This window comes from Myxocyprinus asiaticus, chromosome 39 (genome assembly GCF_019703515.2).
Source record: "Myxocyprinus asiaticus isolate MX2 ecotype Aquarium Trade chromosome 39, UBuf_Myxa_2, whole genome shotgun sequence".
NCBI classification, from domain to species: Eukaryota; Metazoa; Chordata; class Actinopteri; order Cypriniformes; family Catostomidae; genus Myxocyprinus; species Myxocyprinus asiaticus.
The window spans coordinates 28,336,291-28,624,648 of NC_059382.1; the positions used below are offsets into that span (position 1 = coordinate 28,336,291).

At 38.7% G+C, this 288,358-nt stretch overlaps 3 protein-coding genes across 3 annotated transcripts; 1 reads left to right on the top strand and 2 right to left on the bottom strand.

Moving 5' to 3' along the window:
- Positions 1-39,980: 39,980 nt before the first annotated feature.
- On the bottom strand, positions 39,981-174,882 carry arhgap35a (Rho GTPase activating protein 35a). The gene is made up of 7 exons (XM_051678648.1): positions 174,316-174,882; positions 91,899-96,001; positions 84,419-84,563; positions 66,036-66,113; positions 55,630-55,761; positions 48,641-48,746; positions 39,981-42,336 (listed from the first exon to the last, which is right to left on the bottom strand). The coding sequence occupies exons 2-7, from the start codon at positions 95,628-95,630 to the stop codon at positions 41,913-41,915; spliced, it is 4,617 nt and encodes a 1,538-aa protein (XP_051534608.1). The 5' UTR covers positions 95,631-96,001; positions 174,316-174,882; the 3' UTR covers positions 39,981-41,912.
- A 3,690-nt stretch (positions 174,883-178,572) lies between these two features.
- On the top strand, positions 178,573-197,782 carry ap2s1 (adaptor related protein complex 2 subunit sigma 1). Its single transcript, XM_051678713.1, has 5 exons — positions 178,573-178,718; positions 179,493-179,642; positions 179,939-180,052; positions 187,077-187,136; positions 190,125-197,782. The coding sequence occupies exons 1-5, from the start codon at positions 178,716-178,718 to the stop codon at positions 190,224-190,226; spliced, it is 429 nt and encodes a 142-aa protein (XP_051534673.1). The 5' UTR covers positions 178,573-178,715; the 3' UTR covers positions 190,227-197,782.
- On the bottom strand, positions 192,210-214,227 carry LOC127429583 (ras-related protein Rab-4B-like). The gene is made up of 8 exons (XM_051678706.1): positions 214,053-214,227; positions 205,498-205,578; positions 205,072-205,186; positions 204,919-204,981; positions 202,508-202,662; positions 200,469-200,564; positions 199,956-200,134; positions 192,210-198,976 (listed from the first exon to the last, which is right to left on the bottom strand). The coding sequence occupies exons 1-7, from the start codon at positions 214,066-214,068 to the stop codon at positions 200,019-200,021; spliced, it is 642 nt and encodes a 213-aa protein (XP_051534666.1). The 5' UTR covers positions 214,069-214,227; the 3' UTR covers positions 192,210-198,976; positions 199,956-200,018.
- Positions 214,228-288,358: the final 74,131 nt, after the last annotated feature.

Genomic DNA, 288,358 nt, shown 5'->3' on the forward strand with positions numbered 1-288,358 from the left:
ATGACATCTTATACACTTTCCACTTCTTGAAATCTCTATGTTAATGAATCACACGATTCACATGTGATTCACACGTGATTCCCTTGTATTTATTTATAGCCTAAACCTGAGTGCAATGTTAAATTCCTGACCTGAAGTGATTTAGCGTCGGAGCTCGTCTTTCCATCTCTTTTAAAGTTGACCACATTTATATCCACATCAGCGATTAAGGTAATTATCTGGTTAAGACTTAATTCCAAAAAAAGTTAAAATGCTCCATAAAGGTTTAAATACTCCATAGAGTATTAATCTATTCAGAATATTCCTTCTTATGTAAAACGAAGAAATAGAAACATGCTCCTTCTTATTTTCTTCTTCTTCTGTGCTAAATTTGAAAATGTTAAGTGTTCTTGAGCTCTGGAAAGGCGCTATTTAAATGCATTATTATTATTATTATATTTTATTTAACAAAATAGTGGTGTCTTGTCATAAAAATTCCTGATAGGCTATATTGATTTTATTTTAATTTCTTTTAATGTTTGAATTTGTATTTGTATTATTGTATCGTGCTTGACATTTCACATTTTGCTTGACACGTCTTGCCTCCAGAATAATGTTGTTAAACATGCACAGACAAATGAAAACTCTGTTTCAGGCAGATATTAATATAAGAAAAACCAGGAGAAACCAAAGTTAACAACATATTCCACAGTTAATGTATCCTACAAATTCAGCTTCATATGGTAAGAAAATAAATTAAAAATAATAAATAATAATAGTATTATTAGGCTATTATTATGAAAAGGCATATACAAGGCATATTTTATTAATAGAAACTATAAATGTAAGAGTGACACTTAAAAATGGGCGTTTAGTTTAGTTTTGACACACTTCTGGTGTAAGCTCCGCCCACACCCGGTTTTATCCAAGACAGATACAGATAATTGGTTTTACAAACCAAGAAAGACAGAAGGAGTGTTTGGGAAACCTGTTTGAAAAATCATTATTTTTGCAATTCTATTTGGTGCCACTAGCTGCACGGAAACTGCACTTTACAACTTTAACACGTTATAAGTTTAAGTATATTTAAAGCATTAGAAATGTCGGTATGCTAACACTTTAGGTTCTATTTGTTAAAATTAGTCATTTCATTAGTTAACATGAACTAACACTTTTTCAGCACTTATTAATCTTGGTAAATGTTTATTTTAACATATACATTATATACAATACATTTTTCAAATTAAATGTTAAATACATTATAGTTACTGCATTATGAACTAACATTAACAATTGTACAGTATCTTTGTAAATAACACTGATAATTATATTCATGATACCTAAAGAATTAATAATGTTAACAAATAGAACCTAATTGTAAAGTGTTACCAAAAGGTCACATTGCTTAATATACTTTCACATTCATATTTGAATGTATGTAAACTACTAATCTATTCAGAAATATGTTTGTTAATGACTTATTAATAAACATTTGTATAGTGTTTTCTCAGTTTCTCCCCTGAATTGACTAAAGAGATCAAGTTACTATACATGAACTCATGTTTCATCTAAAATACTACTCTATCAGAGACATTTTTAAAAAGTTTTACATTTGAATAGCATCAGATGAACAAGCCTTTGAACTGTCAGACTCAAAGCCATGTGTGGTGGGCTGATCAGGCGGATAAGACATCTGGGCATCAGCGTGATAAGGAGTCAGCTTTTATGCCCCCACACTAATAATGTATGTCTGATGCAGTTCAAGATGGGTAACAAACTCACTTTGATCAACATCAAAAATCTAGTAGCACTGGATTCAACAGAACAGAATTGTTAGCAAGTGTTTTAAAGTGACCAAATTATGTAACACTGAATTCCCTTTTGCTAAAAAAAAAAAAACAAAAACAAAAAAAAAACAGCTGTGATCTCAAGTTTAAGACAGGAAAATGATATTTGAATTCTTGGTGCATGAGTTTTAGATTGTACACAGTATACACAGTAATACATATGCAACAAAGCCAAAAATCTATATTTTCTTTTAGATGTTAGACTCTTGGTTCTGGGTTCTTGCAACATGTCATGACATGTGGTTACGAGATACACAAGAACCGATGAGGTTTGATGCTATTGATCATGCTGGATTTAAAGGGATAGTTCACACAAAATGTTTTATTTTAGAGTGAATAGGGACATAAAATACAGACTTTTCATTATACAAATTGACTGTATGCCTTTACGAAGACTTTGTATATGACGCACAAGTCGCATGAACTACTTTATGACACTTTTGAGTACTTTATAAAGCGTTAAGTATGTCTCTATCTGCCATTGTAATGCATTCAGCCATAATGACATTCGTTGAATTATTTCCTTTAGCATTAAACAGAAGAAAGTAAGTTATGTAGGTTTGGAACGACATAAGGATGAGAAAATGATTATAGAATTTTTATATTTTGGGTGAGCTATTCTTTCAACTAGTGTGACTCAGAGCAGCAAAACTCAGACAATTTCTGCTCTAAATTTTTTCAAGTCATTTGAATTCCACTCTTTTCTTTTAGGCTCTACCTGTCTATCTTATCTGTCTGTCTGTATGTCTCTCTGATTCTCTATTCAGCTCTAAGCCATGGCTGTCCTGTATAGCATCTCTCAACCTTTAGCAGCTCTGACAGCACAAAAAGTAATTACCTCTCTAATTTACCTTGTCCACTTACAGAACATGCCAGTGTGTGTGTGTGTGTGTGTGTGTGTGTGTAAATGAGAGGAACTATGTCAGCAAAAATGTCACTGTGTGTGTGTGTGAGAGAGAAAGTGTTGGAGAAACACTCTTTTGTGGGCGGAATATGGGAATGTATTAATGCGTGTTTATATCTGAATTTAAATGTGTGTGCTCATATGGGTCTTAACATATTTGTCTGTTTGTAGCCTCCCTTCGGTCCAATTACTCATTCAACCCCCTTTCACCCCCCTTTCTTACCCTCTAAACCTCTTCAGATTTCACTCATACCCAAATCCTCCTGTCCCTGGTGGGAAGGCCTGCTGTATCTCTCCCTGACCCTCACTTACCTCCCCTTCTCCGAATCCTCGTCCCAGGTGAGCTGACGACATCAGGAGAATTTAATGATACCTGCATATTAATGAGCTGTTTTGAATACTAATAATATGAGCAATTCAATGAGATTATATAAAAAATAAATGTCTGATCTCGCCTAAACATGGGCAGCTTCAGTGTTGTACCTCTATCTGATAGAGCAATTTTTATTTTTCAGCCTTAAAGTGGTCATATCATACATTATATTTACTTTTTTTTTTTTTTTTTTTTTTCAGAAGTCGCTTTATAATGTTAGTAACGTTTTTTCGGCCAAAAAACCCATCATATTTGAGTTTTTCATTACGTTTTTATTATTCTCTCTGTCGTGCTTGCCGTCGTGTCCAATCTAGTTTTTGACTGCCCCATCCTTCAACGACAGCCTCTTTGCAAAATCCATATTACATTATGACTGCGAAATTATTTGCGCAGCAATGTGCCACAAAAACTGTTAAGATTGGACTGAAACGATCAGAGTCCCTGTTAAAAATTAACTTCAACCGCTTGTTTCTAACATTCAGATCATTCAGAAAGAAACGCAGAGCAGCAGGTGCTACACACAGCCAGGAACAGCACAAGGTTTCGCGAACTTTCCCACATATTATCATTAGTTCTTCTGGTGTTTAGGAATAATAGCATCTATCCTGATTTCTATCTCCTTATAACCTCAATGTGAATGAGTGGGTAAAGTTTCTGATCTCATGGAAGTTACGTAACATTTTTGAAAAACCATACTACATGGCTCCTTACACGTATTGCTGCAGTTCTGTGGTGAAATGTCCACTGTGTGGCGCTAAAAGGTTTTATGGTCTCCCAAACAGATGAGGTTTTTAAGGTTAATATAATATATTGAGTTTAAAATCAACAAAACCAACCTCCCTACCCTAAACCTTAAACCTAAACTTAACTGATAGTGTCATAAAAAGCAAATGTGACCTGAAAAACGCAATTGCTAAAGCAACCACGTCATTTTTCGGCTCTCGTGTCGACTCGCGTGCTCTTCAAGACTTGTACCCTGAGCCTTTGCATTGCTAGTGCAGTGCTCTTTCAGTTGAGCTACCACACAATTTACTTTTGCTCAAACAAGCTTGTAAATATAGTTGGATAGGTAATGCAAACAATAAAATGTATTGCCTTACAAAATCATGCACTATAGTAAAAGTGTTTATATAAGGTAACATTGTGTTAGGAAAAGGGTGAAAAGTAGGTGTTTAAATGATAATCTGCTGTTTTACTCGTGATTTGTGTAATAGGGAATAAAAGTCATTAATGTTTTTGCGCCTCTAGTGTTTATTTTACTGCGAAACACCATGATGTGTACAACAAGCAACATAAAAATCACTTTGCAAAAATGAAGGCATAATAACATGAGTCGATGAGACCAGTTGGTTTCAGATCACCCAATAGTGATCTGTTCATCTGTCTGTCATCAGAAAGTCCTTTTTGCTTAATTTCAATAAATGCTTGTTTTAGACTGCGGAGGAAGCTGTGAGTTCCGAAGGTTAAATATGTGAAACAGAATATTCAACGAGAAAAAAATTTAGGTGGGATTTTATGTATTGGGAATTAATTAGTTAAAAAGTGGCCGGTCCATACCAGAATGCCGCCAGACCTGAATACAAGTTTGCTAAAAGAATGCTTAAATATTTGATTGGCTATTAACATTATCTTCCCCACCTGCACAGCCTTGGTGACATCAACAGAAATGGCGTTTCAGAGGCAGATTAAGTTATTTTATTTTGATGAAAGGTTACTATAATAATAATAATATAAAATAAAAAAACGTGCGCTAAAGAATCACACACAATATGACCGGGAATGTGTATCTAAACTTAAATCAATTTGGTCAATTTTGATTTCATGTTGACCATAAAGTTGACCACCTTTTCTGCCTCTGACTCAGCTGGCCTCTCCTGTTGATCTTGTTTTTTTTTTATCTGCTCTGCCTCTCCAACTCCTCAACTACCGCTCCCTTTCCCCAGTCCCTATCTCTCTCTTCCTAGCACTCACTCTCTCTCTCTCTCTCTCTCTCTCTCTCTCTCTCTCTGCTCACCTACTCGATATTCCATCCTTGTTTCCCTGCAGTCTCCTGCACAACTTTCTGACCCACTTCCTATTTCCTTCTTGGCCCTGTGATCAAAGCCTGCTGTACGGCATTGCCTTGGGCAGCGGAGAGTGGGAGAGAGGGATGAGGGGATTCATCAGAAAGGGGTAGAGGAATAGAGGGATAAACGGAATATGGCACATGGGTGAAAATGGAGAGACAACATAGAGAGGGAGTCGGCACGGGTGATCTCTATGTCCAAGGACAAAAAGACCGAAAGATCGAAAGGTAAGGTCATCTACTGTAGTACAGCAACTCCTGGTCATCCAAACATGTCTGAAGGGATTTTCACTGTTGGATTTTTCATTCCCTCAAAGAAGTACACCCCCAGTGCAGGGATTCTGTCAGATACTGGATTTTGAGCATTAAAACTTATTCATGTCCAACCAACATGAAAATACAGGAAATCGGTAGGCGCCACCATGTGTTGAATGTTCATGCCCCACAGACTGATCTTACAGTGAAATCAGAAGCAGTAGGTTGACTTTTCTCTAGCTAAAATCAGTTGGTGCTTACCAAAATTCGAAACACTGGCCCAAGTGGCCAAAGAGGTGACTGTTTTTGGGTGTATGGACACATGGGAGCTCCATTTTCCGGGTGAAATGTCCACAGAGGGGTGCAGAAAGCGAGTTGTTTGAAGCTGTACAGGCTTATACAATGAAGAGGAATGCATATTTATCAAATGAACCCCAAACCTTAACATAACATTTAGTGGATTCAAAATGTAAAGTTAGAGAGGAGAATACATCCTCCAAATTGTGGTCATCACTGATTATGCAAATGCAATTACTTCCTGGTTTCAACACAGAATTCAAACCCAGGTCTCCCACACTGCTGATGCAATGTGCTTCCGGTTGCACCACAAGGGAAGATAACACCCTCGAGCCAATGCAAAAATGCATGATAGGAGAAGTTGCTTGTCTGTGAGTCGGCCTATTGTGTCCGATCCTAGGGTACTGGAACTCTCAGAAACAACATTTTCCTCACTGCGCCTTCGATGTCCCATCCCTTTTGATCGCTGGCTAGTGATGTACTTCATTTGCAAAGTAACTACAACAACCAAACTATTTTGGTCTCCGTACTGTTAGGGTTAAGAGTACAGTAATGTCATTACTACTCAGATGTTTAATTCAGATAATGTTTGAAAATGTTTTGACAAATTTGACCTCCTATCACGATATTCCAATGAAATAAGTCTGGTCCGACCAATCCAATTGTCAGACACAATGTCCAGTAAAAATATTAACACAAAGCCAACCCCGTCTCAGTGATGAAAGCGCTTCGCTGCCACAGAGGTTTAGCTTTCCCAACAGCATTCAAAGTCCAAATCCATGACTCTAGTGATCTGGGCACACAGCTTTGCACAGATGCCCTTTAGAGTAGAAGGTCACCAGGCTCATGCACATCTCAAGATGTAGACAAACACTGGATAGATTTTTACATAATGTTGGCAGCAGAATGCTTATGTTATGTGCCATGAAAAAGCATTGAAAATAATCATAGTAATAAATTAGCTTTTGTGAAAAAGTATATGACATAAGTAACCAGTTGTTGTTATTTTGATAGTTCTTTGTAAATTAAATGATACATGACAAATTGCAGTTTAACTTTTTGGTAGCCGTGTATTTTTTTTGCATTAGACACTAAATCAATAATTTTTTTTTTTTTTTTTTGGGAAAGCAGCTATAATGAATAAGCATTGACTTGATTGTGTGTTTCCCTAATTGTCTAGAGAACAGAATGATTCCTGGACATGTTGACCAGCACCAAACTTTTTTAATGGAAACACCAACACAGTCTCATGAGAACTCGTAATAATTAGTCCGAGATGACAAAATCGTAAAATATTGTATGACTTGACTTGGACGAAAAGGTATGACTTTTATTCCCATAGAGACAAACCAACCAATCAATTTTAAATTATCCTCCTATCCAACACTTTATTTTAAGAAAGGAAATGTCTGTGAACAAATTTGGTTACTCAGTCCATATTTATACAATATTAATGACCGATGCATGTCAATAACCTGTCATGCTTTCCTCGTTTCATTCCAAACACAATGTTTTCTTTCTTCCATGGTACACAAAGTTATTTATTTTTTAAAATCATGGTTAAGTTAAGGTTTGGGAAGAGGTTAAAATTATGAAAAACAAATTGTCATCAAATTGTTGGTTTGTTTGTTATTTTTTTCTATGGGAGTCCTACATTTTTGTACCAGCCAACTTGTACGATTTCTTACATTTTCGCCATCTTTTTCAGTCTATGACTATATTCGGAATTGAACAAAGGCAGGAGAGTTTCTCTTCAAGGCTAATGGATGAAGAGTTTTGGGGAGAACAAAGCTGTGGAGAGAGATAGAGAAAGAGAAAGAGAGAGAGAGAGCAAATGTGTGAGGGTGAAAGACAGTAGCCCATTGGTACCCAGACCAGACCATCTTGTACTTTAACATTCTCCCTGCATTCTGACAAAGAGCACTAATTATAAATAAATTAGGGACATGACACGGTGAGCCACAGAGGGACGGCGAGAGGCGCAAGAGAATGAATGAGAGAGGGAGAGAGATTGAGGGAAAGGGTGGGGGTGAAAGGAAAAAGGCGAAGAAATGAAAACAGATAAGATGAGAGAGGGATGAGCATGGAGACTCGAGGAGAGAGATAGAAAGAGGTAAACAGGACTGGAATGACTAATAAATGGCCTTTGTGAGGATTGTAAAGGAGAATAATTAAAAATATTCTGAATTAGAAATGTTATAGATTTAAAAAGCATGGTGCTAGCATTGCCAAGGTCATGGGTTTGATTCCTAGGGAATGCACGTACTAATAAAATGTTTAGTTGGACTGCACTGTCAGGGGCCATTCACATCGAATGTGTATTTGCGTTTGCTCTGTTTTTCCATATTTTTTGTTTTTTTGGTTTTTGTAAACATGCGGTAGACAGACATCTTTGACAGTTGCCCTAGTCTTGCTGCTTTTTTGACATTTCGGTTTAATCGGGTAGTGGCGTTTTGTCATAATTTTGGAGTATTTGGTGTTTTCCATGCACAGCAGTAAATGGCAGCACTTAATAAATAAGAGTGGGGCAACTGACCGGCCCAATGCTCGACTGAAAATGCTCGGTGCGCCAGATGGCCAGTCCATCACTGTTCTGCACACAAAAATGTAACTTACCTTGCGCCATAGCTCAAAAATCACATCCATTCATAGAATAACGTCAAGATCCAGCTTGGTAAAGCTTGCTCTGAAACGCATAAAAAGGCATACGTGCAATCTGTCCTAAAGATCCCTTAAAAAGACTGTTAAATTGAAGAAACTAAAATCGTATGTATTTATGTAGTATATTTTGTGCTGTCTAGATCTGGTTGCAGCTATTCTTGGCCACGTCTCTCTTGTAATAGAGATTAAAATCTCAATGGGATCAACCTGGTTAAATAAACGGTAAGAAAAAAAAAGATGTGTCATGTCAGGTTTGACATGAATTACATCACATTTCATTGATTCTCATCATTGACAAAAACTAGCGCAACGCAAAAAAAAACGTTTTTGGGTTTGTAACAGCATACGGGTGAGTAAATGATGACACAATTTATATTTTTGGTTGAAATATTCTCAATCTGTATTTGTTGGAGAAGAGAGAAACAGCAGAACAATTACAGTATCTCACATTTCAAAAATCCCAATATCAGAATGATGATTTTTCAAACTTTAACTTAAATGCTTTTCTTGCACGTCTAAGCATTTAATAGCGAGGAGAGTGTTTTTGGCCAAGGCCACTGTTAACATAAAATATTTACTTACTGTCATTCAAGCTTATCAGCCCTGACTGTCAGACGAAGGAAAGAGAGAGAGAGAGAGAGAGAGAGATGGCTTTATCTAAATGGATCACACTTCAACCACTTTGGCCCTGCAGTCATTTCTGTCCATTCAGCATGACCACAGAGACGCCTAACCCGAGAGGGCTAGATCAGTTTATATACACTATAGACTGAAGATAATTCACAATATCTGAGTAATTGCATAGATTTCTTTTATATATGTGGGATATTTTTGCATCTCCAGTGGGAATGAATGGGTTGACGTGTCACATCAGAGGTGAACGCCGGTAACACAGACAGCAAAGGTCATCGAGGTCACCCACGTCTGCCCCCAGCTGACCTTCCCTGGGCAACAAGCCGATCACCATAGCAACTGACTCACAAACACAAGTGATGTCATCTATTATAAGAGGAACACGAAGGGGGATGCTGGGGGGAGGGGGTGGTCACACGCATACACAAACACAAACACATTTGTCGTGCTGTATGTGGCAGTGACCGAGCCGTCAGCGTCGAGTCCAATGATCCCTTCAACTTCCCAGACAGTTATAAAAAAAAGGAAGTGGAATCGAAAGAATTAGCAATTCCGTAACGCAAGGGCTGTCTGTGTGCCCTCTGGCAGTGGTGAGAGGGACTCTCTGTCTTTCTCTCCCACAGCATCCCCTACTCTCTCTTTTCTCTCTGTCTCAGGCTGTGTCTTTCCAGCATAGAGGCTCTGGGCGAATGAGGATGATGGCAGTGAATAGGAAAATTACAAGTGAGCCTAGGTCTGCTGTCAGTCATGGGCCACACAAACACAAACTTGCAGTGGGACTCAAGGGAATGTTAATATGAAAGTAAATACCTGGAAAGACTAGATACAGATAGTATCAGTCATTACAATAACCTAACAGTGTATATACACCCCAAAATGAAAATTCAGTAATCATTTACTCACCCTCATGTTGTTCCAAACCCGTACGACTTTCCTTCATAGAACGCAATGAAGACATGTTTCACAGAATATAATACAGAAAAACATACAGTGACAATGGCTTTAAAGCTCCAAATGTGGAAGTGCAAATGAGATTTGAGAGCTACGACCGAGGGGAAGGTTTTCTACAAAAATAACAACTTTAATTTAGGTGTGTTCCTCACTCAGAGCTAACATACTATATATCTTCAGAAGACTTGGAATATAGTGCACAAGTTGTATGGACTACTTTTTATGGTACTTTTATGGTGCCTTTTGTCTTTTTTGGAGCTTGACAGCAATAGATCCTATTTACTTTCATTGTGTGGAAAAGAGCAGCTTGCACGTTCATTAATACATCTCCTTTTGTGTTCCACAGATCAAAGAAAGTCTTAATTCTTTGGAATTACATCAGGGCGAGTAAATGATAAATGTGACAAAATGAAAAACATTTTTGGTTGAAATATCCCTTGAATGTTCATCTGTATCAGGGGTTTTCAGTTTGTTTGATGCTACGGCCCCCAAAAATGATGATCCCCTTTGGGACCCGTACTAAATGTGATATTATAAAGACATGTTGTGCAAAATTAAATAACTGCCTTTTAAATTTTCATTGGACTAGAGCCGAGAGAAATTATGAAAGTAATATCTACTTTTTGTGAGGTCAGGTTAGATGTATTAACCCAAAGAGAACATTTTCACAATTCAATTCAAATGTATTTGTATAGCACTTTTTACAGTAAATAATGTTCAAAAGCAGCTTTACAGAGAATAGGCAAATTACAACCCTTCTCACATATAGAAAACATTTTCTTTTCATAATATGTGAAATTACTGTATATGCAGATTTGTTTTTATTTCTCACGGTTTATTTCTTATCAACAGAACTATGGCTGTCAAAAAAAATAAAATAATTCTGAATAATCTTTTGATTTTAGAATTAAACGATTATAATAAATAAATAATATAACCATTTTTCAAACTTTTTCACTGAAATTTTATGTAGACACTTTAGCGGCCCGAACCACAGTTTGGAAACCCCTGATCTATTTGGCACAAAATACTTGGACATACAATATTGTATGAGGTGTTTCAAAGGACAGTGTAGACCACTTTAAAGATGTAGTCAAGCAAATGGCTCGAAATATCACTGGAACAGTTACCAACCAATCTCAAAAGGGCCTCAAGGAATATACAGCATACTGAAGCTCTAGACAAGGAACAAGTACTACATAAAAACACATTTACCCAGGGAATGCAAAACACACAAATACATGCATGCATGGTTGCATGTCAACAAACATGCACATGCATCTCTGGTTAGGAGCTCACATGTGTTTCCAAAGTCATCTACAATCAGTGATTTGCTTTGAATTAATGACTCTTGCCTCCATCCTGCACACACCGAAAGGCCCTTTCTAATTGGACATTGATTGTCACGGTCCTCCAATCTCTTTTGAATATCTAGAACATGTTAATTGAAAAATGGGATTAGGTGTATCTTCACACTTAAGGGGAGGAGAGTGACATAGACAAATGAATCTACTCTCATAGACATAATTACAATAGCACACCCAGGAGCAAACTTACAAGCCACAGCATAAACACAAGCTCACGGGGACTTCATCAAGACTTCACACCTCCTTTAAAAAAAAGAAAACCTTGCATAGAAAACACAAGGGAAGAACACACGTTTCATAGAAGTGTCTGCAAAATGCATAGATTTTAATGATTGCCAAGACATTGCTAAGATGCTCTGAGTGCTTTTTAGTGCAAGGGTTGCTATGTTAATTTGGGTGGTTGCTAGGTGGTTACTTACTGGCCCAATGCAAAAGAGCCCAACCCCGTAAGTCTCTATGGTATTCTAGACCCTAGATACTATATATCTTAGGTCCTTCCTTTAAGTCTATGGGATTTTTTTTTTTTTTCACCTGCTTTATCATCCACCAAGAAAAAACATCTGTCTGAACAAGTCTGATTGCTTAGAAAAGATCAGAACACCTCTCCTCAACCGGCTGCATGATTTCAGGTATCATGTCAGTAGCACAAACAGTGCAGGATGCACTACACAGAAGTTAGATACTTAGGGTTACACTGCAAAAAGTAATATTTTTCTTACTGAGTATTTTGTCTTGTTTTCCAATAAAAATATCTAAACATTCTTACACCAGGAAAAAAAAAAAAATACTCAAGAAGCAAAATGCCATTAGATATTTTGTAGTCATGTTTTGAGGATGTTTAGATATTTTACTGGAAAATAAGACAAAAATACTGTGACGAGGAGGGCGTGGCCAGGCCGTGCATCATGCACGGCCAGTGCTGAATCAGCTGATCAGCGGGAGAGTGAGATAAAGGGGAGCCGGAGACACCAATTCAAGAGAGAGACGCACTCGGCCACGTTGCATGTGTTTCTGTGTTTGTTTTATGTTGTTTTAAGGTTGAGTTTTGACATTAAACTTACATTTACTGTTCAGCCGATTCCCGCCTCCTCCTTGCCCGTCCTTATACTGTCACAAATACTTAGTAAGAATATAATTTTTTCAGAAATCCCTAACCCAAAGTATGAGAAATAGTAATAGTGGTAATTGCCTTAGCAAACACCACCAATCAATGCCACAAATACCGGCACATCAGAGAAAACAACTTAACCTGCCAGAAAAGCTGTTAAGCATGCTCAGCTCCTTTTATCTTTATCCCACTCTCTTTCTCTCTCTCTCATCCCCCACATCAATCACAGGGCTCGAGCATCATCAGAAAGAGTACATCTGAAATCATGATGGATGAAATCTTCCTCTAGATTTGCCCTCCTGTGCCAAAGCCACTAAACTAAAGGCATCAGAATGCTCGGCCGGATAAGAATGGCTTTACTCTCATCTGCCCATCCCGCGTGACTGAACCAGAGACGCTTTCGCCGTGTGACTGTGTGTGTGCTCTCCCTGAATCGTAATGACAAAGATCCTAAAGGCACATAAAAATGGCATCAGAGCACAATGGAAACATAGACACATACCAGGGCCATTCAGAACTGAACTGAGAACGTCTTTAAAATTCCAAATGAATTGCTGAATTTGAATTAGAATTGAGGTAGCAAACAGAATGCAGAATTTGAATTTCACACTCTGGTGCATAGCAAGTGGACAGACATTTTAAAAACATTTTAACCCTTAATCATTCAATTTTATGATAATTCTATATGACTGTACTCTTTATATAGTCGTGTTTTGTATTATGACAACATAAATTCAACTTGGCTGACGAAAGTGGTGATGCACCAAGTAAATCTGAAAAATTTACTATTAACTTTTATTGTAAAGAGAGATGTGTAACTCAAAGCACATCATTTTGGACAAAAGACTGGGAATTATTATATTTTTGTTCTTTAAGTAATAAACATTTACCCTTTAAATCCTGAAATATTCAAATATTAAATAAGCTGGTTTTTGAATGTGTAAACAGAATCTAAAAAAGAAATAAAGAAATATGTGGTTTAAATATATATATATATATATATATTTGATACATCAGACTTTAAAGGTCATTATCTTCCTGAGAATTATCAATTAATTTGGTAAAGGATTTGTTATTTAAGTTTCTCTTTGCCCATACATGCCACTGTAGTAAACCTTGGGTTATCCTAAAGGGCAGTGGTGGGCCGTGCATTTAAAGTCTAGGACTTCAGTGTGATTCATGCCATTAAGAAAATACAGTTTCACAATGAATAAGACACCTTATGCCCATCATACATTATATCGCAACTAACTAATAATACCAATTGACATTTTAAAAACACGTCCACGCATGAAAGCCAGAACTTGAAATGACACTAAATGCTCAAGCAAGCCTAATTTTAACTACAGCATGACTGTTTTGTGAAATTAACGTCTCCCGAACAGACATTCAAAATCATAATTTTTCATAAGAATCTACCAAGGAGGTCTATAATTCCTGGAAAAATCTATCTAATAATATCCGGTGAAATCAGAGTTGAGAATTTCTGCACGAGCCTACAAGTTGTAATTCTGACTTCAAGATGCATTCCATTGCACTTTTTCTAGTAGGAAGTTGTAAAATCGGACTTTCCGAGTTGAATGGAACGCAGCACTACTTTTCAAAACTTGATCTGACACTGAATGCTCAAGCAGCCTAATTTACGCTTAGAAAACTCCTGATGTTGCTATAACAATGCAATAAGCACTTACCAATTTACTTGAAGTGAAAATCAGTCCTCCTTTCCTGTTTAATAAATCAAGCAATCACACGGTCATGCAGAACATCTCATGTTTTTAAATCCATAAGGATCTCTTTCTTAGCGGCGATAGCGGCAGTGACAGCCGACTTGTCAGCAAGATCTCGCGCTCTTCGCTTTTAAATTACTGTGGCAGCAGGGGCGTGGTCGAGCGTCCGTCCGGAGAGAGAGAAAGCGGTAAGGGCGCTTGCACCTGAGCTAGATTATGTGTAACACCTGTCTCTAATTCCAGTGATCATGGGGAGAGCGGCATACAAGCGGCCACACCACCAGCAGAGAGAGTGAGAGAGTCTGGCACAAAGAAGGCCACGGTGCTCCTGAAGCTGAAGCTGTTTAACCTGTTATGTTTATGAAGCTGATGTGTTTAAGTGACTACGTGTTTATGAAGCTGATGTGTTAATTGCCTATGTGCCTGTGAAGCTGATGAGTTTGTGAAGTTGTAAAGCACTTAAGTGACCTATTAAAAGTCCTATCTGAGCCAGGAAAAACTTGCTTCCCTGTGTTCTCCTTCACACCGGTTGTGAAGCTGTTCTACATTTATGTACATCACTTAAAGCGTGATTGCATCGCTCAAGGCCAGCTAGAAGGCCTTTACCAGGACATATCCTCAAGATCACACCCACCAAGAACAAATAAATCAATCTGATTGGCTGATGAATCTGACAGTCTGACATTAGATGTGCATTCATTTGCAATGTTGAAGGATTCTGTAGAAATTCTGAAGGCCTGAGGGGGTGGAGCTCAGACTCACGCGCTGCTTCATGCATGCAATTTGTGAAATAGCTGTCACACTTCGTTTGTAAGCATCAAGGAATAAATTCTGACTGTATAAACTTTTCATTTTTCTCTATTTGTTTGTAGATTAATTAAGAGTGGAAAGTGATTAAAAATACATAGGCAAAAAGGTGATTGAGAATGAAAAATATTTATTTATTTGGCATGTTAGGCCAGCAGAGAAGGCTTTGCTGGCCCTGAGAATTCACCACTTTAAAGGGTTAATTCACCCAAAAATATAAATTTAATTAATTTACTCACCCTCATGCCATTCCAGATGTGTATGACTTTCTTCCTTCAGCAGAATATAAATGAAGATTGTTAGAAGAATATCTCAGCTCTGTAGGTCCATTCAATGCAAGTGAATGGGTGCCAACATTTTGAAGCTCCAAAATCCACAAAAGTGCAACATAGAAGTACTCCAGACGACTCTGGTGGTTAAATCCATATCTTCTCAAGCAATATGATAGGTGTGGGTGAGAAACAGATCAATATTTAAGTCCTTTGTCCTTTACTTTCTATTTCTTGTGTTTTTGGTGATTTACATTCTTCTTCCATATCGCCCCCTACTGGGCAGGGAGTAGAATATATGATAAAAATGTATTAAATATTTATCTGTTTCTCACCCACACCTACAGTATCATATCATGTCTGAACACATGGATTAAACCCCAGGATTTCTTGGATTACTTTTATGCTACTTTTATATGGATTTTGGAGCTTCAAACTTTTGGCACCCATCCACTTGCATTATATGGACCTACAGAGCTGAACTATTCTTCTAAACATCTTCATTTATATTCTGCAGAAGACAGAAAGTCATACACATCTGAAATGCCAGGACGGTGAGTAAATCATGAGAGAATTTTCATTTTTGGGTGAACTATCCCTTTAAGAGGACTCCCTGGGTTTTTCAAAGATACTAGATGATTGGGGGTTTGACAATGACAACTTCCTCTGCTTGGTCAATAGAAATGTATGACATTACAATTCAGCACATCATATCAAATATGAATAAAATATTATGTTTTCCAAAAAGCAATTATTATCATATGCTTTTAATGCACCAAACACTATATTGACGTTCAAAAAGCAAAACTGTAAAACCATTTTTGCTGGATCTCAGGAGGTGAATGTAAGGTGACTTAGAGATGTCTCAAAAGCCTGTTGTATCATATTTGATACAAACATTTCAACGTTATTTTTCTATAAAATACTGTTTGACATTTTAACCAAGCACAAATTGCTTCAATTCGGCTTTTACTTTCTCAAAATTAGTGCATCACAATACGAAGGCGGCCATTTTGGAAATTATGTTACAAGGTCTTCTACTTCCAGAAGAGCATGGAAACTTCCACCGGGGGCAGTAGACATCTAGTACATTGCATACAACAGAATTTTCAGCAAAGTATTCATCATGCTGATGATGTAGAGCAGGAGTATTCAATTAAAGTTCCAAGTCCGGTCTCTTAATTATTTTCCCAGCAAAGGTCCGGACAATAGCTTACATAGTGTTAGTAGTCAGTATGGCAATGAAATGACATAAGAAATGCACAAATTTTGGAATAGTTATTATAAATTTCCAGGTTGGCAGCAACAGTTCTTTGCAAAAGAAGAAGAAAAAAATCCTATTTATACTGTATATTTGGACAATTATATGTCTGAATGGACAATTTTTATATTTTCCTTAAAGTGAGAATCTACCAAAACAAGAAAAACAAACAATTTTCATCAGGATAGTGCATCTTAAAATACTGTCTGCTGTAGTTTAGCAGGCCTATAAATGGTCTAACTATCAAATAATGGAAACGTTCTCATGAGAACACCATTATATGCTACTAACTAGTATTTTCTAACTAGTATAGTTTTGGATGAATTTCCTTGCCATCCATGCCAGAGATGATGACATCTTTGATTAATCTTCACAAACTTAAATCTGTTTACTTATTATGAAAGTCTTGAAAGATGCTGATTAATAAAGCAAATTTTAGACGAAAAAAAAACATTACAGTCTATAGGCACTCTGCACAACGTTAAATTGTTCTGTCACAAACCTGGCTTAGCTGAACTTTCAGAGTCTTATCAGACACATGAAGATGAATTTACTTTGCTTTAATCTCATTTCCTGCAGTGTTTTAGCATATAAATTACCAAGAAAATTTAATACACATATGGGGTATAAATTAATTTTATGGACCATGTTGGATGAACACATTATTTGCTAATTATGAATGCGCTAAGAATGTGCTAATTTACTCCAAAGTCATCAAAATGGAGCCAACCAACATGAAGCAGATATACAAGGTGAAAACTTTAAAACAGAACACCTAAGGAAATTTCCTGTTCTTGCCCAGTTTGTTGTTGTTTTGGAAAGTGTTCATTTTTTTTATTTGTAGTTCAGTAAATACCTCTTCATGTCATTCCAATTGAAATTCCAATTATACGTCCTGGGCAGGGTGTGTCCACTTCAATTTAAAGTCCAGTTCATGAAGTGAGAGGGAACCTGTTCTTGTGTAATTTCTGCGGCAATAAACGCCACCAAACAGAATGGCAAAAATAAACATTGTTTTCAAACAGTTTTCCGACTCATATTCTGCCATAAACACACACTAAGCGCACTATCAGTCCAAACGGCAAGGGGCACAAGATGCAGCTCAAGTCATTATTAGCGGTGCCCTCTGTATTGTGTCGGGAATGGAGCTGTGATTGCCAGTTATGTGTAATATGCTGTGAATGTGCATTGACATGGCTGACTGTTCAGCAATATACAAGGCAATTAACTTGATTGCCCTATCTCAGACTAATGCTACTGGCCTACGCGAGAGAATGAAGACCCAAAGAAATGGCATCAGACTGCAGACTTGCATTCTGGTAAAGGATAGATACTCAGCTAAAAACTTTATGCTTTTAAAACATTTTGCAAACGCTACTTCTTCAGTTTTTACTCTCAGAAAAAAAATCAAATTAAATATATTTTAAACTTGTGTGACCCCGCGAACACATAATTACAATTAATTTAAACTGGCTGAACACTGTCAGTAAAGGGTTAAACTTTCAGTCATCATGTGACAAAAAAACATATCACCGAACACAGCAGAGTTTGTCTTTGGGAAGTTAAAAAAACTTCCCAAAAAACATCTTCAACTGATAAAACGCGTCTCGAGACACTTGCATTCTGCTTTCTTCGTTGTGGTGCATTTTGCTTTTTTATTGTGAAAACGCGTCTGTCTGAACAGTCACTGGAAGAAATGCTTTAGCCAATAGTTACTTGAATGCTACTCCTACTCGAGAAAATAAATAAATGCTTATCTCAAAGTCACCAGAATTGAACGCTTTGGTGTTGTTTTTTGCAGCAACAAAAAATCTCACAGTGGAGCATGCCCCCTGCCCCCCCTAGATATAAGGTTTATTAGGCAGATTTAGAGGTCTGCAACTCTACCCGTTTTAAAAACGTTTTAATTATCGAGTTGTTTCTTACATAAACCTATCGATTCGCTTCAGAAGACATTCAATGATCGACTTGAGTCACATGGATTACTTTTATGCTGCTTAAATGTGACTTTTGGACCGTCAAAGTGCTTGCATCTGTTACACTGACAGAGCTCTATATTCTTCTAAAAATCTTCATATGTGTTCTGCTGAAGAAAGACAGTCATACACATCTGGGATGGCATCAGGGTAAGTCAATAATGAGAGAATTTTTATTTGTGGGTGAACCATTCCTATAAGAATTTATAATATATAATTTTATTTTAACATGGTTGGCAGTGATTGGATGATGCTGGCCATTACCTTGAATCAGAATTATTTATGCTAATTTCTGGTTGGTAAAATGCTTCAGCACTGGCTATCACTTGTTTGTTTGACAGTGCAAAGAGAGAACATTAAGATTTTGATGCCAAAGTAAAAAAAGAAAAAAAAAAGAAAAAAAAATTTTTTATACACTTTGTTCTAAAGCAGCTTTACAGAAAATCAGCTGTACTGTGCTATACATGATTTTTATAGCTTGGTATTACTTAAACTTCCACAACTCAGTCCCGCGGTCCACATATGTGGACATACATTTTTAGGAAAGCTATTTGCTGTAGATTTTTATTTTTTTTTCAGGTTTATTAGATACTACTAGTTACAAATCAAAAAGGGAAAAGGAAAATCCACACAGCAGTCATGCTCGGGTCTCAGGAGGATAAAGGACGTGCAAATGTTGCACCAAGAACATTTTCTTCCTAAAATTGTGAAAACTTTTATTTAATTACATCATAAGTATGTTCCATTCATGTTATTTTAACTATGTTTGTTCCTAACGTTTACACAATGTTACCCAAAGTTGTTGGAAGGTTCCCTTTTAGGTCCCCACCCCCCTCTTCCATTGTTCAAAAACTCATGCCATTGGTTGAATCAGAAGCTGATATGTCTGACCGCTCAAAACAACAGAGCAATGATTTGAAAAGAAAGTCAGGAAGGCAGTCTACAATTGCCTTGTCTCTGCGTATTAAACTAGGATATGAGAAAGTATTTTAACATCAGAAAAATTGCACACTTCGCCTTTAAATGACACTGTAGACAGTGTTTAGGTAGATGGCAGAAAAAAAACATGTCTCTGTGGTGGGGCTTTGAGCCCACACTATCATACACCCAGCCAAACAAAATGAGACACAACCCACCGTTGCTTTGTTGCATGAAAAGCTGAGAAAATGAGCTAACAATTACATTCAAAACACATTGCTAGGCAGGGAAGGGGCCGACAAACAAATGGTGAACAAACAGGAGGCGGGAGCGCACAGAATGCATGAAACCTGAGGGATGAAACCGGCCTCCTGCTTTCTGACTCCTTCATGAAACCTGACTGCAGCTAGTTAACATGCCATGACTGAAATCCACACATGAGGTGTAAGAAAATTCATTCAATATCTGTCTGTTCCCACATATATAGCGGAGAGCTGGCAACAAAATAAAAACGTTAAGCTGTTAATAAACAATGCAAATTGAAGGTTTACTTTAAAGACAAAATAAAACAGAATTAAAAGGGATATATGAAGTTTATAAAAGAGCTTATTAATGATCAATAACTCATTTATAAATGCATTAACATATGCCGTTTTAACAGCATGAATAAAAAAGGAAACTTTCATGCATTACTTGCCAGATAGTATGCTATTTTACCTCACATGATATAAATGCTTAATAACACTTATTCAACATTAGTAACCTATGAAAATTTACCTTTAATTTAAAGTGGACACACATGAAGAATTTTTCAAGGAGTTGCCAACATTAGAAACGTATGAACAGAAAGTTCAGTATGGTTTAATGTTCATAAAGTTTTAGTATATGTTTTATAATAATTAGATGTTTATGTTTATTATATGCTATAATTTATATATTATATGTTTTATCATACAGTATATAGATATATATATATATATATATATATACTGTGAATGCGCATAGACCTGAAAAGTGTTTTGCAGAAGACTTTAGGAAACTAGGACAAGAATTTGCTCACCACTCGTAGTAGCACCATTCTTTTGACATCAACGTGAAAAGGAAAAAGACAACACAATTACAGTAATAAATATAAACGCAAAGCAGAATGTAGCTAACAAAATCCATCAATTCAATCTTACTAAAGTAATCTACTCTTGCTGCATTGTGACATAAATGATGATTTAGTGGGCATTTTACGTTTCTGATTTATATAAGCATGAATAAGTGTGTTTATTAAGCATTTATAACATACAAGTTAAAATGCTTACTATTTGGCAAGTATTGCATGAAAGTTGTCCTTTTTATGCATGCTGCTATAACCGTATATCAATGATTTATAATGCATTTGTAAATTAATAATGATTCATTAATAAACCCCTTAATAAAACCCTAACAAAGGGTACATTCATTTAAAGTGTTACCAGATAAGGAGACGTTTAGCAGAATTTTAGGGAACTCAGTCTCTATTCACTTTCATTATATGGAAAAGAGCAGTGTCAACACTCTTCAAAATTTGTCCTCTTGGTTTCATGACATAAAGTAGGCAAATGGTTTTGGAACAGCATGAAGGTGAGTAAATTATAACATAAATGTAAATTTTTTGGGTGAACTAACCATTTAACAATGGATTTAATTTCACTCCAGCCAGGTATCCTAAGTAACCAAACTGGCCCGGATGCTAGGGAGGGTAGAGTCACATGGGGTAACCTCCTCGTGGTCACTATAATGTGTGGTTCTCACTCTTGGTGGGGCACGTGGTGAGTTGTACGTGGATGCCTCAGTTCGGGTGGCGGAGGACGAATCTCAGTTGCCACCTCGTCTGAGACCGTCAATCCGCGCATCTTATCACATGGCTTGTTGAGCACGTTACCACGGAGACGTAGTGCGTGTAGAGGCTTCACGCTATTCTCTGTGGTAACGGGCTCAACCAGCCATGTGATAAGATGCGCGGACTGACAGTTTCAGATGCGGAGGCAACTGAGATTAGTCCTCTGCCACCCGGATTGAGGCGAGTCACTACACCACCACGAGGACTTAGAGCGCTTTGGGAATTGGGCATTCCAAATTGGGGAGAAAAGGGGAGAAAAAACAAAACAAAAAACAATGGATTTAATTTCTATAATGTAACATATTTACAAGTGAAATATCCTGTAATATTCAGTAGGCAAATCATGTAGTGTGGGTTAATCTGGTTAATATAATCTTCCCCTACCAACACAGCTTTGGTTATGTCAACAGAAATGTAAAATTAGCGGAGAAATGCATTGTTATGAAACATTAAAAAATGTATTTATTTCTGATGAAGCATGCAGCAAGGACATTTCATATTAATAAAGTAAATATCATAATTGTTTTGTTTTTAAAAGGGTATTCACACTTGATTACTTCATGCATTTTTACTAGGGCTATCAATAATAATAAAACAAAATATGAATTCATTATATTTAATTAATTACATGATTTGCTGACAGATTAACTGCATTAAATGCAACAAATCCCATATGTCAATATTTACTGAGAAAGGCCCACAAATAAAGATATTTTAATATATACAGTACTTATACAAATTATTATAAATAGCATTATTTAGACAATTCAAATAGGCTATATTACATCATACACATACTGTATGTGGCAGGGTGCAGACAAGTAAAAGCATTTAGACAATGCAAAAAGTGGCTTAAAATACAAAATAACGTTTGTTTTATCTCCATATCATTAAACATAATCCTATTGCTGGCCTAATTCCGCCTGTGCTATTTTATACATCAAGGTAGTACATTCAAGCTTGAAATGCTCCAATGGCAGGAACGTTCCTTATTACGTAATTTACGTACGGGTCGAAGATATGATTAATTGCATTAAAAAAATTGTAACGTAATAATTCAAATAATTAATAATACTAAATTAACACGTTAAATCGACAGCCCTTGTTTTTACTGATCAGATAGCTTTCCAATCATGAATAGATGTGTAAATTCCCTCTAAGACACATTTGAGATGGAAAGCAATCCAGTCACACATTGAACACATGTACACTCACTGAGGATTTTATTAGGAACCCTACACTAATACTGGGTAGGGCCTCCCTTTGCTCTCAAAACAACATCAATTCTTCATGGCATGGATTCCACAAGATGTTGGAAACATTCCTTTGTGATTCTGGTCTATTTCTCAGTCAGCTGCACATTCATGCTGTTAATCTCCCGTTCTACTGCATCCCAAAGGTGTTCTATTGGACTCCGATCCAATGACTGGGAAGGCCACTGAAGAACAGTGAATTCATTGTCATGTTCATAAAACCAGCTTGAGACAACTTTTTCTTTGTGACATGGTGCATTATCATGCTGGAAGTAGCCATTAGAAGATGGGTAAATTGTGGCCACGAATGGATGCACATGATCAGCAACAATACTCAAATAGGCTGTGGCAATTATGCAATGATTGATTAGTATTAACGGGACCAAAGTGTGGCAAGAAAACATTCCCCACGCTCAGTGAGTGTAAACTTTACTCCTCCCAAATGGACCTACGTCAACATACAGAAGTTTGGGAGCAGCACAATCCTAAAATTCCTTTTGTATTGCAATTTTAGCCACCTCTCATTTTGCTAAAATAATTTTACTATTTTAGTAAAAAATACTAAACTCTTTTATCATTGAACAGGTCTCTCACTCTTCATTGTCAATTACGAGTTCATTCTCTTTCACGCTCCCTCTCTCCCATCCTGTGTGTGTATTTGCAGGTCTTTCTTTTTATGTACATATCAGGTTACAATGTCACTGCTCCCTAGTGCCTCTCCTTGGCCACATTGATGGTGTTGGTTGCCCCCAAACTTGCCCTCTCACTGATCAGTCTCTAATCCTCACTGATGGGGGTCTGCCAGGGATTAGGGGGGCACGGGACCATGTCTCTGGGGCAGCTGGTCATCCCCCACAGAGACAGGAAGCTCAGAAATATATGCTGAGATGGGAACTCTGAGGAGTTGACTGATAGGATACCCAGACTTCTACACATATTATTAGTGGTGGTTGCTAGGGCAAGCATCACTGTGATTATTGCTCATACTTTGGGTAGAGGATTTGTTTTGAACTCTTAACCCTAAGTATTAAATAGTGGTGGGTAACTCGTCCTGCGCTGATTGTGCAATGCACATGAATGATATCTCAAATTTTGTGTGGACAGCAGTGTTGGGGAAGCTACTTTAAAACGGTAGGTTTCCAAGCCACAAGCTACTCATAATTTAAAGTAGTTAAAGGAATATTTAGGGTTCAATACAGGTTAAGCTCAATCGACAGCATTTTGTCGCTGTCCAATGAAAACACGTATCTCCACTTTTGGCAATTTTGACAGACATATACGGTTGCCAGATTTCCATCTTCGCAAAACTGCGAGTGAAAGCTTATTCTGACAGTTTATGCATTAGACCTGGAAAATGCATCTTGAAACCGAACTGTCCACTCAACAACCGGACTAGAAACACTGATTTTGATCTAAAAGAGTAAGCGAAAGCTCAAATTATATCCAAAATACATTCTCTAGCAATGGTTAACCTACCAACTAAGTTCTGGCAACAGTTCTGGCAACACCAACCCTAACCTAATAGTTAGCCTTGAGTCTGTAACTGAACATGTGCAGTTGGAACCCATGATAAGAAAACCATGTATGCCCACGTTAGTTAAAAAAAATCCATGTAAGTCCAATTAAAATATTGAACAGTTCACTAACAGATGTGTAATGATAGAATTCTATTTATGGTGCTACAAGTGACTAATTTTGTTATTTTCTAATCATTTTGTAAGACTGTTAATGAATTAAAGAATTTTTCCATGCTCTTGAAAAAATGTTTTGGGAGATACGTGCTTTTCATCAGACAGCGACGATTTGTGGCATAATATATATATATACGTGTGTGTGTGTGTGTGTGTGTGTGTGTGTGTATGTATCCTTAGCTAAATATGTTATGGCTGACATTATGTTTTATATTTTAGCAACTTGCAGCCTCTCAAATTGTATTGTTGACTGTCAAAATGAAAAGAATCCGACAGCACAATTAGACAGAACAACCCAGTGCAGCTCCTAACATACAAAAGAAGGTGGGCAACTGGAGATTTTAACACTCCCCTCTCCTCATACACTTTCATGAATTAAAAGAACAGTCTGGAGGGAGCAGCATAGTTAATTCTGATCAGATCTCTCTCTCCTCTTCCTCTGGGGTCTCTCGCAGCCTGACAGACAAAGATGGGATCTGACAGTAAACAGGCGAGCGGATGCCTTGCGCGTGATTGACATGCCGGCAGGTCGCCGCACGCCCGCCCAGCACCTAATCCTGCCCTGTCAGGTCTAATTGGAGAGGTGGAGCCCTGTGTCACCAGGGCAACTGATTGGCAAGACCCCGGCTTTGCATAGATATGAGCAGCAGATGAGGGGTGCGCTACTACTCTACTGCAAATAGAGATATGGAGGCTGATATTAACATACACAGACACGTACATACAAACACTTGTGCATATTCTACACATAAATCTCATATACTTTTCAAGTACCTTACCTTACAATGAGAATTTTCAAGTATAGCCTCCTCTGAGAAATGACAGGTGAAATCTTAAATGCGCAATGTAATATTTAATGATAATGAGGGTCTCTGATCTGACAAGAGGCCACAGTATGGTGGCCTTTTAGGTACATTAAAGATGAGAGGGTCCACTTAGTTTTCCAATGACTCGTGGAATTTAATTTTTATTATTGCCAATACCAAGGTGATGAGTTAGATTTCCAGGCAACAAACAAACTGATATAATGTATACCTTGAATGCATTCTAAGTAGGGTTGCAAAGGGGCAGAAAAGTTCCGGAAACTTTCCAGAAACTTTCCATGCGAAGTTAAGCTGGGGAATTTTGGAAATATTGGAAAAACTTTGGGCACTTGGCTATATGCTGCTGCATCTTTGTGGCATTCTTAACATAGGTCTTTGCACAGTATTTGCAAATGTACACAGCCTTTCCTTCTACATTGGCTGAGGTGAAATGTATCCACACATCAGATGGTGCCAGTGGCATTGTTCTGTAGAATAAGATTAGAAAAAAGCTTGTAAAAAACACTAATGCAATGCCATGCACAGATATATAAATAGTTAGCTAAACAATTGGAAAATTCTGGAATGGTAAAAATATTTTACAATTGATGCTGGACAAAAGAATAGAAATAGGCTAGATGAATACTCCTCAATCAGCATGCTAAATCAAACTATAACTTACGTTCTTACGAAACCTACGAAAACTGGCTAGCAGAAGGCAGAAGAAACAGCATCACAGTTGAGCTAGCTAGCACCATGATAGCTAACCTCTTAAATTGTCAATGAAATGGTGTTAGCTAGCTTACATTTAACATATCTGATTTACTGGCTAGCTTGCTACTGTATAAACATATTCTGATTTAGTATTTGCTAGTTAAACTTTAATACCATATATCAAATATATTTACCCTAGTAATATCATCAAAACTTACTTGACTGGATGTAGTTCTTGGGCTCAAATGCAGTAGTGTGGCTTCAATAGTCCTGCTGTAGTAAGTAGCCTGCAGTAAGTAGTGTGCTGTGTGCATGTGATTGAGGAATGCGCAGGGTAGAATTTCAACTGAATTTTCATTAAATCTGGTTGTTTTAACCAAGATTATGCTGCAAGATGTTTTTTTTTTTCAACTACATTTAAGTTCCCTATTATAGGCTAACTTGCAATTTTGCAAATTTCCAGTTCATTCCCATTAATTCCCATATATTCCCGTTAATTCCCATGGAAAGTTTCCAACTTTGAAAATTCCTAGAATTTTGCAACCCCAGTTGTAAGTAACTTTGGATAAAAGTGTCTGGTCCATTTTTTTGGTCCGGATCTTTTAAGTTATTCAAAAATACAATAAAAATGCAGTTCACACAAAACAATTATTTGAATACAACTTTTCTATGATTAACATGTTTTCAATTACTGAGTTCAAAATCATAAAAAAAAAAAAAAAAAATTGGTGGGTGTGACGAGGAGGAGGGCATGGGTGAGTTGCCTAATCAGCAGGAGGGAGATAAGGGAAGAGCCAGCGACGCCAGGGAGAGAGAAAGAGACACACACGGCCGCTCTGTGTGTGTTTATGTTGCTGTGTTTTCAGTTTGATGTTCTGTTTGATTAAAGTTTTGTTGTTTGTTACTCCGGTTCCTGCATCTTCCTTTCCCGAACCGTTACACTGGTGCCGAAACCTGGGAAAGAGGAAGGGCATGCTGTCTGGGAGAACTTGCCACTGCCGTCCACCAGGGGATGGAGGTCTTGCTGCCATCCACTGAGAGGTGGAGGAACCGCTGCCATCCGCCAGAGGACAGAGGAGCGGCTGAGGACAGGGTGGGCGGTGTGCCCGCAGGAGCCGAAGGAGAGCGTTTCTTTTCTCTCTCCTCTCTCTCTCTGTCTCTCCCGCTTGCTCTTTCTCTCTCCTCCTCCCTCCCCTCATCTTTCTCAGATTCTCAGGAGGTGGGGAGGACCATCGGGTGACGAAATGGCTGGAAGGGCAGCATCTTCCCTCCAGAGATTGGGGGAGTAAGCCAGTCCAGATGGCACTCTGGCCTGAATCAGGTGTCGGCGGAGTGTGACGAGGAGGAGGGCATGGCCAGGCCGTGAGGATACACACCCAGCGCTGAGTTACCTAAACAGTGGGAGGGAGATGAGGGAAGAGCCGGAGATGCCAGGGAGAGAGAAAGAGACACACACGGCCGCTCTGTGTGTTTATGTTCATGTGTTTTCAGTTTGATGTTCTGTTCGATTAAAGTTTTGTTGTTTGTTACTCCGGTTCTCGCATCCTCCTTTCCTGAACCATTACACTGGTGCCGAAACCCAGGAAAGGAGGAGGGGCACGCTGTCTGGGAGAACTCGCTGCTGTCATCCGCCAGGGGATGGAGGAGTTGCTGACGTCCACCAGGGGACGGAGGAGCGGCTGTTGTCCGCCAGGGGGCAGAGGAGCGGCTGTTGTCCGCCAGGGGGCAGAGGAGCGGCTGAGGACCGGGTGGGGGGTGTGCCCGCAGTAACCGAAGGAGAGCATTTCTTTTCTCTCTCCATGTCTCTCCCGCTTGCTCTTTCTCTCTCCTCCTCCCTCTCCTCATCTCTCTCAGATTCTCAGGAGGCGGGGAGGACCATCGGGTGGTGGAACGGCTGGAAGGGCAGCATCTCCCCTCCAAAGACTGGGGGAGTAAGCCAGTCCGGATGGCGCCCGGCCTGAATCGGGTGGTGGAGGTGGTGACGAGGAGGAGGGCATGGCCAGGCCATGAGGATACACACCTGCGGGAGGGAGATGAGGGAATAGCTGGGGATACCAGGGAGAGAGAAAGAGATTTCATTTATTTACTCACCATCATGCCATTCCAGATGTGTATGACTATCTTTCTACAAATGAAGATATTTAGAAGAATATTTCAGCTCTGTAGGTCCATACAATGCAAGTGAATGGTGGCCAAATATCACATAAAGGCAGCATAAAAGATTCCAGTTGCAATCCAATCAGTTTTGGGTTAGAATAAACCAAAATAGAACTCCTTTATTTTATAAATATTTTTAAAAACAATTGTTTACCAAATCAATACCACATGACATTTTTAAAGTCATAGTAAGTATTTTATTTTTATTTTTTGTAGAAAATGCTATAAATTATTTACAAATATTTATGAAACCAAAGACACAAAGATTACATTTCTATGAACTTGACGTGTGTGTTATAAACTAGATTTTTAAAAGATTTCACATTATCTACTCTGACAACCTTATTTGTCAAAGACCCTTCGCCAATTGCATAAATGTAAATGTTAGGACTAATTGATGAATTATAAAAAATAAATAAAGCTGCAAGCAGCAATACCGGGGTCAAGCCAATTATCGGCAACATGAGCAGTGAAAGAAGCATCGTGACACATTTTAAGTTAGAATTCTGATGAATGCTGTAGGAGTTAAAGATAAAAAAACAAACATCTATGGCCATGTTTCTCAAGATACACTACTGTTCTATTTGCGTGTACTAGTTGCATATTAAAATCTCTATCATCAGCAGAACAAAATTGCTTGCTCTTTTGGCTATTAGTACATTGATAAAGAGCATTTACTCAAAGTTGTGCAGAGGGTGTTAAGTGCAACATTGCACACCATACATTGTTTTGTGTATTCTCAAGCACTTTGTAGGATTTTTTGGAAAAAATTGGAAAAGTAAGTTTTTACATCCATAGAGTTATATGCAATACATTATTATAGTTATAGACATCTATGCAATATTTAGTTTAATCCAATAAAAAAAAAAAAAATAATAATAATAAAAAAAGGTTTTGATTATTTCCATGACACTATCTTTAATTGAAAACAATTTGTCTAATTGATTGAAATATTTCAAGCAAGCACATTTAGCCATTGTTCACTACAGAGCATCCAGAATTCACAATGACCCCCCACGGCACGGTCCTAAAATATTTTCATCTTACTAAGCAAATGCAACAGCCTTAATTCCTCTTTGGTATTTTTTTTTTATAAATTTGGTACTTTCAAATTGGTTTGTGAAACAATTCTAAACAACAAAACCTATTTGTTAATATTTTCAGGCATGGTCTGCAAATAATCAGCAGATTTCAATTTCATGTTGATTGGACAAATGTTATAGGAGTAATAGCAACAACAAAACGTTTACATAAAATCAGATCATGGCCAACCATGGTATCACTGTTCTCTGCATGATCCACACAATCTAACAAGACCAGTCTCGCAAAAATGCAAACATACAGCCTCAAGTCCATTTTTGTGTGCTCAATGTCAAATGTGTTAATGATTGGCCAATGGCTGCCATGTTTCTCAATATATGCAACTGTCCTCATGATTAATGATGGCAACTCCCACAAAGACACTGAATGCAAAGACACTGCATGCAAATTTTGAAATGAATCGGACCAATGTTTGTATATTTAAAGCCACTTTAATATTGTTCCCTGTTATAGCGCCACCAAATGGCCAAATGGCCAAAGTGTGTCAAGTTTGGCGAAAATATCTCATTTCACTTAAGAGTTATATCAATTTACGTAAAAGCAGAGACCACTTTCAATATTCATCATCCTATTTTTGGCATTTACGAGCAAAATTTTGCCATGTTCTCTTATATCTTTTTTTTTAAAATTTATTTAATTTTTCTTATTTGGAATGCCCAATTCCCAATGTGCTTTTAAGTCCTCGTGATCGCGTAGTGATTCGCCTCAGTCCGGGTGGCATCAACCCGGATCGTCAACCCGCGCATCTTATCACGTGGCTTGTTGAGCGCGTTGCCACGGAGACATAGTACGTGTGGAGGCATCACGCCATCCACCGCAGCAACCATGCTCAACTCACCACGTGCCCCACCGAGAACTAACCACATTATAGCGATCACGAGGAGGTTACCCCATGTGACTCTACTCTCCCTAGCAACCACCAATTTGGTTGCTTAGGAGGACCTGGCTGGAGTCACTCAGCACGCATGTTTTCTTATATCTTAAGAAATGTACTAATGACATTTCTTATTTTTGTGGTTTCGTTCCGATTGGACAAACGGCTTTGAAGCAATTCGCTAAAGCAGTTTCGGAACTATTTTCGAAGTGGCAACAGGCCATAAGGCGAACCATAGCAAATATGGTATCGTTGCACTCGGCAAGTCCTCCCGAACTTAACAAGACCAGTCCTGTGAAAATAGACCAATGCCACTAAAAGTTATAAGCTCACAAAGTTAAAAATATATATATTTTCCCACCACTAGGTGGCGCCGGACCCAAACTTCTCAGGCACCTTCAGGGCATGGTCCTGAGGACACATACAAAGTTTCGTACATGATACGCCAATGCGTTCATAAAATACAGCATTTTGCGTCAAAATTAAAAACATGGGACATGGGAAAATTGTGTATCGTTTGACTCGGAATGTTTCACTGAATCTAAAGAGACCAGTTTGAAACGATATGAAACTACACTGGGGTCGACAAATCTTGGAACCTTGGAATGTTTGTCAACCAATCAGAATCAAGAATTCAACAACGCCATGGTATAATTGCGTGTTGTGAGTGAAGCTTGTTCACAGTGGCACACGTATTCACGAGACAACTTTGGTTGTTTTTAGCGCTAAACAAAGCATGTTCTCGCATTAACACGCTAGCTAATTTGAATGAGCTACTGGTACAAATTATGACAGAATTTTCATTTTTGGATGAACTGTTCCTTTAAGTGAGTGGGGTCATTGTATAACTTGATCATCGAGCCTATAAAAATGTTGTCCAGGGCCCAATGAATTCAAGTGATTACCCTGCATATGTCATATAGTTACAGTGTGTTACAGTAACATTTTAAAGTATTTTTGTATTTGCATCCTTTTGAGCAAGCTTTGCGTTTGCATCTGATTTTTGTGTAACTTATTTCAATTAGATTTGTTCTATATATGCATCAAACTATTGTGTCTCTTCTCATCTGCAGGTGTGTGTGTGTGTGTCCTCTCCAGAGTTTAAATCTAAGTGTGTTTGTAGCGTGACCCCGGCATTGCTTGTGTGTCTGCTGAATGGTGATTGACAGCTGCCATTGACCTGTAGCAGTCAGAAAGCCATGGTAGAGGTCATCAGGTCAGACAGAGCAGTGTTGCTCCTGAGACGACCTCAGCCCCTCATCTGCATACAAGCCTTCATTAGCAGCACCACGCAGCCTGCATAACAGCACCATAAATTAATAAGGCAGCTATTGGAGAGTTTGCGGAAGAGACCACATTTAATTAGGCAAGGTACAGTTGCAGTGGCATAAAATAAATATTGTAGACCACTTCTTCTGGGCACACCATCCAAATTAATTGTACAGTAGGTGAACTCACATCTAGAACAAAATGTTCAACAATATTCAAATATGGTACATGCTAACAGCATGAAACAGCATTTATAGCCTATTTTACTTTCAAAATGTGAACAATTATTATATTATTAAATAGTAAATGAGAAAAAATAAAAATAAGACATGACAGGACAGGGTTTAATCCATCTGAAATTGATGTGAATGTGAAAAGTGGTCCCATAGACCTGACCTGAATGCAGAAAGTTAGCAGTCAATTGTAAAGGAATACTCCCCTCCTGAAACAATGCCAGCTCACACTTTTGAGGAGGCTTTTTGACCGAGATGTGGAGGTTGAAGGTCAGGTTCACCCTCGAGAGCATCTCAACGTTTCCCAGTGGATAACGCCTCTTTTTCAAATCTATTGTTATTTGCTATTGTTGCTGTAATCTTCATTAGATTAACATTAACCACCATTAAATTATCAGTGTGAGTACTCTAATAATCTGGTGGCTACAAAGAAATTGAAGACAAACTGCAGTCCTAGTGTTGCTGCAGTGGCATTGGTTGTAACGACGGTGTGGATGTGCTTTTGTCTTGCAGGCAACACGGGTTCGATTCCGCCTTTGTCCAACTTTTTTCCATCCTGTTTCCTGTCTCCACTCTTAAAGGAATATTCTGGGTCCAATACGAGTTAAACTCAATTGACAGCATTTGTGGCAGAATATTGATTACCACAAAAAATTAATTGACAAGCAAAAATCTGGGTTCCAGTGAGGCAATAACAATGGAAGTCAATGGGGGCCAATTTTTGGACATTAAAATACTCACTTTTTTAAAAGTATAGCCACAAGACATGAACAATATGCATGTAAACATTATTTTAGTGCAATAAAATCACTTACTAACCTTTTCTGTGTAAAGTTTAGTAAAAAAAAAACTAAAAAAAAAACTAAAACCCTAAAATGACTGCAAAAATTACAAACAACTTTACAACTCCAATAATACATGAGTTTTAACATAAGATTTAATGTAAGTGCTTTTATGAAATTATAAGCTTCACATTTCTGTGTTTAAACCCTCCAAAAATTGGGCCCCATTCACTTCCATTGTAAGTGCCAAGTGCCATTGTAATTTTTGCTTTTTTTAAAGAAAAGGAGGGATGAGTCGAAATTAGTTTTTGTGGTAATCAACATTATGCCACAAATGCTGTCGACTGAGCTTAACTTGTATTGAACCCAGAATATTCCTTTTATATTCCCTTTAATAGTACTTATAATAATAAATAAAAATGAATATAAAGGTTGATTTCCAGGTCAGGGCATGTTTTCACTCTAGCAATAACCATATAGTAATAACGTTTTTTGGTGGAAGTCAAGGTTTTGATGCAATTAACTATGGTGTTACTACAGTTATTTGGCGTTAATATAGTACCCATGTTTAATTTTGTGGTTACTTTGATTTTACTTCAAAATTGTGAACTATGTTTTCTGTAGTAAAACTATGGTTAATTTTTGTAGGTAAGGTTAGGGTTGGTGTAGGGTGTTGTTGGACTCTAAATAAACAATAAACACGCTGCAGTGATGCACCTTAAAACTGTATACTAATATTTAATTAGTGGTGCATATAGTATCTGCCACTATTTGCACTTAGTGCAAACAGCATCTATCGCATCTACTATAGCATCTGCTGCCTTAAATTATTCCATTAACTATTTGCAAGATTTTTCAAAAGTCTGCATTACCTATAACAATAGCCTAAAAGAACATTTGTTTCACCACCCCAGCCTATAAGAGCTCAGATAAAAAAAAAAGAGGCAGAGCATGTTATCACATTTTGATGAAAGGCTACAAAGACAAATAACATTTATAAGACCAGGAATATGCATTAAGAAACTAAACAGGGTCAATTTTGATTTTATGTTAAAAGAAAACGCTTTGAAAGCAATAGCTCTTAAATCAAGGGCAAAGTCTGCATTTATCGCTTTTCTACATGTCGTTAGGGTCAAGACTGATACTTGAAGTTTCTGCTTAACAGCTGCAAATGCATGATAATAAAATTAAAGAATATTCATAAACTCTCCAAAAAGGTTGCATATTTAGTAGATTGTTTTAATTATACTTATTTTGCTTATACTTATTACTTATTTTACCTATAAAGGGCATTAGGCTGAGATTCCCAACTTACTATCACTAATCACTCAATAACCTTTAATATAGGAATATTCCGGGCTCAATACATGTTAAGCTCAATCGACAGCATTTGTGGCATAATGTTGTTATTTGAGATTATTTTTTACTCGTCCCTCATTTTCTTTAAAAAAGCAAAAATTCAGGTTACACTTACCATGGAAGTGAATGGGGCCAATTTTTAGACGCAGAAATGCAAAGCTTCTAATTTTATAAAATCACTTACATTAACATCTGTTAAAACTTTTAAAAACATTACATTAACATTTGAGCAGTAAAGGTGCTTAAATCATTTTAGGGTTTTACGATTTTCAGCGTTACATCATCATGGCAATGACGTTGTAAATTTGGATTTACACAGAAAAGCTTAGTAAGCGACTTTATCACACTAAAATCATGTTAACATGCATACTGGTTGGCTGGTGTCCACCTACAAGGACTGAAAAGATCTAGGCAATCAGATAGAGGTTTCACCAACTCTAGGAGACTGTGATTCATGGCTACAGTACTGTATGTATGCAATGATCATGGCAAAATCTGTTAATCACGTTTCTCTTTAACCTCTAAAAAAAGAGGAAATCAGCTCAGATGTCACAGGAAGTAAGCTCTGCCAATCAAGACGGACTGAGTGTGAGCTGACTGGGGCGCAGTGGGGCTGGAGCGCTGGGATACCCGCTGAACTCTAGAGGAAATTCTCAGGGCAATCGATGGAAGGGATTAGGGCTGGGTTTTGGGCTCAAAGGCCTGGATCTTGAAGTTATCCTCTAGGGGAACGTTGGGAGTGCAAGTGGAAAGGCGAGGAGCTAACCTGGAACTGTCAAGTGCGCATGAAGAAAGCCAGGCAGGAAGATTCACAGGGACTGCTTCAATGCGTGGAGCCGCTCGCGCGTGCTCACAATGCCATGGCAACCTTATTCAATATTCTATGGAAGATGGAGCTACTCAAACTTAGAACTCTGGAAAAAAAAAAGCAACCTCTGAGAAGACCGGATGTGCTTAACTCACTTCTTGCTACTTGTGATAGAATCATGCCAGGCATCCATATTGATTATGAATGGTCAATGCAATCATCTTCACTCAGCGCTCCCTGGGGTGAAACCGAACTCGACGCTTGAATTCACGACTCATTACAAAATGAGAGCGGAAAAAAAAACACACGCACAGGAGAAGACCATGGGGAAATTACAGGAGAGCTATGGTGAATCTCAGAATTAAACAGCATAATTAATCATAGTGGAGAAAAAAAAGGGGGAGAGAGGAGAAAAAAACAAGCACATTGCTAATAAACTTAATAATAATTGCATTTTTTTCCACATCAGAAAATGCAATCAGTTCAACTATGAACTGACTATCTAATCTGCATCAGCTTTCTGCCTGGCCTGCAGTGCCAAAAACAATTACCTGAAGACATGAGCACTAAACCTGTGCTGGAAAGTTGAAATTGTCCAGCATAGTAAGAAATGTAGTTTAGTTGAATGTGAATATTTATCTCTTATTTCCCAGAAATAGAATTAAAACGACTGACGGATGCAACTAACAGTGGCCCCAAATCATAATTGGTCACTTAAGCCACACTTCATTGTATTAGATTTTAAAATATGAAATACAAAGTATGGAAGTGGAATCAAGAAACAAATGATGCTAGACATTTTCTCAGAACTCCACTTTTATTTATTTTTGTGGCTATTTTTGCAGTTATTTTTAACCGAGGTGCATGAAGTGGATGTTTGAATTCAGTTCCCTCACGTTCACTCAACTGTCCAATCTCATTAACTTTGGATATATTTTTGTAACATTTGACAACCAGATTTTGCCCAAATACTTTTTTAATTAATTTATAACAGTATATCTATTGTTTTATCATTCTAAACCTAATGCAACCTTTTTGTGAAATGTTTTACTTGAAAGGTGTGCTTTTGCTATCTTTTCCGCATTTTTAAAGGGATAATTCACCCAAAAATGAAACGTTTTACTTTGCCTTATGTTACCCTGGCATTAATAATAATAACACAGTCACCTAATATTTACTGTAGTCTCTCTTTCACCGCTGTAGAAGTTTATCCCGCTATATCCACCTTTTTCCTGAAGGCGGAACAGTTCAAAGATTAATAACGGACACATGTTTTCATTTTCCAGTCTCCAGTTTTTTACATGTGTTGGCATATGCTTTTAGTGGATAACAGAGATCACTTCAGGCCACGTGAAGGGCCGTAGCAAGGAATTCTGGGCCCCCTACTGTGTATTGGTCTGGGCCAGTGTTGTCGACTTTTTCTGATGGGAAGTCGGCAAAGGCTCGCTGAAATGTCGCTAAAAGTAGCTAAATCACGTGATGATGTAATTTATTACGTAAGACGTCAAATTTACATATGTAAATGAATTGCCGTAAAAAGCTACGGCAATTCTTTAAAGGTGTAGAACCATTTTTATTTATTTATTTATTTTATTTTTTTACATAGAACTAATGATTTAACAATTAGTATTTAACTACTAATCATTTAGCTATCACTAATTGAACTTGTCAAACATTCTGACAGTGGGGGATTTCTATTTATTTATTTATTTTTATTTATTTAGTTTTGTAATTAAACTTCATTATTGAACAATGACAAAGTCCAAAATGATCCTAGCAATAGCAACCAGGGGTAGGCAGCGGTGTAGTGTTGGGGATGGTTTGTTTTTTATTATTGTCTTATAATGCCTCACGTGGAGCTGTTTTGGAGATATGTAATATATCTTATTTTTTTAACATATATGTATGTTTTCTGATGCTGAACCATAAGTGTGTATTACTTGTGCCAGTATTACTGTGTCCCAATGACTTTTTGACAGTGACACCTCATCTGTTCATATCACTTATCTCTACTCTTAATTATAGACCAGGGGTTCATATCCATTCCATTCTCTCTCTCTTTCGCCCTGCTAGATAATTTCTCAATGCTCTTCTATTGCTGTAGGCTGACTTTTTTTCTTTAAACGGAGAGCATCCACGTGAACTGAGGTTGAGATTGTCGCAACAAATACCAACAACACGTAAGCTCGTCAGTCATTCGATTTATATAACATCTGAATGCACATAAATCCAACTCCTGATGGCATGCAGGTCAGTCATATTACTTGAAACACAGGGGAGCGCTAGAACACTGAGAAAAATTAGACATGATTCTTGATAGAGCTGATGTTTTTTGTGTTGCCAGATGTGGAGAATGTCGCCAAAGCAGACTACAAAAGTTGCTAAAATTGTCACTAGTCGCTAGATAGCAACTTTGTCGCTAGATTTAACGACTTTTTGACCCCCTTAGCGAGTAAAAGTGCCAAGTTGGCAACACTGGTCTGGGCCCCTCTGTATTTAAAAATACAGTTTAAAATTTGCTGTGGGCCCCCTGAACCTGTGGGCGCCTAGAATCGTTACCACCTTTCACCCCATTAGCTACGACCCTATTAGCATATTACATTTGTAAAAAAATTGTCAAAAAAAAAGCATGTGGATCATAGTGACTTTAGAGTCGCAATGACCGTCTGCCTCACGTCAAAGTTTAAAAAGTGGGATGACGCAAAGCTATGAACCGAGGTTAGTTACACTGATATCATTAACTACTTCAAATTGCTATGAAAGCAACAACGGCATATTACATTTTTAATCACTTAAAGGTGCTGTAAGCAAGTGTTTTAATGGAAAAGTATGCATAAAATGTTCCTACTCCCTGAAAGATATTAATGAAATAGGTGTCCTGAGTTATCTCACTGGTCTCTGTGACCAGCAAACAAATATGTGTCTTGATGCTTTCTGCCTGTCAATCATTTTGTGCCTTCTCATAGTGTTGTAGTTGAGGCGGTTAAATGAGGATTAATGCCATTTTCAGATTTATAATATTTGTCAGTTGAGGGTGCTATTGTGCTGCTGTTGTATTTGACAGGCTGCTCGGTTTGATCTCAACCTTATCTTTTGAGGGCGGGGTTTTGTAAAGATGGGGCGTGACTAATTCAACAGCTGTCTCCTGAAAATTCCAGAAGGCTAAAATTGCTTACAGTTCCTTTAAAATGGTTGTTGTCCTTCCTCTGAAACACTCATAGCGTGAAGCATTTACATGTTTCCACTGATCACGGTATACATATTGGGTAGAAGGGGGTTACCTCCTCTCCATCCCCCCTGGAATCTACGCCCCTGCTTGAGACAACTTCTCTGTGTAGTTCCTATATTGTGTGAATGAGGATGGTGCTTACTTTCGGCTGCTGGTGTTTTGGTATTGATAAGAGCTGCTCCACCTGTGGTGGTATAAATAGTCTGGAGTCGGATGCATCTGAATTCAAGACTCGGAAAGACACGGATGAGCAGCGATACGTGCCTCGACTGATCATAAGACGAACCGGACAAGCAGAATTACTTTCAGACTTTGGAAGTTTTCGAGAAAAGTTTAAGGCGTGACTTAAGAGCTAATCCATTAACACACTATTTTATAAAAATCTGCATACAAACATGAATATGAGGTTAATAAGCACACATTTTTGTGAACGTTATAATTAAGCAGTGTTTAAAACTTCAAAATGAGGTTGAACAATGAAAGTGTCTTACGATATTAACTGAACAGCATAGACAGCTGCGAGTTACTCAGAGGTCGGAATGATTCATGTCAAAGGTCCTGATCTGAATGTTCAACAAGGGTGGCACCTAGCGGTCAGTTTGTGTCATTACATTTAATTCTCTTACACGTACACACATATACCTACGAGAAAAATAAATAAATAAATAGCAAACGCATTTCAAGAGTGAATTCTATATGGAAATTAATAAACAAAATAAATAAGGTTAATCTGGAATTCTGATATCTGCATGTAAAGCAGTCAATAAATGACGTGAATAAAATGCTGTGGTGCATTTACTCTATTGCTATAATTTCCAAACATAAACAGTTGTCTTGTTAAATGATTATAAATCCAGTGAGGAAGATCCAATGATCTTAATATTGGCCTGACATGGGAAAAGTCGATAGTAATTTGAACAGACACACCTGGTCTTGAGATATATAAAAATATACTATATACAGTATAAAACTGGAGTATTTATAGTATGACGTGAAAAGAACTTTAGTTATGTATGTGGTGAGCTGTGTACATTGAACTCTGGTACGTGAGCCCATAGATCAGTACAGGATGGGAATCCAGTTTTAGGTGTTTTGTGAAGGTACTTGAAATTATGCACATTATGTAACAGTAAAATAAGGAACAAAACACAGATCTTACAAGATTGATTTATTAACTATAATACAGGTCACATAAGGCCTTAACTGTTTATACACCATTCCCATTTAGACTAATTACCAAACTCTTGGCAAATAATGACAATATATATATATTTTTTTGTAGTTGATGTAACTTCATTTATTTCATTATTTTTTCCATTTAATTTTTTCTTTGTTCCTTTTTTTTTTTTTTTTTTTTTTTTTAATACTGAGTGGTCGACCCCTCTCCCTGACCTGCTCTTGAATCATGCACTAGATCATTGTGGCCTTTACACCATTCACAAAACAAAATTGTTTAAAAAAAAAAAAAAAAAAAAACAAAAACAAAAAAAAAGTTCTCATTTTAGTTATTAAAATAAAACATAAAAAGAAACCCTTTTGCTATCAAAGTGTTCGACCCCCTAACATACAAATAAACAACCATTCGGAATATAATTTTGCTCATTACTCCTTTAACAGATAATCTGTCACCACTGTTGCAAAAAGCAAACAAACTACAAAAAAATAAAAAATAAAGTGATGCAGCCAAATAGGTTTGCTGAACCAATGTCACATTTTTAATACACATTTAGCATTTGTCGCTTTTCATTCTCTTCTTCCACTGCCCTTTTTCGTGTCATTTTTGCAGTCTTTGGATGCAAGGACAGTCAGTTCTGAAAGAATACACTGAAAACACACAGAGAATGCAGCATTCATACAAAGTACCAAGGGTGTATAGGCCACACAGCTCCCGATTTCCCCCCCAAAATACCGTTTTACCTCTCCGAGGTAAAAAAAAGACCAAAAAGACCATGTGAAAGCAAGAATTGAGGTGATTGTGTCAAACTATGAGTTGCAGCTCATTAGAGAGTCAATCAGAACCCAGACTAGATGTTGATGGACAGGTTAAAGGGGATTAGGACAGTTGTGGTTCACTTAATTGTGGCGAATTCAATCAAAACATATTACAGGCAGAGATATGCACAAAATGAAGTGAAATCAGTCAGATTAGCCACTGTGGAATACATTCATTCTTCAGTAACCTCCACAAATATGAATTAATGTTATTGTTCGCAGTAGGAATGTCTGCTCATGGCTCACAACAATCTTTATCTCTGTTCAGACTCAGTTCAAATAAACACTGAAGGTTATTAATGATCTTCTGATGGCAATTGAGCTCTGCTCTTTTTAATCTAATTTTTTGTTACACATTTTAAGTGCATCTAGCATTTTTTATTATTTATTTATTAATGAAAATTTTTATATATATATATATATATATATATATATATATATATATATATATATATATATATATATATATATATAAAATCATGGAAATTGGCCGAATTTCGCCGTGCTATACTTTTTCTCCACCAGGTGGTAGTGTTGCTTTTTTCAGCCACAGACAGGCTAGTTTGGCAGAGCTCTAATCACGCTAACGTCTTTGAAGGTTGCTTTTCAATCTCTGTGTCCAACTTTCCGTCAACTCTATATAAAACGCGTCAGGCCTTTAACAAATAAAACGCAGTGTTTTTTAATTTTTTTTTATCTGGGTTCTCCACACCCTGCTGAAAATACATCACCAGTCTAAGCTGGTGTGCTTGCTTAGCTCGTTTATACAGGTCTAGTTTGTCTCCCAGCTTGCCAAGTCGGTGTTCATCTGATTTAACTGGTCTTACAGGTCTCCCAACCACTGAGCCAGAAACCCCTTTAAAACCAGCAAACCAAATTAGCTTTAGCCGAGTCTGTCAGACCAGCTAAGATCAGAAAACCAGCTTAGGCTGGTATAAGCTGTACTATTTATTCAGCAGGGATGTACAAAAACTTAGTTGACATGGTCTTGTCAAAAAGTGACAATCGGCAGTTTTGTCAAACTTCATAAACTGCATGCTTTCTCTGATAATGACATCTTCTCCACATGCCGCGCTTCTGTTTTAAAACACATCAAAATTACCTCTTTTCCAAATGCCATTATTTTCTACAGCTCCAGCAATGCCATCATCATTTCTCTCGTTTCCTCAAGGCAAACATTTCCATGGCTCACTGATTCAAAGCCATCTGCACAGGAACAGCTTGACAAAAACAGCATCTACTTTAGTACAAATGTCCTTTCCCTTGTGCATACCTCTCCTCATCTTCATCCAAATACATGTGGACCACAGCCCAACCCATCCTAGCAATGCCACTGACTGTTTAGGGTTTTTACTCTAGATGCCATGGGTTCACCCCTCTGTCAATAATCCTTACCTATACAAAAAAGCAGTATGCATACTGTATCTGAACATGAGCTAGAAGAAGGGACTTCCTGTGTTTATGTGTAATAAGACCTCAACAGAGATGGATAATACATCTCCCAAATGAATAGCCAATGAAGGCAGATCCTCATAGAGTAGGAAACACAGGATTGTGTGGTAACAAAGACATTCTGCAATAAAAGAAGCATTAGTCTTTCAGCATATTCTGGAGGCTCATTGAGGACAGAGGTGAGCAGAGACAATGCGGAAAAGACTTCAAATCCCAGGATGCCGTGTAAAAAGCATTCCACGTACATCCTCCCAGCAAAAACAGATCCAGTTTGTCAAGTTCTAGTTGCGTTTTTGTGTCTTGGCATTTTGTCTCTATTGAAATGTTTGTTGCGAGCGAAACTGGATAAATAAGGGGTAGGAATGTGATCAGAAAAAAGCAGACAGATTTTTTTTCTTCTTTTTTTTCTGAGAATAACAGTGGTCAAAAGCTACAACAAAAATCTGGTGAATATATAAGCCACCCTGTTGACACCCTAAACCTTAATCCTAGGAGGTCATGTACATTGGTCACCCATATATGAGGGGGATTCAAGTACACCTCACCCCTTGACGCCATTGGTCACCTCCTTGACCAATCAGCGAAGAAAAATGTGGATCTATGGAACCAAGATTGAGTTTGGGGGTACGATACTTCATGAAGTTGTCTGTGTGTGTGAGAAGCATTGGGGGCGGGGGGGTCAAAGAGCAGAGAAGTGCTGTAATTTTAGAGTAGAATGATCTAGAAAGAGATTGATGAAGTGTGTTTGAAGTGGCTCAGGGAGTCTTGACCTCTCTTTCTGTCTCCTCTACTGCTTTTGCTCGTAATACGTCAGGCACAGCCACGCAATCTCCTCTAAAATCCCTGAAAATCTCTTCCATTCACTTAATCTCTTTCAGTGCTCCCAATGTGTTTCTCCCAACATTTTCCTTCTCGTTGTCAGCAGGTTCACAGCGTGTGTTGTTCCGTATAGGTGTGGTGGGGGGGGTGCAGCGGAGGCAGTAGGCTCTGAATTGGGGATTGTGGGGTAGGGGGTGGACAATGGGAATGGGGCGGAGACTGTTGGGCGGGGCTGAAGGGCGGGGATGGGGCATAACAGGCAGTGTAGGTGGAGCTTGGCATGGAAGATGCAGAAGATAAGGTGGCGGTTGGGGAGGCAGGCTGTCCGGGCAGGCCACTGGGGGTTTCGGCCAAGGGTTGATTGTAGAAGAAGAAAGCACACTGGTGGATGAAGGTCTCGATGATTGTCTGGTAGGTGCGTGTGGCCGTCAAAGCATCCATGGTGGTGAAATCGGGCCGCATTAGTGTCGGCCAGAAACAGATCGACAAATTTTCACTGGTCATCAGGTTCAGGCGGCTGTGTTGACTGACCCTGAGAGAGAGAGAGAGAGAAAAGATGAAGAATAATTTTTTGTCCCCTAGAATAATTATTTTTTTTTTTTTACAAAAACAGTCAGTCAATCTAGTTTTTAGAACAGAAAAAACTGTGTCCTCACAAGAGACAATGTGATGAGATTCCAGTGACTAGCAATTTGTCTGTCAACACTGAATGCAAAACTGCTGCATAATGTGGCACAATCACAGCCAGTCAGAAGAATGTTGATGTTTGATGTACGGTTATGAGGAGTGGGATTTTGGACCATTAGGATTCAAAAATTCGTTCAGATCCATTTAATGGTTCAGTGACCATTTCTGGTGATGCCAGAAGGTGGTGACAAATGAGTGTCTTGTGTGAAAGTAGTTCTGAATCACTGAAGTCACTGAATCAATGATCAAAATAAAATTATAATCCTTTAAAAGTTGTATGTCTACAGACCTACAAAGAGATTTAGTAGAGGTTTTAAGCATTATAAGAATAAAGCAAATCTGTAATTTCCCTACAGTTTGTGAGCTGCTGAGCATGACTTTTATCAAAAGACAACAATAGTCTTATAATAGTTTTTTAATAACGTCCGTACGTTTTCATGTATAAAAAAGCGTGTCTACATACTGTATCTACTCACTTCAGTAAAATCCCTAAGTGTTCTAAGAAGACAGCAGATCTATCTTTTTTCCTACAGTTTGACGACTGCACACCAACACAGAGGTAAAAAAACATGAGCTGATATTAAAAATAGCTTTACATATTTAACACAGATCTAGTAATATGCTTAAAATGGCAAAAACAACTGATCAATCTATTACCTCACAAACATAATGCAAAAAGCATAACTTAATGAAGACTCGTGCACTGATATAAACCACTTACAATGTGTTTAAAAGCAGGATTGTCCTTTATTTTTTTCTGCAGTGCATTTCACATATTGCTGCCAATCAAGAATGATATGCCAATAAATAACTCTCATTTGTTTGTTCCTCATCTCTAGATTATTAATTTAGATCAACATCAATGCCGATAAAAAAACATGGATAAAATAGCATTGTTGAAAGCAACATTGTAGAAATGAATGGAGCCACACTGATTAGACTGTCTGACTGACTGCCTATTACGTAAAGGTTTTTTCAGCTCATGAAACTCACCAGTGATTGGCTGGATGGTCGCTTAATCAGCCCAAAGTAACAAAACGCAAAGAATACTGTACACAAATCCACCATTTGGACTCAGCATGTGTTAAGCTTGGAAAAGTGCGGGGGACAAAAATCACCTTTTTAAAGAGCTGCTATGCCCTTGGCTCCATACTAAAAGAAACCACGTGATCGACAAAATGTCTACAAGGACAAAAAAACTCAGATTAACATGGACGAGACACCTTTTATCGCTTGTCTCTATCGCATCACAATCATTTTTCATAGGACATATATACACTCTCCGACCACTTTATTAGGTATTTATCTGTACGCCTTATTCATGCGATTTTCTAATCAGCCAATCGTGTAGCAGCAGCGCAGTGTATAAAATCATGCAGATATGTGTCTGGAGCTTCAGTTAATGTTCACATCAATCATCAGAATGGGGAAAAAATGTGATCTCAGTGATTTGGACCGTGGCATGATTGTTGGTGCCAGACGGCTGGTTTGAATATTTCTGTAACTGCTGCTCTCCTGGGATTTTCACACACAACAGTCTCTAGAATGTAAAGAGAATGGTGTGAAAAACAAAAAAAACATCCAGCGAGCAGAAGTTCTGTGCGTAAAAATGGCTTGTTGATGAGGGGTCAACGGAGAATGGCCAGACTGGTTTGAGCTGACAGAAAGGCTACGGTAACTGAGATAACCCCTCTGTACAATTGTAGTGAGCAGAATAGCATCCCAGAATGGACAACATGTCGAACCTTGAGGCGAATGGGCTATAACATCAGAACAACACATTGGGTTCCACTTCTGTCAGTCAAGAACAGAAAGCTGAGGCTGCACTGGGCCTACAATCTGCATGTCACAGCAGAAATCTAGATTCGTCAGACCAGGCAAAGTTTTTCAAATCATCTATTGTCCAGTTTTGCTAAGCCTGTGCCCACTGCAGCCTCAGTTCCCTGTTCTAGGCTGACATTAGTGGTACCCGGAGGGGTCTTCTGCAGCTGTAACCCATCCACCTCAATGTTCAACGTGTTGCATTTTCAGAAATGCTTTTCTACATAGCACTGTTGTAACCTGTGGTTATTTGGGTTACTGTCACCTTCCTGTCAGTTTGCACCAGTCTGGCCATTCTCCTCTCACCTCTGTCATTAACAAGCTGTTTTCACCCACAGAACTGCTGCTTGCTGTATTTTGTTTTGTTCTGGATACCATTCTCTAAACACTCTAGAGGCTGTTGTGCGTGAAAATCCCAGGAGATCAGCAGTTACAGAAATACTTGAACCAGCCCGTCTGGCACCAACAATCATGCCACGGACCAAATCACCGAGATCACATTTTTCCCCCATTCTGATGGTTGATGTGAATATTAACTGAAGTTTGTGACCCGTATCTGCTTAATTTTATACATTACACTGCTGCCACATAATTGGCTGATTAGATAATCGCATGAATAAGTAAATGTACAGGTGTACCTAATAAAGTGGTTGGTGAATGTATATAATATTATAATAAGAGCTCAAAAGTTCTCTCTAAAATGGTAAAATGTCTTGACAGTCACGCATCTTTAATAGGGCTGCCCCCTAATAGTCCACCAAATGTTAGTCGATGAGAAGAGTCTTGGTTGACCAAGTTTAGATTAGTCGATTGGTCGCAGAAAAAAAAACTTCACAGGAAACCGACGAACACCAGTATTACCGCTGGTTGGACGCTAGGTGGTACTATGGCGTAATTTTCGTTAAGCAGGGTTAGGGTTAAGCCTACACAATAAAGCAATACACCTTGCTTTCAAACTTTTAACATTATTTTTTATTTATTTTAACTAAAAATTCAAATGAAACTGGAAAAACATTAAGTGCAATTAAAATGTGTGCTGTTCAACTTTTTGAAAGATGGCTTTACAGCAATTGTGAAGGGCAACATCTCTCTGGCAAAGAACCAATTTCATCAGTGCATTCTCTACCAGTCGGGTATTTCGTTGTCTGGGAAAATACATCGTGTGTGAATAAATTCATTTTGTTCCCTCCTTCATGGCTGAGGGATCGGTGAATGTTCTTGCTTTAGTGACTTTCCATTGAAAATTAAATAAAAAAATTTTTTTTTAAATTAAATACATTTCTAAATTCAAATTGCACTCCAAATGAAACAAAAAAGCAATTCAAATACTGAAGTGAGAAAAATAATTATACACACACACACACACACACACACACATACTGTATATATATACACAGTTGTGCTCAAAAGTTTGCATACCCTTGCAGAAATTGTGAAATTTTGGCATTGATTTTGAAAATATGACTGATAATGCAAAAAAAAAAAAAAAGTGTCTTTTATTTAAGGATATGAAGCCATTTATTATCACATAGTTGTTTGGCTCCTTTTTAAATCATAATGATAACAGAAATCACCCAAATGGCCCTGATCAAAAGTTGACATACCTTGAAATGTTTGGCCTTGTTACAGACACACAAGGTGACACACAGGTTTAAATGGCAATTAAAGGTTAATTTCCCACATCTGTGGCTTTTTAAATCGCAATTAGTGTCTGTGTATAAATAGTCAATGAGTTTGTTAGCTCTCACGTGGATGCACTTAGCAGGCTAGATACTGAGCCATGGGGATCAGAAAAGAACTGTCAAAAGACCTGCGTCACAAGGTAATGGAACTTTATAAAGATGGAAAATGATATAAAAAGATATCCAAAGCCTTGAAAATGCCAGTCAGTACTGTTCAATCACTTAAGAATTGGAAAATTCGGGGATCTCTTGATACCAAGCCAAGGTCAGGTAGATCAAGAAAGATTTCAGCCACAACTGCCAGAAGAATTGTTCGGGATAAAAAAAAAATAAAAAAAAAACCCACAGGTAACCTCAGGAGAAAAGACGGTGTGGTTGTTTCAAGGAGCACAATACGACAATACTTGAACAAAAATGAGCTGCATGGTCGAGTTGCCAGAAAGAAGCCTTTACTGCGCCAATGCCACAAAAAAGCCCGGTTACAATATGCCCGACAACACCTTGACAGCTTCTGGCACAATGTAATTTGGAGTGACGAGACCAAAATAGAGCTTTATGGTCACAAACGTAAGCGCTATGTTTGGAGAGGGGTCAACAAGGCCTATAGTGAAAAGAATACCATCCCCACTGTGAAGCATGGTGGTGGCTCACTGAAGTTTTGGGGGTGTGTGAGCTCTAAAGGCATGGGGAATCTTGTGAAAATTGATGGCAAGATGAATGCAGCATGTTATCAGAAAAAACTGGCAGACAATTTGCATTCTTCTGCGTGAAAGCTGCGCATGGGACGCTCTTGGACTTTCCAGCACGACAATGACCCTAAGCACAAGGCCAAGTTGTCCCTCCAGTGGTTACAGCAGAAAAAGGTGAAGGTTCTGGAGTGGCCATCACAGTCTCCTGACCTTAATATCATCGAGCCACTCTGGGGAGATCTCAAACGTGCGGTTCATGCAAGATGACCAAAGACTTTTCATGACCTGGAGGCATTTTGCCAAGACGAATGGGCAGCTATACCACCTGCAAGAATTTGGGGCCTCATAGACAACTATTACAAAAGACTGCACGCTGTCATTGATGCTAAAGGGGGCAATACAAAGTATTAATAACTAAGGGTATGCAGACTTTTGAACAGGGGTCATTTAATTTTTTTCTTTGTTGCCATGTTTTGTTTTATGATTGTGCCATTCTGTTATAACCTACAGTTGAATATGAATCCCATAAGAAATAAAAGAAATGTGTTTTGCCTGCTCACTCATGTTTTCTTTAAAAATGGTACATATATTACCAATTCTCCAAGGGTAGGCAAACTTGAGCACAACTGTATATTATATATATATATATATATATATATATATATATATATATATATATATATATATTAACCACCTTTCCATTTACCGTCAGGCAAGTATCCATCTAAACATACAGGCGGAAAATTACTTACACAAATGAAGACATAAAAACAATTATAAATGTAAAAAAAATAATTATAATGATGATAATAATCACTGAAATATAAATCATGGTTCGAGGTGAATGTGTTTTTGTATTATTTTATGTTTTAATCACAGATGTATAGGCTGAAGATTCGTGGTCACAATGAACTGCTCTGTGGAAATAAAGTGAACTGAACTCAAAGCACCTCCTGAGCTGAGATGTCTGGGTCATTTGCAGCACTCATCGATGATACTGTTCTTGCAAAAATAAATTCAGAAGACAGAAACAAAGAAAGAGTGAGAACCTTTTACATACGTGTGTTCCATGAGACTGCACGCCTCTGTACAAACGGCGCATCAGACATGCGCATAGATGGCTTTTCTGTCATCTGTTCTTAATCACATAATAAAGTGTGTTTCTTCAAACGCGTGTGTGTGTGTCTCTACGGGCAAATTATTTGTAATATTAATTTTATGATAATAATAGCCTAATAATAATAATAATAATAATAATAATTTAATACATTAATGGGAAAACGAGCCAAATATCATCTTGACATCGTCAAAGGCATCAGCTATTGGCGATCACTCTGACCATCGTCGATCCCCGAGATAATCGTCTGTCGTCACAACCCTAATGTGCATTTCTCTCTATAAATTAACAAAATGTTTAGATTGCTGGTTTTTCCGACACATTCAGAATCATTACCCTTTTGCCGGTGTCGCTGCGGTTCGTGCATGTGCTTGTAAAATGTATATTTTAAAGGCTCATTATTATGGTTTAGTATTTCTCTGTAATGTAGAACAGTGTTAGCAATGTTACTTATAACATTCTCATCCCTGGAACTCAAACAATTTACTGATGCCCCCAAAAATATATTTACGTAATTAAGTTAATATCATAAACGTGTGACATCTAGTCGACTAATGGCTTAAACTAACGACTACAAGTCGACTAGGAAAACCTTTGATCTTTGGCAGCCCTAGTCTTTAATAATCCACACCATTAAGCATTATACCAAAATCCACCTGAAGGCTGATCAAAGCCAAGATCATATATTTATTCCAGGACATGTGATGAATGTTTTAACATAGTTTGAAGTAGTTTCATTTTTTAAGATTTCAACAAGTCAAAAGTGACGCTCTTTGAAATATCGTCCTTGTGAGAATGAGTTTGATCGTGTGTTGGCTTAGGGATGGGTACAATTCTCACTTGTTCAGGTGAGTGATGACGTATTTGAAGACATCATAGTTTTCTCGAGGAAACCTGCGAAGCACGTCCTTCATGGTGTGCAGACGCTGCTCTCGATCATTGATCTCTGCAGGGGGCGAGGAGAGAGAACATAAAGTGAGATACAAACATTTATTCTCTTCATGCTTCACTTGTGTTCTCTTGTACCACATCACACAAAATTGTTAAAAAAGGCAGAGAAGACATCCAGGAGTCAGCCTCGACAAAGGCTTCATACTTAACCCTGAACACACACACATTTCACTAACAACAAGAACAGGACAGTGTGTTTCTGTCACGGTACAGCCTAGCACACAGGGACAACATCTCAATTGTCTGTATTTCCACAAACAAGACATGCAGTTAAATTTTCTGAGGTGCATCCACACAAATGTCATGTTCTTCGGTAAGTATGTATAACTGAATGTGTGTGGCTGAATTTATTTTAAATACTGAAAAAAAAAGAAAAAAAAAAACAAACAAACAAAAAAGAAAATTGGCAGTGTCCCACACTTTGCGTGCAACCCTGTTACCATATGATTTTCCCTCTATAAATCAATGTGTATTTGTTCGTGTGTGTGCAGAAACTGAATCACTCCAGTCACTCCATATGAATTCTGTGCGCACGGACTATTTCCTAAACACTATCTACACTTGGCTTAAGGACCCTTAGATTGCTTGCAAGTAATGCTTTAGGAAGTAATTCATGAATAATGTGTTCTAATATGCAAAAAGGAAGCAGCACACTCCACCTAAATCAATAAACAACAGCTCCAGAGAGGAATAAACAGTGAAAGTGTGTGTGTGCATGAACGTTCGTGTTTGTGTATTAGACTTCTATTCAGTCTTTATGGGTGACTGAAGCAGGGTTATTATAGCTTTGAATCTTTTCTTTTTACCCATTTTATTTTCTAATAAATAAAAATGTAATTATTATTTTAATGTTGGACTTTTAATTTTGTTTACTTTTGCTAGTTTTCAGTCTATGATTGTTAGCTTAATTTTTTCAGTGTTTTCTAATTTAAGTTTAGTTTTATTTCGCAGTATATTTAGCTTTTTATCTTAGTTTTAATAATTTAGGGCAGCCAAATGCTTTAGCTGAAATCGTATATTTCTTCACTTGGAGAAATTGCTATTTTCATGGTTAATAAAATTGTTTAAATTGAATAATAAAGTGCGCATCAAAATCGAAAACTAAAATAATATGGACATCTTTATTTTATTTTAGTTTTGGAGTCAAGCAAATGTGTTTTAGTTCAGTTTTTCCCATTTATTTTTATTTCAGTTAATGAATGGGATAATTCACCCAAAAATAAAAATTCTGTCATAATTTACTCACTCTCAAATCATTCCAAACCCGTTTGTTCAAGCTAGAACTTGCGTTGTTTCGTGCTAAAAACAGCACAAGTTCTCACAGGCACTCGCGAGTGTGCAAAAGACGTCTAGATTCTCAATTAAAAATTATTTATTCTGGGTTGTTTCTCATCAAAACTGAACACATGCCTTCAGAAGACTTCACATGGACTACTTTCATAATACTTTTGGTTTTTTAAGCTATAAAATGAGTCACTATCAACTGTTATCAATTGCATTGAGACGACGAACAGAAATATTCATTAAAACATCTCCGTCTGTGCTCTGTGTAAGAAAGTCGTACGGGTTTGGAATGACATGAGGATGAGTAATTTTTAACAGAAGATTCATTTCTGGGTGAAGTATTCCTTATGATAATAACAGGACTGAAAGGTTGTTTAATGAGGCACCGTCACACATACAGATTCATCTACAGAAATAATTGTGTACTGCACACACACTCGCACACGCCCTGGGTGCAGTTAGTTTGATGGTTGCGGTGAGTCAGAACGGCTTACATCAGCCCTTAACGCTTCGAGCCCCATGTCAGAACATGTGACCACTACGGCAGATGTGTTCCTCTCTAGTCACACACACACACACACACTGCTGTCAGCATTCACATACTGACATCAGCATTATGCATTGTGGCCACAGATGCTCACAAGCTCACAGATACAGAATTACTGCAGTAACTACATTTTCACATTTTCAAATGTGAGTGGTGCAGGCACGTGCAAAACTCGCTGCCCAGTGTTCAGGGTGGTTGCTACGCTGTATTGAATATCTAACCAAACTTTGTCGATTTTGAGATCGCTTGCGCACATAACATCTAATCAAACATGATAAACAACCTCTGCCAATCAGAAAACGCATTACACTAAATTGTCCCATTGAGACGTCTGACTGACAGCAGATCAACAGACAAAGCAAAATAATTTTGAGGTGTTAAAGCAGTGCAGGTGCTTTCTGTGTTTTCAGAGATGGAAACAGAACATGCCTGCTGGGCTGTTGCTATGGCATCCAGTGACAGACGGACCAGAGCAAAGTCCCACCCACCACCTGAGGAGAGTGAGACAGTGGTCAGGTGACCTGCTGTCTATTCTCTCTCTCCGCTCCCTCTACATTTTCTCTCCCTTATCTTGCTTTGTCAGTTGGACTTCATTAATGTTCTCACAACAAAGAAAACATTATTTGGTTGAAATGTTCTTGAATTCAGTGCAGTGCGAGTAAAAATCCCATTCATTTTCTCCATAGAGTGGATTTTTAACGACAACTTATAAAGCCTTAGAGATAATTCACCCAAAAATGAGAATTCTCTCATCAACTCACCCTCATGCCATCCCAGGTGTGCATGACTTTCTTCTGTAGAACACAAATTATGATTTTTAGAAGAATATCTCAGCTCTGTAGGTCCATACAATGCAAGTGAATGGGTGCCAAAATTGTGACGCTCCAAAAAGCACATAAACACAGCATAAAAGTAATCCATATGACGCCAGTGTTTTAATCCATATCTTCAGAAGCAATACAACAGATGTGGGTGAGAAACAGAACAATATTTAAGTCCTTTTTCTAAATCTCCACTTTAACCTTCACTTTCAGAAGTGAAAGGCACCAAATGTGACTTTCATATGTAAAAGTGAAAGTGGAGATTTAGAGTAAAAAAAGGACTTAAATTTTGATCTGTTTCTCACCCACACCTATTATGTTACTTCTGAAGACATAGATTTAACCACTGGAGTCTTATGAATCACCTTTATGTGATATATCTGATCACCATTCACTTGCATTGAATGGACCTGCAAAGCTGAGATATTCTTCTAAAAATCTTCATTTGTGTTCAGCAGAAGAAAGTAAGTTATACACATCTGGGATGGCTTGAGGGTGAGTAAATAATGGGGTATTTTTGGGTGAACTATCCCTTTAAGTGCAAAGTCTTGTGCGTTTGTCTTTTTGTCCAATTTGTACATATTTTTCACTTCAAATCAAATGTTGCAATGTTATGATTCACCTCGCTGGTGGTTTGGTTCATTGCTTACAACTCTAATAAAGTACTTTATGAAATCCCTTTGGAAGAAATGAATGTGAAAATACTTCCGGTCCCAAAATGGCTGAAAAAGTGGGCAGGAACTTTTGCACTTTAGTACCTTTGTTCATACTTAGGTTTTGGGATTTTAACAAACTTCTAACGATAAGCATTGCACTTTAGCACGTAAATTGTTCTGCACCATTTGTGCTGCAGAGATAAATGTTCCATGAAACCATGTGGCTTGTTGAGGAGAGGCACATTATTACTGTAATGGCCTGGGTATACGTATTTTTTTGTTCCAGATCGGAGCGCGCACAGTTGACCACGTTACCTTTCAAAATATACTCATTTGACCACAAGCAAATATGAATGCTTTTGAAGCGTGCACATTATGGCTGCTTTGTAATAATCTTTTAGTACAGTAAATGGCAGGCACATTTGGTGACGATGCGCACACATGAAAAATGTCAGTGTGTTGAGAGAATCTGAGCCGCACGTGGACAGTCCACGCAAACTGTGTTGAGGATGAAATTACGTCGTGCACACTGTGCACAGAACAATTACAATTTTGCCCTGGTGAATGATAAATCAGGCAAAAATACATGAATTAAAATAATCATATAGATTTACATTGAAGGAGGGATCAGAGCCACATCTAGACCTAGTTTACACCCGGTATTAAGTTGCGTCTGTGGTGATCCATTCACATTAGTGCTGCAACTAACGATTATATTGATAATCGATTAATCTACCGATTATTCGGCGATTATTGCAACGATTAATCATTACCTCTTACCTGATTATTCAGCTTGTGCCCCAACTTAAAAGGTTGTATTAAATGCGCTTACTAAAGGACAAAATCATCTTTAAAAAATACTTCAATGACATACACTGAATTAAAGGGGGAAAAAATACTTTTAAGTTTAATTCAGTAAAAAATTAATTGCAAAAAATCCTATTGTTATCAAGTGTATTTGTCTTTTTTCCATTTAAAATTGTCTAAAAATTCTTAAAACAAGATACATTTACTTGAGAAGCAACATATATGATATTTAGACTTGCTTTAAGAGAATGTATCTTAAATATAAGTGTATTTTGTATATAAGTGCATTTTTTCACTTGGTTATACTTCTACGAGTGCAGTAAAGACAAAATATACTTATTCAAAATCTATTCTCTAAAAGCAAGTCTAAATATCTTATATGCTGCTTCTCTTGTGAATGCATCTTTTTTTAAAGGATTTTTTAGATATTTTAAAATATTTGTATTTTGTATATTAAAAATGTATAATTCTCAGATAACTATTTTTTCTTCTGCAGTATAGCTGCTAAAGAAAATGTACGTTGTTTTAAAGGAGTTTTAGATATTTACATTGGAAAACAAGCCAAAACAAACAAATCAAAAACGTATTTTGTAGCAGTGTATAATGAGGCGAAGACTACCCTCTCTCACCTTTCTGTTCACTTCAATCCATCTTTAACTCACAAAAAAACAAACTCTCTCTTCTTAATAAAGCAGCGTATTGCCAATTTTCTTCCTGATAAGAAATGCACAGTGACATACTGCATATTATGATTCATAATATATGAATCATATATTATATACATAATATATAATATAATGTGAGCCATCACGTTATAATCTAGCTGCAGAAAGCGCTCGCTGGAGGGATGAGCGTCCCCGCAACAGAGTGTGCATCAGCCAGGTGCAGTTTCAATCTCTCCCCCTTAGATCGGGACATTCGTGCAACTCATTGAAGGGGCACTGACCACACAGATAAATGCCCGTTTCGGAGTTTGAAGTTATTTACATGACCTGCTTCCGTATTATTTGAACTTTATTAATGCTATAGCACATTAAATATAACTGCATTTAAGATGTAATGCCGGGGTGTTTCTTTTAAAGAGCTCCGGCTCCACTTATTCCACAACGAGAGTGCTTCTGGATTTACTTGTATTTTTGCATTATAATTCCCTCATACTTTGCGATCTACATCACCTGAAGCTGTGAAAGTTTAGAGTGCATCTGGACTGTGAGCTGTGTAATTCTTCCTCTCCTCAGTCAGGCACGAACTGCAGTGCTGCTCTCGCACGTCATCATTAGAGTTTAATGTGATCTCATGTTACGCTAAATGAGATCAAAGAACTATTCGACACCGAAAATTGTTGTCGCCAATTGTTTAGGAAACAATTAGGAAAATTTAAACATTCCAGTGAAGACTGAATTTAACAGCTTGAATTGTCCCATCATCTCCAAATAAATATGTTGGTATTTGTTTAATTAAATTTACACTAATTCCAACCAAAAAATATTCAAGTTACTACATAAAGGCTGAACATTTTCTTCGCCCACTCATACAGTACTATTTACACACTAAAAGTTTAGTACTTGCTATTTCAGGAATATGAAATAATGATGAATAATTCGACCAATCAACGTTCTTGCTACACCAAAACGGGTTTGAGTGCTATAGTTTGTTTTGTGCTGAATCAGGCCTGTTGTTTATGAAACTATTTAAAGCATGCTAGTGCTTGACACAGCTTGTTTATCGAAACAATGTGGAGTGCAGGGCTAACACCAATCTTAGGCTTTAGACTCATCACTGTGTATTGCTGTCTTGGAGCGATGCCCAGAGCAGACAATGCTGAACTTCACACAGGGAGAGTGAGTGTGTATTAAAATAGGAGAGAGGAGTCTATAATGCCACAACAGGAAAGTACACTGCAGAAACCTATTCCATTTGTGCCAGCATGTTTCTTCAAGTAGATATTTTTTTTTCTCAGTAGCTCACTCACTTCTCTCCCGCTAACAACGGCTCTCTCTATCCACTGGAGGTGTACCGGAGAGATCTCTGTAGAGCACACCATCCTCTGTGGACTCTGCAGATTTCTGCTTTACCTTTTCTTCACAATTCCCCTCCAACCAACCACACTGCTTTCTGACAGTAAACATCTGCCCATCGAAGAACTTTCTCTGTATCTGTTTTTATTAAGAGAGTTCAGATCGGTCCATGTATCCAGGGTTATTATAGTGCTACATTTTGTATTACTTTATGTTTGTCCATTCAATTAAGTTAAGTTTTCTTTGGTTTTCACTCCATGGTTTTTAGTTTTATTTAGTGTTGTCTAGTTTTTCAAATTTTGCAGTATATTTTAGTTTTCATAATTTTAAGGGCTGCCAAAATTAACATGTTAACTGAGATATTTAGATACATGTTTAATGCTTTTAAATGTACAGTATTTAATGCAATTAACACATTTACCTAATTTGACATTAAAACAGTTTCATTCTGCTCTGTGTGATTTCTAAAGGCTGATTGGAACAAATTCATGTTTAATGAAGGATTGTCTTAAAGGTTTTAAATTTTGTAATATACTGAATATGTTAAAACCTTAAAAAAATATAATGTAAATAACATTTTTATTTTTAGCTTAGTTGTTTTTGGAACCATTACTTTAAAAAAAAAAAAAAAAATTACTTTGAGTTTTCCCAATTATGTTAGTTTATATTTTATTTCAGTTTATGAAAATGTTTACATTTAGTTTTCATTTTATAACACTGCATGTATCTCCTCACTGATACTTACTGAAGGCCTCGACTAGTTCCACCTGCATGCTGTACGGTACCAGAGGATCAGGCAGCTCTGAGAAGAAGCTTTTCATTGCTCCAGCCACTGTGTTCACAGACATGTCCTTCTCAATCAGATCAATGTTATTGTCTGTCATGGAGAGAAAGACTTTGGTTAGACTTTCAAATGGGAAAGTACAGGTATCACAAAATATGCAGTGTTAAAGGGATAGTTTACCCAAAACTTAGTTGACTAAAATGGCATTTAAGTTGACAAAAATACGATTTTAGTTGACAATATTGTGCAAAATAAAACATCAAATTGCGACGGACCAAACTTTAATCAAATATTAAAATAACTGAAAAATGTATAAACTACTTACAATTATTTAAATGTATCAAACACATTAAAGTTTAATATATTTAATTTGTAAGATTAAACACCATGAGAAACCTACTGAAAACTGAGACTACTGAAATAACAGCATATGATGAATATACTGAATAATTAGCTGCTTTTTAGAAGCGACTCTGTTGTGAATTTCTCACATTTTGGACATTTAAGGGTATTGCGTTACATGTAGTGCATTTTTAAGGTAGCGACTTATTCACAACACAAGTTGCAGATTCTGAGTAGTGAGTAACTTAGTTCCAGTTCACCTGTTCATTCGCTTCATTGTCTGTGCAGATGTAAGTTGTAATTAGGGCTTTTGATTTAACACGTTAATTCAGCGTGATTATAAATTAATGCAATTAATCATGTCTCCGGATCATAATAAGAAACATTCCTACCATCGGACCAATTTAAGCTTGAAATACCATCTGTTTTCAGCAGGGGGCAGTTAGCGAAACTCCAGCTGTTTAGGCTGTTGGGCACTTTGTTCAGGAGAGGGTTTGGTTATTATCAAAGATAATTATTAATTACTGAAACAATAGAACATTGATTAGAATCAGTGTTAGCTTTTTAATCCTTTAAATCAACAATCATCAAAGATAACCATCAATTATCAAATTCAATAGATTAACTATTATCGAAGATAATTAATTATTAAAAATCAATAGAACATTGATTAGAATTAACACTAGCTTACTGATCCTTCAAGTCAACAATCAAAGATAATTATCAATTTTCAAAATCAATAGAATATTAATAAGGATTAATATCCCCGGGGCACCACCCTAGAATCAGGGACTAATAACCAGACAGTATAGCAGTCTCACTACAGGATTGTTCTCTTAGGAAAGTCGACGTCCGGAGAACATCGACTTTCAAAAGGAAAACAATGAAGGCTTGAATCTGAGCACTGACATCCCCTGCCAGCCCTTGACACAGGTGCATGCAGAACAATACCAAAACAATTCTCTCTCTCTCTTTTTTTTTCTCCCATTTTCTCCCCAATTTGGAATGCCCAATTCCCAGTGTGCTCTAAGTCCTCGTGGCGGCATAGTGACTCGCCTCAATCTGGGTGACAGAGGATAAATCTCAGTTGCCTCCATGTCTGAGACTGTCAATCCACGCATCTTATCATGTGGCTTGTTGAGCACGTTACCGTGGAGACATAGCGCATGTGGAGGCTTCACGCCATCCACCGCAGCATCCATGCACATCTCGCCACACACCCCACCGAGAGCGAGAACCACATTATGGCGACCACGAGGAGGTTACCCCATGTGTCTCTACCCTCCCTAGCAACCGGGCCAATTTGGTTGCTTAGGAGACCTGGCTGGTGTCACTCAGCACGCCCTGGATTCGAACTTGAGACTCCAGGGGTGGTAGTCAGCATCATTACTCGCTGAGCTACCCAGGCCCCCTCAAAACACTTCTCTTTAAAGTATAACAAAATGTATTGATGCAGTATTATCAATTAATAATCAAGACACAGCACAGAGGTTTTTATACTCTCGATGATGTCATGGTTGAGGGACATTCTGTCGTGCGTTTTATCCAATAGGAGTTGAGAGTTCGATCCTTCAGAATTTCACACATAGGTGAAAAGTGAGCAAGGCTTCATGGGATCTGTAGTCTGTTTTGGACTCCCTTTGTTTGATTTTGGCACGTTGTTATCAGGCTGTATGTAGGCCTCAGTCAGGCTTTATGACTGTATGTAGGCCTGCCTTTGTCTCATATCTGAGTATATGAGGCCCAACAAGGCAACAAGCATCTTTGTCAGCTGTACTGAAAACAAACCACACTCGTCATGACACTAGTGACAGCAGAATATGAGGACGCATCCTTGCGTTCAAACACATCTGGACGGAGCGCAATTCTGAATGCAAGGATCTCGAGAAGTGTTTCACTATGTTTAACTTGAAACAGTGACCTAAAAACGCTGTGTTTATGACACAATGCAGCCAAAGTGAGATGCTCCAAAAGCTTCCGTTTGACGCCTATGTACAAAGCTCTTATTATATCTATTTCGGACCGATTGATGAATTCAATTGCAAAACGGATTACTGTGGACTGTAGGCCAATAATTGCTTATGTTCGATAATAAGAAAAAAATACATTGACTTGCAAAGCTACTTTTTATATTGTCTTATAAATGCTTTACTCATTTGTCACAATAATGTAATGCATTTTAATTATCTGAATTGTTATTTTTATATATACACTATATTACATTTATAATTATTTGAAAATAACTATTTAATCCTATATTGAATTATTGATATTTGAGAGCCTCTCTCAGTAATTATTGATGAATGCAATTAATTGCAATTGATTAAATCTCATGTAATTCTATAAAAAATATTAATCGATTGACAGCCCTAATTGTAATGACATTTATTTTGTGGATATAGCTGATTAATCTCACATATATAACATATGTTTAAGTAAGGTAATAAATCCTTTAGTAAAGTTCATTGCAAAGGTGATCAGCTCACGCAGTTCCAGCCAGGAAACCCCCAAAATACTATGACTGGAATATTTGATTAGATTTCTTATTTTTACTTGATTTTCTAAATTAAATTCTTTCTAGATTTTGCTTTCTTAAAAAATAATAAACAGTTTTAGTGCAATTTTAATATCTTATATTATTATTATTTTTGTCATCAACAGTATGTTTACATATAAAACGTTTGATTATCGTCATGATGCGTCTTTTTCGTCTCGTCTACATTACCATTGCCAAATAAAAAAAAACACCTTCAACAACAAACATTTTTGTCAGTAATATTGTTGATGAGATTAACACTGCATACATGCATACTTTCAGAATCATACATACAGAACAGTGGCCACAAGAAATATTTGGACTCTTAAGCCACAACTGTATTTGCATTACATAAGAAAACACTAAACCAAGTAATACTGATTTTAAATTAGGTCTATAAAAATGTTAAAAGCGCAAATAATCTCACAATGTTTTTTTTTTTTTTTTTAGTTAATGCATAACTATGTGTAATTATTAGGTTCGGCAATATGTGTGGGTGATGATCATAGCATAAAAAAAGGTGCTGTTTCACGTACAAGGCTGTCACTGGTGTGGTACCCTTGGAGAATATATTTGTACCCTTAAGGAGATAAAAAGGTATGTTTTTCCCACCGGAGAACAAAAACATAAATGTACCTTTAAAGGTACACAATAGGTCCTTAGGGTACAATTATGTACCCAAAATTAGCTATACATTTAAACTAGGTGTACAGAAGGTCCTCTTGAAATATCAAACCTGCAATGATTCAATAATAATACAACATTTTCCACACTATATGAATGTAATATTACAAATGGCATACTTATAAACCTAGAAACTGCTTACTTGAATTATCTCTGCATTTATATAATAGGTGGAATAGGAGAAAGTATTGTAACATTGAAACAGCATTTCTTCACTACTTAAACTCAGAGCCAACAAGAAAATATTAGACCATTAGAACATTATTCTTCCAAAACACAGTTAAACCATCCTTCCATCCAAGGGGTCATTCTGAAAGCACCAGCCTGGTCGGTCTACACTTGCTGTCTTGGGTGACTATTTTACCTGCCTGCTGATCAAGTGAAATGTGTATCTACTTAAAAATGGGTGATTAGCATGCTGCCGGTGTACTACACAAAAATGGTGCAAACAAAACAAGCACAGATTAAAGCCATTAAAAATTTCCCTCTCAGGTTCTGCTGATCTGATGGAGAAATGGAGCTAAAGCTATAAAACACTTCCTGTTCATGACTTTGTAATCGTTATTAATACCCATCATTGAACAGAAAAGCATTGCAAGACCTGTTTGTACTCTGAATTTGCAAAACTACATTTTCAAAATCAACTAGTCAACATTGGTCAACTTGGTCTTAAAGAAGCCCTGAATAATTTTATGCATGTTTCAGGTTCATACCCAGATAGGACGCGTTTCTTGGGAAGCCTCTACATGATAGCTGGCCTCACAAATTTACTAGTCGGCTTTTGCTAGATTCCCCGACCATTGTGACTCAACCCTAGTTTGTACTATGCCATTTTATTTTGCAGTCCCAGCGTGTTAAATATAGTTGACCCCAGATCAGTTACGATAGGTGTCCTAATTCGGTTTTGAATATCAATATCAATAATATAGAACCTGATTGTAAATCAGCTGACATTTCGTTGTCTGCTCATGGCGTAGTCAGCGGGATGCTGCTGAGCACATACCTGCACAGTAATTCCCACCGTAATTGTACTGTCACCTGGCCGTGCAGGGTTCTGATCGATCAGACACGAGCTGTCACCTTCTATTAGCTCATGCCGATCCGAACCGGGCCTGACCAGATCAGAAAAGCGTGTGCGCTCGTGGTTCATTACCCAAACCAATCTGCTGGTAATTAACTGACCTTCTCTTCTTGTGCAAACACACACACACACAAACACAGGAAGGACAGTAGAGGCAACCATACACACATGGATACAACACTTTCCTTAAACACATTCTGGGAAAAAGAGCCCAAACAAAAACACGTTCTGCTGCCTCTTTCCAAGTATACACTTGTATATACTTGAGGTGTAATGCGTTTTTTTCACACTCTGTGCTCTTCATATTGACTTTATTAACAGTCTACTGCTTTGTTAAAACCGGAAGCAAAAATCTTGTTTTTTGGTGAATTCGACTCAAATTTGTATATAGTTGTTTGTACTCTGAACACATAAAAACACATGAAATCCGTCTATGGAATGGATTTCATGAAAAACAGATCCATATTTAGTGTAGTTGGAATTCGTCTCTGTCTGGTCAGTCACGTTGTATTTCAATACTTTTTTTATTCACCATTCCAGACACATCACGAATGTAACACTGCAAAATGCACAATATGGTCTGGAGCAATGTCCAAGCACATTAATTTCCTCACTCTTTGCTAACTTAAACTCTGCATATGCAACATTCACTATGCATTAAGTAAAGTTATGATTTGAAAAACAAATCAGATTTATGTACAGTGTAAACAAAACCTACTATGAACCAGCTAGCCAAATGAGCTCATTAAACAAACATAACTGAAGTTTTTGACAATTTCTCAAGTCTGGTAAATCTAGATAAGTTTAAATGTTTTACTTAAATTAATATTTTTTTTAACTGAATTATTTAGATGATATGCTGATTAACTGATCAAATTCATCGCAATTACTCACATCAATATATCACATCATTATTTGCTGAAAAAGGCCACCAGATAAAAATAATTCAGTTTATAATAGTCCAAATTATTTTAAATGTTATATCTCTATTTTTCCTCTTTTGTAAGTCGCTTTGGATAAAAGCGTCTGCCAAATGAATAAATGTAAATGTAAATATACAGAATACTAAAGACATAAGGGACAAAACATGTCTTGCATACATAAGTCATCTTTTTGTAAAAAAATCAAGAAAATTCATACAAATAAAAATACAGGAAAATTTAAATCTAAAGGATTCTTAAAAGGAAATGTGTATACTCAGGGCATTTATTACTTATATTTAAAATATTAAATAATTTCAACAGAATTTTTAAAATGCATGCTCTATACTTGGACACATAACTTAACCTGTCCTCAGCAAAATGTCAAAATGTTAAACTGCCAAACAAAGTGTTTAAAAATGCAACAAATTCATAAATATTAATATCCAATGAAAGGTAGGGATCAGTAAGATATCAAACAATACATAAATGTAAAATGTTAATTATACTTTCCCCCCCCCAAAAAAAAAAAAAAAAAAATCTATAAAAGTTGTGCCTTCACTTTGCGTCAAATTTGTCACATTTTTTTTATAATCCTGAATCCTGCTATGTTCAGCTATAACTCTGAGGACCCTTTTCTCACCTCCTGCTCATGGTGGATGCAACAGTAGGACACGTCATCTGGTAAGTTTTATATTTTAAACAATGTTTGCAGTCACAGCTTCAACACGTCAAATCCGTCATCCCATTATGATAATTTCTGTTAGAATTATGGGACAAATTTTGGCATTTGGGTTTAGGTTATAGGGACAGCTTCAACTGAGGAAAAAAACAAAATGGCTCCAGTGTACAACACATGGTTAAGATGGAAAAATATTCAATTTTGTCAGAATTTTCAGAAAAGTATGAAAACTGAAAAAATGGCTCCTGTACTGAACACCATTATTAGATAATCAGCTATTTAGTGTATCTGACTTTAGTGTATCTGAGTTGACACAAATTACAGTAAGTTATGAAGTAAATACATGTTGTTAGCTGACATGTTTATTCATTTCAAATTAAATTAGTATAAAAAAAATAAATAAAAAAAAATCTTATTTTAAAAATGTTTTGTCCTCATCTCAAGAATCAGTGTCAGATAATTCAAAGACATCAAGTTATTGTGGCAGTTTTATTTCCATATCACCGAACATACAGTTCCCTAAAGTTCAGAGAAATCAATTTTGCAGTTCATTTTGAGCTTGTCCATCTGCCTGAGCTAGGTTTAAAGGCTGTTTTCACACACTTGCATTCCAAGTGCACTACTTTCGTTGGTACACATGGGTCACTTTGGACACTTTGAGCGTTCACTGTGTTCAGGTCACGTTTCACTGGTCTTCAGCATCTCCAGCCATAAATGCCATGTTTTTATAATGCTGTGTCCAGTGTAATGTAGTTTGAAACTTTGAAATACGCATCTCGAGACCCCTGCATTCTGTTGTTCAGCATGCATCATGTCTATGAACAGCTGTTGGTTTGACGCCTGTACAGCTGTGCGATGCCTGTACAGCTAAAGCTGTGCTTGCAGACCCCTGCTGACTTCAGCTCGCAAAAACAAAGATGGTACTTCAAGCTTAAGTTGCTCTTTAAGTCTGAAAATGTATTGTTACATTATTTACGTACAGTCAGGGGGCATGATGGATTGCGCTAATAATTTTTATCACACTGAATTAACGCATGAAATCAACAGCCTTAAAATTATACTTTTTCTGTCAAGCACTTAAAAAAACAAAACAAAAAAAACAATCACCAAGTATTATGCATTCACTGAAGTACTTTGGTTTCATGAATATGGTAATCATTTAGTGCTTTATCAAAGTACCACGGTATTAACATCTGATACCATTACTATTCCATGGTAATGCCACAGTACTTTTTTGTAAGGGTAGTGCTTCTGAAGTGACATAAAATGAAGACAAGTATGCACTGGTATAATGCGCACACATACTATATGCACTTTGATATTAAGCTTTTGTAAAAACCCTCTGTGGGCAAGATCGATAACTATGGATCAGTCCAGGTTAATTGAGCTTATCTGCTCTACAATGTGCTCATTGATGGAAATGTGATCCATGTTTTGAAAAAATGGCAGCCATTTCTTTGAAGGCAGCAAGGTCAGTCCGGTGTACTGTAGCCCCAGTGACTGGCCCACTCAAACTTTCCCCTAAGGCAAATATGAATAACAGAGTTCTGTATGTACTGTGATATCCATGAGCTGTCTTTAGATTATGCTGCTACAACAGTGTGGCAATCTGAGAGCGTGTAAGTTCACGGGGGGCAGACAAGCAAACCGAGAGAGGGAGAGAGAAATATAGAGCGAGTGCGTTGAAGCACAAAGAAAAGCAGACAAATGTAATTGCGGATTAGTTTCGTAATGTCCTTAGCTTCGCTACCATTGTTGGCTATGTTAGAGATGCAGTATTCAAAAATTCTGTCAATAATTCATGCTTTTAAAAAGGTCATGATATCCCTTTTTATTATTTTAGTATGTTCCTTGAGTAATATACAGTTGAAGTCAGAAGTTTACATACACCTTAGCCAAATACATTTAAAATCAGTTTCACAATTCCTGACATTTAATCGTAGAAAACATTCCCTGTCTTAGGTCAGTTAGGATCACAACGTTATTTTAAGAATGTGAAATGTCAGAATAATAGTAGAGAGAACGATTTATTTCAGCTTTTATATCTTTCATCACATTCCCAGTGGGTCAGAAGTTTACATACACTTTGTTAATATTTGGTAGCATTGCCTTTAAATTGTTAAACGTTTTGGGTAGCCTTCCACAAGCTTCCCACAATAAGTTGCTGGAATTTTAGCCCATTCCTCCAGACAGAACAGTCAGGTTTGTAGGCCTCCTTGCTCACACACGCTTTTTCAGTTCTGCCCACAAAAATGAAATTTGAAAGCCCAGATTGAGGTCAGGGTTTTGTGATGGCCACTCCAATACCTTGACTTTGTTGTCCTTAAGCCATTTTGCCACAATTTTGGAGGTATGCTTGGGGTCATTGTCCATTTGGAAGACCCATTTGTGGCCGAGCTTTAATTTCCTGGCTGATGTCTTGAGATGTTGCTTCAATATATCCACATAATTTTCCTTCCTCATGATGCCAAGTATTTTGTGAAGTGCACCAGTCCCTCCTGCAGCAAAGCACCCCCACAACATGATGCTGCCATCTCCATGCTTCATGGCTGGGATGGTGTTCTTCGGCTTGCAAGCCTCACCCTTTTTCCTCCAAACATAACAATGGTCATTATGGCCAAACAGTTCAGTTTTATCAGACCAGAGGACATTTCTCCAAAAAGTAAGATCTTTGTCCCCATGTGCACTTGCAAACTGTAGTCTGGCTTTTTTATGGCGGTATTGGAGTAATGGCTTCTTCCTTCCTGAGCAGCCTTTCAGGTGATGTCGATATTAAACTTGTTTTACTGTGGATATAGATAATTGTCTACCTGTTTCCTCCAGCATCTTCACAAGGTCCTTTGCTGTTGTTCTGGGATTTATTTGCATTTTTCGCACAAACTACGATCATCTCTAGGAGAGAGAATGCGTCTCCTTCCTGAGCAGTATAATGGCTGCGTGGTCCCATGGTGTTTATACTTGTGTACTATCGTTTGCACAGATGAACATGATACCTTCAGGCATTTGGAAATTGCTCCCAAGGATGAACCAGACTTGTGGAGGTCCACAATTTTTATTCTGATATCTTGGCTGATTTCTTTTGATTTTTCCATGATGTCAAGCAAAGAGGCGCTGAGTTTGAAGGTAGGCCTTAAAATACATTCACAGTTACACCTCCAATTGACTCCAATTAGCCTAATTGGCTAATTGCCTAAAGGCGTGACATCATTTTCTGGAATTTTCCAAGCTGCTTATAGGCACAGTTAACTTAGTCTATGTAAACTTCTTAACCACTGGAATTGTGATAGTCAAATAAATTTAAACAATCTGTCTGTTAACAATTGTTGGGAAAATTACTTGTGTCATGCACAAAGTAGATGTCCTAAATGACTTGCCACAACTAGAGTTTGCTAATATTAAAGCTGTGGAGTGGTTAAAAATTAGTTTTAATGACTTCAACCTAAGTGTATGTAAACTTCTGACTTCAACTGTATGTTCACTTACAATATTAGTAAAGTCATATATTTGTAAAACATGACCATTTTTCACCCTCATTCTAACCCGGTTTTGGTTCTAACTCTCCTTTAAGACTTGACAGTAAACACCCACTGTTATGATTGGCTCTCTGCTCTTGACTGACCTGCTCTCTACTTGCCATCTCACTGCTCACCGCTACTGGGCAGGGCTACGGAAGTGATAAGGTACAGTATGTTGTTGTGGAGGTGGTCAGATGCAAATGTCTACCACAGTGTGACATCACAAGGTGGAGGAAGTATAGAACGAGTCATTTTGGCAGCTTGGTTTCAACAAATGTAACCGTCCTTCAAAAGTAACCGTGTATTCTGACAAAATAAAACCAAGCAACTGCATTTGAAATGAATGGGAATATTAGGACATAGCTCTTTCCAGGTATTACAGACATCCTTTGGCAAACCAGCTAGACAAGTGAACAAATTAAACAAAACAGTGCTGCTGTGTCATCATGTCAACATGTTTTGAAGTTTTAGTATTGAATAATACAAATACAAGTGTCCTGTATTAGTCATGCCAATAAAGCACACTAAATTGAAACTGAAATAGTGACAAAAAAGTGAGAGAGAGAAAGAAAAAACTTAAAAGATAGAGAAAGACTGTGTGACTCACCCAGGTCAAACTGTCGCTGCATGCTCTCCATCTCTGCCTTATTTCCACTCACCCTGTAGATCCCTTCTGTGCTCAACCCTGAGAGAGAGATAGAGTTGACCATAATTAATCACTTTTGCACTCTATTCATTCTACACAGTCTTAAGAGATTGATAAGGGCTGACAATGCTGTTATCTTCAGCTCCATATGTACAATGCATTACACATTTTTAATTTATATCTGAGGCTGCTAATTTTATGACCACACTCAAACTGTCAGATCTTTGCAGTCTGACTTATCAGACTATTCATTAAGAATGAATGCTGCCTCTCGCACCCTGTGGTTGCAGACAGAGGCAAGAGGCAGACAACCACTTGGCTTGGCCCCTCTTACCCAAGCACACATAGAACAAGTACATTGATAAAGAGGTAGACAGACAGAGGCAGAGAGACATTCTCGGAAATGAGTCGGTGTGTTGCTGAGGCAGACCACATTGATTGCCTCACCTCTCCTAATCAATTATCCTAAAAGCTTTTCTGTAGAGCTGCAGGATGGAAAAGTGTGTGCGGCGGGGAAGGGTGTGTTTATGGCAGAGTGTATTTTGGTTAAGAAAATGGGGGGAAGGTCAACCAAAAAAAGGGGGAGGAAGAGATTGTAACACTTCCTATGAAACATCTGTTTTACGCAAACATAAAAGTTGCCCAGATTCTCCTCCTTTATGATTTCATAATACAATATAAAAGAAGAATAGCAATTATATTCTAAGATGTGGGTTGTCGCTGTTTTGGCGGCACGAGGGGGACCTACACAATATTAGGCAGGTGGTTTTAATGTTGTGGCTGATCGGTGTGTGTATATATAAACTCAGCAAAAAAAGAAACATCCATTTTTCAGGACACTGTATTTTAAAGAATTTTGTAAAAATCCAAATAACTTTACAGATCTTTATTGTATAGGGTTTAAGCAATGATTTCCATGCTTGTTCAATGAACCATAAACAATTAATGAACATGCACCTGTGGAACGGTCGTTAAGAAACTAACAGCTTACAGACGGTAGGCAATTAAGGTCACAGTTATAAAAATTTAGGACACTAAAGAGACCTTTCTAGTGACTCTGAAAAACACCAAAAGAAAGATGCCCAGGGTCCCTGCTCATCTGCGTGAACATGCCTTAGGCATGCTGCATGGAGACATGAGGACTGCAGATGTGGCCAGACAACGCTACAGGGAGACAGGAAGGACAGCTGATCATCCTTACAGTAGCAGACCACGTGTAACAACACCTGCACAGGATCGGTACATCCGAATATCACACCTGTGGGACAGGTACAGGATGGCAACAACAACTGCCCGAGTTACACCAGGAACGCACAATCCCTCCATCAGTGCTCAGACTGTCCGCAATAGGCTGAGAGAGGCTGGACTGAGGGCTTGTAGGCCTGTTGTAAGGCAGGTCCTTACCAGACATCACCGGAAACAACGTCACCTTTGGGCACAAACCCACCTTCGCTAGACCAGACAGGACTGGCAAAAAGTGCTCTTCAATGACGAGTCGTGGTATTCTCTAACCAGAGGTGATGTTCGGACTCGTGTTTATCGTCAAATGAATGAGCGTTACACCAAGGCCTGTACTCTGGAGTGGGATCGATTTGGATGTGGAGGGTCCATCATGGTCTGGGGCGGTGTGTTACAGCATCATCGGACTGAGCTTTTTGTCATTGCAGGCAAGTTCAACGCTGTGCGTTACAGGGAAGACATCATCCTCCCTCGTGTGGTACCCTTCCTGCAGGCTCATCCTGACATGACCCTCCAGCATGACAATGCCACCAGCCATACTGCTCGTTCTGTGCTTGATTTCCTGCAAGACAGGAATGTCAGTGTTCTGCCATGGCCAACGAAGAGCCCGGATCTCAATCCTATTGAGCACGTATGGGACGTGTTGGATCGGAGGGTGAGGGCTAGGGCATGCAAGTGCCTTGGTGGAAGAGTTGGATAACATCTCACAGCAAGAATTGGCAAATCTGGTGCAGTCCATGAGGAGATGCACTGCAGTACTTAATGCAGCTGGTGGCCACACCAGATACTGACTGTTACTTTTGATTTTGACCCCTCTTTGTTCAGGGACTCGTTATTCCATTTCTGTTAGTCATATATCTGTGAAAATTTGTCTTAGTTGTTGAATCTTTTTGTGTTCATACAAATATTTACACGTTAAATTTGCTGAAAATAAAAGCAGTTGAAAGTGAGAGGACATTTCTTTTTTTGCTGAGTTTATATATATATATATATATATATATATATATATATATATATAAAAACATAAAGGAGATATATGTGCGCTACGACTAATTTGACTGTCGTTTAAACAGAAGTTTTATAACCGACTAGTCGACTAGTCTAAAGAGAAACCAACCTTCAGAAAACAGTAAAAAATATATATATATTTTATGCGACCCATTTAAAATACTTAATCTATTCCAAATCCGATGCTAAATTCCACTGAAATGGGGCATTTATCTGCGAGGTGCTCGCCTTGAATTGATCACTGTTCATTAAATATAGAACATGACATGCATTCACTGAATCAATGTTAGCAAATATTTAACAGACATATTTATTGAAAACAATTGAATGAATAGTGCAGGATCAATGGAACAACCATTAAAAGCCTGTTCTAAACGGAAATGACCAAGTAAAAGTTACTTAACATATTAAAACAGTCAGAACATTGTTGAAAGTAATTAACAGGTAAACCAAATCTATGAGAGAGAAAAAAAATGTGCTGAAAAGTTGCACGTATTTCACGACGTGCAGTCGTGCATTAGCCATTGATCTAATATGACAGCTGTTCGGTAAAGAACGTTAACCAATAACAGTTAAAAAAAAAACTAACTACAGGATAGGAAAAATAGGTGAAAAATAGGCTGTGATGTAGCCTGCAATAAACATATGTATTTTAAACATGACGCGCACACAGAATAAAAGATAGTTTAACACATTAAGCAGTCGGCACCTCGTTGAAAATAGCCTTCTTAATCAGCAGATTAAAAAAAATTGCATACCTAGTCTAAAACGGTTATTTTCTAGGCTACTTACTCAAAAGCATAATTTTTTGATGAGTAAAATTAACATGTCGACATGGTCTGGTGAAAGACGGGACTTGACTCAACTGGGTGCCTGTCCTGCGCTTGAAAAATCCTGCTCAGCGGAAAATGCACAGATGTAAAGAAGACTCAAATGTGAAATCCTTAGGTACTTTCAAAAATTTGGAAAGCTGATTCCCGCACCACTGAAGTGATTTCATGACTACTACGCTGAGTTTGCTTGTCTAGTGAGAGGACATTTACCTGCGTGCGCCGCAAGAGAGGGGGAAGAAGCATGCGCAGCCTGAGGTGAAATTAAACTCTGTATCTGCTCCAGATATCCTCTTTTTTTAAATAATATTTGTATTATTAATTCCATTTAAAATATGTAACATTAATATGACAGTAATTTAAGTGCAGCCTCTGTAAAAATATAAAGCCAAACGTAAATGTGTAAAAATTATTATCAGTTTAATGGGGGGAAATATTAACAGACTAGTAATTCCAGTGTCAACTAGCAGCATCAGAACCGTTTAGTCGACTAGTCGAATAGTCTCGCACATCCCTTATATATATATATATATATTATGTATATGTATATGTGTATATATATGTATATATATGTATATATATATATATATATATATATATATACATACACACATACACACACACAGGCAGCCAAAAGTTTGGAATAATGTACAGATTTTGCTCTTATGGAAAGAAATTGGTACTTTTATTCACCAAAGTGGCATTCAACTGATCACAATGTATAGTCAGGACATTAATAACGTGAAAAATGACTGCAGTCTAGCACCAACAATCATCCATGCGATTATCTAATCAGCCAATCGTGTGGCAGCAGTGCAGTGCATAAAATCACTCGGATACGGGTCAGGAGCTTCAGTTAATGTTCACATCAACCATCAGTATGGGGAAAAAATGTGATCTTAGTGATATGGACCGTGGCATGATTGTTGGTGCCATATGGGCTGGTTTGGGTATTTCTGTAACTGCTGATCTCCTGGGATTTTCACGCACAATAGTCTCTAGAATTTACTGCGAATGGTTCCAAAAACAAAAAACATCCAGTGAGTGGCAGTCATGTGGACGGAAATGCCTTGTTGATGAGAGAGGTCAACAGAGAATAGGCAGACACGTTCGAACTGACAAAGTCCACGGTAACTCCGATAACCCCTCTGCACAACTGTGGTGAGAAGAATAGCAGGTTGGCGCTGTTTTAATGGCACGAGGGGGACTTACACAATATTAGGCATGTGGTTTTAATGTTGTGGCTGATCAGTGTATATAAATACAGTACATACACCACCGGTCAAAAGTTTTGAAACACTTGACTGAAATGTTTCTCATGATCTTAAAAAATCTTTTGATCTGAAGGCGTATGCTTAAATGTTTGAAATTAGTTTTGTAGACAAAAATATAATTGTGCCACCATATTAATTATTTCATTATAAAACTAAAATGTAATTAAAAAAAAAATTTGATTTTTTTTTTTAAATTGATGACTTGGACCAAATAATAAAGAAAAGCAGCCAATAAGTGCCCAACATATAGATGGGAACTCCTTCAATACTGTTTAAAAAGCATCCCAGGGTGATACCTCAAGAAGTTGGTTGAGAAAATGTCAAGAGATGTCTGCAAATTCTAGGCAAAGGTTGATTACTTTGAAGATGCTAAAATATAACACAGTTTTGATTTATTTTGGATTTTGTTTAGTCACAACATAATTCCCATAGTTCCATTTATGTTATTCCATAGTTTTGATGACTTTACTATTATTCTAAAATGTGAAAAAAAAAAAAAAAAAAACGTATAATAAAGAATGAGTAAGTGTTTCAAAACTTTTGACCGGTAGTGTATGTATGTATGTATGTATATATATATATACACATACATACATATATACATATATATATATATATATATATATATATATATATATATACATATAAAACATAAAAACAATAATTTGAGTTCTACTATATCAAAATTATGCATAGATGCAGCACAAATCTATTTGTTAAATTCTTTAATATTAACAGTGTTTTCTGAAGTTATAATATTTCAGTGTATGATTGTGCCTTTAGCGCTATACTGGCACTGTCTCTTTAAGAGAATGACTGCTCCGTGATCAAGTGTTTATGGTTGAAAGAGCGCAGTGCACATTCACAAGAGAGAAGTTGCACGTTGTTTTTCCTTCATCTGTGCAATGAATGATTAGAAATAATGTTTCTTTTTATCTTTTTAGTCATCAACTGAATGTAATAACAAAGGATTTTAAGAGAGACATGAAATGAAAATGGGGTGCCTGGGTCTCGTCTTTGGATACAAAATACATGGAACGAAGCAAAAGGAAACTTTTACTTGTATATTGTGTATGACCTGCTTGAACAAATATTTATTGTACACGTCGTCAAATTCAAATCCACAAGCTCTCGAGTTTTGCAACACTTTTACCTTCTAACAGATGTCCAACAGGCGCGTTACTGGTCGGTAGCCATGCTTTAAAATCGAGAATGTTGTGAAAACAGTCTGGGGAAAAGTTTAGCCAAAGTCAGAGTTGACATTGTTCAATGCAATGTCAATGCCATTTCACGGCTGAACTAATACGATGGTGACAGTGTGATCAAGACAGATCCGGACCCACTGCAGCCAAATAAGGTCACTTTCCTTCAGGGTGTGCACTCACGAGACACAACATGCTGTAAAAGACTACTAGACTGAATCCAGCTTCTTATCACCGACTTCTTATTCAGTAAAAGGATTGAGGCACTCATGTTCTTCTTCGTCACTACACAACTCAAGGTCTGGCGAGTAAAATCTAAATATTTACTCGCCAGTGGCTAATAAAATACATATTTTAGTCGCATAGTGCGAAATTTGGTCGCATATGCAAGTGATTAACTTGCTACGTAGAGGGCTATTTAGTTTTTTCCTACAAGCTGTAATTAATACAAAAACAGTTAACTACACATTTATATTTATATATATGCTTATTCTGTGCAATATCTACTTTTCCGTGTCAACTCATATTCACAATATCCATCAATAGTGCACTGTCAGTTTAATTCTTCTTCGATGCTTCTCTCTCACTGCCACGCTGCTTCTCCTTCCGATGTAAATATACCAATTTGTTTACATGGATGCCGAAAAAAAAATACGCCCTGCTTCTGCCTTGCTTGGACGTGTGGTGTAAAGCAGGCATTACACCTTTCTTTAGCATTGTCCGGTTTCAAATGGATTACCCAAAGATCATACCAAGTGTAATTGGGGCCAAAGAACCTGTATATTCGCAAAATTGGTCTGACTTGGTTCGCAAACCGGTCAAAATTAAAATTAAGCCAGAAAAATACTCTATTTAAGTCTTCTATCTTTACAAGCTTGATTTCATGCATCGTGTTTAAAATGTGTCATCCATGCAATTATGTACTGCATTCTCAGCATTGCTACAAAGGACACCATAGAAAAAATTTGCATAAAGGTAATCTTAAATGCTGAGATTTCTCTTTCAGGTTAACTACTGTCATGGTGGAGCAACAATTTGAAGAGAACCTCACGGAGTAAGAATCAGTTCCTTCGAAACGTCTCAGCACTAGACTAAACTGAATCAGACACTTCAACAGACTGAGAGCTCTGTTATAAAATGAGCTTTCCCTCTCATGAAAATCAAAAAAGAACTCTATCAATTTATTGCTGAGACCAATTCTAATGTGACTAATTTTGAGAGAAAATGAAACCACAGGCATATTTGAGGGAGAAAGAGAGACATCCTGTCAAGGACAGTCAAAGACAATACAAGGAAGTCCTTCCTCCCATCTCAGGCTCTCTTTTCTCATTGTCCATCAGTTCATCATATAATTTCACACATGCCTTTTTGTGTCCATTACTTTCACCCTTCTGGCCATCAAACTTAACGTCCAGTCCATTAGCAACATCAAGACAAGGTCATGATATGCCATTTACAGAAAGAGAAAGCTCTTTGGGCCTCATTAGCATCTCTATAACTGAAGCTCGTCATAATCTTTGCGATTAAAGCCCTTCTAATGCACAGCTACCCCAGCAACATGTCCAAACAAACCCTTGCCGCTTCCTGTGGTCATCTTCAGCATATCCCCCAAGGACAGTTCCAGCTATTTCAGCACTTTTCCTCCCAAATGGAGGGCTCTCATACTCCCTCCTTCCCTGCCTCTCTTACCCAAAACTGACCCATGAGTAGAACTATATTCACCGTACCTTTCTTAATTAAGCAATATCACATAAGCAAGAGCGCTGTTGTGGGCACGAGGGCGTAGGGCTGGCGATAAAGTTATATTGTTATTTATCGAAAAAAATGTGTCTGATATCGATAATAAGCCTGACTCATTTTTTATATTTCGCTTATGCTCTACATCTAGATGTTCGGAACAGGTGTGTGTCAATAATTTAAAAAAAAAAAGATAGGAGTTTGGCAAAGTTATACACACAACAAGCTAAATGAATCACATACATGGAATCAGCCTGCAGTCATGTAAACCAGTAATGAGGCTAGGTAGCCGCTAGCTATACGGCTAAAATGTGTACCGGGCAAGACAGCACAGACAATCCAACACAGCTATCGACTGAACACAACAGCAACTCCGACATCAACACCTTAGCTGTTTATTCATGTTCCATTTAGTTAAACGTTTTTTCATGATCCAAAGCACTGTCAGGACCGCTAACTTGTTGACATAGGCAAGAAAGTATTTCTTGTTCTTCATGCAATGTTTATTGGCAGTTGGAGCATCACAAGAAAGTCTTTCAGGAGTCAAATGTCCATGAAGATGATGAAATTGGCAAAACATTTTCATCAAAAAGAGTTCACACATATTGTGTAGGATTTCTGTTTCTGGACTCGAGACACGATGTTAAAGGAGTACTCGGTCACTTTTTGCTTGTGTCATCTTGGACTCACACCTAGTGGTGTGGCTCAGCTGCGATTTCTCAGAGTAGTCAAGGGAGGCAATGTCTCCTCAAATTCGGTTGAGCAAAATAAATGACATAACTAACGCACATAAAACAGCGACACCCAGTGGATAATTTCGGAGCGCGGCAGCATCTCTTAAGCCTCCCTTCAGCACACTGCGATCTCATTCAGCACTTATAGCATAGGCGGGGGGGTGTAATTCGCTGATTCGTTCAATATGCTGTAAGTCAATCAATGCGATAGTGCCCGCCTCTCATGCTCTTGTCCACGTCTTGTCTCAAAAATAATAGGTGAACAGATGAAATATACATGAAACATGCTAGTTGCTGTATTCAATAAGGTATTGCTTTTGAGGCAATGAAAAATTCATAATTATAAAACACCACATACACTTGATGAGTCTTTGATTTTACTTGATTTAATAAATAGTGTTAATATCAACTTACAAATTTGATGATGATAAACTGATTTAAAAAAATACTGTATATGTTACATATAGAACAACAGCTATTTTTAGTATTTTGTTGTTGTTGCATTTCTAAGCAAAATATGTGACTTTATATTATGCATTTTTATGCAGGCCTACTTTTTTTGTATCAAGTTGTGAAAAATCAGATTTCAGATTTGTATGGGTTTAACCTGAAAGCTATTTAAATGTCAACTGGAACTGAAATAGGAATTTATATTGGACTTGTAAAAAAACAAAACAACAACAAAGTTGAGATGGAACTCTGCCTCCTCATTTCAAAAGTCCACCACATGCCACTGATGTGGATGTAGTATCATTCGAAATCAATAGTTTTCAGTTACAGATGCCATTGTAGAAATTCACTATTTATAGTCAGTCATGATTAATTTAATCCAAAAGTGAAAGTGTCCAAAACAAATGGTTACTGAGATTAAGCAAATAGTATACAGCTGGTCATGTGATTCTAAAATGGCTGCCCCCATGAGGGCACCCCTGCCCCATGTAGAATAAAACAGCTTTTATAAGGTTACTGCTACGACTACAGTCCTCATCTCATATGAGTGGTCATTATTTTATACATATGCTTCAAAATTACAATTCATTTCTTTAGGAGTAAATTATTTTTTTTCTTTTTTTTTTTTTTTTTTAAATGGGGAAAACAATTACAGATTGCACCTTTAAAACTACTGAAACAAGCAATCCAGATGGGGAACAACAGCCAGTTAAGTGTTATTTGGAGTCAAAATTAATTTCAAGGTCAACTTGTGCAGTTGTTGGCGGTCATAACAACTCAAAGTAGTTTATGATATCAATGTAACTATTGCCTCGACCATCGCTTCATGTCATCTACACCCTCAGATGAGGCACTGTCAATAAAAATGGTCATCTCAAATGTGAAGTATCGGCAATAAAGAGCCACATGTTTTTGACAATTTTTACAAATGTAATACATTAAACATCACATTACACGCTAGGAATATACGCCGATGCGAGTGAAAACACTGGAGACTGGAAATTGAAAACAAGCGAATAGTGGAACACTTCCGCGTTCAGAAAGAATTTGGATTAAATATCAGCACTCTTGGAACACAGCTTGTCCAATTGGATCAGGAGGTCTAGGTTTGGCTAGATGGTGTCAGCAGTTTGGTAGATGCTGTATCTACAATATTATTTGGCAATACATTTTTTTTGCAATCAACTTTTAAATCACAACATAATATACATCAATAACAATGTTCATGTGGTGGCAACTGCAGCTATGGCCCTTTAACACCCAACACTCATTTATCATACTGTCCCTTTGCAAAAGGAGAGGGACTGACAGATAAGAAAGGGAGAGATAAAGAGGGAAGAGAAGTTAGATGTTGGGATGCAAATGGAGAATGAACAGGAAGTAAGAGGAACAATAGGGGAACTTAAGTATTTTTGGCACAGAGGGCATAAAGGAAGGTAAGGATATGGATCCCTATATAAGACAGGTTAAACTGTTCTTCTGAGGTTACGCAAATGACGTGTCACAGCCTGTCATTTCATTTCTCCTCTATCAAACCAAAGAAGAAAATGAAGAAAAGGATGTAAGGCCTTTTCTGAGAAAAAAAGAAAGAAAACAAAAGTGACTAATTCATAGAGTGAATTCAACTTTAAATCAAGAGAAACCCATTTTACTTTTGTAATATGTAAAATTTTTGCATATAAAACATTTTTGTCTTCTTTTCCAGTAAAAAAAAAACTAAACTTTTTATGTTCTTATAAAATGACACTAGATATTGTCTTGATTTCAAAGAATAAGAACTATCATAATCTTCACAAAAATGTAGACCAATGGATTATGCATCAAAATGGGAACATTACATTCAGCAGACAATTTGAAGTCTGACAGTTATTGACACACGTTTACATGCACTTAAAAAAAAAAAAAGGTTTATTCCAAGGTTTTTGCAGAAAGCAATGTTGAAGTGTCATGTAAACAAGAATGCTGATTTCCTTACGCCACTAAAGGCATTAAGAGAAAGCAGTAGTTTTCTCTCTAAGAACACGGTTTAATATGGTCATTTAAACATATGAGTGGCATTCTGATGGATGTTTGAAGAATGCACGTGAGTGGAACAGACCAGACAACAAACATCATAGGATGGAGCCCAACATCAAGTCAACACATCGGAAAGATACCTGGGAGTACAGTGGCAAAACCACATACACTATAAACTATACCCATTTATACACAAAATTTTAAATATCGTCTGTCCCTCACGTTCGAGTATATGCGCTCGCACTTTGGGGAAATCCCAAAGTTTTACGTAAGAGGGAAACCCCACTGTTGCATTGCAATTACACTGCAGGTCACAATATAAAGTGAAGGAAACAAACACAGCAACAACTCTGGAATATCTGGAAATAAAGCGAAGTCACGGAGAATCGGAAGCATCGCAGGGAAATTACATTGCTGTGGAGAAAGCTGCTTACTGACCGAGCTGTATGTATACGGGAGTAAAGAGTACGCCGTTTACGCAGTGCATGTACACAGGAACGCTGTGTTCTCAGAATAACATTCTTTCTTGCAATGAGCCGCTTTCTGGTGTCCATGTAAACGTAGTTCTTATTGATGAAGTTGGTGATTGTCTAAAAAACTGCTTTAAAGATTTAAGAAAGATAAATTTATAAAAAATAAATAAATAAATAAAAAACATTAGGCTAAATATAAAACTACAAATTTTATACACTAAGATTGTAAGACAAAATCTAGACAAACTCAACCTCATTAACCAACTCATCGGTGACTAGATGACTAGTTAGCCATCCTCATTTATTTTAGCTTCAAGGTGTTGAGAGTAGGGCTGCAACTAACGATTATTTTGATAATCGATTCATCTAACGATTATTCGACTATTCTGCGATTATTGCAACGATTAATCAATAACTCTTAACCGATTATTCAGCTTGTGCCCCGACTTAAATGGTTGTATTAAATGTGCTTACTAACAATAAAGAGGACAGAATCATCTTTTAAAAATACCTCTAAATGACATTCACTGAATTAAAAGAAAAAATACTTAAGTTTAATTCAGTAAAAAATTCACTGCAAAAAATCCTATTGTTATCAAGTGTTTTTGTCTTGTTTTCCATTTAAAATTTTCTAAAAATCCGTAAAACAAGATACATTTACTTGAGAAGCAACATATAAGATATTTAGACTTGCTTTAAGAGAATGTATCTTAAATATTAGTGTATTTTTTCACTTGGTTACACTTCTGCGTGTGCAGTAAAGACCAAATATACTTATATTCAAGATCTATTCTATAAAAGCAAGTCTAAATATCTTATATGCTGCTTCTAAGGTGAATGCATCATTTTTTTAAAGGATTTTAGATTTTAAAATATTTGTATTTTTTATATTATATTCAACATTCTCAGATAACTATTTTTTCTTCTGCAGTATAGCTGCTAAAGAAAATGTACACTGTTTTAAAGGAGTTTTAGATATTTATATTGGAAAACAAGCAATCTCTTAGTAATAAAGCTGCATATTGCCAATTTTCTTGACGATAAGAAATGCACAGCGACATTTATTATAATTCAACAAGTCGCGAGCCATCGTGTTATAATCTAGCTGCAGCAAGTGCGCACTCGAGGGATGAGTGTCCCTGCGACAGTGTGCGCATTAGCCAGGTGCAGTTTCAATCTCTCCCCCTTAGATCGGGACATTCGTGCAACTCATAGAAGAGGTGCTGTCCACACAGAGAAATGCCAGTTTCAGAGTTTGTAGTATTTACATGACCTGCTTCCATATTATTTGAACTTTATTAAAGCTATAATGCATTAAATATAACTGCATTTAAGATGTAATGCCATGTAACGTCTTTTCCTTTAAAGACGCTCGACACGCAAGTTTGGCTTCAGCGTAGCGGCATCTCCGGCTCCACTTATTCCACAACGAGAGTGCTTCTGAATTTACTTATTTGGTATTTTTGCATTATAATTCCCTCAATCTTTATGATCTACATCACCTGAAGCTGTGAAAGTTTAGAGTGCGTTTGGATTGTGAGCTGTTTTCTTCCTCTCCTCAGTCAGGCACGAACTGCAGTGCTGCTCTCGCGCGTCATATTAGAGTTGAATGTGATCTCGTTATGTTAAATGAGATCAAACAACTATTCGACAACTAAAATGTTTGTCGATGTTTTTTTTATTGTCGACATTGTCGATAACGTCGACTAATCGGTTCAGCCCTAGTTGAGAGATACACAGTATTGCTATGTGTTCACAAGAACGCCATGACCAAGCACATCTTGACTGTTACTACAGGACCTGCTTGACATGTCAAACTGACATTTTTCTACAAAAGCCTTTGTAAAAGCAATTCCGTGTAATTCTGATAAGGCTGTATTGTTTAGAAGGGTAAGGCAGTTTAAGTGTGTGTGTGTGTGTGTGTGTGTGTGTGTTCTCTAGTGCTCATGCTGAGGGTGCTATCAGTGAATCATGCTGTAAGGTATTGTAAAAGCCAGTTCCACCAAGAGATCACAAAAAAAAGAGCTGAGCCCGAGAGATTGTTCACCATTTCTGCTCTCTGATATCGATCTCAATGAGGGAGTTATCAGGCAGAAAATTACCGCAAGGGTAATCCCATAGCTTACACACACACTGAAACATGAAAAGGGCGGGAGAAGGCACAGACATGAAGAATGTAAAGGATATAAAATATAAATGACAAAGATCAGTAACAGAAATAGGAACATTAATAATGACAGGCCATTGCCTCAGCACTGCCTTCGAGTGGTTCACACACACATATTCCAAAGGGTGGGGTCCACGGCAAAAGTATGCTTCAGTTTTCCATTTAAAGATAAAATGCGTGTGACATATATTTCATCTGCAGCAGGGTTCACTGATGTCTTATACATATAAAATCATTGTTTGACAATATTTGGCCTTATATTTGTCACAGCAGTTGCACTTCGGTCATTCAAAACACCAGTTAGCAATGGGAGTTTATGCAATTCTACGCTAATTGCGGCAAATCGGGACTTAGAACAGTGGAAATCATAAAGTCAAACCCTGGGTTTCTCCTGGTCCGAATGGAAATCTACAAAAAACTGGTGTTTCAACCCCACACAGCACATTTAGTCTTTTTTAGTTCAATTTGGATAAAGAACTAAGCAAGGAGAGCCACACATTCCAGTCAATACTTTTACATGCATGGTTATAACAGAGCTACAGCGGGTTATTGAGCAAAACACAGAGGCCAGTTATGGTCTGTTTAACAAGCTGGACAAAGTCTAGCTAAAATCAATTTATGTACAGTAGGACTGTTAGTCCAACTTCTCAAAAATTGGACTCATCACTATGATATGTAGAGTTATAGTAATTAATTTATAATTCATAAGTCATTTGCAGTCAGTAAAGTGGAATTTAATAATTATTAAAGCTCAAGAATGTAATATTAGGCTACTTACAAGCCAAACACAGTCAAATCAAAGGGCACTGGGAAACACGGCATAATATATAAAGTAAGTTATTTATAATTATTTATTTATATTTCATGTGCATATTTTACTATTTACATGTAATCCGAGCAAACTGCTGAACCCAACTCTAAAAGTCTAAAATTTAGTTTTCTTTGCTTATAAAGGAACTGAATCTGTGACTCCCCATTAAATGTTTTAAGCCATAACAGGCCTGTTTATGGGGTAAATCAAGTGTGCAAATGACGAATGTTGAGTTAGATTGATGTAAAAAAAAAAAAAACGTTAATCAGATCGGATTCAAAAATATCAGATTCAATGCGCTTGTGGCTGTTCACACACTGTCATCCAATTAACAGATCTGTGTCACGTGAGTGAAAAAGAACAGATTTGGGCCACATTCAGCTGTGGTGTGAACGTAGCCTTATTGTCTTAGTACAACTAAAATGGAACTTTTAAAGTACATTGTAACAGTATAAAGGATGGGCAAGGAGGAGGCGGGAACCAGACGAAGCATCAAAGTAATATTTTTATGAAAACTTGGACACAAAACACAAACGGCAGCTGCGTGTGGCTCTCTCTCCCCCAAACTGCCGCATCCGGCTCGGCTTTATCCCTCTCCTCGGTTGATCACCTTCCTCCTCGTCGCATACATGTTCACATATGGAGTGATTTTACCATGTGTAAGTTGTGTTCTTAGACAAGACACAAAGCGGATTAAATGGAATAAACAATTCTTCTGCCAAGTAAAATAGTTCATTATCTAGTAGTAGTTTGCATTCATGGCAACTTTCCACATTCACTTAGAATGTGTGGTTTCAACAATTTTGAACTCAGATCATCCAATCAGAATTTAGAGTCAGAACAATCCATTTTATGACTGCTTTTTTTCAGGAAGAACATTGAAGTGTCACTGCTGAGCATCTGTTTGTAAACAGTAATTCAATCTATACTTCAAATACTGCCTTCAAGTCTATCTCGTACTTACAAACGATTTCCTAAATTCCTACGATTTGTCCTTAAGAATTTTCCTCCTATCCTTTTCACATCCTGACAAAGTATGCTTAGCACTATTACAACAAAACGAAGAGCAAAGAATTCACATTAGGTGTGTAATTGATGCTTTATCTGTATTTTATTATTCTTGCGCTGCTACAGACAATAATGGTAAATTTTGTCTCACAAGAGTGTCACCTCATAAGTTGGCTAAATGAGTAGTATTTCCTGGCAAGTTTTATAGTTATTTGTCTTTAACAGTACACAAAATGAATTCAAATTCAACTGCACGGTCAACATTCACAATTAAGTCCATTATGATCAATAACAATTACCTTCCAACATTATTTTGTAATTGACACGCCTCCAACTCGCTGACAGTTATCAAAGTAAGAAAAAGAGTTTCCCAATGGTAATTATGGCATTACAATTGCATTCATGTGCGCTGATCATAAAGATCATATGAAAATACGATCATTCCAACACAACTTACAAAAAAGTACATAAGCTGTTTTCTTGTTGTGTCTGGTTATAATCCAGTAGTGATGATTCCATCAAATTGCTAAAGCGATAAACAAGGAATGCACAAAAATATAAATATACCTTGATGTCACAATCTCAGATATGCTTGCATGAACATGCCGACATTTGGCTAACAACAACTCATTACACAGCAGGTTGCACAGCGTTGACTTTTCTGAACTGCAGATGGACAGATGCATCCCAGAGGGAATGCTGATGTGTTCTTTAACACTCAGCATTACCAAAAAAAAAAAAAAAAAAAAAAAAAAAAAGAAAAAGTCTGAGAGAATGCATTTGCTCTCAGCTGATGAGTGTAATCCCTGGAAGCTAATGGCACTAATGCTAATGACCCAAATCAAATCATGGCAGGAAGCTTGGACAGACATGCTGAACAAGTTCACATACCTGCATGGCATTACCATTCGTTTAAATATTAGAGAAGTGGTTCTAAAAAAAGGATGCCACTTGATTTCCAATGTAAATTCTGAGTACTGGGTACCAGTTGAGAAACATTGGTTTAGAGGATCTTTACACATACTGAGCTTTGAGGGATTATGAAAATGTAACTATTAAATAAGTGAACTATTCCATTTTTTCATCATACCCGGTGGGCATATGATTGCATAGAAAGTCAAAGAAAAGAGATAGAGAGAGAATATAGTTATATTGGTTTATGCCTTTTTATCAAAGTGACAGGAGGCCAGTAATTTTAAAACAGTCTTTTGTGACCATTACTTCTCAGCAGGTAGCATAAAAAACAAATCAAACTGGAAGCCAACCACAATTTGGCTGCACAACATAATTCAACTAAAAGTGGTATGTAAACTCCAAAATGGTAACTGGAATTGGACACAAAGTGACGTTGGTCTTAACTGTGCCTGTTCTACAGTTGTGTCTAAATGTTAAACAATTGCAAGATTTGCATTTGCTGTTACCAAGGTTAGAGGCTAGGGGTACAGTTAGGGTTAGAGGTTGGGTTATGGTTAGCAATTTTGTTTTATTTTTATTATTTTTTGGATTTTCCCCCTTTTTCTCCCAATTTGGAATGCCCAATTCCCAATGTGCTTTTAAGTCCTCATGGTCGCGTAGTGATTCGCCTCAGTCCGGGTGGCGGAGGACGAATCCCAGCTGCCTCCGCGTCTGAGAGTGTCAGCCCACGCATCTTATCACGTGGCTTGTTGAGCGCGTTATCACAGAGACATAGCGCGTGAGTAGGCTTCACGCCACCCACCGCGGCAACCACGCTCAACTCACCACGCGCCCCACCGAGAACGAACCACATTATTGCGACCACGAGGAGTTTACCCCATGAAACTCTACCCTCCCTAGCAACCGGTCCAATTTGGTTGCTTAGAAGACCTGGCTGGAGTCACTCAGCACGCCCTGGGATTCAAACTAGCAAGATAGCGAACTCCAGGGGTGGTAGTCAGTGTCTTTTACCACTGAGCTACCCAGGCCCCCCCATGGTTAGCATTAACATCTAGCTAAATGTATTAGTCATTATTACTTCTAAATTCATACATTTAATCTTCCAACCTGGTCTCATATTGAAAATGTGTCTCTACTGTATATACATTTTTGCAAAACTCATAATACGTGTTTCCAGGTACAATTACCTGCAGTTTCCACGTGAAATGAACACTAGAGGCACTACAACAACTGTGTGTTTTATTCACTTTCACACAAATCATGACTTTAATGGCTGATAATTACTTTATAAATACTTATTTTTCTCTCTATTACTCAGACACTGCTATTTTATGATATCCACGCAAGGTAGCTCACCTGATAGGGTGTTGGACTTAAGAGTCGCAGGACCACGGTTCAAGTCCAGCTATGAACTCAAGCTGACACGTGACACAAAGGAGTCGAAGAAGCTGCACAAAATGAGGTGGTTGCTTCTGAAAATTTGCTTTTTCACTTCGCTTCTGCATTTTAAAACACTATTGGTTATGTTGATTTGGTAAGGATGTCTTTTTAACGTCTCATTTATATTTTAAAATACTATTGGTTAGGTTCAGGCAAAAGTTTTAAGTTCGGGAGGTATGTTTTAAAAACATCCATCTAAAATTCTTCTTAAAACTTTGTCTGAATACGACACCATTTTACTCTCTTTTGGCACCCAAGCTGGACATTTCACTGGAAACCTGCAGCCAAACGTGATACAGCACGTACATTTGAATTGCAAAAATGTTGTCATGTTCATGCAAATTTCATGAGATAAGCTGTAATCTTCTGTACATCGGTACACCCACCGCCCAAATTAACTGCCCAAATAAAAATGTATTGGAATAAAAAAGGACCATCTATCTATAAAAATTAATCTTCAATTATTTGTATACATTTTTTGTGTAAAAATCATTTCACCATATATGGTATATTCTAAAATAATCTGTGTCGTAAAATATTTTAACACTGTAACTCATGTTCGTATTAATTCCAAAATTAGTTCATTCAATGTGGAGTTTTTATTTTGACACCATGTGACAATCACCTACCCAGTCTATTATCAGCTATCTGTATTGCCTTGCATGATACTGTATTAAAATTATTCCGATATCCATATCGGGATATGTACATTTGCGATATTTAGATAAATTGGATATATCGTAGAGCCGTACTGCACCCAAGAATTTCACTCACTACTGCACATGTATATGGTTGTGACAATAAGTGATTTGATACTGTCACAGTAAGGAAATACATTTTTTTATTTTTTTACATTATATAGATTGATTTTAAAAACCACTGACCGATTAATCAGTTTCAGCCTTTTCCACCATAGATATAAAAATCGGCAAAATCCACAATCGGTCGACCTCTAACAGATGCACACTTCAAAAAGAAATTTTGTCTTGTCTCTGGCATAACGATACAAAACCACAATCTGCTGAATACATAGCGCTTACCTGTAGTCTCAATGTAACGAATGCACTTTTCAATGAAGAGTGGAATAGGTCGATCAGGTGTAACAACATTGGCCAAGGGAACTCCAAAGTAGTTACTCTCAATTGGTTTAGACAGCGAAGACTGGCGAGCCTTTGGCCGGGTTTTCTGCAAGATAAGATAAGAACAGGTTATTTGTTGGTAAAATTATACCTTTCCAATTAAGGTAGGTGCAACACACATACTGTATACATCTCTGTGAAACACACGCATAAAAATAAAGGGGTTAACCAAAAGAGGAAAACATACTCTGTTGGATGAGATTATAACTGCAAGTCTTTCCAAAGAGTAATGCAAGCAAGTATAGTACTTGCACTTGTTTTGCATCTCTGTTGCTCTTTATCTCACTTTGTATGTTTATGATGTCAAACACAAAGTGGAGTTTAGCTCTTCATGGTGTCCAAACACTAATGCAACTTGCCACATTATAATGAAATTCAACTTGTGTGTATATTGGCAACTTTACAATGACTTCGAATACAGCTGATTCAGTCAGAATTTAGAGTCAGATGTACATATACTGTAAGCTTATATGGACAAACAGGGTTGGAGAGAAACGGAATACATGTAACGGGATTACGTATTTAAAATACAAAATATAAGTAACTGTATTCCACTACAGTTACAATTTAAATCATTGGTATTTAGAATACAGTTACATTCAAAAAGTATTTTGATTACTGAAGAGATTACTTTGGATTTTATTGTCATTTGTTTCATTTAATATTTAGTCCTTTCAGATGGAAAACATTTATACATATAAATGATGCGATCCAAAGTGCATTTGAACAGCAGTGAAACACTTTCTTATGATGTGTTACATTCATACGAGCAGACATAGAAGTAAGTTTGAAGTAAGTTTGGAGCAGAAGAAATAGAAATAAACCTTGTGTAAATTGTCAGCTTTACGCTAAGCTAAAATGCTACTTCTAGCCATTTTACATGTACGTTACCAGGCACGATCATATTTTTTTATCAAGAAAATTCACGTTGGATCATAATTTCTTTTTTCTACTAAGACCTTTGATATTAGGGCAAAAATCATATTCTTGATAATAATTTTTGTATTGTTTTCCTGTAAAAATATCTAAAAATCCTTAAAACAGTTTTTAAGACCCTGCATTTTGTACCATTTAGCTGTGCAACGTCTAGCTGTTTTAAAGGAAGAGCTCGACTGGTCTGTGTGCGCTTCTCCAGAGTCTCTGCCCCAGACAGAATGTCACGGTGCGCTGTGTTGGAGCTTGTTGTTGTGACGATTTATGCCTATTTCCATTCAGCTCGGAGAGTCGCAATTTCCAACTTCCTACTGGGAAAAGTGCTATGGAACACCACTTTATGTCAGCCTTCCAACTTGGAAACTAATACGGAAAAATTTGAATATGATTCCACCCAGATGCAGGTGTGTGTCGTCACGAAAACATGCGGGCAGTGCACCCAGGGAGATTTACGATGATAACCATTCACTTTTATTAAATAATATCAATTAATGAGTCAAAGTTCCTAGTTTACATGAAAACAAAAAAATAGTTTGTTTAGCAAATGATTGCAGAGACAGGTGTTATACAGTAAAATATACTTTCTTTTGATTATTGTAAACCTTTAGAACAAACGCTAGCATTGCAGCATCATTTATCGGTTTGCTATGAGACGCCTCTGTTGACAACCAAGGTATCGCTGAAAATCAAACTAATCAATCTCAAAATTAAAAATAAGGCCCCTCTTTGACATGTTTGTCTAGTTGTCACTGAATTTCAAAATTAGTAAAAAAATCATGTCACGCATGATCATTATCGATCATCGTTTTCATGATCGATCATTGCTGTCAATTTCGAGTGCTCATTCCTAAAATAAGCAATTTTTTTTTCATGTACTTCCATCACAAATAGCTATATTGTGGTTTATACCACTACTGTTATATAAAATTACTCATACCATGATAATAGACTTAACATATTTTCTACCCCTAATCTCAACTACAGTGCTGTGTAGTAGTATTTGCCGTATTTGATTTCTTCTATTGTTTGTGTATTTTTCATACTAAATTGTTTTAGATCTTCAAATGAGAAAACAAAACAAAGGCAACCTAAGTAAACAACAATTTGATACAGTTATCAAATATATATATTTTTTTATTGAACCAAGAAAAGTTATCCAACACATATACCACCCATATAAAAACGAACTTCCCACTTAAACTTAATAGCTGGTTGTGCCACCTTTAGCAGCAACAACTGCAACCAAATGCTTCCGATAACTGGAGATCAGTCTTTCACAACACTGTGGTGGAATTTTGGCCCCCTCTTCTTTGCAGAACTGCTTTAGTTCAGCCACACTGGAGAGTTTTCGTGCATGAACTGCCCGTTTATGGTCGTGCCACAGCATCTCAAATGGGTTAGAGTCAGAACTTTGACTAGACCATTCCAAAACTTAAATTTAGCTTCTTTTGAGCCATTCAGAGGTGGACTTACTCCTATTCTTTGGATCATTGTCTTGCTGCATAATCCAGTTGCGCTTGAGCTTCAGCTCACAGACTGATGACCGGACGTTCTCCTTTAGGTTTTTCTAGTAGAAAGCAGAATTCATGTTTCCCTCAATTATTGCAAGTCGTCCTGGCCCTGAAGCAGCAAAGCATCCCCACACCATCACACTACCACCACTATGCTTGACCGTAGGTATAATTTTCTTTTTGTGGAATTCTGTGTTTGATTTACGCCAGATGAAATGGACCCCTGTTTTCCAAACAGTTCCACTTTCGACTCAGTCCACAGAACATCCTCCCAAAAGCTTTGAGGATCATCAAGGTGTGTTTTAGCAAAATTCAGATGAGCCTTAATGTTCTTCTTGGTTAGCAGTGGTTTTCACTTCACCACCCTTCCTTGGATGCCATTTTTGGCCAGTGTCTTTCTGATAGTGGAGTCATGAACAGTGACCTTTATTGAGGTGAGAGAGGCCTGCAGTTCTCTGGATGTTGTCCTTGGCTTTTTTGTGACTTCCTGGAGTTGTCGCTGTGCTCATGGAGGAATTTTGGAAGGTCAGCCACTTCTGGGAAGGTTCACTACTGTGCCAATTTCTCTCATTGTGGTTCTCTGGAGTCCAAGAGCCTTTGAAATAGCTTTGTAACCCTTCCCAGACTGATGTATTTCAATCACCTTTTTCCTCATCATTTCTGGAATTTCTTTCGACCTTGGCATAGTGTGCTACTGGGTGAGACCTTTTAGCCAACTTCATGCAGGTGTTGATTAGATTGACCAGGGCTGGCAGTAATCAGGCCTTGGTGTGTCTAGTCCAGCTGAACCCCATTATGAACACGGTTTCATAGATTTAGGGACTTAGTGACTAAGGGGGCAAATACTTTTTCCCACAGGCCCAGTTGGTATTGGATAACTTTTTTGCTTCAATTAATAACATTATAATTTAAAAAATGTATTGTGTGTTTACTCAGATTGCCTTTGTTTTATGTTAGATTTTGTTTGAATATTTGAAACAATTTAGTATAAGATATACACAACAACAGAAGAAATCAGGATTATACTGTACTTTCACAGCACTACATGTGACATTCTACATTGTGGTACACTGGCCAGGAATTTTGATTTTGAAGTTCTGCACACACTGCTCAGACCACCCTTGCTACCACCTCCCTTCCCAAAATGCATTGCTGAAGTCAGAGAATCACGGCTGGCTGGTCAGTGTGTCTGCAGTACTGTCAGACAGAGAAATAGCCATGATGCTTATTAGACCAATCTCTGTCTGCTTCATAGCTAGCAGGCATGCCAGCTTCCTGATATATCTAATAGAATTCCTACATATTCCTGCTGTACAAAACTCTGCTTTTCATATATTCAATAGCTAATACATACACTGGAAAAAATAAATAACAAATGTTTTTTCTTAATCAGTATTGTTGTCTAATTTTACAGTACAAAAAAACAAAAACAATTACCCTTAAAACAAGATTTAGTTGAGAATCAAACAGTGAAGCAAACAGAGTTTCCAGAGAAGACTTTTAGAACTTTTTTCAGAGAGCAAATTTAGGATTAAGTGTATTTTTCTTAACCCACTGGCAAATAGTTGAAGCATAAATCTAACAACACTAAGTGAGGTTTACTCTTTGAACAAGAAAAAGATAAGCCAGTGGGGTAAGAAAAATAAACTTAATTCAAGATAATATTCAAGATATTCTCTGAAAACAAGTTTGATTTTGTTAGTACACAGTTTTGCTTTTTAATTTTTGTGTTAAGATATTTGATTGAGTAAAAGTGAAATATTAAATAATAATGAACCACTCCACAATTGTCTCCCTCTTCCATCTCTCTCATTTTACAGCCTCACGTTTCCTTTTCTTTTTTTCAGATCAGACAAATCCCCACTGACTCTCAACAGACGTTTACATAATTACCACCCTCCCCGATTCAAGCCCTCATTAAAGAATCTATGCTCCAATTAAATTTCACAGGGAGTACTACTGGCATGGCAATGTTATGCAAAAGTAATGTTTACTCTGCAATGCAGGTCACACAGCCATGGGACGTGAACACAGACAGCAATACACTTAGGCTGAGGCACACAGCAAACCAGCTAAGTCAGGTCTCTGACAATTGCTCCACCCCAACTCCTCTCTCTAGCAACTTCAGGCATGATAGGACTCTCCAGTAGTGCAGCAAGTATGAAGTATCTGATTTTCAGTTATGTCTCACTAACATCACACTCCATGCACAAAGCACACGCAGTGTTGTGTAACTTGACATAGCAACCAGTCCCCTGGTAGTCTCAGCCTCAGATGGCACACCCACAGTCGGTCCACAGACTGCCTGATGGATCTTGCATATAAAAATGGAAAACACTTTCTCAATCAAGTAAGCTCTAATCTGATTGGCTGACTTTAAGCAACTTTAAGTTCACCTAGAAACAAAGTCATACTTATAAGGTACTGAGTTTATACAACGATCACTTTTTATTAAAATTATTATTACTGGATTTGCCAGGTTTGCAACATTAAATCTTTTAAAGATGTTACATTTTAGGCATTTCTGTCAAAGTGGTTGTTTCTTGGCCAGAATAAGCTGCAGTATGGACCAGATACTTCTGTGGTTTTGTCAAAGTTCTGTACCATGCGACCTCTCCTTACTCACTTGTGCAATTTTAACAGAAGCATAAGAATGTAAATAGGTGATGCAGGAACTTAAAAAATTCCACTTGTTGGGCGAGGAGATTTTAAAACATTTCCGGGCTTTCTGTCCAACAGTCTACGAAAAAGAGAATGCAGATGGCATTAAAACTGGAAAGGCCTATTCTAACTCTTATAATCAGAAAGAGATAGTCTTTGTTGAACAGAACTTAAACCAGTTCAGACCCCTAGGGCTAATGGGCTGCTATGCTTTTTTATGGAGTTCTATGGATACTTCCCATAAGGCAACTGATGCAAGCAAGGTGATTTAACCCAATGGCCTCATTCTAACCCCACTGAAGTAATAAAGACACTGCTGTGCAATGAGAAGCATGGTCTCTATCCACTCATGTACCCTTAGGCTGTCACATTCTCTGTGAGAACAGTAGCCACTGAAATTGCTGCTTGTGTTAAAACAGAGTATTATTGGAGTGACTGACATAATGGTATTCCCTGGTGATGCAACAGAATGATTCTTGGCCAAAACCAAAAATTCTCAACACGCTAAGCTGAAAACTAAAACCAAAAAATTTTAAAGTTACATTAGACATTGTTTGGAATAACTATAAATTCAGTGATTACACAAACTTCCTTCCATTGGCCTGACTTTACAGTAACATCTAGGATCAACATTTAAAATACTGTTTAAATATAATGAAAACTGTTTAGAAGAAACAGTCCAGTTATGCATTTGTCAGTTTTGAATCGAGTATGGTATGGTATACATTTATTTGTATAGGGACAGAAAGACTAAAAAAGATTTGTACATAGAGATTCTAGCATTTGCTAATTCACATCTCAGGTCCCTAGAAAGGCCTTTAAAAAAGAGGGAGAAATAAAGAGATATTTTAATTATGTCACACACTGTGCGTGCACAAGTAGGAAATGTAAATATACAATGCAATATGCATTCAATAGTGTTCGGTGTTCACGTGAATTTCTCTGTGTACATCTTATCACACATTATACAGAGCAGGAGTGCTCATCAGTTGTAAACACATGCTCTTTTCGGCAAGATCATCATCATTTAACATGGATAATTTTTTGTGCACATCACTTTGTTTCCATGTGAATGAATGAATGAATGAATGAGAAAGAACGAACGAACATCTATGTAAACTCTGGAAAAAAAACTGAAAGTAACAAAACTGCCCTCGCAATTCAAAATACTGTATGGGGGCATAAATACTCCTATAATGAAGTCCTCTATTTAGGCATACATGCTGTTCAAATATTTTCTATTATTATATTATATTATATATTATTGTATTAAGTAGATGTTAATGTTTATTGAATTTATGGGTAAGGGTGATGAATTCTCAATCTAGTTATTCATATTGGGAATTTATGTTAATTGATTCAATAGTTTACAATTTCATTAATTTTCATATAAAAGATAGAATGTATATTTAAAAAAAATGAAAACAAGAGGGCAAATATTGCCCTTTGAAAAAATAATTTCTGACCCTGCTGTGAAATATAACATTTCTATAAAATAATTAATGTGTCAAACTGGCCATATCTAAATTGAACAAGTCTTTTAAGCAGAACTATGTTCCAAGTTCTAATCACAGTGCATATGATCCCATTGCACTTGAGTACACAGAGATGGCCTTGTGTGTTTAAATAAAAAATAAAAAATAAAAAACACAATGGAAAAAAAATCAAAAGATATAAAGAAGTAGAAAACAACCACTTAATCTACAAATAATGTGAAGCTAAACGTGCCAATGGCAATGAAATTTTGCCCCACAAAAGTAGAGCAGTAGGGTATTTCTGATTAAGCAAGTTCCGCTGCACTTGCTGCATTTGAAATGCTGCAACAGAAGTGAGAAATCAATATCTAAATCGGTACAGTGCTGGACAGGCACCAAAACACTTGCTGACTTTTTATATCAAATGCATTTATCCACAGATAATTGAGGATCAGCAAAATGCAGTATTACCATTTTCTTTTTAGGATTGCTCATGTAAACGAACACATTCACAGAAACATGCACACAGCAAGATACATCATTTAGACATAGCATAGCACACATAACTGATGGTTTGATTACTTGTTTTAAATCCATCTATATTCATAAATGCTTAGAGGATATTTAATCATTGTTCTTACCCAAAACAGCATAAATGAAAAAATGGCATAGTTCTCAGCAAGTCTAGCGAATGTTAACCTTTATTAAATCAACTATTGTCACCTTCAGAGAACAAAGTTAGCTTGTAGGTGTTCATTCATTTATGTAAAGATTCCTAACATGCATGACACAAAATTTTACCTTTGTAGTTCTGCGCAGACTTCTCAAGATATTCCTTCTTTTTGGGTCCTCGCCTTCCTCATTTAGGGAGCTGTCCCCTTTTTGTGCCCCAAGCTCATCCTCTTTAGTCTTGGGGAGGCCCCCAAGCTCATCATCACTGCCGATGAAACTTGTGCGGAAGCTGCTAAACTTGCCCAGGCGTTTGGAGCGATCACGGTACAGACGAGGTTTTATTCCAAGAGCAGACAGTTTTCGTCTACGCTCTAATGAACTGCTATCAGCCTCACTGTCCGAGCCATTGCCAGCACCGTTAGCATGACTCTTGTTTGCGTTGCGAATAGTTATGATCTTGCCCTGTGTGCTATCATGTGGTACAGAATAAATATTCTCCTCTGTAGGACGAGGCTTTGCTACTGCATCCATGGGCTCGGCATAGTCAGATGGATCATAACCACCTTCACTTCCTGGTGGCCAGGTGACCGACGGTAATGAGCGCCTGTTAACCCCCAAGTCCATGTACGAACTGTAGTTTGGAGGTTTGGGGATGTCGAAGGTGACATTGGGCTTTGGTCGCACCTGAGGTGGGACTTTGTTGTTTAGCTTGTTTTCAAAGGTAGTGATCTCAGAGAAAAGTGAGAAGGCATCACCTTCCAGATCAGGGAGCTTGAAACCTCCAACATGAGTCAAGGTGCAATCATCTCTAAGGGTGGGATAAGGTGAGGAGGGCTCAATGTCATCTTCTGAGTCCAGCAAAGTGGTGCTTGGAGAGCTACATCGAGGTGAAGAAACATTCTCATTAGTGACATTCTCTGCAACATTGTCATACATGTGTGTTGCCTCAACAATGGTTCTTTTCTCCACTACCTCCTTGAAGAATGGCTGGAAGTGGTCCATCCGATGCAAGCCTCCCACGACCCCACCAGGTCCACAGATCACAGAGCTGAAACGGCCCTCAATATCATGAGCCAATTCCTCCATTTGGACAAGCTGTTCCCGGACTGCCTCAGATTCTGCAAGTTCTGACTGAGACTCTGCAACGGCAAGCAGCTGAACTGGAATAATGTCCTGGACCTCACATAGGAAGGCACAAAGGGTTTCCATGGAAGCTTTTCGTTTGGCTGAGTATACTGCTATGTAACCATGCACTAATCTGCTTTTACGCAAGGAGAAAGATGAGTGATAAGATAGCACAGCTAGATCAATGCTTTGCCTTTGGCCACCAACAGATAAATCCAGCATCACTGATGTTCCACTGGAAAGACTGGAAGAAGGCCGACAATGCTGGGGCAGCAAGAATGGTGAAAGAAGCTGGTCAACATCATAAGTGTCACCACACATGAGACACATTACGATTCGCAAGTCAGCCTCTAATGCCTGCTGAGAGTCTCTGAAACTTGCAAGTGGAGGCAATAAGGGTGGGGAGCTACTTCCTAGACTAACTGCGGGTCTCCGAGTGTCTAAGAGACCTTTAAGAACCTGGTTTAAATGCTTTTCATTTATATTACGGCCATAGCCTACACCTGGAGAAGCAGGCTCCAAATAACTGCACTGAAATTTGCCTGCAACTTGCTGACCATGTTGAATCAGGCTTTGAGCAGTTTCACCTCCAATGTCTGCAATTGAACCCACACCCCTTTTGGTGACCAACAGAAGAGACAAAGGGAGCTGAACCAGGCTACTGTCCCTTCGACCTATGGTTGATTCCCGTAATTTCTCAATGCTGTCAACAATGTAGGATAAGGATTCCTTGGAGTTGTAGAGGCAGAGGCACCCATGTGGAGAAAAAGTAGGGGTGTGGAAGGAGTTCACTGGAAAGCATACATTTCCCTCTATAGGTCGAAGAGCCAGTTCATAAGTCCTTCCATCTAGCATGTACCGTTCATCATTGGTGCACAGTGCTCGGATCTCGTTAGCTAACTCTCTTGCAAGTCCATCTTTGCCAAGAATTACAAGATTAATTCTATCTACCTTCCCCTCACCAAACTGGGATTTTGTGTTCCCCTCAAAGGAATATCGTGTGGGAAAACGAAGGGCTAAAAGTTGCTCGATTTTGCCATCCACACAATGAGGACTGCTGGGACATGTTTCCTTGGTAGGATGGTAGACAAAATGGATATGCTTGAGCACCAGGGCATCTCTCTCAGCCTGAAGCTTTTGGAGGGCCTTAAACCTCTGCTCCTCTCCAAGAACCTCCTGGATGGCACCCATTTTTTCCTTACTGGGCTTAGCATCAACTTCAAGCTCATAGAACAGCTCTGAGTACTCCAGTAAAAGTTCTTGGAAGTCCTCTTTGGCTTGGTCAACAATAACCTTCTGGTGTTTGCTATAGATACCAAGGTACTCTGGCTCATCTAGCCACTGATAAAACTCCTCATTCATAATGAAGCTACGGGCTTCCTCCCAGGGTTTGCCAGGTGTAACAAATGGTGATGAAGCAAGTTTCTCTTTGAAATCCCATCGCATCTCTGCCCGCTTTCGCTCATTATGTAGGTGCTCTAAGTGATTCTCATAGATTGCCTCTGCTGCTGGGGTTTCCAAAAGGTCCTGGGGAATACGCTCATCTTCCATGTTGTCAATGTGTGGTGTAGTTTCCCACGGTGTGTCATCCAACACAACAAACCAGTGAGAGAACTCACGCTTAGTCTCTAGAACTTTTTGTACTCCTGACCAGCTCAGGTGATCGATCTCATCCAGGTCTGCAACCAAGCAGTTGAGAGCTTGTGGGAGAGTGCTGAGATACATTCTGCGCCGCTTTTCTATGTGCTCCTGCTTGAGCCTGTGCACATGTTGTTGAAATAACTTCTTGGCTTTGGAAGTACCCTCAAGGAAGACATAGTCTTTGTACTCAGGGGAAGTCTGCATTCTGCGGTTGATGTTGGGCCATGTCTCATTATGGTTCTTCACAATACGGCTGATCAGCCACTCGTAGCGATCCTTGGCGGATGCTATCTGCTGACTCTGCTGTTTCAGGGCTTCAAAGTAAGGAATTATCTTAGGTTTCCCTCGACTCTTATCTATCAACTGCACCAAGGTAAGGAAGGCCAAGTCAACATTAACATTAGAGCGTGCAGAAGTCTCAACAACCTGCAAGTTTTTCTTGGTCAAGGCAAAGGTGTGAGAGTCTTTAATATACCGCTCAACCCCTTCATCACACTTAGTCAGCACAAGTACAACTGGCTTCTTGGTCTTAGCTAGCTGGTTATATAGATTGGTGACAAACTTCATCTGGTCATCAAAGTTACGGTTCATTCCCCTACTCACATCTACAGAGAGTAAGAATCCATCTACTAAAAGCTTGCCTTCAGGCATTTGCTTCTGCTCAAAGTCTTGTTCTAGCCCTAGCTGATCTGTACAGAAATACATTAGCTTCTCAGCAGAGGCCAGTTTGGTGGAAGCTGCCCGCTTGATATAGGGCTGTAAGGCAGTACTTCGATGTGGCTGGAACGTCTGGTCATCAATGAACTCTGTCTGCTCCACCACATGCATTCGGCACTCAGCACCCTCTTCCGACGTTCGTAACACCTCGCCCCAAAACAGGAAGTGGTCATTGTTTACCACTCTACCACCAAAGTCACTTGTGCTTAAAACAGATGTATGGTCCAAATAAAAATCATCAGCACTGGGGCGGACAAAGCGATTACAAAGGCAGGACTTGCCCACCCCGCACTGCCCCTTTTCTTTCTCGGTTCCGGACAAACCTACCACAACAAGGTTGTAGGTTGGTGCCCGGGCATCTTGTTTTTTTGCCATCATCACTGAATGACAGTGCTCATCTTGCTATTCCCAGAAGCTTTAATTTGAAAGCTGCTGGGCTGATATTCCATCCAAGTGCTTTCAGGCCTGGCAAAGTGAATTTCTAAAGATTCTGAAAGTTGCTTTTAGGGATTTTTTCATGCAGGGCCAGTTTGTCCAATGCCCTTAAAGGACAAATTTAAAATCCAGAGTCATTTGTCCATCCAAGTGTTTGGCAGAGGTTTAGAAGGGGAAGAATGGAGAGAGTGGGGGAGAAGAGGCACTGTGGATCTAGGCGGGTGAGCTGCAGGCAGTAATATTCCAGCCCATCTCCTCTCTTCAGGGGCTCTTTGACACAGTAGGTTTCAGGTTTGTCCACCCTGGATTGGACCCTGAAAGAAAGAAGCAAAAACAATGCACATTACATTTAGAAAAATAACAAAAATAATACTTTAAATAGAGCATAAAACAAAGTAAAACAATTAATCCATTACATTTACATCTTTAAAACATCAAAGACTGCCTGAAAATGTTATTGTTCTACTTTGATCAAATATAACTATTAAGTTTCTGCATCAAGCAGGATGTCTACATATTAGCTTTGATGCCAAGGACCCTTAAGGTTCATGCATAAAAACAGCAGTGGAAAAATATTGATACTATAATGAATACGACAATGAAATGAATTGCACAATGAAATGTTTCTGTGCCACAAACACTAATACAAGGCATCACATTCTAATCCGCAAACCCACTAGCTTACACACGCATAGATGAAAGCTGCAATAAGTGCTTCAGAGCTACAGTTGTTAATTAGAAAACTAGGGAAACCCAAATGACTAGAGGTGTGAATATTCACTGGTTTCAGGTTTCAATTCAAATAAGATTCAAAGGGTAACGATTATAAAATGATTCTCGATGCATCTTGTCCTCCAATTTCTTTTTTTCTTCAGTTTCTTCAAAAAAAAATGTTTTACTCTTTTTATTATTATTATTATTATTTCCTGTTTTTTTTCCCTTTCAGCTTTTAATTTAACAAATTTTTTCACAAATCTGAACGAGTCACTGTTCTTTTACAGTCAATATGAACTGTGAACAAAACATGGAATATACACAAGATTAAATAAATGGTTCGATAATTTAGTAGAGCATCACAATCTTTCAGTTTCTTTCTTTAGAACCTTATAAAAATATCTTAAAAGCACAAGAAAAAAAAATATTTTCTCTCTATCACAGTGTTTCTCAACTGGTGGGTTGTGACCCAAAAGTGGGTCACAGTTCTATTCGGACTGGGTCGCGGACAGCAGGGAAAGAATGGTTCTCCCACTGAAGATTTTGCGGTGGCTGCCCAAGTGATAGAGATTATTTAATGATAATATAATATTTAATGAAGAGATTATTTAATGATAATCTTGCATTCAGCTAAAGGCTTCTCATCTGCACTGCGATATTTTCGCGGCATTAAAGCATTCACACTAGTGTAACGGTAGGCCTACCAGGTCGCACTAATGATCTGCTCTGCTCTCTGATGCACACACGCAACTACAGGGCTTCCCTCGATATTGCGGTGCGCTGACCTCAAAACTGATGTGACCCAATTCAATTCTAGTGAGACTTTTCTAGTTTAAAGTGTTACGGAGGAAGTCGAACCTCTCAAACAGTAGGCAGCCCTGACATGCCAAACAGCACTGAGGAGGAAAAGAGCTACACTGTGCTATGTGCTAAAAAAAAAATTGTTACAAAACTGTTTCACGATTTTACATGAGTAAAAGTAACTGTTATATTTTTGACAAAATGTTATAGTTTCACATGAAATAATCTATAGGTAGAATCTATTAGACCTCATTTTATATCAACAGTGGCAGTTTCAAAATATGTTTCAGCTAGTATTTTTTTTCCATCAATATATAATTTATTATTATTATTAGCCTACTATTATTTAAGACTAGCTACATCCACCTAACCATGGTAATGAGGAGCCTTTCCTCCTGTGTAATTCTGTTTGAATGATGTTTGAAATTAGGAAACAAACGGGTTAATAATGGTCTCATAGCATATAAATAAATATGCTCTTACATTTTTAAAAGAGGGGAGAGAAAACTTCCTGTAGCTTTTGTTGTTGACATCAGTAGCAAAAATAATGTCACTTGATGCATGCCCTTTTACTTGAAAACCATGAACAAAACTATGCAAGATAAAAGGAAATGCGACTCAGGATACATTAAATACAGATTATGTTTTTACTATGGAAATCAAGTGGTGACGCACCAATGTAAAATCTGGGTCCCAAAGCAAAACCAGTTGAGAACCACTGCTCTTTCAAAACACACTGAATACTGTTAAATACTGTTAAATATTTGTATTTTTTTAGCTTGAAGCATTATTAATCATTTAGTAGTATTTAATTATGATTTAGAATTATTCTATGACATACCTATTCATTAATTTTTATATCCACAACTGGAAGTTGCTGGTCCGGGATGAGAGATATCTAGCCTATATCTGCTCCTATGAGAGTGCAGCTGTCAGCTTCTCCTCTCCTCACCTGCACAGGTGATAAAGTGGTTTAAATATCGAGGTTGTTGCTTCAGGAATGTATCAAGCAAGTATGCACTATTCCATCTGTTTGCTCTGCGCGTAGAAGATTGCAAGACCCCGTCGCAAACGCTATGATGGATTTCAAATCCCAGAGTTCATACAGATGCTTCAAAGTTAAATTCAAGGATTTTCAAGGACTTTTCAAGCACATTTTTATTTGTTTTCAAGGACTATGCTCGAGATGTCATTAAAACAAATCATTTTTGTTAATTTTAAATAAGAATATTTTAACCATTCAGTTATTTATTTTTTATAAAACACCACTTATTATAAGTACAACAATGAGCATCTTTAACTACATATTCTCTCAGTAATAATTCTTGGTTCATTCATGATGAAATTGATGTGCAACTGTAGTGTGCTCCCTTAAAACGCACTTTGCTTTCCAACAAAAGTGAATAACTGTGTCCGTAAACAGTAGTCCAGATGACTCGTGCTGTGTTCCATGTTTTCTAAAGTCACACAACAGATTTATGTGAGGAACTGTCCAAAGTTGCAAATGGGTCATTCTCAAAAAATGTTGACTTTCCAATTTACAAAATATTGAAATTTTCCATTTAGTTCAGTTTTTGCCAATAAACGCTGAGGGTAAACATTTTGTAACATGTTGACATACATTTTTATTCATAAAGGACAACTTGACTGTTGTTCTTTTATTATTTAATTTCCACAGTTTCACGAATGAAGCAAGTTAACACTAAGTTAACACTAATGAGGGTTAAATGGGTTACAACACCACATTTTGAGGGTTCAATGGGGTACAACACCAAAAATTTTTGTGTGAAAACATTAGTTAAAATGTGAATAACTTTTTAACATGCTGGGAAAAATCACTATATGCATATTTAAGCTGCCTCTGAACTTAAACCTTAAATTTTTTCTACAACTTTTTGTATTTAATAAAAAAAAAAAAAAAAGAAGAAAAAAAAAAGGTTTTAACATTGATAAAACCAATAACATGAAATCAAGGGACAAACATTCTTTTTAAATTATTATAATTATTAATAATAATTTTGTTTTGATTTTTTGCACACTTGTTTGGCCTTGCACTAATGCTTTTGTTAAAATGAAGTACAAAATAAATACACAAATAACTTTACATGTCATAGAAGTGGTGTACCAGAAGAAGGGAACAAGGATTTTTTCAGGCAATTAATTTCAAATATATTTTCTAAAAAAATTGCAAAACCATTTCAAGCCATTTCATATCATTAAAGGTTAGGTTATTAAAAAAAAAAAAAAAAAAAAAAAAAAAAACCTTTTAATTACATTTTTTTTCGCTATTTGAAAGCTTTTTCATGACTAAAAAAAAGTCAAGGGACATGTTTGTCAACATATTTTGATACTGACCCAAATTTTGTCAGAAATAACCTATTTTGTGAAACACAAAGCTTTCTTTACAGAAGGGGGCACTAGACGGCTCACAAAACTGAATCCTCCATTGATCTGCATTCAAATCATTCAAAACGTTTTACATCTCATATCATTTTTTCACTCTGGAGAGTAAATTTGAATTAAAACTGATAGTTGCAAGGATTCATACTTGTTAAATCCGCAACAGCAGTATCTATAAAATATATATTTTTTAAATCCTCCAGTAACACTTGATTGTGATTGGCCCATTCTGAACAGCCCTGCCAAATGTAACAAGTGCCACATGACAGCGCCGTCTATGCGCTGCCTGCTTCAGCAGTGGTCTAGTGGTCTGTCGTCGTGTTTTTCCGAAAATAAATACATTTCATTTATTAAATGATTTAAGCAACGTATTTTAAGATTTTCTATAATTCAAGAACTTTTTAAGCACCTCTTGGTAAAAATTACATTTGAAAAAGCCAAATTCAAGTACTTCAAGCACTTCAAGCACCTTGTACGAACCCTGAAATCCTTATCATCAGGTTTGTGAACTGTCCTGACAAGCAATTTACCGGAAATAAGCAAAAGCCAATGAAATGGAGAGCGTCCAAGAGTAGAGAAAGGCATTGGGAAAAAGAAAAAAAAAGAAATTAAACGAAAACATCACCCACGTCTCCCGAACCTGCTGTATTTCGGTGCAAATCAGTGCAATATTTGGCGCAAGCTCCTCTTTCATGTTGTTTGTTTGCATGTTATCATGAATAAACTCTCCCGTTGCTATGTGTGTGGGTTTGTGAAAGAATTTAGGGATTGTAGTTTCATTCGGCCACGAATGCTAATGTGTTTGAAACACCTAGTCTGCATACAGTCTTCTTTGTGTGCTTGACTTTAGTCTATGCGCTTAATGCACGTCTTTGTTTCTATATCTGTCTCTGGTGCGCGCCACTGCGACTTTATAGGGAGCTCTGCACATTGGCTGCTTTCAATCGTCTCTATTTTTCTCAAAAAGATTTTGCAATATAAAAAATTATCAACACCACTGACTTTTTGAATGACAATATTGGTTTTATTAATGGCCAATGTCGATATCTTAAGAGCAGGGAGGTCGATAGGCTGATGTAATGCCAATAAATATGATGTCACACAATTTAATATGATAGTAAATTTCATGTACAGAATCTTCAATCAAAAAAAAATTTAAAAAAATGAACTTTTATTTTTCATTATTTTCACACAATTCACTCAAATGTCAACTTTGCAATAATAGAAAAAACATTTGTGTATATATATATATATATATATATATATATATATAGTTTAGATAGATGGTAGATAGCTGCTTCTCCTGGTTTGTTTTGTCATATAGGGCTAAGCGATATGGCTACAAAATTACATCTCAGTATTTCTTCAGCCTATTGAATATATCCAAAATGTTTAATACATGAGGCAAAGGGCCTGGGTAGCTCAGCGAATAAAGACGCTGACTACCACCCCTGGAGTCACGAGTTCGAATCCAAGGTGTGCTGAGTGACTCCAGCCAGGTCTCCTTAGCAACCAAATTGGTCCGGTTGCTAGGGAGGGTAGAGTCACACCGTGGTCGCTATAATGTGGTTTGCTCTCGGTGGGCTGCGTGGTGAGTTGTGCGTGGATGCCGCGGAGAATAGGGTGAAGCCTCCACATGTGCTATGTCTCCGCGGTAACACGCCCAACAAGCCACGTGATAAGATGCGTGGATTGACGGTCTCAAATGAATAGGCAAATGAGATTCGTCCTCCGCCACCCGGATTGAGGTCACTACAAGTCACTACGCCACCACAAGGACCTAGAGCACATTGGGAATTGGGCATTCCAAATTGGGCAATATATATATGCACACACATACGAGGCAAAAATGTAGTTTAAAATAAGGAAGCCATGTTTTCTACAGTTTTTCACTATATGAACAAAGGGGGGGGGGGTCGCACTCCGGACACGTCTGGCGGACGACATGGCGTGTTCTAAAATTCGAAACAATTGAAATGTACACAAACCGTCGCCACCACTCAGCGTCTGTCGATGGCGCCCACCTACAACTCCGGAGGCTGCTCAAATTTCTGCCGTGCCACGGAGCGCAACTCAAATATTTTCCATTAAATTCAACCCAAATCATTATCAATGGACATATATTATTTACTCTAGCCTTGTTCATTCTTTAAAAAGGGGAAAACCTTGCGAACGTTTGTGTGTACTGTCTGCCACATGAACTGCATCGACGTGCCCTGTGTTTGATACCTGTGCCGTGTCCTAGCGGCGTGACGCTTCTCGTCCGGTGTGCGACTGCCTTGAGAGAATGATATTAAATCATTATTTACCTTGTATTTTTATATACTTCTATTTTTACCAAAACATTTTTTGTGAATAAACAGGGTGTGCAAAAATTAAAACTCACTTTTTGGAAGCCATTTGAATATTGTTGTAACAGGGCTAAGGACAGTGCGATGGCCCGGGGCCATCTGTTAGAGAGAACTGTCACTTGCCGGATTGGGCCAGTGCTAGACTTATAACGTTGGTGCAAGGTGAAAACAAGTGAGAGAGCACCAAAATTAAATGGATAAATCCTAGAAAAAATCCTTAGCGTTGAGCCCTGTATAATACTGAATTATTAATGTGGGACCCAGTCAAGTTTATTGTTATAATATAATGCTGAATTATTATTTTGAGGATTAGATTTGCTTTATACAATATATTTCTGTCGTATTTACCTTCAAATGAAGCTTTTATTTTGACAGAAAATGTGCAGTGTGAGTTTGACAGTTTACAGTTTTCCTTATTACAAGTCTGGTGAAATGCTGTCATCGCCTCCTTTTCTGTTATAAGACAACTGTGTGGAGTTTTTAGATCTGTTTAATAAATTGCAGCGGTACAGATGTTTGGAATTGATTGAAGGAGTGAACCTGCAGAACTTTGCTTTCACAATGCACGGGAACTGCTCTGAGACACTGACATGGCCGGGATAGCCTTCTTTTAGTGTCACAGACTGACCCACGCAGCATTCATGAGCCAGAGAGACCAGATCCAGACTGATATAATATACACTCTACAGGAAGAAATATGAGAATACGAAGAATGAAATGCGCAACCCCTCTACACATTATGAGCTCATGCGCATCTGTTCAGGGACTGGGACTGCTAGAATGAGACTTTGTTGCACACTGGTCTATTATTATGGTAACACGATGGCACTTAAAGGTGCTGTAAGCGATTTCAGCCATTCTACTTCCACGAAACGGAGCCGTTGAATTAGCCACGCCCCCTCTTTCCAAAACCCTGCACTCCAAAGATAAAAAATTAGCTTTATTGAAACCAACATCGTGCAGAAACGGTTGTTTAAAACAACAGCAGCAAAATAGCACCCTCAACAGACAACTGTTACGAACAACATGGCTTAAAAATAGCAGTAAGCCTCAATAATTCACTGCAACTACAATACTATGAGATAGGGTTGGGCGATATGACAATATATGTCGTGGCAATGAGATAAATTGTCATTCGACAGAGATTTTGCTATATCGTGTATATCATGATATGTAAATATTCATGTGCGCAGCGTGACCATATCTATCAGTGGGCATGCTTTACGTGAAACTGAAACCAGGATTGAGCGGGGGATGAATTCACCAGTTATTTGCGCATGCTGGTTTAACGCCAGATTCACTAAAGGAATTATGCAGATCAGTCAACGGCGCAAACATGCCCACAAACTAGTGGCTGATTCTTTGCAATTCTGATTTTGCGGGCAGGTTCCGAGCACTCTACAGCGGAGGAGGCAGAAGTCCACCGTGATCTGACTGACCAGACACCTGAATCATCTCTTTAACATGCCAAGCTGTGCTTTACTACACTGCACATCTGTACATCTCCATCATTTGATTACATTTTGCTGATATAATCAAAAGAAAAGTTAAGAAAATGAAGAGGAGCTTATTAAAACAGGTGCGACATCTGGATCACAAAAGCTGACAGAGATTAGAAAAAATTAATATGCAAACTGTCACGCGATGATAATCACTTGTGGTACTACAAACAATCTGTTTTAACATTTTAAAATGAAGTACGCTAAAGAATGTTATGAAAGCCAAAAGATGGGCTCGTTATTATGTTAACCTATTTTTACTGGTTTTCCAGAAGAAGAAACAAATACTATAAATCGCAATATACAGTATATCGTCATCGTGATCTAAAATGACTCGTATGGTGATATACGATTTTGGTCATATTGCCCACCCCTACTACGAGAACGTGTAAAATGATTGACAGGTTGAAAGTAGGGATGTGCGAGGCTAGTCCACTAGTCGACTAAACGGTTCTGATGCTGATAGTCGACACTGGAATTACTAGTCGGTTAATATTTTTCCCCATTAATCTGTTCAACATTTTTAAACATTTATGTTTGGCTTTATATTTTTATAGAAGCTGCACTTAAATGATGGTCATATTAATGTTGCACATTTTAAATATAATTAATACAAGTATTATTGAACAAAAGAGGATATTTGGAGCAGATCCATAGTTTCATTTCACCTCAGGCTGAGTGTGCTTCTTCCCTCTCTTACTCTTGGCATACGCTGAAAAATGTCCTCTCGCTAGACAAGCAAACTCAGCAAAGTAGCTGTGAAATCACATCGGTGGTGGTGCGGGAAGCGGATGTTTACACATTTGAGTCATCTTGAAATCTGTGCGTGCTTGTAAGTTATTTTTCCGTTGTGCAGGCTTTTTTAAGAGCATGATTGTAGCCTCAGGTGAGTCAAGTCCCATCTTTCCCCAGACCATGTTGATGTGTTAATTTTGCTCAAAAAAAATTTATGATTTTAAGTAGCCTAGAAAATGATTTAGGCTAGGAATGCTATTTTTTTTTAATCTGCTGATTAAGAAGGCTATTTTCAATGAGGTGTTGACTGCCGATCTTTTCCTCTGTGCGCACGTCATGTTTAGAATACATTAGGTTTATTGTAGGCTTCATCACAAGCCTATATTTTCTATCCTATATAGCTATTTTTTTTTAACATCATAACTGTTATTGGTTAACGTTCTTTACAGAACATATGGCATATTAGATCAATGGCTTATGTCGTGAAATACGCACAAGCTTTTTTCTCTCGAATATTTGCCTTAGCCTACCTGTTAATTATTTTCAACAATGTTCTGACTGTTTTAATATGTTAAGTAACTTTTACTTGGTGATTTCCATTTAGAACAGGCTATTAGGGTTGCTCTATTAGTCCTGCTCTATACATTCAATTGTTTTCAATAAATAAACCTGTATTTGCAAAAGGTGAATGCGTGTCATGTTCTATATTTTATGTACAATGATGATAATGCAGGCAAGCACGTCGCAGATAAATGCCCATTTTCAGCGGAATTTAGCGTCGGATTTGTAGCTGATACTTGTAGAAATCTACAAAAGTAACATAACCTTCTGGGCAATAAGTGGCATGAGCTCACAGGAGACGAGCACTTACATTGTGCTTGAAATTCTTAGCCTCATCAAAAAAAGACAACTTTAATCACTGAATCCACGCAATTTTCAATGTTTTCTGCTATTTGTTAAGGACACGACTTTGGCTAAGTGTATCTGTCTGCATCCCACATTATAACAATTAAACTCTATAACTAATATAGAATATTATTTAGAGGTGCACTGACTAGGAAATTTGAGGCTGATACCAATCACTGATATTTTAACACTGATCAGCCGATACCTTTCCAGTCACCAATTATTAAAGTGTTTACTGTCTTTGGCGTTTTGTTGTAACGCAAATCACAAATTATTAAGCAACTGTGTGAAGACACTGTGCTGTTGTTGGTAAAAACTGCTATTGCTGTTATTCATGGCATTGTGACAAACATATACAGTATATCTGATTTAAATTGGGGTTCTCGCAGTGACTGATGAGAGAAAGAGCGCACGTGTTGGAGGGAGTGAAACAGAGCATGAATAATCGCACAAAATGTCTTTCGCTCTACACACCTTACATCAATACACTCAGATGTGTTTGCATGTTTCTTTGTTGTGTAATTCGTTTTTTTCATTTGTATGCAGTATCTTTGTCCCTATACTTGTCTAACTGTACAGTGTGTCACAATGACCAAAATGAAATGATAAAGGGCATCTTACAATTCATACACATTTAATTCATATCACATGTAATTCATACACAAAAAAAACCCGGCATATTTATCTTAATTTAAGCATGTCTGAAAGTTTAAATTTGCATATGCTTAGAATTGCCAACAACTCACTATCCAGTGGCCACAATGTTATGCTTAGAGCAAGTGCTCATTCATTAGAGTGCAGTTTATGTGCATCATGCACTTGAAAAAAAAGATCGGCCCTGAATCTAGGCACGATTGGCCGATCACAGATTTAAGACTAAGATCGGACTATTTAAATCACCCCTAATATGCACCCCTAATATAATGAACTCTGAAGTTGTAACAACAAAGTATTAATGAAGCCTATCAAACAATTATCTTCCAATGAGCCTCGTTTGTAAAACTGTACATATCCTAAAACTTGTTGAATCCAGGTAGGCCTAATCATCTATGGAGGGAAAAACATGTCCTTAGCTTTGGCCAATGCCAATGCCTGGCACTACAGAAAGAGAGGTGCCATAAACCTCCATCTCCCATATCAACAACAGACCTGGGAGGCAAGACCAGGCAATGCATTGACAGCAGCTGTCTCGTTTCGAAGGCTGTGTGCTTCCGGAGGTCACATTTGTCGGCCACATACGTCATTGAGACAGTCTCGTTTCAGAAAAGCGAGTGGGACAGCCTTCGAATTCGACCTTCATTCACAGGAATTTGGAGAATGCAAGAGGAGTATACTTTGTTGCCACTCACAACCCACAATGCTTTGCTTCAACAGAAAAGTACATAACTTCTCTGAAAAAAAAAATTATGCTGATTTATCCGAAAATATGATGTACAAATGTTGAAGTACCTCAGTGAATTAAGTGAATTTAAAAGTAAAGCTTCAAAATCATACATTGTTATAACTCTCCTAAAGTTTACCACATATATTCCATGCGCTCACGTGGGCTGAGAGCAATGTGTGCTGTCATAGCAACCACGATAAGCTCTGTTTACGTTCGTCATATGAAGGCCGTCTCGATTAAACAAAGCTCATTCTAGTTGAGGACGCTCGGTACACGGCTGCCTACAAAGGACGTGTCCTACTTAGCAACAGCCATTAAAATGAGACACAGCTAGGAACTCTCAAAGCACCACGTCCAGCTATAACAGGTGACATTTGATTGGAGTTGCAGATGTGACTGTCATGGTTTGGCCCAAATGTAATGATTCCACTGTGGCAAATTTGCTCTGGCAAAAAGACCTGCATTTTTAAAATCACAAAACGAATCAACATAAAATAAAGAATATATTGTGCTTTCATATCAGAGTGGAAAACATATAAAAAGTTTGGGCCTTGTTAGGTCTGTCTCTCACAGGGAGCTTGAAGATCAATGCCAGTTTGATGTCAAATCCTACCCAACCCCATTGACTGACAGAACTTCCTTTGGGTTCTCCATTCAGTGCCTGATTAGAAACCATTGTGTTTACCATCAAAATACGTAAATTAATGCATTTTAAATTAAATATTTAGCTTAGTGTGTTGTCAGTTAATCGATCATCCTGACAGTTTAGCATGCTAACCTATCATGCTCAATGCAATTTTCAGCAAGCCTTTGCAAAGGGTTTTTTGCTCAGGCACTGCAAACTGCTGGGGGGGTGGGACTTTGATGGGAGGTAGGTATTGGCACAAGGAAGTCATGCTTTACAGTATTCATGTCACACTCGTACAATAACCTACTTAGTCCACATCTGGCTGCTGTGTGATTAGCCAGCAATCAATGAGCACTTGCCAATGAACAAACACAAAAGCAACATATGCTGACTTACCCAAAGAAGGGTGAAACAAGGCCTGGAAGGTCAACACAGGATTTGTCATTCTACTATCCCACTAGAGTCAAAACAAGGCGAAGAGCCACTGAACAATGCAGTACATTGGGTGTGGCAGCCTTGTGTTTGTTTAAACAATTAACAAATTAAAGCTTGTAAATATTACACTTGCACTTATCAAGACCCCAGTAACCTTGGCGTGAATGGTGTGAAACTTAAAAAAACCTGCTAAGAAAATGTCCAAGTCATATTTCACTCCTAAAGCAAATACATATATATACATATATATATATATATATATATATATATATATCTTATACATTTTTCTTATAACTACTTTCTTTCAAAAATTAAGAATTTTTGCACTGCACCATTTTCACAGCAATCAGACACCCTCCCTCCCTTATCATTATTGTGAATAAAAAACAAAAAGTATCATTCATAACTGTAATGTAAAAAATGTTGTCAAGCATTTACTGTACATCATGGTAGTATTTTTTAGGGGTGTAACATTTCTCAGTAAAAAAAAAATGAACCATATGATTCGCATCCCACGGTTCAGTAAGCATTGGCACCGCGGTTCACCTCAAGTTTATTGACACATCTGGAGCACAAGGTTTTGCAAAGAAAATAAAGCATCAAAAAGACACGCAGAGTTACAACCTCCGCTAATGCACCTAATGGATCTGTAGATGGATACGCTCCGCCTGTGTTTCACGTGTGTCAACTTGATGACATCAATGTTCTGCAAGCATTGTGTATAGTTGAAAATGACAAGTGGAGAGAACGACCCGCTGATAAAGAAGCCCCCTGCATTATTCAGGTCTCCTGTCTGGAATAATCTTCTTTTTGCAGTCAATTATTATTACTTGACTGCGATGGTCAAAAACGTTTACAAAACAGGCACTGTTTGCAGACGTCGCTCGACGCGAGTGCTGTATACAAAGATAGCACGCAGCGTGCACAGAGCCGCAGATGAGCCGAAACTGCACACAATCCCTTTCGTTTTTAAGCAAGCACTCAGTGCTGATTCGGACAGGCATAAAACAATTACTAAAGCGACTGGGGTGTTCATTGCTAACGATATGTTTCCTTACTCCGCTGACGAAGATCTGTGATTTCCGTGTATGATTAAAACAATCGAGCCACGTCACAACAGCCCTCGTATCCATTTTAACAGAAAAGTTCCTTCTATAGTGATGTACAGCTTCCGAATATTGCATATATGTGTAGTAGAGTTAGACATTTTTTTATTGCATAATAGTGCAGGTATTAAGTTAAAATGTTGATTTAGTAATTAGAGAAAATGTTTTTTATTAAAGACCCTAACAAAAATTAACCATGGTTTTACTAAAGTAATATTGTAGTAACCATGACTGCGGTCACCATGGTTTTCTTTGCAGAAATCATGGTTTTGATACAATTATCCATGGTTTTACAACAGTAATACTGTAGTTTCCATTTAGTAACCATGATTATACTATATCTTGTAAACATGACAGTAACCATGTTGATTTTGTGGTTACTATGTTTTTACTACAAATACCATAGTTAAACTATGTTTACTTTAAAACAATGATTTTCATTAAGGGCAAACCTGTTGAAGTGTTTGTTACCAACTGCCAATTGGATATACTGAACCGTACTGAAACTCTAAAACCGTGATACAAACCGAACCCTGAGAAATTTGAACCGTTTCACCCCTAGTATTTTTGTACCATCTTCAAGGTGATTTAAATAAATAATTATTACATCATTTAAATCAATCAATCAATTATGCAAAATACAATTTTAGAGTGAAATGTGGCCTGTACATGTTTGTAAGAGTCACCCTGTGAGGTTTACTTGTTTCCACAGTTTTCTATTGTCTCTGTTCGTGGTTCATCATGATGATGAGGACATTCCTTGAACAGAGTTCATCAGATCTGTTTATAAGTTATTTGGCTATAAACGAGTGATTATATCATCCACACTAATAGAGGGCAGGTAATTGTGTAATTATGCTCAAGAACAGGTAGCCGTAAGTGCCACCTGTAGTAATGTTTTTCATATGAAACGATATCCAAGATGTGACAATGCGGAAGAATGGCTTTTTGTGACTTCAAACCCCATTTTAGCAGAGAAACACTTAAGAGCTCTCAAAGAAAATCATTAACAAATAACCATGACAGCTGCCTGCCACCACAGATAAGAAATAACCCACATGTTGACAGATACACACAAAAACACACCATACTATGTGAGTGGTGCGGAGTGGAAGCAGAGTTGTATGATTTGGCCCCAAAATGAAGCATGATGCAATTGCATGTCTGCAAGAATTCACCATTAAACCATAATAAAAGAATATTAGCAGTCAGACTGAATGAAAGATGAAGTTGTGAAATATTAACAGAGAGAAAATTATTAAAAATACAAATGTTAAATAAAACAATTATGACCGAGTGGCTGAACACTAGACTGGGTTTGTTGCAGAATTTAAAAAAATGTGTCAAAAAAGCATGATGAAACGTTTCTTTCACTTATTGAAAAAATAGTAATGGTAATAGTAAAAAAATGGGTAACAGATCACTCTCTTCTCTTCAATGAAGCAGAATCATATCATCATACTAATGCATCATGTCCAAGCAACTGTATGGAAATTACTCAAATATGACTTCAACTAACACTTCTTGCACCCAGACGTTCAAAAAAGATATGGAAAAAACCTTTACAGTACAGAAGTAACTAGGTGCAAATTTAAGGAACGCACCCGTAACAGGGTTCAAGTGAGTAGTGGGATAAAATAAGTTGGAGCGCAGTGTTTACAGAATGCTTTGAGTAGGGAAGGGAAATTACAGTCACTCAAATCTCCTCACATACTCTGACAAATACACACCCAGGTGATGACTCCAGTCTCTGTGACCAGAAGATAAAATTCAATTGGGTCACCAACATGACAAGTCATGTCATGCTTGCTGGTTCATGACTTATTTTGAAAGTCATTGGTCTAATTAAGGAACTGCTCATTATTATTCAGCTCTTCAGGGCCTGACTCTCTGTAATGCTCACTTGGCCACCAACACAACAACTTATGTCCCAGTTGTGTATTTCCATGTCTTACTTGATCTTCATGTTCAGCGTGCTATTGGTGTCATGAACAAGAGAATTTAGCAACAGCCAAATCAAAGCTAGGTTAGTGTGTTAGCCTGATGGCATGAGGACTTCATCCTAACCCTGTTCGTGCTGGAACACAGTCAATTGTAGCCTACATATACGAATGGACTTGTCCTAATATACAGTGCATCCGGAAAGTATTCACAATGCTTCACTTTTTCCACATTTTGTTATGTTACAGCCTTATTCCAAAATGGATTAAATTCATTATTTTCCTCAAGATTCTACAAACAATACCCCATAATAACAACGTGAAAGAAGTTTGTTTGAAATCTTTGCAAATTTATTAAAAATAAAAAACGAAAAAAATCACATGTACATAAGTATTCACACCCTTTGCTCAATACTTTGTTGAAGCACCTTTGGCACCAATTACAGCCTCAAGTCTTTTTGAGTATGATGCTACAAACTTAGCACACCTATTTTTGGGCAGTTTCTCCCATTCTTCTTTGCAGGACCTCTCAAGCTCCATCAGGTTGGATGGAGAGCGTCGGTGCACAGCCATTTTCAGATCTCTCCAGAGATGTTCAGTCGGGTTCAAGTCTGGGCTCTGGTTGGGCCACTCAAGGATATTCACGGAGTTGTTCCGTAGCCTCTCCTTTGTTATCTTGGCTGTGTGCTTAGGGTCATTGTCCTGTTGGGAGATGAACCTTCGCCCCATTCTGAGGTCCAGAGCGCTCTGGAGCAGGTTTTCATCAAGGATGTCTTTGTACATTGCTGCATTCATCTTTCCCTCAATCCTGACTAGTCTCCCTGTTCCTGCCGCTGAAAAACATCCCCACAGCATGATGCTGCCACCACCATGCTTCACTGTAGGGATGGTATTGGCCAGGTGATGAGCGGTGCCTGGTTTCTTCCAGACATGACGCTTGCCATTCAGGCCAAAGAGTTCAATCTTTGTTTCTCATGGTCTGAGAGTCCTTCAGGTGCCTTTTGGCAAACTCCAGGTGGGCTGTCATGTGCCTTTTACTGAGTGGCGGCTTCTGTCTGGCCACTCTACTATACAGGCCTGATTGGTGGAGTGCTGCAGAGATGGTTGTTCTTCTGGAAGTTTCTCCTCTCTCCACAGAGAAATGCTGGAGCTCTGTCAGAGTGACCATCGGGTTCTTGGTCACCTCCCTGACTAAGGCCCTTCTCCCCCAATCGCTCAGTTTGGCCGGGCAGCCAGCTCAAGGAAGAGTCCTGGTGGTTCCAAACTTCTTCCATTTACGGATGATGGAGGCCACTGTGCTCATTGGGACCTTCAATGCTGCAGAAATGCCCCAGATCTGTGCCTCAATACAACCCTGTCTCAGAGGTCTACAGACAATTCCTTGGACTTCATGGCTTGGTTTGTGCTCTGACTTGCACTGTTAACTGTGTGACCTTATATAGACAGGGGTGTGCCTTTCCAAATCATGTCCAATCAACTGAATTTACCACAGGTGGACTCCAATCAAGTTGTAGAAACATCTCAAGTATGATCAGTGGAAACAGGATGCACCTGAGCTCAATTTTGAGTGTCATGGCAAAGGCTGTGAATACTTATGTACATGTGATTTTTTTGTTTTTTATTTTTAATAAATTTGCAAAGATTTCAAACAAACTACTTTCACGTTGTCATTATGGGGTATTGTTTGTAGAAATTTGAGAAAAATAATGAATTTAATCAATTTTGGAATAAGGCTGTAACATAACAAAATGTGGAAAAAGTGAAGTGCTGTGAATATTTTCCGGATGCACTGTACGCTCTACATAGCAAGTAGAAGAGAGGAGGAAGATGCAGAGGGTCTGGCTGGCATGTGAAAGTAAGGCCTGCTTAACATATTGCATCAGCAGCATCCTAACAGCCACAAATTATTAAAACTTTTAAAATTGAGTTGGCCATAGAGAACTATTACAAACTTGATTGTCACAAAATTTAACTGACATAAGGAGGGAACTAAATTTTCATCCAAATTGTGGAATAGTTCCATAGACCTGTGGTTTTCAACTGGTGGGTGAACTTACTGATGATGTGTGTACAATCAAACTCAATTGTATTTTGCCGCAATCCACAGATGCCAATGTAGGCCTCACCCATTAAGACAATAACCAAAAATATGCAAGGTAAAAGACAATTCAACCCAGACTACATTAAATACAGGTTGACATGCAACAAGGAAGTTTGTGCCGAACACAATGTGTGCTGTTACATATGGCTGTCACGAACATCAAAACCATTGAAACCATTGGAATTGCACTGCTTAAGAAACCCACACAAACTCCTACACTTTTAGAAAACTACAGACCTGTCTCTCTCCTCCCATTCATAGTGAAGACACTCGAATGAGTCGTGTTCAACCAAGTCTCATCTTTTCTCTCACAGAACAACCTGCTAGACAGCAACCAGTCTGGCTCCAAAAGCGGACAGTCTACGGAAACTGCCCTGCTGTCTGTTACTGAAGCTCTGAGACTGGCTAGAGCTTTATCCAAATCATCTGTTCTCATTCTGCTGGATCTGTCTGCTGCATTTGACACTGTAAACCACAAGATTCTCCTGTCTACACTCACAGCAAAGGGCATCACAGGAACTGTGCTCTGCTGGTTTGAGTCTTCTCACAGGTAGGTCCTTCAGTGTGTCTTGGAGGGGTGTGGTGTCTAAGTCTCACCAACTAGCTACTGGGGTACCCCAGGGTTCAGTACTTGGGCCCCTCCTCTTCTCCATATACATGTAATCTCTGGGATCTGTCATTCAAGCAGATGGCTTTCCTACCATTTCTACGCTGAAGACACATCTCTTCTCTCATTCCAGCATGACGATCCTACGGTAGCTGCATGGATCTCAGCCTGCCTGTCATCTCGTGTTGGATGAAAGAACATCACCTCCAACTCAACCTCGCTAAAACCTAGCTTCTTTTGATTCCAACGAGCCCAGCATTTCAGCACAATTTCACCATTCAACTATACTCGTCAACGATCACACCATCCATGACAGCCAGAAATCCTGGGGTTGTATTTGACGATCAGTTAAACTTCACAGACCACATCACAACGACTGCCTGATCGTGCAGATTTGCTCTGTACAACATCAGGCAAATCAGGTCCTTCCTATCTGAGCATGCCACACAACTCCTCATCCAGGCGCCTGTGCTATCCAGGCTGGACTACTACAACGGTCTTCTGACAGGCCTTCCTGCAAGTAAAGTCAAACCTCAGCAATTAATCAAGAATGCAGCAGCGTGTTTGGTCTTCAACCCAAAAGGGTGCATGTCACGCCTCTCTTCATCAAACTGCACTTGCTGCCAATGATTGCTCGTGTTAAGTTCAAGGCATTGATGTTTGCTTACAGAACAACCACCGGCTCTACACCCTTTATCTACACTCACTACTTCAGGTCTATGTGCCCTCCAGAAGTTTGCATTCTGTGGGTGAACGGCGCCTCATAGTGCCATCTCAAAGAAGCAAAAAAAAAAATCACTGTCCAGGACTTTCACTTCAATCGTTCCTCGCTGCTGGAATGACCTGCCAAACTCCACCCTAGCAGCTGGTTCTCTAACATCTTTCTAACGTCCATCTAAAGACACTTAGATGTCACTCTTCTGTGAGCACTTGTCCCAATCCCTTTAGTGCACATCCTTCTTATGAAAAAATATATATATATATATCTCGTCCGCCTTGCTAGGGTTACTTCTCTAAACAATTTTGAAACTTGTATTACAGCACTTGCGTTACTACTGCCTCCCTAGGATGATTCGCTTCTGTTGTTCTCCTCATTTGTAAGTCTCTTTGGATAAAAGCCTCTACTAATTGAATAAATGTAAATTCAAGAGACAAGAAATTAAACACTTAAGCATACAAACTATAAAGACCAGCCTGAATTTACTGCAATCTTTTGAGCTGCTCCATAAAAGCTCATAATGCAAAAGTCTGCATTGATAAAGACCAAAAGCAGTAAAAATAAGCTCAGCACCAAAATTCTACTTGCTTCTGCAACGCGACCCCACACATTATCTGTGTGCTGTGTGATTACTGTAAACTTTTAAAGTTGAAGAGTAATTTCTGCACCACCAAATGAAAAACACTGCTTTCAAACATCCCCCCCCCCCCCAGTCTGCTCTTGATCGAACAATCAGATAGTCCCTCCCAAAACTCACACCACTGGCTGTGTCGGGCTGGACAGGCCACACAACAAATAGAGCAATTTTAATAGCACCACAGAGACAGTATTTTCAGTTTGAGAATGCTGCAGATGCAAAATGTGTGAAACAGGCCTTAAAAACATGACCTGAGAGCTAACCGACAGCTACATCAAAGCTACTTGTCCACGTGTAACCAAAAACACATTAACAGCATGTGGTGCCCGACAGGGCGTGAAGGTTGTCCTTGCTCTTAACCGTGGGGTAGCAGGGGCTACGTGCCGCCAACTCAGTGAGATGGGTGCAACCATACAGGATCAGAGCATTCCAAAACTTCATTAAAGGGCAGTTCAGTCTTTAAGAGACTGTCAATGTTTGAACTCCGCAAGCCTTCAGAGCTTAAGGCTACTGTTAAAAATAGGGCCTCGGGCTTGACCCGCACATACATTTAAAGTGTGCTGTTAAAGGCCAAGTGGATCAGAGGGTGGAAACCATTCACTAAAGTGTGAGTGATGTACTGTGTTAAGCTTTGCAGGACTACATACTCATTCTTTCTGATATTAATGTGAAGGTTTCGGGGGCACTGTAACAGGACATGCTGCTTTTACAGCCTTGTCATGGCTTTCATGAGTTGTGTTCGAAAGTGTTTAGCTGCCAAGGTTTCTGGACCTGACCAATGATTTTTAAGCAAGATGGAGTGAGAGATACAAAAAGATTATTATTATTATTATTATTATTATAAATATTATTTTTCTATAATTCAATGGGCTAAAGTCAGTTATTCTGCTTATATCACGGTTACCACACCTTAAGACATCGTTCAGCATTTTATCTCAAGACATTTACTGTTTTTTCATCCCTAAAACGGTTTTGTGAATGGAACTACTTTCTTTTGCCATGGATTCAGTGTGTTGTTTTGATACAGCCCGAGCCTTTGTTGCTAGTTCAAAAACGTCACTTTAGAACTAGCGACGGAGGACTGGGAGGCTTGTGCTGCTTTACTGGAGCACTTACTGGAGTAACAAGGTAGTGCGTTTGTGCATGTGTGTGTGTTTTAGTGATCGAAAGACAAACTCAGAAACTGAGAGAGATCACATGTGGGATGGAATTACCTTATATATTTGTTGCAGCTCTTGAGTGTCGCAAGTTTTGTATATCCATTGTAAACCTTAAAAACTGTTTTCAAACAAGGTGATGCAGGTGTGCGCTGACATGACAGCTCTGTTTTTCACTCGTGAGTAAGTGTGTGCGTTATGCGTATATGTATGTGTGTCCACGTGTGTGGGAGTGTGTTTGAGAGCGAAAAAGAGGGAGAAGGGGAGCGTGAGGGTGCTTTCCACAGATATTTCAGATAATATAGAAACTGCTATATTGATCAAGTCGCGGTGGTGCGTTTACTGTGCGTGTGAGACCGAAAAAGAGGGGGAGTGCGAGGGTGTTTCCCACAGATATTTCAGATAATATAGAAACTGTTGTATTGATCAAGTGGCGAGGGTGCGCTTACGTGTGTGTGTGTGTGTGTGTGTGTGTACGCGTGCACGTGTATGTATGTGTGCCAATGTCAGTGTGTGTGTGTGTGGGTGAGACGACTGCGAGACGGAGAGAGAGAGGGGGAGTGCGAGGGCACTTTTCAACTGAAATTGAAATACATTTGTTTGTCATTCTTATTCAATGTACTTAACCAATGTCTTTGTTTTAATTGGTTATTTTGCTGTGGTAGCCTGTACGGCTCTTTGAAATAACTGAAATAATTTGGTGAAGTGATATGGAACTGTTATGCGGTCAAAACCTGTAACTACTTCATAGCGTCACACCTTAGAATATCTGTCAACCAATCAAATTCAAACATTCAACAGACCCTTGGTACAAGCAGTCTTAATTAGGGCCCTATGATTTCTGTGATGCATAAAACATGGACAGACTCACAGAATCCAGTTAAAAAAAAAAAAACGGAATCAACTATTAAACGCGGAATGTCACGGAATTTGAAATATTTGGGATAAAATTAATGTATAAAAGCACAGTTAATCAAATTAAAATCATGATATGTCCTAGCAGGGACTAAAAACTAAATGTTTTTAATATCAGTTCGTAACAAGCATACTGTTAATTAAGTTAATTTTTTATTAAAGATCTGCTTCTGAATCAAAACCCGGCAGCATCAAATCTGTATTAATGCATTATACCTAACAACAATTCAGTCAAGATTTGGAAACTACTGAGAGAAGTACTTTTTACATCTAATAATGTTTTCATTGTATCTGAATTAGCTGTGCATTTATATTACATTTTACATTACATTTGTAGTAATTATACATGGTTGTTAAAAAGGTCTTTAGGTTTCCTTCAGGTTCAAAGCATTTCATTTTTTCAGGCAACATGAAATGGTGTAATTTAAAAAAAAAATATACTGTGATAAACCCTTTGGACTGCAGTTTCATAAAAAAATGATCAGAACAAAATTAACCGGTTATAACCAGTTTCCAGCATTTAAAAATAAAGTTTTCACTCCGGAACAATTGAAATCACTTTATTCCGGTTTTCGGTTACATTCTGCTAAAAATTTCGTTCGTTTTCAGTTTTCGTTTTCGTTCCTTGAACTGTTTTTAATCCCTGTGTCCTAGTGTGTTGATTAAATCACAAAATTCTGAGATTTAATTAAACAAATAACCTATATAATGTCTTGTTGAGCAGCATGCTTCAACAGTAAGTGAATGTGAGAAACCACTGCTTACACACCAACCGCATAGCTAACATCACGTGCGCTCTGTGTGTGTATTAATGACAAAGAGCAGAGCACTTTATCGTGTAGCTCATGCAGATTATACATTATATTATACCCGGAATTCAGGGAAAATAAAATGGAAAACACGGATTTGGGGAAAAATTAAACAGATTTCATTGGGCATTAAGTCTTAATAAATGTGTTAAATGTACAGTGTAAACAACTAAACTGACACTAGGCTCATACTGTATATGAAACAAACCTCATATATAATTTGCTTAAGCTTATGTTGATTAAACAATATTACCATTAAAAACTAAATAAATGTAATATCCTAGGTTAAGTGAACAAAATTTGTTTACAATGTCAGTGTTAACGTGATAGTAAAAAAAATTATAATAAAAAAAATAAACAAAATTATCATAACAATTAAAGGTACAAGGTGCCTATGTGGCTTTGCATGGCAATCCAGACTACCAGCTTTTGTGTATTATTATATTCCATTCATTGCAAGTAAACATTTTTGCTATATAAAATATACTATAACAAAAACAAAACCTAATAATAATGTATTAAACATGACCTACTGTATGACATGCAGCAAGTGAATCTAAACCTTTATTTTCAATTTGTTTACAATTTCCTCAATTGCACTACTATATTCCATTCATTGTAAGTCAAGTAAGCATTTAGCTTAATTCTGCCTGCAATATTTCATCTCGGGGTATGCACAAAAAATCCCCCCCACCCCCCCAAAAAAACACCACCACCACCAAAAACACTGAATTCTGATGATATTGAGAGAAGTATTTAAAAATGTTCTTCAGTATGTATGTAGGCTACAGCATTTGTGTAACTATTGACTAAAGCATTTCTTATAGACTTGGAGGCCGTTCAGACTTGACACGTTCTTGCATTTAAAAAAATAAAACAAGTTGCAGCACAACGAATAGAAAAGAACACTGGCATCTCGACAAGTTCTTAAACAGTTATTTTTAACTTGACAAAAGAACTTTTTGACTCAGCGATTCGTGGCACAATGGTCATGTCCGTCTAGCAAGTTTACATAGAAAAACAACTGAAAAATGGGCATCACTAGCTCTGATTGTACACAGTCGACAGAAACATGTCAAGATTGATGATATTGCCAGTCAGAGGAATGTTTTTCAAATAAGTTGGAGCGCTCATGATATATTTTTTTAAAGGGACTCGACTGGTTAGATTTGAAGTCCAATTCCACACTTGTTTGACAAGACCAAGACCACAAAAATATGGTCTCCAGACCGAGTCTGAGACCAAGTCCAGTCTCTAGTACTACAACATTGAATGATAGTGATCAATATGACTTGTGCACTATTCAAGTGTTTTGAATACGATAGCTTTGGGTGAGAAACAGATCAAAAGATGTTTCATTCTCAAGTTAACGGCTCAGTGGAGGCAACGTTTTTCAGTCTGTTTTTCACCAAAATCTAATGTACTGCTTCAGAAGTCTTTGAATAGAGCACTTGATTATGGACTACTTCTGATACTTTTATGGTGCTTAGGTGTTCTTTTTGAAGCTTAAAAGGCTATAGTCCCGATTCACTGTACCTACATGGAACAGAGGGACCAGGACATTTTTTAAAATTCCTTATTTTTTTGTGTTCCATGGAAGAAAGTCAAACAGGTTTGTAATAACATGAGGGTGAGAAAATTATGACAGAATTTACATTCTTGAAATATTTTTCAAGACACTCTCAAGTTCAGACTTCCTATACAAGGCAATCTGGGGTCCATTGACAACTGAGTGTTTAAGTATGATCATCCTCTTTTAATAAACAACTTCGTAGTCAACACAATCAAACTAGAGAACAAAAATTCAGCCTTTCTGAATGTGTCTTAGGACAGTAAAATGGTGCAGACAAAATGTAAAGCACTAAAATTAATATCAACAGAAACTAAAATGACAATTGTTTTCCTGTCAAAATATTGTGAAGAAGCCCATCCAAACAGACACTCACACTCATAATCAGACAGACAAGCTGTAAACAAGCACTTACACACACTCATAGATCAATGGGTCTTTTATATTCCCTTCAAAAGATGGAGAGAATGAAAATATTGCTGAACATCAGTGATGTGCATTGTTTGGGTATTGTAGACGTCGTTATTAGTGAGAGGGTATTACCATGAGGTAATAATGTGCTGGAGAGCGTATTATTCCAAATGGCATGTCACCGCACAAAATTTATGAGGAGAAATATTGGTCGAGCCATCAGCGCCATACAAAAAAAGAAGTCCGCTCCTCTAGTGTGTTATCTTTACTGCAGCCGAAGTCCACACAGTATAGAAAATAAGAGGCCATTCATATGGTGTCTCACAGGACCGGAGCAGAGATCCTTTTCCATTTCCGGCCTGTCCTCATCAATGCCATGTTTCATAAAAGGATTATAGCTGACCGAGCTGGCGATGACAAAGTAAGGAGCAAACACAGTTTAGTTTGATGGATGCTCCTCGCAGACCAGTTCCTCCGACCGAATCAGCGCTAATATGGTCGTAAGAGCAGATAGTCTACCCATCCATTTCCCCCCACCCCTTATCCCTCTCTCGAGACCTGGACTCCATTAGAGTATTGCTTGAGGCACTGAGGAACAGAGTCTTAGCACGGACAACACTTCCTGCTTAGGGAGAGTCTCTAATGCTGCAGTGGAGAGAGTGAGACAGACAGAGTTGTACAGGGATGGACAAAGGGGAATGAAGACGTATAAAATATTCAGCTCGAATAGCCAGGGAGGGGGAGAGACAGTATTCTCCATATACAGAATAAAGAGGGATAAATGTGCTGCTTTTCTGCCATAAAATGGCTCACACTGATCCAATAAACGTAATGCACACATACCAGGAATACTCCATAGATATATCATACAAATAAACATACACAAAATTTCTTTCTGTGATAACCGAATCAAAAGTTGATGTGATGTGCTTGGGAAGAATGTATCAGCTTCATTTACATTCACTGTACATTAGTGAGAGGGATATATATTGGCCCGGCAGATTTTTAGCCATTTTGAGATCATTGACACAATCGACATCCAATAACTGTAACGATAACCTTACCACTTGTTTGTTCAACAGAAGCATTAGTTCCTCCTCGTCCCAACCAATAACTGCAACAATAAATTAACTGTACTTGTTTTTTCAACACAAGCATTAAAGCTCAGGTATACTTGGTTTCTCTTATATACTATAAGTATACTCTTTTGGCCATGAGTGCATACGGATGCATTCGACACAGGTGCATTACAACTGCTTTGTGTTACTCTTTAGTACAATCAATAGCAGGTACATGCGTGATGTGCAAAGATCAGCACCGTCTGCCTGTTGGGAACAACGAGAAATTTGCTTCAAGCGTTCTGTGAGCGAGCCATACTGGAACGTGGAGAACCGAAGTATACTATGGCCTTCAGTTCCTCCATGTCACAACTGATAACTGTAATGACATCCTTTCCACTTTGTTGTTCAACGGGTCAGATCTAAGATGGTCTTAGCTAGTTCAAGCTCGTCTCCAAGCTTGGCCAAACTGGTGATCAGCTGGTTTACATGGTTGGCCAGCTGGTCTCCACCTGCATAAAAGTCCCCAAAATCCCTCTAAAACCAACTGGTTTAAGCAGTTTCTTTTAGCAGGAGTTCTCAGTTTCAAAAACTTCAGAAAGACTTGTCAATTGATAATGTACATCATTTCTACAATTTGGTGCATCATTTGCAACCATTAAGTTGGATTTTATGTCAAAGACGCAGCCTGGTGGGTAACATGTATGTTCTGACACGTCACACTGTGGATACCCCCACTTTCCTGACTGTCCTATAGGCCTATACAAAAGGCAAAAATCCAATAACTATGCAGTTCAATTGTACACAAACACACACACAACACAGACAACATAACATGCCTCAAAGCTTGTACGTCAGCATAAACAGCCAGACATCTTCTCAGAGATTATCATCTCACTGTGGCCAGTAAGGGTAGACTATGCATGCACAGCATGCTGGATTACCCCCTGGATTAATACAGCACTCTCTGCGACTTTACGTTTCCAGGATGGCTGGCCCTTCAGGCATAATGTAATGCAGTTTACCACACACATACATGCACAAAGCAACCATCGTAACCATAAAAGCCCTGACCTAGATCATAACAGTGCCTGGTTTCCCTGTCAAAATCCGGCAATGACCGCAACACACTTAAGACCCATTTACACTCAAAGTGATATTTGGTGGGCTGTGTTTGGTGGCCATACTTTTTGAAAATCTGATGTGATATGTGTTGCTGGTCAAATATTATAAAACATTCTAAATATTATAATCACAATTTTTCATTCCGCAAGGGAAAGAATCTGTGTATGCATACAATTGAACTTTTCTTAACTTTGTTGTGTTGCAGGACATGCCCACATTGCTTTCACTAATGGTCGTTGTCCCTCATGCCACCAAAAATCGCCAACTGTACCTGAAGATAAATGAGATCCCCTGCTAGTTGCTGTCAGATTGAACATCCCTTTAACCACCACAAACATCCTCTGAAACGGAGAGGGTATTCTCAATGTTACACAGAGTTGTGCTTGTCCTTCCTGTGCTAGAAGCTTACAGCAGAAAGGAGAGCAGGGGATATCTCATTGAAACCAGATTGCGATCCAATGACCAATATGAAGGCCGACAGAGAGAGGGAGTAAAGACTTCCTCTCTAACTCTCGACACACATACCTTTCTCAGCCTGAAATTTGGAAGGGAGGCCTGCTCTAGTCCTCAGAGGAGGAACACAGAGGGTGTGTAACTATCCAAAAGGGAGGGTTAAAGTAATCGAGGAAAACAACAAAACAGAGAAAAAATATCTGAGAAAAGACTCTAGGATCATAAATTATTTCTTTCCATCATCAGGCAAAATCAGCACTGTTTGATTGCTTAGCGTCACATACTCACTCAAAGCTGCTTAATTCATTTTGCGATGAATGTTAGCCTCAAGAGTTATGTCAGTATCCAAAATTTTAGGTCACAGACCTGCCTTGTGACTCCTATGATGGTCTAATAAAGAACCAACAAGAGCACAGCAAATGATGAATTAAAGATGTTTATACTAGGTTGCCTACATGATTTGCAACATAGGCTATATTACTTGTTTTAAGCTTTCCCTTCACTTATGTAATCGTACTACCACAATTACTTTGAGTTCACTCTGAAAAGTAAGCTTTCCACAAAACTCTCCATTTCTGAATTGATGTCACATAGTCTGCCTAGGCTTTTACACAAGATCTAACTCTGTTCATTTTGTACAATCTGACAAGCAACAATCATAAAGGACAGGAAAGTGTACACCTTGTGCACGAGCCTTAAAGTGACAGACATAGTTGAAGGTTAGCTGCTTTAGCTCTGTTGTAACACCTCGACTCTGTCACGATAAACACTCTAAATATTTCCCATCAGGGGCCCGTGTGTGATGACAGCCATTAATTTTTCACACCAGCAGGCATTGTGGCGAGTTTGACAGTGATAGGGGCTCCCTCTTTTAGCCACACACCAACACACGGCTCGCACCAACCTCCAAAACCTGCAGAACCAACTGCGTAGCCTTTTTAACAACAGTTGACCTTCATTTGACTTCATACTTCTGGAATCCTTTATCCCAACGTGATTTCACTATTTGCTTCTCTTCCTCCCCTCTGAGAGAGCTGACAACAGTCCAAGTAATACTGGCAGGACCACAGCTGGATGTGAGGATATTGTCGCTTGGTAAGGCACATCCTGAAGCAGAACTGTGATGTTTGGGGAGCGTTTTTTTGGGGGTTGTCTGAGTTTGTGTGGCTTCTCTTACCCGAATGCATGGGTAAGAATATAAGACCTATGTCTAAATCTACTGGCTAGAGGCACATGCACAGTACAGAAAGCTCTGATGGAGCTTTTGACAGACATGAATGCATATATTATATATGGATCCATTTTGAAGGCATGTTCCATAGCAGGAAAAGGAAGGTCTGCTTGATATAAAGTGGGAAAACAGCTAAATAGATTTCTAAATGTAGCATCTTTTGGCTATAGCAACTGATTAACATTGGTAAATTAGCTTTGGGTGCTTTTGTACACAGGGGGTCAGGAATAGGCTGGTTAGCAGGTCCCGTTTGCACCTGCTGGGAAGATGCTGGAACAACACCCTATGGTGACAAAAGGCATGATTCTCCTTTGGCAGCCATTCAAAAGTAGCTGTGTCTACTGACCAAGACAAGTTTTCCAAACAATATTTAAAAGCAATTACTTCATTACGTTACAATACCTTTTTCCAGTGAAATTATTTTTGAAGGTCTCTTAATAGTGTAAAATGTAACTTTTTCCCCAATTTATTGCTATTGACGAGTGATAGGTCACATGACAGCTGATCCTGGAACTGAGCGGGATCATATGACAATAAAATGTCAATCTCCATTTCGCCTACTTCCATGGAACCTTGGGCTAGCTGACCAGATGCATTTGAAATGATTGGGAATGCTAACTGGTAGCTTTCGCCATGTATTTTTGAGCTCCTTGGTTGTACACTTTCTCAGGTGTCAACTAAGAGTTTCACCATTTAGTTCAGAGGTTGCGATTTCACATCACAGGGTGCTGCAGCAAAAGTTTTGCTCTGTCACATGATGGAGCAGCACTTTCATAAACCTTTGTCTTTCCTCTAAGATGTCCTTGCGATACACCAATCCTACTACAATAAGTACAAATCGCAGCATTCTCTGGTGTTGTGTAAACTCTAGTAGCATAAAATACCTCAAATTTTTACACAAGCAATCTAGCGAACAAAAATGCACATCTCTAGTGTGGTTCTTTGGCCTTTATACTAGTCAAACTATATAGAGTGAAACAGTAAAATGTGAACAGCCACACCCTCATTACTCACATAAACAGGCAGGTGCAAATGCACATAACACCACCACACAAAGAGCCAATTATAATTACACAATGCCTACTTCCTCCAGGGCTGAACACTCCCTTCCCAGTCGCCAATCTATCCCACAAACAGCAGAGATTTACAGATTAATTGGCTGGTTAATTGTGCAAAGGCACAGGTGTTTGGGGCTGCAGTTGCACAGAGGGTCGCTAAGCCTTGAAAGTCCTGATGTCAATGAACCAAAAACGGACTCCTTCATGGTAGAAACTGGCTTGTTCAAAGACCTACTGCATAACAAGGTCAGATCAAATCTGTCAATCCTCAATGCACCCTGTTTATGTGTACTATAGGTAGATAGACAGGCAGACAGACAGACAGACATAGATATATATATATATATATATATATATATATACACACTGTGTGTGTTATGCAAGTATATGTCATATGTAAACACTGTAACCTATGGGACCACCAGCACAGAAGGGTTTCTCTGTTTCAGACAGATGGTCCTTACACTTACACACATTACACTTATGCGGTACCATATGCTACTGAAAAGATAGTGTCCAATCTTTCTAACACACACGTATACACTCATTAACCAGTCTGATCTCTCTCTTCAAATGAAAGCAATAACATTAAAAGCATTTTTTTCTTTGACTGGGGGAAAAAATGTTCTTGCAACTACTGAGACCAAATAAAATACATGACAAGATCATGCTGTTGTGTGAGATTAAGCTTAAGTGTGAAGTCCTATTTTTCTACAGGTATGTAACTTGCATGAGTAACCATGTGTTCTAAGTGTGTGTAGTAAGGTGTAATACAGCAGTGTCATGCTGAAGTGGGTGCTCAATCACAGCTGGAGCACCGGTGGTGGAAGGATAAGCATTGTGGGATCATCACGATCCAAATACAAATAATGAAAGCCACCTGTCACACCATCATTGTTCTGAAACTATACTTTAAAAGTCATTTACTTACCCAAATCCATATGATTTCTTTAACCGAGGAGTACAAAAGTTTCACAATATCATAGCTGCTCTTTTCCATACAATGAAAAGAGACTCGTACTCCAAAAATTACAAAAAAGTTCTCAAATCTTATTTGTGCTCATTCTGATGAGCCAGGTTTGATGTCACTGATTAGTGAGAGCCAGTGATGTTTGACGCACCATCTTAAATACCATATTTGCCGATTTGAGAGCTATAGTGGAGGGGATGACTTTCAGCAAATAATCATTTACATTTCTGTCTGTTTCTCATACAAAGCTATCACATGGCTTCAGAAGACTTGAGATGTAGTGGACATGTCAAATACACTACTTTTAATAGAATTTTGGTGCCTTTAAGGTACTTTTTTGAAAGCCCTCATCCCTATTCACTTTCATTTTATGAAAAACAGCCAGGACGTTCTCCTAAACAACTGCTTTTATGTTCCACAGAAAAAAAAAGTTGAGTTTGAAACACCATTAGGGTGAGCAAATGAGAGAATTTTCATTTTTAAGTGAACTATTTACCATCCCTTGACTGGCATAGCCCTGTTAAAACATGCTATAAACTTTTGCTCCTCTCCAAGTCAAAGTTTCTCCTTCCTGTAAGCTGGTGTCTGTTGGAGGCCCTGTTGATAACCAGCAAGAGAAAACTGCCTTTTTAATATATCTATAAATTCCATTCCTGATACTACTGACAAGAACCAGCAAGATAAAGCCAGAGACAGTGTGAGAGAAAGGACTGGATAGAAGGACAATGTAATGATTTGACAGGGAGTTAACAGGGCTTGGTAGCAGCATAAGTTCACTAATGGGGCATGTTCACCAAAGTGTGTTGTAAAAATTCTCAAATATGCCCAGACATGCAGCTAGGTCCTGAAACAGGACATGACGGTGCACTTTCCCCTTCTGGTAAATCATACTGTGAAAAACACGGGGCAGAAGTTGTCAATGAGAAAAAGAGGGAGAGTCCAAATCATTCAAAACTAACAATCGACTTAAAGCATGGGATGAAAAGTATAAGTGGGAGGGAGAGCGAGAAAGAAACACAATCTCTGTGCCAAGCGAGTCCAAGACATCTGACTCACTCTCTGGAGAGCCAAAGCAAACTACGAAAACACCTGAACATGCCATGGTGTCAATTAGAGATAATGGCTTTTTACTTGTTGCCACAGAAACTAGCTCTTGCTGCACTGGCAGTGCAGGGTAATCTCATGTTGACGAGAAAAATAAAAAAATAAAAAAAATAAAAAAACATTATTGGGGGGTATTGCAATAATTTTTGTATTTGAATCTGACCAACTTAGAATGATTTAAGAACTTGCAGACTTGTGCCGTCATATACACATGAACTGTTGGGTGTCCTATTTGTCATTCTATGATTCTGAAGGATGTTCACAAGTGCTCCCTTTGCGGCCCTATGCACTTTTGCCGAGCCCGCACTAACTACTTCTTGATCATCTATGAGGGGCTACGTCCCACAATGTGGACTCGAGGTCTGCTGGGCTTAGGCTTGCATTTGGGACAAGGTTGAACACACTGGAACCAAGGTACAATATTCTCCCAAGGTACGATATTCTATCAGGTTGTTTTGATTATGTGCCTATCCCTATGCTATTTTAATTGCACTACAATCAAGTAAAGCAGGCAGTTCGGAACTTGAGCAGAGCACCAAAGTCCAATGAAGATGAATGAGAAACGAGTTAAAGATCACAATATACCGCCAAGGACCCCTCTCCTGAAGTTTGCAGATGACACTACTGTCATCAGCCTCATCCAGGATGACGATGAATCTGCAAACAGAAGGGAAGTTGAACAGCTGGCTGTCTGGTGCAGTCAAAACAACCTAGAGCTGAACAGGCTTAAAAAAAGAGGAGAACCCCAACATTGACCCCACTCACCATTCTGAACAGCACTGTGGCAGCAGTGGAGTCATTCAGGTTCCTGGGCACTACCATTTCACAGGACCTGAAGTGAGAGACCCACATAGACTTAATTTTCAAAATGGCTCAGAAGAGGAAGTACTTCCTTCGCCAGCTGAGGAAGTTCAACCTGCCACAGGCACTGCTGATAAAGTTCTACTCAGCAGGTCCTTTGCACTTCTATAACTGCCTGGTTTGGTTCAGCTACCAAGTCAGACATCAGAAGACTTCAAAGGATAGTAACCACCCTGCTAGAACTGTACACATCCAGAGTGACGAAAAGGGCTGGTAAAATCACTCTTGACCCCATTCACCCAGCACATGTCCTTTCTGATCTGTTGCCCTCTGGCTGGCGCTAAAGAGCACTGAGCACCAGAACAGCCAGGCACAGGAACAGTTTTTTCCCCTCAGGCCATCCACCTCATGAACAGTTAAAACTGCCCCCAAATACTTCCCTTTTGTCAATACAACCATGTGCAATATTCAATCCATCCATTCCTACTTATATCCATATTTAATTTATATTCTTTAACATATCCTACCTCTTCTTCAATGCATTATACCACCTGCACATAACTGTATATAAAATATTCGAACAACATTATTGCTCTGTTGTATATTTCTCTTTTTTCATCTGCTATATCTTATTTTTTATTTGTCACTATATGTATATATGTTTAAATGTATATGTTTGTATGTGAATATACATATATATATATATATATATATATATATATATATATATATATATATATATATATATATAGTTGCATTTGCACTGGAAACTTCTGTCACCATGACAAATTCTTTGTAAGCATACTTGGCAATAAAACGCATTCTGATTCCAAATGTGATACAGTATAATCACAATACTACAGCATCACAACACAAATATCAATATAATTTTGTATCGCTGGTGATTCCCAACCCTAATCTCCACCAGGGCAGTTACTTGGATGTTATCTTTGGGGGAACATTTTGATCTTTAGGGTGGGCAAGTGTCTTGTTTGTGCTTGCTCGTCCATTTTAAATGGGCAGTCAGATGGGGAATGTGCGGCAGCAACCAGCAGCCATCCACCCCTTCTCTTAATACATAGGGCTCTGTTACACCTGAAGCGCCAAAGGACTATTACACTAACACACGTGGATTTAATCTAAATTTGGCTCACACTACCTAAATGTTTTACGAGTGAATTTGGTTGTAGAATGCAGTAAATAACTGGACTCTGTGTACAAAACTGATTAAGCACTCGAAAGAAGAGTCACAACCGTATTTAGCTGCAGTCAAAATAAGAGATGCTTAGCAGCAACTGAAGCACCCCATGACTCATGATCTACCATCAGAAGATAGTGGACTAACACCATCTGATTCACTACAGGTGGCTGAGACACTGCCACTTGTCTCCAACATTCTGTTCCAATCCCAAACAGCAGGATAACAGTTGGAGGACGACTAGTTGTATGCACGGCAGCCTCACACATTCTCAGTGCAGTGACACCCTCTGCCAACAGTGCGGCCAAGCAGAAGAGTAAACAGCAGCTAGAAGGGCTACACAGGCTGAAACTGTTAGTGCAGTCTTCGCTGTCCAGATTGCACTAAGACCTCAGAAGAGTCTGTCAGAGTAATTCTACAGGAAAGACTTTTGTCACAGAAAATAGGGTCAGAGACTTTGTTTGCGATGTGTGCATGAGTGCAAATGCCTGGGTTCAAAAAAGGTGAATGAAATTGTTTAATTCCACTAATCCAAGGGTTTTAGAGGCCCTCCTGTTTGAGTTACTATGCTCAGCTTCAGTATGTTGTCCCAATTCTCCACCACTTTCATCACCTCCCCCAACCAAAGGGCATTTTCGCAACCTCATGACTGAGAAAGAAATGAGCCTCTCACTGCCGCCACTCTTCCCAGGCCCTCTCAGGGTTGAGTTCGACCACACCTCCTGAAACTTTGCAACCAATCGGCACTCAGCATGTTGAAGGCATTGTAACGTCATAACAGAAAGTGTTCCACTTATGCGCTCACAGTACTCAGTGGTCATTAATTTTAGTTGTCGGGCAGTTCTCGTTTGTGGTCTGTGTGAGAGTGGAAAATAAGGGGTTGCATGTGAAATTGAAATATAAGAGGTTACATTACCCTTCATGAGTTCATAAGAATACCATGTAAGCATCACAGTAGGTATGAAGTCATAAATACACAACTGGTTGTTCTACCATATAGGCAGTACAGCCAAGCCAGTTTGAATATACACAGTCAAGCCAGCCATGGTGAAAGTTTTGCAATGCACCCATAGGGAAACTGCAGTTTTTCTTTTTCAGCAATGCTTTGACAGTGCCATAGTTTTTAGACTTTTCTGAGAAATCAACAATCAACCAACCAACAGTGAGCATTTCCATGCACGATCTAACAAAGATTATGCTTAATAAGCCGAAAAATGTGTGATCATGTGTGATGAGTAGGGGGGCGTGGCCAGGCCATGAGGATGCACACCTGGTGCCGAATTGCCCCAATCAGTGGGAGAGAGAGATGAGGAGGAGCCGGAGATGCCAGAGAGAGAGAGAGAGAAAGAGACACACGGAGCTGTGTTTGTGTGTGCGCACGTGTTTTGTTCTGCTGAGTTTTATGTTGTGTTTGTTTTATTACAAGTCTTTTTAGTTGAAAACCCGGTTACCGCTTCCTCCTTTCCAATGAACAAGAGGCCTGTCTGCCACACTGGTGTCGAAACCTGAGATTGGAGGAGGACGCGTCATCCGAGAGCCCGCTGCTGATGGAGGATCGCGACGCCGAGGATACACGATCCAGTGGTACTGGAGCGGATCACCAGGAGGCAGAAGGGCCCGCTGCCATCTGCTAGGAGGTGGAGGAGCCTACTGCCGTCTGCCAGGAAGTGGAGGAGGCCGCTGCCATCCAGTGCAATCGCTTGGCGTCACTGCACAGCTGGCTAAGGACCAAATGGCAGTGTGTTTCGGGAACCTCTCTCTCTCCCTCCCCTTGTCCTACTCAGGTTCCTAAGAGGCGGGGAAGACCAGCTGGCGGCAGAATGGCCGAATGGGCAACTCCTCCCCTCCAGGAAAGTGGGGGAGGGAGTAGGTCAGGCTGGTTGATTCCCCGGCCTGAATGGCATGTGATGAGGAGGCGGCGTGGCGGGCTGTGAGGATGTACGCCTGGTGCTGAGTTGCCCCAATCAGCGGGAGACAAAGATAAGGAGACAGAGACACCAGAGACGCCAGAGAGTGAGAGAGAGAGAGAGAGAGAGACAGGGCTGTGTATGTGTGTCGATGTGTGTTTTGTGTGATGAAAAGCACTTTTATGTTGTGTCTACGTGAAACGTTTGTGTTATTAAAGTCTATCTGAATTGTTCAACCGGTTCCTGCTTCCTCCTTGGTAGGGAAGGCAGGGATCTGCCACATCATGTAAATACATGAAATGGGCTTCCTTCATCGGGGTAAGGTCATAAACAGATTAAGAAAAGAAAAAAAACATGGCACGAAGATTTTTGGCCATTACCCCGATTTATCTCTGCACGTTAACACCTTTACAAGCGTTCTTACCGGCTTATCCAATGTGCGCAAGTGTTTTGTGTGTGCCTGTTTACATTTTTACATCAAAAGCAGAGAAATATTAGATGATTTCAAATGTCATGTAAACACAGTTTTCTTGCATTGGGAGTTTTCAAACAAGCTGATTTTTGGTAGTTATCAGTTATCAATTATTTCACATTTCAATATATATATTTTTTAACTTTCAGAATGTTTACTTGAATATTTGTTACTACTGTTAAATATATGAGAAGTGCCATTTATTTATTAAATATTGTTGTAATTTGTTTCTTTTAACTTATTAATTAATTAAAAATCAGAAGCAATTTTTATGTAATTGAGAAATACTTGAAGGCTTCAGGTCATTGTTTTAATTTGTTAACATTACAAAACTTTTTAAATCCAACCATACAAATGAATTAAAATAAGTTAAAAAAATATAATTGTTTTTGCTTTACCAAAATTAGCTTAGAGAATCATGAAGTCACTGTTATTAGTATCAATTGCAGAAATGTTTGTAAAATTAATTCTAAATTATTTATGAAATGAATAAATGATTAATGATGAAGAAAAACAACAATTAAAATACATGTAATTTTACAGTAAAATGTAAAAGCTTTATGCTTTTAGAAAAAAATTATTTTTAGTAGCACATGGTGTTTTGTCTTTGTATGGTGACGAGCCTATTACAGCCATTTTTTCAATGTCCTTTTATCCACCAGCACCCAGAAAGAATATCCTTCCATTCCTAATCTCTACCAACCAATTTGTTAACTGCCGTTGCCCTCTCTTCCTCACTCAGTCAACCTACAGGTATAGATCGCTACATTCAACCTACTGACAGATTTAGCTGACGTTGCTTCAATATGGAGAGATATATTTGAGAGCTTCATAGGCATTTAACACAAGGTTTGACAACACAGGGAATTTGGGGGTGGGGCATGTTTGCAGTCAACTTGTCAGGCTCTAGATTTTACTGTGAGATAACGGAAATTACGTGCAAGCTTTCTTAAGACTCGAGCAGGCATGCTGACCAAACAACCTTCAGCAGGGTTAATTCACAATGCCCAGGACACAAGAAAGGAATGGAGTGGACTGTGAAAAAAATCTACTCTCATGTAGGAGAGTAAGGGCTGGGGATAAAGGAATAAACGAATTAGGCCAGATAAACCAACGCTCTGGCTGCACTTTGTGAGCAAACGCAATGCCAGAAATGGGTAAAGGACGAGAGAGTCCTAAGTGCACTTTTATCCATTACTGTGTTTAGCTGCGCAAATAAGTAACTTTAGAGAAGCAGCACAACAATAATGTGAAGGTTAAAGGAAATGGACAAAATAAAAGTGCCTAATGAGAATAATTTCTCAGAACAAAGTTTTTTAAACCTAAAAGGGCCTTAATAATTGTACAGTTCAATATGTGTTGTGTCAGAAATTGTTCTCAGTGGTTCTTTGGAGTTTGGAGCAATTAATGCCATCTGTACAGCCTCAAAAACAAAATTATTACTCAAGTTATGACAAATGAAAAGGTTTTAAAAGAGAGTCAGATCAGCAGGCTAAAAATGAATAAAGAATGAATGGAAAAAAAAACAGACATAAAAGAAGTAAATGAATCACTGCATTTCAACGACACTTCTCAGACATTTGAAGTACTTATGTAATAAGGACTCACCCTAATGACCATCAATGAAGAGAGAGAGAGAGAGATTTCAAATTTTATGCTTTATGCCAGTGTTTTCTAACCTTTTTTTTGTCTTTTACCCCCATCAGTTCAAGTACCAAAGTCAGTCACCAAACCAGAAATGTGTCCTTTTAATACATATTAAATTGTATGGATATCAAGATACATCTGCAATGCCCATTTCCCCTATGACCATGCCCGGCCTATCCAGTAAAATGCTCTGTGAAACTTAATGAGGGCAGACTCTAAGCCTTTAAGTTCTGCAACTTCTTTTTGCCTGCCAGGCAAATTTTAATTACTTTTGGGGGGGACTAATGGTTCTTTGGTGTTCTATAGTGTAGAGGATGTCATCTACAGACAGTTTTCTCTAGCATTATGTTCAAGAATGTGTGTTTACATATTTAAAGAATAGTTCACTAAAAAATTATCATTCTCTCATCATTTACTCACCCTTATGCCATCTCAAACTTGAATGACTTTCTTCTGCTGAACACAAGCGAAGATTTTTTAGGAGATATGACATGTCTACGTTTATACCATGCAAGTCAATGGGAACAGACAATTTTTTCAACAAAAACACATTAGGCCACAGATACAGCTGAAATCCAGGGTATTTGCCAATATAAGTTTTGTATACAGCCAGTTTATTAATGAAAAACACTAGCTCTACCTATGTCTGAGTCAGGTGACCCCCCATTATTTAGCTCATTATGTGAGACAGACAACAGCATCCCTCGAATACGCTCTCTTAAATGTCTGCCAATCATTTTTCATTATCAATGTTCTGCAGTGTTTGTGGTTTAGTGAAGCTGAACGAGAGAGAGAGAGAGAGAGAGAGATGGGCTCAGTATGTCATGTTTGTGCAGCTAAAGCACAAGTGCTGTTGTGTTTCTGAGATATGTATATACCTCAGGAATACCTCAAGGGCCTCTCCAATTTCATACAGCTGCTCCTGTTCAACTGCTCAAACTCAAACATGCATGTAAATACCTGCTCCCATTTCACCATCATGTCGGTTGTTGGCACGCATTGATCTCAAAATAAGTCTGACCGATATGGATTTTTGGGTACAAAATAAATTCCAATAAATAGGTGAAAAAGTATCCAACATATCCACTGACACCTTGATTTAAAGAGTACAACCTTTATGACATGGATTACATCAAACAACCAATTTAAGATGGTTTATGTAACCTTCAAGTACTCACTCCAAAAAAAAAATATTTTGGTTTTAACATTATTTAAACCATTAATTACTACACTTGTAAACACTTAAGTATCTGTCTTGAACTGGATTTAGACTCTATCTCTTCATCAAGACCATTGAAATTTAATTATTAATGGACGGTTAAATGTGCCTCCCTTAAAGGAAGGACTCAAACCACACTGCGACTGCATCGCAATAAAGGTTGGGCGATATGGGGGGCCTGGGTAGCTCAGTGGTAAAGACGCCGGCTACCACACCTGGAGTTCGCGAGTTCGAATCCAGGGCATGCTGAGTGACTCCAGCCAGGTCTTCTAAGCAACCAAACTGGCCCGGTTGCTACGGGGTAACCTCCTCGTGATCGCTATAATGTGGTTCGCTCTCGGTGGGGCACGTGGTGAGTTGTGCGTAGAAGCTGTGGTGGTTGGCGTGGTAACGTGCTCATCGAGCCACGTGATACGATTCACGGGTTGATGGTCTCAGACGTGGAGGCAACTGAGATTCGTCCTCCACCACCCAGATTGAGGCGAGTCACTACGCCACCACGAGGACTTGGAGCGCATTGGGAATTGAACATTCCAAATTGGGAGAAAAAGGCTTATACAGTTGTGCTCAAAAGTTTGCATACCCTGGCAGAAATTGTGAAATTTTGGCACTGATTTTGAAAATATGACTGATCATGCAAAAAAAAAAAACTGTCTTTTATTAAAGGATAGAGATCATTTGAAGCCATTTATTATCACATAGTTGTTTGGCTTCTTTTTAAATCATAATAATAACAGAAATCACCCAAATGGCCCTGATCAAAAGTTTACATACCCTTGAATGTTTGGATTTGTTACAGACACACAAGGTGACACACACAGGTTTAAATGGCAATTAAAGGTTAATTTCCCACACCTGTGGCTTTTTAAATTGCAATTAGTGTCTGTGTATAAATAGTCAATGAGTTTGTTAACTCTCACATGGATGCACTGAGCAGGCTAGATACTGAGCCATGGGGAGCAGGAAAGAACTGTCAAAAGACCTGTGTAGCAAGGTAATGGAACTTTATACATTTTCTAGATGGAAAAGGATATAAAAAGATATTCAAAGCCTTGAAAATGCCAGTCAGTACTGTTCAATCACTTATTAAGAAGTGGAAAATTCGGGGATCTTTTGATACCAAGCCAAGGTCAAGTAGACCAAGAAAGATTCAGCCATAACTGCCAGAAGAATTGTTCAGGATACAAAGAAAAACCCACAGGTAACCTCAGGAGAAATACAGGCTGCTCTGGAAAAAGACAGTGTGGTTGTTTCAAGGAGCACAATACGACGATACTTGAACAAAAATGAGCTGCATGGTCGAGTTGCCAGAAAGAAGCCAATGCCACAAAAAAGCCTGGTTAAAATATGCCCGACAACACCTTGACATGCCTCACAGCTTCTGGCACACTGTAATTTGGAGTGACAAGACCAAAATAGAGCTTTATGGTCACAACCATAAGCGCTATGTTTGGAGAGGGGTCAACAAGTATTATGCTCCTTGAAACAACCACACCATCTTTTTCCAGAGCAGCCTGTATATACAGGTGCATCTCAATAAATTAGAATGTCGTGGAAAAGTTCATTTATTTCAGTAATTCAACTCAAATTGTGAAACTCGTGTATTAAATAAATTCAATGCACACAGACTGAAGTAGTTTAAGTCTTTGGTTCTTTTAATTGTGATGAGTTTGGCTCACATTTAACAAAAACCCACCAATTCACTATCTCAACAAATTAGAATACATCATAAGACCAATAAAAAAAACATTTTTAGTGAATTGTTGGCCTTCTGGAAAGTATGTTCATTTACTGTATATGTACTCAATACTTGGTAGGGGCTCCTTTTGCTTTAATTACTGCCTCAATTCGGCGTGGTATGGAGGTGATCAGTTTGTGGCACTGCTGAGGTGGTATGGAAGCCCAGGTTTCTTTGACAGTGGCCTTCAGCTCATCTGCATTTTTTGGTCTCTTGTTTCTCATTTTCCTCTTGACAATACCCCATAGATTCTCTATGGGGTTCAGGTCTGGTGAGTTTGCTGGCCAGTCAAGCACACCAACACCATGGTCATTTAACCAACTTTTGGTGCTTTTGGCAGTGTGGGCAGGTGCCAAATCCTGCTGGAAAATGAAATCAGCATCTTTAAAAAGCTGGTCAGCAGAAGGAAGCATGAAGTGCTCCAAAATGTCTTGGTAAACGGGTGCAGTGACTTTGGTTTCCAAAAAACACAATGGACCAACACCAGCAGATGACATTGCACCCCAAATCATCACAGACTGTGGAAACTTAACACTGGACTTCAAGCAACTTGGGCTATGAGCTTCTCCACCCTTCCTCCAGACTCTAGGACCTTGGTTTCCAAATGAAATACAAAACTTGCTCTCATCTGAAAAGAGGACTTTGGACCACTGGGCAACAGTCCAGTTCTTCTTCTCCTTAGCCCAGGTAAGACGCCTCTGACGTTGTCTGTGGTTCAGGAGTGGCTTAACAAGAGGAATATGACAACTGTAGCCAAATTCCTTGACACGTCTGTGTGTGGTGGCTCTTGATGCCTTGACCCCAGCCTCAGTCCATTCCTTGTGAAGTTCACCCAAATTCTTGAATCGATTTTGCTTGACAATCCTCATAAGGCTGCGGTTCTCTCGGTTGGTTGTGCATCTTTTTCTTCCACACTTTTTCCTTCCACTCAACTTTCTGTTAACATGCTTGGATACAGCACTCTGTGAACAGCCAGCTTCTTTGGCAATGAATGTTTGTGGCTTACCCTCCTTGTGAAGGGTGTCAATGATTGTCTTCTGGACAACTGTCAGATCAGCAGTCTTCCCCATGATTGTGTAGCCTAGTGAACCAAACTGAGAGACCATTTTGAAGGCTCAGGAAACCTTTGCAGGTGTTTTGAGTTGATTAGCTGATTGGCATGTCACCATATTCTAATTTTTTGAGATAGTGAATTGGTGGGTTTTTGTTAAATGTGAGCCAAACTCATCACAATTAAAAGAACCAAAGACTTTAAATACTTCAGTCTGTGTGCATTGAATTTATTTAATACACGAGTTTCACAATTTGAGTTGAATTACTGAAATAAATGAACTTTTCCACGACATTCTAATTTATTGAGATGCACCTGTACATAATTGTTTTCTATAAAAATATATAATATAAAATATAGTTCAAAAAACAACAGTGTAAATGTAAAAATGACCAAAAAAGTTGAACAAAAAGAGACATATTTTAAGTTTTTCGAAATATTTTGATATTGATTTTGACTTTAAAACGTTATTTTTCATGTCATTCATAAGTTTTTAAAGCCTTAAAAGGAAATCACATATCCCTATTTTATTATTTTATTTGTATGTTTTAAGTTAAATGTTTAAAAAATTACATCTTAAGGTGTATGTAACACACATGCAGAAGCACACCTTAAGAAATATGACAATTATATGACAATTAATCATCATAATCACAATTATTTGTTTGACAATTAATCATCAGCCAAATTTCGTATTCGTGACAGCCCTACTTATTAATAAATGCACAGACATAATTTTAGAAGTATTACATTATTATATTATTATTATTATTTGCATATCCTTTCAGAAACAGTAGCCTATGCACTGCGGTGATAGAGACGGGGTCCCGTTCTTCTCATTGTCTTTCATTGGTCTTATCATATAAGATCACATTAGATCATATTTGGCCTCATATCCATCACAGCGATTGCACTGTGGACATCTGAAAACAGCTGTTTCCGATCAGAGTTTGTGTGGTTCCTTCGTGAAAAGTTCAAATCAAAACAGCAGTTGTGGGGCGAATGGGTCTAAATAGAGCAGACACGATAACAATGATGGTGATCCATAAAATATCATAAATCATGTCAATTCATGAGTTTATCCTGATCCACCAATCCCGATGGGAATTTAAAGCAGCCCAAACCTACAGTAATCTTTCGGAAACAATGTTTCAACCCCATATCAACTTCAGCGAAGCGCTCATAGACAGCAGTTCTTTTTCTGAGCTGTTAAAGGAACCCAGGCGATGTGGAGCAGAGCGTTTTATTTTAAATAGTAACTTCATCTATATATTATCCGTGCATTTTTCTTGGCTGCTATGGCTTAGAGTGCTAGGTTGCTGCATCACCTTGGTGCTTGCTTCGCACTTCGATAGAAATGCATAAGGACGTGGCTGGCATGTCAAAATAACAGTGCCTTCTAAAAATTACACACAGATTTTTCCGTGTTGAATCGATGCACCGCATCGTTGGTTATTTGATCGATACATTGATCCAGATCGATGGATCGCTACACCCCTAACTAGGACATATTTTAATTATTTTTTTTATTTTATTAGTTGTCAACTGTATCTCAGTGTAAAAGGAGTAACAGAGCACACAATCAAATAAGCGTGTGAGCATTTGAAAACATCTATGTGTCTGTCAATTCAGATTTGAGGGTATCGATTTGAGTCTATACTACTGGTACAGTGACAGTACTTTTGACATCACTACATAGTAGCTTAATAAAAAGCATTATTTACCTTAATTGTTTTACTTAAACATATTTTCTGAATGAACAAGGTGTGGAGCTTTTATTTTGACGTCACTTTCACCTGGAGTTTTTATTTTGACACTGAAAGTGCAGTGTGCAGTATGCAATGTTCCTCATCATGTCATAGTGTGAATATTAAACTGCAAAAAGGCTGCTATTTTAATTAAATCTGCATTTATTTAATCTGATTTATTAAATCTGTATAGGCACATTATTTGATAACGCAATGTTTTGTTGAAAATTAATCATTCTATTAGAATTGCTCCCATACTAACTCGATACTTAGGCAACAAATTAAAAAAAAACTCTTAGCAAAAAAATTATTGGCAAAAAGAACTGCATAATGTCTTATAGATAAAAAAATATGCCTTTTCTGCTATCATTTTTCTGGATTCCATGTTAAATGTTATGATCAAATTGTGTTTAATCAAATGCATACTGTCCAGCTTTGATCAAATTAAAATATAATAATTTATCAATTATTTTTGGTAAAAAATAAATAAAAAAAAGATGTACAACAGAGCTTTACAGTATTAATGAAAACATTAAATGAAAACAATCTGATTACCTGAGGTTGCCATGGCTGTATCACCTCATGCTGATCTTCAGTACTGGTATTCAGCTTTTGTGATACTGCTTACAGATAATAATACTAATAATATAACCATTTAATATTATATTATTGTTTTTTTAGTATTATTGCTACTACTATGAATATTACCCTTTTATTCAGTGGTAATATTTTTCTGTCGTAATGTCTTCAATTTCACTCATCCAGTTAAATAAAGCTCCAAAAAAAATAAACCAAACAATTTTTTGGGTATTGCGATATTTTGTTAGTACTGGTATACAGCGCAACCCTATATTCTATTTTCATTTGATTAAAGTTTTATGAATAAAAATTAAATAAACTTTACAACATGGAATGGAAAACATGAAAACAGAATTTCGTAATAAAATGGATTTCATAGAGCTGGCATGGTTACCTCTAGCAAGCAATGGGGGCAATTTATATTAATTTATATATATATATATATATATATATATATATTAATATATATATATATATATATATATATATATATATATATATATATATATATATATATATATATATATATATATATATATATTGTGGGACAGTTGTAATTCTTGAAAAAAAAAATAATTTTATATATATATATATATATATAAAAAAATTTTTTTTTTTTTTTCAAGAATTACAAGGGTCCCACAATTGTGACATTTCCACTACACCAAAATATTTTGCCCCTAACAAAGTTTTTTCAAAAGCTAATGTACTTGTAAACAAAGTAGGTAGTGTCAGTGAAGAGCATGCATGAAATTAAATGAGAAGTATGTTTCAAGAAAACAAATGGCAATCAAGGTAAATTTCACCTGCGGCAGCAAGCAGAATATTTTTTATTTGGTGTCATTTCCATTCAAGCTATAATTATGCCGAATTAATTCAAAAATAAATAAATATCAATTAATTGGGTGTATTTAGAATACATAAAATGTCAGCATTGTAAAAAGACTAAAAAATAAGCTTTAGCAAGACAATGGAGTCAAACTTTTTTGTTTCAACAAACATGGTTTTGGGTGAACTACTTATTTAAGCCTGCTATAAAAATTGACAGAACATAATGGGCTTTTTTTAAATAAATAATAAATGCAGTTTGTATTCTTTGTGCTGAGCCAAGATGTCAATCTGTGATGTTTACATCCTCTATTGGTCAAACGACAAATTTGCTGGTCAGTTCAATAAAACGTGAACTTTGATAAAATTTCTTTGCACCTGCTTGCGCTTCCTCTCCATGCTCTCGCATTCACGTGCATATGAATGGAAGTTAATGCAACACAAAGTCTAATGCGCCTGCACAATTAGCCTCAAAACTTCAGCTAAGTGCAAGGGTTGCACTTCTTTCAGATGCGGTGCCACAAGCCTTAACATTTGCACTTAAGTAACCACACTAATGCATTCTCACTGACTTTTATCATCCATAAACAAAATAGGGTGCAATTGCCACTGCCAAGTCTGCTGCTTGCGTCAACGGTCATTGAGAGCAGGGACAAAACAGCAATTCATCGTAGGTAGTGATCTTGTCCTGAGGAAAATGGGAGTGCCGTTCAATTTGTGAGCACAAGCCGCAGAGTTAAGGAGGATAGAGGAAGAGTATTGAAAGTCTGAGCTGGTCTTGGCTCGGTTCAGGGAAGGGTCTGTGTGGCAAAAACAATCTAGACACGGTAAATACAGCTTAGCAGAGCTAGTGGGATTTGTAGTAGTCTTTAAGTGAGTCTGCTTGAGGAACAGTAATCCAGTGGATGATGGACTACGTTCAGGAAGGATTGACGGCGAGGTGGAGGAGTTAGCAGGGCTTCTGGCTGAGGGAAGCACAGAGAGAAGTCATTTTTTTGCATCTATGTTTGTACATTTAAGTTTCAGCCCTACATGCAGACATGTTTTCTGTATTTTCTGCAATAAATTCAGTGGAAATTCTGCTGAATGGGTTTAAACATAATAAAGTGTGTTAAACAGCGCTAAGAGTACTATAGTCTTATTGGTAGGAATGGGTTACGATGGTCTGATCGTTGATTTGTGAGGTTCACGTTTATGTAGATTTTTCCAAAAAATAGCAGTGGTGCTTTCGCTGTTAAGCCAGATCCACACGAATCTATTTTTGTTTCAAAAACTCAGCTTTCAGTTTACTAATGTCATAATTTTCAAAGGTATGCGGTAATGGAGAGCATTCCCACTATAGATGAGAGGCATAAATATATCAAAATCAATGTGTTTTAAAACACAAACAGACTGGTTGCAGTCAAGGCCTTTACGTTTTCGTCTGCACAATAAAACCATCTAAGAAGCTGCGTCTTTATTGCTTTAAAAGCACTGTCACATCTTTAGGCTTGGTCAATTATTTTGCACACTGCAAAAGACCAGGATCTGATTGTCATGCTCAAAGGCTTCTGGTTTTAATAAATACCAAATAATTGTATATTACCATTACTCAAACATATCCACTCACTTTCCTAAAACATTAAAAATACGCAGCTTTGAAATATGTACAGTAATCTTCGAATTTACCAAGAGGTCCGTGTATGACGTTTCAATCTTCTGTTGGTCACGTCGTCTTGTCATCCAGTTTCGCGGGTCAGAGTTCAGTAAACTTTTGTATGCAGCAGAGTGCAAGATTTCTTTTCATGAGCTTGTGTTTCTGGTCTCCCACATTTAGATGCGTTTGAATGAAATTGAATGGAGCGCAAAGTGTGACCAGGGCTTTTGGCTGTCGCAACACAAATCACAAAATTTTTTAAGTGTCCCACCATGAGCGTTACGCCTTTAAGACGACGTCAAGTTAAATAAGTCCAACTTTTAAAAACGTCACCTCAATACCCCTGCATTCTGGTTTCGTTGCGCTCTGTCTAGCTGTTTTTGAATTGCAACTAGTCAATGAACTACATGCACGTTTGGACACCGATTACTCTTATTAAGATGGCAATAAACGTGTAATATAAACATGGGTTTCTTCTGTTGTCAGGTTTTTTTTAAATAACCAGATTTTTGACAGGTTTCAGCATATTGGTTTGCATGTAAACACGCCCAATTATGAATATATCATTAGTAGTAGGTAGCTGAAAGCACAAACAGATTAACCAAATGTTTAACACACAAATATGCCAGGAGCAGGGCATTTGTAGAACTTTCTAAATGATGGTCATTCTAATTCTCCACAGCTTTGCTGTGCAATTCTGTGGGCACAAATTTCATGTTGGCCTGGTCATGTCCTAGTAGCTGTGTTAGTGTCAGATGAAAGTACACTTGCAGGGGAGCTACTGTGTTGCACAAACTTTGCTCCAAGAATTTGATCATATTGGTCAAGGCCGCAGCCGCACACACAAATTGGTAGATGTGTGGAAATCCAGCTAATACATATTAACCTGAGCAGGCGGTCGCAAGTAAACATATTATGTTGTAATGCTGTTTAAATAGTGTGGTCAGAATCATGGTGGAGGGAAATTCAGGACGATTAGCCTCTCAAACCACAATTGAAAGACAGAGTTGACATGATGGTGAGTAAACAATGACAGGATTCATTTTGGGGTGTACTATTCCTTTAATCATTAATAAAATGCCAGGATGTACGTTTTCTAGAAGCATGCTTGATAAGGCACTGCAGTTCACATATTACACAGGCAAGCACACCTACACACTAGTACACAGTTTCTTTTTTATCCCCAAAGACTACAGGTGCTCCGTTTCTGGAAAATAGGGATTCAGCATTTGGAAACGTTCATTCCTCTGACCCTGTGAGACTAGAGGTCACTTTCTCCTGGCTCTCTTTGAACCACGACTCTTCCCAAGACCGCAGCCCATTCATCGGCCAAGCAAAATAGCCCTGAGCACTCTGGAGTCTAATCAACAACTTCCACCCAGCCATCACACGCCCAGATTCCCTGCAGTTAAACGGGCAACAAGAAACTTTGGGTAGGAAAGAGAGGAAACAGGTTGCTTAGAGAGACAGACAGACTGGCAAACTAAAGCTTCAGGTCAGAGAGACAGAAAGTAGATCGACATTTCCCTTTTCCAGCATCAGTGTTCTAGCGCCGGAGCCTGATCAGGAACCATTCCAGTAAGAGAAAGGAGCCATTAAAATTAAGTGCTCATTTTACCTTTAGCAAACACTTTACCCAAGTGAGGTCATGATGTAACAAGCCAACGGTCAACTGCAATTAACCAAGGCCACTTACGTTCTGAATTAAGGCATCATCTAACCTACAACTGCTTATCGATTTAATGCAGTACGATACAAGCTTCATCGAACCTCCCAGGGTTCCAAGAACTCAAGAACTATGTACTGCCAGTTGCGTAGACAATTACCACGTTTGTAGCTTCTAATTGAGCCTGTGAAACTTCAGTGAGATGAACTTGATAAGGGAGGAGTTGAGAGATAATTAAACAACAGCATGCAGTGTTTAACATGCCACAATGTAAATTGTTGCCCTCGTAATTATCCTTTACTTAGGAAAACTGAACAAGTCAAAGAAGTGTGTAATGATGCAGTGTATGAGTATGGAACAAACACATAAGCACCAGAACTAGGTCACAATAAATATCACTGAAGGGATGGTGTTTTAAAATCAAATGTTGTAGGAAAGTAACTAGAGACTACATTTTAGCATTTTCTGAAGAAAACATGAGCCGTTTTTACCCGTTCAACATTCACTGCCATGATATTAGGGTAATGTGGATGGTTGTCAGGGCATCACTATGCAGCTGCTACAGTGTTCTGAATGGTTATACTGTATGTGGTCGCTGGGGTGTTCTGGGTGGTTGCTATGCAGGTGCTATGGGTGGTTATGCAAGGGGCACTATAGCAAGATTAATGTAAACTTTCACTTCTACTGTGTTTTCTCAAGTCAACTGCTGTCATAGCAGAGTAACAGTTTGAAAAGAATATTGCTTGGCAAGTAAAGTCAATATATTTACAGCAAATTACCTGCATAATTATACATCCGTTTTTATGGCACAATCTTTTAAAGGTAACTCTATTGACCACTTGAGTACTGAGGTGTGTTACCGCCACAGCAACGCAAGAATTCACAAAGTCTGCATTCGCGTACTTGCATAAATATGGTTGTGATGGGATTGCTAGGTGATCCGGATGGTTTCTAGAAAGTTGTAAGAGGGGTTCAAGGTTGTTGCATACTTGCTAAAAAAAAGTCAAGAGACAACAATGCTAAGTCTCTTTGATATCCTGGTTCCTAGATATGGCTCAACTCCCTACTTTAATTTAAGTGCATGCGATTTTTTTTTTGTTTGTTGCATATTTGGTCATCTACCATAAGAAAACCGAAGCTGTATTTCTTGCATGGCATTTTTAATTCCAAATATTTATTCCTCAAATGTACTTAAAATATTGTTAATGGAACCGTTAAGGAACCCGAATAGATAAGAGGAATCATGATACTAAATTCCTTATGATTTTAATCCTTATTTACCAGAAAAATAAGCAACAGTAATATCAATGCTTGTCATAGCGAACACCACTAAATATGAGAGTTTGGAAAGGCATGGTCCGATGAAGAACCTGCATTTACACTATAACACTTTCTAAGTGGCATGGAGAGCATTTCTTAGGCCTGGTGAATTTCATTACCACGTGAGTGAGCATTCCACGAGCACAAAAATCATCCAGGGGTCTCAGGGGTGGAACATCCCCCCCCCCCCCCCATCGCTCAGTGAGTGAGCACATAGCCTAGGTTATGCACATACAAGGGCACTGGGATGGCTCCAGGCTGCAGGAACTGAGGAATGTGGGTAAAATTCAAAGGGGGGGGGGGGTCAACTGCAGCTAACTGGAGCAAGAGTGTGTCAGCGAAAGAGAAAAATAGAGAGAGAGTGCAAGTGAGAGAGAGAAAGAGTATGAACAGTACAAATTAGAAGCACAATAGGAAACCAAGAAGGAAAGTTGCTGAAACAGATACAGGCTGCAGTTCACACAGGGGTCGAGAGAACAACATGCTGTATATTCACTGTGTGATCAGCAACTTCAAAGTAGCGTGAAATGTTCTTTTGTTTACTGGATATTAATTGTCATTTAATAATGCTTTTAAGGGAAATACAGTACTTGTATAGTATAATGTATTGTAGGGACAGTTCCCTAGGACTAACCTGAGATTGTGCCTAGCTCAAGGGCACAATGGAGATACTTTGAACGAGAAGCTGAAGTGTGTTACTTTGCCGTTGTTAAAATACTTCCAATCTGAATACACAAAGACACTATAAATAAGCCTTTTGTTGGTTGATTTCCTCAAACTAAGCATTGCGTCTTTGTGGCACTAGGCCTGTCGCGAATTTTAAATAACCGTCTGATCGCGGTTATTTGATCTAACCTCGGTTATTTGAGACAACCGCGATTATTGAGCATTCAAATTCCAATCACATTTTAATCCCCAAATAAGGAATTTTTAAGATAATATACTGTATAAACAGGGCCGGTCAACCCATTAGGCGACATCAGCGACCGCCAAGGGCGGTATTGCTTCATGCGTGCCGATCTATCGAGCCAATTTCAGCATGTGTCCAATCTGTGTCGAACAAAAATGCACCCTGTGCGTTCCAATTGTGGCACCCTCCCTGGAACACATCGACCGTGTACTGAATGCCTTACTACCATACAACTCCTACTGTTTCTGTTATATCTGTGTTTGGCAAAAACAGTGAGAGAAGTATGGAAAGTATGCCATTGTGAACACGGCATACTCTATATCACTATTTTATTATTTGATTTATATATTTGAAGTTAAATATGAAAAAATTACTTCTTTAGGTATATGAAGCACACATGCAGAATAAAAGCTTAACCTTAAACCTTAAAAAATATGACAATTTATATGACAATCATGAAAGCCCTTAACGAGACAATTAATCGTCACAGCCCTAAAACAGACAATTAATCATCATAATCGCAATTATATGTTTGACAATTAATGGTCAGCCAAATTTCACAATCATGACAGCTCTATGTGGCACTATGAATAATATTGCTTTTTGAACATCTCAACCCAGCAATACTGACGCAATGGCATGAGTTTAAGATGGGACTACCTGTTTGTTCAATCAATATCATACAGGGGGAATGTTTATTTTTGCAATTCCATTTAGTGGCATAGTCTTCAAACTTCTTGCATCTATCAATCAAATAATTTATAGTCATTATTTTCTTGTTTTCTTTTAAAACAAGCAAAACATCTGTAAAACAAGATACATTTACTTGAGAAGCTAAATTGTATAAGATATAATACTTGAGATAAGATAAAAGACGTATCAAAATTGTCTGAGTGGCCTAGTTCAGTGATTCCCAACCGGGGGTACGTGAAAAGAACTGGCCGTTGACCTGTTTAAACTATAAAACAAAATGTATGACTAAAAAGAAAAAATATTAGGGATCAGGGCTGGGTAAAAATATAGATTTTTCTATTAAAGGGATGGCTCACACAAAAAGGAAAATTCTCTCATTATTTACTCACCCTCATGATATCCCATGTGTGTATGACTTTCTTTCATCAGCAGAACACATTTGAAGAAAAACAGAAAAATATCTCAGCTCAGTTGTTCCTTCAAATGCAAGTGGATGGGGATCAGACTTTTGAAGCTCCAATAATCACAGACAGTCAGCATAAACATCATCCATACAACTCCAGCGGTTAATGTCTTCAAGCAAAATGATCACTTTTGGTGTGAAAAAGATAAATATTGAAGTAATTTTTAACTCTAAACCATCGCTTCCGGTCAGCAGCAGTATACGCATTCACGAGAGCGCCAAGTTCACATGGTCTCTCATGTGACGAATTCGTGTTGGCATGTTACAGACATAATCTCAAGTTTTTCTCTCGGGTGAGACATCCAGGATAAGCACACAAATGCACCATTGTGAGTGCATTGTGAGTAAACGAAGAGATACAAATACAGATCTAAACCAAAACCAATGAAGTTTCTGTACAGCGTTCCGCCTACTCAGTTGTAAATAGCGCTGCTCTTCCGGATGTGTCACACGTGTGTCAGTTCTCACGTGTCTCTCGTGCCAAAGCGATTGTCACACATGCATACCGCTGTTGACCGGAAGCGATGATTTAGAAAGAAGTACTTAAATATTGATCTTTCACCATCGTATTGCTTAAGAGTTGTATCGATGGCGTTTATACTGACTGTCTGTTCTTACTGGAGCTTCAAAACTTGGATCACCATCCACTTGCATTTTAAGGACCTACTGAGCTAAGATATTTTTCTATTTTTCTTCAAATGTGTTCTGGTGAAGAAAGAAACTCATACACACCTGTGATATCATGAGGGTGAGTAAATAATGAGAGAATTTTCATTTTTGGGTGAACTAACCCTTTAATCGTGATAGTTTGAGTCTCAATATTGATTCTTAAAATCCCAAGATTGATATTTTATTTTGCAAAGTTAAACACTAAGATCCCTTAACTGCGTGTTGAGATTAAAAGTTTGGTTAGACTTGTTACAGGTGTTTCAAGAATCGTTTTTTTCCAGCCAGGTCTCCTAAGCAACCAAATTGGCCCAGTTGCTAGGGCGGGTAGAGTCACATGGGGTAACCTCCTCATGGTCACTATAATGTGGTTCTCGCTCTCGGTGGGGTGTGTGGCAAGTTGTGCATGGATGCCGCAGAGAATAGCGTGAAGCCTCCACACGCACCATAACTCCGTGGTAACACGCTCAACAAGCCACGTGATAAGATGCGCAGATTGACGTCTCAGACGCGGAGGCAACTGAGATTCGTCCTGCACCACCCAGATTGAAGCGAGCCACTACGCCACCACGAGGACTTTGAGCGCATTGGGAATTGGGCATTCCAAATTGGGGAGAAAAGAGAGAAAAAAAAAAAGGTTCAAATTATTTTAGCGTCACACAGAATCTAAAAACCATGGCACTCTTGCGCAAGACACTGATAAAAAGCGAGATTGGTTGCAACAGTCAGATGTCATGTCTAGCAGTTGTTTAGATAGAACGACAATTAAAATACAGCAAAGTCTGACACAAAAACGTGTATGAATGTACAAATGAATAATTCTCCATGTAAATGAGAGCAAACCTGTTGCACTGTATTGCCCTGGTGAAACGTCTAAGAAAGCATCTGCCCCTCTGCTCCATCATTGCTATGCAGACAGTACTGCCAAAACAAGCTAACTGCTTATGCATTCTGAAACAAGTGAAACCGCAAACTGCCTACATTTGACTAAAAATAAAGCTGTAAAAATCTCCAAATTTTCTGCTCCTCACCTACATCCTTAATTCATTCTGAACGTTCCATCCACCCCTCATCATATTCATCACATGCACATTCAAGACTGCCCATCGCTTCCACCATCATCCAATTCCATGCTACGGAATAGTGGGATGGGATTTAGTGCTTAACATCATTAGCTATGCCTCAGTCTGAGGCCTGTAGATTATGACTAATTAATCAGCTTACAATGGCTTAAACACCACCACACAGAAAGGACGAGCCTTATCAGTCAACACGCTAAAAAGATTTCACTCCAGTCATCTTATTTTCCCGAACACATAAGACACAAATTCCTCCTTGCGTCCATTGTTGCCTAAAGATAAGCTTGACACACGCAAACAGCTTCAACAGAACCAGCTGGAATGGACAGTGTAACTTGGCTGAACGCTTATGCCTCTGAGGGGTATGAGTGGAGAGGGGCCATATAATTTACGAGAGGATCTCTTGAATGCTATGATATGGTGTGTTAGGGAAGAAAGAGTATAAGGAAGGGAGCCACTTGGCCAAGAGTGCAGCATATAAGACAGTTCTGAAAAGGGCTTTGCGTTATAGACTATGCTATTTGATTCGCTTGCAAGTATGAGAGCATTGAGACTAGGGCTGAGCCGATACAATCATATTCGATGCATCCTGATACTTTTTCTCACATTGTTGAATCGATACTTCAGATCTCTGTATCAATATTTTTATTAATCCATTTGTGTATTCATATCAAGTGCTACTGCTCAACAATAAATAAGCAGGCTGACTAAACAAGTGCAAACTTGTGCAAAAAGTGATGTTTCTCAGCTGCTTCTATGAGGCGCCTCTCTGAGAGTTATAAACTGAGCCCACAGATTCTGTCTTGTGGACACTCTGGGTGTCTTACGATTCCAGTTGATATCGCGATGTATCGAGAATTTGCGATACATTGAATCTTGACATATGTATCGCAATATATATCATATCATGATATGGTTGGCGATACTCAGACCTAGTTGAGATGTTTTAGTAGCGACTCCCATTTAACCTTCTGTAGAAAAATGACGTTAGAGTTGGTGAGTGCGATTAACTTCCGTAAATCGGTTCAAACTGTCAATTAAACTCCAATTCTACAGTCATTTTCCATGATCATTTAAAACATTTTAGTATATACATATATATTCACATACACACACACACTACCGTTCAAAAGTTTGGGGTCACTTGACTGAAATGTTTCTCATGATCTTAAAAATCTTTTGATCTGAAGGCATATGCTTAAATGTTTGAAATTAGTTTTATAGACAAAAATATAATTGTGCCAACATATTAATTTATTTAATTACAAAACTAATATTTATTTAAAAAAATAAAAGAGACACTCTAAAGCATTTTCAGAGCAAATACATTTTTTTGCACTTGTAGTTTTTTTTTTTTTTTTTTTCTCTCAATGACGCCATAGTTTCAAATGAAGGCAAGGCAGATTTTCAGCAAGGGCATGCCCAGCACTTGACGCTAACTTAACATACCACAGACGTCACTAAGATAATGCAAGTGCTAATGGTAACGGGTAGGCTAAGGTGGTATTTACACACAACAACAGGTGAATTTAAAAGACCCTGAGGCATAGAAGGTCTGTAATTAGATCAATTAAATGGGAGGCAGTAAAAGGTGCACCTTGCAACAGTGGAGGTGGGAGACCATGTGGCGTCTCTTGCGTCAGATGCCGGAGATTAACCCAGACATAAATGTGGTGGTTTTATGCCTTTGCTGATGTTCAACGACAATGATCCATCATCGATTTGGAGCCTGTTTGAGAGGTGGAGCTAGGCGAGGTGAGGCATGTCGAGGCCCAAACGCAAAAACCATCATCTTTAAAGTAGGATGACACCTGTTGATATCACCCATCCCTACCAGAAGCTGTGGCTTCCTGTGAACCGGTCTTTCCAGTTCCCCCACAAAAACGAATAAAAGAAAAAAAAAAGACTTCCTACACAGGCATGAAAATATCATGTATTTAATATTCAACTCACTCCGTTTTTCACCAAGCTACTTACTCATCCTGCTGCACCCCATCAAATATGTACTCAACTTGCGAGCTAAACAACATGGTCAACTCTACATTATTAACAAATAAAATCATAAGACACTACAATGCTGAAAGAATAAGGCTTCAGAGATGAAAAAAGGAGGAATAGACTGAGGGTAGGTGAAAGAGCGAAAGCAAACAGGATCTCTAATAATTTGAACATTCATGCATCAGGGCTTGCACCAATTTGTCAGATCTGTGGACGGATGTTGAGCTCAGTTAATCAACCGCTCACCATTTCAATGAAGATGCCGCTCGCAGCTCTGAGCAAGCAAACCTCATAATAAAGAGATGGTCCAGTCAAAAATGATGTATATTTTGGGAAAAATGGCACACAATTTACCATTTAAATGGCATTCACAATTTCATCTGAGCACAAACGTGATAGTTCAAGCAGAAATCTCATTTATTTTAGTTGCGTAACAGTAATAAAAGAATGTGAGATGAGTGTGCCTCACATGATCAGTCTCACTATGTGTAGATATCAGGCAAATCTGAGATTTGTTCAGAGAAGTGGATGTATTTAGGGTTTAACAAACTTTACAATTGGATAGTCGATTGGATTGACAGTAGGCAGTCCAGTGCTGTTGTTCAGGACGCATCAGGACAGGATTGAGGATTGAGTTACAGGAGTATTCCGGGTTCAATACAAGTTAAGCTCAATCAAAAGCATTTGTGGCGTAATATCGATTACCACAAAAATGAATTCTGACTTGCCCTCCTTTTCTTTAAAAAACAAAAATCTGGGTTACAGTGAGGCAATTCAATTGGAAGTAAATGAGGGCCAATTTTTGAACGTTAAAATACTATTTTTTTCAAAAGTATAGACACAAGACATAAACAATATGAGTGCAAACATGATTTTAGTGTGATAAAATCACTTACTAACCTTTTCTGTGTAAAATTATAGCCAATCTTTCAACTTTTAAGTCACGTCTGAAATCTCATGTTTACACTGTCCTGACAAATGAAATGTAGGACACAGTGTTGGAGTGTTTGTATTTTAAATTACCGGTGTATGTGGTTATTTTGAAATGTTATGTTTTAAATAGGGATGCACCGATCCGATACCTGGATCGGTATCAGCTCCGCTACTGAAGCTTTTAGACGGATCAGGTATTGGCCCGACGAGCCCGATCCAAATCCGATACTGTGTGTTAGTCATGTTCGTTACTGTCAAGCTCCAAAAATGACATAAAAGAACCATAAAAACACCATTAAAAGCAGTTCATATGACTCGTGCATTTTATTCAAAGCAACTTAAAGACGTGCGATAGCTCTGTGAATCACAAAAGGCTGTGTTTAATAAGTAAATATATAGTATGCGCAGCGCCAGCGCAGTAGTGAATGGTGCTGCTCTGTTGACACAACTCACACACAGGCTGGTGACGCACTCGCAGCTATTTTTAGCCTTCACAGCGGTGCGCAATATTTGAGCGCTACTCAAGAACAACATCTCAGATGTAGATGCTCAATAGTTCGGTTTACTTATAATATGCATTTAGAATGGCACAGGGGGTGCATTTTACCAGAATTTGAATAAGAAGCAAATACTGTGAACTTGCCTACAAACAGACACATACAGGACTTCCTGGAGAGTTCAGAGTGTCAAAATAAAAGCATGGGGTTGTAAAAAGTGCACGATTTAAATATATTACTGTTGGAATTAAAATTAAAAGTCAATAATAATATTAATAACACTTATTATTATTATTATTATTATTATTATCATCATTATTATTTGTTTACAATTTATAACAATATTTAAGTTGAATGGGTTCCAAAAAAATAACTGTGTGAATGAAAAGTGAACTGATGTCTTACAACTAAATTGAACAAAAAAAGAGATCTGAATCCTTTAAAATCCAGATGCAAGTTGAAACATTTTTGGAAACAAAAGGGGAAAATAAAACACTTTTCTTTTCTACTGAAGACTTGAAGACTGGAATTACTTTTAATTTTGCTGCTACATTATCCAGTATACTAGTTAACAATAAAGTTTTTCTTAATAAACTATACATTTATATTGAAATAATGTGTAGTTAGAGGTTTGTGTTTCTTTACATATAAGAGAGTACTCCCAATTAGTTCCACACAATAATGTAAAGATATTCTAAACTGATCATGCAAAAAACAACAACACTGGTATCGGATCGGGATCGGTATTGGCCGATACTGAGATTTCCGATATCGGAATCGGAAGAGAAAAAGTGGTATCTGTGCATCCCTAGTTTTAAAGTGTATTACTGTGAAGCACTTGTCAACTCTGTTGATTTAAATGCTATGTAAATAAAGTTGAGTTGAGATTAAAGCGCAAATGCTGTGATTTAATTATATAAATATATAGTTTACATGTGCTGCGTGGTTCACAGTGGATTAGTGCTCTGCTTTGTCATCTCAAACAACGTGATTGATTCTTAATGTCTGTGGAGTATCCGGTGTATGAATGGTCAGATTTATACATTAATGTACGCAGCTCATCCACACTAAGATTGCAGCCTTCAGCTGTTTAATGAATCACTCTAGGACATGTCACTTGGATTAATTGTCCATTTCAGTGTAAAAGGAACAACAGAGCACACGTTCAAAATAAGACTGTGAGCATTTTAAAGCTGTCGTGTGTCAGTTATATTGCGTGCTGGTACCCAGTACTAACGGTACTGCATAAACGCTAGTATCATTACATCTTTTTTTATTTTAGTATCGACTTGGTACCAAAGTACCGATACTTCTGACAACACTATTTTTTTGCCATTACAATGTAACACTGTAAACCCTGTTATCCTGGTTACTTGGTAGTCCGTCACAACAATGACAATGTAAACAACAGCTAAAATATTACACAAGTTTTAACAGTAGAATTAATGCAAGTCCTTTTTATAAAAATAAATGCTTCACATTTCTGCCTTTAAACCATCCAAAAACTGCCCACATTCACTTCCATTGCAAGTTTCCTCACTGTAACCTTGATTCTTTGCTTTTTTTAAAGGATGAACAGGTCAAAATATTTTTCTGTGGTAATCAACATTATGCCATTAATAGAGCGGGAATAAAACACTTCCAGCGCTAAGCGCTCATTCTTGAGCTGAACGTGCTTTATTCCCACTCCGCACACGTTGCCTCTCTCCCCGCTATACACGAGGTGCTGCATAAAGCCTGAACCGTATGTAGTTGAAGACGTGGTTATTTTAACAACAGAGGAGGAGACACCGCTACAGATACTGGCATCTTTCACTTAAACACTGCAGAAAACCAAAATGAAGCAAAGTGAAACTATCTTTATCTGGTTGATATGTGTTTCAAATGGTTCAGCTAAGCCAGGTTTGTGTCAGGACAATTTAATGTGCTGCCTTTAGACAATATTTTCAGTCTAAATTTAGCTTTATTAATCAGTATGTTAGCCTTTCATAATAAATAAATTTCTAATTTTGTGAAACTTAGAGGTCATCGTGGCAAGGAAAGCCTATTTATACTTAAATTACTTAAAAACACAATTTTAATGCTGCGCTATTAAGTCAATTGTTTGTTTATTAGTAGCTTCTCACTTAAAGGAAAATATTTTTTTTAAATTTACAAAGTACTATTGCTGCCAATGTGGCAAGCAAAACTATTTAATTTTATCCCCATATGACACTATGCAAGATACATATTATTATCCGGGCCTTTGCTGGGAAGGAAATGTAGAGACCAGACCTCTTGGAACTTTAATTGAGTACCCCTGGCATAAATGCTGTCTACTGAGCTTAACTTGTATTGAACCTGGAATATTCCTTTAAGGGTCTTCCACATGACTCGTGTCTGGATTCCCCAATACTTTGAAGTCTATGGAGTGAAGTGTCAGTTTTATTGTTACCTCTGGCATTGCACTTCTGTCAAGTGTTGTAACATGGCACTCAAAGTTCAAACAATTAAAACTTTGACAACGCATCACATTTTTGTTGATGTATCATTATTTTGGCAATGCCAGTGCTAAAACCAAAACAAAGCCATTCTCTGCAGCACTTTTCATGTGGAGAGTGGTGCGTTAACGCCACGACGCAAAGTATTTGGAACCCTCTTTTAGATAGTCCTGTCGTGATTATTAAATAACCGTTATTTGATCTAACTGCGGTTATTGGGCATTTAAATTCCAATCAAATTATAACGCCCAAATAAGGGAATTTTAAGCAAATATACCGTATAAATGCAATGAATGGCGCATTTGTGTGTCATTCAGTTGAACTCTAATTCTGAGCATCACTGAGCCGCACCACGGAGGTCAACCAGCTCCTGACCGGAAGAGCGCGCGAAAATATAAACGAACAATTATAAACTGTGAGAGTGAACGCAAAGCACTCCCGTTTCACTTTAAACGATCGTGTAATGGCAAATGTTCCTGGTTCATACACGCTGTTAATGACACGCAATGACAATGAGGAGGAGACGCATGCTTACTCTATTTCTGTGGAGTGATAAAATGATAAAACAAAATCTCAAAGGTTTTGCTTCATGACAAATAAGGGCTTGTGGGCTTAATCAGAGCATTAAAAATAACGTGTGAAAGTGAAGAAATTAGGAAATAAATCTTTTAATATTGCATAATATAATATAAATATTATATAAATATAATAAAAATATACATTGTTTTATTTTATTAAAAAGATTATAAAATAAATTAGTTAAAAAAAAGTGTAAATGTATAATTGACCAAAATTAATCTTGACCAAAAAGAGAGACATAAGTCTTTGGAAATATTTTGATATTTAAAACATAATTTTTCATGTCAATCATAAGTTTTTAAAGCCTTAAAAGGAAATCATAGTTTATTCTTATTTTATTATTTGATTTATATATTTGAAGTTAAATATGTAAAAATTACTTAAGGTGTATGAAGCACACATGCAGAAAAAAAAAGCACCCCCTTAAAAATATTACAATTTATATGACAATTAAACGTGAAAGCCCTTAACGAGACAATTAATCGTCACAGCCCTAAAACAGACAATTAATAGTCATAATCGCAATTATTTGTTTGACAATTTATCGTCAGCCCAATTTCATAATCGTGACAGCCCAGATTTTACAAAAGCACTGTGGTCACATGAGTTTTCAACTACCATCATTTGGTTTGAGTGATCAGATCACAAAACCTTTTGGACCCCATTTGTACTGTATTTAGTGCTGTCCACTTTTGATCGGACCATCCGAAATGGATGTTAGTACAAGGAATGTTCCAGGGTGGTGGACTAATCAACTAGTCATCCAACTAGTGGGGTCGACTACTAACATTATTCTTTTTAGTGTCGGTGGTTTTAATTGGGAAGTCAATTCACAAATTAAGAGACGCAACTTCTTGAAGAGTGTCTGTGCTTAGCAGTGAATAACAGTTAAAACAGTAAATTGCTCTGCAAGAAGATTTGACACTTTAATGCTTTAGGTTTAGTCTTTACATGCAAAGCATCAACAATGCATTTCAAGATGATCGCTGTTGGATATTAAATCCTCTGCTGTAAGTAATGTTCCTGTATTTGTGAGGTGTTTTGAAGAGATGAATGTACTTTGCTGATTCTGTCTGACACAGCTGACATAAATAGTTGCAGTAATAAAGGTTTAAACTTCTTGATGTTGTGAACTGGACGTGTGTCCTCATCATAATCTTGCAGTTATGTGCTTTAGCACATGAAAGAATAAACAGACTGTAAACGATGACATGAGAGAACGAGACCGAATGAGAGAGAACATCAGATAAGAAGGGATTTGGCCCATCCTGCAACAGTAATTTACCAAATTGATTCTCCTGAATCCCAACAGTCTAGATCGGTGTGAGACTAGAGGAGCAAGCTAAGGCCCAGCTTTAACACAACCAAAGGCAGCATCTCTGCACTGACTCTCGTCTACCTCTTCTAATCAGACTAGAAAGCTGAGGTGAAAAAACAGATTGGATTGAACACCATTATTCCCATGTTTCCCTCCAGGAAAGCGCCACAAATGTTAAGGGTGTGATCTGAAGATTTGCTTTGTAATCGCATTTCACTCAAACCTCTTCCTCTTTTGATCCCTGTTAGGTTATTTGGTTTGTTTGGTATCCCTGTTCCACCCTGCAGTGGTAGTCACAGTGTCCACAATACCGTCATAACGGTCTCTAAGCTCCCCTTAGCTTGCAGGATTTCACTGTCTCGCCACACACCGAGACTTGCTTGGCTTACCTCCCTTTTCCCTGTCAATGTCAAATTCTTCCTGAGGCAGAAAGTTGCTCATTGACAAACATATCTGGACATGTTGCTTTAAATGAAAAGACCAAAAACCAGGCTCTTAGAAACTGTCTCCATTAAAAGAAAGAATGCTGCTTGATCAAGCAACTCACCACCACAATGCTAGGGTTCTCTGGGTGGTAAATAGGACATTGCAACAGCGTGTGGTTGCTGAGCTGTTCTGGATGGTTGCTAGGTGTTTTCAATTAGAAATGTACTAGCAACAAGAGGTATTATTCATAACACAAAACAGTGTAGAGATGCTACCAACTTAACTACATTTTCAGTAGCATGACAGAAGTTCAGCTATTTTAAGTAACGAGTTTCATTTTCCAACGAGTAGCGTGTCATCTGACATGTTGCAAACGCAGTAATGGACACATGGAAGAAATCATATGCACTCACCTAAAACATCCTCTCTTAAACTGCACTGGGATATCTAAATAATTTAGGTGAATTGTATTCTTGTTGAAATAAACACCACTTATATTTCGCTTTGGGAACTCCAATTTATGTTAGTGAGTCATAAAGTGGGTTCATAAAAAAATTAACTAGTTCACATTCATTTACAAATTAACTTGAGCCCTTTCGGAGCCTTAAGGGGCGTTCACACTACACTTCGCACTCCATTCACTTCGAACATTCACAGGTGAGGGGAAACACAAGCTCATAAAATTTTACATTCGACTGCGGACAAAAGTTCAAGTTTGTTGAACTCTGAGCTGTGAAGCTGTGTGTTTTTATTGCTGTAGGAAAGTGAGTAGACAATATAATTTAACAATATGAAAATATTATTTATCATTTGTGATGTATTAATTACTTACACCTGAAGCCCTCCGCGTGACATCATGTCCTGGTCCATGGCGTTGTCTGAAAAGATTTAGCATGTTCAAAGCCTAGTGTGACCGCCCCTTTAAAGGGACTTTACCAGAAACCGCTGTCTTCTTTTTAATATTTAGTAAATTTGCTGCTGTTCATCATGATATGGGGTGTTTTATTAGTTTATATTTAGTATAAATTCATAAATTCAATTTAATGTAACCCTAATTATAAATTAAGTGATATTAATAAATTCTGCAATCAGAGCTTCTAATTACAGATTAGAAATATGATTTGATTGTTATATATTTAAAAATATTTTCTTATTTAAGTAAGGGATAATGTACAATCAGCCAGTTGTTATCATAAAATAAATCCAGAGAGGGTGACCAGCCTGAAGGGATTTATTATGCGATAACAACCGTCTCACTCCTCATTATTCAGCCTATTACAAGACTACTAATCAAATAAATAAATACATGGGCATAAAATACTGATTTGCTTTGAAATTACATAATTATGTGAGAAGAAATATATCGTTGAACAGCTAAAATCCAGCTCCGGTTTGTGTCAGAGTTCTGTCCTCATAATCCAGCTTATTACAAAAGTACTTGCCAAATAAATAAATAAATGCATATGAAACATTGATTTGAGTTGAAATTATTTTATTAGCTTACTTGTAGAGATCGAACAGTTATCAGAGAAGCAGGAATGATGGCTCACAATACCCAGATCCACGGCCTGATATATGGATGTGCAGTTGTTACTGAGCAATATCAGACCGCTAGATGGCGCCATTGACCAATCAGAATGGAGCATTCCAGAGACCCGTGTTGAAAATAGCTTTAATGTAGTTAGCTACTTTTTGTTAGTAGTTTTTGTTAGTAGTGAAGCTAACTACTATTTTAAAAGAGTAGCTTGACTGTAATTTAACTAAGTCTAAGTACTAGTAGCTTGTAGCTTGGGAAGCTTGGGCTCAAACACCATTTAGGCTAAACTTAGTTCCAGGGAGAGCTGGCACGACAGGCTGCAGTGGACATTCCAAAAGGTCAAAGCATCGCAGCAAAGCCAAAGGTACGTTTTTTTAAGCTTTGTCCAGACAGTAGGGAATATTTAACAAATAAAGGCCCGTCTTCCCTCAGGGCTTAGACAGGATCCAAAACACAAACCCACACTGATGTGCAGTAAAACAAACAAACACCGTATACCAGGGCCCCGTTTCCTCCAAAGTCCAATGCTCCCTCATTCCTCCTGAAGATCCCATATTCAGGGAGGGCAAGAATAGCGATCCTCTGACCCTTAACCCTACAGCAGAGAGAGCAAGAGGCCTGTATTTGCTTGAGTAGATTTGCACAAAGCCTGCTTCATGGGACACTGCAGAAAATGTGAGATTACAGTGTGTGTTTTTGCATGTGTACACACGTTCTCTCAAACATAATTTATTTGGCTTAAACGGAGGCTAGTCACAAATGTAATGAGAAGAAATACATGTTGACAGCACATCTCCAAGTCTCTGCATCGTGACTCTCCAATCTGGATCTGTTATGTCAACAGACAAAGCGGGCGGCATGAGACCCGTCCCTCTTCCGCGTATCCCTCGTATTTTAGACCTTCAACAACAACAGCTAAAAGTCCAAGCAGGAAGGTTCGACCGGACTAACAGCATTCCTTCGCTACTACTGTATGTTTTTACCTGACAAGGTACCTGCTTTACCCTGAAAATCACCATGTTGTTCTGTGTTGGTCTATCAAACCCAAAAACTAGTTTTCCATACTTTTTGGATAGTGTTTCTTGAAACAACATCAACTGCATTGCTATACTATGGCAAAATTCAGTGACTACGCCAACACACACGCTAAGAAAAATGACTTGAAGTTTCCTTTGTTTTAATGTGGACTTTGTAGTTATGGCAGTTTTCATCCTCTGTTTTCTCTGAATCTGAGCTTAATTGGGCCAAACCCGTCCATCATAGGACAGGTGATTCATTAGACACTTTATTTCTCATAATTGCAACCTTTTCTCATAACTGCGAAGTAAATTTCAGATCCTCTAGAAGTAAACCCGAGCCTTTAGAAAGAAAGTGATGCAAGTAAATGATGAAAGAATTTTAATTTTTGGGTGAACCACTCCTCTAAAACTGGTGGTGATTATTCATTCAAAAGTTACATAGGCGCAATAACTCTCCCATCACACGTCTTGGAGTTAATAACTACTATTACAGTGGAAGTGATTTTGAGAGTGCTCCTGGCATTTCAAGTAATTGTTCTTCATGGTCTAGTAGTCCCTGAAGCAAAGGTTGTGACATCTTGGATCCTGACACATCATCTCCTCGACACTGTTAAACAACAAGATCTTTTAAATGCAACAATTTGACCGTGAGATCAAAATATCAAGGGCAGATTCTTGGAGAAGGTAACCCATACAAATCATATTCAAATGACAATTTAAAGCTGAAGTGTGTCATTTCCAGCACTACTAGCATCACCAAACGAAATCACAAAAATATCAATTGTTTTTAAACAGCTGGGAAATGAGAAGATCGAAAAAGAAAATGATAACACTTCCACTTTACGCTTTCATTCATTTTCCTGCAGAACATGAAATGTGCTGAATATAGCCTAACTTTCTAATCAACAACCCTCCCATCCCAAAGAGGCAGCTAATTAACCCAAATGCTTTACAAAAGCAGCTAACGTATCCAAAAACTACACTAGTGTAATGATACGACAGCTCTGGAGGTTTCATTTTCGAGCCAATACAGAGAATACCATTTAGCAACTGGAAGTGGAACTAAATAAACACAAATCTATTTCCTCTTGTGGGGAGCCATATGGAAGTGCTGAAATAAAAGGCCCTTTTCCACCAGCCTGATAAGCACTTGACTCGCTGTCTCATATGAATCTCATTTATCTTCCCAGCCATGGTGCTGCTGGTTTTATAGCTCTTTTCCCGCTTGCCGTGATAGCATGGGCATCATTAGCTAAGTGGGACCCAGATGACAAGCTGTTGCAGGGGCACCCGATAACGCCAGGCCCAGCACCTTTAAGCAACGCAGCACTTACTCATCAGCAAGTGGCCGGCACTATCGCCAGATAAGGGCGTTGAAAAAAAGCGTTGGCTAGATAAAATATGGTCCCAGATGGTACTCTTATCGTATAATGTAAGGAGATGTGTTTGTCATTACGCTGTTAGCCACACCTCATCTAGGAATGACCAATGTGTTCGTGTGATGACAGTGTGGCAAAAGGTCAGGCTAAGACGTATCGTATGAAACCATTTAAAGGAAGATTAAACCAAAAATTAAAACTGTAATAATTTACTCAAAAGCATAGGACTTTTATTCTTATGCGGAACACAAAAGGAGATGTTTTAATGAATCACAGTCCATTTCTTTAAGACAATGGCAGTTGATTGGCACTTTAAAGCTTAAAAAAGGACCCAAAACACATCCCGAGTAAGGAGGCTTAAAGACCTGTGCAACAGATGTGCATATTGCACTCACTCTTGCTTTTTCCAGCTCTTATTTCATTCAAACAACTGCCTGCCTGAGAGATCATTTCAAGAAAACCACTTCCAACGTTCCTCCCTTGTGGTGACTGAATTCGCTCTGCAAGCAGTGGCCAGTTTTAAAGGCTACCACAGTGGTAACAAAGTTTCTGTGAGTGGACAGTCTCATCTAACAGCTTCTGACAAGGTGCTGGCATTCCGTCGCCCCAGGCGCCTGCTGCAGTTTAAGTACGGATGTAAAGAGAAGTGAGATTAGAAGGCCAGAGTAGAAACTCATGATTGCATGATGCTTTCACTCATTTACACATATGGGCATTTTCAAACCCCCTTCTCTCATGACTGCTCATCTTTCTGCGATTACACCTGCCAGATCTAATTATACATTGTGTTAAAATGACTTTCTCCCTCTCTCTTTGCCTGGCAGGTAGATACTTCAGCCATAAATGAAAATGCTGTCTTTATTTACTCATCCTCATGTGTTTCCAAACCTGTATGACTTGCTTTCGTCCATGAAACACAAATAGAGATGTTAGACAGCACCATTTACTTTCACAGTATGAAAAAAAATGCAATGAAAGTGAATGGTCACTGAGGTTAACATTCCATTCAACATCTCCTTTTCTGTTCCATGGAAGTCATACAGGCATACAAGTCAATGCAAAGCTATAAATGCCGATAGTTAGAATTATGTGTACTTCACATTCATAAAATGGATGCCAAATGAAGCAAACATTTTTAGTTTTGATGCTCTGATCATACCCTAAGGTACGGAGGTATGTAATAATGTTCATCCTTTACAGAGAGGCCTAACATCCAGCTAAACCCTTTCATAAAGCAGTCTCCTTGTTTTTTAAATTACCCCCACCAGGGGCATCTTTGCTGGACATCCTGCAGGAAACAGAGTGGTGCTGAAGGGAAGGGGGGAATCCCAACAATCACAACACAGCGACAAACTTGCAGGGGCAACTTCAGAGGAAACGAAGGCTGAGAACTGATTGAACAAAGGAAGGAGGTGGAAAGAGAAGTCTCCTTTGGAAATCACATGCAGCTTCAGACCTTTAAGAGCATGGTAACCCAATGATTGCAATTGTGATCTTGCTTTTATACAACAGTTCAACAAACAAGTAAATTGTATTAAATAATGCGCATTTCAAACAAAAATTGGCCAGTTAGTTTGTATATTACTTTACAGACAGCGAAAAAAGTTCTAAAAGAATAATCGGATTTGAACTAGTGGTATTGTTTGTCATCACTACTGAATCGCTCTCATTCACTTTAATTTTTCTGCAGTGAAGGAATCTGTGTTTTTTAATGACTTAGTGGAGTCAATGGTTGAATGAGTTACTCTTTATTGTCACTCTTTTATTACATAAAAGACCCTCGTGTGTCACCACCTATTGGCGAAATATGCAATCTCCCAAAATGGTCACTTATTGAATCAGTAAATTACATTAAAAGAAACGATAAATCAAAATCCTCGCCACGATTTTAGAAAGCAATGAACATGGAAAAGTGGAATGATATAAATAGTAAAGCATCCCAGTGCTGTTGGACTGTATATCAGCACTCTGGAACGCCACTTTGGCGTTTCAATCCAGTTTGAGGACTGGAACTAACTGTTGTAAAAATTGCAATTAAGTGTCTGAAGTGAAACTCTTCAGACACTTATGCCAACAATCTGGAAAACTTTTGCAATTCCAGTGATTAGTTATGCCTCATCAAGCTGTCATTGTAACTGTCCAATACCTTGTTAACACAACTTTGCTTCCAGGTACAGTAATAAAATAAATTTGGGCACTCCAAGAAGTTGCGTAGCACCAGCCAATCAGATCGGATCTGCCGATTTCAGTCAGTGCTTGCAATTTTTGTGTGCAATACTCATCAGTAGGTCAGTGAATGGACAGTGGGTGGTCCGTTGGCGTGAGGTCTGAGACTAGCAGCAAACAAACAGTATAACAAGTCACCAAAACAAGTCAAAAGGCAAAAACTGACGCAAGTGGGAGGAGGCCACAGCGGTAATACATTTTTTGGTGTCAAGACAAACCACCAAAACAGCCAAACACACCAAGCCCAGAAACACAGACACAAGGAGAAATAGCATGAGTTTGTCTGTGGGAAGTGAAATTCCTGAATGTTACAGAAAGTTCTTCATGTGGGCCATCTTTGCTCTTGGTCTCACTTGCTCGGTTCTGTCTGTCTCTCTGGTTTTCCAGATGCACTCATCTCTAGGTGAAATGCTGAGTCACCGAGAGTTGCACTCAAGGCCACAGGAGCGACTAGAGACCACTGATAATTGACAGAATGAACACTGATGGTCCAAAGAGCCAGTGCAGTTTCTGGGAACAGGCACCAGGGAAAAGGTTGGGTGGACATGTAACAGCACAGACTGTTTGCTGAGAGAGAGAGAGTGCTGCAACTTAAGACTGTTAATCAATCTGTTGCAGTGTAACTAACTAAAGGTAGCGATGCTACCAACTTAACAAAATTTTTCAGTAGCGTGACAGCAGATGTTGCGCTAGAAAAAAATCTTTATCCGTCACTCTCACGGACTGAGCTGTAAAATTTCTGTCGTGGTCTATTTTTATACGTCATACATGTTTTATTTCAAAAGTAATAGGGCTACATTCAGGGGCATATCATCCTTTATAATAGTATATGACGTGGATATATGATAGATCAACTTGTCAATCAACCACTGCACTAAAACAAGAGTTTTCAACTTCACCGGTTAAGTGCGGGCCGGCTTTAAAAGGAAATAACCATCCAATAAAAAAAAAAATACAAACATACATACACAAGTTCACAGATCCTCTAAAGTGTGTCTGATATCAACATGCAGTCACTTGGATGAGAAACACACACATCTGAAGATCAGTTTATAACTAAAATAATGGAGAATTCTGCTCTAAATGGCATGTATGTGATTAGATTCAATGCAAGTCTAACTGGCAGAAATGATGCGCCACTTTTGTCACGCTTTCTTTTTGTTATTATAATGTTTTGTGCTTTATTATCATACAGCAACACACTGACATAATGATTGATGTACACAGTCATGAAATCAAAAAACCTCCACTCATATCTGAACAAGTTTTCAAAAGAGACGTATATTACCAGGAAATGGCGATGGCGCCTGTCCACTTGTGATCGGATTGCCCGAAATGCATCTTTAATACCAGGCAAAAAACAGGGCACAGACAAACAAACACACAGCGGAAGAATGAGAATGAAGTCAGAACTTATGCACTACGTAGCGTGGAACCACGCCTCATTTTGTCAACACAGCAAAAAGTCCAATAGATTCAAAAGCATCTTTTCTCTAAGATGATTCACGTAAAAATAAAACTGGTTACAATAAACAATTCACCAATTCCCTTATAAGAAGCAAATGAGAAGACAACTTCATTTTAGTGAATGGGATCGTTCGGACAGTTCATGTAAAAAAAACAGTTCAAACAAACAATTCACTGATTCACTTGAGCCCCTGTGTAATGCGTCTTGTTTTTGAAGTGAAATATTTATAAAAAAAAAAAAAAACAAATTCTCCCCTTTTCTCCCCAATTTGGAATGCCCAATTCCCAATGCGCTCTAAGTCCTCGTGGTGGCGTAGTGACTCGCCTCACTCCGGGTGGCGGAGGACGAATCTCAGTTGCCTCCGCGTCTGAGACCATCAATCCGCACATCTTATCCCGTGGTTTGTTGAGCGCGTTACCGGAGTCATTGTGTGTGTGCGTGGAGGCTCACGCTATTCACCACGGCATCCACGCACAACTCACCACGCTCCCCACGAGAGTGAGAACCACATTATAGCGACCATGAGGAGGTTACCCCATGTGACTCTACCCTCCCTAGCAACCGGGCCAATTTGGTTGCTTAGGAGACCTGGATGGAGTCACTCAGCACATCCTGGATTCGAACTCACGACTCCAGGTGTGGTAGTCAGCGTCAATACTCACTGAGATACCAGGCCCCCAAATATTTTATACATGTAAGTTCAATTTAGTATAAGTTGTATTTAGCATAATTTTATGTTGTATTTATGTTCAATTAAACATTGCCACCATACTTGAGATCTTCACTGTGTTTGTGCCAGATAATGGAAGAAGTCAATTTGATCTGATTAATTTGAATAAAAATTTTTTTTTTTAAAAAGATCATCTTTATTAAAGTCAATGTAGTAGTGGTTGACCGATATGTTGCCAAGGCCGATAAATCGGCCGGTTTTCTGAATTTTTTAATTATCGCCCGATAAATTTTCCCCTGTGGCAGATTTGTTTTTTTTTAAGGGCGCTGTGAATCGCCTGTTTGCATGTGAAGCGACTGAGACATGTAAACGACCAGTCACGGTTCATTTTGTTGTTACATGCCATCGTGTACAATAACAGACCGGTGTGCAACACAGTCTCATTTCAATGGCCCACATAACAGAGCCACGGCAGATGCGTTTGAGCTTATAATGTTAAAGTGCTCCCCGGTTTCATTCTCCCTGGGTGCATCTCAATCAGATCCCTTGTTCAGTAGTCAGGGCACTGATCAGGGAGTCAGCCATTTTTAGGGCTGTCTCGTTCGCAAAATCATTCCAGTTCACTGAAATGTTCGCTCCCAAAAAAAATCCCACAATGCTCCATAAAAAGCAGGGAGCATCGTTGCTCACCCTTGCTTTCTCTTACCAGAAATTTTGTCATGTCTTCTGTAATCTCTCAAGTCATTAAAATACGAGCACAAGTGTAAATAGCCTATATGATGTCAAAGCCTTATTTTCACTTTAAAAGAGATGTTGTTTGTCTGTAATCCACAATGAAAGGGAAACAATCTTTTAAATATTAGAGTTGTTGGGGGCCTGGGAAGCTCAGCGAGTAAAAACACTGACTACCACACCTGGAGTCATGAGGTCAAATCCAGGGGTGCTGAGTGACTCCAGCCAGGTCTCCTAAGCAACAAACTGGCCCGGTCGCTAGGGAGGGTTGAGTCACATGGGGTAACCCCCTCGTGGTTGCTATAACGTGGTTCTCACTCTCGGTGGGGCGCGTGGTGAGTTGTGCGTGGATGCCGTGGAGAATAGCGTGAAGCCTCCACACGCGCTATGTCTCCGTGGTAACGTGCTCAACAAGCCACGTAATAAGATGCGCGGATTGATGGTCTCAGATGCGGAGGCAACTGAGATTCGCCCTCCGCCACTTGGAGGACCTTGAGGACTTAAGAGCGCATTGGGAATTGGGCATTCCAAATTGGGGAGAAAAAGGGGAGAAAATTAAAAAAACAACACCTCTCAACTTTTGGATTATGCATAATAATAGGAACAGTGAGCACAGCAGAGGATTTTTGATGTCTGACAGTGAAAAAAGGGTGCTTTATGAATGTAGCAGTGGTGCGATAAAGCACTACACTTAAAGAATTAAAGAGAAACCTTAGACAGAAAAACTGTTAGTGCGGAACTCTCCTATATTTATCTATTAATCATTGTAGCATTAAGATGTATTTTTGTTTTTTTTTACTTAAAAAAAAAAAAAAAAAAAAAAAAAAAAAAAAACAGGGAGACGATTTTAAAATCATTTGGCTCAAGAATCGTGATTTGTAACAGAATCGATTTTTTTCCCAGCCCTATCTACCATTTAAAATACAACATTATTTTTTTCGATTATTTTTTACAAAGTTAAAGTTTAGTGTGAAAATCTTATTGAGTAAATCTAGTGCTAAATAAGAGTTTCATTTTTTTTTTTTTTTTTTTAGCAATTTTATGTTTAGTTATTTACTACATTAAATTGTGTGACATATCTGCATTGTTTCGGCCTGTCGGCCACCCTGCTCCCTGGATATCGGCATCGGCCATTAAAAACCCATATCGGTCAATCACTACAATGTAGCAAGCTACTTTGTTAGTAGCTACCTACTATTTTAAAAGAGTAACTTGACTGTAATTTAGCTACTTTAAGTTATGAGTAGTTTGTAGCAACACTGATCTGTTGACTATTCCTTGAATTAAATAGATAGAGAAGATTGTATCTGTCAACACCCGAGGCAACAACTGGGCACTATGCTCATTGTTTATTGATTAATTGTTGCAGCCCTAGCTGAGAGCATGTGTGCACTTGCTGCAAGTTTCTACAAAAGGTAACTAAAGCAGAACTTGCTGGTAGCAAAGGTCACATCCAGATACTTCATCGTCATGGCCACCGTTTTTTTAAGACAATGTGACCGGCCACTGTTGCAAAGAGCAATAGTGGGCGATTCAAAACACTATGATAATGGATTGACCTTTGCAATAGAAATAAGGGTCCCCACCCCCTAACTAGCTTGCAAAGATTTCTGGTATACGGGCATACTACATCACCTTTACATCCTACATCCACAGATTTGTGTTCTTATTGATCTCGGCTTGTCTCCTAGACTATACTAAGAGTTTCAGGATAATGTGTCATCAGGAAACCTTCAGAAACAGTCCCTTACGGCATCCCTTACTCAGAGAGACTCCCTAGTTGTTGTCCACTACCAAAAGCCTCATGTCATGAAAAATAGAGGAGGGAGGGTAAAAAGCAGATTTCCTTATGGAAATTCAGATGCCCAGTACAAAATGTCAGTTTCCTTTCCTTGTAATCCAGCCTCAAACAAGGAAGCTATTCAGAAGAGGGGTGGTGTAATCTAGGGAATGCATGCTAAATCAGCTATAAACTGAACCAAATATTGTTTACGATAAACAATCTAAGGACAAGCGTGGGTCATAATTAACACAAGGACATAAATGTTATTATGAGTAGCATTTACACTTTCTAAAGGATACGTAAGCAGTGCACGCAAAATTCACGGTCACTATAGAAGGGTGTTGTGGATAGTTGCCTGGGCATTGTTATGAGGTTGCTAGGGTGTTCTGTGTGGTTGCTTATATGTCCTAAGTCAAAAGAGCCCACCTCCAAGTCTCTATGATATTCTGATCCCTAGATATGGCTCAGGTCCCTCCTTCAAAGCAAATTTTATGGGATACTTTCACGTCCGTTTTATCGTTTGTTCCAATTAGTGGTCGGCCGATAGTGGATTTTGCCGATATCGATAACTATGGTTGTGGGAAAGGCAGATAACCAATTAATCGGCTGATAGTTTTTAAAATTGATTTATAGAAAAAAAAAAATCTCTTATTTTTTCCTTACTATGACAAGATTCCTAAATGAATAAAATCCCAGATGCAGTTTATTGTTCAACCAAAATCCCCAGAAAAAAATGATTTGGTGCATCACATAAACAAGTATAAACAAGCCTGAAACATAAAGGGGACTCTTATATTAAAAATCACGTAATGATGAAAAAACTATCAGCAACTATCGGCATAGATTTTCAAAAAGCAACCATCGTCACGGATTAATCTGTAAAACCCACATATCGTCTAACCCTAGATCCAATCCCTAAACCTAAGTACTAGCAATAGTAATAGTGATGCTAGCCTTATCAAACACCATTCATTTTGCAGTCATGGCATGCTGAAAAGATGTCTTGAGCTCAACCGATATAAGAATTAGAATGAAACTGGACAAGTCAATGAGAAGGCCTAAATTACCAAACACCCATTCTGTATAGTTTGGCAAGTGGACACATCTTACTGGCCAGACATTTGGCAGACGAACATTGACTAGCCCAGAGCTTGAGGCACTGAGATGGGCTTAGAAAGATCACAGAATCTTCTGTTCATGCAAATCACACAGATATTAGCGGAAAGAGGTGGAAAGCATTTAGAGGTGTCCTTGTCCAGCAAACACTATTAACACAATTGTCAAATGCAAAGCTATATATTACACTTATTATGGCTAAATCCACCACCGCAGCTCCAAAATAACACAAAAGTCTGTTTCAGAGTGCAGAGATTGTCTAAGATCTTAAGATCGGAGGTCAAAAATAACATGGACAGCAATGATGATGACTAGACTGCATCAGATGAGAAATATAGGCTATGTGCGAGATAACATCAATGATGAAAGAAAGATTAAACTCACATAAACCAATGACTTATCTAGGGTTTCTTGGCAGGCTTAAAATGTTTGTGAATTTCTGGGAAAGCAAAGTCACTCCTAGAACAGATTGCTATCAAAGCATCTCTCTCCTGTTTACCAGGTAAAAGTTGCAGAGACAAGAAATGACAACATATCACTTTAGTTTCAGGATTGAATTTCAAAGCAGTCTTGAAGAGAAACTTTTGAAAACACTCACTTGAGAAACCATCCACAACCTCAACTATTAACCTTCACTCAGAGTGCATGCAACTGAAGGAGAAACATGCCAGTTGTGCTCCAGGCTTGAAGAGTTAGATTATGTTGAAACTCAACATGCATTCTACACATTACAGCTAAGGGGCTCGGAAGGGTCGCGGGGGTCTGCGTTCAGAAACGGAAGATCATACAGGAAGAAACAGATACATCACACAGAAAATTTAGAGTATCTAAAGTTCAGACTTTATAACAGGAAGTCAGTACAATCAAGTATGAGCATTATTAAGTGTGTTCCGAACATCCAGCACTGCTACAGCGCATATTGTCAAGGCACTGTACACTGTTGCTATGTTCTAGAGGAATGTACCTCCAGCAACCCTACCAGGCCACACAAGGGTGATAGTTACTCACAGTCTGCCAGGTGAATGATTAGGTGTTTAATGTAATGTCTTGATTTACTGTCGAACTGAACAATTAATCTGACCACAAGTTTTGTCTTTCAAGTAACACAGTGCAACATCTTGTGTTTTACTTAAACACAAATTGACTGGCTGGAAGAACATAACATAATAATAAAGAAGGTCCAAGGCGCCAGCTCAAGAGATCACTAATCACCATAACGGTGACTTAAAACAAAACAACACTAAATTAACACTAAATTAAACTAAGACTTATATTAAATCTGAATAAAAACTTTTTTTTTTTTTTTTAAACATTCTGGCCGATATATCAATCTATCACCATTAGGAATGTCAGAATTCAAGGGTTCCTATGACGAAAACACTTCAAAGCGGGCACAGTTATAGGCAGATAATCTGAATACAGCCAAATATCGGGTGATTGATTGGACTGGCCAATTTATCAGTCTATCACCATTAGGAATGTCAGAATGAATGTGTTCCTAAGAAGAATGCGCTTCAAAGTGGAGACAGTTATTAGCCCATGCAGATAATATGAAAATATTAATATTAATATTAATTTAACTGTGCCTGTTTGAAGTGTTTTCTTCATATGAACGCATGAACTCTGACATTCCTAATGGTGACGGACCGATATATCAGCCACACCGATTAATCACCTGATATCTGGCTGTTTTCAGATTATCTGCCGATAACCGTACCCAATATGAAGTATTTTTGTCATAGCAATGCATAAATTCTAACAATCCTAATGGTGGGGGGCCTGGGTAGCTCATTTGTATAGATGCTGGCTACCACCCCTGGAGTTCGCTAGTTCAAATCCCAGGGCGTGCTGAGTGACTCCAGCCAGGTCTCCAAAGCAACCAAATTGGCCCGGTTACTAGGGAGGGTAGAGTCACATGGGGTAACCTCCTCGTGATCGCGATAATGTGGTTCATTCCCGGTGGGGCTCGTGGCAAGTTGAGCGCTATGTCTCTGTGGCAACGCACTCAACAAGCCACGTGATAAGACGTGGGTTGACGATCTCAGACGCGGAGGCAGCTGGGATTCGTCCTCCGCCACCCGGACTGAGGCCAATTCTAAAAATAGCTAAATATCAAGTGATTAATCAGCCTGGACAATATATTGGTCTATCACCATTAAGAATGTCAGATTTCATCCATTTCCAAGAAAAAAACAATTTGAAGTGATTACAGTTATCAGTCGAAGCAGAATAAAAAAAAAAATTTTTGAAGCCCCAATGCATTGCCAAAGCATGAATATTTATTCAAGCGCAAAGGCGTGTGGGTATTTCACCATTATAACCCACAATGTAGTGCTATACTGTTATTTTACTGTGTACGGGTTGTTGTTGTTGTTTTTTCATAAAAAAATTATACTATTCAATCCTGGTAACATTTTACATACATTGCTTCAAAGGTTGATTTATATTTGTTTTAATTTGACTCATTCGACAGACAAGTGAAGGCTTATGCGAGATGATAAAGATCAGAGGAGTTGGTCAGAAACATCATGAACACTAACCATGTGCCACAAACTTGAATTTTCATGGTGGGTTTTAAAATATATACGTTTCAAAATGTCACTAGCTTTCACCAAGATGATATCATGACTTTAAATGGTCATTTTCCTCTAATGCCTTGCAAACAACAGCTACTGTATTTAAGAATCACAGTAGATTGCTGTAGGAATTTGGCTATAAATTTACAGCAATCTTTTTTTACAGTGTATGAAAGGAAAATTAGCCTTTTGCCACTACTCAATGAGAAATTCCTAAAGATTATCATGGAACAGACATTCCAATCCTTCTCTTTCATACCTGATTTGATGAACTTTCATCTGCATGACTTTATCTGAGGAACAACTCATTTTTGCTCAATCAACCATAGTCAACAAATTCCTCAAATGTCTGACCTGGGCATTCGCTTATATTCCTCAAAGCTTTGTCATGTCTTCCCTAAAGACAACCAGTCAAATTCAATTGATACTACGTTGTCAGCGGGGTTTAAAAATGAATGCAAGAGGGCAACACGTCACTAAAATGTATTAGTTTCTGCACCTAAAAGCACAATCTATCAGCTAAGGGCCACAGTGTAATCTGTTACAAATCAGCCAGTCAAGGCAGTTCAACACACACCAGTCATCAAGCACACAAACCACAACCTGGAATGTTTTTAATATCTTGGAAGTGTGCCAGATATAGGTGGGGAATTAACTGTAATCTAAATCATTCTATTAGTTAAGCTAACACTTAAAAACAAACCAAGAACAGTTTTGGGAGTAAAGAAAGACTGATATATCAGCCAGGCCGCACACACGGTCATTTTGAGATTATCGTCATTATCAAATAATGGGTGATTAATCTTTCTGGCCTATATATGTTAATCACCATTAGCAATGTCAGAATTCATGCGTTCCTTTGATGAAAGCATTTTAAAGCGGGCATGGTTATCGACAGATGCCGATAACCTGAATATAGCCAAATATCGGGTGATTAATCATTCTGGCCGATATATCAATATATCACCATTAGGAATGTCAGAATTCAAGGGTTCCTATGATGAAAATGCTTCAAAGTGGGCACGGTTATTGGCAGATAATCTGAATACAGCCAAATATCGGGTGATTGATTGGACTGGCCAATTTATCAGTCTATCACCATTAGGAATGTCAGAATGAATGTGTTCCTAAGAAGAATGTGCTTCAAAGTGAAGACAGTTATTAGCCCATGCAGATAATATGAAAATATTAATATTAATATTAATTTAACTGTGCCTGTTTGAAGTGTTTTCTTCATATGAATGCATGAACTCTGACATTCCTAATGGTGACAGACCGATATATCAGCCACACCGATTAATCACCCGATATTTGAATGTTTTCAGATTATCTGCCGATAACCGTACCCAATATGAAGTATTTTCGTCATAGCAACGCATAAATTCTAACAATCCTAATGGTGGGTGGCCTGGGCAGCTCAGTGGTAAAGATGCTGGCTACCACCCCTGGAGTTCGCTAGCTCGAATACCAGGGCATGCTGAGTGACTCCAGCCAGGTCTCCTAAGCAACCAAATTGGCCCGGTTGCCAGGGAGTGTAGAGTCACATGGGGTAACCTCCTCGTGATCGCGATAATGTGGTTCGTTCTCGGTGGAGCGCATGGCGAGTTGAGCGTGGATGCCGCGGTGGATGGCTGGAAGCCTCCACATGCGCTATGTCTCTGTGGCAACGTGCTCAACAAGCCACGTGATAAGATGCGCGGGTTGACGATCTCAGACGCGGAGGCAGCTGGGATTCGTCCTCCGCCACCCGGACTGAGGCGAATCACTATGTGACCACGAGGACTTAAAAAGCACATTGGGAATTGGGCATTCTAAATTTGGAGAAAAAAATAAATAAACAAATTCTAATGATGATAGACCAATAAATAAGTCTGACTGATTAAATCACACAATATTTAGCTATTTTCAGATGTCAGAATTCATGCGTTCCTATGTCGAAAACACAATGCAGATATTCTAAAAACAGCAAAATATCAAGTGATTAATCAGCCTGGCCAATATATCGGTCTATCACCATGAAGAATGTCAGATTTCATGCATTTCCAAGAAAAAAAAAACACTTTGAAGCAGTTACAGTTTTCAGCCGAAGCAGATAATCTGAATTGGACAAATATCGGGTGATTAATCGGTCCACTCTAGTCAATCAGTCTATCAACGGGAATGTCAGAGTTTAAGTGTTCCCATTACGAAAACACGTTTTGGGCACAGTTATTGGCAGGTGCATATAATCTGTATTTTGCCAGTTATCTGTTGATAAATCGGTCTGGCCGATATATCGGTCTATCAACATTAAGAATGTCAGAATTCATGCATTCTTATGATGAAAACGCCTCAAAGCAGGCACACTTTTTGGGCCATGCAGATAACATGAATATATCCAATATCAGGCGATCAATCGGTCTGGCCGATATATTGGTCTATCACCTTTAAGAATGTCAACCTTTATGCGTTCTTATGACAAAAACATTTCAACAGCTGACAAATGGAGTTGTATATAACCCAATCAAGTTCAGCTGCTGACAATGTAGGACATAAATAAACAAGACTGAACCATACACCATTTATATAAAGAGCTTGTATAATTATAGCAGCATTGCTCAAATGTACCTGTCATGTAAGGGGGAGGAATGGATAGAAACATCCCATGCGCTCAGCAGTTCCTCAGCCTGTTCTGACTACAGAGAGAGAGTAGGTGGTCACTATCAACTGTTTTTGGAACATTACCAATTTTCTGGATTATTCATCCAAACTCAAATCTTTCTAAACTACCAGATATATTTCCCACGTGCCAATTTAGGACCAGCATTTACAGTCATGAAGCCAAATGATCAAATCAAAGAGGAACTTGTCACCAGTTTGTTGAATATGTGGAACTGTAATTCTTTATGTCCATTGCAGTGTTACAAGAAAGGGTCAGTGCTGTATTTAGGTGATGCAATGTTAAACCACAGACACTGCTGGAATACATTCTTTCATCCGGATTTGCAGAAGCCCAGCAATGTCTGTGATATATAATATACCTTGCTCACCTAATCAAACAACACGGATCTTAATTTTACCAATAATAATAATAATAATAAAAACATTAAGACTGGCCTGAAACCTTGGCAGCTCTAAGCCTGGATATACTGTACCTGTATACCAGTGATCGATGGTTTGAAACCATTTTCAAATGCAAAGATGTAGCAAACTCTTGACTGAGGGTGAAGGAATAATAAAGCAATCACAAACGATCGCAAAGCCTCTGTTGGGGTCAATTTGGATAACAAACCTGTTTACAGCACTCTCATTTGCCCAATACAAAGTGAAATGGCACCGTTAAACAAGGTTTTTGATAAAGCCAATGTTATTTTCATAACAAAGCACACAAATCCGTTTGATTACGGAATCCTGTGGAATTTGCGTTTAGGAAAAAGAGATGAAGGGAAGAAAAAGACTGGTGCATACCTCAGCATGCCTTCCTCACTCCTTTATCTGCAGCAGCAACCGGCTCAGGAAATTCATCTAGATGGAAAACTGACTAATAATGACAAATAGTCCAGCAGTACTCCCTTAAACAACGTTTCCCTTCTGTAGCGGTTCTGTATCCCAACACAAACCTCTTCTTTAAATGACGGATTGCAATCTCTCAAAGTTTTTTTGAACAGTTTGTTTTTCTTAGCCCAAATGCCGCACAAAAGACAAAAAGAAACATCTGGTCACTATGTTTCTTGTTGGAAAGGATGAGGCGTTGAAAGAGAGAGGGGGGGAAACTCTGTATCGTTCTTTCGTCCCTTGGGTTCACCACGTTGTTTTTGAGCACTTATAATTTCCTTTGTTGTGTCCAAAACATCTCGAGTTGCCCATGTTTATTACACATCTCAGCCGTCAACAAATAGTCTGATGAAGCACAGCGCGATTCTCTCCAGCGGGGAAAAAGACTTCACCCAGCATAAAGGCGAAATTCAGTGACGGTGCGTGTGTGTGTGAATGTGGTTTTTTTCAGCTTCCCAATAATGGCGGCCGTTGGTCTCTCCTCCCTCCTTTGCTCCGAGAGAGAATAGGGAGAGCTGTAGTCTCGCGCATGGACACAATTAACGCGCGCGCATACACTAAATAATTATGACGACGATTCCTTTATCGCAAGCCTTTATCTAAAGGTACTGGTGTTAGAAACTGTTCAAACTGTGAACAAATTATGTGCTATAATTCAATTAAAAAATTTTTTTTTAACAATAACTTTTGATGAGGTCCCATTTAGGAATACTGTGGCTATAAATAAAGGCTACACTACCATTCAAAAGTTTAGACACACTTGACTTGAATGAATTTTCTTCTATTGATCCTTACTATTTTATCTAAAAACGTATGCTTAAATGCTTGAAATTAGTTTTGTAAACATAATATAATATAATGCAATGCAATGCAATACAATATAATCAGGGTTAGGAGGGTTACATTTGAAATGTATTCCACTACAGATTACAGAATACATGCTGTAAAATGTAATTTGTAACGTATTCCGTTAGATTACTCAAGGTCAGTGATGTATTCTAAATACTTTGGATTACTTCTTCAGCACTGGTAGATTTTTTCACTTGTTTTGACTATAAAAACTCTGCCAGTACAGTAAGACAAAATACATGTTAAAAATACATTCTCTGAAAAACCTAAATATCTCATGCAGTGTTATTTCTAAAATGTTTTATGGATTTTTAGATATTTTTACAGGAAAATAATGCATAAATTATTATCAAGAATAAGATTTTTCAAAGGTCTTACTAGAAAAAAATTAATTATGATCCAACGTGAATTTTCTTGATAAAAAAATATGTTCGTGCATGGTAACGTGCATATAAAATGGCTAGAAATAGCATTTTAGCTTAGCGTAAAGCTGACAATTTACACAAGGTTTATTTCTATTTCTTCTGCTCCAGACTTACTTCAAACTTACTTCTCTGTCTGCTCGTATGAATGTAACACTTCATAAGAAAGTGTTTCACTGCTGTTCAAATGCACTTTGGATCGCATCATTTATATGTATGAATGTTTTCCATCTGAAAGGACTAAATATTAAATGAAACAAATGACAATAAAATGCAAAGTAATCTCTTCAGTAATCAAAATACTTTTAGAATGTAACTGTATTCTAATTACCAATGATTTCAACTGTAACTGTAGTGGAATACAGTTACTTATAGTTTGTATTTTAAATATGTAATCCCGTTACATGTATTTTGTTACTCCCCAACCCTGTTTAATATAATATAATATAATATAATATAATATAATATAATATAATCAGTGTTTGAAATTAACTTTTTGGCTCACCAGCCACTGTGGCTAGTAGTTTCCAAGGTCACTAGCCACTCAACATTTTCACTAGCCAAAATCTCCTGCCTCACAAAAAGTGATAAAGGTAACTGGAGACTGTTATGGAATACATTTGTTTGGACATTATTTGATCAATAATGATATTAGTTTAGCAGGACACAGATCTAATTATTTAAGTCACCCTTAGAATTTCTGTCATGGACAGTTATAACAGGAGGAAAATCTGTCAGTAATTTGTCCATAATTCATGGAAGTTTTAAATCCTAAATTGTACTTGCCCATATGAAAGTTTACCGTTGTTCCATCCTTGTTTAACTGTGGCATTTGTAATGATAAGGCCAATACCACAGGTAAGACCATGCATGGCTCCTTATTAATGTGGTTAAGTTAATGTAGATAATATAATATAATATAATATAATATAATATAATATAATATAATATATAACGTGCCTACTTATTCATTTCTTTGCTAAACTAAAATATTCAGTTGTGTAAAAAAGTTTCTATTTTGTTTTTTTCAGTTTTTCCATCTCACAATTGTTCTCATATGATGCCTAGTCACTGAAGTTGAATAAAAAGAACTCTCATGATTTCTGTTACCTACAGTATAAATAGGCCTACAAAACTAACCGAGTTCCCCAAATGCTGGATGATTCGAAAAGTTAACAGAAACAGAAGTTGAATCCAGGCAGTGGTTTTCAGTCAATCATAACGGTATTTATTATGAAACAGCTCATTAGCAAGCAAATTTCCAAAACAGCAGCCTTTGACAACAAACTTCTCTAGCGAAGTGTAGAAACAGCGAGAGGTCTCTGCTCCCACCTCTAGACTGCAGCTGAAATATTTCTTAGTCCCAAGGGCCGCCACATTCTTTGCTCTCACAGTTGTGCAATCTCCTAACAATCAGAGCCCCAACCCCCTTCTCAATATGTGCAAAGACCCCATCCAGTTTTTCTGGACAATGTTTTATTGTAGATACCAACGAGTTAAAGTAGGTCTACTGACTAAAACAGAATTTTGGTGATGTTACACTGATCCATTGTACATAATAGCACCATATATTAAAACATGGCAAGAAATCTGTAAATGCATAAGCCATTTCCGAATGAATTTAAACTGCAAGAGCTATTGTTTTTTTAATTGTATAGTCAAACGATTGGATTGAAAAAAAAAAAAAAAGAAGCTTAAAACAAAGATGAAAGTTTTTAATAGTTCCATTCATACATATATTTCTTACAGTGACATTTGGAAATATTGTATTTTTTAATTAAATGTAAAAAAGGGGCCTGGGGGGCCTGGGTAGCTCAGCGAGTAAAGACTCTGACTACCACCCCTGGAGTCGCGAATTCGAATTCAGGGCATGCTAAGTGACTCCAGCCAAGTCTCCTAAGCAACCAAATTGGCCCGGTTGCTTGGGAGGATAGAGTCACATGGGGTAACCTCATCGTGGTCACTATAATGTGGTTCTCGCTCTCGGTGGGACGTGTGGTGAGTTGTGTGTGGATGCCGCGGAGAATAGCGTGAAGCCTCCACACGCACTATGTCTCTGCGGTAACGTGCTCAACAAGCCATGTGATAAGATGGGCGGATTGACGGTCTCAGACGCGGAGGCAACTGAAATTCATCCTCCGCCACCCGGATTGAGGCGGGTCATTACGCCACCACGAGGACTTAGAGCGCATTGGGAACTGGACATTCCAAATTGGGGAGATATAAATAACAATTAAATGTAAAAAAAAAAAAAACAAACAAAACAAAGCTAAAGCTTAAATGGCCTTAAACATCAATCTCTGTTGAAAACAGAAAAACAAAAAAAAAATTAAAAAAAAAATGAATGCATTACATAATAGTTTTGTATATTTTGTTATTGGCCACTGAGCTGTTTTTAAAACAACACTGAATCAACACTTTGAAACTATCACATTTATTTCCAAAAAAAAATAAATAAATAAAATAAAATAAAAAAACTTGTAAAAAAAACATGAAATCTAGAAACCATATCAATAAATTAAGTAGCCTTAAATTTAAATAAAATTAAAATTCTTATTTTCTGTTTCATTTTTTCCAAGATAGCTGGATAATGTAATTAATTCCCTAAAGTAGAGAAAAGAACAAGTACATATTTCAAATACATATTCAAATACAAAGTTAATTAAGGTTTTCTTAATAACTTTATTAAGTATATATTTTCTTAATAATTCCAACGCAAAATCCTGTCAAACGTCTTAAATACATTTATTTGACCTTTGCGGCCTGTGACATCATCGTCGACGGCTCAACCTCGGGACATGATGGTTCTTGTAGTCTTTAAGCTTCCTTTCTCCTCATGTTTTTGTCTGTGAACGCCTGCCTTACGAAACTACATCACCCATCATTCCAAACACGAACGGCCCTCCGCTCGCATCCTGACCGGTGAAGAGAGAGGGCGGCTGCAGAAACTAGCCCAAATTGAGGCAGTTATAGTCCTTAAATAAAACAATTAAACATTGATTAAAAAACTCCGACACCCGGAATCTATATATATAGAGCACAATGGTAAGTCTGGATAATTAATATAGGGAGTTTCAATCGCGAGTTTTAGTAGTTTGTGTATCAGTTCGTTTTAGCTAACAGGCTAGTGTGATATATGTCGATTATAGCAACATGATCAAGGTCATAAAAGCAAAGAAAATATAGTTTATAATAGCCAGGAGCAAAATCGGGTCGCTTTTGCTTCATTTTAATATTATTCTAAGCCGCATCAGAACAGAAATCACGCTTTATTAATTACAAGCTAAATGATAGTGACAAAATATTTGGTGCTAGCGCGATATGACCTGTGGATTGTATTTATAACGTTTTAAATATTATTAGTTATATGAGAAGCATTTATAATGTAGCCCGAGCTGTTAAGGTTTTATTAGGTATAGAAAAATTCTTCTACTAACAGCAGGGTCCCCACAATCACGGAAAACCTGGAAATATGTAGTTTTTAAATTTCTAAATTGCCATGGAAATGCATTTATAAACAAATATGTTAAAAAGCCATGGAAATTTCTAAAGGAGTTTAGCTAAGTTGTTCTTGTTACATTCATTCAGCATTAACATTTCACCTGCTGGAAAATCCTATTAAATTATTTAAAAGTACTTATCACAAACAACTAAAAATGGTATGGAAATTCATTGATCAAAAGCTGTGGGAACCCTGTAACTCTAACAGGCATCTATTATGTCAAGGTCCTGCCTTCATGAAGCTCTATAGGATGAAATTGATGTAATGTGTCAGTCAGACCTAAACTTTTCTCCTGTTTTTCTTAACTTCTTGTGCAGATCCGCTTTATCCTCATCCAGAATCGGGCAGGGAAGACCAGGCTGGCCAAGTGGTACATGCAGTTTGACGATGATGAGAAACAGAAGCTGATTGAAGAGGTTCATGCCGTAGTGACAGTCCGTGATGCCAAACACACCAACTTTGTAGAGGTACAACACTTACTTTCAACATTTAAACTCTCACTGTGCTTCAGAAGTCATTATAAGAGGTTGATAATTAGTCCCCAGCATCCAAAATGTCTTTTCCCCCACATCAATTGACAATTCAGAAATTTTAATCAGCCATAAATGTTTCATATTGGCCATGAAACTGTATTGTGAATTAGTACGTAATAAAAAATACATGTTCATTGTTCAAAAGATGGGGGAGCTGTGACAGTTGAAAATGTGCATCAAAATACCTTTTTTTATGTTAGTCTAATCTGTTTCATTGTTTTCCTCTGCAGTTCAGAAACTTCAAGATCATTTACAGGCGGTACGCCGGCCTGTACTTCTGCATTTGCGTGGATGTGACGGACAATAACCTGGCTTACCTGGAAGCTATTCACAACTTTGTCGAGGTAAATCATATCCAGAAGCTATTATTTGTGACCTGCACCATCTTTTTGAGTCAGAAAAACCCAGAAGGTTTATGCACTGAAGGGAAAGATGAAGAGTGGAAAATGTCTCTGGTTTCTAATGATATAATTAGGTTTCTCCAAACTGTTGCAGTTGTATAATCACTTAAAGTTTGCCATGAAAATTGCCATTTTACTTCACTCAATATGTGTTTCTGGGTCAAAGTGGCTCAAAATGTAGAGCACATCACAGTTTACTCCTGGAAATGACCATAGGGTCTGATAGACTCAGAGTCTTGGGTTAAGGTTTATTGCTTTTTTATTTTACAGTTATTAATTGATCTTATATATAGAGAGACAATTTTTCAGCTGCCATTAAATAAAATTGAATGATTATTTATGTGTCCTGCATTTAATTGAGCAGTTAAATGGGTTATTCAGTATAATTCTTGACCACTAAATTGATTATGCAGCACAGAATCCATAATTAAAAAGCTCACTTTTATGCACCAGAAATGAAGCCTAAATCAAGATGAGATATGTTGACTCTTAAGGGAAGTTTAAATTACTAGCTTAGAAATGTAAGGAGATTAACTTTAATGAGGGCCCTTAATGTGCAGCATGATAAAATGTGTTGCATTTACTGAGCTATGTCAAGCCAACATAATAATAATAATAAGCTTATGTAGTAGCTTTGTCAAGCCAACATAACTAGATAGGTAAAGTTTGTCAAGACAAACTTGGATGTCGGCTTGACAAAGCCTGGTCTGAAAGTTTAAACTAATTTTAGAAGTTTGAAGATTGATAGTTACACACATTACAGTAAGACAAACCATCAACTAGCTATCCAGCTAAATTGTCACACAGATCATCAGATAGATAGATAGATAAAGCAACTTAAAGCAGATCAAAGGCCTTCTGTGGGTTTGTTTACATTTGAAATATTTGACACTTGGAGTTTGAATTAACGAGCATTCCGTTTGAACGTTTCGTCAATGTAAGCCTATGAGATTTTATTTATTTTATATTTTTTTACATTTCATGTCCGCTGTGTGAAAACCGTAAGTCCAATCAGTTCGTAAAGATATAGCACACTATTCCAGAACAGTCTGAAGGTCTGTACCAGGTTTGGTGAATGTAGCTTGAATGCTCTAGGTGGAGTCAATGTTAGAAATTTTGGTCTTGGTTTATGGATTTTGAAAAACACCACACATTTGTAGAATAACAGTATGCTGGCTTTGTCAAGCCAACAAAATAGGCCTTTTTCACACTTCCGCATTTCTCGCTTCCGGGGGTGGCCCTCTCAGGGTAAACTTACTTGCGGTATCAGCAATGGCTATTGAAACGTAAGCAAGATCTGCTGAAATCAAAGTGTTCATACAAATTAAATAGCGTGTAAATGTTTGATCTGACTTTATGCGACTCTACAGAGCTCTAATTAACATTCTGACAACTTTCAGGAAGGCATAATGCAACTGAATCCAGCATATTCAAGCTGCTACTGGTCTTCGACTACACCGGTAATAAATAATAATAATAAGATAATACATTCTCATCGTTATTCTTCGTGTCTGTTTGGGTTGGCTCTGCATTATTGCAAGTTAAACAGCACGTGTGCGGAGAAAATCATCGGCAGCAAGCTCCGCACTCTCTCTCTCTTTATTGCACAGCTCCTTATTGATCTCTGCTGCTCTGTTACTGGGAAGGTGGGGTTAATGTACATTGTGTATATAATATATATATATATAATTTATGAAAATAAGTAAATACATTTGACAGGATGGCTTTGTTTCATAGTTTATTTATAAATATATACTGCATTTAACATTTTGGGAGTTTAACATGAGGTTCAATGAGATAGTGAATTTTTATTTGTATTTTTGCATCTGTGCTGGAATATATCAAGATTTTTCAAATAAATTTCTCGTCATATGGTGACGCGAGGATTCTCATTTATGCTAATGAGATGGGAGCTAGTGAAGAAACCACACCAGCGCTGCATTTGAGCATGTACTCAAAAGAGACTGCAGCCTGAGTAGCCGAATCAGTTGGGAAAAGATGATACAGTTGAAGTCAGAAGTTTACATATACCTTAGCCAAATACATTTAAACTCAGTTTTTCACAATTCCTGACATTTAATCGTACAAAGTCCCTGTTTTAGGTCAGTTAGGATCACTATTTTAAGAATGTGAAATGTCAGAATAATAGTAGAGAGTATTATTTCAGCTTATGATTTATTGCTCCTTGAAACAACCACACCATCTTTTTCCAGAGCAGCCTGTATTTCTCCTGAGGTTACCTGTGGGTTTTTCTTTGTATCCTGAACAATTCTTCTGGCAGTTGTGGCTGAAATCTTTCTTGGTCTACCTGACCTTGACTTGGTATCAAGAGATCCCTGAATTTTCCACTTCTTAATAAGTGATTGAACAGTACTGACTGGCATTTTCAAGGCTTTGGATATATTTTTGTATCCTTTTCCATCTTTATAAAGTTCCATTACCTTGCTACACAGGTCTTTTGACAGTTCTTTCCTGCTCCCCATGGCTCAGTATCTAGCCTGCTCAGTGCATCCACGTGAGAGCTAACAAACTCATTGAGTATTTATACACAGGCACTAATTGCAATTTAAAAAGCCACAAGTGTGGGAAATTAACCTTTAATTACCATTTAAACCTGTGTGTGTCACCTTGTGTGTCTGTAACAAGGCCAAACATTCAAGGGTATGTAAACTTTTGATAAGGGCCATTTGATTGATTTTTGTTATCATTATGATTTAAAAAGGAGCCAAACAACTATGTGATAATAAATGGCTTCATATGATCACTATCCTTAAAATATTTTTTTTTTTTTTTTTTGCATGATCAGTCATATTTTCAAAATCAATGCCAAAATTTCACAATTTCTGCCAGGGTATGCAAACTTTTGAGCACAACTGTATGTATCAAGTTTGGTGACTGTAGGTGAAAATGGGGGGGCTACAGAGCCCCCCGCAACTTTTGCCCTGCCCTAATAGCCGATGACTCTGTGTGTCTCAAAAACACCCAAATATAGGAAGAAAGGTATAATAACAATTAATGCGTTGCCATGGCAACAGTATTTAAGATATCAAATATTCCTTTTGGGGCTGGGCGATACATTGAATACCCACAATATAATCACAGTGCTTTTGCTGACGATGTAAAATTCAGCAATATTGCGAATATCACGATGATTTTAATGAGCTTTTTATTTGGCCATTAAGGTTCATAGAGTGCATCAGTAGACTAATTTCACGATCCTTCAGGGCTGTATAATTAATCAAAATAATGTAAAAATGGAGAAATTATCATATGTGATTATTTAACTGCCTAAGGCTGCGATTAAAGACAGATAAACATGGTCTGTGTGCGCTTCAGAATGGACTGGCAATGCACTGATCTGTGTGCATGCGCGGGAAGGCGAGGCTCATGTGCTACTGTTTGTAGCGCAGTTCACGTGCATTGTGAAGTGCTGCAGATTAAAGAGTTCTCGCAATTCCAAACATTAGTAACAACTATTACGTTATTATACAAATCTACAAACGCGGAACCAACCGTAAAGGAGAGATTGAAAGCGGTTCACAAGATGCGAAACTCATAACTGTCAAACTAACATTGCACTTTCCGTTTCATAATAAAAGCTCCTGATGAAGGTGAAATAAACACGACTGCACTTGCAGTCAAAATATATATTTTTTTTAATATTTATTGCACCAATAATTAGATGAAATCTCATGTGCAGGCAAATAAGATCCATGTTTAAATTGAGCAGGGTCATAGATCGAAAAGCAATCTAGTAGCATGTAAAGGCAGTTATACATGGGATGTTAGTGTAGTCATGCTAGTTCATGATAATTTTATTGCATCTATAGCATTTTTGAACTTACTTTGGCCATATGGATCCAAACAGTTTTGAATAATGACGCAGAGAGCCCAACTCGGAATCTTACATGGGTTCATGGAGTGAACTCAGCAGCATAAAGTGTGTCTTACATTTTCTGGTATCTTTTTAAACTGCATTACTGGAAAGTGCTGATGTACAGGGTTTTTACCAATGTGTCAATTCACAGGCTATTAATATCACCAAGGCCTATTATTACAGGGTGTTTTATAGTAGATAAAATATGCTGTATTTTATTTTTTTTATCAGTGCAGCACACTGTACAAGTCTAAATAAAATTACTGACATGCTGACAGCTCTGGTAATTATTAAATTCCCCCACATTCACATATAAAACTAATCCTGTCTGAATAGGGTTTAAATCTATCCCTCAGCCTTTGTTTTCATTTCCAAAAAAAAATCAAGAAGATTATGTATGCTTATTACCTTTCTTCATTAAGCAGATGCTTTTATCCAAAGCGACTGACAAATAAGAACATCAGAAGCTATTCTTCCTAAAGAGAAATTAAGGAAAAAAGCATTTAATAATTTATTTATCTGATTTACAAGGAGTGGCTGAATGGCAAAATATAACTGTTGGTGGTATTTGAAGACATTTCTTGTCGTGTGACTCCCTCTGGTCAACAAAAAGTACAACAGCCTATTTATGTACAGCATCAATTACAGCATGAATTACAGTTGTAAAAATAGCTATTTCTTAAGTTATAGCTCTGCCAAATTGATGAACTTTAGCATGTTACCTCAGAATGTTCTTTTGTTTATCTATACTAAGATTTGTTAAGTTTTAAAATTGTTCTCATAATTAGTGAGATTAATTGTTAGGGCCAATTAGTAATTATGGGCCACAGCCCAAAACGTATTTGTTTATATCTTCGGAACGATTTGACATATCAATTCTTTTGATAATTTTTTTGTCTGGAGGGTCTGTAGATGAAGCATACCAAGTTTTGTGCAAGTCAGACAAACGGCCTAGGACGAGTTCGAAAAAGTAGGTCTTTCAAACAAATATACATGATGAAGTTTTCTTGCAGCAATGGAAATCCATGTGACCATATCATTGTGGGGCACTGGTGGATTCAGAGAAGCTACAAATTTGTATTGTAGCCTATACAGTTCTGGAGTTATAAGCAAAAATGTGAATTAGCTAATTATACCGCCACTGTGTGGCCAATTGTCACAAAATTTGATATGTGGCTTCGAGTTGACACCCTGCTTGTGTATAGCAATTTCCATAACCCTCCGCCATTCCCAATACGAGTTATAAGGTGCTGAAATTTGATTGCCCATTTTTGTTAATTTGTCGAATGGATTTTTTAAGAATATGTTAGTATTTGAACCAAAGAAGATGCATATTTAATTTGACCTTTGTCACTTAAACGGCTGTAAAGCTATGACAGTTTTTAAGTTGTAGCGCCCCCTAGGGGTGAAATTGTACGAAAATTTGATGATGTCTTCTAAACTTCCTGTTGACTATGTGTACTGAGTTTGGTTACTTTTGGAGTTTGCGTTGAGTAGATGTTGATAAATTACTCAAAATGCATTAAACCGAAGGAATTGTTTCGTTAATATCTTCAGAACGATTTCATGTATCGATTCTTTTGATAACTTTTTGTCGGGGGTCTGTATATGATGTATACCAAATTATGTGCTGATTGGACAAACGGTCTAGGAGGAGTTCGAAAGTAGGTTTTTCATAAAATTCCCAAAATTTGAAATCAGAGATATACATTTTGCAGAGCTTTACTCAAGGAATCAGAGGAAATTGTTTTTTTTACATTTTTTTTTTTTTTTTATAATTTTGATTCTAGCCCTTATGGTTGCAGGGATATGAGCCCAAACGTAAAAGTGTTTATTATAGTTTGGGGGGGGGCTTGGGATCATCCTGCCAAGTTTGGTGTCTCTACAACTACACGTCTCTGACACCCAGACAATTTTAGGGCAGAAAAAAAGGAAGAAAAAGAAGAAAATCAGTACAATTAAAATAGGGTTCCAACAGCTTAGCTGCTTGGCCCCCAAAAAGAAGAAAATCAGTGCAATTACAATAGGGTTCCAGCAGCTTCGCTGCTTGGCCCCCTAATAGCCCTTGGAAGAACAACAGGGCCTCCGCTTTTTCAATGCCTGTGCCCTAACTAATAGAATAAAAAATTTTAAAGCAAGAAGTACATCATAAATGTAGTTTAAAAATGATCAAAGCATTTTTTCAAACTGTTTTTCACTAGATTGAAAGCAAGAACATTTAAAAATGTGTATTTATATGCACCAACATAACAATACATAGTAAGAAGTATATGTAGTGAGATCTTTTTTTTTATTTGTTTTTTTTTTTTACTAAAAGATTTTAAGCTTAAAACATGTAAAATGTCATACAGGGACTTCAGTAGACATTACAACAATGCAAACAAATCGTTCAGTCAGTGTTTTCAAATAATTCACTGAAAAGGAACTTCAAAAATGAATCAAATCTCTCATACTCACAAGTGAGAAATCATTGCGATATACATGCTGTTAGAGAATTTTTCCTTGCAAGCGAAACGATATCAAATCATCTACATATGCGCCTGCCGTTGACTGTACTAAAAGTGAATCACAAAGCAGTCATAGTGTGCAAAAGAGTATACTTTGAAAGGAAAGAGCACTCGATCATGCACAAGGCATATGGCATGCGGAAAAACAAGGTATACCCTAACCTTTCCTGTAAACATTTCAAATCTAATTGTAATCATTGTGTAATGCCAATAAAGCAGAAATGGGTAAATAAAGGAACCGTAGCGCAGTGGGGAGCACTTCTGCTTGCGTTATTTTCTGTGTCTAAGAGACAAACAGAATGTGGCCGTGAGGGAAAGCAGCGGCCAGAAGTTCAAGAACATTGTGACATGGAATGCTAGGACTTCCTCTGACCCTCACTGTAAACAACTCCCCCAACACGAAAACTAGCCCATATGCTAAATGTCACTGGATTTAATGCAAAACCACAGCTAGGTCAACCAGCAACCCATCACTGATTCTACCACGCTAATATGAATTCAGATTGGGGCGAACGACAGAACGCTCTATGTATTTGTGCCTCTACTTATTTGTGAACTGATGTGTATTCCTCTTGCTTTACAGGTTTTGAATGAGTATTTCCACAATGTGTGTGAATTAGATCTGGTCTTCAATTTTTACAAGGTAAGTGTAGGACTTCCTTCAAATCAATAAATAACTAATATACTCCATTTAAGGGCGCATTTGAAGTCAAAATTAAAGATGCCGCGATATATATTTTATTAGAGATATAAGAGAACTCACGTAAGATTAAATTCAAAGGCAAATAATTTAGCAATGTGGAATACGTAAGATCAGATCTTTTAAAGGGTAGGGTAGTGATGCAGCAAAATCATTTACATGTTAAGAGAACCCATATGATTTTTTTCTTTTTTTTTCAGTTGTTAAGGCATTTGCTGCAAATGAAATAGACATCCTCGCTGTTGGTTCAGGATTTCTTCCTTGAGTTACTTAAGTGTTTATGTTGGTGGTCAAAACAGCTCTCTGTGCTTTAGCGCCACCAGCACTGGTTTTGGTAACTGCAGCAACTCCTGACACGTAATCCAAAGCTCTTATTTTATTGGTCAGGGTATTTCATCGCCAGGCGAAGACAAAAAAAATGACACACCGTAAAAAAACATTTGCTCCAGGTGAGAATGGCTCATTTGGAATCTGTTTTTTTCTATTCAAAATGTTAATTGCAGCGAAGATTCGCATTTGGTGTGAAAAGGCCTTAATGGGTGTCCAAAGACAAGATCCACGCGACACATTTGTCATTGAATAATGTCTCTCTTAATCCCATTTCTGCTCTACAGTCAGGTGTTTAAAAAAAAATTAACATTTAAATCTAATCAGGCATAGCACAGATGACATAAAGCCATTCGAGTCTCTCTCGTTCACATGCGCTCATCTACAGACGCTCTTTAATAAAACCGGCATTTCTCTAAAGAGACAGTACCGGTTTTAGCATGTTCAACAATCATTGTAAGTACTTGTATAATGTACAAATGATGCAATTAATCAATAAACGTGTAACAAAAAATAATATAATATACGTATCTTATTTATTCATTGAATATATTTATTTGTTCATTTTTAAAAAGCCAAAATGATGAAAAACTAATAAAATATAATTGGTAAAATTTATATTTTCATAATGTACCTAGTTAGAAGGTTTCCTGTATAATTGACAGCATTAGCTGGGAGAGAATTTGTTTTATATGCAAGCAAAATGGACATTACTGAAATAAACCCATCTGAATTGATATAGAATCGGAATCGAATCGAGAGTTTGTGAAGCGGAATTCAAGTATTTCTCTGAAGGCAGACAGCAGCTCAATAAGCAAAATTTTGAGAGCAAAAAGGATGAGATAATTAGCTCTCTATTTCAGCTGTAATGCAGTGCCATGGCAACAGGTATTTGATGCATAATTACAACATTCACGTAATTAAGAACATCCTCATCCATTTGGTACATAAGGGAGGCTGCCGTTAAAGGAAACCCATAAACAGTTATATATATAAAAAAAAGTTGCTGCAGATAATTGCATTTGATTTCTGCTGTGCTAATTACCTGATGTATTTTTGAATCCGCCTACATGAACCTTAGCTAAGGTTTGCCCACACTGAAGGCAAGCTGATTTATGATGTTTTAAACAGGACCAGAGAAGATGATATAAAACATCTTGACAGTAAAATCAGCTTGTCTTGTTTTTAAGTCTACATGAAATCAGAATTGATATTATTTACTTTCTTAACACCTCTTCCTGGTCTTATTGTGCACAATTCATCAGTGCATGTTGTCAAAGGGAATTTTTTTTATTTGTGAATGTCTTTTAATTTCAGTTGTCATTCATAATGCTTCATGGGATTGTGGTTCAATGGAATGCCCAATTCCCTGTGGTGGCGTAGTGACTCGCCTCAATCTGGGTGGCGGAGGATGAATCTCAGTTGCCTCTGCGTCTGAGACCGTCAATCCGCGCATCTTATCACGTGGCTTGTTGAGCGCGTTACCGTGGAGATATAGCGCGTGTGGAGGCCCACGCTATTCTCCGCGGCATCCACGCACAACTCCCCACGCGCCCCGCTGAGAGCGAACCACATTTTAGCGACCACGAGCAGGTTACGCCATGTGACTCTACCCTCCCTAGCAACCGGGCCATTTTGGTTGCTTAGAAGACCCAGCTGGAGTCACTCAGCACACCCTGGATTCGAACTCTCGACTCCAGGGGTGGTAGACAGCGTCTTTACAGGCCCCCGCTTCTTTCCCTTATTAAAGATGTCAAAGGGATGGTTTACCCAAACATTCTCATCTACTCTCCCTCATGCAAAAGATTTTAAACAAAGTTTTGCCTGAATCAGTTTTAGAGTTCATAGTGAAAACAAGATTTGAAAAACTTAATATAGTTTTTTTAATCACTTTATACCTTTGATTGTATTTTAACTTTTTTTCAGCATAAAAATAGCCATAGAAGCTGGCATGGCGTTAAACCACATTCAAACAAACTTGCCCTCATGCCATCTGAGATGTGTATGACTTTCTTTCTTCTGCACAACACAAATGAAGAATTTTAGAAGAATATTTCAGCTCTGTAGGTTCATTCAATGCATGTGAATGGTGACCAGTACTTTGAAGCTCAAAAAGTACATTAAGGCAGCAAAAAAGTAATCCATACGACTCCAGTGGTTTAATTCATATCTTCAAAAGCGGTTTGATAGGTGTGGGTGAGAAACAATCAATATTTAAGTCCTTATTTACTATAAATCTCCACTTTCACATTTTTGTTTTTGCCGATTCACATTATTCATGTGTATCGCCACCTACTGGGCAGGGAGGAGAGTTTATAGTTAAAAAGGACTTAAATAGTACCTTTGTCTTTTTTTTAAAGATTTTCAAATACTTTTTTGCTTCAAATCAAAGTTTGCAATGTTGTGATTCACCATGTAGCTGGTTCGTTCGGTTCATGGCTTGGAACTCTTTAAATAAGTACTTTATGAAATCCCTATGGGAAAAAAGACTTCAAAAACCAAGACGGCTGAAAATGTTGGCAGGCACTGTTGCACTCTGTTAAGAGGATAAGTGAATTAATGGGAACTACAGTCACTGATGTGTGTTGTCTAATTGTATTACAGGTTTACACAGTGGTGGACGAGATGTTTCTTGCAGGAGAGATCCGAGAGACTAGCCAGACCAAGGTACTCAAGCAGCTCCTTATGCTGCAGTCTCTGGAGTAGAGAGGTGTCCGGCCCTGTCACTCAATCAATTAACCGCCATTGCAGCAGGCCCCCTGCCCACCTCTTCTCTGCAACCAAACCAAAATGTGTGTGTTTGGGCATTGTCTTGCTGAATTACATCCACAAACATTTCACCTTTTTATAATTTTCAAAATCATGTTTTGCATTCAGTTACTCATGAATATTAAAGGCCTTCCCAGTTATTTAGTATTGACCTCATTACTTCTCCCAGTGCTTTGGCTCACCCAGACTCGAATACTTCAGCAATTTTATAGCACAGTAGACTTGAAAGAGTCAGACTGGCAACCTCTCCAAGCCCATTCTTTAACACTGAAACAGAGAATAGCCGTCCTGATGGCCAAAACCACCAAGGCACCGAAGCATCTGAACAACAAGATCAACACAGTTCCGTTATACACTACAAATACGGATGAAATGTTGTCGTGGCAATGTTATCCTCATTTTATCAAAAGAAACCTTCCTAGACATGTTATATCTAAAGTTATCTTATAGCCAGACAAGTCCCATGTTCAAATCAAATGTTCATTTAAAGGGATAGTTCACCCAAAAATGAAAATTCTGTCGTCATTTACTCATCTTCAGATTGTTCTTAACTCGAATGACTGACTTCTGTGAAACACAAAAGGAGCGTTTAGGGAGAAGTTTATTGACTAATAACTTCAGTCACCATTCATTTGCACTGAATGGAAAAAGCAGCATCAGCTTTAAGTCATATGGGTTTGGAACCACATGAGAATGATTCAGTAAGATCAGAATTTTCCTTTTGGTTGAACTATTCCTTTATCTGGAACCTGTTTTGTTAATTGTTCTACTTGTGTACAGCAGTACTGTGAAGTTTGTTTTTGTAAAGTGTACATATACATTATATAAGCATATATTTTAAGTGTAATTTGATGAACTAACCAGTCATTCCAATCATTTAAATGCTCTCTGATGCTGCTCATGTTCTTCCACTAAAGCAGCAGATCTCCAATAGACATCTCATTTACCCATTCTAATTGTAGTGAAGTCTGTTGGCTGTGTGAAGAACTAGAGCGATTCGGGAGTGGTTTAGAGAACAAGGCTGAGTAGAAGAATTGAGCTTGGGGAATTGACAAAAGATGGTCTACATTTAATTTCCCCTTTTGTAGTGTCGGTTCCCTCGATCCAAGCTCTATGGCAACTGCTCAGCCTTGAAACTTCCATTACAGTTAGATTCATAAGTTACTGTGATCATTTCTTTTTTAGATGTTTGTTTTATACTTTTGTTTTTTTGTTTTTGTCCCAAAATATTCTAGATTTGCCTAATTGTCCCTGTAAGATTACAGAGTAAGAGTTGATATAAATGGTGTTATACTCGTGTGTGTTTCTGTCAGTGTATAAAAAAAATGAAGGTAAAATAAATAAAAAAAATGCTTTGTGTATGAATCCAAAGTATAATGTATATTTAATATAATGATTCATAACAGGTGTCCAAAGCTCAGTAGTTCTTTAGATGTGCTACACTGCCATCTGCAGGTAAAGGGATGCTACTGACAGTTGTCAATGATAGATGAGGTAATCAAAAATTTTTACATGCCCATCCCTTGTCTTTAGATATAGCAAAACTCTAGGTCACACTGAGGTTCTTACAATGGAAGTGAATTTTTTTTTATGTTGAAATACTCTTTCAAAAGTATAGCCATAAGACATAAACAATATGCTTGTTAACATTATGCGGTAAAATCACGTACTAACCTTTTCTGTGGAAAGTTATAGCCAGTTTTACAACTTTGTTGCCATGACGATGTAATGTCAACAAACCCTACAACCCTAAAATTTAAACAACTTCACAGCTCAAACAATGCATGAGTTTTAACATAAGAATTAATGTAAGTGCTTTTATGAAATTATAAGCTTCACATTTCTGCCTTTTAAACCCTCCAAAAATTGGCCCCCATTCGCTTCCATTGTAAGTGCCTCACTGTAATGTTTTTTTAAAGAAAAGGAGGGACGAGTCGAAATCAATTTTTGTGGTAATCAGCATTATGCCACAAATGCTGTTGATTGAGCTTAACTTGTATTGAACCCAGAATATTCCTTTGTGTCTGGACAGAATTATTTTAATTACAGTAAAACAGAAATGAGAATTCGATTTTTTTCTCGCACTGCAGTATTGGGGTCATTCCAACAATTTTATGACTATTTAACTCCCCAGTACAAGTTATGGTATTTCAAATGGCTTGTTACAAAGATAATGTGTATGTTATAATCAGCTGTGGACCTAAAAGACAAATTTTAAATAATAGAACTCATTTTCATTTATTGCACTACTGTCATTTCCTTATTTCCGTAGAGCTGTATCTTAAATGTCTTTGAAAACAAAAAGTGCTAAATTATCACATTTGTCATTTTTTTCTCCACACAATCAAGTGTTCAGTAGTATTACGTTCTCTCAATAGCATGTATTCTTTTGTGTTAAATGTGTCATTTTAACACTAACAGTAGAGGATGTGGTGTTTGTGCCTGTTATGTCATGATACTGTGACCTTTAGTTGAAGATCTATGTTATGAAATGTCGTCACACTTTGTAGGTGGACATCAGCCATTCAACAAAATAATGTTGGAGTTAAAGTATATAACTATTGTTTTATTAATGTTTTCCTTTATTTTGTGATGTTAGGTCAAATTCAGTCAAGCATAACAAGTCCACCCTGTTATGGAAAGATTTTGAAATTTCAATATATTTATGTTAACAGAAATAAAATCATCATTATAAGCTTACAAATATATCAATTGAAAATCTCTGAATGTCCACCCTGTTATCTTCCACTCTGACCCTGCCCATGTAACCCAGTGGACATCTGATTTTGTTATTTAGTTTGACCTGTATGATTTATAACATTTTTAACATGTCCCTTTAATGATTAAACAAAGCTACCTATAAAAGTATATTTCATTTTCAAGTCAAAAAGTAACCGAATTGTAGAAACAGCCCATTTGAGATTTTGGCAGAAAAGTGCTTCATTAACATGTTAATACTGTATGTCACAATGCAAAGAATTCCCAATAGTCATAAAACAGACATTTTTGTCTTATGCAAATGTGTTCATTTTGATTTTTGGGTGGAATATGTCATGGGCATTTCTTTGTTACCCTCAAATTTTAAGCTCGTTCATGTCCATAGCACAAACGGTACAGGACTAGTGATGCACCGAAGTTTCAAACGTACAGTTGAACAGAGTTTGAAAAACAGAAACTATGAGCAGTAGTAACCGTGTTGGTTGCCTTTGCAAACACCTAATTAGACTGCAAACTGCTGGGCTCAGTAACTATGAAAAAAAAAAAGAGTATTTTGTTCCTCTGTGAATGTCAAGTCTGCTGGAGTTTGTTAGGGTTTGCTGTATTTGCCACTTCAGAAAGGGAGATAATTGGATTCCAAAAAAAAAAAAAAAAAAAAGAAGTAGTGTCTCTTTTGAATTAACAGAAGTTGTTAAAGAAGAAAAAGCTGAAAAAGCAAGTTGCTCTGTCACACTTCTCCTACAGAGACAATACAAAGACATATCCACATAACATAAAAAAACAACTTTAATTATAATCCTTAATCTTTAAAATGACACACTGAATTCCACTGGAAGTGCAAAACTGAAATTACTTTCTGCTAAAAACGACAACATATGCAGTGCAGAGCTTAACCTGGAGTCCAAGTGATCGTGTTTGGACAAAAAGTAAAACTGAAGTCACAGTTTAGGTGCATATTAAAAGAGCTTGGACAACATTGAGAGCATGAAGCAGCTATGATCAAACGCGACTCTCGAATCGCTGTAACAATCATGGTTAGTCAGTTAAGGCTGTGCTTTGTGCTGGAGAAAACTTGTCGCATTTATGACTATAACAGAAAACTCCACTACCCCTGAAACTGTGTCGGACTAGTCTCAGTTGTTCTTCTGTAAGGAATGATCACTCCTCAAATAATATTCTTTCATTTAATGTAATTAAATTACTATAAATTTTACAATTCTATAGGTACAGTATATAACAGTCAAAAAAGTGCACTTGAAGAAAAGAAAAAGGGAAACCACACATCGCATAGACGACATTTTAAAACACAGAGCGTAACAGGTCTGTCCGTGGTGCATAATGATGATATCACTGAGTAAAGAGCATAAGGAACAGGGCACTGCACAGGCCATCACCCTGTCACGGGAAACCAGAGGAAACAACAAACAACTTAACCTAAAATATGACTGCAATCTGAACCTATTTCAGGACTACATTGCAGTAGTCAAGCAGATCTGGTTGCTGCAAGGAATTATTTTCAAATTGTTACAAAATACCTTGTGGTAACCACTTTTAAATGACTCTTAATATGCTGTAAAAAAGTAAATCTTACTTAGAAATGTCCAGTTCATATTTTACTGCCAATGTTATATACAGGTGCATCTCAATAAATTAGAATGTCGTGGAAAAGTTCATTTATTTCAGTAATTCAACTCAAATTGTGAAACTCGTGTATTAAATAAATTCAATGCACACAGACTGAAGTAGTTTAAGTCTTTGGTTCTTTTAATTGTGATGATTTTTGCTCACATTTAACAAAAACCCACCAATTCACTATCTCAAAAAATTAGAATACATCATAAGACCAATAAAAAAAACATTTTTAGTGAATTGTTGGCCTTCTGGAAAGTATGTTCATTTACTGTATATGTACTCAATACTTGGTAGGGGCTCCTTTTGCTTTAATTACTGCCTCAATTCGGCGTGGCATGGAGGTGATCAGTTTGTGGCACTGCTGAGGTGGTATGGAAGCCCAGGTTTCTTTGACAGTGGCCTTCAGCTCATCTGCATTTTTTGGTCTCTTGTTTCTCATTTTCCTCTTGACAATACCCCATAGATTCTCTATGGGGTTCAGGTCTGGTGAGTTTGCTGGCCAGTCAAGCACACCAACACCATGGTCATTTAACCAACTTTTGGTGCTTTTGGCAGTGTGGGCAGGTGCCAAATCCTGCTGGAAAATGAAATCAGCATCTTTAAAAAGCTGGTCAGCAGAAGGAAGCCTGAAGTGCTCCAAAATTTCTTGGTAAACGGGTGCAGTGACTTTGGTTTTCAAAAAACACAATGGACCAACACCAGCAGATGACATTGCACCCCAAATCATCACAGACTGTGGAAACTTAACACTGGACCTCAAGCAACTTGGGCTATGAGCTTCTCCACCCTTCCTCCAGACTCTAGGACCTTGGTTTCCAAATGAAATACAAAACTTGCTCTCATCTGAAAAGAGGACTTTGGAACACTGGGCAACAGTCTAGTTCTTCTTCTCCTTAGCCCAGGTAAGACGCCTCTGACGTTGTCTGTGGTTCAGGAGTGGCTTAACAAGAGGAATACGACAACTGTAGCCAAATTTCTTGACACGTCTGTGTGTGGTGGCTCTTGATGCCTTGACCCCAGCCTCAGTCCATTCCTTGTGAAGTTCATCCAAATTCTTGAATCGATTTTGCTTGACAATCCTCATAAGGCTGCGGTTCTCTCGGTTGGTTGTGCATCTTTTTCTTCACACTTTTTCCTTCCACTCAACTTTCTGTTAACATGCTTGGATACAGCACTCTGTGAACAGCCAGCTTCTTTGGCAATGAATGTTTGTGGCTTACCCTCCTTGTGAAGGGTGTCAATGATTGTCTTCTGGACAACTGTCAGATCAGCAGTCTTCCCCATGATTGTGTAGCCTAGTGAACCAAACTGAGAGACCATTTTGAAGACTCAGGAAACCTTTGCAGGTGTTTTGAGTTGATTAGCTGATTGGCATGTCACCATATTCTAATTTTTTGAGATAGTGAATTGGTGGGTTTTTGTTAAATGTGAGCCAAAATCATCACAATTAAAAGAACCAAAGACTTAAACTACTTCAGTCTGTGTGCATTGAATTTATTTAATACACGAGTTTCACAATTTGAGTTGAATTACTGAAATAAATGAACTTTTTCATGACATTCTAATTTATTGAGATGCACCTGTATATATATATATATATATATATATATATATAAGTCGTCCATTCTGTATTGTGATAACTGTTACGACACCAGCTTTAATTTCAATATTATTACGCTAATATGACATTTCTTTACACTACATTTGGCTACTGAGAACTGGATAAGGGGGCTTTAAATGTGCTTGATTGTCACAATAATAATTTCACAATACAAGAAATTCTTAAAGGAACAGTTCATCCAAAAATGAAAATTCTCTCATAATTTACTCACCCTCATGCCATCTCAGATATGTATGACTGACTGACGTCTGCAGAACACAAATTAAGATTTGTAGGAGAATATGTCAGCTCTGTTGGTCCTCACAATGCAAGTGAATGGTGACCAGAAAGGATCTAAAGGCAGCATAAAGTAATCCCGTGGTTAAATCCATATCTTTAGAAGTGATATGATAGGTGAGGGTAATAAACAGATCAATATTTAAGTCCTATCAATCTCCACATTTGACCAACCCCGACCAGTATGTGGCTGAATATGAAAGTAAAAGTCACTTCCACACCAGAATGTGAGAGTGAAAGTGTAGATTTTCAGTACAAAAGGACCCACACCCACACCTATCATATCGCTTCTGAAGGCATGGATTTAACCACTGGAGTCTTATGGATTACTTTTATGCTGTCTTTATGTCCCTTTTGGACCTTTAAAGTTCTGGTCACTATTCACTTGCCATTGTATGGACCTACTTCTTCTAAAAATCTTTGCTTTTGTTCTGCAGAAGACAGTAATACACTTCTGGGATGGCATGAGGGTGAGTAAATGATGAGAGAATTTTCATTTCCCTTTAATGGTGTTTTAAAACAAAAAGGCTTAATTCTTTATACAAAATATAATGTTCATATTTTTATTTATTTTTAATTATGGCGTGAAAGATGACCTGGGCATTTCTGGACCAGATCATTTCTCTCCCCGAATATGCATTCACACAATTTTGCTAGAAGAAAATTAAGCCTACTTTTAAGACTATTCATATTTTCTACATTGTGACATTATTTTCAAGACAATCACACGTTCCATCCAAATTCAAATTACTTTAATGTGGGAAAATAAATAAATCACTCATTACTGTAATGTGATTTATTTATTTTTAATTGAAATAAGCATAAATTAAATTCAGCACAACAAATACCAGTATGATGTATAATTTTACCATTTAAATAATAATACAAATTATTTTTTCACATTACAGTAATGAGAATGAGATTTTTTTCACACTCCAGTAGGCTACTGAGAACTGAGGAAATGTTACCATTATGAAAGAAAATCTTAATGGTCTTTAAAACGACTTCATTTTCTTTATGCAAAATATAATGTTCATATTTTGTCTTTTGATTTTTGCCGTGAAATATCACCCGACTATTTTCGTGAGATTCACCCAAAATCTGAACAAAGATCTACATATAAGTTTTAATCAGATCAAATATATAATTTATATTATTTTTTAGGGGCATTAAAGAAATTTTGAACAAGTAAAATGTTAAACCAGGTAGGTGTAAATGTAAAAAAAAAAAAAAAAAAAACTAAAAATCACATTATTCCTTATGAATAGAATTCAGTAGATTTGCTGTTATAAATGTCAATAAATGATTTAGCCAGCAGACATTAGAGAAGCAGGTCCATGCAGAGGATGGCTGAGGTTTAGTTTCATGATAACCTCCAACCCAAGCCAGAGCAGGGCAGCAGTAAACATCCGATAAGCACCAGATAGTGCTGACTGAATGACAAGGTCTGAACAGATGTTTCTCTTTTTTCCTCGAACCAAGAACAGATTATATGAGTGTACAGCAAAGGGCTTTAAACAGCTTTGATTTCTCACCAAAAGTCAATGTTTGGATCTCAACATTTATATATATATATATATATATATACATATATATATGTATATATATTTTTTAGCCTGTGCTAACAGCTGACCACCTAACCTGCATGGATGACCAATGACGTGCTCAATTGTTTCATCATTTGTCACTTTTACAAAACCATAAATGGGACATTCAACTTCAAAGGATCATTCACTCAAAAATGAAAATTGTGTCATTATTTATTGTCACTCTTATGCTGTTTCAAACACAAAACTTTCTCTCCTCTGTGAAACACAAAAGGAGATGTTAAGCAGAATGTTCACCTCAGCCACCATTCACTTTTATTGTATGGTGAAATGATGTAATGACAGTGAATGGTGACAGAGCCTAGCATACTGCCCAACATCTTTTGTGTTCTATGGAATTCAGTCACATGGATCTTAGGTGATTCATGACAGAATTTTTATTTTTGGTTGAACTACCCTTTTAACACCAGCAAAGGACAGATATGTCACAATGTATGAAATGATTCAACAATATTTAGTTTTTAAAACCTATGGAATGTTTTATCCACTGCTTGCGCTGAATGGTTTATCCTAGTCCAGTGAAGTCTAGTTGATGGCTGTTGACTTTACAAAACTTCATGTGTGCATGAGAATCACAGGATAAGTTAAAAACACACACGGTCTCTCAGTCAGGTCAGGATTCACCTCTACTGTCCGTGGCCCTCTCTAGACGCCTTCCAGCCCAGTATAGAGGGGCCCGGAGAAGTGTCCTTGGCGAACAGCTTTATGTCCGATGTCAGAGGTCAAAAGTTGCAGATAGACTTCTTAAGAAATGATCCAGATGTGTCTGGGTGTGGAGTGTCACATTTGGGGAATGGGGTTAAGAGGGCGTGCATACCCAGAGACACCCGGAACTGAAAAAGTTAAGAAATATTCCAAAATTATTAGTATAGCTGCAGCATAGTGACCATTAAATCTTTCATATAACAAACTTCATTATAAAACAATTCCCGTCATGGGTCTTGATTTGGCAATACAGCGATCTAGCAGTGTTCATCTAGCTACAATGTATATTACTGCGCAGCATCCACTGAAGTCAAATATTAACCTTAGTTTACATGTCAGGGACTTTATGTGCATAGGAGGGCTGGTGAAAATGTAGATTTATAGTGAAAAAAAATTGATCTGTTTCCCACACACCTATCATATCGTGTCTGAAGACATGAATTAAACCACTGGAGTTGTATGGATTACTTTTATGCTGCCTTTATGTGCTTTTTGGAGCTTCAAAGTTCTGGGCACCATTCACTTGCAATATATGGACCTACAGAGCTGAAATATTCTTCTAAAAATCTTAATTTGTGTTCAGAAGAAAGAAAATCATACACATCTGGGATGGCATGAGAACGAGTTTATGATGAGAGAATTTTAATTTTTGGGTGAACTCTCTCTTTAAAGGTGCACTCAGTAATTTTTTTCCTCTTTAAAAAAAGTTTAACTCCTGTAGACAGGAATTGTAATTTTGCAATATATGTAGGAAATCATGACCACTCACATTAAAATGAAGACTCCAGTCATATCAGTAACCTTATAAAAGCTGTTTTATTCTACATGGAGAGGGTCCCCTCAAGGGGACTGCCATGTTAGAATCACATGACCAGCCGAATCCTGCTCGCTTAATCTCAGTACCTGCCCTGTTATTTGACACTTTCTCTGACTGATTAAAGTAATCATGGATGACTGAATACTAAATGTCTATAATGGCATCTGAAACAGAAAACTATTTATTTTAAAAGATGCTGTGGAGGTGTCAGTGTAAGTCCAAGATAACACAAAGACAAAAGTTACTGAGTGCACCTTTAAATGTTAAATGTTATTTAGTAATCAAGTCACCTGAGGGGGGGAGGTTGAGTGTAAAAGGTCTGTTATCAGGTAGCAGTCAGGGCATCCAGGACCCTAGCAGTTACACTGCTGCTTGGTCTGTGCAGCAGAGCCCCTGGGCTGTCTGATGTTCCTCAGGGACGCATCGCCATACTGGATCCCAGAACCCATCCGCTCCGGGTCCAACTCACCTATGCATGAACAGGAAGAAACACAAAATTGCACTTCTCCTTGAACTCTTCAGAAGGCATAACCTCAGTGATTTTCATGCTTTTTGGTGCTCAGTCAGGGTCGGCAACCTCTTTTGTTGTCTGGAAAAAGAATAGCTTGGACATTCTGCAAAACATCTCCATTTGTGTTGCATGATTTAAAAAAAAAAAAAAAAAGATCATACAGGTTTGAAATAACATTCGGATGTGTAAATGATAACAGAATGCTCATTTTGGTGTGGACTATCCTGTAAATACCAGTTGTAGACCAGGAGCACATGTGCATAATATCGTGGCAGTGCTTGATTTTTCTTACCTGATTCAATCTTGTTGAGGATGGTGCGAGCACATTTAAGAAAGGCTTCCTCTACGTTCTCTCCAGTCAAAGCACTCGTCTCCATAAACATCAGCTCTGGGTGAAGGACACAGTCTGAGTCAGACTAGCACACCAAAATCAACCATCTGTTTATAGTGCCGAAGTCTTTGTTTTTGAATATGTCCATATCAGCCTCGTTATCCGTGCTCATTAACAAAAGTAGGCTGTTAGCAAATACATATTCAAATGCACAGTCTTTCTCATCCTGTAAAATGGACCAAACATATTTAAAGCCAATATTTTTTCATATTTGCTACTTAGAGTGGTGTATAGAATTTTTTGCCCAATTAAATGTTCTCTAGAATGAGAATGCCCCCTCTATCTAATACTATCTGGCTCAGACTAGCAATAGCAAGGAGGAAATTATGTTTTTGACAGATTTTGATGTAAACAAAAGGCAACTGGCTACTTTGTTATAATGGAACAGCCTTTCATTTTCTCCCACCCGACTTCCTGTTTCGAAAGGATTTAGAACAAATGTACAACACAAGTAAATGTACACAATCAAACATCTGTTTTAGCAATCATTACGAGTGTGCATTATGCAGTGTTTTTAAACAAATGTACTTAACACACATATATGTAGTATGCGTGGCACTGGCATGTAATCACTCTTGTTCCAAATGACAACATGTTTTAACCATTAATATGATTTTTTACATTCGATTCTTTCGCCTATCAGACTGTGTATACATGATAATACTGCCAGTCAACTTGTCCAGCAGGTGAACTGAAATATTTGTTAAAGTGTCTCGAATGTCTTTTTTTTTCTTTGAGCAAATCAACAACAGACTCGTCATCACTGTAGCAGCTTGTTAAGAAATCAGTTTTGTTTTTTCAATCTGCTTGCAAGAGAACTCGTGTGCTTGTCTTGATTGTTTTGCAAACTTGTCAAGTGGTTTTTCGTCTCATCTGTCACAGGCAGAGCTGGACCAGCTCAAAGGTGCGTTGAGCCACCTACTGTACCACAGAAAAACTGCTCGTCAATTAGCAGCACCTATTGTAAAGGCGTTAACGTGCTAACAGCGAACTATGTATCTGTGTGAAAGGGATATTCGTCAGCCATTCACTTCGCTTAAACACTTTCGTTTTCGGTGTGAAAAGGCCTTAAGAATTATCGAATCAAGTCCAATTTTATTTTAATTTTTGTGTGTGTGTGTGTTCAGATAACAATTGTAGGAAAGGTCCCCAAGCACTGTACCGCTCAGATGAGGGAAACCATTTTTATTAAGAAAAAATAACAGCGATAATTAAGTATTAAAGGGATAGTTCACCCAAAAATTAAAATTCTCTCATCATTTACTCACCTTCATGCCATCCCAGATGTGTATGACTTTCTTTCTTCAGCAGAACACAAATGAAGATTTTTAGAAGAATTTCTCAGCTCTGTAGGTCCATTCAATGCGAATAGTGATCCGACCTTTGTAGCTCCAAAAATCACATAAAGGAAACAGAAGTAATCTATACAACTTCAGCAACTTCAAAAGCAATATGATAAGTGTGGATGAGAAACAGATCAAAATTCAAGTCCTTTTTTTTTTTTACTCTAAATCTCCACTTTCTCTTTCACATCTGAAAGTGACAGTTAAAATGGAGATTTAGAGTAAAAAAAAAAAAAAGGACTTAAATATTGTTCTGTTTCTCACCCACACCTATTATATTGCTTCTGAAGATATGGATTTAAACACTGGAGTCGTATGGATTACCTTTATGTTTCCTTTATGTGATTTTTGGAGCTGCAGAGGTCAGATCACCATTCACTTGCATCGTATGGACCTACAGAGCTGAAATATTCTTCTAAAAACCTTCATTTGTGTTCTGCTGAAGAAAGAAAGTCATACACATCTGGGATGGCATGAGGGTGAGTAAATGATGAGAGAATTTTCATTTTTGGGTGAACTATCCCTTTAAGTCAATTTATGTGATCCTGGAATGAGTATTCAACACCCAAAAAATTACTGCTAAGAAAAAGCTCTAACCGTTCTCCTGGGCAAAGCGAGAAGCCTCCAGGAAGGTGACCTCACGGTCCGCATCTAGATCCTTCTTATTTCCGCACAGGATGATGACGATGTTGGGGCTGGCCAGTGTCCGTGCGTCTGTCAGCCAGTTAGTCAGAGCATTGTAGGTCTCCCGACTAGAGTATAGAGAGGAAGACACAACAACAGTCTAGTCTTTACTCCTACAAAAACATAAACTGCCTTTTAAGCTGCAATATGTCCAGTTTGAAAAGGAAATATTATTACATTTTGCTGAAGGCTGACTCAAAGATTAAAAATTTTTTTTACTATGGAAAAACATGCATCGATGAACTATTCACAATAAGGACGTAGGGTCTATTTCAACACTCAATTTAACCATTTATAATAGTAGAAACATCCTAAAAAGGGCGAAAGTGTAAAAGGGAACAAACCTTTGTACTGTTTCGAAGAAAATCAATGTCTGTAACAATCTCTATGACGCAGTGAGACAATACATGACTAATAATGCAGTCCTTGACGACATGCTTTCGGGGAAACTTGTTTTGTTTGAGTCCCCAGTCTCCATGGCAACCATTAGCAGGTGGTCACAGCAACGGATGAATGGGTAAATGTGTTTCAGAGTGTAAAGCATTGAATGTGGATCTGGACTGCAGCTGCAATGACGACAGTTCACAGCTAAAGGATGACCCCCCCCCCCATATTCTATCCATCAAACACACACAGTCCATCAGTCTGTTTATTTCACACTCGCATCGTCTTTGACCGACACCCTGTATGACCGACACCCTGTCTAACGGACTAGATCTCTCCGGGCTGCTGCTTGCCAGAAGATGACATTTTATTACAGTCCTGTCACTCTTTATTATTCCGTTCTCTCCATCTCTATTACTACAACAGCGGCACAGCAACCCAGAGCTTATCCAATTGAATGCCACAGTGATTCTCGCTGTGTGCCTGTCATACAAAGCAAATATTTGAGTTCATTTGCTACCACTGAAGAGATTATGTTTAAAGGGATAGTTCATCAAAAAATGAAAACTGTCATCATTTACTTTAAGACTTAGTATGCCTTTCTTTGGTGAAAGAAAGGAGAAATTTTGAAGAATGTGCTGGTCACTCTTTTCCATGCAGTTACAATGAACGGGGACTGGAGCTTTCAAACTTCAAAAAGGATGCAAAGCACCATTAAAGTATCAAAAGTGGGCTGTAGTCTTCTGAAGTCATATAACAGTTTTGTGTGAGGAAAACACTGAATTTTAAGTCATTATTCACTGACAATCTAGGCATCCTCCATAGCTCTTCTTGGTGATTCATGAAAAAATTGAGTGAGACCGTGTCAATGAATTGGTTGATCTGGCTAAAAAAATTGTCTGAATTATGTGTTCTGAATTCTGAATTAATCAGACTAATCTGGTTCTTGGGTTCAACTCAATGACCAATGATGCAGTTAAAGGGATAGTTCACCCAAAAAAGAAAATTCTCTCATCATTTACTCACCCTGATGCCATCCCAGATGTGTTTAACTTTCTGTCTTCTGCAGAACACAAATCAAGATTTTTTTGAAGAATATCTCAGCTCTGAAGGTTCAAATAATGCAAGTGAATGGTGACCAAAACTTTTAAGGTCCAAAAAGCATATAAAGGCAGCATAAAAGTAACTCATATGACTTCAGTGGTTTAATCCATGTCTTCTGAGGTGATATGATAGGTGTGGGTGAGAAACAATTCAATATCCTTTTTTACTAAAAATTCTCCTCCCTGACTAGTTGGTGGCGATACGCACATAGAATGCGAATCGCCAAAAACAGATGAAGAAGTATGTGAAAGTGGAGATTTATAGTAAAAAAAGGACTTAAATATTGATCTGTTTCTCACCCACACCTATCATATCACTTCTGAAGACACAGATTTAAACCACTGGAGTCTTATTGATTACTTTTATTCTGCATTTATGTGCTTTTTAGACCTTCAAAGTTCAGGCCACCATTCACATGCATTGAATGAACCTACAGAGCTGAGATATTCTCCTAAAAATCTTTGTTTGTGTTCAGCAGATGAAAGAAAGTCATACACATCTGGGATGGCCTGAGTGTGAGTAAATGAGAATTTTCACCTTTGGGTGAACTATTCCTATAACACCTCACTGGAGGGGAAGATAATATAGTGAATCAGTGTATTATTGTATAACTTCTAAAGACTTGAAATATAATGCAAGAGGCGTATTGACCAGTTTTATGATACTTTAATTACATCCTTTTTGAAGCTTGAAAACACCAGTCCCCATTCATTGTGAATCACGTAGGCTTGGAATGGCATGAAGGTGAGTAAATAAATAATGACTGAATTTTTTGGGTGAACCTTCCTAAAGAAATGCGTCCTTGCAGTCGGGTGACCCCATCACAACAGCCTTACCTTGTGATGTCATAAGCTAGAAGAGCCCCCGCTGCTCCACGGTAATAACTGCGGGTCACTGACCTATGAGACACAAGTAATAAATGAGCTCAGCCAATCAGAGTCAGCATACATCCTTAAGCATATTCTAATGGACAAATCACAGGCATGTACCTAAAACGTTCCTGTCCAGCCGTGTCCCAGATCTGCAGTTTGACTGTTTTGCCACCAACGTTGACAACCCTGGAGCCAAACTCAACACCGATGGTGTGGTTGGAGTCCTGTTTGACTGTGACAGAGGACAAAATCAAATAAATGTCAACAATCTCATTCCAGCAATATGTTTTCACAGTAAATCCTTTTTGGCATTGGATATTACGCTTAAGCTAAGCTTACCTAAAGCATGGTTTTTGTTCAATGCTTTACCTTATCTACCTTACTAGTCTTATTCACACTTCAAATGCATGTAAAGATACTTGCGCTTTGCCAGAGAACTTAACATTCAATGGCCTCCTCTTTTTCCCTGCTCAATGCTGTGAGAATTAAAGGGCATTTTTTAATTGAAGTCTTTGTGTGGGAGAGACATTAATAAGGGCTTACACTTGTTCTCTATGAACTGGTGAAGGAGGCATGATTTCCCAGTCCCAGCGCTGCCAATCACCAGGAACTTAAACAGGAAATCTGAAACCGAGAGAGAGAGAAAGAGGAAGAGAATCAATATCAGTTGCGCTACACGAAGAACATGTTTAAAAGCCGTTGGAATCTCCTTCCGAGCACTGTACAATCCTGATATGCCTCATTCCATGTGAACTAAACCTTTTCTTCATTCTTCTGTCAGTGAGAGCATTTGATTGAGGTGTGTACACTTTGAACAATCAAATCCATCTTGAAAAGCAATGTTTTTCCAGCAACTGTTGCTAAGCAACCGACTAAACATGCATTAAACTGATGATTGCTCATTAGGACGCCATTATGGGGTAGGCCTAATTCTGCAAAGCAGAAAGAACACATACTAACTCTAAACAGGTGTTCATTAAAGATTAATAGGAAAAGACAGATTATAAGACTAATTCATACACACACACAGGCACACACCCAAGACTAAATGGCATGCTGTATTTAATACACAACAAAATGCAAAATGTGCATTAAACACTTATAATAGAAATAGTAATAGAACAATATGTCATATGGACTGATTAAATTGCAACTATTTAGCCATTTTGAGATATTCAGCATTGGCCGACAACATGCCTTTTTGATCATAAAAAGATGACTTAACTTCTGAGAGCAAGCTTTCGATTTTGAAATAATTTTGAATGAATCTTGAAAAATTATTCTGTAAAATAAGTGTGCATTATTTTATTGTTTTATATATTATTTATGATATATGAGATCAGGGTAAAAAATAAAACCAGAAATGTCAGAATGACAGAAAGCGCCAAAATTCCCCAGATATTTGAAATGTGCAGCCAAAAAAACACCTTCATAGTAACTTTCTCTGAAAAGAACCAATTATTGCAAATATTTTCTAGCAGAGTGTTTGTTTTGGTATATTTAATGAATTATTTGTAGCTACTTGTTATTGAAGTTTATTTAATTTTATAATTAACTGCCATAATTGATCAGATTAAGAATATTTGGAAATAAAGTCATTCTTTTGGGAGGTAGTAATGTATGTTTTGCATGGAGATTCAAAAATACCAGCTCATAAGAGTCATTAATTCGGGAATCAGACTTGACTGGTCACCTGTATGTTTTGCGCTGTAGATTCAAAAGTACCAGCTCATAAGAGTCATTCATTCAGGAATCGCGCTACACTGGTCGTGCGGTATGTTTTGCACTGCAGATTCAAAAGTACCAGCTCATAAGAGTCATTCATTCGGGAATCAGACTTGACTGGTCACCTGTATGTTTTGCGCTGTAGATTCAAAAGCATCAGCTCATAAGAGTCATTTATTTGGGAATCAGACTATACTTGTCACCTGTATGTTTTGCACTGTAGATTCAAAAGAATCAGCTCATAAGAGTCATTCATTCGGGAATCGCACTACACTGGTTGTGCAGTATGTTTTGCACTGTCGATTCAAAAGAACCAGCTCATAACAGTCATTTATTTGGGAATCAGACTACACTGGCCACCTGTATGTTTTGCGCTGTAGAATCAAATGAACCGGCTCAAGGGTCATTCGTCCGGGAATCAGACTACACTGGTCATGCTGTATGTGTCATGCTGTTGATTAAAAACAATCAGCTTATAAGAGTCATTCTTTTAAGAATCTTTTTATATGGTTACAAGACAAAAAAAAAAAAAATCATAAAAGGTAAAAAAAAAAAAAAAATAAATAAAAAAAAAAGAAGCAGCAGCAAAAAGCCCCTTAAAATGATTTCAAGGTATACTAGCATTATATCAGCCATGCTGCTCTCTAGATATTGGCATCGGCCACTGAAAAAACCATATTGGTCTATGTGGACAACACACTACATCAAATGCCATTATCTCAAACACTAAGTAATAGTAATCAATAGAGCTGATCAAGGATCAGTTTGTGGCTTTCACATCCATAACACAATAAAATGTCAACTAATACAAAATAAAACAAAAGAATGGCAAAGAATGCATTTATGTATATAAGCCCTTTCTCAAGATACAATGTCATCATAGCAGGATGTCTCTTTGAGGGTGTGTGCTGTGCAGATGTTCGGACTTGAGCGGGTCCTGACCCAGCCCACGCAGCAGACTGCAGGGTTCAGCTGCTGACCTGTGTGAGGGATGCTGTCCCAAAAGCTCTTTGTGTTGAAAGAGGACACAGAGAAAGAACTATATGCATATGTGGGCATGAGATGCACTCTCAACAGCTGTAACAGAGAAACAATTCAGCGTCACGGGAGGCTCTATGGAGATGATGGGTCCATGACTGTCAGCATGGAACATTTGAGGAATACGTATGCAAGTAAGCATATGGAGCATACCAGAACAGCATAATCTCTAAAAGTGTGCCAGAGCATTTTGGACAAAAAACATCAGCTCTGTTCCAAACCCTAGTGAGCTGCCTTGCTGTCAACTGCCTACATAAGCAGCTGCCTTTTAAGGCAGCATCTTAACGGTCACGGAACCTCATAAATGACTGATTTTGAACGCTCTACATACGCAGTAACCATGCATGCCACACAAATAGCGCACAGGGGAATCGACTCGCAATTAATTCCAATAGAGTCTTACATTATCATGTTGCTAAGTTATAAAAGTAATCCTCTAAGAAGCTTAAAATACAAAGCACATGGATAATTTGTAATTAGATAAAGCTATCAATTCTATCAATTCTTTTCAGTGTTGACTGAAACATATTTCTAATAAAGTTTTCTCTCGACTCATTCGCAATCTTGGAATAAGATAGATTTATTCAATGAGTTTATCGCAAAGTTTGCTATGTCGGGAGCATGCTTATGATGCCTTAAAATGCTGTCTAGATAGGCAGTCCACTAGGTTTTGGAAAGAACCATCATGAATAAACTGCTAGGACTTTCTATGACTTTCCACTTAATAAATAATGTGCACAAACACTCTAAAACGACATTTTAGCATATCAAGTTAAATTAAATAATGTGGTCCAGGTTCAGACAGCCAGCTAATGGGTGCTATTTCTGGAGACAGTGTGTGTACTCTGACAACATGACCTTGAGCTTCTAAATGCTTTTCCATGAAGAGTAGCTGTATGTGTACAGTCAATCTGTACATATACCATCAACTTCAAGAAATATGGGCAATCTTGATTCTGGTTGAAAGTTTAAGGGCAAAATGTATTATTTCCGTTTTCTGAACTTAATAAGGGAAGTGAAAGAGTCTTGAAAGCTGAGATCAAATGTCATGATTTAGTTCACATTTACCAAGGTAAATAATTAATTGCACATTTAAATATAAAGAACAGCACTAGTTAACCATAAGACAGCCAGGCAAAGGTTCTTCTGAAAAATCGTCCATACTTAGCTGCAAGGCAAACTAACAGTGTGATTAAACACATCGATTCCATACTTCACTCTCTGTTAAAGAGCTACAAACACATGGCATGTGTGTGTGTGGATAATCGACTTAACAGTCCGTCTCAGTGGCCTTCCATTGGGAAATGCAGAGTGGCGTAACCGTGCCTGCCCACCTTTTTACGTTTTCGGAATTATTTTTCCCATTCATTTCTACAATACAGACTTTAAATCCTTCATATATGAGTTCTAAGCAATTGACCAAACCAACCAGCTCCGAAGTGAACGCACCATTTACAAACTTTGATTTGAAGCAAAAGTACATTTTTAAAATCATACAAAAAGAGAACGGTACAATACTTACCATCTTAAATGAGGGAATGAACTACAATTCCACGAAGCACTGCGAATGACATAATCGAATTAAAAAGGATGGAAAATAAAACTATCGATTTGAAGTTGTATAATTTGTTAGAAACAAAATAATTTTATTTTATTGCAAAATATTTCGATATATACAAGTAGTTTGAGAGCGTACGGAGACTGACTCAATTGCTTCATTCATATGGGAGTGGGTGACACCGGTAATATTTCCAGTGCAATTGTACATGTGATTTTTGCTCAACAGAACTGAAGAGTGGCGTCATATATTAGGGATTTAATACAGCCATACTTACCTACTAGGTCTTTGAGATCTGCTGACAACATATTATTGCATATTCCCCGGTCACGGTTTATACGTAAGGGCGATAGAGCCTTTGCAGTTGCTGCCCCTAGGCTATGGAATCAACTACCACTTGACATTAGACAGTCTATTTTTAAATGCAGGCTTAAAACGCACTTGTATTCTCTAGCGTTTTGCAGTATCAATTGAGATTGTCTTGTTGCATTTTATTGTATGTATTTTGATGTATTTGTTTTATTTTACTATATTGTAGATTTTCTGTCCAGCACTTCAGTCAGCTTTGCTGTGTTTGGGTGTGCTTTAGAAATACATTTTATTTACTTACACAATCATGCATACACTGGCTTATTCAGACCATAACTGGCCTGGTTGATGAGTGGTCTCCTTTCCTTTCTTTAAATATCCATAATATAGCATTAATTACGTGATAGTTAAGATATGATATCAAATCATATGGATAGGAGAGAAAAACATCCACCGCTGCTTCTTTTACCATGATGACTCAGATAGATTGCTAATTATTGCTTTGTTCTGTGACGTGTTTCAAGGTTACAGCATCTATAGCCAACACTTCAGAAATGATCATTCTGACGAACTCCGAGTTCAATTGTAATGATAAATCAATTCATATTGCTGCACTGCTCAGCATGCCCTCTAGGACTGGACTCTATCTGCAGGGGTTTTATGATTTTACATTCAAATTGTTTGATATACAATGAGTACTTTCTAGATAATCTTGATAATCTCTAGATTTTGATTTCTAGATAATTTACTAGATAGACTTGGTTAAGATAAAAATGAATCCCTACATTGCAGGTTTCTTATTTTGTTTTCTTATTTCTGAACATCTGGGTTTATTAGATTTTAATTTATTATTTACACTATGTTAACAACTTCCTGTGTGGTGCAGCTTTTTTGTTCATTTTTCATGCACACCTATGCTTCCTATCATGTAAAGAACTTTGATTTCTCTTACGAGGCTGCCTTGCAAAATAATAAAGAACATGTTATTTGAATCATGTTGGAGTTACTTTTCAGTTGAGTACATTTAAAAGTTGAGAAATCGAATTGTGACATCCTTGAGTGTAAAAAATTTGTTTTTTTTATTTTTTTGCCATATCACCCAGCCCCAGTTAAACCAGGAATTCTACTCTTAAATGATTTTTGTTATTTAAATGTAGTTGAAATAATGCAGGCTGATGGCTTCAAAGGAAGCATATACCATCAATTAACAACCTCGAAACTCACGGTAGGTCTTTCTTTAAAGGCTTATAAATTATCGTTAAAATCAACTAGTCTATGGAGAAAATTAACAGGCTTTTTACCCCCAGAACCCAACTGTTGCGCTCTATTGGAATAGCACATATATAGAATATTATAAAAAAATAAAAAAAGTATACTGTACATGCACAGTATGTGAACTCTTTGCATGCATGGAATACCAAAATGTGCCACATAAAACCTGAGGACACCATGTGAGATGCTACTACATCTGGCAATACGATGCGCTTGACTTTCCATTTCTAGTGTGATCTTGACTCATTTGAATCGACTGCCAGAAGTTAAGACATTTTTACAAAAACAGGGTTCAAAACGTTTGTTTGACTGTTATCAGTCATAACTGGACACAAAGTAATGAGGTCATGTGACAACTAAAAACTGTACTATTTTCCTTTGTGCCTTTGTTTGTGGGAAACATTAAAACTGCTTCTCACCTAAATCTTGCCATTACAACTCATGCATTGGGTGGTACTGTATGTACACGATGGGTTAGTTCACCCAAAAGTGAAAATGTTACCACTTAAGAAGACTTGGAATCTGTACTGTATGTTTCTGTGTGTATGCAATGTTTTTTGGGGTTTTGTATTTTTGCCATTTTTAAATCTAGATGTTGTTGTTCAGGCATAGTGCTCATTTTTTTCATAAGAAAAACAAAACCGCTTTAAGGGTTGCATTTGTGAAAATACCAAATTTGTAGACCAAGTACAATGAAACAGACTCTGTTTCACAGCGGATAGATGGGGGGTTGGAGGAGAATAAGGGCCCGAACATACTTCCCGCAAGTACGCAAATGCAGATGTGAGCGCTTCGCCAATGCATGGCCAACACGTGGTCCCGCTGTACATACATTACGTGAGCTCGTGAGTTGCTCTGGTGGTTACAAACCTTGGCCACAAGGGGGCGAAAGAGTTTAAAGGCCCAAACTTACTTTATGTAATTACGTGAACGAAGACACATTTTTTTCTGTCGCCTTTTCAGCAAATACAAAAGCACACACTCGACAACTGTCGACATGTTGACTTCACTACATCTGGTTGCGTTGCACCTAAAAAACTATTTTGCCCCCTTGTGGTCCAAGGTTTGTAACCACCAGAGCAATGCAAGAGCACACGTAATGTATGTACAACAGGACCACGCGCTGGCCATGCTTTGGTGAAGCGCTTGCGTCTACGTACTTGCATGAAGTATGTTTGGGCCTTGGGCGCCACGAAACCGGATGTGGTGGAGTCACCATGTCAACAGTTGTCGAGTGTGTGCTTTTGTATTTGCTGTAAAGATGACAGAAAAATATGTTTGTATAATCTAACTTGTTCGGCAAGACTCTACTCAAATTGCTGCTCCGCCATGACAGTTGTTGATTGAAAATAGAAAATCTGCTGTAGCTCCCCTTGCGGCAATGCTGAGAATACAACGCGTACTTGCGTTGGGTTAAGAATTGCGCTCTGACACATTTCACAATGCAACGACGTGTGAAATCGAGCTTGCGTAGCAAGATGCGTCTGCGCTCACGTACTTATGTAGAGTATGACTGGGCCTTAAGGAGAGAGATTTCTGCAACATGAAACTAATAATCACATTAACTACATTAATATTTGATTACCTACAGCGCAAATACAATGGTCAATAATCAGACATTAAATTAAACAGAGACATTTCTGAGGTCTTCACCCAGAGATTTGAAGTAGGAAATACCTTGCACTTCAATGTATTAAAAGGTGTTCTGTTCTATATTTATGCACATTTTGGCAAATTAAGTAGGTCAACCAGGTATTTCATGCATAAAAAAATTGCATTCCCTTTTCGGGAAGATCAATGCCAACAGCAACAGGCACACGTGGTGCTGGTTTGAATATGTGACTTTATATCAGTGTGTGAAAGTGAAACAGGGCTAGAACAGCTTGGGGTAATGATGCATGATGTTGGTGGAGGTTTTACGTCACGGAAGACAGAACCGTGGCATTTAACTTAACCCTTGTGTATCAATAATAAAAAAAAAAAGTTACTCAGAGGTCCTTTGATGACAAAAATGTCCACGTGAAAAAACTACCATAAAAATATTAAATATTAATAATATTTCCACTTTCAATGAGTTCATTCTTTTAACTAACATCAGTCCTGATCATAACTACCAAATATTAATTCATTTTCAGGATTTTAACCCTTTAAATGGCAGTTTGTTTACATAATGCCACTGTTGTTTTTTTACACACACAAATTTGTCAATACACACATACAAAACACACTATGACATCCATACCAATACACCCACACAATTTTAGCTGCATCATTTATTCAAATGGCCTGCAGTGCTCTATAAAACAGCAAACAGAAAATAGGGGAAAAGCATGTATTTGCTCCATAGGCTAAACATGATTGTGCCATCTGGTGGAAAATATAAAACATTTACATTTTGATGCCAGGGCTCCGGAATGAAAGCATAATTCATAATTTTATGCTTTAATGGCACTGGGATCAAATATTGCAGTTTTAATGGGTTTCAATGGGGACATTTTTGTCCTTTAGTTCCTGAGTGTAACTATTTTGTGTACACAGTGTATTATAGATTTATTATAGGAACTGAGATTGAAATATCAAAATTCCCCCCAAAACACACACCTTTGGCAAAACATATGCTGTTGGCATTAACACAGCCAAAATGATCGAAAAAACAAAAATGAAAAAGATAAAGATGTCCCGAAGGTCGCACATAGTTAAGAATCCGTAATAGGGTATCTATCATCAAACCACAGACGCTAAGTAGATAGAAGTGTTTCACTTCACATCAATGTAAATGTTCGTGACGTTGTTCAGAGAGTTGACAGCAGTTATATAATACCAGTTAACAGCTGTTAATCATCCTAATAACTTACCTGGCACACAGATGCACTGATATTATTCTTATATAAGAATAACATAACATAAAAACATTTTACATCTGACAGACCCATTTCAGTGAGTGGAAACCCCAATAAACATACATTTACCAACAGCCTGACAAGATAACAGTGGCAGAACATGGTTATGGGTATATGATAATATTACTTTGTTCGGGTTAAACTGCCCTGGTATCTGTTTAAAGAAATTTAAAACAAAATGTTTGGTCAGAAAAATCATCTTCCTGGTGATGATGTTGCTACAGCACGCGCACTCACTCGTACGCACGCGCCAGTGCTCGATAGCTTTAACGCGAACACAATTAAACTGTCATTACCGTAGGTCTCTGACATGTCGCTCCCACCGATGAAACCACTCAACCGGCTAATGGATACTCGTTCTTCTCCCTCAGATATGGGCTTTGCTGTGGTTTTGTTTCTCTGTCTATTGATGGTTGGAATTCCACAAGCTAACTGCTGTTGCTGCTTCCGCCTCTGTTTCCTGTTTTACAACACCTAGACCTGCGCGAGCACAGCGTGCGCGCGACACCAAGATGATGTCATGACGGAAAAAATTACTGTAACCCAGTTTGGCATAATTTCTTCATTTTTTGGTACATGTTTTATAGGTAAACAAAAGTTATTAAATCCTCACTTTTTAAGTGAAACAGGCACCACTTTTTAAACCTCTTTACTAAAAATAAGAAAAGTGACAGGTTTTTCATACACAGCAAAAAGTGTTTTGGCAATAGTCGTGAAAATACACAACTGTCCTTTTTATTCTATGTCTTTTTGTTTGTTTATTTGTTATTCTTTCTCATGTGTAATGTCGTGCATAAATTAATATACAGTAGCCTAGCTATAGAAATGTGTTAATTGCCATTATTATTATTATTATTATTAATGTTTGTTCATTTCTAAACTTCTTCAATAAAAAAAATAAATAAAAAAAAATCACATGAAACTTGACAAGAACATGTTTAGGTCATGTTCAGAACAATTAAGATATATATATATATATATATATATATATATATATATATATATATATATATATATATATATATATATATATACACACACACACACACACACACACACACACACACATTTTAGAGATCGACCGATAGTGGATTTTGCCAATACCGATAACAAAGGTGGTGGGAAAGGCAGATAACCGATTAATCGGCCAATGGTTTTTAAAATCGATTTTTAAAATGTCAAAATTAAATAAAAAATCTTATCTTTCCTTACTATGAAGGGCACAGACAAAGAGTTTTAAATGAATAAAATCTCAGATGCAGTTTATTGTTCAACAAAAATCCCCAAAATAACCAGCAAAAAAATAAAAATAAAACAAAAAATGAGGATTTGGTGAATAATGAAGGACTTTTACATATAAACAAGCCTGAAATACACCGGGGACTCTTATTTAAAATGTAGAAATGATGCAAAAACTATCGGCAACTATCGGCACAGATTTTTACCGATAACAATAGTTTCAAAAGCAATTATCGGCACCGATTAATCGGTAAAAATGAAATATCGGTCTACCTTTAATGTATATATTAATATATATTCACATTTTGACATTATTTGATGATATCATGACATTTAAGCATATTTCCATACTCTAACCTAATTATTTAATACAAAACATCTCAAGCTCGTTACTGTAATGCAAAAAAAATTATGATATAAGCCCTATTGTTTAAATGTATTTATAAATCATTTATAGTCAAGCCTGCCTTAAATTTATGGAGATTTAAATAATTAAAAAAATCATTGTGTACAGTGGTCTGTTTTTGTACTGTAATATACTGTATAATTGGAATTATAAAATAGGATTCATTTTCTTTATGCAATATTTAATTTTCTTTTGATTTTTAAGGGGATATGTGTGTAATTTTTTTGAGAGATTCATTCACATATCGCTGACCAATTAATTCAGCAAATATAATAGAATAAATTAAGCACTTAAAATACACCCTAATGCAGGGGTTTTCAAACTTTTTAATGCCAAGTACCCCCAAATATGCTGATGTCCTTCGAGGGACCCCGTGTGAGAAAAATAGTAAACCATATATTATAAAGATTTCTCATATGCAAAATTAACACTGGCTTTTATATTGTAATTTACTAAAGCTAAAAAATAATTATATTAAAAAAATTGACTGTGTATCTTTCTACAATTGGAGTTATTTGTATAAACCCAAAGATATTTTTAAAAAAAATCCATTTAAATTTATTTGAGCAGCGCTTTTCACAATAAATATATCGTTTTAAAGCATTTTTAGAGAGAATAGTAAATTACAACCCTTATTTTTTTTAAATATTTTTTCATAATACTGTATATGAAATTATATGCAGATTTATTTTTATGTCTAACTGTTTAATTCTTAAATCAACAGAATAAATTGATTATGATTAATCTCGTGATTTCAGAATAAAACGGTTTTTACCATTTGTTTTTCTCTGATATTTTTAAAGGGCCCCTTAGCACCTCCTTGCGGCCCCCTGGGGGGATCCAGTTTGAAAACCCCTGCATAGTGTCCACATCTGTACATCATATTATGTCCACACGGTGGCAGTCAAACTCCAGTCAATATGATGTTTCAGAGAGCAGCGCTGTTTGAAGGTGTATTCCACTGCATTTGAGAAGTTGACATTTAAGCAATGACAGAAGTGTGATGGTGGGACGTTCTTTACTTTATCTACAATTTCACAACTTTTTACACAACATATTTTTCCATTCTTGTATAATTATAATGCATGCAGTTTTTATGACCTAATATTCATGTAAAAGAGTATAATTAGTCAGACCGCAGCACTATTAAATGTACGTGCACTGCAAAAAGGTTAATAAAATGGCAAAAAATATATATTTTAGACAATAAACTCTTAAAACACATTTTACACACTCTCACTAGCTTAATTTGTCCACTAAAATTTCCAACAGTTTATACATTCACCAAAGAAGAATTCTGTTGGTTAGTGGCCGCTTTCTTAGTGGCAAAATGGTGGAAAGATGCCACAACTGTGGAACAGTTATAATTTCTGTAAAAAATACAAATAAAATAAAATTATTTGTCTATGTTATCTCAGTTTTGAATTGTAACATTTGAAAATGATTATTCAGTCCTTAAAGCGAGCCCTTCTAGTCTCTTATTTATGTCTTTGTACATAGTAATTCAACTTTCTCTACTTCAATCTACAGATATTTTCTTTACTATACAATACATTTCACTGCATTTGCACTGCATGTGTACCATTGAGTCGAATAAAACTTTGAAACGAATAAAACTTTGAAACAAGTGTGCAATGATATCCCTGCATCACTTCTTTTGGGAAACTTAAAAAAGAAGTGTTTGCATTTAACTGGAATGGCTATATTCTTTTTGAAACTTAAGATACTGTCATCTTCACTTCTCTTCTGTCCACACATTCCTTATTCAGGCATACTCTGAGGGTCCTGGTGCGCACATCTTCAAAGCCCTTGTCATGCCGGACTGCACAGGGCCAATGGATGATAAATCACCGGCCCCTCTGCCACTATCTCCACGATTTCCTCCCTTCCTTTGTTTTCCAGTGACAGATTCTCCACCACATTTTTAAAAAGTTCTTTCTCTCTCCGAGATTAAAGGGAGGAGGGAGTGTGTACCATATGGAGAACGGATGTTTTCTTAAGGTTGGCTAAACTTTAAATAAAATAGGCAGAAAAAGAGGGTGCTCTGTCATACTAGGCTGTGACACCTTAAGGCTTTCATTGTTTAGATTGTGAGGGCGCCATGCTTGTGACCTTGGACAAACCTGTTAGTAGTACACAGATTAGGACCAGGTCAAGACAGCCTTGTCTGTTGGGTATTTGTGGGTGTGTGTGTGTGTGTGTGTGTGTGTATGTGCCAGTTAATAAAGGGACATGTCAGGACATGCACAGGAGAGTGAAAGGTAGGTGAAAACTGCAGAAACAAACAGCAAAACCGTTATTTTCTATAGAAACTGTACAAATATTGACTCCAGTGTCTTTTGTAATTTCATTTAGCCAAACACATTTGTTTACTTATTTTTCATATTATTTTTTTCCTCCCCTTTTCTCCCCAATTTGGAATGCCCAATTCCCAATGCGCTCTAAGTCCTTGTGGTGGCGTAGTGACTTGCCTCAATCCGGACGAATCTCAGTTGCCTCCGTGTCTGAGATGTCAATCTGCACATCTTATCACGTGGCTTGTTGAGGGCGTTACCACGGAGACATAGTGCATGTGGAGGTTCACGCTATTCTCCGCGACATCCACGCACAACTCACTACGCACCCTACCGAGAGCAAGAACATTATAGTGACCATGAGGAAGTTAACCCAACGTGACTTTACCCTCCCTAGCAACCAGGCCAATTTGGTTGCTTAGGAGACCTGGCTGGAGTCACTCAGCACACCCTAGATTCGAACTCGCGACTCCAGGGGTGGTAGTCAGGGTCTTTACTCGCTGAGCTACCCAGGCCTCCTATATATTTACTTACTTTTCGAATATTCAGACGTTTTGCTAGACATTTTAGTTGGAGGTGCAGCTCTACATTTCAAGAGACGCAGACGAGGGAGACGAGCCGGTGCACTGGTCAAACTCCTTCGGCACGGATTTCGAACAGTGCTGCCGAGCATTCACTTAGCGAATCTCCGCTCTCTTCCTAACAAAACGGACGAACTACATCTCCTCACCCGCACAAACAAGGACTTTTCAACCTCTGCTGCCTTGTGCTTCACAGAAACCTGGCTGAGTGAAGCCATTCCGGACAACGCGTTACATCTGCCGGGCTTCCAGCTGTTCAGAACGGATCGCATCGCGGAGTTAACAGAGAAAACTAGAGGCGGTGGAACATGCTTTTATATCAGTGAAAGTTGGTGTACAGATGTAACAATGTTAAAGAGGATGTGCTGTCCTAATTTGGAAGCACTTTTTATTAACTGTAAGTCTTTCTACTCGCCGCAGGAGTTTTCCTAGTTTATACAGGTGAGTGTGTATATCGCACCAAACGCATGTTTGAACACAGCACTGCAACAGCTGGCTGATCAAATTACAGACATGGAACAACAATACCCGGACTCAGTTATTATTATTCTTGATGATTTTAACAAAGCAAATCTCACACGTGAACTGCCCAAATACAAACAGCACATCACATGCCCAACCAGAGACAGGAACATACTGGATCATTGTTACACAACAATAAAGGATGCATATCGCTCTGTCCCTAGAGCAGCTTTGGGACTCTCTGATCACTGTCTGGTTCATCTTCTTCCAACCTACAGGCAGAAATTAAAATCAACCAAGCCAGTAGTAAGGACTGTAAAGAGATGGACCAATGAAGCAGAGCGGGAACTACAAGCCTGCTTTGACTGCACTGATTGGAGTGTTTCTGAGGCTGCAGCCACAGACCTGGACGAGCTTACAGATACTGTTACATCATATATCAGTTTCTGTGAGGATATGTGCATTCCTACTAGGACTTATTTAAAGTTCAACAATGACAAACCGTGGTTTACAGCAGAGCTCAGGCAGCTTCGTCAGGCCAAAGAGGATGCTTACAGGAGTGGGGATAAAGTCTTGTACAATCAGGCCAGGAACACACTGAACAGGGAAATCAGAGTGGCTAAAAGAAGATACTCTGAGAAGCTGAAAAAACAAGTTTTCAGCTAATGACCCTGCATCAGTGTGGAGTGGCATGAAACAACTCACAAATTATAGGACTCCTACCCCCAACCCTGTAGGGAACCAACAACTGGCTGACGACCTGAATGTGTCCTACTGCAGATTTGAAAGGCCCAATCTCACACCCCACACCCACTCTGACCTTCACTTCACACAAACACCAACACCTCCTGCAACCCCCCTCCTCCCCCCTCCTGCTACTCAACCTGCACTTAAGATCTGTGAAGATGATGTGAGCCGCGTCTTTCGGAAACAAAAGACGAGGAAGGCTTCAGGCCCAGACTGCTTCTCACCAGCGTGCCTTCGATCCTGTGCTAACCAACTGGCCCCCATCTTCACACAGATCTTCAATAGATCACTGGAGCAGTGTGAAGTCCCATGCTGCTTCAAACGCTCAATCATTATTCCTGTCCCAAAGAAACCAAAAATCACAGGATTTAATGACTACAGACCTGTCGCCCTGACGTCTGTGGTCATGAAATCATTTGAGAGACTGGTGTTGGCCCACCTGAAGAACATCACTGGACAATTTCTAGATCCCCTTCAATTTGCTTATTGAGCAAACAGGTCTGTGGATGATGCAGTCAACATAGGATTGCATCATATCCTGCAACATCTGGACAGACCAGGGACATATGCAAGGATCCTTTTTGTGGACTTCAGTTCGGCTTTCAACACCATCATCCCAGCTATACTCCAGATTAAACTCTCTGTTCCCATGTCTATCTGTCAGTGGATTACCAGCTTTCTGATGGACAGGCAGCAGCTTGTGAGACAGGGGAAACTCACTTCTAGCACCTGTACAATCAGCACTGGTGCCCCCCAGGGATGTGTGCTCTCCCCACTACTCTTCTCCCTCTACACCAATGATTGCATCGCCAAGGACCCCTCTATCAAGCTCCTGAAGTTTGCAGACGACACCACTGTCATCGGCCTCATCTGAGATGATGATGAGTCTGCTTACAGAAGGGAGGTTGTACAGCTGGCTGTCTGGTGCAGTCAAAACAACTATGAGCTGAACACGCTTAAAACGGTGGAGATCATTGTGGACTTTAAGAGAAACACCCCAACACTGACCCCCCTCACCATTCTAAACAGCACTGTGGCAGCAGTGGAGTCATTCATGTTCCTGGGCACTACCATCTCACAGGACCTGAAGTGGGAGAAAAACATTGACTCCTGTTGGGCCTCATGTATTCAGATAGAAGACAAAGGCAGGCCTAACAGTCATAAAAAACATTCCTCAAGCCCCCTCCTAAGTCGTAAATCTTACTGATAAAAATCGCGCCAAAATCAAACAAAGGGAGTCCAAAACAGACTACAAATCCATGAAGCCTTGCTCACTAAAGGATCGAGCACTCAACTCCTATTGGATGAGGCACACAACAGAACGTCCCTCAAACATGACATCATCAGGACTTCAAATAATTCTGAAATGCTTCCAAAGTGGCTTCCAGCGACTTCGTTCACCGAATACGGACGTAGCTTTTTGCTGCTCTCCGGTGCAACCTCGTGGCTTAAGGAAGTAATGTCCGACTTGAAACTGTGGCCATACAATCTCCATCTCGCTGGACGAGTTGAGGTTACTCTGTGTTCAACCAAACACTAACGGATCCGAAGGAGACCGCCGAGCAATTCGCATCTTCATCCGTTGGCCTACAGAAGTGAAGAGATTAAAGATTTCTCTTCCATCTTCAATCAAGTCGACATTTCTGAGTTCTCCGCCAGCCCGCCGAGAATCAACAGCCGTACCGCCCACCGACAGCGCGAGAAAACGGCCTCCCATCATCACCCGAGCCTCAAGGAACCGGGTCAAAGTTAAAGGACGGAGGAAAACACATTCTACCTGTGTCCTCATGCGATTCAAGTAAGAGGTTTACGTCTGGGCAGAGATAGAATATTATAGCGTGTTATTCTTGTGTTTCAAGGTTTTTTGCTTGTACAGTTTACGGACCGCCATGTCCGCTCATTATTAATACTCAGGGTATTAATTATCACGAATTTGTTTTCTGTATTGTGGTCCAACCAAATTGGACTGTTGTGCATTTTCGCCATCGCGGGTGAGACAGCAACTGAGTTCATCCATTAAAGAGTCAAATAACAAGGGACTTTTATGAGCCCCGCTCATAAAACCGCATCTCTGAGTGATGAACACGGCTGCTTTATCTCCAGCTATCGCGAAATCAGCTTTCGGGCTGTCACTTAATCATCTCTCTCTCTCTCTCTCTCTCTCTCTCTCACTAACCACACTGACACACACACACACACACACTGTCACACACACACCTTATGTGTTATAGGATTATTTTATTTCCATATCTAATCATATCACTGTTTAGTTTGTAGTTGTAAGTCGGAAGTTTATTGACTGCATTGTATTAATTATTAATTGATATTACTGCATAAATAAACTTAGTTTATATTACAAAGAGAAGTGTTTTGGTTTGTTTTGCATACGCCTGTGTCGTGCTGACGGGATGTCAGTGCTCGGACTCAAACCTTCATTCATTGTTTTTTTCCCCAAAAATCGATATTCTTCGGATGTCGATTTTCCTAAGAAAACAATCTAATATTGAGACTGTTTTAATATTCGGTTATTAGTCCCTGATTTCAGGGTGGTGCCCCGTCAATGTTAATCCTCATTAATATTCTATTGATTTTTGATAATTGATAATTATCTTTGATTGAATTTGAATGATCAATAAGCTAGTGTTAATTGTAATTAATGTTTCATCGATGTTAACAATTAACGATTATCTTTGATAAGTGTTGATTTTAAAGGATTAAAAAAGCTAACATTGATTCTCATCAATGTTCTATTGATTTTTGTAATTAATAATTATCTTTGATAATTATTAATTATTGCTAATAACCAAACTTGCTCCTAAACATAGCACACTACATTTACTGGAGTCCCATATGAGGTTTTAATGAGTTAGATCCAATTAATTAATTTAAATATTGATTAATAACTACAGAAATAATTATTAATTATTTCTGATAGTAACACTGATCTAAACAACCAGTAAAGCCCTACACTCCATTGTGAAAAAGGCCCAGCAGAGGTTGTACTTCCTTCGTCAGCTGAGGAGATTCAACCTGCCACAGGCACTGCTGATACAGTTTTACTCAGCAGTCATTGAGTCTGTCCTCTGCACTTCCATAACTGTCTGGTTTTGTTCAGCTATGAAATCAGACATCAGAAGACTACAAAGAACAGTTCAGATTGCTGAGAGGATTATTGGTCCCCCCCCCCCTTCAAGACCTATACACTTCCAGAGTGAGGAAAAAGGCTGGAAAAATCACTCTGGACCCCACTCACCCTGCCCACTACCTTTTGGAACTGTTGCCTTCTGGCCGACGCTTCAGAGCTCTGAGCACCAGAACTGTCAGATACAGGAACAGTTTTTTCCCTCAGGCTATCCATCTCATGAACAGTTAAATTGCCCCACTGAGCAATAACTATGTGCAATACACAGTTTAGTCTTTCTTATATTTATCCAACACAACCAACCTCTTCTGCCATTTCATTCCTCTGAAAAAAAACAAAAAACATTTGCACTGTTCATAACAGATTTGTATTTGCACTGTACATAACAGATTGTATTAGATTTGCACTACCCATGTGTATGTGTAGTATGTATGTATGTGTGTGTCTGTACGTATGTGAATAATTAGTTTTTATTTTTAATTTTGTATTATTATCTATGTCTTGCTGCTGTTTTTGTATTGTTGTACACTGGAAGCTCCTGTCACCAAGACAAAATTCCTTGTATGTGTAAGTATACTTGGCAATAAAGCTGATTCTGACTCTGATATATATATATATATATATACACACACACACACACTACCGGTCAAAAGTTTGAAACACTTACTCATACTTTATTATAATTTTTTTTCTTCACATTTTAGAATAATAGTAAAGTCATCAAAACTATGGAATAACATAAATGGAACTATGGGAATTATGTTGTAACTAAACAAAATCCAAAATAAATCAAAACTGTGTTATATTTTAGCATCTTCAAAGTACTCACCCTTTGCCTAGAATTTTCAGACATGTACTCTTGACATTTTCTCAACCAACTTCTTGAGGGGTCACCCGGGAATGCTTTTTAAACAGTATTGAAGGAGTTCCCATCTATATGCTGGGCACTTATTGGCTGCTTTCCTTTATTATTTGGTCATCAATTTTAAAAATGTTTTTTTTTATTATTTTTTATTAAATTTTAGATTTATAATGAAATAAATTAATATGGTGGCACAATTATATTTTTGTCTACAAAACTAATTTCAAACATTTAAGCATACGCCTTCAGATCAAAAGATTTTTAAGATCATGGGAAACATTTCAGTCAAGTGTTTCAAAACTTTTGACCGGTAGTGTGTATATATATATATATATATATATATATATATATATATAAATATATGAGACAAGCACCGATAAGACAGCCTTAGGCTAGCAACTCAATAAGACTGAGATAATCAGGTTTTGAGAGGGAGAAATGGCCTGAAAGGCCATGGCCTGGTTAAAACTATTCTGGGATGTATTCTCTTCTCACATCCTCCCTCTTCACTCAGGACAGAAAAAATGATTTAAAATAGACATGGTGTACAGAATAGTAGTATAAAGCCATCCACACCTCAGGGCCCCGTGTGTGTTTTCAACCCTGTTGTGGTCAGTTTTAAGAGACTGGAGAATCCTTAGGGATAAATGTGCTTACTGTATAAAAAGGGGATTTTTCAATATAGTTGAGACTGACGCAAGAAATACATTCAATTGTTTTCTCTTACAAATATAGCCAAAGATCAAGACCTGCATTGAGACTTATTGTATTTCAAGGACAATGCATAGACAATGCCATGTTGATACATTTATCTTTTCGAAGCCTTTCAGGCCTAAGCAAAAATACATTATCTAAAATTAATAATAAGGTTGGTTGTGCATTGAAGAGCTGCAGCAGCATGGAAAGAGTGTTTGCTATTGATAAGTGGGAGGTTTCGAACTACAAAGAAGACAGGAAAACATACCTTTCCAAAACACTCTTTGGAGAAAGATGTGAACTGCAGATAGCACAGAGGAAGTCTTGATGGATGTATGGCTCTACCAGTGGTATTAGTTTCTCTTGACAGTTTAGCTCAGTAACACATCTGCATATGGACAGAATCAGTGTGGTTCTGTACAAATAGGCCTAGAAAATTATGCAAGGGCACAATTTCAAATGGCATTTTCAACTTTTCATATAAAACGTTAATTTTGTTGAGATAAGATTAATTCTACAAATTAGAAAATTATAATATTTAATTTCAAATGAAGATAAAGCAGCAGTTAGCAGAAAAATTAACATTCTGTCATCATTTACTCACCCATATGTCGTACTGAAAGACTTTCTTTTTTCCGTGGAACACAAAAGGAGAAATTAAGCAGACTGTGATGATCGTGCTTTTAAATGCAGTTACAAAAACAAAAAAACAAATTGGAGACTGAAACTTTCAAGCTTGAAAACTTGAACGAAAAAAAAAAAATTGTAATAACAGTCATGTTTCTCTGTCAGCACTGAATCAGTATGGATGTATTATGTCTAATAAACAAGCAGCAAAGACTATACCAATAATTCAAGAAGAAAAACATTTTAATGCCATTGTTATCCTTAATTAGATTTAATAAAATATGGATTCCTGATGAGTTTATTACATAATTTACAACTAAAAACAATTCCCTTTACAACTCGCTTTTGGCACCTCTCTGTGGTAATTCCATATGTTTAAAAACACTTCCATCGTTGGACACTAGGGGCAGTACTTAAAATTTCGGTAAATACAGTCCGATTTCAGCTGAAGAACTTTCGACCAACTGTCGCCGAATTCACAGTGACTTCTGAACTTTTGGTATCGTCACAACCTTATTAGAAAGAGAACGATTAAACAGTTATTTGTTTAGCCATAGTTGTTATTATTATTTAATATTAAAAAAAATGCAAAAAAATTCAGGAGGCTCTTCTTCCCTTTCCTTCTCTGATGGACAGCCACTGGAAGTCAATAATGTGTCTGTTTAGGCTCAAGAATGGCATGTTATCTGTTAAGAGCTCACAGATTCACTAAGACAAGAGACAATTTGCTTCTAATGCAAAATGACAGTGCTCCAGATGTCCAAACACCCATGGCCAAGCTTCAGGGGTCACAACTTCAACAAACTCAAACAGGCTGATCAAACGTCACGGCTGTGTGCATTGGTTATGTGTGGAAAAGCCAACAAGGGTGAAGTGGGCCCTGGAGGAGTTGGATCAGGACCGAGGAACAAGTCAAGACGTGTCCACTGAAAAGAGCACTTCGACCCCCTGCCAGTTTCTGATCTTTATCTGACCTGTGAGCTTTTCTGACCAGCACTGAGCTAATAGCTGGAGGCTGTGTAACCCCAAAGTGTCACACACACACACACACACACACACACACACACACACACACACACACACATGTTGGTGCAGCTATCATTACGAGGACTCTCCATAGACATAATGATTTTTTTACTGTATGAACTATAGATTCTATCCCCTAACCCTAACCCTCACAAAACACTTTCTGCATTTTTACATTTTCAATAAAACATTGTTTATTATGTTCTTTAAGCGATTTGAATTATGGGGACACTAGAAATGTCCTCATAAACCACATTTATAGCATAATACCTTTGTAATTACCAGTTTGTAACCTAAAAAAAAGTCCTCGTAAACCACTTAAACCTGCCCACACACACACACACACACACACACACACACACACACACACACACACACACACACACACACACACAAATGCTCCTCTGCTATCTCTCTCCAATGGGACATGCTTCACTACCCTGGGAAACAAGAGTGGGAGAACAGACATGAATGAAACATCCTGGGAGATGTTTTGGCTATTGTTTATTACTGCTTTTCAAGTGCTTTGGCAACACATCACTAAGTCAAGACTGTTTTTGCGTGCACTTTGTGATTAAAGGAAAGTTTCATCCAAAAATGAATATTCTATCATTATTTAATTATCATAATGTTGCTCCAAACTCATTTGACTTTCTTTCTTCCATGGAACAAAAAAGATGAATAATAATGAAATAAAATCATATTTGCCATACTGAGTGAATAGTGACTCTGGTTGGTAACAAATAAATAAATAAATAAATAAAAGCATAAAAACGACAGTAAAAGTCATCAATTGAATTCATGCACTATATTCCAATTCTTCTGAAGTCATTCAATCACTTTGTGTGTTAAACAGAATGAAATGTAGGGCTTTATTCACTCCCAAATTAAATCAAAACATTAATAACGCTCTTCAAACAAATATGGCGACTACTCATAGCCCTCTTCCGAAATTGATATGGTTCTTGTGCCAAGCCTGTGCTCCGCTGGTTCACGGCTGGGGAAATCTGGAGCCTTTCGTAAACTGGCCATGCTTTTCCACTGATTGAGAACCGAACGTTGACGTAATGGGCTACGTGATAGTTTCACGTGGCTACCTCAAACATAAACAAACATGATGCGTCAGTGTTTGTATACAGCTTTGTGGCAGCGGGGGCGTGGTCAAGCATCTCTCCGAGCTTTTACGCTTGTTTTTGAGGACATATTTAAACATACGGATTAATGCAATCCATCATTATTACATTGCTCAACAAGATCTACGTTGTAATCTTGACAGGTAATGTAATTACATTATATTGTATGAACTATGGCTTAACTTGTTAAGTTCTGTAAACTGTAACAGTGGAATCATTATTAACATTGGTGTAGCAGATGGTTATATTTGGAGTTTTGACATAGCATATAATATTATGTTTACGTCTTGATTGAGAATCCCTAAGTTTACTTAACAGATAGCCGCAATCTTCCAAACCTAGTGAGTAGCTGGTCAAAATTCCCCTTACTGAACAAAACAATGCACAAAATAAGATGACAACAGTGTAAGGAAAGCTAACAAAGTTGGCAAATATAACAACTTACTGAGATTAGCAGCAGAGGACACCGGCGATTCAGTGTTTATCTCAAGCGTGACTGGCTGAATTTAATGTTCCAGTTAGATAGCAGGCATTAATTGTTTTCTCCCGCTTCAAGAGCTCTCCACTAATGCTCCATCACAAGCACAACACCTGTTAACGGCCCTTAATGCAATATTTCACCACGTGTTAAGCAGTGTTAAACACTATTGGCATGAAGGAAAGATGGAATTTCTGATATAACCAGAAAGAATGTGATTAAAAAAAAAAATACAAATTTAAATCTGCCGTATTTTGAAAATGAATGACAGGACGGCGAAGGTGATTGCCACGATCAAAGGTTTGTTGTGAAATCCAAAAAGAAATATCCAGAAAACACGATGATAATCTGTTCACATGTGGAGAGAAAATCTAAAGGTCAGTCATGCATATCTTGGCCTATATCTCTATCCCATATTAAATGTTTTGAACAATCATATCACATCAGCGTAAAGCATTTATATGTTTCCATTGATCATGGTATAAATATTGGGGGGTTGTAATTGCTTGTTGTTATTATTGTGGGGGGTTTACCTCTCCCCCATCCCCCCCGGAATCTACGCCCCTAATCATTCTAATCTAATGCATCGCAGTCTCAACTAAGGCTAATTTATGCATTATACATTTGCAGATGAAGAAGCTCAGCAAACGCGAACAGAGAGAGTTAGATTTAAAACCTTTTAAAAAAATTCAAAAGCTAGTATTTCTAAAAGTGAACTCTGCATTAGACATACAGTTTTGATAGTCTTATCTAGTTTTGATTAAAAAAAGTGTAGAACATTGTAATTTGTTCTTTTGTAATTTGACTGTAATTTTTTCACTCACATTTTAATTATAGGGCAAGGTTAATTAAAAGAAGCGCAATAATAGAAAATAACAGGCAATAATACATAGGCCTAATAATGTTTTTTTAAATTTATTTTTATTTTATTTTTTATTTGGTAATTAATTAAATTGTTGCTTTTTTTCTTCTTTTTTTTTTCCAGTTTGGAATGCCCAATTCCCAGTGTGCTTTTAAGTCCTTGTGGTCACGTAGTGATTCGCCTCAGTCCGGGTGGCGGAGGACGAATCCCAGTTTGCCTCTGTGTCTGAGACCGTCAACCCGCGCATCTTATCACGTGGCTTGTTGAGCACTTTGCCACAGAGACATAGCACATGTGGAGGCTTCACACCATCCACTGCGGCAACCATGCTCAACTCACCATGCGTCCTACTGAGAACGAACCACATCATAGCGACCACGAGGAGGTTACCCCATGTGATTCTGCCCTCCCTAGCAACCGGGCCAATTTGGTTGCTTAGGAGACCTGGCTGGAGTCACTCAGCATGCCCTAGGATTTGAAGTAGCGAACTCCGGGGATGATGGCCAGCGTCTCTTTACCACTGAGCTACCCAGGCCCCCCCGGGCTTGTTTATATTTAAAAGTCTTGCATTATGCACAAAATCAAAATTTTCTGGTTATTTGGGGGATTTTGGTTGAACAATAAACTGCATCTGAGATTTTATTCATTTAGGACCCTTTGTCTGTGCCCCTCATAGTAAGGAAAGAATAAGATTTTTTTTTTTTTTTTGACCATCTAAAAAAAGATTTCAAAAACTATCAACTGATTAATCTGTTATCTGCCTTTCCCACCACCTTAGTTATCGGTATTCTCAAAATCCACAATTGGTCAACCTCTTGTCATTATGTCATTTCACACTTATGAAAAAATTACCGTTTGTGTTCCATGGAAGAAAGAAAGAAAGTAATATGGGTTTGGAGCAACATTAATGTGAGAAAATAATGACAGATTTTTCCTTTTTGAGAGAACTATGAACCAGCCTAAGGTGGTTTGCTGGTCTAAGCTAGTTTCAGCTGGTTTAACTGGTCTCCCAGCCTGGCCGAAATGGAGTTGAGCTGGTTTATCTGCTTGGCCAGATTGTTTCCCAGTCTGACCTGTTGACAATTGCCCAAATTTCCTCTAAAGCCACCAAAACAGACCAGCAAACTACTACCTTCAGCTGATTTAAACCTCTTTTTTCAGCAGGAAACATAGGGAAAAACCAAGGATCAAGATCAGAAGAATAAATCCTGAAAATGCAGCATGTTTTCACTAAGACTGGGTATTGCCAACTACTAACTGCGTTGCATCACAAATTCATAATTAGTGATTGAAACTTTGCTGCACTTTTGTTCAGCATGATGTCATGTTCTGGCAGCTCTGACCACACTATGAAATGCTGTTTCAGAGTTTGCGTTTATTTAGACGACCTGCTTTTTCATTCATTGAACTGGAGATAACTGTAAGACTGCACACATAAATAAAAAAAAAAGATAAAAAAAAAGAAGAAGAAGAATGAGCTTTATTGCCAAGTATGCTTACGCATACAAGGAATTTGTCTTGGTGACAATATCTATAAAAGATATAGATAAAAAGATACAAGGAATCTAAAGTATCGATGTAATATCATGATAAAAAGAATAAAAATGTATGAAAATCTTATTGTATTAGCATAGCCCTTGGGGCTGTTCAGACCTAAAATGTTCATATGCTAAAAAAAGCTTGATGCAACACAATGAGCAAAACTAAACGCAGGTGTTTCGAGACATGCTTTAGTAAGTTGCCATTCTTTTAAACCTAACATAGCCTGACATGTGAGATGTGACGCAATGGTCAAAGTCATCCATCCAGCACATTTATATCGAAAAACAAAGGGAAAACACCGCAGATGGATGGAAAAACTCATATGGTGTGAATGGCTCTTTAGTGGTCACATGCTAGCATGAGTCGGTCACTAGTGAGAATGTGGATCTGACACTTAAACTTAAAGGAATACAGTAGTTCACCCAAAAATGAAAATTCTCTCACCATTTACTCACCCTCATGCCATCCCAAATGTGTATGACATTCTATCTTCTGCAGAACACAAATAAAGATTTTTGGAAAAATATCTCAGCTCTGTAGGTCTTCACAAAGTAAGTGAATGGTGACCTTGAGTGATGAGTGAATTTGTAGCTTTGTAAATCTGGTCACCATTCACTTGCATTGTATGGACCTACAGAGCTGAGATATTCTTCTAAAAATCTTCATTTGTGTTCAGCAGAAGAAAGAAAGTCAAACACATCTGGGATGACATGAGGGTAAATGATGAGAGAATTTGAAAACAAAACAGGACCGTGATTTTGACTGTCAAGCTCCAAAAAGAAGAAGAGAGAGAGAAAAAAAAGCATAATACGTATTCCATATGAGATTTTTTGGACTGACATGAGAGAGCTCAGCTGAAGGAATTGTTTTCTCATCATTTACTCACACTCATGCCATCCCAGATGTGTATGACTTTCTTTCATCAGCAGAACACAAAGGAAGATTTTTAGAAGAATATTTCAGCTCTGTTGGTCCATACAATGAAAGTAAATGGTGACCAGAAATCAGAAGGTCCAAAAATGACATAAAGAAAGCATAAAAGTAATCCATATGACACCAGTGGCTAAATCTATGTCTTCTGAAGTGATATGATAGGTGTGGGTGAGAAACAGATCAATATTTAAGTCCTTTTTTACTATTAATCTCCACCTTTGACCAGCCCCAACCAGTAGATAGCTGAATGTGAACGTAAAAGTCACATATGTGAAAATGAAAGAGAAAGTGTAGGTTTACAGTTAAAAAAAAGGACTTAAATATAGATCTGTTTTTCACCAACACCTATTATATTGCTTCAGAAGATTTGGATTTAAACACTGAATTCTTACAGATTAATTTGATGCCTCCTTTATGTCATTTTTGGACCTTCTGAATTCTGGTCACCATTCACTTGCATTGTGAGGAACAACAGAGCTGAAATGTTACTGTAAAATTATTTTTGTGTTCTGCAAAAGAAAGAAATTCATACACATCTGGGATGGCATGAGGGTGAGTAAATGATGAGAGAATTGTCATTTTTGGGTGAACTATCCCTTTAAATGAATAGTTCATCTAAAAATGACAATTTTGTCTACTCACCCTCTTAAATAAAAAACACAATAAACCAGGCTAAAATGGTTTGCTGGTCTTTGCTGGTTTCCCAGCTTACTCAAAATGGACTGTTTGCAGATTTTAGAGAGGATCAGGGCACTTGTCAGCTGGTCAGGCTAAAAGACCAGCTGACTGACCAGTCAAACCAGCTAAACACCAGACTGGCCAGGCTGGGAGACCAGATTGACCAGTTTCAACAAGCTAAGAGCAGCAAACCCACTTAAGCTGGTTTGAGATGTTTTTCCTTTCAGAAATTTGAGTAGGTAATGACAAACTTTTGGGTGAACTATTCCTAAAACACCCTGCACTGAGGTAAGGAAATTAAAACAAAGCAAAGCAAAACAAAAACTCTCAAAACAATCTGCAAGGGAGAAGACAATAGAAAAGGAAGAGAGTGACTAAAAAAAGTTTCACAAGACTGATGACAGGGCACTTCTCTTATCGGTCCAGTCCTCTACTGCACTGTCAACACCTCTTCAAATCAACAATACCAAGAAGAACGTGAGCAGATCGTAAACAACTGCAAATTATAAGGCAGCTGAGCAATTTATGTCTAAGGCATGTTTTTTATTATTATTTCCAAGTTTCCACATTTCCCAAAACACAGAAGAAAGGTTTCAAGATATTAAAAGTTATATTTATGCAAAAATTACAATTCTGTCATTGTTAACTCACCATCATGTCGTTCCAAACCCGTATGACTTTCCTTCTTCTGTGGAACATAAATGGAGAGATTTTGATGAATGTTCTTGTTGCTCTTTTTCATGCAATTACAATGGGGACTGGACAAAGGGACTGGAGCTTTTAAGCTTAAAAATGATGCAAAACAACATACAAGTATTTCATACAATTTGTGCACTATATTTATATACAGTCTTTTGAAGTCATACAATAGCTTTGTGTGATGACTGAAATTTAAGCTGTTATTCATTGAAAATTGTTTTAAATCTTAGCATTATTGACTAAAATATAGCTTGTGAGAAAAGCAGTGATGTCTGATTTGTGAACAAATAGTTATTTTGAATCAGATCTTTTCAATTATTTGGTTGATCTGGTTGACAAAATCAGAATGATCTGTCCAACTCATTAACTCATTGATCTGGCCACAGCTAATAGCTCACTGGAGGTCAAGATTATCAGTGAATAATTACTTAAATATTGTTCTTTTTCACTAAACAAACTATCATATGGCTTCACAAGACATGGAATATAGTGCACCAGTCGTATGTACCACTTTTATGAGTAAATAATGACATAATTACAATTTTGGGGTCAATTCTTTTTTTAACCACCCATCACCAGATGTCATCAGTTGTGTGTTGAACAGCAGAAAAAACCCCAAATCAAATCAGTGTTGCTTGAAAAAACCCTTCAATCAAAATCACCAGCCAGCTGGTTCCGCAGTATGAAGATTTGGCAGTTAAAAAGGTGACTGGATGCAACATGCTGAGGAATCCAAGAATGATGTCATTTGGAAATGTTCGGAAATCAAGCAAGTTATCCAAATGTGAAGCTGTTCAGTGAAGGTGCAATCGAAATATACAGTATATCAGAATTGACAGCGTTGAGTTCTAACATTCATGTGTATTGCACTTTAGAGTGCATTTCTTTCATTTTGACACTTTATTAGCTGCCACAGATCACCAAATGGGCAGTGATATACAATCTAATAGTAGTGATCTCTCAGCACATTGCTCAATAGCTCTGACAGCTACGTGCACAAATCCATGTTCAGAAGCTCCCCTGCACGTATCCTAAAGGTTAGCAGGGCAAGTGTGTGTGTGTGTGTGTGTGTGTGTGTGTGTGTGTTTGGGGGGGTTGGATGGGCTTTTGACAGAAAACACAGGAAAAAGCTCAAGATCCACTCTAGACCACCAAGGTTTGTTTATGCTAATGCTTGCTGGAAAGATGGTTGGATGTCATTTATATAACTCTGTTTATATTTATTGGTATGCACCTGGGTCACTCCTGCTTGGGATTAAATTTACAACCTTTGTGCAAGCAGCTAAGCCACTTCAATATGTAACAATCACCACTGCAGCTTGTCCCAGCATGAATGAGGACAAATGGGGAAAACATAGCCTTCAGTGATGTCAGGATGATTTCAGTGATGGTGAGAAATGGTGCTGTCCATTAAATCACACAAATATTACACACCTGCACCTACACACACAACATGTACACATACATACATTTGTTTTTCTATCATGGTGGGAGATTTTCTATCATGGTGGGAGCTTTCCATTCACTTCTGTTGTTTTTATACTGAGCTAATTATATTTTCTATTCCCTTAAATCCAACTCTCATAGAAACTTTACGTATTCATTAAGACATTTTTTAGTTTGTTTATACTGTTGGTCCTTACAACAGACTGGTCACACAGTGAATTCAGTAGTTTGAAAGTTCTTCTGCTGAAATTGGTCTGTGCTTACCGAAATTCTCTTCACTGCCCCCAGTGGACCAAGGTGGAAGTGTTGTTGAATGTATGAGCACATGTGAGCCCAGTTTTACAAAAGCGAGTATTTTCCGTGTGATCGTGTTGCTTAGTTTTGAAAGAGCATCATCTGAGCAGTGCAATATTCTTTTGAGATGTTCGTCTGTCAGATACATTTCAGGTTACTTCAGACACACAAATGCCCACCATTAGGACTCAAAAACAATCTACCTTTGACCTCTTTCTGAATGTCACTTCAGTTTCTGGCTGATGAAAGAAAGTTTTGTGTCATACCAGGTCCCGCTCATGTCCTGGGGCACAATTCTACACAATACTGATTACTGAGTACCAGGTGCAGCACACCTGAATTACAGTTGCTCTTTTGCTTAATCTGAGTGAGGTTTGTAAGTTCCCCTTTGAAACCACTCTAATAGTTCACTCATTCTCTCCATCCACTCATCCCTTCAAAGACACATGAACATTGTGTACCTAGTTGTTCCCCTGTCTCCTTTCTTAATCTTTTTATCTTCTTTTCTCCTTTAGGGAATGACTATGGTGTTGATGTTATTAGACATAATGGAGACTTTATTTATATATATTTTTTTAAATACTGGAACCAAATGATTTTCACAATAAATAAGACAATAGACGTTGCATCTTTCTATTGCATTGTCTCACTGGTTGCACACAACACCTACATATGGCGCAACCAGTGTAGTGTGACTGGCGAACAAATTACTCTTATGAGCTGGTTACTCTATATAAGAGTAAAAAGACTCGACAAATCAGACAATCTCAAACTCAGAAGTTCAAAACGACTCTTTTGCTGAATCAGTCGTAAAAAAGTAAACAGCTGGCCAAAGTATGCTCATGATATCCCAGGTGTGTATGACTTTCTTTCTTGAGCAGAACACATTTGAAGAAAAATATCTCAGCTCAGTAGATCCTTAAAATGCAAGTGAATGGTGATCCGATTTTTAAAGCTCCAAAAATCACAGACAGTCAGCATAAACGTCATACATACGGCTCCAGTGGTTAAATGAATGTCTTCTAAGCGACACAATCCATTTTGGTGTGAAAAACATAAACATTTAAATACTTTATTGATTCCATCCACAAAACAGATAAACACAATATAAAATACAGAATCAGTTACATGAATTAAACCCCTCCCCCCGAACATCCAACCCCAAACCCCCCCACCCCCCACCCGACACAAACATGCACTACAGTGGTCACTTACAATTATAACATAGAAATATATATATATATATATATATATATATATATATATATATATATATATATATATATATATATTTTTTTTTTTTTTTTTTAAACAAACTAAAAAAATATACTTTAAAAAAAAACAAGAGTACACATACACAGCAAACTAAAAATCCCTCTCCACTGCCCCTCCCCTGAACCCTCCAAAAATGGTCTGGCAACCATAACTCCGGCCAAGACCCAACCTTTCAAGTGGCTATCCCCAAAATTAATGACCGCACCATCACCCAAAATGCAGAGTCTGGGGCAAAATGAAAATTGTGTGTCCAAAACGTCACACATAAATCTCTGAATCCTCAACCAAAATTCTTGTATCTTAACACATCCCCAAAAAACACGGGTTGTGTCCCCATCTTCTAATTGGCATCGCCAGCAGGTGGGTGTGTCTTTAAGACCAAGTCTATACAATCTGTAGGGTGTCCAAAATAATCGATGCAAAATCTTAAATTGCATGAGATGCACCCTTGCATCCCTAGATGCAGACTTGATGTTTTTTAGAATCCTAGCCCACACTCCCTCCTCCAATACCAAGTTTAAATCTTTCTCCCATAATCTCTTGAGAGAAGTTGAAGCTCCGTCCCCCAGACTCTGAATTAGCAGGGAGTAATACACTGATGTCTCATGACCATTTCCAAAAGCAGTAATCACCACTTCTAGAGTATCTGCCCTTTTAGGGGGGTGTATGCTACTCCCAAAAATAATACAGAGCAGATGGCGCAGCCGTAAGTACCTAAAGAACTGAGATTTGAGAATCCTGAAATGTTGGACCAAATTTTCAAACGATCTCAACACTCCACTCTCATATAGGTCACAGAGTGTATTAACCTCCCTCACAATCCACTCTGACCAGCAGAAAGGGGACTTATTAATATGTAATTTTGGGTTTAACCATATGCTCGATGCAACATTTAAATAAATGTCCGAATTAAACACTCTGGACACTTTTGTACATACCGCATGCAAATGCGAGATAACGGGGTGCGACTTAACTTCTCTGGTTAGTTTAATAGAAAAGCTATGCAATGGCAAAATAGGGGCAAGAATTCCTATTCAAAACCAAACCAGGGAGGGGCTCTCTCAGGTGGAAGTGACCAATGAACCAAATGTCTGAGACAGAATGCACAATAATAAGACAAAATCTTGGGTAGGCCTAGCCCACCTTTGTCAACCGGCCTATGTAACTTATTGAAATGTAATCTCTGACGCTTACCATTCCAAATGAAGGACTTCGCTATGCTATCAAACTGCTTGAAATAAGAGAGGGGGACATCAATAGGGAGAGATTGTAGCAGGTAGTTGAATTTTGGAATACAATTCATTTTGATAACATTAACCTTCCCAATCATAGATAAATGCAATGAAGCTCGAAAATCTTTTTATTAAGGGGTCAAAATTATATCTAACTAAAACACACAAATTTGCTGGGAATAAAATGTCCAAATATTTAATGCCCTGTTTGGGCCACTGGAAATTGCCCGGCTGAAAAGCTGTTACCTGGCAGTACGCTGTCAGAGCCAAAGCTTCGGATTTAGACCAATTAACTCTGTATCCTGAGAACTTAGAAAAGGAATTAATAATTCTGTGGAGGCAAGGCATAGCTCTAGTGGGGTTGGAGACGAATAATAAAATATCACATGCGTAAAGCAAAAGCTTATGTGCCATACCTCCCGCCATCACCCCTGGAAAATCATCCTCCTTTCTTATCACGGCTGCTAATGGTTCCATAATAATGGGGAAAGAGGGTAACCCTGCTGGGTGCCTCTGTCCAGAGTAAAATAATCTGAAATTAATCCATTTGTTTGTACCGCCGATACCGGGTCTTCAGGTCAATAAAAGTCTTCCCGAACCCGTATATTTCCAACATCTTAAAAAGATAATCCCATTCTACCATATCAAATGCTTTTTCAGCATCAAGTGAGATGGCCGCGACTGGTGTCTGTTCATTTGCCACTGACCACATGATATTGATGAAATGCCTAATGTTATCAGAAGAGTTACGGCCCCAAATAAACCCCACCTGATCTATATGTCTAAGAGATGTCATAATTTTACTTAATCGATTAGCCAACATTTTTGACAAAATGTTTATGTCTAGATGGATCAGGGAAATTGGACAGTAACTCTTACATTCGCTTGGATCTTTGTCCATTTTAAGAATCAGACTGATCAGGGCTTGTGTCATGGATGGCGGAAGCTTTCCATTCTTTAATGATTCCATATAAATTTCTAACAAAAGTGGAGTCAGTTCTGTAGCATAAGATCTAAAAAAACTCAGCGGCAAAGCCATCGGCCCCGGAGCCTTGCCTGCAGGCAAGGCCTTAATTACCTCGTCAAGCTCCTCCAAGGTTATCTCAGAATCAAGATAATTTTTTTGCTCCGTCGTCAGTTTAGGGAGTTCTAATGGTTCCACAAAGTTTCTAATATCTTCATCGGTGGACAAAGATGAGGAACTATAAAGATCAAGATAGAAATCTTTAAAAGCATTATTAATACGGCTGAGGTAAATATTTCACCACCAGCAGATTTCACTGAGGGAATGGTAGAAAAAGACTCTCTCTGCTTTATATATCTAGCCAAAAGATTCCCTGCTTTGTCCCCCAACTCAAAGTAAGACTGTCTTGCCCTGAATAGCCAAAACTCCACCTTCCATGACAAAATAGTATTATATCTGTATTTCAGTCGAGACAATTCTCTGAGGCCATCAGACGACATTCGGCACTTCAGCTCTGCCTCGGCACTTTTAATATTCCCTTACAACTCCATGGGTTCTCTTGCTTTGGATTTTTTGATGAATGAGGCATACTGTATGATCCGACCCCTAAGAACCACCTTAAGTGCCCCCCAAGCCACACCCACAGAGGATACTGAAGACCAGTTGGTCTCCATATAGACATTGATTTCAGCCTTTAACATTTGTTGGAAATCAGGATTTTGCAAAAGGGATACATTAAAGCACCAACTATATGATTTCTTTTTCTCTGTATGTGGCAACACCTCTAAACTCACCAGGGCATGATCTGAGACTAAGATGTTTCCAATTGAGTAATCAACAACAGATGAAATGAGGGACTTAGAAATCAAGAAAAAAAGGCGATTTTCTACTGGCAAATGTTCAGTCTCTGGACAACAAGCTCTGTGAGCTGAGAGCACAGATCTCTTTCCAACGGGAGACGAGTGACTGCTGCATTATCTGCCTTACGGAAACTTGGATGTCTGCTGAGATTCCAGATTCAGCCATCGAACCCGCAGGGTTCTCCGTGCACTGAGCGGACAGAGCGAAAGACCTCTCAGGTAAAAGCAGAGGTGGTGGCGTATGTTTTATGATCAATAAATCCTGATGTGATCAGAGGAACGTACGTTCTATCAAGTCTTTCTTCAAGGATCTTTATGGGAGTATAAGTGAGCAGGAAACCACGCACCCTGAAGCCGCGTTCATTGTGACCGGGGACTTCAACAAAGTCAATTTCAAATCAATCGCACCAAAATACCACCAACACATCAATTTCAATGTGCGAGGGGACTGGGTTTTGGACCATTGCTACTCTCCCTTCCAGGACTGCTACAAATCCCTCCCACGCCCACCTTTTGGCAAATCGGACCACTCTTCCATTCTGCTTCTGCCCACTTACAGGCAGAAACTGAAACAGGAAGCACCCACCCTCAGAACGATCCAGTGCTGGCCGGACCAGTCAGATTCTATGCTACAAGACTGTTTTGATCACGCGGACTGGGAGATAATCCGGTCCGCCTCTGATGACGACATCGAGGTTGATGCTGATAGCGTAACTTATTTCATCAGAGAGCGTGTAGAGAATGTTGTTCCGACCAAAACAATACGGATCCACCTCAACCAGAAGCCATGGATAAATAGCGATGTTCGCGCGGCACTTGATGCGTGGACCTCCGCTTTTAATTCTGGGAATGCTGAGGAGCATAAACAAGCCAGTTATGCCCTCCGCAAATGTATCAGAGCAGCCAAACGCCAGTACAGGGAAAAGATTGAAGGACAGTTTAACACTACCAACTCTAGAAGCATGTGGCAGGGAATTAATATCATCACCATCTTTAAAGGGAATAAAAACTCTGCCATGAACACCGCTACCTCTCTCCCGGATGAGCTAAATACTTTTTATGCTAGTTTCGAGGGAAATAACACCGCCCTCGCGGAGAGAGCTCTCGCGGCTAAAGCTACAGGTTAGTTCACTTTCCGTCTCTGTAGCGGATGTAACCCAATCCTTCCGATGGGTGAATATCCGTAAAGCCACGGGTCCAGACGGCATTCCGGGCCGTGTCATCAGAGTGTGCGTGAACCAACTGGCTGGTGTTTTTATGGACATTTTTAACCTTTCCCTCTCCTTGTCTGTGGTCCCCACATGCTTTAAAAAGTCCATCATTGTGCCTGTACCAAAGCAATCCAAAATCACTTGCTTAAATGACTGCCGTCCTGTTGCTCTGACCCCCATCATCAGCAAATGCTTTGATAGACTAATCAGAGATTACATCTGCTCTGTGCTGCCTCCCTCACTGCACCCATTGCAGTGTGCTTACCACAACAACCACTCCACTGATGATGCCATTGCATCTACACTACACACTGCTCTCTCCCACCTGGATAAAAAGGAACACTTATGTGAGAATGCTGTTTGTAGACTACAGCTCAACATTCAATACCATAGTGCCCTCCAAGCTTGATGTGAAAATCCGGGCTCTGGGCTTAAAGAGCTCACTGTGCAGCTGGATCCTGGACTTCCTGTCAAGCAGATGCCAGGTGGTTAGAATGGGCAGCAACATCTCCTCATCACCAACCCTCAACACTGGAGCCCCGCAGGGCTGTGTTCTCAGTCCACTCCTGTATTCCCTGTACACATAGCTCCAATGCCATCAAGTTTGCTGATGATACGATTGTGGTAGGTCTGATCACTGACAATGAAGAAACAGTCTACAGAGAGGAGGTGCACACTCTGACACGCTGATGTCAGGAGCACAACCTATCCCTCAGTGTCAGCAAGACAAAGGAGCTTGTGGTGGACTTCAGGAGAAAAGACAGAGAACACAGTCCCATCACCATCATTGGAGCACCAGCGGAGAGAGTCAGCAGCTTCAAGTTCCTAGGTGTCCACATCACTGAGGAACTCACATGGTCCTCTTCTTCCTGAGATGGCTGAGGAAGTTTGGAATGAACCGCCACATCCTCACACGGTTCTACACCAGCACTGTAGAGAGCATCCTGACTGACTGCATCACTGCCTGGTACGGCAATAGCACCGCCCACAACCGCAAAGCCCTGCAAAGGGTGGTGCATACTGCTAGACATATCATCGGAGTTGAGCTTCCCTCCCTCCAGGACATATATACCAGGCGGTGTGTGAAAAAAGCTTGGAGGATCATCAGAGACTCCAGCCATCCGAGCCATGGGCTGCTCTCACTGCTACCATCAGGCAGGCAATATCACAGCATCAGGACCCTCACCAGCCAACTTCATGACAGCTTCTTCCCCCAAGCAATCAGACTTTTGAACTCTTGATCTCTCACGATCAATATACATCAGCACTGCACTTTATTAATCTTATTTTCTCACACTGGACTGTCATAAATTATATTCTCTCTTAACAAAACACTGGCAACTGACTATCAACCGACAGCCTGAATGTCAATATAGTACAATACAACTACTGTATATTTTATATATATTATATATACTATTTTTATTGTATAATGTGTATTCTATATTGTGTGTATTGTATACTGTATATTGTATATTATTATTTGTATATTGTGTTGTGTAAATCTCATGTTTATTGTAAATTGGTATATGTCTCATCACTGTCATGACTGCTATGTTGCTCGGAACTGCTCCCAAGACTTTCATCCACTACTGCAATTGTGTATATGGTTGTGTGACAATAAAAGTGATTTGATTCGATTTGATTTGAATTGTAGATGTTTACTTATCAATGTAATGACTCCCCTGCTCTTACCTGAGACAGCACTAAAGAAAACATGTCCACCCTTTATCTTCCCAAATTGTTCAGCTTCCTGCCTGGAAAGATGTGTTTCTTGAAGAAACACTATATCATATTTCTTACGTTTAAGAAAAGAAATAAACTTTATGGGGATACCTTCTTTTTATGGGGTGCCCCAGCCCATTCACATTCCATGTGGAGAGAGACAATCCATTCATATCAACATTTGACATTTTGACATGTAAAAAAAAATTGATTGTGTGTCAAAAATACAATTATAAAGACCACATTCCAACATTAGTGCAACAGTCAGACCCGAACCTCCCCCCAGAACCAAACAAACAGAAAAAAAGAAAAACATGTGCATTAACCCTGCGCACGACAGCACCAACTGGCATCCATCCCTCTAAACTCAAACAGTCCATGTATGCCTACGAGAGTCCCCGTGACAACTTTGCCGAGGACTTCTCAAGTCCGGTGCTTCTATACAAATTCTGCGAGACAGAATTACATTACAGAAAATAATCTATAAACAAACTCCAGCCAATAGGCAGAATAAAAACAAAGAACGTGAAGATTCATTCACAAAACTGTATCAAAGGTGTGTTCCTCCACAAAACAAACTCCAGCCACTAGTGGAACCATCACAAAAAAAAACAAAAAAAAAATAAAAAAAATTACAAAACAATTTCCATTCAGTTTCCTCAGGCAGTCAAACGAATGTTCAGTGAGCCGGCTGTTCATGAGTGAAGCAGATGACCTAATCCTCCCAATGTCCTACAAAAAATACTCCACAAAACAAACTCCAGCCGCCAGGTGGAACCAGCACAAAAAGAAACAGGCGCCCAGTTTCCCGAGTGTATATTCAGCGAGACAAGCTACTTGGGGCAACATGAGAAACACACTATGACTTCCTCAGTCCATCGATTTTATGAAAAATACTTTTTATGAAGTGATGATTTAGAGTTAAAAAGTACTTAAATATTGATCTTTTTCACACCAAAAGTGATTGTATCACTTTAGAAGACATTAATTTGTCTGTGAATTTTGGAGCTTCAAAAATCGGATCACCATTCAAGTACATTTTAAGGACCTACTGAGCTGAGAAATTTTTCTATTTTTCTTCAAATGTGTTCTGGTAACGAAAGAAAGTCATAGACACCTGGGATAACACGAGGGTAAGTAAATAATGAGCGAATTTTATTTTTTGGGTGAACTATCCCTTTAAGTTTGTGTCTATGTGCGTTGTCTGCACATGCACCTGTCATTGTATGTACTAAAAAAGTATCACAAAGCAATCGTAGCAAAGCAAGCAATCGCATCCATACGGGATTGTGGTGAAAAGGCTGAATCATGCGAGACGGAAAAGTAAGTGGAAAATTAAGGAATATCCTATCCTTTACTCACTGAACCAACTTGAAATAAACCGATGTGTTATGTGTACTACTGTGAATTAAATCAGTTAATTTACAAATGACAACAATAAAGAAACATTTGAAAGGGAGGTTTGCTGTAATAAATGGTACGTAAAGGGACGGTACTAAGATTCAGTAATCGGTAGGGTGCTTGTACTGGATGTTTAGTGGGGGGCAATGCCGTCAGTTCGGGGGGCAGAGTGCCCCTTTATCATTTCGCTGTCAGTCAGGGCGGGGGCATCAGAAGTTTCTAGAGGGGCTTGAGGCAAATCTAAGCATAAAATGACCCCCTAGCCCCACCTCGTAGACCCGGCCATGGTACATAAAGTAATAAAATTGATATGTTATTATATTTACAGTTAATATACAGTTAAAACCATTTATTGGATGTTTCTTTTTTCATTCTTTTGTTATATTAATTGTTCTTTTACTAAAGTAATTGTTATTAATGGAAGCCTTAATCGTTAATGCTGGCGCCACACTTGCAGACTCCAGTCAACTCGATTTTGGCCGAGGGTGTCACTCTTGCAAACCATTTTACAGAGATCTCGCACTTTTAAGTCTGAGGTATGTCACACTTCCAGACACAAATGGTGGAGGGGTGACACACATAACAATTCACCGCAACTATCTCTCTCTGATCCCTGTCACGTGGAGCTGGCTGACAAAAGAGTGATTTAGGGCGTAATCAGCAAACATGCATGCAGCTTGCTTGATATGTACTGAAACGGGCAAAAATTGTTACATTGTTGAATTTTCTTTATAGGTTCAGACCAAAACTGGAAATTTATGTTGTGGTTATTTTTATCCATCATTAGTTGCTTTTGCATTATTTCTGCATTGAAAAGTACCTGTTCTCACAGTCACGGAGATGTCCACATGCAGCTTTCAGTGAGTAAAGAAATGCATCCAATAAAAACAGACTGTTGTGTGTCATTTTAGTACAGGAAAAAAGCTTGGTGACAGAATCTGAGTGCAGTGAAAACATTCATACCAGCTTGATGCCTTGTCCGTTCTTCAGTAAAAGAAGAAGCTCATTGGTCACTAGAGGAGAACACAAGACCCTGCCTCAGTGACAGAATGATTTTTTTCAAGCAAGCCGGATGTGTTTTTTCAGTCTTTGAAGCCATTAACTCAGCAGAGAGTCCCGACAGTCAAGCGATTAACACCTTCCGCTGAGAGACGCTAATGCATGCTCTGTCTCCCTCTGCCTGGTCGGTGATTATGTTAATGAAGCTGACACAAAATTTGCTAGTGAGATGCCAACTTAACCAAAATCATTAAAGGAATAGTTTAACCAAATACATTTGTCTGATTCATTTATGATTCAGAGACCAGTTTTGTGAACCAGATGAACTGATTAATTGAAACCATCTGATTCAAAAGAACAATTTGTTTCATGTAGAACTAGGGCAAATGTGAAGATTTTCAGAGAAAAACAACTACTGACCGCCTCATGAGCACAAATGACCTTAATGCCAATTGCACTCTTTGTTATCTTCAATACACCATGTGCACACAACCCACACATGCATAACTCCATACAAGACTGCATTTAGCCTTGATGTTTGTGAAATGTAGCTCAGATGCTTGATTTGTATTTCCACACACACTCACTCCTTCATGTCGCTCCTTGAACAGATGATTCTGCAATGTGTCATGCATGTAGACCATTTCAAGGCCTATTCAACAGTTTAAGGAAGTAACGTCTTTGTTCCTTGAACATTTCCTAATAGTTGCCATACTCATTCCAAACAACAGCAGGAGGTGCCACACATCATTCATAGTGACTTTAACACGATTAATGTTACTTTAACAGGATTGTCATAAAATGTAATTAGTAAAATATGGACCATGTTTTCCAATGGCTGGATAGTCCCTGGATGCCTGGAACTAACAAAAATGAAAAGTGTTTAGATCTCAGAAAAAGCAGCCACAAATGGACGCATAAACCACAGCAGTGAACCGAAGCGAGACAGCTGGATACATATGTTACTAACAACTGTAGCACACACCTTATCTCTGGTAGATGAACGAAATTTATACCAACTAATTGTAAGATTGAGAGGTAGAGCTCTAAAAGTGACTATAAATCACTCCCATTATAATGAATGAAGCTGCGCAAGTAATTTACAATTACATTTAGTCATTTAGCAGATGCTTTTATCCAAAATGACTTACAAATTAGGAACACACACACAAAAAAAGAAATCCTTACTTTGAACGCAGGTCACACAGACAGCTTCATTGAGGCATAGATTTACAGTAGGTAGGGATGATAGGGACATGTCCCGACAAACTTTCAGAAAATCGAAAGTGTCCCGACCAAAATTTTGGCAATTTCAACACTTATAAAATACTTTAACTTTATAATATGTTTTTATTCTAAATTACTATGTAACAGCTCACAAACAGAAGGGAAGGAGAACACAGGGAAGCAGTTTTTCCAGGCTCAGGTAGGACTTTTAATCGGCCACTTCAATGCTTTACAACTTCACAAACTCGTTAGCTTCACAGGCACGTAGACTTAAACTCATTAGCTTTACAAGCACTAGTAACTTAAACACATCAGCTTCAGAAACATAACAGATTAAACGTAGCAGCTTCAGGAGCACCGTGGCCTTCCTTGTTCCAGACTATCTCACTCTCTCTGCTGGTGGTGTGGCTGCTTATATGCTGCTCTCCCCATGCTCACTAGAATTAGAGACCAGTGTTACATATAATCTAGCTCAGGTGCAAGCGCCCTTACCGCTTTCTCACTCTCCGGACGGACGCTTGACCACACCCCTGCTGCCACATACTGTTACTGTTCTCTGCACTGTTCAGGATGCACTAATCACAGTTGTTTGTGATTACTGTATTAGGGCTTTTTAAATCATTCTCTGAAGATTACACGGGTGGATTTCCATTTGTATCTTAGGTACAATCCTTTAAACAATAGATTAAACAAGCTTGCAATATAGGAGTCACGTGACGCCATGCGAGGAGCAGACGTGTAAACGGCGAGCTCTGCGCATTTTGCTAGTTTTGAATTATTTTTGTGTCATAATCCGGTGAGATTCGATACATCCTGCTACATATAGGTTCTTTGAAGTCAACATGGCAAAGAAGTCAAAATCCTCGAACTCTGGAGATATAAAAAGACACTTACATGCTCAAGCTGAAACCTCTGATGGGCCTGCAGACCAGGGACTCGGTTTGGATGGTGCGGTGGGAGAAATCCAGTGTCAACTGACCAACATGTTTGTGATGCTGACGAAAGTTGTTGCCGACTTAGAGGATCTTGCTGTAATATGTCGATCGATTACGGCGATGGAAATTAAATTTTCTGAGTTGGTTACAAGAGTATCGTACATCGAGAAACAGATCGATTATCTGGAATCATCGGAGAGAGAATTAGCCGCTAATCCGTTAATGACTAAGTTAGATTTGGAACTCGTTTTTGAAAAAATATTTGGAGAACCGAAGTAGGCGAAATAACGTACAAATTGTTGGAATTCCTGAGCATGAGGAAGGCCGAGATTTGGTGAAATTCCTAGACGAACTCTTCCCAAGTCTGCTCGACATAACAGGCCATAAGCTGGAAATCGAGCAAGCTCACAGAGTCCCAGCTCGCAGATCCGCTGAGGCAGTGAGGCCCCGATCAATTCTGGCCAAAATTCTGAGATCATCCGATAAAGATCTTGTATTGCGTGAGGTGAGGAGTAACAGAAAGCTTTCTTGGAAGGATCGCAACATTTTCTTGTTCCCGGATTTTGCAAATTTGACAAGAGAGAAACATGATCGATTCAAGGAATGCAAGAAACTCTTACATCAACGGAAGATCGCTTTTGCTCTGTTGTTTCCGGCCAAGCTGAGAATAGATACTAAGGAGGGCCGCAAAGTATTTACGTGTCCCAAGTAAGCCTTGTCTTTCATAGAAACAATGGGTGAGTAAACCATTTGGTGTTTCACATGTGAGTGGACTGACTCGCTGTACTTACTCTTGGCTGTCTGAGGAAGCTGGGCGCCATTTTTGTTTCTTTTTGTGTTGGTTCCACCTAGCAGCTGGAGTTTGTTTTTGGAATAACATTCCTTCAAGAAACTTTTGCATTGATGGACAATCGCTTTTACATTGAAGTTCCCGGCCAGATTGAGAATGGATACTAAGTATGGCCGCAAAATATTTACATGCCTACAAGCAATGTCTGTCACAAAATCAATGGACTGAGGAAGTCATGGTGTGTTTCTTATGTGGCCTCTGAGTGAAATAGACTCACACAATACACTCTTGACCATCCGAGGAACCGGGACGTCTGTTTTGTTTCTTTTTGTGCTGGTTCCGCCTAGTGGCTGGAGTTTGTTTTGTGGAATAACACTCCTTCGGGACAGTTGTTGATGAATCTGCATGTTCTTTGTGCTTATGCCTCCTATTGGTTGGAGTTTGTTTTGTGGAGTATTTTTCTAGGACATTGGAAGGATTACGTCATCTGCTACACTCATGACCAGCCGGCTCACTGAACATTTGTTTGTCTGTCTGAGGAAACTGTACGGCTTCATATATATAATTGTTTTTATTTTATTTTATTTTTTTGCTGATTCAGCCAGAGACTAGAGCTTGTTTTATGGAGGAACACACCTTCGAGACAGTTCTGTGAATGAATCTACATGTTCTTAGTGTTTATTTGGCCTATTGGCTGGAGTTTTTTGCCTCACAAAATTTGTACGGAAGCACTAGACTTGAGCAATCTGACGGCAAAGTTGTCGCGGGAGTTCTCGTAAGCATACTTGGACTCTGAATTTAGAGGGATTGACGCTGGTTTGTGCTGTCGTGCGCGAGGTTAATGCACACCTTTTTGTTTTTTTCTTTTTGTTTGGTTCTGAGGGAAGTTCGGGGTTTGATTGTTGCACTAATGGGGAATGTGGTCTCTATAATCTTGTTTTTGACACACAATCTATGTTTTCTAAATATGTCAAAATGTCAAATGTTAATATGAGTGGATTATCTCACTCCATGTGGAATGTGAATGGGTTGGGGCACCCCATAAAAAGAAGGAAGGTTATTTCTTTTCTTAAGCGTAAGAAATATGAAATAGTGTTTCTACAAGAAACACATCTTTCCTCGCAGGAAGCTGAAAAATGTGGGAAGATATGGGATGGACATGTTTTCTTTAGTGCTGGTTCAAGTAAGAGCAGGGGGGTCAATATATTGATAAATAAACTCTACAATTCAAATATCTCAAACAGATTAAAGATAAATTAGGAAGAGTCATTATTGTTTTAGCAGAAATTCAGGGGCAAAGGTTGATTTTGGCTAATATTTACGCACCTAACGCTGATGATCAGGGCTTTTTTATAGATCTTGAAGGGAAGTTGCAAGCTGCTGGCACCCCTCATGATATAATATTGGGAGGAGACATTAATCTATTGATGGACTCAGTCCTTGATCATAGTGAAGCAAAAGTATGTAAGCGCCCTTGAGCAACAGTGACGCTTCACAGGATGTGTAAAAATCTCGGTCTTACAGATATTTGGAGACTTTTGAACCCATCTGATAGGGACTATAATTTTTTTTTCATCAGTCCATAACATTTATTCTAGAATAGATTTTATATATATATATATATATATATATATATATATATATATATATATATATATATATATACAGGTGCATCTCAATAAATTAGAATGTCATGGAAAAGTTCATTTATTTCAGTAATTCAACTCAAATTGTGAAACTCGTGTATTAAATAAATTCAATGCACACAGTCTGAAGTAGTTTAAGTCTTTGGTTCTTTTAATTGTGATGATTTTGGCTCACATTTCACAAAAACCCACCAATTCACTATTTCAAAAAATTAGAATATGGTGACATGCCAATCAGATAATCAACTCAAAACACCTGCAAAGGTTTCCTGAGCCTTCAAAATGGTCTCTCAGTTTGGTTCACTAGGCTACACAATCATGGGGAAGACTGCTGATCTGACAGTTGTCCAGAAGACAATCATTGACACCCTTCACAAGGAGGGTAAGCCAAAAACATTCATTGCCAGAGAAGCTGGCTGTTCACAGAGTGCTGTATCCAAGCATGTTAACAGAAAGTTGAGTGGAAGGAAAAAGTGTGGAAGAAAAAGATGCACAACCAACCGAGAGAACCACAGCCTTATGAGGATTGTCAAGCAAAATCGATTCAAGAATTTGGGTGAACTTCACAAGGAATGGACTGAGGCTGGGGTCAAGGCATCAAGAGCCACCACACACAAACGTGTCAAGGAATTTGGCTACAGTTGTCGTATTCCTCTTGTTAAGCCACTCCTGAACCACAGACAACGTCAGAGGCTTCTTACCTGGGCTAAGGAGAAGAAGAACTGGACTGTTGCCCAGTGGTCCAAAGTACTCTTTTCAGATGAGAGCAAGTTTTGTATTTCATTTGGAAACCAAGGTCCTAGAGTCTGGAGGAAGGGTGGAGAAGCTCATAGCCCAAGTTGCTTGAAGTCCAGTGTTAAGTTTCCACAGTCTGTGATGATTTGGGGTGCAATGTCATCTGCTGGTGTAGGTCCATTGTGTTTTTTGAAAACCAAAGTCACTGCACCCGTTTACCAAGAAATTTTGGAGCACTTCATGCTTCCTTCTGCTGATCAGTTTTTTAAAGATGCTGATTTCATTTTCCAGCAGGATTTGGCACCTGCCCACACTGCCAAAAGCACCAAAAGTTGGTTAAATGACCATGGTGTTGGTGTGCTTGACTGGCCAGCAAACTCACCAGACCTGAACCCCATAGAGAATCTATGGGGTATTGTCAAGAGGAAAATGAGAAACAAGAGACCAAAAAATGCAGATGAGCTGAAGGCCACTGTCAAAGAAACCTGGGCTTCCATACCACCTCAGCAGTGCCACAAACTGATCACCTCCATGCCACGCCGAATTGAGGCAGTAATTAAAGCAAAAAGGAGCCCCTACCAAGTATTGAGTACATATACAGTAAATGAACATACTTTCCAGAAGGCCAACAATTCACTAAAAATGTTTTTTTTATTGGTCTTATGATGTATTCTAATTTTTTGAGATAGTGAATTGGTGGGTTTTTGTTAAATGTGAGCAAAAATCATCACAATTAAAAGAACCAAAGACTTAAACTACTTCAGTCTGTGTGCATTGAATTTATTTAATACACGAGTTTCACAATTTGAGTTGAATTACTGAAATAAATGAACTTTTCCACGACATTCTAATTTATTGAGATGCACCTGTATATATCTAAGTCCCTCATTTCTTCTCTTGTGGATTGCTCAATTGGAAATATTTTAGTCTCAGATCACGCCCTGGTGGGTTTAGAGGTGTTGCCACAGATGGAGAAAAAAGAAATCACATAGTTGGTGCTTTAATGTATTCCTTTTGCAAAATCCTAAATTCCATCAAATGTTAAAGGCTGAAATCAGTGTTTATATGGAGACCAACTGGTCCTCAGTATCCTCTGTGGGTGTGGCTTTGGAGGCATTTAAGGCGGTTCTTAAGGGCCGGATCATACAGTATGTCTCATTCATCAAAAAATCCAGGGCACGAGAACTCGTGGAGTTGGAAGGGAATATTAAAAGTGCTAAGGCAGAGCTGGAGCGCCGAATGTCGTCCGAAGGTCTCAGAGAATTGACCTGACTGAAATACAGATATAATACTATTTTGTCGTGGAAGGTGGAATATTGCCTATTCAGGGCAAGACAGTCATACTTTAGTCGGGGGACAAAGCAGGGAAGCATTTGGCTAGATATATAAAGCAGAGAGAGTCTTTTTCTACCATTCCCTCAGTGAAATCTGCTTGTGGTGAAATATTTACCTCGGCCATTGATACTATCTTGATCTCTATAGTTCCACGTCTTCGTCTACTGATGAAGATGTTAGAAATTTTGTGGAACCATTAGAACTCCCTAAATTGACGACGGAACAAAAAAATTATCTTGATTCTGAGATAAACTTGGAGGAGCTTGACGAGGTAATTAAGGCCCTGCCTACAGGCAAGGCTCAAGGGCCAGATGGCTTTACTGCTGAATTTTTTAGATCTTATGCTACAAAACTGGCTCCACTTTTGTTAGAAGTTTATAAAGAATCATTAAAGAATGGGAAGCTTCCGCCAACCATGACACAAGCCCGGATCAGTCTGATTCTTAAAAAAGACAAAGATCCAAGCGAGTGTAAGAGTTACCATCCAATTTCTCTGATCCAGCTAGACGTTCAAATATTGTCAAAAATTTTGGCTAACCGACTAAGTAAAGTTATGACATCTCTTACACATATAGATCAGGTGGGGTTTATTCGGGTAGCTCTTCTGATAACATTAGGCGTCTCATCAATATTATGTGGTCAGTGGCGAATGATAAGACTCCGGTCGCTGCCATCTCACTTGACGCCGAAAAGGCATTTGATATGGTAGAATGGGATTATCTTTTTAAGATTTTGGAAATATATGGGTTCGGGAATACTTTTATTAGATGGATTAAGTTACTTTATAGACACCCGGTGGCACAAACGAATGGATTAATTTCAGATTACTTTACTCTGGATAGGGGCACCCGGCAGGGTTGTCCTCTTTCCCCATTATTGCTCTGTCTTGCCCTGGAACCATTAGCAGCTATGATAAGAAGGGAAGATAATTTTCCAGGGGTGGTGGTGGGGGGTGTGGCGCATAAGCTTTTGCTTTATGCAGATGATATTTTATTATTTGTCTCCGTCCCCACTAGATCTATGCCTTGCCTCCATAGAATTATTCATTCCTTTTCTAAGTTCTCGGGATACAGAGTTAATTGGTCTAAATCCGAAGCTTTGGCTCTGACAGCGTACTGGTCAGAGTTAATTTTGATCCCTTAATAAAAAGGTTTTCAAGCGATGTGGGCAGGTGGGCTTCATTACATTTATCTATGATTGGGAAATTTTGTATTCCAAAATTTAACTATCTGTTACAATCTCTCTCTGTAGATGTCCCCCTCTCTTATTTCAAGCAATTTGATAGCATAGTGAAGTCCTTCATTTGGAATGGTAAGCATCCCAGGTTACATTTCAATAAGTTACATAGGCCGATTGACAAAGGTGGGTTAGGCTTACCCAAGATTTTGTTTTATTACTATGCATTCGGTCTCAGACATTTGGCTCATTGGTTGCTTCCACCTGAAAGAGCCCCTCCCTGGTTTTGTATTGAAAAGGAAGTTCTTGCCCCTATCTCACCACTGCAAAGCCCTTCTATCAAACTAATTGGAGAAGTTAAGTCACACCCCGTTATCTCGCATTTGCACTCGATATGGACAAAAATGTCCAGAGCGTTTAACTCGGATATTTATTTAAACATTGCCTCGAGCATATGGCTTAATCCTAAACTATGTATTAATGAGTCCCCTTTCTGTTGGTCAGATTGGATTGTGAGGGGGGTTAATACACTCGGTGACCTATATGAGAGTGGAGTGTTGAGATCCTTTTTGATTCAACATTTTGGGATTCCCAGATCTCAATTATATAGGTATTTACAGCTGCGCCACCTGCTCTGCACTGTGTTTGGGAGAAGCACACCCCCCCAAAAGCGGCAGATACTCTAGGAGTGGTGATTACTGCTTTTGGAAAAGGTCATGAGACATCAGTGTATTACTCCCTGCTAATTCAGAGTCTGGGGGACGGAGCTTTAAATTCTCTCAAAAGATTATAGGAGGAAGATTTAAACTTGTTATTGGAGGAGGGAGTGTGGGCTAGGTTTCTAAAAAACGTCAAGTCTGCATCTTGAGATGCATCTTGTGCGCCTTATGCAATTTAAGATTTTACATAGATTGGACCCCTTCTAAATTGTATAGGCTTGGTCTTAAAGACACACCCACCTGCTGGCAATGCCATTCAGAATATGGAGACACAACCCATGTTTTTTGGAGGTGTCGTAAGATCCAAGAATTTTGGTTGAAGGTGCAAAGTTTTGTATGTGATGTGTTGAGCACTCAAATCTCATTCTGCCCCAGACTCATAACTTTGGAGGATAAGTACATAACAAATTGGGTTTTGACCAGTGTGATGAGTGGTAGGCAGGTTATTTTAAGGGGTTGGAAGTCAGATGGAGCACCCTCATTCCTCATAAGTGGTGTGCGGAGATGGGGAGGGTGGCTGCTTTCGAGGAGGGGTCGAACAGAAGGATGGGAGTTAGGAATTTTTTCAATAAGAAATGGGGCAATGTTTTTGGGGGACTCTCGAGGAGGGGCGGTGGAGAGAGCAATTTAGAGTTTAGTTTTTAATTATACTTGATTATTGTATTTTATTTATTTATTTATTTATTTTTTTTAGTTTTGTGTTTTTTTTCATGTGTGGGTGTCTATATTCTATTGACCACAGGGGTGTTCGTGGGGGGTCAGGGTGGGGTGGGAGATTGGTAGGGGGAGGGGTTATAGTGGGGGTTTAATGTTAAACATTATTTATTCATTATATATATGCTGTGTTTTTTTTTCTTTGTGTTAACTTATGAATCAATAAAAATGTTAATTACAAAAAACAAGCTTGCAATATGTCCCTATCAACTTTCAAACCAAACCTGTGCCCTGAACGGCTTCATTGATTACAATAGGAGCGATCCAATATTCACAATCTCCCCACTGAGGAAATAATTGTGAGCATCTAAACTACGATACAGTTTCTTCGCCTCTCTCGTGAAGACGCTCAGTCTCAGCAACACGTCTAAATAAGTCACTTCAGGTAAACGTTTGAAGTTCTTTGAGAAAATATGTTAACTCAGAGCCTTATTTAAAGGATCCGATTACGATACCGGAAGTGCTCCCAGGCCAGTACCCTTACAAAAGTTCTGGCAAACTAGCCACAAACTTGCCCCAAATTTGCCACTCATTATTTTCACATGCAAATGAGCTTGTGATTCACCACAAATGTTTGCCAGAAGTTTGCAGCTCTTCACCGGTAGTGGTGAACCTGCAGCAAACCTTTGGCAACAATGGACAATTTGCCCCAAGTTTGCCGCAAAGCTCATTTGCATGTGAAAATGATCAGAGGTGAATTTGCCATGAGCTCTTGATTTTTGTAAGGGATTGCATGGTGATCTGTACAATTCATGTGGTTTAGGACAACATGAGGGTGAGTAAATTCTGACAGAATTTTCATTTTTGAGTCAACTATTCCTTAACTGAACAGTCTGCACCTCTCCACCAAACTCCACCTCTCCCTCTCACCTCTAACAAACTCAGTTTCTTCTTACATTTGCATTTGGTTCCTGACTCTGTTTCACACTCTTGGCTATGATATCTCCCATTGTCTGTAACACATTCACAGCAGACACAATAGCTTGACAAAATGAAGGTCTAATTACCTCATGCAGAGCACGATGGGCCCTATGGTGACCCTAGAGGCACAGCCACACTAAGATGCAAGAAAATGTGCAATGGATTACTCCCTATCTGACATATAGTGTTACATTCTCCAATAAATATTTAAAAGTAATTCTTTCTTCTGACTTAAACAGATCAAACTACAAACCAAAGTTTAATGCAAACTCTCATACACATTGTAAGGCCCATTCACAGCCAGTCTGAACTGACTAACCAACAAAAGAGTATAAAAATATTCAGATTTTTAAATTATTATTATTAATTTATTTATTTATTTTTTTGCATAAAACTATTCACATTTAAGTCACAGTTTTTCATCATTCCCTGGAACACACATGAATACCTTAATGAATTGTTCAGCATCTAATTTTTTTTTTTGACTCATAATAGACTTTTTTTATATACTATTTTAATTATAAAAAATAAAATCTTTCATGCATTTGAATTTTTTGAAAACTTGACTTTAGATTGATAGAAGTGTTACAATAAACCAAAGGAAATTAAAAATACAAATATTAGAATACAGCTCTCTGTTAAAGGTAAAACATGGAATGTTTTTTGAAGAAAAATATTTTCTACTGTCCCCGTTTAAAGGAATATTTCAGGTTTAATACAAGTTAAGCTCCATTGACAGCATTAGTGCCATAATGTTGATTATAGCAAAAATTATTTTCGACTCGTTCCTTCTTTTCTAAATAAAAATAGCAAAAATCGAGGTTAATACAGAGACACTTACAATGGAAGTGGGGGCTTTAAATGCAGAAATGTGACACTTATAATTTTATATTTATAATTATAATCAAACGTGTGTATTATTTGAGCTTTAAAGTTGTTTAAATTTTTGTTTTTACAATTGTATTAGGGTTTATGACGTTATGTTGTCATGGCAACAAAGTTGAAAAATGGTATAAAACTTTACACCGAAAAGGTTAGTACGCGATTTTAGCACACTTAAATCATGTTAACACACATGTTGTCTTGTGGCTATACTTTTGAAACAGTGAGTATTTTAACATTTACAGAATGTTTACATTCACTTCCATTGCAAGTACCTTTTATATATATATATATTATTATTTTTATTTTATTTTTTTTTAAAGAAGGGATTATTCAAAAAAAAAAAAAAATGATGGAGAATGCACATTTTGCCACAGATGTTGTTGGCTTAACTTGTATTAAACCCGTAATCATTTATTTTTATTTATTTTTTTAATTCAGAGACAGCTGTAAGTAAGACACTTTATGGTTGATTTTCCAGAAAAGTGTAAACACTGTGGCAGCTATCAAAACATTGTTCTGTTTGTTTGAGCATCCTGACCAGCCCGACACAGCAACATTAGCTCAGCAAATGGACAATCTGTTTGTCCAACCAATGGAAGATGGGGGGAGTGTTTTCAAAACCAGAAAACAGTTCTTATTCTGTTTGGTGACACTAGTGGCGAAGAAATTAACCACTACACCCTTAAAGCTGCATGTTCAAGCAGGAGTGTATCAGCTAACGTTAATCTGGCTAATGCTAGGAACAAAATCAGCCCTTCACAAATTTGCTTCATCCTAAATTCTACAGTATCATAAACTGCTGAACAGTTCAACAAGTACTGAATAGCACATCATGTTCTGTGTTGTTTATCCTGAGGATCCTCCCCACTTAAATGGAATTCTCCATAATTTTGACATCATGTGATACATTACTCAACCACAGCAGTTTGACTCTTACCAGAGGAATGTGTAAATGCATACATCTCAGGTACTTATCAGATCCTCCGGGCATAGAGGCTCTTTTAAAGGTAATAAATTAGATTCCCAACTTTGATTTTGGAAAGTACTGCGCCTAAGTTTTTTTATCTTTATGTTTTTTATTTGGAGCATGGCAAAGGTGGACCACCAAAGATGTCATAGACTCAAAGTCCTAGATGAGGTGGATCAGAGTCTGCTTGTTTTGAGCAGGGCTCAGTATCAGCAGAGACCTGGCGATACAATGTTAATTTATATTAATTGATTTATTTTGTTTATGTTTAGTGCGTTGCGATTTAAAACGGATTTATTGCAAACTTGAAGCAGTTGCCTGGAAAATTGCTGAAAACTAGCTGTAATGTGTTTGAATGAAGTACTATTAGATGCAAAGCTGAGCTTCTTTGTAGCTTCCTCTACATGTAAATATGCTGATTCAGCCTTGTCCATTCATGGAAACACACCACACGGCTTGCAGGAGAACCTAACCCAACAATCATCCTTCATTTTACACTGATCCTTCATGACGGTCCTTATCCCTTTGCTGCAGGGTCTTCCTTCACTTCCTCTGAGCTAGTCCTGTTTATTTCCACCATTTTAAAGGAATAATTCACCCAAAAATTTAAATTCTCTTATCATTTACTTACCCTCATGCCATCCCAGCTTGAAATCATGATTGCCAAGGAGACTGCTGTGTCAAGATTTATAGTGCAAAAGGAATTACATTTTGGTCTGCTCTCACCCAAAATTGATTGGATAATTTTTGAAGACATTGATTAAAGCACTTGGGTCATTTGGATTACTTTTATGATGCCTTAATGTGATATCTGGAACTTAAAAATTCTGGTCACCATTCACTTGCATTGTATGGACCTACAGAGCTGAGATATTCTTCTAATAATCTTTGTTTGTGTTCTGCAGAAGAACGAAAGTCATAGCGCAGAGAAATCCAGCAACACTTACAGTGATAAACTTTGACTTAAAATGAATAACACAAACCAATGCATTTCGGCATGTAGGCATTCATCTGGGTTAAGATAAAAATACAAGACATGCACATTTAAAACAATTCTGACCAATGAAAGTACACTTAAACAACCAATCATATTGGGCTCTGGAATTGAATCCCTACTAATTTTAAGGTTAATTAGGGGCCTGCATTACTTCAGTCATTCAGTTAGTCAGACACTCATCTTATCACAGTGTCAGAATGGTGTTTCAAATAGATCACAATTCACTAGCACACCTCACAAATGACTATATATATATATATATATATATATATATATATATATATATATATATATATATATACACCACTGGTCAAAAGTTTGAAACACTTACTCATTCTTTATTATAATTTTTTTCTTCACATTTTAGAATAAAAGTAAAGTCATCAAAACTATGGAATAACATAAATGGAACTATGGGAATTATGTTGTGACTAAACAAAATCCAAAATAAATCAAAACTTTTTAAACAGTATTGAAGGAGTTCCCATCTATGTTGGGCACTTATTGGCTGCTTTTCTTTATTATTTGGTCCAAGTCATCAATTTAAAAAATTATTATTATTTATTTTTTATATAAAATTTTAGTTTTATGATGAAATAAATTAACATGGTGGCACAATTATATTTTTTGTATACAAAACTAATTTCAAACATTTAAGCATACGCCTTCAGATCAAAAGATTTATAAGATCATGAGAAACATTTCAGTCAAGTGTTTCAAAACTTTTGACCGGTAGTGTGTGTGTATATATATATGTATATATATATATATATATATATATATATATATATATATATATATATATATATATATATACACTGGCGGCCACAAGTTTGGATTAATGTACAGATTTTGCTCTTATGAAAATAAATTGGTACTTTTATTCACCAAAGTGGCATTCAGCTAATCACAATGTATAGTCAGGACATTAATAACATGAAAAATTACTATTACAGTTTGAGTTATTTTTTCATAACTTCTTAAACTGCTTCAGAGTTTTCATCAAAAATTCCTCCACCTGCAGCAATGACAGCTTTGCAGATCCTTGGCATTCTAGCTGTCATTTTGTCCAGATACTCAGGTGAAATTTCACCCCACACTTCCTGTCGCACTTGCCATTGATGTGTGTCTTGTCGGGCACTTCTCACGCACCTTACAGTCTAGCTGATCCCACAAAAGCTCAATGGGGTTAAGATCCATAACACTCTTTTCCAATTATCTGTTGTCCAGTATCTGTGTTTCATTGCCCACTCTAACCTTTTCTTTCTGTTTTTTCTGTTTCAAAAGGGGCTTTTTCTTTGCAATGAAGACTCCTGAGTCTTCTCTTTACTGTTGTAAATGAAACTGGTGTTGAGCGGGTAGAATTCAATGAAGCTGTCAGCTGAGGACATGTGAGGCATCTATTTCTCAAACTAGAGACTCTGATGTACTTATCCTCTTGTTTAGTTGTACATCTGGCCTTCCACATCTCTTTCTGTCCTTGTTAGAACCAGTTGTTCTTTGCCTTTGAAGACTGTAGTGTACACCTTTGTATGAAATCTTCAGTTTGTTTGGCAATTTCAAGCATTGTATAGCCTTCATTCCTCAAAACAATGATTGACTGACGTTTTTCTAGAGAAAGGTATGTCCGGCTCCCAGCACAACACCGACTCCTACACAAACTCAGAGTAAGCCAAAAAAACATTTAACTACTGAATCCAGTCTGGCTAAGCGGGAACGTGATCGTGGTTGAGCGAAAACTAGAGTGAACAACGGCTGGGCATTTGATTCCTGGAGGGACCTTAGTTCGATTTTGGGGATCAAAACCGACTTTGAATTGGCATTCTTCTTATTGGACAGGTAAGCTTACATAACTGCAAAGCATGTGAAATATAGTGCCATAAGGATTGATCTGTGTAATTTTAGCTAACTTGATCTTGCCTGCTAGCGCTGACGAATTGTAAAACAATCATAACTGTGTAATTTTAATTATGCTACCTCATCTGTCAACATGATGCCGGTGGATCACATTTAGTCTTTTTGTATGTTACGTCATTGTTTTGGCCGATGCTCGCTCGCGTCCCTATGGAGTGTGTTTCTGAATCTTACATACTTCACCATTTTACACATTTGTGGCAGGTTTATATATATATACATATATATATATATATATATATATATATATATATATATATATATATATATATATATATATATATATATATTTATATTATACATTTTACCTTTTCTGAAGTCGAATGTGTCAGTGTTTCAAAGGTTTTAAGTTTTGACTTGTGGTTGTACTGCAAACTGAATTAAAGTAAAAAAAAAAAAAAAAAAAAAAAAATATATATATATATATATATATATATATATATATATATATATATATATATATATGTAATGCACTTTGTGTCTGCTGTTGTTTTTGCGAATGTCATTTGAAACATTTGTGACATGTTTTAGATTTTTGTCTGTGAATGCAAATTTTTAGTGAGTGTAGTTTTTTAAGCACTTGTAATCGGATCATCCAAGATGGATCTTGACACCAGGTGTAAACAAGACCTGTGAGCAATTCCAATTAATCTGACAAACACATTAAAAGTTTCCTTTTCCATGATGTAGCTTCCAGATGCAACCCCTTGTGTAACAACAAAATATATCACAACTGGAAAACTCAATCCAATGCCAAACTGCTTTTTCCACTGTTGAGACTTGGAAGTCTGTGGAAGTTTAAGTTTGTTTGCACAGGGAGCAATACACTTTTGTTGAAAACAACACAATAAAAATGTGTTCACGTGTCATCACGTGCCATGGATTGGCTGTCTTTTGTTATTGCTTTGTGTGTGTTTTAGGTTAATCTGTTTGTCTTAGATCTTAAGTGATTTGGAAGTGAAGCAAATCCTTCCTGAATCACTTGACACACTCTTTATTCTCCCTCCAACTCAAACTCTGCCATGTGTGCGGTTCATTTCAAGTTGTGAGTTCACTCTGTTTGATTGGTTTATAATGAAAACATTTAACTCAAAGCTACAATTGTGCATTTAGAACATATGGTGGATGATAACACGGACAATAAAATTCTGGTGGCAAATAGCTATTTTTGTTTATTGCTTTAATGATCTTGGAAATGAGATGTGACTGTGACTGTATTGTCAATGACTGTATGTGACCGTTCTATTCTGATGGGGTACCAAACTTGTCTTGTGATCCAATTCAAAAGCTGTGGAACTGGAATAAAAATTATTCTTAAAGGAATATTCTTCATTGTCGCCAAAGGTTTGCTGCAGATTCATCACTATTATTAGCTACACAACTACATACTGTAAGTGCAATACAATTATATCAATACTACAATAAAAGACTTATAAATAATGTGAATGCTATTGGAAAACGTACACCTCTAGGTTACTATGTACTTTGGGCACAGTTGTTATGGACATTAGCTAATTTGAGCTTTTATGAATGATCTTAACTGCTCTGTTGGAGAGTTAAAGAGTGCATAAATTTGCTTTAACAAACAGCAGAATCTACCATGGGAACCAATTTGTGCACCTGTAAGTACATAGCCCCAACAGTTATGGCTCTCAGCTGAAGTGGAAGTCTCATGCAATGGATGTTAACTAGCAGACAGTGCAGGGTGAAATACGGCAGCTATATTAGGGCACTTGTCGGGCTGTGAGAAACCCCTGTGAGCATTATATGGCTGGTGATTAAGAGAGATTTATACGTGGACATATTTCAATCCTTCTCATTCCTCACAGTAAACGCGCTGTTTTCCAAACTACACAGCCAACTGTTCAGCCTGTAATGGCAACATAAATCATTTAAGTTAATTAATGCTTTTTTTAAATTATTATTTATTTCTTATGGCAGCTGTGCCTTACAAATTTTACTCTGTTAACTACAATTTCTGGCAAATTACCATGATTTACTATTATTTTACAAAAATGTGTTATTAGCCAGCACTGTAATCAAACAGTGGGGGGAAAGGGGCGGTGATAGCGAGGCGTGGTGTAAAAGTGTGGCAATTGTCTGTGTTCGGGTACTTGAATAACGTATAACATGCGAGTAAGGACAGCCGGTGGAGTTTCTGGTGCCCCCTTAGGGAGATGGTGCCCTAAGCAGACTGCATAATATAGGGAGCGGTGGTACTGGTTTGGTGTTTTGGGTGGTTGCTAGGGCATTGCTAGGTTGTTGTGAGGTACTAGATTGTTGTTTACTGTTCCAATTTTATTGGATGATTTTCATAAAAACCTGTAAAGAATATATCCTGGTCATATTTAACACCAAATCAATAATAATAATAATAATGATAAACACATAAAAAAATACACTGTATTTTGCATAAAGCAAATGAAGCCTACTGTATATTTATGACCATTAATATTTTTTTTTTGCATTGTGACATTATTTTCAGGACACTTAAGCAATATTTAGCCCCCAATTCTAGCAACCGCAACACATCTGGACATTTAACTTTTTCTATTCTTATTGTTTTCAATGAGGATTCTCATTACCGCAAAACAGTCTTTTTTTTTACTCTATTATAGTAAAAAAGATGCTGTTAAACAAAGTTTAAAGGTAGTACCAAGGGAATACTACTATGATGTATAAATAATAGGGCTGTCAAATGATAAAAATATTTAATCGCGATTAATCGCATAAATTTTTTTTGTAGTTAATCGTGATTAATCGCAATATCTTTATAAACACGAGTGGAAAAAATATGCTTCATCCAGATGTATTTTTCAGTCATCCACACAAAACCTACCCCAACAACAGAGCTGAACAACAGAAAATGAACACAACACAACTCAATTCAAATTATGGTCAAAATATGATAGTTGTAAGTGTATTATGACAGGATTTATTTGGCTGGAGTTTTGACAGACATAATCTTTTCAGGAGCACAGTGGAATTAAATAGCTCTGGTGTGACTATTTAATCTACTCCTGCAAAAAGTCTGCACTGTCATTTACAATTGACACTATGTGCAAAATACATCAACAACACCTTTTAGACCCTGGTCACAATTGTAACAAGTGGGGTTAAATGGGTTAATGACAGTGTAGATTACCTGCAGGGTTCCAGCAATGTCTCCAACTTCTGCATTGACTAGTGCACTATCAAACAGAGACACTGTGACAGAACCTTGGAGACAGCAGCAGGGTTTCCGTTAGCCGGTAATCAGTACCGCCGCTCCCTATATGCATATTATGCAGTCTGCGTAGGGCACCAACTACCTAGGGGGGCACCAGACACTCCACCGGCTGCCTTAACTGACACGTTATACGTTATTCAAGGACCTGGTAGCAGTCGCGGAACACAGACAATCGCCTCGTGCTCACACTTTCACTTCGCGCTCGCACCGCGCCTCTTAACATTTGTACCGTGCCTCGCAGTGCAAGTCAGGTGTACAAATGGTAGCTGTCTTGCCGCTGCAATCATGTTGCAAAGTTCCAAGCTCTATCTGTGCTTTGCGGGCATGTTCTACTGCTGTGCTACATTGATAAAATGCTTGGCGCAGGTATCAGCATAACGTCTCCCACCATCTTTCCCGACGGTCAATGCATGTGACATTAGCGGCGTTTGCGTGAATTGACTCACTTCTCATGAACTTCGGCTCATTAAAAGGGTCATATTATGCATTAATGCCGTTAAAAAAAATTAATGGTGTTAAACAAATTTTGCGTTCACAAAATTTTGCGTTATTAACACGTTAACTTCGACAGCACTAATACATAACTTTTTTTTTTTCACATTATGATAATAAGAATATCATAATGGCCAACTTCTTTCACATTACGGTAATGAGTTCCTTCTTTGGTGCAAGTCTAGTTGCCCGTTTTATCATCCGCAATGTGAAAATTGTATGATTGTTTAGAAAAGTGATAGAATACCTCTCTCTAATAAGCCATACGATCTGAGATATCAGTAATGTCAGTAGCACAAACAGGATGAGTTACAAGGCTTAGTTTAATACTTTTGGTTGAAGGTTAAAAAAACAAACAGCATGAGTTTTGGTTCCGGTACCCTAGGATTGGATTATGCTGACTAACCGGCAAGTGGCATCTCCGATTTTTACATTGCCTCCAGTGTATTTATCTTCCCCTGCGGCATGACCCGGGTTCGTACTGTATCTCAAACCAGGATGTAAATGCATTCACATAATCAGTGATGACTGTGATTCGGTGGTTGCATTTCCCCCTCTAACATTAATTTTTTACTCCACCGATGGCTAGATTTAGGTTTTGGGTTTGGGTTGGGGGTACAGTTAATAAAATATTCTTCTTCACTGTATTACAGCCTGTACAGCTAAAAACAACTTGCTTCAAAACTCGATTTTGGTGCCCCTCTGTGGACAATACAGCTGGAAAATGGAGCTCATTTACCACTTTGGCCACTGGGGGCAGTGTTTTGCCTTTCAGTAAGCACAGACCGATTTTAGATTAGATATTTTAGCTAAATAAAAGTCAACCTACTGTTTATGATTTCACTACGAGATTGGTCTTAAACAAAACATGATAACTATACTGTAGCAAACTGATTTTGAAAGCATCTTACAATATTTGAAAGAGATTTCATATAAATTTATTATGGTTTTACAGTAGTAGCAGTAACTATATTTTCAACAATTAACAATTTTGTACAGTGGCTTTTTGTAAGGGCTCAGCTATCCTGGGTCTTTACATTTTCACTCTGATTTTTTAAAGCAGTTATTTATCTTCGACTTGGTTTGCCTGACTTTGCTTGAGTGACACATAATGCAATGGCTCAATATGCCTTGCACTACCAGCATTTATCTTCCACTGAATGAGTTCACACTGCACTCTGACACACTGAACCTGATCTGCCCACAATCACGAAAACGGGCCCCTCTGTAAGGGAAGTAGGGACAGATGTGAGCATTTAGAGTCTGACTGCTCCTTCAATAGCACTTCATGAACTCTGCGAGATCAAGTACTCAGTGAAAGCAAGCCGACATCATGTCAAGCCAAACCCCTGAACATATTCAATGCTGCCCCAGCATTGTCTCCCTCCTGAAATAGGTCTATTCAGCCCCAAGGTCCCTCCTTGAGGCTGGAGGAGGGGTGAAGCTCTCCAGGGGTGCCCCCTAAAGCCAGGCAGGGTGGTCCTGTTTAGCCTAACCTCTTTGGGGCCTCAGAGGTCAAAGGTTTCAGCAGCGCTGTGTGGGAAATGTGCAGTGACAGTGGTTGTTGGAGGGGTGCCGTCCTCACGGATTCCCCCCTGCACCCCTGCAGCTTGTTTGATTAAATGATCGCAGTTAAACCGGTATGTCCATTTATTAGCATTTTGTTAGTAGCTAAGAGGTCTATAAAACCTAGAGCTATCCGTTAGCATTGCATTCATCCCTATAGTGGTGCTCCACTGGCGCAGGACCCTTTGTGCCACTGTTCATTTATGATCTTGCCTAGGGCACCACTGAGTTCAGGTACCAAGTGTCATGTGACTGATCACTTATAAATTTAACAAATATGACTCATCAAGTGGCTAATGAAAATCATATGGATCACATTGGTTGGTCTTAAGCCCACAGTATACTTTGGTTAGACGCTAAGCGTCTGCGTACAGGACGCGTGAAATTTTGTCATCAGCACAGTGCTCAAGCACTAAACGTGTGCAGCCTGATTTTTATAGCCAGATGTACTCTGAACGCACACAATGTGCATGCGCCTGGAATTATTTGCACTAATAAGTGAGTCCACAAGATGGCGCTACCCTTACAAAAAATTTGAGTTCTGGCGAACTTGCTGCAAACTTGCCGCAAATTCGCCACTCATTATTTTCATATGCAAACGAGCTTTGCAGCAAACTCTTCATTGTCACCAAAGGTTTGCTGCAGGTTCACCACTACTGGTGAAGAGCTGCAAACATCTGACAAACTCTTGAGGTGAATCGCAAGCTCATTTGCATGAGAAAATTATGAGTGGAAAATTTGCGGCAAGTTTGTCAGAACTCTAGATTATTTGTAAGGGTAGAAGAAGATGTAAACGCAGCTAAACAACAGGAGAGGAAGGTGGAAACAACAACAATGGATGTGTATATCAAGAGCACATGTGTGAGGAAGTCAGGAGACATCTGCATTAGTCTGCAGGAATATAAGGTAACTTTAAGGGTCTAAACACCTCAAGAGAAATAGTCCAGAATCTTATAGCAGTCGTAGCACGCATGCACCATGTATGTGTGCACAGTCAAATGAACTATTATTTGAAAGGCTAGCATTCAACTGTATGTAGATTCTAAGCCTTCACGTCAAAACCTAAGTATACTTTGGGCTTTAGGGCCCAGGAATTCACTCTCATACCTCTGGATTATGGCCATTTGCAAAACCGTTTTAAACCGATCTTCTGGCCTGATCTACTAGAACGGAATCTTCTGACTGATGCAATGTCAATTCATTTTCTTATTGATATCATAGTAGTGCTGGGCAAAACATTTTCCACATGTTTTATAGTGTGGAAAAAAACAGTAAGAACACAATGTATCTGTGTTTGGTGTGTTGGCAGTCACCCATGTTGTTTGGGGTTGGAAGAGCCAGAGGAACAGGTGAGTAAGCTCTTTGTTCTTGGGATGTTAAAACTTTCAAGACATGTTGTAGTGCTCCTCTTCTGCCTAGAGCAAGAAGGTTTATAAATTGAAAATGAAGGCAGAGCAGATGTTTCAGGCCTCCCATGCTGATAGTTGTTTGACTTGATTTGTTTGCATCAGTCGGTGATGGGACCTGATGGATTTCAGAAAAAGGTATCAGAGAAGACACATAATGTGACTGTATCGCTTCTCGGCAGAGATGGTGGTTGGTGATCAACAAAGTAAAAGTAGTGAGTAATATTTTATTACAGCTACAGTGTATAAAGCAACATGTGCATTCAATTCCAAAGAAGCTCAGGTGCTTGAAAGCACCAGTGGCATGATGTTGACTACTACAGAAAATAATTTTCCTCAGCATGAAATACAAACCAAAATCATGTTTATAGTAGTAATGCACTTACATTGGAAGTAAATGGGGACAGGCTGCCATGTGTATTTTGTGTGTTCTTGTATTTCATGTCTTTTATTTTGAAAAGTTTAGTTCCTGTTTCCTGGTCATGTGATGTACTGTTTACCCTCCATGTTCATGTGTCTTGTTTTCATTGGTTTATTGGTTGATTATCTTGTTATCAGTTCTGTCTGTTTATTGGTTATTTTGTCATGTGTTATCCCATGTCATTTATTTAGCCCTCATGTTCACCATTGTCCTTTGTCAAGTATTGAATGTTGATGTATCGTTGTCAGTTCTTTGAGCTAGCCAAGTCACGTTTATGTTTATGTTTATGTTTTGTTTCATAGTCTACCAAGTCATGTAAAGTTATGTTAAGTCAAGTTCATGTTTTGTTCACGTTTAGAGTTAGGGTTTTGGATTTCACGTTTGGAAATAAACTGCACTTGGGTTCTTCATTTCATTGTCATCGTCTTCGTCATTGCCAGCAGCAACAACGTTACAGAATACTTGACCCAACCATGAACCCAGCAGTTCTACTCCTACACCTACGTCAGGGGAGTCATCCCCTAGAGGATTATGTCGAGGACTCATGTGCTCTGGCCTGCCAGGTGAACTTTAATGAGGTTGCCTTAAAAGACATTTTCCGTTTTGGACTAAGTAAACCAATCTCCACTTTGATGCACAGTTCCCTCAGCCTCGCTCAGTATATCGACCTTGCCCTGCAGACCACTGGTTCTACGTTCACTTTGGGGGAGGCGGATGTCGAGCCGGAGTTCCACGACATGGCCGCTGAGCTGGAGTTCCACGACATGGCCTCCGAGCCAGAGTTCCTCGTCATGGTCGCTGAGCTACCGCCATCTTTTGCCCCGGATCCTCAGCCTGCTCCATGCCATGTCACAGCAATGCCTTAGCCTGCTCCATGCCATGTCACAGCAATGCCTCAGCCTGCTCCATGCCATGTCACAGCCACGCCTGAGCCTGCTCCGTGCCACGTCACAGCCATGCCTAAGTCTGCTCCACGCCTTGTCATAGCCACATCTGAGCTATTAGACCTGGAGATGGTTCCCGCCCTTGTACCCACCCTTAGTTCTCCTGAGCAGGCAAAGGGAACTTTCAACCCTCCGACCTCGCCTGTACCCTCTGAGCCCTGGACTCTGCCTTGGCCTGTCGGTCCCTAAACATCACCTTGGCTCTGCGTTCCCTCGGCTCCACATCGGTCCTTCAGCCTGTCGGCTTTGCCGCGGTCCCTCGTCCCTCCGGCTCCTCCTTGGTCTGTCGGTCACCTGGCTCTGCCTTGGCTCTCTGATCCTCTGGCTGCGCCTCTTCCCTCCAATCTGTCAGCTCCACCATTGACCTCCATCCATACGGCTCCGCCTTGGTCCTCAGTCCCACCAGCTCCGCCTCAGTTTTTTGATCCATTCTGATGGTCTTGGGTCTCAGGCAGGTCGCAATTGCCACGGTTTTATCAATTTGGGACCGCATATGCCAGTGACCAAAGTGGAACCCCAGATACCATACCTCCACCCACCCAATTGCACACTTCTTCGGGTTTGCCCTGAGCCCTGCTCGTCACAGCGATCTCAGAACGGCCCCCAGATGCTGCGTGTGCCGCTGCCAACCATTACTGTAAATAATGGTGTCATCCAAATAGACAGAGACATACGCAGCTTGCGGTCTGAGGACCCTGTCCATAAGATGCTGAAACATAGCCGGTGCTCCAAACATACCGAACGGAAGGATCACAAATTGGTGTAAACTAAACGGTGTGGAAAAGGCCATTTTTTCACGTGACATTAGCGTTAAGGGGATCTGCCAATATCCCTTTGTTAAATCCAGTGTTGAATAAAAGCGAGCCGTGCCCAACCGATTGAGCAATTTGTTAAAACGAGGCATTGGATACGCATCAAATTTCGACACTGCGTTGACTTTACTATAATCCACACAGAACCGGACCGAGCCATCGCTCTTAGGGACCAGAAACACCGGGCTGGCCCAGTCACTGTGAGATTCTTCTATTACCCCCATGGACTCAAGATGGTGCCGAGTATGGCTGCTGCGTTGCGAGCTCTGACACAACACTGCAGTTTTTTGTTTTGTTTACAATTTTATGTTTTTTTGTCTTAGATGTCGTCTGCCTTATTGTCTATGACAGACAAACACTTTTGGACATTGGTTCTGCAATAGCACACCAAAAACCGGACTTTAAATACCTCAGTGCCGACCTGCTGTCTACAAACACGCCAGCGGAGCCCTTTGTCTGGGCAGCCTAGCCATGGAAATGGAGAAGGAAAAGGGGAAATAGAGCCGCCGTTCTCATCAGAGTAAGATGTCTCGCAAATCGACCCCCGCTACCCAGTATTCTACTGGCAAATGTTCAGTCTCTGGACAACAAGCTCTGCGAGCTGAAAGCGTGGTTCTCTTTCCAACGAGAGACGAGGGACTGCTGCATTATCTGCCTAGCAGAAACATGGATGTCTGCTGAAATTCCAAACTCAGCCATCGAACCCGCGGGGTTCTCCATGCACCGAGCGGACAGAGCGAAAGACCTCTCAGGTAAAAGCAGAAGTGGTGGTGTATGTTTTATGATCAACAAATCCTGGTGTGATCGGAGGAACGTACATTCTATCAAGTCTTTCTGCTCTCCTGATCTGGAATTTCTCATGCTTCTGTGTCGACCATTCTGGCTACCGAGGGAATTCACAGTGGTCATTATCACTGCTGTGTACATCCCGCCACAAGCCGACACAGACCGGGCACTCATGTATGGGAGTATAAGCAAGCAGGAAACCGCGCACCCTGAGGCCACGTTCATTGTGACCGGGGACTTTAACAAAGCCAATTTTAAATCAATTGCACCAAAATACCACCAACACATCAGTTTTAACACACGAGGGGACCGGGTTTTGGACCATTGCTACTCTCCCTTCCGGGGTGGCTACAAATCCCTCCCCCGCCCACCATTTGGCAAATCAGACCACTCTTCCATTCTGCTTCTGCCCACTTACAGGCAGAAACTGAAACAGAATGCACCCACCCTCAGAACGATCCAGTGCTGATCGGACCAATCTGACTCTATGCTACAAGACTGTTTCGATCACGCGGACTGGGAGATGTTCCGGTCCGCCTCTGATTACAACATCGAGCTTTACGCTGATAGCGTAACGTGTTTCATCAGAAAGCGCGTAGAAGATGTTGTTCCGACCAAAACAATACAGATCTACCCCTACCAGAAGCCATGGATAAATAGCGATGTTCGCGCTGCACTTGATGTGTGGACCTCCGCTTTTAATTCCGGGAATGCGGAGGAGCATAAACAAGCCAGTTATGCCCTCCACAAAACAATCAGAGCAGCCAAATGCCAGTACAGGGACAAGATTTAAGGACAGTTTAACACCACCAACTCTAGAAGCATGTGGCAGGGAATTAATATCATCTCGGACTTTAAAGGGAATAAAAACTCTGCCGTGAACACTGCTGCCTCTCTCCCGGATAAGCTAAATACATTTTATGCTCGTTTCGAGGGAAATAACACCGCCCTCTTGGAGAGAGCTCTCGTGGCCAAAGCTACAGAGGTTAGTTCACTATCCGTCTCTGTAGCGGATGTAACCCGATCCTTCCGACGGGTGAATATCTGTAAAGCCGTGGGTCCAGACGGCATTCCTGGCCGCATCATCAGTGCGTGCGCGAACCAACTGGCTGGTGTTTTTACGGACATTTTAAACCTTTCCCTCTCCTTGTCTGTGGTCCCCACATGCTTTAAAATGTCCACCATTGTGCCTGTACCAAAGCAATCCAAAATCACTTGCTTAAATTACTGGCGTCCTGTTGCTCTGACCCCCATCATCTGCAAATGCTTTGAGAGACTAATCAAAGATTACATCTGCTCTGTGCTGCCTCCATCACTGGACCCATTGCAGTTTGCTTACGACAACAACCGCTCCACTGATGATGCCATTGCATCTACAATACACACTGCTCTCTCCCACCTGGAAAAAAAGGAACACTTTTGTGAGAATGCTGTTTGTGTACTACAGCTCAGCATTCAACACCATAGTGCCCTCCAAGCTTTATGTGAAACTCTGGGCTCTGGGCTTAAACAGCTCGCTGTGCAGCTGGATCCTGGACTTCCTGTCAAGCAGATGCCAGGTGGTTAGAATTGACAGCAACATCTCCTCATCACTGACCTTCAACACTGGAGCTCTGCAGGGCTGTGTTCTCAGCCCACTTCTGTATTCCCTGTACACACATGACTGTGTGGCAACACATAATAATTATAATTATAATTATAATTAATTATAATAATTTTCTTTATTTATCACACATTATACATTTGCACATATACAGTGAAATTCTTCTTTTTCACATATCCCAGCTAGGCTGGGGTCAGAGTGCAGGGTCAGCCATGATACGGCGCCCCTGGAGCAGATAGGGTCAAGGGCCTTGCTCAAGGGCCCAACAGTGGCATCTTGGCGGTGCTGGGGCTTGAACCCCCGACCTTCTGATCAGTAACCCAGAGCCTTAACCGCTGAGCCACCACTGCCCCATAGCTCCAATGCCATCATTAAGTTCACTTATGAAACGACGGTGGTAGGTCTGATCACTGACAATGATGAAATGGCCTACAGAGAGGAGGTGCACACTCTGACATGCTGGTGTCAGGAGCACAACCTCTCCCTCAATGTCAGCAAGACAAAGGAGCTTGTGGTGGACTTCAGGAGAAACATCACCATCAATGGCACACCGGTGGAGAGAGTCAGCAGCTTCAAGTTTTTCGGTGTCCACATCACTGAGGAACTCACATGGTCTGTCCACACTGAGGCCATTGTGAAGAAGGCTCATCAGTGCCTCTTCTTCCTGAGATGGCTGAGGAAGTTTGGAATGAACCGCCACATCCTCACACGGTTCTACACCAGCACTGTAGAGAGCATCCTGACTGGCTGCATCACTGACTGGTACTGCAATTGCACTGCCCACAACCGCAAAGCCCTGCAAAGGGTGATGCGAACTGCCAGACACATCATCGGAGGTGGGCTTCCCTCCCTCCAGGACATATATACCAGGCGGTGTGTGAAAAAGGTCGGAGGATCATCAGAGACTCCAGCCACCCAAGCCATGGGCTGCTCTCACTGCTACCATCAGGCAGACGGTATCGTAGCATCAGGACCCGCACCAGCCGACTTCATGACAGCTTCTTCCCCCAAGCAATTAGACTTCTGAACTCTTGATCTCTCACGATCAATATACATCAGCACTGCACTTTATTAATCTTATTTTCTCACACTGGACTGTCATAAATTATATTCTCTCATAACAACACTGACTATCAACCGACAGCCTGAATGTCAATACAGTACAATACAACCTACTGTATATTTTATATATACTATATATACTATTTTTATTGTATAATGTGTATATATAGTATATTCTATATTGTGTGTATGTGTATTCTATATTGTGTGTATTGTATACTTTACAATATTCTATATTGTGTGTATTGTATACTGTACATTGTATATTATTATTTGTATATTGTGATGTGTGTAATTATGTGTATATTAGATATGTAAATTGTGATGTGTAAATCTGTTTATTGTAAATTGGTTTATGTCTCATCACTGTCATGACTGCTATGTTGCTCGGAACTGCACCTAAGACTTTCACCCACTATTGCACTTGTGTTTATGGTTGTGTGACAATAAAAGTTGTTTGATTTGATTTGATTGAGCATGGCCTTAAAAGCGCATTGAGTGTAGTGTCTGAAAAAGCGTTAAATAAATGCAACATTCATTCATTCATTCTACGTGATTAGTGCAGCCGGGGAGAGGCGAGAACATGTCTGAAAAATGCTTTTGCAACCTGGCTACCTCCGTACGTTGTGAAGGCGAGAGGTAGTCTCCACAAGGGACCGGGACACTATTCACTTGCATTATATGGACATACAGAGCTGAGATATTTTCTAAAAATCTTTATTTGTGTTCAGCAGAAGAAAGAAAGTCATACACATCTTGGATGGCATGAGGGTGAGAAAATTATGAGAGCATTTATATTTTGGGGTGAACTATCCCTTTAACCTGAGACTAATGTGATAAAATCGCTTACTAACCTGTGCAAAGATATATCCAGGTTTGGGAGGGTACTTTTGAAATGTATTCCACTATAGATTACAGAATACACGCTGTAAAATGTAATTTGTAATGTATTTCGTTACATTACTCAATGTCAGTAATGTATTCCATATACTTTGGATTACTTCTTCAGCAGTGGTAGATTTTTTCACTTGTTTTGACTATAAAAACTCTGAAAAACCTAAATATCTTATGCAGTGTTGTTTCTAAAACAAGATAAATCAAACTGATCTTGTTTTAAGGATTTTTAGATATTTTTACAGGAAAACAATACAAAAATTGTTATCAAGAATACGATTTAATATCAAAGGTCTTACTAGAAAAAAAGAAATTATGATCCAATGTGAATTTTCTTGATAAAAAAATATTATTGTGCCTGGTAACTCATGATTCACTGTTGTTTTGCCTTGTGTTTTGCCCCTGTCATCTGTTTCCCCCGGACAACACTTCCCATAATTCCCTACCCTCATCACTGCCAGCTGTTCCCTATTGTTCTCACCTGTGTTTCATTCACTCATTAACCTCTGTGTATATAATGCCCTGATTTCTACCCAGTCGTTGTCAGTTGTTGTGTTGTCCTGTACCGGTTGCTTTCTTGTTTGTTTTGTTTCTTAGTTGCGAGTCTTTCCTTGTTCCACTGTTTACCCTGTTTGTATTTTATTTATTTTCCATTGAAGTTAAGCTGCATCTAGATCTCGCTCTAGTGACTTCCTTCAAACATTACAGTAACGTGCATGTAAAATGTCTAGAAAAAGCATTTTAGCGTTGCGTAAAGCTGACAATTTATGCAAGGTTTATTTCTATTTCTTCTGCTCCAAATTTACTTAAAATTTACTTCTCTGTCTGCTTGTATGAATGTAACACATCATAACAAAGTGTTTCAATGCTGTTCAAATGCACTTTGGATCGCATAATTTATATGTATAAATGTTTTCCATCTAAAAGGACTAAGTACTAAATGAAACAAATGACAATAAATTGCAAAGTAATCTCTTCAGTAATCAAAATACTTTTTGAATATAACTGTATTCTAATTACCAATGATTTAAATTAAAACTGTAGTAGAATACAGTTACTTATATTTTGTATTTTAAATAAGTAATCCCATTAATCCCCAACCCATATATCTAATATTTTAACTCATGTTATGACCATGTTATGCCTGTAAATTAGTTGATTTTCAAATGATACATGCAAGGATACCAGAGCGGGAAACGGCATAACGTCATGGTTACTTGCGTAACCTCCGTTCCCTGATGGAGGGAACGAGATGTTGTGTCGATGTAGTGATACTAGGGGTCACTCTTGGGAGCCCGAGACACCTCTGGTCTTTGATAAAAGGCCAATAAAAATTGGCGAGTGGTATTTGCATGTCACTCCCCCAGACATACAGGTATAAAAGGAGCTGGTACGCAACCACTCATTCAGGTTTTATGCTGAGGAGCCGAGACAAGGTCCGGCCATTTCAGCGGGTAGTTCAGCATTGTGGCAGGAGGGACACAACGTCTCGTTCCCTCCATCAGGGAACGGAGGTTACGCAAGTAACCATGACGTTCCCTATCTGTCACTCACTCGACGTTGTGTTGATGTAGTGACACTAGGGGTCCCTATACGAAACGCCACAACTGGCTGAACTGTGTTACGTGAACTGGTGTGTGGTGGGCAGACCACTGTGTGCCTCGTAGCCAGCACACCAGGTCGACACGTAACCTCCCCCAACATAGTTATGAGTGTCGAACGGCCCTTTGGGGACAAGTCGACTACCCAAAAGATAGAGACAGGCTAATCCAGTTTTCCCCTTCTCTTTTTCCACTCCCTAAAAAAGAAGGGGGATTATCCGACTGGGCCGCCAGGTCTAGTCGGGGGGTGTCCCTCCCAAGGGGAGGACACCGCGGAGACCACACCTCGCCCAAAGAGAGGGGAGGATATTTAAGTGGAAAAATACATCACATGGTCTTGCTGACCATATGGAGAGTCTTCAAGATAGATCCTATCCAACGGGGGAGGAGTTACTACAAACATGGAGACTGGGGCAGAGGGGCTCTGCCCAAGGAAGACGCAGTTTGCCAACAGGGAAATGAATTAGTGGAAGATATATATCGCATGGGGTTAGCCTAACAGGTAACGGCCACATGCGGTGCACCTACCCCAGAACAGGACTCTTAGTTAGCATGTGCACTGGGCCGGCAGCGAGTCTCTCCGAAAACTCGACTGCCACAGGGCTCGGAGGAAGTCAACCAGGGAAAAAAGTTTGTGAACACTACTGGGAATTAATGGCGCACGTCTTCAGCTCAAAAGGAGGTAGAAGGCGCTATGTGCAAGTGATACACCCTGCCGGCTACCCAGGGCTTATCCGCTTGTATTGCGTGCCACTACCTGGGACGAATCCGGTTCCACCCGGAGGTTGTAGAAACTTGCAAAGTATTGGGTGTTGCCCAGCCCGCTGCTCTGCAAATGTCTGTTAGAAAGGGACCCCTGGCCAGGGCCCAGGAGGCCACTACACCCCTTGTAGAATGGGCTCGTAGCCCTACCGGGGGCGGCATGTCCTGGGCGTGATATGCCATAGTTATGGCATCAATGAGCCAGTGGGCGATCCTCTGCTTGGAGAGAGCACTTCCTTTCTGCTGTGCACCAAAGCAGACAAAGAGCTGTTCAGAGATCCTAAAGCTCTGCGTGCGATCCAAATAGATGCGTAAAGCACGCACCGGACACAGCAACGACAGGGCTGGGTCTGCCTCCTCCTGGGGCAGTGCTTGCAGGTTCACCACCTGGTCCCTAAAAGGGGTCGTGGGAACCTTGGGCATATAGCCCAGTCGGGGTCTCAGGATCACGTGAGAGTAGCCCAGACCGAACTCCAGGCACGTTTCACTTACAGAGAATGCTTGCAGGTCTCCTACCCTCTTGATGGAAGTGAGCGCAGTTAGGAGGGCAGTCTTCAAGGAGAGTGCCTTAAGCTCAGCTGACTGCAAAGGCTCAAAGGGGGCTCTGTGTAGACCCTGAAGAACTACAGAGAGGTCCCATGAGGGAACGAGGCGCGGTCTGGAGGGATTCAGCCTCCAGGTGCCTCTTAGGAACCTGATGATGAGGTCATGCTTCCCTAAGGACTTACCGTCGACTGCATCGTGGTGTGCTGCTATGGCGGCAACGTACACCTTCAAGGAGGAAGGGGACAGCCTCCCTTCCAACCTCTCCTGCAGGAAGGAAAGCACTGATCCGAGTGCGCATCTCTGGGGGTCTTCCCATCAGGAAAAACACCACTTAGCGAACAGACGCCACTTAAAAGGCATACAGGTGCCTCGTAGAGGGGGCTTTAGCCTGAGTGATCATGTCTACCGCCGCAAGTGCTACCAGGACGACCTGCTCCTCATCCTCCCTAACCTTGCACAGGGTCTGTGCAAGTAGGCTCACTGGGGGAAACGCATATTTGCACATGCCAGGGGGCCAGCTGTGTGCCAGCGCATTTATGCCGAGGGGGGCCTTGGTCAGGGCATACCAGAGTGGGCAGTGGGGAGGATTCTTGGGAGGCAAACAGGAGCACCTGTGCCTGTCCGAATCGACTCCAAATCAGCTGGACCACCTGAGGGTGGAGCCTCCACTCTCCCCTGTAGTGTTGAGGTTGCCTGGGATGTGAGTGGCTTGCAGTGACTTGAAGTGCTGCTGACTCCAGAGGAGGAGATGGCGGGCGAGTTGTGACATACAACGAGAGCGCAGACCGCCTTGGTGGTTGGCATATGCTACCGTTGCCATGTTGTCTGTCTGAACTAACATGTGCTTGCCCTGGATCAACGGCTGAACCCTCCGTAGGGCGAGCAGAATTGCCAACAACTCGAGGCAGTTGATGTGCCAATTCAGTCGCGGGCCCATCCACAAGCCAGCGGCTGCGTGCCCATTGCAAACAGCACCCCAGCCCGTTTTGGAGGCATCCGTCATGACCACAACGTGCCTGGAGACCAGTTCTAGGGGAACATCTGCCCATAGAAACGAGAGGTCGGTCCAAGGGCTGAAAAGACGGTGGCAGACCGGCGTGATGACCACACGATGTGTCCCACGGCGCCATGCCCATCTCGGGACTCAAGTCTGAAGCCATTGCTGAAGCGGTCTCATATGCATCAACCTGAGCGGGGTGGCCACTGCTGAGGATGCCATATGCCCCAGGAGCCTCTGAAAAAGTTTCAGTGGAACCACTGTTTTCTGTTTGAACGCCTTCAAATAGGCCAACACCAACTGGGCGCGTTCGTTCGTGAGGCACGCTGTCAAAGAGACTGAGTCCAACTCCAAACCAAGAAAAGAGATGCTCTGAACCGGGAGGTGCTTTCTTTTTTCCCAGTTGACCCGAAACCCTAGTCGGCTGAGGTGTGAGAGCACCAAGTCCCTGTGTGCGCACAACATGTCCCGAGAGTGAGCTAAGATTAGCCAGTCATTGAGATAGTTGAGAATGCGAATGCCCACCTCCCTTAGCGGGGCAAGGGCTGCCTCTGCGACCTTCGTGAAGATGCGAGGAGACAGGGACAGGCCGAAAGGGAGGCCCTTTACTGATATGCCTGACCCTCGAATGCAAACCGCAGGAAGGGTCTGTTTCGAGGAAGGATCGAGACGTGGAAGTACGCGTCCTTCAGGTCTACCGCCGCGAACCAATCTTGATGCCGGACACTCACCAGAATGCATTTTTGCATCAGCATCTTGAACGGGAGTCTGTGTAAAGCCCGGTTCAGTACTCGCAGGTCCAAGATTGGCCGCAACCCACTGCCTTTTTTCGGTACGATGAATTAGGGTCTGTAAAACCCCTTCTTCATCTCAGCCGGAGGAACAGGTTCTATTGCGCCTTCCGTAGGAGGGTAGCGATCTCTGCGCGCAAGGTAGCAGCGTTTTCGTCCTTCACCAAGGTGAAGTGGATACCGCTGAACCTGTGCGGACACCTGTCGAACTGAATCGCGTAGCCGAGTCGGACGGTCCGGACCAGCCATCGCGACAGATTGGAAAGCGCAAGCCACGCATCTAAGTTCCGTGCAAGGGGGACCAAAGGGACAACGTCGTCGGACGTACCGGCAGGTGGGGCCTTGCGGCGGGGCGGAGCTCGAGGTGCCACACCATGTCGTGGACGTGCTGAGTCTAGGGACATCGAAGCACTTTCCTGGCTCCATGTGACCACCCCCGGAACAGCCTGGGACAGGGGATGATGAGGCCTGTCTTCGTGACCCGTGGAGACTGTCACATCGAGGGCGGATTCATGCCACAGCTGGGCACTCAGGGGCGGGAGACCGCCGCTGGAGCACCAAACCTGCCAAATAGAGTGGTGAACGGTGGTCGTGATGACTGCCGTGCACACCAGATACGTGAGCCAGGGAACAATGAAACTGCTCTTGCTGAACTCTTGAGTACTGCAGCCACTTGGGCATGCAGCACAATTAAATGCAAACAAAAGGTAACAAAAAGTTTCTCCTCCCGGCCTTCGACCGGGGGATGGAGAGGTCTGCTTACCAGCTCCAGAGCAGCGGGTTTCGTCATCCCTGGGTCGCCCGTCTCAAGGGCGCTTTGAAGCCTTTCACAGGTTCTTGGCGGCCGCGAGACGGGTGGCGTCTGCTTCCTGCGGTGGGCTCCACGCCGGGGCCGGGCTGAAGGGGCGGGCTGCGACGGAGCAGGTGCAGTCACCGCAGGGGGACGCACTTGGCGACGAACAGACGGAGTGCGTGATCTTGAGCCATGCTGGGGCAGGATATGCCGGATAGCCTCCGTCTACTGCTCCACCGTCGAGAACTGCTGGGCAAAGTCCTTGACGGTGTCACCGAATAGGCCAGCCTGGGAGATGGGGCAGCAAGGAACCGTGTCCTGTCTGCCTCACCCATCTCGACCAGGTTGAGCCAAAGGTGGCGCTCCTGGACCACTAATGTGGACATTGTTCGCCCGAGAGACCGTGCCATGACCTCTGTCGCTCGGAGAGCGAGGTCGGTCACCGAGCGCAGTTCCTGCATCAATCCCGGGGTGGAACTACCCTTATGCAGTTCCTTTAGCTCCTTGGTGGACTTGCAGGAGAGCCATGGAATGCAGGGAGGAGGAGGTTTGTCCAGCGGCACTGTAGGCCTTGGCCGTCTGAGACGACGTAAACCTACAGGCCTTGGACGGGGGCTTTGGGCACTCACGCCAGGTGGCGGCGCTCTGCGGGCATAGGTGCACCACGAGCGCATTTATCCACCGGGGGATTGCCAAACAGCCCTTGGCCGCCCTACCATCGAGGGTAGTGAGGGCGGGGAAGCTGAAAAGATCGGGACCGGGCAGTAAAAAAGTGCCTCCCACAACCTTGTCAGCTCTTCATGCACTTCCGGGAAGAAAGGAACGGGGCGGGCGTGGCTTTGAGCAGCACCGCGAGCCCAGGAACTAATCATCGAGCCACAAGGGTTCAGGGAAAAGCGGAGGGTTCCACTCTAGCCGACGCTCGCGGCTGCTCGGGAAAGCATGTCATCATCTCCACGTCAGCCTGTGACTCGGCAATCGTCCCCGAAGGGAGGCGCCCAGCTGAGGCTTCTGCGTCCGACTGGACGAGCCCACTTTCCGATGCTGTGCTCGATAGCTCATCACTTTCACGGGCTCCGAATAAGAGGTCGAACTCGCCGTGAAACGAGCCGGCGGACTCATCCGGAAGCCCTATCGGGGCAGACGAGCGTGCTGGGGAATGGGACGTCTGCGGGGGGATACCCGGCGGAGGCGGTCACATTGGGGTCCCCAAATTGCCCCCAGTGCTAGCCGCGCTGGCCTCATACCCGTGGGTAAAAGGACCGAGGCGGGGAGCCTCCGGGGTGGCTTGCTTTCTTACGAAGGTGAGCCGCGACCGAATCGTTGCCATGGACATGTCCTCACAATGAGTACATGACCATCCACGAATGCTGTCTCCGCATGAGCAGTGCCCAGACACGAAAGACAGTGATCGTGACCGTCAGAAGGCGAGAGATAACGAGCGCAACCAGGAATAACACCTAATCGGAATGGCCTCTTTAAAAAGACGCGTCTTTAAAAAGACGTTCTGTGTGTGCCGCTCTTTTAGAGAAATATACTCTTTTAGAGAAATATACTCTTATTTCTGCCGAAGCACCCAGGTGCATTCTCTGCAGTGCACCAGTGCGGAGGAGGGAGAAGCTGCTGAAATGCGCCGTCAGATCCAGCAGAGGTGAATGAACAGTGGTGGGAATTCAGCTCAGTGAGAAAATCTGAATGAGTGGTTGCATACCAGCTCCTTTTATACCCGTATGTCCAAGGGAGTGGCGTGCAAATACCACTAGCCAATTTTCATTGGCCTTTTATCAAAGACCAGAGGTGTGTCGGGCTCCCAAGAGTGACCCCTAGTGTCACTACATCGACACAACATCGAGTGAGTGACAGATAGGGAACAGAATGCTTAGATTTTGTAAGTTCATAACTGTAAACACAATTTTTGTGTAGTTTCACTAATTTAGTAATACGATTTGAAATTATTTTTGTGGGAATCGACAACATATCTCTTACAAAAAATCTTGAGTTGCTGTAAAAGTGCTGCAAACTTGCCATAAATACGCTACTCATTATTTCCATATGCAAATGAGCTTGTTATTCGCCGCAAATGTTTGCCAGAAGTTTGCAGCTCTTCACTGGTAGTGGTGAGTGATACTTCCAAAAATGTTATTGTAATTTAGGCATCTTAAAACAAAGTTCTTACAAAAAACATAATACAGGTAGTAATGCATAGTACTTTGATTTATACTATGGTACTGAATGAATGCCACATTCATATATCATGGTAATTACATGCTACTCTAAGGTACAGTACTTTAAAAAATTCCATGGTATTACAGTGGCACCATGTCAAAACAACATGATAATACCACAGTTCTTTGAAATATACCATGGACTGAATAATTACCATACTACAATGTACTTGAAAGAACACAATGGTATTACAATGGTGCCATGTCAAAAAATAACATTGTTTACCAAACATGTTTAGATATCTGTCTGGATGAGAACAATAGAGGGAGCACCATGTTTGGGACACAGCAGACGGTGAGATGCCTGGGAAAGCTGACAGCAGGATGCAGGAATGTGCCGGCAGGTTACAGAGGGGCCCAGGAAACAGAGGGACGTGGAAATATCCGTGCTGTGGAACAATGGAAGCCGTGTGTGGGTGCGGTAAAAAAAAAGCCCCTGGGAAAGACGAGGGGAGATCAGGTTACCAGCACCACTCACCTGCTTAATTCAACACACACTTCAAAAAGAGACAGCAGGTTCAGTGTGTATCATTCATGGAAATACAGGAATGTGTGTGTGTGTGTGTGTGTGTGTGTGTGTACAGACGAAAGCTGTTGATTAATTGACAAGGGAGTGAAAGGGAGAGGGGGAAGTTTTCTACAAATCTAGAGTGAGACACTAAATAACATAATTCTGTTTCACCTGAGGTAGTATTTACGAGCTCAAGGCTAAATGGAATTTGATTACCTTTCAGCTCACATGATAGATCGATTTTACATTTTCAGAAGAAAATGCCTTCTGAAGAAAATGTGAGTCATGCAGAAGTCATTGCCATAATGTTAGAGTGCTGTGGGTGACTTCCAATGCTAACACTACTAGGGTGTTCTGGGTGGTTGCTAGGACAATGCTAGGTGGTTGCTGATGTGTTCTAAATGTTCTTTAATGTGTTACTATGTGGGTGCTAGGGTGTTCTGGGTGGTTGCTAGGGCATTGCTAGGTGGTTGCTAAGATGTTTTAAGTGTTTTTTCATGCATTATGGTGCATTTAAGTCCTCTTTGGAAGTTTGTACTTATGAGGTCAGAGATAGTAAAAAAATACAATGCACTTTCAAGGGATTTTAGACTGAAAGAACAGACAGTTTTGCAATTTCATATTTCTTAATGGTAAAGCTTTTTTTTTTTAGCACCAATGCAACAAAACATAGATCAAAGCCGCCGCATTAGGTGTGTAATTGATGCTTTAAATATCTAGTTTATCATTATCGTGCAGTCTGGGTTGTGCTACGTGGTTGCAAAGGTGTTCCAAGTTTCTTTTTTTTTTGTGTGTGTGTGTGTGTGTGTGTGTGTGTGGTTGCTAGGGTGCTCTGGGTGATTGCTAGGGCATTCATAGGATGCTAAGGTGTTTTAAGTGGTTTTTCATGTGTTACTATGTGGTTGGTAGGGTGTTCCTGGTGGTTGCTAGGGCATTGCTAGGTAATTGGCAAGGTGTTCTAAGTGGTTTTTCATGTGTTTCTATGTGGTTGGTAGGGTGTTCTGGTTGGTTGCTAGAGAGTTGCTAGGTGGTTGCTATGGTGTTCTAAGTGGTTTTTCATGTGTTTCTATGCAGTTGGTATGGTGTTCTGGATGGTTGCTAGGGTGTTGCTAGATGGTTGCTAGTGTGTTTTTTTTGTGCATTACTATGTGGTTGCTAGGGTGTTCTGGGTGGTTGCTAGGTAGTTGCTGAGGAGTTCTAAGTGTTACTAGGGTGTTCTGGGTCATTTCTAGGTGGTTGCAAAGGTGTTCCATGTTTTTTTTTTTTTTGTGTGTATAGTTGCTAGGGTGTTCAGGGTGATTGGTAGGGCTTTCGTAGGATGTTGCTAAGGTGTTCTAAGTGTTTTTTCATGTGTTACTTAGTGGTTGCTAGGATGTTCTGGGTGGTTGCTTGGTGGTTGCAAAGGTGTTCTAATTGGTTTTTCATGTGTTATTATAGACCTATGGTTATTAGGGTGTTCTGAGTGGTTGCTAGGGCACTCATAGGTTGTTGGTAAGGTTTTATAAGTGGATTTCCGTGCGTTACTATGTGGTAGCTAGGGCATTGCTAGGTGGTTTTTAAAAAGGTATTCTAAATGGTTTTTCATGTTTTACTATGTGGTTGGTAGAGTTTTCTGGGTGGTTGCTAGGACATTGCTAGGTGGTTACTAAGGTAATCTAAATGAGTTTTTTTTTAAATGTGTTACTAAGTGGTTGCTATGTTCTGGGTGGTTCCAAGGGCATTGCTATGTTGTTGCTTGGTTCTTCTTAGTTGTTGCTTAGTTGCCCAGCCCTAAGTCTCTATGATATTCTGGTCTCGAGATATGGCTCAGCTCCCTCCTTCAGTGTAAATCTATTGGATTTTTTCACCTGTTTTATTTTCCACAAGGCAAAAATTGTAAATCCAATCACTTAGAAAAGTAATAGCACTAGTGTTCTTGTCTGTTTATCCTATAGACATAAACTCTGTTGGTGTTTCAGTGTAGTTTCCAAAAGTGGACACTTTTATGTCAAATGTTTTATGTTTTATGTTAAATGTCGTGTATCTGTGTAAGTCTGAGATAATTTCCAGGGAGGGCCTTCAGAAATAATAAAGGAAAATGTAAAACTGGTCCCAGCCCAGTGTAATGGGCCATCTCTACTAAATCTCAGAAGTGTAAAGGCTTAATACAGGGTTAAAGACTGCTAAACGTTGAAGAGGGTTTACTGTACAGTAGGTAAGCAGGTCATTGGCCAGTCTCAAACGGTGTGTGTGGCAGCAGATGTCTGTCTGAAATCTGAGAGCCTCAGTGATCGAACAAAACAACACTGACCTCAGATCAGAGAGGACATTGTTGAGGACATTGTTTTCCTCAATCAAACATTTATTATTTTTTTTTCCAGACTGAACAACAAACTGACTTGTAGACAAAATTATTATCTGACAAAATACTTTTTATTACTATTGCTATTATTTTAATTGTTTTTGGTTTTGTACACATGGTTTAATAAAACTTGCACATCATAGTTTTACCAAGTTTAACATTTATAAAAGTTAGTTCTGGTCCTTTAATTTGATCGGTGCTATTCCAGTAGTGCTGATATTTATTATAAAAGCACTGGAACACTTCACTGTTTGTGAACAGCCTGCTGGTCCCTAGATATGGCACGAATTATGACTAGTTTTAGGCCAGAAACATACTTTGAGCAAGTATACAAACGCAAACTTGGCCACTGCATTGTCAACCTGCTGTGAAAATTCTCTAATAATTTAGATTCTCTCAGTCCTTTTTTGCATAAATTCTCCTCATTGTACAGTAGGTGGCGATATGCATAAAGAATGTGAATTGCCAAAAACAAAAGAATGTGAAAGTGAAAGTGAAAGTGGAGCTTTTTGTACCCGTTCATTTGCATTGTATGAACCTACAGAGCTGAAATATTCACCTAAAAATCTTTGTTTGTGTTCTGCAGAAGAAAGAAAGACATACACATCTGTTATGGAATGAGGGTGAGTACATGATGAGAGAAATTTAATTTTTTGGGTGAACTATCCCTTTAACGTGTGCTTTTGTGCGACTTTGGCGGTATCAAACCTCAGTACTCAAGGTGATAGAGTTACCTTCAAAAGTTTGTGACTGTGTTATTATTCAGCTAAATTTATATAATTATATTGACTTATTTGTTCAGGAACTTTCTCTTTAAAGTGTGGTTCCGCCATGACAGTAGTTGACTTGAAAGAGAAAACTCAACATCGAAGTAGACATTTCACACTAATGTCTGTTATAATGCCCCTTGTGACAATGTTAAGAACGCAATGTGTACTTGCGTTGTGTTATGAATTGCAGTTTGACATATTTCGGAATGCAGCGATGCACGAAATCAAACTTGTGATGCTAGAAGTCATGTACTTATGCTTTATTTTCTGCCAGGCGCCCCCATGTATGACCAGTAGTAATAGCAATCTTGCCTTAGCAAACACTACTAATAATAGTAACAACTGTTTGCTGTGAAGGAAGGAATGTTCTCTGCCTCCCACAGACAGAACAAGTGTTTAAGTGCGATGTTTACATTCACACCAATTTTGTGGCACCTCTCACCTTCTTTCCCACCATCACACCTTCACACTTTGTCACACACTCTTCCTATTCCTTAAGTTACGGAGATTTGCATAGGGTAGACTGAGGTAAAATCCCGGCCCATTCACTTGAGTGTATGTACTGTATATTTGACTTACAATGCCTCAATAAGAGAACTAAAACTCTAGGTTATATTATTACAGGGAGCTCTGAAATACTTGATTCTGATTGGCCAGTCGCAGCATTCAGCCGTCAAGTATTTCTGAAAAATTACCATTGTCCATGGCTACACTGTAGTCTGTGGTTTCTACAGTTAAGCTATTGAACTGAGTTCAAATCAAAATATTATTTATTGTCCATTTATTTGCTAAGTAGCTGTGAGTTCTTCAGGGTGATTCCATGGCCAGTACTAGTATGCAATATTTGGGGGGACATTTTGATCTTTAGGTTGGACAAGTCCTTGTCTCTTTGTCAGAGACTATATGTAATATTATCCCTTACATATTACTCAAATCATTCACAAAGTGTTGGTTTGCAGTGAAACTCTCCTTGCAAATCTTTGTTCCCTGGAGTGTAATCGAATACCTCTTAACAGCACAATAAAATGTTAATGGAGATGGAAACTTCTTAGTAACTGAACTCGCTGTGGCAGATAAGATTACGTAAAACCTCCCATTGGCTCTTATCGCTGGAACCCAAACAATACATTCGAAAGCACACTGCACTGCAAAGGCCTGCTGCAATTACTGCGTTGAAGTCCAAAGCCTCCACTTCCACAGCAAGCCATAAAGGCCAACACTGTTGCTCTTTGAAGCGAATGCTTGTTTAGCATTCTACTGGGTCAAAGTCAAGACTATCAGCTGATTAAGAGCCTTTTTTTTAGAAAAAAAATCTGATATTCCTGCCTCTCCCTTCCCTCCTCCCCTACTTTCCATATTGCAAGTACTTTATGGCTTCAAAGAGCCGCAGACTGGGACAAAGATATCTATCCCAAGGCCTGATGGATTTCTTTTATGGCATGTATCTGTTTCAGTTCCCCAAGATTTATGAAGCTGCCCTCCCCTCAAATCTGATGCTTGTTGAAGTGTCAGAGAAAAAGGGGGTTTCCATTACCGGGGCCTAAATCCCTGAATGATGTCACTCCTCAGCTGGCAGCCGATGGGGTCCAAGGGTCAAGGTTCGGCCGTTCGGCCCCATTTCGTGGCCAGCCCACCGGTTCCGGTTATCCCGATGGCCAGTCCGCCCCTGTTGTAAAGCAGAGCTGTCCTGTCTGCAACGGTCTCGACTCTTAGGAGCGGGGAACTTGAGACAAGAGTGAGACATCAGGCCTGGGATGTGACAAGCTTTTTTAAAGGGAGAATTCACCCAAAAACAAAACATTTTGTCATCATTTACTCGCCCTCATGAGTAAACCTGTATCACTTTCCTTATTCTGTGGAAACCCAAAAGGAAATATTTTGCAGAATGTACACACTTGTGCCAGACTGATCTCACTATGAATTTGGTGCGAGTAGGTGGAAAGTTCTGCAGCTGAAATTGGTCTGTGTTTACCGAAATTCGAACCACTGCCCCTAGTGGACAAACCTGGATGTGCTGTTGAGGTGAAATGTCCACAGGGTGGGACTAGAACCTGTATATCAGGAGTAGCGCTTTAGGCAAAGATACATTCTTTTGGTTATTGCAAAAATGTCTAATGGGGGATGGCGCTTGTCAGTAATTAGTCAGAATGAGGTCGATTTCAGGGTACATGAACATTCGGAAGCAACATTTCCAGTGTAATCATGTTGACCAAGCTCTCAAATCTCATTCGCGCATTTGCACATATCCAAACTTTGCTTCACGATGGGCAATAAGACACATTAAAATTGATGCAATTTGGTATTATAGAGCCTTAAATCAAGTTTGAATGTGCACAAGCGCAAATGAGATCTGCGGAGAGTTGCAGCAGTGAAAATCTACTTACATTTTGGTCTGTTCCTCACACAAGCTATTGCCATATACAGTTGTGCTCAAAATTTGCATACCCTGGCAGAAATTGTGAAATTTTGGCATTGATTTTGAAAATATGACTGATCATGCAAAAAAGTATTTTATTTAAGGATAGTGATCATATGAAGCCATTTATTATCACATAGTTGTTTGGCTCCTTTTTAAATCATAATAATAACAGAAATCACTCAAATGGCCCTGATCAAAAGTTTACATACCCTTGAATATTTGGCCTTGTCACAGACATACAGGGTGACACACACAGGTTTAAATGGCAATTAGAGGTTAATTTCCCACACCTGTGGCTTTTTAAATGGCAATTAGTGTCTGTGTATAAATAGTCAATGAGTTTGTTAGCTCTCACATGGATGCACTGAGCAGGCTAGATACTGAGCCATGGGGAGCAGAAAAGAACTGTCAAAAGACCTGCGTAACAAGGTAATGGAACTTTATAAAGATGGAAAACGATATAAAAAGATATCCAAAGCCTTGAATGTATGTCACAACCATAAGCGCTATGTTTGGAGAAGGGTCAACAAGTATTGTGCTCCTTGAAACAACCACACCGTCTTTTTCTAGAGCAGCCTGTATTTCTCCTGAGATCTTTCTTGGTCTACCTGACCTTGGCTTGGTATCAAGAGATCTCTGAATTTTCCACTTCTTAATAAGTGATTGAACAGGACTGACTGGCATTTTCAAGGCTTTCTGCCTAACATCTCCTTTTCTGTTTCACAGAATAAAGAAATGATGACAGAATTTTCATTTCTGGGGAAAAACAATACTTTAAAGGTCAAAGATTGGTGCTTAGTGCATTTAGCACCAGTTTCACAAGTGCAGAACTGGCATTTCATTATGTAATAAGAACACTTTCTGCAGCCACATACTGTAGTCATGTGGTTTATCCATGGAAAGTTTTTCAGCTAAACAGAGAGCAGTCTTATTTTGTTTGTTTACTGGAGTATTTTTTTGTATAATAATTAAATGAGTTCTAAAAGTGCTTGTACACAAAGACAGGGAGAGTATTTTCTTGGGTTATGGTTAGCATTATGTGTTTTGAGAGGCTGGAACAATTAAAGAGTGAAAGAAATAGTGTCAGCAAAAGGGAGAAGGTTATTTGTACGGATGTCTGGGGGCTAAATCTGGGGTGTAGTCTGAGTGATTTGTGATATTTGGGACTGTCGGCAAGGCTTTCTCTAGAGCATTATTTTTTTATCCAAGCATCTACAGTGGTGTGAAAAAGTGTTTGCCCCCTTCCTGATTTCTTATTTTTTGCATGCTTGTCACACTTAAATGTTTCAGACCATCAAACAAGTTTAAATATTAGTCAAAGATAACACAAGTAAACACAAAATGCAGTTTTTAAATGAAGGTTGTTATTATTAAGGGAAAACAAAATCCAAACCTACATGGCCCTGTGTGAAAAAGTGTTTGCCCCACCTGTTAAAACATAACTTAACTGTGGTTTATCACACCTGAGTTCAATTTCTCTAGCCACACCCAGGCTTGATTACTGCCACACCTGTTCTCAATCAAGAAATCACTTAAATAGGACCTGCCTGACAAAGTGAAGTAGACCAAAAGATCTTCAAAAGCTAGACATCATGCCGAGATCCAAAGAAATTCAGGAACAAATGAGAAAGTAATTGAGATCTATCAGTCTGGAAAAGGTTATAAAGCCATTTCTAAAGCTTTGGGACTCCAGAGAACCACAGTGAGAGCCATTATCCACAAATGGCGAAAACATGGAACAGTGGTGAACCTTCCCAGGAGTGGCCGGCCGACCAAAATTACCCCAAGAGCGCAGCGACGACTCATCCAAGCGGTCACAAAAGACCCCACAACAACATCCAAAGAACTGCAGGCCTCACTTGCCTCAGTTAAGGTCAGTGTTCATGACTCCACCATAAGAAAGAGACTGGGCAAAAATGGCCTGCATGGCAGAGTTCCAAGACGAAAACCACTGCTGAGCAAAAAGAACATTAGATCTTTCCTTTGAACTAGCTTTACAAAGGTGTCCTGGAAAGTCAAACGGCTTGGAATGACATGAGGGTGAGTACATTAAGCCAGAATTTTCATTTTTGGATGAACTATTGCTTTAACTGAGAAACTATGGCATCAGGGCTGCACTGAGTACTGAATGAGTCAGTGCTGTGAACTGAGATATATTGGGGGATAAAATTAGATTATTAAATAAATATAAGTATCACACATGCTTTTATTGTTAGATAAGCTATTCTGAGACATGGCTACAGCCATGTGAAAAGAAAGAAAAGAGGTGTAAATATAGGCTGTTCCTGACATCAGCACAAGTTACACATATATACAGTTACTGGGCAAGATCTCTACCTAAATTGCACACAGGAGATAAAAGCGTGTCATTATGTCTTGTCATATGCAGAATGGAGAAGTGTAAAAAAAAAATTAAAGGTGTGAAATGTTGCGTAATGTTCTGTGCACACAATATTGGGTGTATCATAGATCATATCTTCATTTTCTGTAGGTAGAGGTTCATAATTTGAGTTATGCAACTTTTAATTTTAAAAGAACACTGTGTTTGGATTTGGTAAGGCTGTTACTCAGGCTGTGACATGCACAGAAAAAAAAAAAAAGATTTATGAGGCAGTTCGCTAGACAGATACAATCCACTAATGACCTACTTCATTTTTTTATTTTTATTTTTTCATTTGGAGATTTATTAGCCAAAGAAATAAAATCCTTAAATCTTGCAAATGTTCTGGGTTCAAAACTAATTAAAGGGATAGTTCACTCAAAAAAGAAAATTCTCTCATCATTTACTCACCCTCATGCCTTGCCAGATGTGTATGACTTTCTTTCTTCTGCAGAAAACAAATAAAGATTTTTAGA

Excerpts from the sequence above, each read along its gene's own strand:
- arhgap35a (XM_051678648.1), bottom strand. The coding sequence starts at position 95,630 with ATGATGGCAAAAAAACAAGATGCCCGGGCACCAACCTACAACCTTGTT. Across the intron at positions 84,564-91,898 it reads GTCTGCGCAGAACTACAAAG|AAAACCCGGCCAAAGGCTCG; the intron begins GTAAAATTTTGT and ends CTTATCTTGCAG. Across the intron at positions 42,337-48,640 it reads GTCATCACTCACCTGAACAA|GGTCAGTCAACACAGCCGCC; the intron begins GTGAGAATTGTA and ends TCTCTCTCTCAG.
- ap2s1 (XM_051678713.1), top strand. Across the intron at positions 179,643-179,938 it reads AACACACCAACTTTGTAGAG|TTCAGAAACTTCAAGATCAT; the intron begins GTACAACACTTA and ends TTTCCTCTGCAG. Across the intron at positions 180,053-187,076 it reads CTATTCACAACTTTGTCGAG|GTTTTGAATGAGTATTTCCA; the intron begins GTAAATCATATC and ends CTTGCTTTACAG.
- LOC127429583 (XM_051678706.1), bottom strand. Across the intron at positions 204,982-205,071 it reads GCTGGACAGGAACGTTTTAG|GTCAGTGACCCGCAGTTATT; the intron begins GTACATGCCTGT and ends TGTGTCTCATAG. Across the intron at positions 200,135-200,468 it reads CCTCAACAAGATTGAATCAG|GTGAGTTGGACCCGGAGCGG; the intron begins GTAAGAAAAATC and ends GTTCATGCATAG.